This window comes from Pleurodeles waltl, chromosome 12 (genome assembly GCF_031143425.1).
Source record: "Pleurodeles waltl isolate 20211129_DDA chromosome 12, aPleWal1.hap1.20221129, whole genome shotgun sequence".
NCBI lineage: Eukaryota > Metazoa > Chordata > Amphibia > Caudata > Salamandridae > Pleurodeles > Pleurodeles waltl.
In genome coordinates this window covers 652,919,596-653,207,953 of record NC_090451.1, presented here as the reverse complement: position 1 = coordinate 653,207,953, position 288,358 = coordinate 652,919,596, and the positions used below count along the sequence as shown (strand labels likewise).

The 288,358-nt window shown below is 42.6% G+C and overlaps 2 protein-coding genes across 2 annotated transcripts; one reads left to right on the top strand and one right to left on the bottom strand.

Moving 5' to 3' along the window:
- The first annotated feature begins 111,772 nt into the window (after positions 1-111,772).
- Positions 111,773-135,245, top strand: HAPLN2 (hyaluronan and proteoglycan link protein 2). The gene is made up of 5 exons (XM_069216851.1): positions 111,773-111,881; positions 121,580-121,933; positions 127,757-127,873; positions 130,796-130,978; positions 134,239-135,245. Exons 1-5 carry the CDS (start codon positions 111,794-111,796, stop codon positions 134,520-134,522), a joined length of 1,026 nt encoding a protein of 341 aa, XP_069072952.1. The 5' UTR covers positions 111,773-111,793; the 3' UTR covers positions 134,523-135,245.
- Positions 135,246-136,341: 1,096 nt separating this feature from the next.
- Positions 136,342-226,860, bottom strand: BCAN (brevican). The gene is made up of 14 exons (XM_069218298.1): positions 226,363-226,860; positions 196,594-196,703; positions 193,423-193,812; positions 193,130-193,304; positions 190,234-190,361; positions 188,310-188,603; positions 185,263-185,667; positions 173,122-174,702; positions 170,143-170,250; positions 150,165-150,323; positions 148,489-148,571; positions 146,069-146,213; positions 139,868-140,050; positions 136,342-138,956 (listed from the first exon to the last, which is right to left on the bottom strand). The coding sequence occupies exons 1-14, from the start codon at positions 226,632-226,634 to the stop codon at positions 138,934-138,936; spliced, it is 4,056 nt and encodes a 1,351-aa protein (XP_069074399.1). The 5' UTR covers positions 226,635-226,860; the 3' UTR covers positions 136,342-138,933.
- Between the last annotated feature and the right edge of the window lie 61,498 nt (positions 226,861-288,358).

Here is a 288,358-nt window from a genome sequence, read left to right as displayed (position 1 = left end):
TATATTACACATAGAATATTCAGAAGTGTAAGTTACCTCTGTGAATAGCCCTGATAGGCTTTATACTGACTTTTTTTCCCACGAGATAGCCTAACTTGGAATAAACATATTTTCACATTTTACTGAAAGTGCAGATTTTTAAACGTTTTCAAATATGACTACTGAATTACAGTTGAACACATTTCATACCATCACTGACTGGGGACCTCCAGATGTGCCGTAGTCACCCCACAACATTCTCATGTCTCATTCTAGCTGTCTAGAGACAGTTTTAGGTGTATGCCAGCTTCGTCTTTTCCAAAAACAAAAAGAAACAATAAAAAACCTGCCTATACACATTCTTATGCAGGCTTTCAGTCACACGTCTTCACCTGTTGGACTGTTTAAGTGTCATTCACATTATGTGGCCTGACGAGTCACCCCTATACGTTTACATTTTTATATGTTTGACAATTCGTGTGTTTATTGCACATGTCTGCAAAATAAATGAAGAAGGAAACTGCATCCCTGCCAAGGTCAGAAATGTTGCCTTGTCAATGCCTTTTGTACTTCATAGATGGCGGTGCATTTTCATGGACAGTTAGGGGCCTATTCACAAACTGCATTGTTTAGTTCATGAAGTAGTACCACTCATGTACTACAAAACGCTATTTCCTGATCTACATGTGGAGACTCCAGTGCTCGTCATGCCAATCTTTTTGAACCGGGATCTCAGCCAAGTGTGTAGACCTCTCTGCACACATAGGTCTAGGTTTTAGTAGTAAAAGGGTGAGGGAGGGGGGCAGTGACTGAAAAAAGAGGAGTTCTTACACCTACATGGGAAAGATTTAGAAAGGTATAAGGAAGGGTTTAGGAAGGCGCATTCAAACAACTCCAACCCCTCAAAAGTGTAACCCCCTTGCTATGCCCACACTACACGTCCGAAGTTACTATAGCAACAAAGGACCCAAAACAGTAGTAAATGTTCTCCGGCCTTGGAGAAAGTTGAGGACCAAACATTGCGACTCACCCATATATATATATATAAATATATATATATATATAGATATATATATATATATATATAATACACACACATATGTAAATGGCTTGAAAAAAACTATTTTAATATTCAAATTAAACTACACTTAAACAGTTTTACTAAACAATTAAAAACAAATTAAGTGTATATATAACTTTTAATACATTTGAATACCCTTTGAATAAAAGTCTAATTTTTCTTGTAGGTTGGGTAATTGGTTAAGAAACATTATTTAAAAAATAAATAAACACATTTAAATAATTATTACACATTTGAGCTCCTATGCTCCAACACATTTATTTTATTAATTCTATGTTTAAAATATATACAATTATTTTACATCAATATTTTATATTAAAATATATATATATATATTTTTTAAGATAATCAAGCTTGAGTAATAGTGCATTTTTACTTTCCCATAGGGAGATTTCGGCCATGGTGACAAAGGCCTCCACCTACATGTGAAAAGTTATGAGTTAGTAACTTTACACTCAGAAGGGCTCCACCATGAGATGGAGGCTTGTAACTTTGCACTTAGAAGTAACTCTACAATTGGAAATGTTGTAGGGCGCAGACACAAAATGTAGGCCACCAAATTAGCGATTCTCGAACCGTTGCTGGCAACCAGCTTCATACTCGCTCCCTCCAGCCGAAAAAGCAGGCAATTACACTTGTGCCCACTTTGCCACCTACAACCCTTGTGCCACCTGTCATGAAAAGCAGCAATCCCTCCCTGTTGGGGAGCCGATGGGCGGCAATCAAGTTGGTGTGAGTTGTGTGGTGCTGTATTACAGCCGAGAGATGGTGGCAACCACTTGCCACTGATCCGTCTACTGATTTTAGTGGATTCCTGAATCTAGTTGCTGCAGCCTTCTCATTGTCCCCTACAACTTTCCTGGTCTCCTTCTTCCCCATCGCCACCAGGTTGCTTTGGCAGCCCCCCCCCCCCCCCCCCCCCCCCCCCTTGGGACCATGAAGCCTGGCACCTAAACGGTTTCTGTGATCAGCCTTTGACACTCTGCTATTTGAGTTCCGCAATGTTCGGGTCTAGAGGTCTAACGACCCAGCCTCACTTGGCCGCTTGCGATACAGTAGCCCTAGTCATGCACAGCCTCAGGCATGCACAGACTATTCAGTGTGTTCGGTTATCAGCAGATCCAGAGACTTCAGCAGATCTTAGCAGACCCTAATCATTCCAGCAGTTGGGAAGCATGAAAATGTTGACAGGGAAGATCTACATGCAAGTAGATGGTTATACTGACAGAGTTGGTCAAGACCTGCAACATAAAGGGCCTCATTAAGAGTTTGGCGGCCGGTGGCGGTGGCCTGCCAAACTCTTTAGGATGGAAGACCACCAGTCCGGTCTTCTGCCCGCTGGCCCTCTTAAGAGTTTCCCGCTGGCCCAGCGGGAAACTCACCACAACATTGATGCCGGCTCGTAATCGAGCTGGTGGCAATGTTGTGGTGCGTCAGGTGCGACAGCACCAGTCGAGCTTGAAAAGCATGACGGAGCTGTCCTTGAGGGACCCTGCACTGCCCATGTTAAGTGTATGGGCAGTGCAGGGCCCCCCCATGGGGCCCCCAGCGCCCTGTGTCCGTCACCCTTTGCATGGCGGTGAAACCGCTATGCAAAGCCTGGCGGACACGGGGATCGTAACCCACAGGGCAGTGCTGCTTGCAGCGCTGCCCTGGCAGATTAGGACCGCCCGCACCGCCAGACTGTTGACTGGTGGCAACCTGGGCTAAGTAATGCAATCACAGCTCTCTGATGCTGCTCATTTTGGTTGAGCTTCGTAACTGTTGCTTAAGTAGCGTGAGCAGAGCACCGTAGATGGTCAAAGCTAAAGACATAAATTAGAGCCAAGTTGAACATCCCTAACTAAACCTTACGCAAATCTGTCCCCAATCAACTGGCATTAAATAATTCCAAAGAAATATTCAAATCGGCAGTTCGAAGGGAAGTTGCTCTGCATTCTCACTCCATAGGGATCAATCTACTATTGAAACAGACGTGAGAGGAGTTTAGACACTGACCTGAAATCAGACGATGAATGAAGCAATACAAATAAAATACCGTACAAAAACTGTGTACATCCCATATTCAATCTATATAGGTTGTACAGCTTATATAAGTCTATGCCTCCATGCAGTTGAACTACTAAGGGTACTGGAACCTCACATCCAAACACCGGCCAATCAACATGAAGAAAACTGATGCCTCCAAAAAGAAATCAAGTTATAAGAAACAGGCCCATTGTGCTAGTACCTTCACCATATCCCCAAAACACAAAAACTGAACAAATATGTCAAATGTTTACTTCAAACCCTCCAACCAGATCACCAATCTGATATTATGTCAAAAACATGATGAAGGCCTGCTCGAATCTAGAATTCAGGCAATTGGTATTAGATGTCAGTTTCACTAAATGTGATGATATCTGCTCCATCAATACTAACTCATATTTTGGAAAACAATTAAAGTTAATGGTAAAAGCAGAAAGCTTGCTGGCTGCCATAAATGGAAAATACAAAAAACTAAATACAGTAATATATTTTGTGCAAGATCAGGACAAACAGCAAACATTGCACGCACATGCTCTCTGGCACTCAGCAGGCTTGGGAATGTGCTCATTGTTTGCAAACATGGTCGTTGATTTTAAGAATAATTTTAACTCCAGCCAAAGCCTCAACAGTTCTAATGAAAATCAAAAATCTGTTAAAGTTTCTGCATCTACAACAACACAGACAAACGATACTGCAATCACAGCCGAGATCCACCAACAGTCCATACTGGGCTCAGATCCATTGCAAACCACGTGTTGGCAAAAAGTCTCAAGTACACAGATGAGAGACGTGCCTTGGCAGGATCCAATTTCTAGGGAAACTGATTCCTGGAAACAATATCCAAATCCACATACATCAAACCTGTCAAAAGGAGAAACTTTCACACACCCAGCCTAAAAAAAAAAAAAACGACTAGTGAGAACAAGAATCCAGAGGGTAAAGTATTAAAGAGGAAAATTATTTTTTTCCCTTACATTTCATAAAAGAATCAGAAAACTCAATAAGTAGAATAGTCATGCTTCAGAATACGAACCCACGAATTTTCATCTACCCTAACACTCCGACATCACCCAACCAACTAAAACAAGTGCAAATAACACCAGAGATCACAGAAGAAACAAAAAATGCAAACATCCTTCTCCATTGGAAGACATGAGGGAAAATAAAACCTCAATCTAACTATAAAAGGCACATTTCTAAGATACGGTGAAGGACCAAACGAACATCTCAATCTGAAAAAGAGAGATTAATAACTGTATTTAAGCTCTCAAACTAACCCACTCATAAAAAGGGATCACACTGTCCTACCTCAAGCAAGAACTAAAATGGGGGCGGAGGTTTTTGTGAAGTCCACCATCTCTGCAAAACAGTAAACAGATTTAACTCCTGGACAGCCTAAAATCAGCTTCGGTGTTCCCACCAAGAACGACAGTCACCCATCTGTATGCACGGTCAGTGAGGAAAAATATAAAGCTAATGACCCCTCAAGCTACCTGGCCGAAGCCTAAATAACTTGGAGATAATGTTCGAGTTTTTCGTACAAGCTGACAAATGGAGTTGAATAGTTATGTGCATCTGTAGATAGACCTAAACATTGAAGAACCATTCTTCTAACTACAGAACCCTTCGAAGGGCCTTCATGTTTATTTAAACAGGGGAAATATCTTTAAAATAATAGAACCCCCGCGAAACCATCACAGTCTCTGATCAATCGATAATAAACATAGCGTTTCTACCTCTCTCAGCTAGGCGAAACTCAAGAATCTACTAAAATGGCCATAAGATCCAAAACAAGATTTTGACCAAATAAGGTCTCAAAAACAAACCTTTGCCAAGCAAGAGCATCTGGTAGAACTGCAATAGGAATTTGAAATGATGACACTCACACATAAGGGAATGCAGAAATTCAAGAGCCCTCGGAGAACCACATCGGTCCTTATCATTCCAGAATGAAAACAACAACATTTTGGTCAAGATTAATAGTCTGTATAACCAACATTTCATGGAAAAAATGCAAAAATCGCAGACCACTGCCAGAAGTCCTCTAGAAAAAACATCCCATGTCTAATATCGACAGAAGCTCAGCCTATCACTCTTGAAAACATTCTGAAAGAGATTATTAGCCATTTAAGCTCCATAGAATTGACAAAAAGCAACAAACTAGCATTATCTATAACCAGAAGATCAAGGAAACAACTAAAAGAGTGGGACCCCGCACAATGGGTTGGAACAAACACAACGTTTGCTTATGATAATCAATCAAAGCAGGATGGATGCTGCGTCTGGACCAAGTGGGATGTTGGCAGTTGTCCTCAGAACAAATCCAGGGCACTGGTTGGAGACATTGGGAAAGGTCCTGGAGAGTTACCACTTCTCATCCACGATTCCTGCATCCTGGCAAGGAACCTACATGTCCCCAATCTCTGATAAAGGTGATAAACAAGATCCATCAAACTAAAAGTTTGCAGCTCTTTTGAACATGAATGACAAACACTATGCTTCAGTGATCCTTGATGATACCCAACAATTGGCATCCACACTTAACTTGATGTCCGGGTTCTAAACAGTGTTTGGGAAAGAGAGTGGAACCACTGAAAACATTGCAGCACTATCAGTACTCATGAAAAACATAAGCAAGGGCATTTCCCTCTATGGAAGTTTCATTGATTTATAAAATGCCTTCAAATGAAACTACAGAAGATTATTCTGTGCAAAACTGAAAAAGTGTGATGTCCCTGACAAATTCTAAAAGCAATAATCATTGTGTTCCTGGGCCTGGATCCAAGTAACAATGAGGGCTGACAGGACACTGAGTTGTAAAATATTCATAAAAAGAGGACTGGAGTAAAGATGTGTCCTGGTCACAGTTTTGTTTAACTTATCATGGGCAATTTAAAGACGGCTCTAATTAACCCATGGGCATGCCCACTGAAGATATATGGACACTCGCTACTCATAATTCAATTTGCTGATGACACAGTTATTTTAGACTATACCTCTGAAGGCCTCCTGCTCACTGGGCCGCTCTAGCATCAAAGTGTCAACCTTATTAAGATCTACCTCTCTCACTGGAGTTAAAACTTCATTTTTTAGAGTTGTGTTTTGGATTAATTGATGTAGTGGAGCTGTCACAATTTTAGAGATATGAAAGAAAAAACTTTAGCTTGCTGATTTTGTTTTTATGAAAGAGCCCTATGCACGTGCACTTTGCTGTTCTTCGGTCTTACAGGAAAGTGTTTTTAATCCAACGATTTCAGGAAGTGACCCCACGAAGCTGTAATTTAGCAGTTATCATCTATTTTAATGGCACTGAAGGCATTTTGAATGAGTAGATTTGTAAAATGTATCAGTGATATTTTATAACATACAGACAAAATATTTGATCTTGGTTGAACATTATGCAATTATGGAACAGTTTCAATTAACTACCAATAAAATGTTTCAATCACTTGTAAATGGCGGATACAAAAAATGTGTTTATTTACTCGTAGGTACAGTAGTAAATTTACAAGTGAGCAAATTCACACTAATTTAGGCAGGTGCATTTACTTTTATGAATAGGCCTCATTATCTTTGAAAGCAGTAATTTCAAGCAATGCCTCATTCGCATACACGTAGCTTTTTGCCAGTAAATGTATGGCCTAGGATTATGATTATTATGTCTGGTTAAGTATTTGTTCCAGATAACTGAGTAGGAATCCAGAACTCGAAGTCAACTTTCTCCTTTGAAGTTTAAGGCACAACTTTCTGCAGACACTGAGTTATGACTTTAAAAAAAAAAAATGTAGAATTATCTATTGTGGAGAACTCAGCACAGGCAGAAAGGGGCCCTTTGTGCAAAGGCATATCTGTTTTTGTGGGCAGTGAGGAAACATGTGTAGATCAAATATTTCTCTTAACCCCTTATTCATACTTCTTCCTACTCTATAGGAGGAGTTACTCCAGCCCTGTGCTAGAGTATATCCTCAACATTTCCAGGGTGAAAAGAGGATGGAGAAAGTTTGGGAATGTCCATAAACATACGTGTGTAGTCGTTCCAAAACTTTTAAGGCAAACTATGCCTTTAAACGCCTTTTTCCATCCTTTGAGTAGGATTTAAGAGTTCAGAATTCTCTTCATTTATGGCAAAGAAATCAATCCACACCTACAGCACTAGGTATGCCTGTCTGAAACCTGTTTGTGAATTCCTTTTTGATAATAAGCGTTTTAAGATTTCGATAAATATGTGCTTAGATTTTCTTTAACAACCTGCTTGGAAACGCTGTAAGTCACGGTAGTGATACACCCATGAAATGGTTTTGGAACTAATTGGAGACCTGGTAACTATTCATCATGTTTCATGAATAAATTATGGTATCAAAGTGCATTTGTCATTCTGGCGATAAGGATTTTCTTGGTATCTGCCTGGAACTGAATGTAACCTCAGGATGATGAATTATCTGCCAGGAGCTGGTTCTCAGATTCCCACAGTTGCCCATCCATTTAGTACAAGACCAACCCATGCTGACTAAGCATTGCATATATTTGTGATAATCCAGTTGCTCTGCTCCTTCAGGCTAAGCTATTAGCACTTGCCCTGAACTCACCTAAAACAAGAATTGCATGTAAAAATGAGTGTCTTAATATGTGACAAAATCAGTTTTAGAACGAATTAGTCAAATCCCATTTTTTTATACGAGCTCTATCTCAAGTAAGCGCGTTCCAGAGTACAATGTTATGTGCCCTATGCTGAAGGGAAAGTAATCGACTGAAATATCAATGAACCTACCTGGTACTACACCTTAGAAAATTAGGCTGACAAAGCCCATGGGACTGCACAGGGCTGGACTAGCCAATGGGCCACTCTTGCATTTCCTTGGTAGGCTGCAGGACATGGCTTTCAGGGCAAAATGAGGTGCCCTCAACAAGGTCGGATTGGGATCACAATTAGACCTGGGCACTCCCACAAAAGTGGCCCAGATTTCCAGATCGTCCCATGTATTGCCATTTGGTTAGTGTCATTGGAATCATTTTTAGAGAAATGTTTGTTAAATTAAGCATTTTAAAGCATATAGAGACTGTAAAATTGATGAAAACTAGAAGCACTGCAGTTTGGCCAGGCTGGCGAGGTGAAATAAAATGGACTGAGGGCCACAACACCAGATCCAGCTAGGGTTGCCACCTGGGCGTTTTTGCACTAGCTTGGCTGGTATTTTGTTTTCATGGCTTGCACAAAAATGCATTTGAAAGCTACAGTAATGATCCATGACTGATAGTTAAACTAGACAAAGGTAGAAAAGCCATGATGAAAATTAATACGGACACTTTATTATAGAGTCCTCTTTAATTATCATGCTTGGACGTTTTCAGAATCTGGACGGACATTTTGTGTTTGTGTAGTTTTATATAACGTTAACTCAGCCAAAAGGAATTGGACCAATTTACATGTGCACCAGTTACATTACGCAAGATCAAATTAATTTTATTTTAAGGCCTTGGAAGATTAAGTGATTTGCCCAGAATCACAGTATGCTAAACCGATGCTGGGACAGGAATGTAGTTTACATCCTTCCTGTTTTTTCTGTGGAAAAAGTGGTCTCATAGTGAGGTTTATGGAAAGGCACACCCCCGTCCACTAAGGCCTAAAATACATTGGGGCCGAGGTGACAACACCTGGCCCCCAGAGAGGACCCTGCATACTCCCCAGCCCACCATGGCCTGAATGTGGTCGCCTGGTAGGTAGGGGACAGAGGAAGAACACTGGTTCTGGGCTGGGTCGGATACAAAAGGGGTGAGAATGGCCCAAGGGCCAGAGCAACTCCTAACTCCTGGCTCCCAGGCCTGCTTGGGTGGGGGAAGGGTGTGGATGAGGTGAAGACGGCCCCACTGCCACATCACCTGCCCCCCGAGGCTGTTGCACTCTACCATCCCCCGCCTCAGTCTCACAACACGGAAGGGTAGTGGAACACTGCTTTTGGGGGTCTGTTCCGTCCACACTGGACTAATTGGAAGTTTGCCAGGGCCTGAACAATACTTGCCTACCGCCGCTGTAAGCCCCCGCCCTCTGAAAGCCTGCCTGGCCCCACAACTCTGCGACTGGGTACTATAGTTCTGAAGAACAGCCCAAAGTTGAACTTAAGGCTCCGACCAATCGCCCAATGCCCAACTGCCCGCCTTCCCAATCCAACCCTGGCCATGACCCAGCCATCTCCCATCGCCCCATTTCAATCACTGCCTCCTTTAGTGTGGGGTTGCTTTGAACATTTTTCCTAGATCTGATTTTTGATTCCAGTCTTGCCCAATCTTGCATCACCACTCATCACTTCTTAAAGAGAAGTTGTGAACCCTGGTCAGCCCCGTTGCCTGAACTCTGCATCTTCGCACCAGCCTCAACAGAGAGCAAAATCAGGTATTTAACTGTTCCATAAGATCACACTGAGCAAAATCATGTGCTTGCCTAGGAGGTAGTATTAGCCCTTGCTAAACCTAACTCCTGATGATTTTGTGTAAAGCACAAAACAAGCAAGGTTTCTGAGGCACTGTTTCAGAAGATTCGTTTTTGCTTTGGGAACTTCCTAAAGTTATTCAACAAGTTTCCTTAATGGCAAAAGCTTTTTCTAAAACAATAACTGTGGGGGGCCCTTTTCGAAGCAGCTTTGAATTTTAGCACTGTTTTTCTGCAGATGCAAGCCTCATACTGCCAGACAATATTGAACTGCACATTAAAGGTTGAGATAGAGAAATAGACACACTTGTGTGGCAGAGAGAAACTTACCTTTCCCAGGGGCTTCTGGAAAGGTCGGTGCCCTGGGCAACTGCCCACATAGCCCTTGCCTTAAAACATCTCAGGCTGGGTTGGGTTTTCTGGCAGTGAAGAGTTACCAGATAACTCCATTGCAATCTAGGATGCTGATCAAACTGGTTTAATTCATCTGTGTTTACAACTCCCAAAATGCACTGGGTTGTTAAAAGAGGCCTGGGGCTGAGGCCTGGTGTTTATAATTACATGGGGTCTTCTTGTACTGAGCTGAAGAATGACCAAATACTGATTCCTTCACTGAACAATTACAGATTTGGTCCACGTTTGGAGGCGTGAGAGTCCGGCTCCTGCTCTACAGTAACTTTGCAATGCTCCCATCCAATTTAGGAATAACCCTTGATAGCATGCCAATGAAGCTTTCACAAACACTGCTGGAAGCCAATCTTTCACAGGACCTACCCCTCTGATAGGTGTAGAGACCTGCGCTATTTAGGACATGCCTCCTGAAGCAAGCTTTCCCTGCCCAGGGCATAGTGGACTTGGCAGGGAAAACCCTCAATGGCATTGATGTTCATGACCCCCTAGCCTTCAGGGCCACTGTGTTTTGTTTTTCAGAAACAAACCCCTATCTGTCAGCAGAACCACTTTTGTTAGAAATGATCCACCAGTGCAGTTGATAGCGTAAGGTAGGGCGGGAGGTCTACTGAAGTTTGAGCAAAGGAGAGACCTCTGCCACCGACCGGAGTCTGAATGCTCCCTCACTAAATGTTCACTGCAAAGGCCAGGTCATCTAAATCTGTTTCAAAACGGCAAGAGCTTTTTATTCAGTTTTCTTGAAAAGCCTTATGGCCTTCTGTCACATTTTTCTAAGATGCCTGGGATGGGGGAAGTCTATTTACAACTGCAGTATCTCAAGTCTAGTGAGTGACAGGAAAAAGTGACAAACAAAACAGTAATTGGTGATGTTAGAAACTGTCTCTACAGCGGTGAGAGCTGAATGCATACTGACCAGATTACTGACACTGGTCAGAGTTAGAGATAGAAAAGGGAAAGTACCCCAGAAGCACCCATTAGGGGTCATGGCTACCAGTGCTGGGCATGGCACTTAGTTACGCTGGGAGGGTAACAGCGAATTAGGGAGATGTTTTTAAATGAGGGGTTTGGAGTGACATAAAATAAAAAAGAGTGAAGCTCCAGGTGTCTAGGATGTAACTGAGAACCCAGAGGTGAAAAACAATCCCATAATTCACTTTTTGCCTATCTGTAATTTGATGCTATGTATGGCTCCAAAGTCATCTGCCCCTGCTTTCAACTGCTAGCCAGGGGAGTACCGGGGAAGCCCTATATAAAATGATTTCTCTTCCCTATCTCAATGGTAAGAAAACAATTGGTTCACCCCATCCACCCTGTGTGCCTTCACCTCTCCCATACTGATGTACTTACTCTCTGCTCTGCCAGATCTGCACTGCCAGGCTCTCAGATTCTCCTGCCAGATCACCTTGAAAACCATTTATGATGTAGCAACAGTGAGTAACACACTTTGTTACCCACTGTTGCTACATCATGGCAGTGAATTACTGTATTTAGGATCCAGTTATTCACGCGAATGGCTCTGTTTGAGCGCTATGCATAATAAAGTGATAAACGACCTTACAAAAAATGTAGGGCTTGTCGAATAGCTACTCACATTATCAAAACAAGCACTAGTCTTCAAAGGATTCGCACTTTTAAAAGGTAGCGCTTCTGTTCACCGGATTCACACATTTGGATTGGTGGTTCGTCTGAGTGCAAGACGTGAACAATATTGACTTCATCCAACTCATCAATCGGCTTCCACACAAAAGCTCCACCCCCCGGACATGCGGTGCTCCACCATCCGAAATCCCTACACCTGAAGATCCCAATCACACCCTTGGACAAATGGTGTCCTTACACACATTTAAAATAGGAAGTAGGTCTCAAGCTGACAAATACGAGAGTTTGTGTGTGTTTCATCAAAACAATAAGCCCTTTAACTGGTGTTTCTGGGGGAATTCATTTTTTTTAATTATAACACACATTACCCAAATGATTTAAAAACCTGGATTTCACGTTGTAAAGTTTTTTCAGTGAATTATATTTAGTGCTATACTTTGGCTCCTTGGCCAAACTAAGAAATGATGTCACACAACCTCCAACTTGCTGAGCACACCATGCGCTCAGCCCCAATTCACCCCTAGGAGGTTGCATGTGGCCTTCATCCATGCAGACCTTACTCTGTACTTCTGTGTATGTCATGAAAAGGAAAATAATTCACATTCTGCTTTGGGTGGAATAGCTATATTTAGTTGAAAATAAGCAGTAGATTTCCTGTGCGCAGCTTTGGGACAATAATTACTTTGCTTTGCAGTGCCTGTGCATGCTCACGTGTGACAGGACCAACCTGCAAGGTATAAGCGTGTCAAGGACTGGCAATGACTCAAAGGCCCTTGTGGCTAAGATGCCATCACCTGCTCCTCACTCTTGCGAACAAGAATGTAGTGATGATTTAGTGCCTTTAAAATAGGTCAGAACTTGTGCTAGCGTGCTTTAGAACAGCACTAAGAACTGATGTGTAGGTGTAATTAGGCATATTAGTGAAGTGGAGAAAAGAAAAGTAAAATCGACTTTATATTGTTTTCTAACCTGTGCCTTTGGCAAACAAATTATTGAAATTGTATGCATGTGTCCTACGCTGAATGAAAATAAATTTGTGTTTTTTGTGGACTCATGTACTGGCACAATCTAGATCCCCTAGGCACATCTTTCCACAGTTATGTGATAAGTGCCACAGTTTTTAGGTCCGGCCTTGGTTTGTTTAATTGCCATTCACATTTTTTTCTGCCAACCACAGGATATAGCTTCGGTTGGTGGGTCAGCCCACTTTAGTCATTGGCTCCCTTCACTTTGAGTCGCTGCACAAAGTCTGTGTCCATTGTTCACATCCACCTAAAAGTACTTCCTTTGTCTTCCCTGACAAACCTGGCTCAAAGTGTACATTCTATTTTATTTATTTATATCCTAAAAGTTTTAAAACGGGTTACTTATGCTGTCTACACTGCAGGTCCCCAGCTGGATGATGATTTATTTCCATCACTTTTTTTTAAAGTTGGTATTTTAAAGTGAGGTGGTAAAACCTGCGGTTTGAGTGTTTGATTTTTGTTCTCATCATACATAATAATAAAATGCAAGGCGCATCTGAAAGTGATGATATTGAAAAACATTTCCCGTAAAACAGCCATGTCAGTGAATATTTTTTATATTTATTTGTTTACTGCAAGTATATAACAAGGACATATGGGTGGCAGCATATTTCCTTGTTTTCCTTTTTCTTTTTTACCATATTCGTGCTGTAATAAATTAAAATCGTTTTACCATTGGACCATCCTGCCAAGGCTAGACACATTGGCGTTTCCAGTGCTTGTTCTTCATTAGGCATAAATGTTTCTTCCAGTTCTAGGCTTTGTGTTCACTGATGGAATAAGGCTCCGTTTCACGTGCTGTGTAGATGAGGCTAGAGTGTACTTTTAGGACAGGTCCATAAAAGGTGCCTGATGCACAGGGACCCCAGACTATCCCACTAAATGGGTGTTACAGCAACATTGAGTTTTTCCCACACAGACCTTCAGGTCCATCAGCCCCAATGATACCCGTTTCCTGATACCACCCCGGGTTTGACAACAGGGCTTCTTCCATGTAGAACATCCATACACATATCTGTCCCAGACAGGGCCGGTGTGAGGCAACCAAAGTCAAAAGCAAGGTTGTCTGAAGGCTTGGGAATTATGTTGATTTGCTGACCAAATGCACACCTGACAGGAACTGCGTGGCACATTTGCTTATGAAACAAATTAATTCCCTGGCCGGTGTCCTACAAGTGATAGGGTCCTGCAGTAAACTGCTCAGCAAGATCAATCTTCTTGCTTGATTTTGGCCAGCTGCTTGATTTGACGTCTTAGAGCCTTTCCTTGGTCACAGGCGAACCAATGACTGCATGGAAGGAGATTGGTCCAAAGACTGAAAGGTGAAAGGCACGAAAGTTAGCAATGTCGTGTCTAGGAAGTTTGGAAGAAGTCCATTGTCTGTGTTTTGCTACAGGAGCGTCATTAGGAGATATTCTCCTGAGGCCTATAGAGGTTGTTTTGTCCTTTTGTAAACCTTAAGGGTATTAATTTGTTTAATCTGAAATAATTTAAAATGACAAATTTATAAAAATAAATCCTCTGAATGTTCCAGGAGAATTTCTGACCTAGGAACATTCCTATCTCCATAATCCTGCGGGTTGGGGGAAATAGAGGTTGCTGAGGTTTATGGTATTGCTTCTTCGCTTTCAAATGGCTGCCCCTTCCTTTGGGCAAAGATGAGCTGTGAGGGAGTTCAAGAGAATGCTGGTTTGTGTGTTAGGTGTTGACCATCTCAACCTTACCAACTGACTGATCAACGCAAACCTTTTTGCACAGGAATCCTTAGGGTGCCAGTGGTATGCTCAACACAGATGAAGCTGTCGCTGTTGTACTTTCATCATACCCACAGCTCCTCGGGCCTATGTTCCAGACCAGGTCAGACATCGTCTCATTATTTTTGGCCTGGGCAGAGGAGATTATGCAGGTATTGACTGTCCCTTCAACACTGCCACGGTTGTAGCTGCAGATATAGGGATAGCCAGTGATCTTGAGGTGCCTAAAGTTCTATATGAGTAGTTAGGGGGGTAAACATTCACAGTGACTTTTGTTAACTGCCTTTCAGACAGGCCTATGGACAAAGGAAGATCCCTTTCATTCTTGACCAAGCACATCAGAGAGGTAGATGGTGTGTGCGCTCATAGGCTAAGTGGAGTCTTCCTGGCTCCATATTGTGCCAGCAGTCTTGCGGTGTGTTTGGGGAGTTGTTTTAGCAATTTGGGAGTACAATCCTGGATTTATGTTCCCCCCACCGGGAACGTTCACTGGACAGGCTTCCATTAGATGTACCTTAGGGTCAAAGCCCTACCATGTACTTGTTCTCGAGGCCTTAGCTATGTCTCTTATCCATCTCACCCTACTGCTGCTAGTTGACAATAAGAGAGAGAAAGCCTTCATGGTGGCACTAGTAAAGTTCTCAAGGTTGATATCTTGTTTTCCCCAGCTCTGCCGGGTAAATGTGGCTCAGAAGGGTATCCTCCTGTTCACTCTTTCACCTCTGTGCTCACTGTCACTCTGCCTGGAGGTTCTCAGGAGACTTCACCTATTGGTTTGGATGTTGAAAGGATAGGTTCAGTAGGTCTGGAGCTTCCTCTGGGATTAGCCATGAAAAGATGGTTTGTGTCTTGCAAAGATCAGAGTTGTCGACATGAGATTGTGATGGCCATTGGGTGTTGCAGCTCCTTCATGAAAGCTGGAGCCTGGGCTGTACGTCTCCATCTCTTAACATTTAGAACTATCTGCCTTGCCACTCTTTTCTTACTGAACGGAATGAGGAGGAATTTGGAAGCCTTGGCTACTGGGCCTCCATGTATGTTACCTTTTCCAACTAGGTAATATTACATTTAGGTAAACGCTGGTGTCTGAAATGGCTTCTAAGTTCTGTAGTGAAAATGTATATCATTGTTTTTTTTATTTCCTGAACCTTCTTCTCCATGTTTACTGAGTGGCCTTCTGTTATGTGGATCAAAAGAACTATATAGTTAAATCTCTCCCCATTCAGTAGGGTGGCAGGTCATATCAAATCCACTTTAGAGTTTGGCTGGCAAGGTAATCTGCAAGAGATGGTAAAGTACCCTGTCCATCAAACTGTTGGCTGCCTGCCCTACTCTAGTTAGAGCCAGACAGATGGTCTGGGTTACAACAGTGGTGCTCCCACTGGCTTCACCCCCGTAAACCTAGGCGGATGGCCTGACAAAGTAGAGGCTGTCGGTGTAAGACCATCCACAATATTTAAAGTGGCTGGTCTGGTATTCTTCTTTCTGGATGGGACCATCAGCAAAATTGGCCAAACTGTCATCCCAAAAAAGATTTAAAATTACTAATGACCCCCACATCCTAGGAGAAAACGTCCACGGTGTCAGGGTCATTAGTATTTTGGTTTTCAAAAGCAAACTCTCACTTTGAAAAACAAAAATGTTTGGGGAGTGGTAACTTAAAACATGGGAGACACTCACCAACCTTTCAGTGCCTTCACCAGAGGCGCTGTGGAGGTGGCTCTTGCAGAGCCACAGAGATCACCAAAGGCCGTCAGAGTTCTCTAGAGAAGGTGGGTGGTGGTCCATCAGGGTGGCAGATGTATTGTTGTCCACCATCCTGATGGGTGGCCCTCTGAACAATAAATCAGGCCCTAAGTTATTAGTTACAATTCACAATTTTCATGCCGCTTTGGTTAGCAAGGAAAGAGATCCATGCGAGACGCTCTACAGGCAGCATGTCCACTTTCTGTGCAGCGGGCCAGAAAGCTCCCTGGGTAGACACTTGAAGAGTGGCTTCTTGGTCATCTGTTTCCATTTTGTAACCTTTTACAGGCTGAAAGTGGGAGACACCTGGAAGGGTGTGTTTGAACTTTGGGGCTTCACATGCTGTGAAATCTATAAATGGACTGAACCAAATTTAAGTCAACATCCCAGATCCCCCTGTAACCAACTTTCTTTGTGCACCAATTCCTATTTTCTGTTGTCACACTGCAACCCACGTTGTTCAGAGCTCTCCATGTAATAGGCATCTGCATGCCCTAGTGTAAATTCACCAACCAGACTTTTGACTCTAGGATCCTGGAAGTGGGACATAGGTTACATTGTGAATTCACAATGTTGCACCTGGAAGGCTCCTGGTATGAGCTAAAGGCCTGGACCAGAGGAACTCCATGATGTCAGAGGCCAACCAGCGACCTCCACACTCCCCTAGAAACACAACCAGAGCATCCTCCTGTGGACCCTTCCCTTCCCCCACTGTTAGCAGTAGCGTTGTAAGGATGCCACTGCTGTTGTGTTAGTAAACATGACACTGCCTGGGTTGAATGGTCCCCTCAGGGCTCTGGGCCCCGGTGCACTGCTGCTGCTGCACCAATGGCGGCCACGCTGCTGTGCAAGAATCCTCATGCATGTTCAGTGTTCCTCAGCTTTGCAACCATTATGTGTCCTGTTGACGTTGATGCAGTATCTAGTTTTTGTGTTCCCTTGCGTCGGTGCTCTGGTTTGCATGTGTGGTATAAATAAGTCCAGGGATGCATTCTTTCCCATCGCAAGTTGCTGTGAACCTCAAATGTAATGAGAATAATGTTCTTTTAATGACAAGCTTTCATTTGCTCTGCAAAGCATGTTAAAGATAACGGCCTAATTGTCCATACTCATTCAAAGTTACGTTACTTGATTGAGCTGAAGTGGAAAGGAGTATCCTTGAACATGCTCGAGACTTTCTCACGAGTTTCCGTCATTTATATTTAAATAAACTTCTCCAAAGTATCTCAAGCTTGCAAACATCACTCCGTATCCAGGCGTCAGAGGAAAGACTCCTTGTAAGTGATAAACGAGTGTTTTAGCAGTGGGTCTTAACTTTATCAAGTGCAGTGGATCGCATTTTATGCGATTTATGAAGGATGAATGTCTGGGTCATTCCTGTCCAGTTTCAGCCCAGAGTCCTTTAGGAGAAAACAGCTCTTCAGATATATTAACCCTCTCACCTCCACATTCAATGCTATTTTACTGCCTTAGGTCCTCCTTACGAGTAGCCTGATGCATTTTAAAATGTGCTATATATAGCTCCTGTTATCTAACATCAAATTATGAACTTTATGATTAAAACCATGATCCCGGGGTACATATTAGCATGTCAAACCTGTTGATATATTTACTGGGGGAGAGGGAATGACTGGTAAATACCGAGACATGAAGGTTTTGGTGCCATGAGCAGCAAAGTCTGTACGTTATTCCCCATTTTAGGGAAAACTTTTTAATAGGCGAACACGTTGATGTCTGTTTTCATTGGTGTGATAATTAATATGGCAAACGCTCGGCCACTAATAGCGAAAATAGTAGTCCGCAGGAATGTATAGAGCCATACATTTGACCTTGAGTTGTATTTGCTAAGGTGACGCTGCAACATGCAATATTACTATTCACAATTGTACTTGAAAGTTGCAATACACACTTATGTCAGTGCCTGAGAGTCACAGTGTTTAGTGGATGGCGATTAAAGGTTCTCCTTCCTTGCCACGTGCAATGGGGCGCAATAATGCTGTGCCACTGACTCTGTTTGGGTACAAAGCATTGAATGGTTTTTCATTGGTTCTGACTGACCCTACTGATTCATTAAGTAGATACTATTTATTTCGTACAACTTCGAATTTGCGCGCGGCAGTCCCCGGTATCAAGGTGGGGAGGAAAATAATTTGTTCCATGGACCACTGCATGCTCCCCCTGATTTCCCTTTCGCAAAGTGCCTTTTTCTATGGCATTGTCACACCTGTGAATTGTTTAATTTGTTAGAAAATAGGTGTAAGATTTTCATATGAGCCGGCCACCATTAGTTGTGGTAGGCAATATCGAAGCCAAAACATTGACGGGTCACAATATCGTGATATTGAGGATAAAATGGCATAGAGGTGAGTGCACAGAAGGAGGTATAACTATTACATTCTTAAATCCACATCTACATACCTTGAAGATATATCTATATATGTATATACTATGTATGTATCAGTGCTTAATTTGTAAATAAAAACGTGCCAGTGCCCAAAGCTTTCCTGTGAAACACGCGGCTGCTGAAATTGAATATGCACACACAGAACATCATGGCAGCGTAATCATAAAGCCTTCTCAGGCCTCTTTAATCCATTCACAGCCACTCCCTGCCTCTTCTGCTAACTCTTGCAGCCTTCTGCTCTTTCCCTTTGAACACTTTTTCGAATTTTCTCTTCTTCCGCCTTTCCCATATGTGTCTGTTGCTCGCAGTAAATGCCTGATGCAGAAAACTAAGCTCCGGCCCTCAAAAATAACCCGAAACAAGAAGCACAAATTAAGCACTGGTATGTATGTATGTGTGTGTGTGTGTGTGTATACATATATATCTTCAACATATGTAAATGTGGAGTTAAAAAATTATATAGTATATCTATATATCACCAAGGTACATACTTGTGAAATTGGGTATAGAAAATCTATACACACTTACCTACGGATACTCTTCCCCTCGAACTTCTGGTTACAATATTGTAACCAGCATACATTCTGGCTTCGATAATCCCAGCCCACACCACAGCAGTGTTATCGTGTAATGCTTGTCCATGACATTTAAATTGTGGGCTAAGTATTTTTTTACAATGTTGTGTAAGTTGAACATTATCCACACAAATTATTCTAGACCGTTTTGCTGCAATGCTACTGACTGCATACTGAAAGTTTGGATATGGACTGCACAAATTAAAACATATGCATAACTTCACATCTCCAAGGTTGTTAGACTTCTTTTCTATTGGTCCTTCTTACCATCTTATGTCTGAACTACTTTTGATGCCTTTTAGAGATTCCTCTTTTGCCAAGCATTTGCTGAAATTGATATCAGACCAACAATGGGGTACTAGCCACTATTATGTTGCCGCCGGCAACCTTGAGTACCTTGATGGAGCCTTCCGCTTGATAAAGCAAATGGTACAAGGACGTTAAAGTTAGGCTCACATTTTAAACATACAAAACCAATTCTGGCTTAGAAACTGGTGTTCAGACAGACGTATGGAACTGACGGCACGCATAAGGAACCAAACAAGATGGATATAATATTAACTGTAGCACAAGTTTCAAAAGACAAATTGCAATGAGTGAAGTGAAACCGGGTCCGTACATTTGGCCACCATACTTAATATTGGGTTGGCTTAGCATGTAGACATCCGGGGTATTACGTTGAGTGCTTATAGAAACAGGTGCCCATGGAACTCTAAACCAATTCGGACCAGTAGGCTACCGTTACTTCACAACATTTAGGGGGTCATTCCAACTTCGGCGGGCGGCGGAAGTTCCCCCGTCGAAAGACCGCTCCGCGGTCAAAAAACCGCGGGGGTCATTTCGACTTTCCCGCTGGGCCGGTGGGGGACCGCCAAAAGGGCGCCCGCCGGCCCAGCGGGAAAGACCCTGCAACAATGAAGCCGGCTCCGAATGGAGCCGGCGGAGTTGCAGGGGTGCGACGGGTGCAGTAGCACCGTCGCGATTTTCACTGTCTGCAAAGCAGACAGTGAAAATCCTAATGGGGCCCTGTTAGGGGGCCCCAGCACTGCCCATGCCAGTGGCATGGGCAGTGCAGGGGCCCCCAGGGGCCCCACAATACCCGTTCCCGCCATCCTGGTTCTGGCGGTGTAAACTGCCAGAAACAGGCTGGCGGGAAGGGGGTCGGAATCCCCATGGCGGCGCTGCAAGCAGTGCCGCCATGGAGGATTATCTGGGCCAGGGGTAATCTGGCGGGAAACCGCCGGATCCCCTTTTCTGACCGCGGCTTTACCGCCGCGGTCAGAATAGCCCTGGAAGCACCGCCAGCCTGTTGGCGGTGCTTCCGTTGCCCTCCGCCCTGGCGGTCATAGACCGCCAGGGTTGGAATGAGGGCCTTAATGTCTTGTTTGGCAACTTGCTCCCATGTAATCAGTAGAGTGGACTACAGGGGTGGTGATGTTTAGGAAATTAGTACTTCTGGAGCTGTTAGTAAGGCATCCATGTGTTGGATGTAAGTGTTAACTTCTATTCCCTTTTTGCTGGCATGCTAACAAGGGCGGTGGATGAGTACAGAGAGCGGGGAGGAGTGTGGAGGGTGAAACACAGGTATAGCTACCACGTTTCCCAGATCCATGCGTGACTATTTGCTGCTTTGCCTTCAAGGACTTGTAGTTCTGGTTTTGTTATGGGATAACTAAAACTACAAGGGCTCTGAAATATCTACATGTGGGGTTACACAATTAAATAATCATACAGAGGAGGGATAGGAAACTTAGAACAAAGTATCCTGAAGTAAGTCGTACATGGGATTCAACAGCCGCAGGCCTGCTTGGTGTTATTACGACAAGCCCTGGTCCGGGCTACATCAGACTGGTGGAAGCGCAGAGCAGGCAAAACAGGATTAAATGTGCTTCAAAAATATTTTCGTAACAGGTAAACAACTTTGTCAGTGATGCAAAAACACTCTTGGTCTCAGTCAGGCTCGAAATAAGCCAAAGGCAATAACAATAAAAGTGCTAATAATAATGTTTATAATTCTACTTGTAGTAATATCAATGGTGATAGCAGATATTATTAATAAGTGTAATATTAATGATACAAAAATAATTATTTGCTAATAGTTCTTTCCTTTCCGTCTTTAGCCATTTCCTCCTTCTATGTGTAAGCTATGTATACAGGTTACAGTAATTCAAAGCTATTAGTACCTTTCTTTTGCACCTGGTGTTTTGCAATAAAGCTAAAAGGGGGGATTCTAGGTGCTCTAAGTACATCCACCAGCCGGGAAGCACCTGTATTCTTCTATTAAAAATGTATGCAATAATATATTTTTTTAAACATTTGCATTTCAAGCACAGGACTGCTACGTGTCAGTAGTGGCATGTTTTCTTTTCCCTTTTTTCTTTTTCTTTCCTTTAAGTAACATATTCTATATTAAAAAATACTATTTTACTAATTTGCCAATGTCAGGCACACTGGCTTTGCCAATGCTTGTTGTTTTATGAATATCAGAGAATGTGTTTCACATCATGCTGTTCAAGTTAAAAATACATTTCTTTCTCACTTAAGAGCTCTTTATTATTGATTTGCCTTTTATGTTATACGGGTGTAGTCGTTGCCATCCAAGTAGACCAACTATTCTCTGTGGTTCTGTTTCCTTTCTTCAAGTGTTATGATATATTCTCTGTATTTATTTTGTATATTTAAAGTTTTGTTTTGTTAATGTACTCATGCCTTCATAGTTACTCCTATCAAAATTGTTTGTGCTTTTATAAATAATAATGGAAACTCGACTATTGTACTAATATAGTCCATTAGAGTCAAAATTCCACCCGTCTGGAATACAAATGCACTCTTTCCATGAGTAGTGTGAGTATTTCTTGTGCAACTATACTAACAAGACCTATGGTATCGGAAACAAATTAAATCTTCATGCAATCCAAATGGGATGGAGCTCTTCCAACAAAACGCAAAAACATGGTGGGCCCCATACTTCCCATCAGACCGGACACTCTACCAATGCCAAACAGCTAAAACCGAAGAAACACTACCCAGATTACCTTCCACTGACTCTCGTCAAAGTTCATTTTAAAATTCTTAAAGACATTTGTTGTACTTGGATCCATTTTTTCCTAATTCAAGGCGCGTTGCCTGGCTTCCTAAATATTGGTCAAATCACACTCATACTTAAACTCTGTAGACCAGCTGACAAAAGTGTACAATTAAGGATCCACTGTGTCATAATATCTCCCCAACATGAGGCCTCCAAATTCACAGCTACGTCTGCCCAGAGGCAATCTTTCTCTGGTGCTGTTACATCCAGCTGGGATAATTTACCTCGTGACATCAGGAAATAAGGAAACCGCTTATCTTTCTTATCTTTAGAAGGCAACTCCAAACCCACCCATTCCAGCAGTACCCGATGATGAACTTCTCTTTCTGTGTTGTAGTTTTCCACTCAAGTTACAATCTACTATGTTAGTTCAGGATAAGGTGTCCAGCTACGCCCACCTACCCTTTTAATGCCTGCTCTCTATTTTCATAATATGGTTTCTAATTTTTTCGTTGTGTTACTTCTTTTTTTTTGTTTTTATTAGATTTTTTAGAAATAGAACTAACATATTGACACAACACATTTGTAGTGAATTTAACTTAACTATATTTTCCTTATTAGGCAGCATAAGGCGCAGCCTCGAACTAAGTGAAACTGAACACCAACAATATGAATTTGGCTGAGTTACTTGTAAAGTGCCTAAATAACTCACTGTCTGGGTTGCTATACAAAAATGCCAAATAAATGATTCTCCCCTGTTTGCAGTGGTATGGTTCTTTGATCGAGACACATCTTACAAAATACTATAATGAAAAGAAACCACTCTGCAGGTATCAGTGAGGTGCCCCAAACGTTCAAGTCCTTAATTAAATAATTGACTTAAAATTGTATTTCTTTATACTTTTGCACTGGGCACTGTAATGATCATAAATGTGTCTAGGGAAAATTGGGGTCACTGTACAGGTGTTTCAGATCTACCAAATCTGTGAAACCGACTCAGAAATGACACACATCTCAGTCACTTCAGATAGAGATTAACTCTTCACCCAGCCATGTAACCAAACAATACCTCTGGGGTCTAGAGCATACATTTTGCTGCAATGGAAACAATGCAAAACCTCAACCCTTTCATGAATTCTAATAATTCAGTTTTGAGAGACCCATCTGGAAAATACACCAGCCTCCAAGAGACCCTGGGAGCAATGCTAATCTATGGCAGATGAGGTCTAGGAACACAAGGAATCTGGCAATAAACACATCAGATTAGATCCTCCTCTGGGTCCCCTATACTGTACTTGACCCTAGTGTGTGTGGGTGAACTTTGATGATAAAAAACCTCAGCCGCCATTTCTGCAAAAACAAGCTTCAAAGGCCAAGAAAATAAGCAATTTTCATTGGTTGGAGGGGAGCCACCATCTGTCTGCACCACGGCAAGATTAGAAAATGTTTAATGTTGGTGGAAAGAATTCAAAACACAGAATGAAAAAAATAATCGTGTAAGGGCTTGTTTTGCGTCCTTTGAGTGGAGAAGGAAGAAAATGACTCTAGTTTAGAGGACAGGGTGGAGCCGTGTGGTCCGAAATTGTAAATTTGAAACAACCTAGACAAAATTAAAAGAAGTCTACAGTAGAGGTGAAAGTGCGCAGACTGGTGTAATGGGTGGTTCACACCAGAAAAGAAAGAAGAGAGAGGGAGAAAGAGAAGAAGATAGACAGAAAGAGGAAGTGAGTGACAGAGAGAGCGAGAAAGGATGAGAAAGAAAGAGAGGCTGGAGCAAAAGAGACAGAGGAAGGGGTTGAGGGACATTAAAAGTACATTGAGGAGAGAGAAAAAGAGATACATGGGCGAGAAAGAGAGAGCAGAAAAGTGAGATAGCAAGAATGAAATAAAGTGGAAGAGGGACATAGAGTGGGAAGGAGAAAGTAGAAGACAGAGCGAGAGCAAAAGAGATATCACGAGTGACACAGAGTGAGGAAGCAGAGTGAAAGAGACAGAGAGGTAAAGAAATGGGTGTCAGAAAAGAACGAGAGAGACAGGGGAATGAGATCAAGAGACTGAGAAAAATTAGAAGGACAGAACCAGGGTATGGATAAGAAATAAAGAGAGACAGAGTAAGAATGAGAGAGAGGAAGAGTGGGCGAGAAAGTTGAGCGCCAGAGAGAATGAAGAGAGACATATATAGAGAAAAACTAAAGAATGGTGGTGAAAATGTAGTGCTAAAGAGATTGCAGTAGAGGAATGGAGAGAAAAAGAAAGAGAGTGTGTCCCTATTCCCAGTGCTAGATCCACGGCAAGGGAAGATGCCACCAGCAAGAGGTGATAGCTGCCCAATCACAGAACCAAAAGATGCTGAGGCGGGAAGGCAAGGGGATGTCAAAATGTCTGCTTGAAGAGTGCAGCAAATGTCCTTGCAGTGGACCTACCCATATGGCCCTAAGGGATGCCACCTTGGTGCCAATGAAAGACGCCTACCAACTTGGCAAAACTGTGGCTGGCAGCTTATGCCTTGCAGAGAATGGCCTGGCACGAGTCTATCCATTTATGCGCATGAACTAGTGCGCAAGTAGCTTTTATTTATAACAGTAAAATATTAATAGGAGTGTAATAAATATTTTTATGAAACACAGTAACAAAACAGTACCTTTATACTTAAGCTCTCTTTTCAATAGGGCGGGAAATCCAAATTTGTGTACCAACAGGAATTTACGCTACATTTGTAATCCGAAGATGTGCAATAATTATTGCACCCCACATGGTTTCCCCACACGATTTCCAAAAGGTAAAACCTGGCGGAATTCACCCAGGAACAACTGAAACATCTTAAGTTCTTCACCTCGGATTGGTATCAATTATGTGGTATTACATTAGATCGCCTTTCTCAGGTACCCTTCAAGAAAGTCCCAAAATTTACTAGATCCTCCCAAAAAAGAGATTCGCCCAGCACCAGTTGTTTAAGTAATTGACCCTGTGAGTGACAGGTGTTACCATCAGCAAAGGATCAATTTAGTTATCTGTGTAAATACCACTAGAGTGAGATCTTAAATGGAGAATGTATCACAATTTTGAAGGCTCCCTCTTCTAAAACATAGGAGCTAAAGCAAAGCTCCAGAGACTCCTTAACAAAATGTTGAATGGTTAAAAATATTCATAAATACTATTGATGGATCCTTTTTTATTTTTACTTTCAGAAGTTTTGTGAAGCACACTTTGCCTCCAGATTGTTGCTTTACTGCTCACATCACAGTCAGTTATGTTTCATGGCAGTGGTGATGCCGGAGGTCCATGTATGGCCATAAGTGACCTTGATGGTAAGTTGGTGCTTATGGTCCAGTGGTTTGGTTATCCCTGATGGATGGATGGTGAGAGCTGGAGCACAGAGTCCGACAGGGCCTGGTCTTTTAATGGAAGGTGCTGGAGTCCTCGTGATCTGATGTAGGATCCGAAGGATTGACCTCCATGAAGTGTTTTAGTAGGGATGTGTGAAATTATAACCTTGCCCTCAACATTTAAAAAAGTTGACAGACATTCCACTCTGTGAAGACTGAAATGGAGCCACCTTCAGAAAACTTCTTTGTGAGTGAACATTCTCCGAAAAATGTTTTCATGAAAGGCGTTTTCAGCCAAAACTTTTTCCGAATCAGTTCTCTGCTAAAAGCTGGGGTTTTGGGAAATTTGCCCTGTGAAACCTATTTACGTGGCTTTTTGTGGTCTCACTAATATGTCCAGGTAATTCCTCTAGGAACCATCTTTAGGGCCTGATTAACAACCTGATGCTAATTTTATTTCAGTCCATGTGCACATTGCCTACCTCTTGCTATTTTTCTGCAGGTTTTCAGCACAGACGGGTGGGCTTTTGAGGGTGTCATATTGGAATTTGACAAAGGGAAATTTGACAAAGAGATTCTTGGAAGGATTTATCTGCCAGAAATGTGTGTGGAAATAGTGCAGGGCATGCAATTAGCATATGGGCAAATAGCACATGTGTAGCTAGAAATTATGTAAAAAACTGATTTGGCATTTTGTAACTAAGAGGAATCAGTACCAAGGTTATATTCATGGCTTTACTAGAAAATAAGCTTTCGATCAGACATAGTGGCCACTGGAAGCTTACCCACTATGTCTGATCAGACAGAAATAGAATAAAAGGTCTGGTTGAGTCATGATTTTCTTAACTTTTCAGGTAGATTAGCCACTTTCTTCCATATGCTTGTGCGGTAAACGCTGGGACAAGAAATCATTCTTAGCTCCAATGGGACCACTGAAGTGCTCTCAAGGCAGACCTGATGTGTTTATGCTTCTTGGTACTGAGACGTGTTCTCATCACTTGTTTCTGAATAATACCTTGTTTTCTATATTAACGTATTTATAGCGCTTCAATATACATAGTGTACAGTAGTACATTCCCAAGGAGAATGAAAACCTCATGCTGACTAATCTTTGTAAATCGGTATGGGTAGTCTTTTCTTTAGCAAATTCAAGTGATATTTCACACTCTTTACCACAGAACTGACCTTTGTTTAGCAGGTCTACTCCTTACTTAATATTACTGTGTTTTAACCAGGGTAAGTGAGCGTGACAGGTGACCACGATAGTTAAATACTCCAGACGACCAGAAACTCAGAACAAGATAGTTCAAGCTTTTTTAAGTGTTAATCGTTTATGTAAATAGTGCTGTATTTCCATTGAGCTGTACACTCTCATTATATCACCCAGTGTTTCTTATTTTGTTGTACATGGGATTTTAGCCCTAATCAAAGCAAAAATCAGCTTTTCCCTAACTCTTTATGGCTGGAGGTGGTATGTCTCCTGAAAACTGAGGAGAGATTATAGTACTGAATATTGACAACAAATTTGGGTCACACTAATGTCAAAGACAGACTATTGAGGGAGGAAATATCGACAGGTAAGTCCATATAGGGAAGCATAGATTTACTATTCCTAACTCCACACCTGTGTACCTTGAAGATATATGTACCGTGTATGTACATATATGTTGAGTTAGGTATAGAAAATCTAGACTTACTTCCCTATTGATATTTTACTTTCAATTTCTGTCCTCAATATTTTGTCCCATTGATAATGTTGATTCGCTATTCAGGGATCACAACTCGAGGAGGGAATATTGAGGTCACAGAATAAAATAACCAGACTATAGGGGACAAAAACAGCAACAGATATTTATGTATATATTTTCTATACCTGAATCCACATCTGTGTTCCTTGACAACATATATATTGTCAAGGTACATATATGTTAAGTTAAGAATAGTAAATCTGTACCTCCCTCTGTGTACTCACGTTTTTAAATTTTAGTTCTCGAAATTCTGGTCATGATATTGTGTGACCTGGACAGACCCTAGTCCATACTATAAACTACAGTTCTGGAGTTAAGAGGCTCCATTCATGTGCTACTCTATAAATGGTTTGCACTCTTGCTCTGCCAACCTGGCACTTCTCTGTTCCATTTCAAGTGATACAAACAGTGACCACCCTCTGCCAGTTAACCCAGGTATTTAGTCAATGGCAGTGGCCTGTCAGCTAATGAGCCTCGCCTTGCGAAGAACCCTATTTAGGGCGGTCCTCCAGATCCAAGCATGGCGGGCAACGGGCATGAAAAAGAATCAGTAGCCACGAATACGGAGAAAATATGCCCTATGTGTCAAAGCCATTGATTTTATGTTTTTCATACACAATCAACCTCTCTAGGGGGTTGTTTCTGAACAAAATGGTGAGCAGTGTGCAGTGATATGGTGATGAGGTCTCTAGATGCCCTTGGGGGCTAAGGCAAGAACGCTGCTAGCCTTCCTCCGCGGATCAACGAACCCATAGTATAGTTGTGCTCCCCTATGACCTGCTTACTTAAGTAATATGGTAGGCATCCGCAGTGCCAAGAGAATGTCCTCAGTCAGTACAAATCACTTTGCAAATATTCCATTCATTCATTATTTTTTGGTAAGTACATTGGGACTCCAGAGAAATGAGAGAGAGATATTATTTCATGAAAGTATTGTAAATGCATGTGAGTGGCTGTTATGGGAAGATGCAAAGAGAAAGGTAATACAATAGTTGTAAAGGATGCTTAAACAGGAGTAGTAGTGAAAATCAAGAGGAAAGCTGGAGACCAACAAGAGTAAAGCTCTTGGCACGCCACGCTCCGTGCCAAGTCAGGAGCTCTCAAGCGAGGAGCCTGCCACTGGTGCACAGTGCCAGAGGGGGTCCCCTTGAGCTTGCCCCCCACACAACAGGTTGCGGAGGCTATTGTCAGTGGGATAACGAAACTTGAAGGGGACCCCCTGCAAAGTATGTGGAAGGGGCCCAGTCTCCCTCTGGACCAGTCAGGGGCCTGCCACCTATGCACAATGTACTGTGGTAAGAGGGCCCCCTGGAGCTCAGCCCCCCACACTGCGGGGGCTGTGGAAGCCTTTGTTATGCCAGTGGCTATTGTTATGCTACCAGAAGGCAAGCAGTGTAAAGTAGAAAAAGTAAACAGTGCTTCTGGAACCATGTTTATTTTCTGTTCCGACCTCTGCCCTCATATCGTGAGACGAGTGATCCTATAGGAAGGCTAGGGGTATCATTGGCCAAGGCAGAAGGCATCCGTTCTTCTCCTTGGTACCCCTTCTTGACTCCCATAAAACATATACTGCTATATAGGAACCAGTGCTTAATTGGTAGCGGTAGCTGCCTTTAGTAGATATTGGCACTCATTTCTGGGGAGTGGGGCTCATTGTGGATCGTCAGACTGCGATGGAGAGCAACAGAGAGTATAGAGAAGGAAGGAGGAAGACAGCAAAACAGTGACCAAGGGAGATAGTGGGGATGAAAAACAACCTACAAGAGCAAAGTAAAGAGACAGGAAATGTCAGGGGCGAAAGAAAGAGTCATGTGGTGGGATGAAGGCCAGAGGCCTTGGTTTTTGGCAGCGCTGGCTCCTGAGAAGCCTTGTGAGTCCCTGCAATTCTTATTTTCAATAGCAGGCACTAGTTGAGCTGAAACGGGGTCCGAGGGGTGGCAGACACCATCGAGTATATCTGCGTGACCAACACACATACAGAATGTGCAGTAGGTGGAGCCGCCGCCTCGGCCGGAAGGGGCTCGCGCTCACGTGGATGGATGAGGTGCCACGCGGCTTTAACAAGGCGGCTGCTTTCCGGTCTGGCCTTGGGTGCAGACCGTAGAAAATATGTTTTCGATAACCATGAAAGATTTATATTTTGAACTTTCGGACTTAGAGACTGCTCATCGTGTCTGCTTTATAACCGCAACAGGTGTGCCAGTGATAGGAAAGGAATATTTGTAATTTACGCACGTGCAGTAGACGTGCGTATTCTTCGTGGGCCTGGATTCAATCAAAGTTCACCATGCCTCGGAGGAAAGCATGTTTTATATCTGTTTTTTGGTTGCAGGGAGGATTTATGGGGCAATAAACAATTCAGTTGTATTTCCATGATACTCCGTTTAACCTGGCTAATCACTATTTTCAGAGCAACGTCAAGGTCTCCAAGGGGCTGACCCAAACTTCAGAAAAATAAGACGAATCTTATGGATTCGGCTGCCCTGCAGCTTCCATTTTGTGACGCTAGTGAGTCTTAAAAACTGAGTGCATTGTGTGAGTCTTTCAAAATGGAGGAACCCGTGCATAGAACCAAATGAAACATAGAGTGGGTAATAATAAAGGAATATTGTAACACCGTGAGGCCCTCACACAAAATATGTTGGGTGGCCCTGTAATTTATGTTGCCTTGGGATAACGACTCATCAATAACTGTGCCACCCTAACTGAAGACAGAATAGCACTGAGGGACCTCAGTTTTAATTAATAGTTGAGCTCAGAGGGGCTTGGGTTAAACATGGCTGAGAGTAGAGAGGTGTGTAATCTGTGTAATTTCATCCTTTAGCAAAATTGTGGCATGTGTGTAAATTGTTCTGGCACAGCATCTTGCTGGCATGCCAGTATGGCATGCCTCCCATAGAAAAGTTACTCGAGGTAACACACCATACTGGTTTTAGCAGAAAATGTCTTTCAACTCGAACTAGCCCCCAGTGGGCAAAAATCAAGTGAAATTTCACATTATGCAAAATTTCACATATTGTAGCAAGGCAAAATTCAGGAACTATCTAAAATCCAAATGCTATACCGCACCCTGAAATAATCCTTGATTGCCAGCTCTGGCTACCTTTGCCATGGCATGGTTGAAAAGGAAGTGACTTTGTTTTCCAACTGGAGTCCACCTGTTCTTAAGGCCCTTCTCTGCAAGAGGTGAATAGCCTACTTGGTTCAAACGTTTACCCTAATCGTTGGGAATCAGGTCTCTTAGAATCCAAATAAAGTTACATTTTCAATTCAATTAAAAAATAGAACTACATCTAAAATATACAATTACTAAACATTTCAGGCCAAAACTTAGAAAATACTGATGTTTTCATTTTTTTCTTAAGTTCTTTAAGATTGAAAAGAGGCATAACTTTAAATAAAGCACATTCCAAACTTTAAAAGGACAACAACAAAGTTGTAAACTTTTCAAATCTTGAAGTCTCCAAAAGCAAAGTTGTTTCGCTCTGGGAACTCTTACACCCGACAGAGACCTTCATATTTGCGGCCAAGTTACTCGGAGGACCCAATGGGCCTACCTGTATCCAAAGCAGGTGAAAAGAATGATCTTTAGAACACAGGCTGGTGCCAGTCAAGGCTTTGAAATCCACAAAAAGTATTTGTTAATCCATCCTCTTCTAGAACAGGATCCAGGGCAGGACACTTGCTAGAGAATGCACTCTGAATGTAGCATTGCATCGTTGTGATGGTGAACATGCCTAAGTGTGCCACTGAGCATCAGTCAGATCCTAGTTTAAAGGCCCATCTTAGTGAACAGGAAACACAATTTGCGGAGATCCCGATTATAGGCCTATGCGTGATTTGTGGTGTTTTCTGTCCTTTGTGGTGTTTCTGCTTCATATGCTTACCCGGTATCACAGCTTTCCCACACCAGCTAGGTGGCGCTGAGAAATGATGAGGCATTTTCTTATCGAACTCTGAAACTTGATGGAAGTTTTTGACCTTTTTTTCATTGAAGCAACTTAATGGAGTGCAAAATTCCTCATTTTAACTTGAGAGCCACGTTCAATGCACAGCAACAACTAAGGATAGTAACTGGTATTTAAATATGTGAATTTCTAGGGAGAAATACTGTGCAACTTTGCACATCCCAATAAAACAGTTTTATTTTACCCTTGTGTCGATTGGCAATTGCAAATGTTATACACAGGGCCTTCCTACAAATACCCTGTGATTTGGCAGTGTTAATTCTGTACTGTCCGAATTAAGGATATAAGGGTTTCTATTTATGCTGGGATTGTGAAATTAATGAGAATCAAGGGTTGAACCCAGTAAATTCCATGAAGAATTAGAAATTGTCAGAAAAATCAGTAATTCTGGATATTATTCCCCTTAGTTCTTCATTCTCCCTCGCAGTTTCCATCAGAGATTTTGCTTGCTTTCATCAGGTGAAAGCTGTGGTAGAAACATGACTGGTCAGTATTGATGTCATGAGTTCGAATTATCCTCCTCTCATAATGCGGGCACGAATGGATTCAGAGAAAGAGCGGAGATGGTCAGTTTCCAATGCCATTGCACATTATTTAATGGTGACACATAGTGCTCTTGATACAATGTCAAGTATGGCAAATGTCAGCATTATTTCACATCAGGAAGGGCAATTTATTAGATATGTGCTATTTTGAAGTCAGTTTACAAACTAGGAGGACAAAATGTGGATCATAGAGTCTGACATCAAACAGCTAAGTAAAGGGCACGCTACACCTGTAGTAGGCCTGCAGCCCAGAAACCAACGCACAAAAGTACATTTGTACTGCAGCGATCACCCCACACGTATAGCCTGTACCTGTATGTAAAGCTTGGCCTAGGTGTAATTGACAACATCAGGCAAATATTTACAGCTAGTAGTAGACACGTGTCCCCGTCTGCTCACAGCTACAAATATGACCATAAAGGTACTTCTAGTAACTTTACAGGCATACTTTAGATGTAAATTGAGGAATTGTAGATTAATATGGCACAGGCAGAGGTCTCCATCTATGCTATGTCAAACTATGAACTGAAAAGAACAGGTAAATAGGCACCACCTGAGGAAAGTAACACACATTTGATAGTTAACACAAGTGGAAGAACATAAAAACTGTGTGTGTGTGAGAGGCATGCAATGGGTTGAGATGTATCTTCGAATGTTTGTAGCGTAGTATTAGAGGTGAGATCAGTGATGTGTTCATTTATAACTTAATAACAGTCTGTCTTTGTAATTTTCTCAGAATGTGCATTTGTTATGTTTACACTTTTAGAATGTAGTTGGTATGATTTGTACAGGCATCTGCAGTGTTTTAAGTTATCCTACTATTTTTAAAATGTTGTTTCTTTTATTACTTAACTTTCTTTAAATAGTTTTACAGTGTGTAACTCTTTGGGTGTTCACAATGTTTAAAGTTATTTACCATTTTGAAAAAGAATTGTCATCATTTTACAGTGTGCTTGTATTGGTGCCTTGACACTTTTCCTTATATTTCGTTAACATTTTGTTGGTGTAGGTCTTTGTGCTGAAATTTTTATTCCTGATCTCCAAAGGTTTAAATGTGAACCCCCTGCAGTAGCCGTGAGTGCCTCTGTTCGGACCAACACAAAAGCTTCGCTGAAGTAGATTACAACCTGGTTGGGCAGTATTACTACTGAAGTAGATGTAGGCTTAAATTTAGTGCACTGTAAATGGTTTCTGTATTTGCACATTCCATTCAGAGCCCCTCCTGAATTTCCCTTTCCTCTATCCACTTTGAGGTATTTAGTCCTGATTTTCCATCCACTTTCTCTGGCCACTCCCACATTTGTATCTAAAGCATAAATTATGTGTGCACTGGTCAACAGAAAGATCTGCACCTAAGAGATAGTAAAGGCGTAAGCGTAGATCGAGGCCCATACCAATGTGGATGCGGACAGTCTGCAATCATGTTACAGTCTAATGGCTTCTTGGCAAGAGAAGATTAGTGGAAGCCTAGCAGTCATGAACATCAGCAAGGGGTGGCTAGGGGACTCACCCTTTGCTACCTCTGGCACTGTCATCGCTACTTCTAGTCTCTGTAGTTATGAAGAGTGCAACATAAATAGAAAACAACCAGTAAAGAGGGCTCTAAGAATTATATTTACTTCTGTAGTTCCCTCTCCTTTCCTGGGCCTGGGTTGAGATGATGAGGTTCCTCTTCCACTGTCAGTGGGATTATGCTGAATCAACTCCCATGCATTCTGAGTTTTTCACAAACTAGAGGGATGAGTTGAGCTGGGATGAGAGTTGGAAGGGTTGGTCCAGAATTTAGGGGCAGTACTTGGGACACCAAAATAAGCCTTTAGTTGATTTTATTTCACCAAAGATAAAGAATGGAGACTAGCTGAATGTTTCTTGATTCTCTATGAAAGGTGTTTAGTTGTTGCTTGGACACGTACAACTTTCTAGTCATATATCTTTCTAGTCATGTGACTTTCTAGTCATGTATCTTCTTAAGATCTTTCTTAAAACCTTTTGATCATACAAAAACTGTTCACTTATAATATAATGACATATAAGGGATCTCTGCTAGCCCTCTTCATCCATTGGTCTGTTGTTGTGTCATTCACATTTGTTTCCACTCACTACAGCATAAAGCAGGTGGCAGTGGGTCAGCCTACTTCAGAACAAATGCACTCCGGAAATTTAACCAAATTAATTCAAGTATCCAAGTGATGGTGTGCTCCAGGGTAACACCTTCTGATCTTGGTGTAATCACAAATTAAAAAAGTAGCTCTTCCCCATTCTGGGGGTAGCGTCCCCTTAATGCACTACCTCTAAAGCCCCAACCTGGGGTTCTTATGTTAATTGTTGTGGGTCTTCAAATGTTGCTCATCAAGAGTTCATAACACAATGAATTAAATCCCCTTAAGTTTCATCAATCTTATTTTCATGATTTTTATTTTCTGTTTCCAATTATGTAGAAATTCAACATCTCATTGAGTTTCAACACTAGTTTACAACATGATCACTGTTGCAAATATTTGAAGCAAATGTTTTAATCCCTCCCAGTGCATTTTGGGCATAGACCTTCATCAGGGGATATTAATCTAAAATTTTAAAAAATAGGCGAAAATAAGCTATTGTTACAAGCACAGAAACATATACAATAAAGGTGTCACTCTAGAATATACAAAGCAAAAATAGTTGTTCATGATATGTATCCTGCAAGAATATACTCAGCATAATCTTGTGATCACATAAGCAAAATTCAAAGATGCCTGAGCTATTGTGATTAAGAAAAATTCACAGATGCCTAGGATATTGCAGTTATATTCCCCATACCAAAATGAAATGCAAAATGAATGTCTGCAATAGTATGCTGCCAAATATTACTTTAAGAAATACAATACTGTTATCATGTCACCCTAGTACACAAGTAATAAATAACTTGTCTGAAGCTGCGTAAGTGACAAAAATATTAAGCGTCTCGTACTTACATTCAAAATCACGCTAAGGAGTAATGTAAAGACAAAGATCAACTCGGTACTGTCCCCTCCAGCATGATAACGTAAAAAGCGGCATAGATGTCCTTGCTCAAGTATCAATTAATTTCGAGAAAGGAACACAAAACCTGAGTCAAGTACCTAAAAAACCTTTGTCTCAAACACCAATCTGTGAGAAATCTCAAACACACCAAAATGAATCCGCTGTAGTCAACCGCTCATGCGGTAGCCCACTTCAGCCATTGGTTAACTTCACTGTGAGCAACAGCATCCTGTCCTTTCACAGAGTGCACATCCACACACAAAGTAGTTCCTTTCAGTGCCAGGAACTACTATGGCTAAGTTTGATTTTTAAGACCCCAAAATATTTCTCCTTTTTAGACAATTTGTTTTCATTTTGGCAAGAGACTGCCAGTTCCCCTAACTTTCAATTTTTAGAAAAACCATGACAAACCAAAAAAAGCACTGACAAAGCTAAACAACTCTTAATTCTCCATTTGTATAAAATGTGCATTCTAAGTATTTGAAAAAGGAGCTGGAGGGGCAGAAGTAAATGAAGTTTAGGTCACGTTCTCCTGCAACGATTCTCCATGAAAGAACTGGCCCATTCTTCCTCTTTGTGCTTGGAGAGGCAGGATGTATCCACAGCTTACAAGAGAGATTTACCTAAATAAGCACTTTTTCATACAAGGGTTATAACTTCTAGGTAGCAATGAATAAGATGCCTTCAGGCACCAGCTCACCACTAATAGTTCCCGATTAGCAAACAAAGAAAAAATAAACATGGGGAACATTTTCTAAAGGAGATTGGAATATGCATCAAGACAGGCTGCAAAGAAAGCAGATAACTATTTGCTTGTGCAAACAAGGTGTTATTTCTTTAGGGGTTAGTTACATATATATTATATTGTTTATCACTTTTCTATGGGGGGGTTTTCCTTGCTGAAACGTGTGTGTGTGACCTGAAGCACATACTGTCCTATGTCTTTAGTTATAACCTTCCTGTGGAATTCAGGTTAAAGCGTGAGATCTGAGTGAGTCAAGCATTTATGTAGCGCTCAGTGCAAAACAAACTGCCTTCAGGTGTTACTATGCCCAAGGTTGAAGAGCCAGAGTAGAAAACTCAGGCATCTTTGAAAGCAGCTAAGTCTGATGCACAGATGCAATCGAACAAATAGAAGGGAAAAGCATTTAAGGCAAAACATTAAAAGCAGTAGTTTTTTTTTTTTCAGTAGCACAAACTTGGCCCAAGGTTTTAGCACGCTTCACATGAGCACCATATTACATCACGCAATGCCTGATTCTTTCTTTTCCTGGTTTGGTGGGATTGAGTGATTGCCAAGAATCAAAGGTGGTTGCACTGACAGCAGGAATTGAAGCTGGTTCTCACTTTTAAAGTAGGAAGCTCTGGCCTTTAGACAGGGCCACAGGAATTATGCGATTCCGCAGCCGCAGAGGCTTTCACATAATATGGAATTGCCAAATTTGACACACAATCCATCATCTGATGCATAATCTGTATAACAGATTTTCCTTTCTAGATTAAACTGATCAAAAGTTACTAAAAACACAGCAGCATGTATTCCGCTCATTGGAAGAGCGTTTGTGAAGTTTGACTAGTGACGTTTCAGCATGTTGTTGCTGTACTTAATTGTTAAAGTGGTACTAATGAGGAGAAACCGTTCTTAAGGCAGTGTTAACATGGGTTACAAGCATTGGCAAAGTCAATAGGTCCCACATATGCGAAAATTGTTGGCTTTGGCAATGTGTTTTAGCCACTGTGTACACCAGTGTGGCTGCTGTTCAGAATGTCTAAAAGTTAGCAGCGTGGAGTGGGGTGGGTAAATTGGAGTGGGGTAGCTTGGGGTAGAGTGGAACATGGGTAGATTGGGGTACAGTAGAGTGGGGTAGATTGGCATAGAGTGGAGTGGGGGTACAGAGGGTGGAGTGGGGAATTGAATAGGTTAGCATGGTAGATTTCAGTGGGGTAGATGAATTGCGGTAAATTGGGGTGGCGTGGAGTAGATTGGAGTGGAGTAGATTGAGGTAGATTGGAGTGGGGTAGATAGGAGTGGAGTAGATAGGAGTAGATTGGGGTATAGTGGAATGCGATATATTGATGTAGTTTGGAGTCGAGAGGGGTAGATTGGATGGATTATAGTAGGGTAGAATGGAATAGAGTGGGGGTAGATTGAGGTAGTTTGGAGTGGGCTAGATTAGGGTAGAGTGGAGTGGGGTAGATTGTGGGTGGCGTAGACTGGAGTGATGTGCAGTAGATTGGGATGGGGTGAGGTAGAATAGAGGGATGGAGTGGGGTAGGGTGAGGTAGATCAAGGTTGAGGGGTAGATTGGGGTAGTGCATAGTAGAATGGAGGATAATAGGTTGGGGTAGACTGGAGTGGGGAAGATTGAATAGGGCCGATGGGATGAAGGTAAACCAATTGGGGTGGAATGGGATAGATTGGAGTGGAGCGTGGAAGACTGGAGTGGGGTATATTGGAGTGGAGTAAATTGGAGTGGAGTAGATGGGAGTGGGGGTAGTTTGGGGTAGAGTGGAGTGGGATATATTAGGGTAGATTAAAGTGGAATGAGGTAGATTGGGGGAGAGTGGAGTAGGGGAGATGGGAGTGGCGAGGAGTAGATTGGAGTGGAGTGGGGTAGATTAGGGAGGAGTGGTGTAGAGTGGAGTGAGGTAGATTAGGGTAGGATAGATTTGGTGGATTACGGTAGGGTAGATTGGAGTGATAGGGGTAGATTGGAGTTTAGTGTATGGCAGACTGCAGTCAGATAGATAGGAGTGGGATAGATTGGAGTGGGGCATTTGGAGTAGAGTGGGGTAGATTGGAATGGAGTAGACTGCAGCTGGACAGAGTGATGTGGGGTAGATTGGGATGGGGGTCTGGTCTACTTGAGTACGGTAGATTGGAGTGGAATAGATTGGGGTGGGTTAAATGGACTGGGGGGCTGGATGGTGTAGATAAGTGTAGGGTAGTTTAGGGTGGAGTGGGGTAGGGTACATTGGATTGAGATGGACTGGGGTGGATTGGGGTGGAGTGGGCTAGATTGGACTGGAATGGGGTAGATTTGGGTGGCATGTGGTAGACTGGTGTGAAGTGGAGTGGGGTAGATTGAGAAGAGTGGAATGGAGTGTTGTAGATTGGGGTAGAGTGGAGTGGGATAGATTGGGCGGATTGGAGTGAGTGTATTGGAGTGGGGAAGATTGGGGTAGAATAGAGTGGGGGATTAGAGTTTGACAGATTAGAGTGGAGTTGAGATTGGAGTGGAGTGAGATAGATTGAGGATGGGGTAGACTGAAAGGGGATGACTGGAGTGGGGTAGACTGAAGTGAAGTGGGGTAGACTGGAATCAAGTGGGTTGGATTGGAGTGGGATGAGGTAGAATGCAGTGTGGTGGGTGGGTATATTGGAATAGAGTGGGGTGATTGGAGTGGGGTAGATCTGAGTGGGGTAGAGTGGGGTGGGGTAAATTGGGGAAGAGCAGATTAGAGTAGGGTAGATTGTAGTGGGGTGGGGTAGATTGGAATGGAGAGGGTTGGAGTGGAGTGGGTTAGATTGGACTGGAGTGGTGTAGATTTGAGTGGAGTGTGACAGATTAGAGTGTGGTAGATTGGACTAAGTGGACAGGGGTAGATTTGCGTACAGCGAAGTTTGGTAGAGTGGAATGGAGTAGATTAAAGTGGAGTGGGATAGATTGAGTGGATTAGAGTGTGGTAGATTAGAGTGGGTTGTGGTAGATTGGAGTATGGTAGAATGTGGTAGATTGGAGTTGGGTCGATTGTGGTGGAGTGGCGTAGATTGGAGTGGAGTGGGGTAAATTATAGTGGCGAGGAGTTGGATAGATTGCAGTGGAGTTTGGAGTTGGGTAAATTGGAAAGGAGTGGATTGGGTTAGATTGAGTGGAGTGGGGTAGAATGGTGTGGATTGGAGTAGACTGGAGTGGAGTGGGATAGACTTGGGTAGAGTGGAGTGCAGTGCAGTAGATTGGAGTGGGGTAGATTGGATCATATTGGAGTGGATTGGGGTAGATTAGAGTGGAACAGGGCAGATTGGGTTAGAATGGGGTAGATTGAAAAGAGGTATATTGAAGTGGGGCGGGGTAGATTGGGGTAGGGAGAGTGGGGTGGGTAAATTGGGATGAGGTAGATTCAATGGGTAGATTGAAGTGGAATGGGGTAGACTGGAGTGGGGTTCATTGAGTGGAGTGGGGTAGATTGGACTGGAGTACATTGTGGTGGACTGTAGCGAAGTGGAATGGGGTGGGATAGACGGTGGTACATTGGAGCGCAGTGTGATAGATTGGAGTGGGGTAGAGTGGAGTGGAGGGGCATAGATTGGAATGGCATGTTGTGTCATGGAGTGAGTAGCGTGGAGTGGAGTGGCATGCAGTAGAGTGAAGTGTCATAGAATTGATTGGTGTGGCAAAGAATGGAAGAGGATAGAGTGGAGAGGAGTGGTGTAATGTGGAGTATGCATGGTGTTTTAGCACACTGCCATTACAGACAAAACATTTTCAATTGAAATGACCATTGCATTTGCACCTCAATATGGTTTTACTGCACAAAAATGATATTGTGTGCAAATAAATCACCTAGTCTATCGATGGTATTCAAATATTTGTTTCCACCACACTTCAGGATTACAAAAAAGTGTTTCATTTGTACTAATCCTGATATATTCTGAAACATCATCTTAGTTCATTTTTTTGTGTGCTAGAAAAAAAATCCTACACCCTCTCCTCTTCCATGGATACTGAGTGGAATTGTCACATAAATCCTCTCACTTTGCAGTCAGAGAAAGGAAAGTAAACATCAAACGCCCTCGGAGGAGAGAGCTTGACATTTGCCTGTGCCTTTGAATGCACAACAAAAGTGACAAGATAAGGGCAAGATTTAAAGGCCTTTTTACAGAAAGCGAGTTTGTTAAAGAATACAGTAAACAAGGTTTGGTAGTTGAGAGGGACAAACTCAAGCAGGACAGCCTAAAGCAAATAAAGCCAGCAAATATAAAGTCAGAAAATATGAGTTGCAAACTAAAAAGCCAATGGTAAGCAACAGGCGGAATGCATTCCTAGGTCAGCTTTCTGATTGTCCCCAAGATGTGTTTGCAAACAAGACAGCTGCGCTGTAAGATCGGCTTTGATCTAAAAATGACAAAATAATTACGTAATGCTGTAATAAAATGTGGCGCATTGCGACACATATCTTGCCTTCTCTTTCACATAATATAGCCAATGCTGCCACATTATTTGGTCAATTTCTGCCACATAATTCCAGTGGCTCTGCCTTTTGGCCACATCTTCTCACAGGGTGTTTCAGAGATCACAATTAGATACCATAAAGCATTCCCTCGTGTACAGCTCTGTCATCTAAAAATAAGGAAAGAAACAATAGAAGAACTATTTTTGAGTTTCTCTTTTCTTTTGTGCGCTCACCTATGCAATACCCATTGTGAGACCCTCCCCTAGGAACCACCCATGCCATGGGTTTGCCCCAAGAATAGACAGCGACCATTTTTTTGTTTTAAATCGGGGTGTGGCTCCCATTTAATCTATTTACTGGTTTACATGACATTCAGCAATAACATTTAACAGCCGGCATAGAGAAACATAACAATGTACACAGCAGACATTTTCTCATCATCCAAGTGTAATCATTTAAAATGGATATCAATCGGCACTATCCCTGCCAGGGACATGCCAAGGACCGTTTTCAGCCACACACATGAAAATTGCAATAACTTGGGGCATCCCAGGGGTACAGCTTGAGGGCCTGGACCACCAGCAGGTCAGCCCCCCTTCCAACCAGCCCTCCTGCTCCACCTGGACTGAAGGTTCTGGGCCACCAGCAAGTCAGTCCTCCCCATACCCAACATGTTTACTGTGAAACTTGATGCCCCATTGGGCCAGATGGCACGCAGTATGACCTCCAAACAGAAAATGATGGTGCTTGGCACCTTAGAACTCAGTTTGGGCAATGCTACCAATAGGTGGTCCTTAACTTCTCCTCTACCCCAGGGCACCTATTGTTACCTCCACCATTTACTTTGAGGTTACTCTTGAGGGATTGCCCCTGACACCAGCGCTTCTTCAAACACCATAGGGAGGTGTGGAATTTAAGGCTGGATCCCCTAAGCCTCTCTCCCGCTCTGCAAATTACCTGCACCGGCAAATCCTTACTCGCCAATGAAGAGGCACTGCAGCAAAAGGTAAACAACCAATTACACATCTATGAGTGAGAATGGCTCAACCAAACTACTATCGCAGATACTGCATGGTGGGGAGGGGATGTCAGGGATGGGAGGACCACTATGTTATGCTAGGGGTTGCCTAACAAAGCACTAAAAGCAGTAGGGCCTCCATCTGCCCACCGAACCTAATTCTTTGTGGGGTAAAATCCAATGCTGCGGCTGTTGGTGCTGTCCTAATCCTAAATGAATGTGAGATGAAACAAGTGGGAGAAATGCCTAGCCATGGGATGGTGCGGCTGCATACCCAGGTAAACTGGGAGCAAGTCAATGGTGCCCCATCCATATGTATCAACAGGTTAAATTGCCTCCCTTGGGTCCTACGGGCCCAAAACTCCCTGAGCAGTGCTTCCGGCCTTTAGACCACATCTTCTCCTGGGGTGTTTTAGAGATCACCAGCAGATGTCATTAACCAACCCCTTGCGTACAGCTCTGTTACTATTAAAAATAAGCAAAAATACAATAGAAGGACTATTTTTGAATGTCTCTTTTCTAACCCATCTTGTGGTTTAAAGATACCATGCACCAGTGCTTAATTTGAGCTGGTGCTTTCTGGTGCTCGGCACTGGCACTTAATTGTTGATACAAGCAATTATGCCAGCCTGTCACATGGCAGCACTGTTTGTCTAATTTAGAGATGAGCACACTAACAGTTGTTTATTAATTCAACATACATTAAAAATTACCAATACTTGCAGCCCAAGACATTCCTATAGCTCTGGTAGTCTGAACTGTCACACTTGTAGGCAGTGCTTTAAATGGAAAAATAGAAGTGCAGGTACTCTGTACCAGAGTACCTGCTTGTTTCTGAGAAGTGCTGGTACTCTCCAATTAAAAGTATTGCGTTTTTCTTGAGATATGCCGGTACTCTCCCTCTCAAAATAAAAAAGTGCCGGTACTCAGTACTGGAGAGTACCGGCCCATTTAAAGCACTGCTTGTAGGACCGTGATTCGTAGTTGTGTAGGTACTGTCATTGGCAGCGCTGGCAGGGGCAATGGGTGGTGCAAGCTGCAGTGGTCCTGGCACCAGTTGTTTTTACAAATTAAGCCCTGCATTGCACTCGCTGCAGAAACATGCACTTGCATTTACGCGAGGAGCGTCTTCGAGTCAGATTTCAAATGTAGGCGTGTGCTTTGACAAAGCAGCAAATAAATCACACAAAAAGAGAAAAACAGATCACCCTCCCGAATGAAGAAATCTGATCAGTACTAAATCATGGAAGACAGAAGTTGAACTTATCACTTTAAGGAGAAAGTGACCTCAACAGTGGTGTCTGTCTTATGTTTACGGCAGGGGAGGGCAGTGGGTGGGGGGGAATTTCCCAGCATTCCACCTCAAAGATGCTGACAGACTATTATCTACTAATCTGTACTGCACATACTTGGCACCAGCTTTCAGCTGCCCTGTAAGATCAGGGTAAAAGATTAAGAACTGTTACATACAAGCAAAAAATATTAATAATAATAATCTACAATAATGATGATGCTATAGTCTATTTCGTTGTGAAAAAGTATAAGCAGAACTTTCTTTTCACACCTAAAAGAGATTTTAAAGAAGACAAAAAAAACACAAGGTCTTTACATAAGATCCTTCAAGAATTGTTTTGGTTACCAAATGCTTTCTTCCTTTAGAATGCTGTTTGCATGCCAGAGGAACAACGCCTCCCATCATCCCATTCTAACCAGCCAATCAGAGCAGAGCACAGGAGAAGGATGTAACGAAAACAGAAAGTCTTGTTCAGGTGTTTGCCAGTGAGAAATGATAACAACTGTAAGTGAAAAGGTCAAGACGTTTCTACATGCTTTCTAGGAGCTGATGGTAGCCTGGAGGACACCAATCCTCCATCTTGGAGTCAGGCTCCATCTCATTTCTTGGCAGGCAGTCATCTACAATAAGGCGTATGGTGTGTGTATAGTTGAAGGAGTCTGCAATTCAAGTCCTTAATAGACTTTTGCGTGTAGGCATATGTAATTGACATTTCCTGAAACAGTGCTCCAATTTGGAGGCACTGTCAATGTTGGCACAGAAGGGATTAAAAGCTCATGGGGACAAACTAAGTCATTTATTATTTATATTTCAGGTTTTTGTTATGATGAAGACCCAGCTCTAAGAAGACTACTTTACACAGAACATTTTATTGCAGCAGCAGCACCTCGGACATTTTGTGCTGTACATAGAACAGTGAGGTGTGTGGGGTCCAGTTCAAAACTGGATTACAGAAAACAGAATGTGAGTGGAGGGGAAATTGTATTTATTTTTTTATTTTATTTAAAGATTTTTCTAAAGCAAGCATGACCCAAGGTTATCAGAGCTCTGTACAAGGCAAGCAAACAGGTTAAACAAGATTTAAATAGTACAAAATAAGTCAAATACAAGTAGAAAGGTCAACTAGCGAGTACACTGTGCAATCAAATGTGACTTGATATCACAATTTTCGACACGAACGCACGTATATACATTACACATATTTACAGTTCGAGATACAGGGAGATAAAATGATTTACCCAGGAGCACACTATGGGGGTCAGAAGACCACCGCGGTTATTCTGGGTTTCCCGCTGGGCTGGCGGGAAACCGCCAGAAGGCCGCCCGCCAGCCCAGCGGGAAACACCCTTCCATGAGGATGCCGGCTCCGAATGGAGCCGGCGGAGTGGAAGGGGTACGACGGGTGCAGTAGCACCCGTCGCGATTTTCAGTGTCTGCATGGCAGACACTGAAAATCTTTGTGGAGCCCTGTTAGGGGGCCCCTGCAGTGCCCATGCCATTGGCATGGGCACTGCAGGGGCCCCCACGACACCCCATACTGCCATCCTGTTCCTGGCGGCTGAAACCGCCAGGAACAGGATGGCGGTATGGGGGTCGGAATCCCCATGGCGGCGCAGCAAGCTGCGCCGCCATGGAGGATTCCCCAGGGCAGAGGAAAACCGGCGGTACACCGCCGGTTTTCCGTCACTGACCGCGGCTGTACCGCCGCGGTCAGAATGCCCATAGGAGCACCGCCAGCCTGTTGGCGGTGCTCCCGCGGTCCCCAACCCTGGCGGTCTCGGACCGCCAGGGTTGGAATGACCGCCTATGTCCCCAAGCATGGACTTTACGAAATGACTTCACATGGACGTCTTGATGTTATTAGCCCTTTGATGAGGAGTCTGTTGTGTTTTTTCAGAGCTGCACCAAAAATACCTTTGAACACAGACAGCCAAATTTACAAATGTTTCTTGCATGAGTAGTAAGCAATTTACTCAAAGAAATTCAGGAGCACGTCAGAAGTAAGTCGAGAGTAAGCAACAGATCCCCATAGAAAACTCTTCGTGTACAGTCCAGCTGATTGGAAAAGTGACATGCACTTCAAAGTACTGGTCACATTTTTTAAGGAATATCTTTTGACGTATGACCTTAGAAGTCTCAAAAAAGACATGATAGGAAAAAAGTCTGTACAGGTAGGTAGGTGGTAAAAAAGGAGAGAATCTATTTTGTTCCTTTCAAGCGAAGTATGTTATAAAAAAGGAATGGGATGTAGAAAAATGATTGGATGGGTCAGTGAATACCAGTAAAATACCTGGATACCCTATAAATCTCCAGGTAAAGCGGTACAACTATACTCAAGAAGGACTGAGCCGCTGATACCCACAGAAATTTACAGAGTTGCGCACCGGAACTAACATAACATTCACTTGTTTTTTACCATCAGAATGACCATGCCCATAAATGCAATGGAATCAGGCATGGTAGCAGGGAGGGGAGTTTGCGATTCTGTGTCACCCGGTCCCAGACAGGCCTCCCGGTGTAGCGCGGGACGAGAGGAGCATTAGTCTGCTGACTTTTTCCCTCTGATCATTTTTGAAAAAATGTTTTTTGGAAGCTCTTGAAGACTGTATGGCCATGTTTTCTGTACAACGAAGGCCTTATTTTGAGTTTAGCGGACGGGTTACTCCATCACAAATGTGAGAGATATCTTGTCTGCCTCATTATAAGTGCATTATATCCTATAACCTAACTCAACAACAACGTGGCTCACCCATCTCTCTCTCATTCGTGTCAAATCTACCTTAATTCCTCATGCCAAAACAGTTGGTTATATTCTGGACTCGTGTCTTTTCCCTCTGCCCTATAAAGAGAAAAACAGAAGTAGCCCCCTAAACACTGCATTTTCCAGAACAGTTCTTTATTTTAAGTGAGTTTGCTAGTTGTTTGCACTGGTATCAGATACTGTGTGACATAGTGGGGGCCAACATCTCTTTGCTCCGTTTTATTTTATAGGCAATTTCCCTTTAAGCCTAAATACTAAGGGCCATATGCACTAAAGCATTTTCCCATAGACACAGAATGGGTGAAATCCTTTGGTACATCTAAGATCCTTTTGTTTGCCTTTTGTATTTCAAAAGAGTGAACCTTTATATGACACGTTTGTAAGAGCTGATTGAACCAAAATAATCAGCAAACAAAAGCCATTACTCTCTGAAAAACTTGGAATCAGATCCTGTAAACCGTGAGGTATTTGTGTGGGGGAAGTTGTGTGTTGGAGAGAAATTACTGTCCACAGCATGCAGTAGTCTTGTTCCCAGAGTGTCCCCTTCTTGTGTGTTCCATTGTGAGTAAATCCCATCTAATACAGTCCAAATGTGAGGTTTTCAGTGTATTTTGAATGGAAGAACCAAAAGCACATGGCAGGAGTAAAGCAAGGGTTTTTACATTGCTTCGTCATAAATGATGCTGGGACATAAGTTAAATAGCACCGCACAAGGAAGCAGTTCTGTAAAGTCACTGTCTCCTTTATGGATCTTGTTTGTGCTTCTAAAATGCTTTTCAGCTGCAGTTTAAGGCTGTTTCAAGCTCTCTTGCTATCCTCTGTAACTGAGGTTGTGCCTTCACCATAACCACTAAACTCTGAGGGAGAGCCACGCACCGTGTTGTCCTCTACAGGAAGAGAAATAATTTATTGATTTGTCTCCACTTTCTAGACCCGCCATTTCTGTCTTCAGATAAACTTTTTAATGTCTTCACACCTACCTTTGTTTCCTCCCTCTCCCCCACCTGTGTTTCTTTGTTGGCTTTCCCTTTTCTGGGGGTTCTTTGTGGGCTTTTATCAGTTCTTATCAACTGATCTTGAGGGATTGCAAGACATTATTCTCTCCATGGACATCCATCTATCCAGAGGGGCCCCCCGCCCTGGATGTAGTGATTTTCCAGCTGTGCCTGGCCTGCTTCCTGTGTGCTCCATTTTGGGATGCACCTCAGTACCACTGGTAAGAGGTCAGCAGTGAACTCACAAACTTGCATGCCCCCCAAAGGCAGGATCCTCAAGACTGAAAGCACATCTGCCAGGCTCTCTCTGCATCCACTCACTCACTGACCACTGGCCTCAATAGCTTATTTTCTGCCTGATTTTCAAGTTCTGCCAACGCATTTTACACACACAAATCTGTCTAGGTACGTGTATCAGAAGACCGCATAAATGTGTTGCACTTTTACGCAACTCAGCATAATTGCTTGTTGGGTGTCCCACTGAGAAAATAACAAGTTAGGGCCTTATTTAGATTTTGGCTGGCAGAGTGTACTGTCAAAAACAATAGTAGAGTACTCTGTCAGCCCAACCCATCATTCTGCACCCTATTTAGAGCCAGTGGGACCACCAGGATTCTGACAGCAGTTCCTAAGCTGACTCCATTGGTGGAAACACTTCATCGACAGCCCAATGAGCCATAGGCTTCTGTTCAGACTTCCTAAGACTGTTGTGGATGTTGCAATGTAACTTTACCTATCAAGGACCTCCAAAGAAAGCCTCCCTTTCATAAAGAAGAAAACAAAGAAATTAACCCACTCTCCTGGGAGACAACTCCCAGAGTGCCAGGGCTATTTTTTTTATTTTTCAGTTGCAAGCTGCTGCTTTGGAAATTTGTTTTTGAAAAATAAAAATAAAACTTCCCTGTGTGGAAGCACTGAATATGACATCCACACAGCAAAGCTTGTGTGTCTTCAGTGGAAGACGCGCTAGTGCGTGGCCTTTTCTTCCTTTCATATACAATTACGTAAAAAAAGCACAGCGTGATCATGAATAAAATACTAAATGTGTGTATTTTTAGTTGTATTTCACAAAATTGAGACCAGAACTATCACCTAAACAAATACTGACTACCACTATATTGTCAAGTTAATCACATGGGAGGAAGTATAAAGATTGCATTCTAACCGCATATTTACTTACATTGATGTCATGGTAGTTAAAATTGTGGACTTGACATGTTTGCGGGTTGAAATTCCAAACATGTTATTGATTTGTCTACTTACACGGTACTAGGTGTAGTATAACAAAGTTAGCGTGTTACCTTGGCCGTGACAGGTCTTTCAGTGGCTCGGCTCATGCTTTGGGGAGGGCTAAGCAGACCCGTGGCTTGGCGATGGCTCCGCTCTACCTGTCAGTCTGGTGGCTCGCTCACTTCTAAACAACAGTGCCAACACTGAAATAGTAAATTACACAAATAAGCAAGTAGCAACAGCAAAGCATCTGCACAGCAGTTACATCTAAGATCTTGGAATATTACAATAGTCAGTCTTGTTATATTGTGACCAATCACCAACAGGTCCAACTACAAAGTCCTACCTCTGTCATAAACTGGCACTGTCCTCTACAAGTCGGAAGACTGACCTCGCTCGAAGCAAGAAACGACTAAAAAAACTTGAAACTGCACAGGAGAAATCCAACCACTGGTTCCACACTGCTCAAGATCACAATCAAAATACCCAACTTGGCACACTGAGCAATTTCCACCAAGAGGCCCCATTTCTACATAAACCCCAGAGCAGCTACAACAGGCTCCTACGTCAAGCAAGTTAAAAACACATGCATGAGCCAAGAGATCAAAGCAGATGGAAGGAAGAGAGTTATTAGTCAAAATAATGGAAGCACCAGTCACACTTAGCTATGTCATGAGTGGAAGACGACAATCAAAGATTGGTGGCCATTGTCAACTGGTATTGAGGAAGCTAACCCGTACGCTCTATGGCTCCACTGCTTCTGCTGACTCTACTGAAATCTATCATTTACCTGCCAGCAATGCAACAGAATTATCTAACATCAGAGGACAAAATTGTGTGTCAGTGTTGACTAAATTATGTGGCAATGTAATGTCATTCATGCAGCAAGAAGGACCCATTAAGGGGGGAAACGCAAACATTGCATCAAATACTACTGAATTATTATCCAAGCATTTTAACATTTTCAGATATGTTGGGATTCCAACCATATACCAAATAATTAGGTTTCTTAAGAAGAAAAAGAGAAGCTATTCGAAAAAATATTTGGCACCGATACACCATAATACTGTGTTTTCTACCTCACGCTCTAAATTAGTTTATGTAAAACACCATGGCACTCTGGAGACCACGTCGAAAAGAGTTTATTTGTTGTAAAAATCAAGAAAGTAGTGTCTCTTTTATCCCTCACATCCCAGTTATGCTTCAGGGCCAGCAGAAACAGCTCTTACTACTAAGAAACAGCTCTCCTGAACAGTCTTACACATGACATAATGACCATTTATTGTGTTTCACTGTGTGGCAGCATAGGAATTAAGACATCCACACCTCAAAAAAAGATATAAAATGTTGGGGGGGGCGGGCGGTGTCTCTTAACATAGAGTAACATCCAAATAAATTCCACTTTGAGATTAGGTTTTGGGGTGGACTTTTAGTTGCAAGAATGGTAAAACAAAACATGTTCATGACAAAGAAATACGAATCATTATTTATATCCTGTTTGAGTTGCATGCACGTTTATAGGCATGTAGTTTCCTGCTGCTGACGAAACCCACTAACTGGGTTATTAACACCTTCTAGACACAATCTCAACATTTAATTCCTGAATACAGCGACTGACAGCTGAAATGTGACCAGTTAGCTTTTGCAAGTTGGCCCGACTCTGTGTTGCACCCAATGTACACCACCGTTTCTTGTAATTTGAGCTTATATTGCAATACGTATATTTTGGTACACATGGTGTATTATGCGGCAAGTGTGGCAAATCCATATTTATAAGCATAAATGCTCAGCTGTGGAATCACAGAATCCCAATGGCCGAGTCTATAGGATGTGCCATAAGGTAAAGGTTCCTTTAGGAGTTCTACTCATTGTCTGTCAATAGATGTTCCTATCCGCACAACCCGCCCTCACGAGGCAGCCCGTAACCTCTGGTACAGAAAACACCGCGTGACCTCGACAAACTTGAAAGCATCAGGACCTACAGATCATACCCTCATTCGCCTACACAGATAAGATCATGCGGCAGGAACATGGCTCCCGCTGCTGTCCTGTAGCCAAAACAAGAACTCGGTCGTTCCACTGCATTCACGTGCCCTCTAAAAATACCACACGAAACATTAACTTTTATTGATAGTTAACTGGTACCCTTCTCTTGGGCACCTGAAGGTAAGATTGTATCTCGCGTGAGAGTAAATAAGGAAAGACATTCCTATATAAAGTAGATTTTACATAAATAATATTCTAAGGCATATGCAAGATACCTTTAGTTTTTTTCTATCCAAGTTTAGACTTGTAGGTCCTCTTTCCAGCAGTGGTGTAAGGAAACTTGAAGGCCCCCCCTGCAAATTACATGGAGGGCCCCCCCTAGAGCACAGCACCCCAGACCGAGTCAGGAGCTCTCAGTCCAGGAGTCCCCTGGAGCTCGGGACACCACCCGCAACCGCGAGGGCTGCGGGGGCCAGTGTTACGCCACTGCATTCCAAGTGCCTCACAAGTCCCAATTCACCACAAAAGGGAATTTGTGCATGAATTCAGATTGAATTTGCACAAATCACCCACCTTCACAGTTGTCTTCAGTCAGATTTCATCAGCATAAACCTGGCAAAAATTGACGGCGATGAAATGATTGTAAATATCCAAAACATGTGATAATCGTGTACACAAATGCTGATGGATATATTATTTGCTCTTTCGAAGTGCTGTGGTACTACTGTACCAGGTTAATACTGAACCTTGCGGGATCAACAATAGATTCAGTCTTATCATCCAGAATTGTGCAGGACACTTATTGGGTCTTGGTTAGGGTTGGAAATAGATGATCAGACATAAGCGCTGTAGTCATAGCTGTGAATTATTAGCAATAACAGGAAGACCGCTTAACAGTTTCTCATTATAGCTGATAAGACTCGTCATTGGATGAAACTCACTTTTTTGAGGCGTGCATATATCTTGCCACTTCCAGGTTCGAACGCTACCAGGACTGACTTAGCCTTTCATCCTACGTAGGTTGAATGAGCACTATTATTGTGGCTAAGGGCCACGAGTGCTCTTCATGGTCGTTGTTAAGCATTTTGGGGTTAATTTAGTGTTTTTCAGACTGGGTACGCTGTCGTATTTCGGGATGGCTGTACCATTAAGTTCATGTCGGAAGAACCCACGTTGATGCAAACCTACCTCTTATAACAAAATAGAGTAGGGGCAGTTGGAGAAAAGCAATCACTCCACTCAGTTTAATGTGGACAGTCTGACGGTTTATTTTCTGTCCCTCACAAATAGAAAAACAACGAATGACTCCCCCACACCCGCCCTGGAGATTGTTTTTGAATGAAAAACAAAAAAATGTTACAAACGTGGTGGACTGCCATCAAAACCGAGGACGGACATCCGCCAATTTTTTTTTATCTTGATAGGACCCGCCATGACAGTGGTTCCTATCAAGTTACAGAGATCACCACAGGGCAGCGACATGGTCCATCTACCTCAGCCCAGCATGAAGTTAATCCTAGCACTTGGAGGTCTTGCATTGAGGCAGCTGCAGTAATCCAGCCTTGAGTTGGCTCCATCCACAACCACTCAGGTCATATGTGCTGGAGTGTTGCTTTCTGCTTTCTCCAAAGTGGATATAAATGGAGATGGGTTCAGGCTGTAGGCCAAGTATTTGCCTCCTGGAGAGCATTTAAATATTAGAAAAAAGACAAAAGAGGGATACCCGCGTGGTCTCCGCACTACACTTTCTGGGAGGATGGCCCAATGTGCATTTGTAGGCTCCAATTATTGAAAAATGATCAAATCCGGTAAGGGGGCAGCCCTGACAAGTCTGCCAAATCCTTAAGCCTTTTTAATGAAATGTTGTTGCCTATTGTCTCGTAGGGTGCTGGGAGGTCAACAAAGCCAAGGTGAGACTACCAAGTTAAGGAGAGAGGTATACATGAGATCAGCAAAAATAGATGGCAGGTGATGAGAGAAATGCACTGAAGCTGGAAACAATGCTTAATTTGTGCCGGTGTTTGCTGCTGCTCAGCACTAGCACTTATTTCTCAACACCAGTATTTATTTCTGACAGGCCACCACAAGGTTGTGCTGTCTGTGTATTTTTTAGAAAAACTCAACAGAGTGTTTTAAAATTCAATCTAAATTAAAATAACAATACCATGTAAGGGCCATTTTTACAGCTTTGGTGGCATGGAATAATCCAAATTGGCATAGTTGTTGGAGTGCGATGGTTACAAAGCCCGCTTGGCACTGGCACTTGGTAGCGCTGGTAGAGTTTGCAAGCTGCAGTGGTCTTTTGTGAAATACTTTGAGTGCCAGCACTTTTTATTTGTTTGTTACAAATAAAGCACTGGCTGTTAAAACTAAAGAGCTAGGTTAGACTTTTCATGAAGAACCCTTTTACACACCAAATATGTGGTTAGTCTACGGGTTTATTAGGAAGACTTTTCACAAGGAGATACCTACGGCCTTATTCCGAGTTTGGCAGACATGATACTCGTCACAATTAAGGCAGATGTCTCGTCCTATGAATTAAAAGAGCATTATAACCTATAGCACTTGTAAAATGGCATACGGATATTTGTCACATTTTGACCAAGAATCCTATCCACCAAACTCTAAATAAGTTTTATTAGGCAGTGATTTCCAAAGTTTCAGGGTCTGTGACTTCATATGAGGTGACAAATATTTCCATTGATTGATCGCTAACTGTCTTCTTTCTCCCCTCATATGAGTCAATAAAGTCAGCATTAACAGACAGATTTATATATGAAAGCAAAGGGGAAACAAGTTACGACCTCACCTAGAAGCCAACAGAGAAAAAAAAATCACTGTACAAGTAAAATGGATTCCACTTTCTAGCACAGGATGCAGTTGGGAAGCATCTTAACCCTAAACAGACATACGGAGAAACACATTTCAGACATAAAATGGAATGGAAAAGCACACCCATTCCTTACAAATCAACAAAAGTCCAACTTTCTACTGTACTAGTCACTATGTATAAGACAAGCTTGGACAACCGCCCCAGCACTGGAAGGGACTACAAAAGATTTCACTTGGTGAGCTGATAAACTACAGGATGGCACCACACAAGAGGGGGCCACAGTTCTGGAACGTAGTAACAATTAAGTAGACTGCACACCGAACAAGATGGATGACCTCACCTGAAAACTCATGGGACTCTGGGTGGCCATCTTTAATCTGCGTCATCAATCTAGTGGAGTTATTTTAGAAAAGGATAATGAGCTCCTGCCTAGCTGAGCTTGCAACTGAAACCTACTCCTTTGACAAAATATAATACATGAAAAGGAAAATGGTTATGCATTAGAACTGTTCTGTTCTATTGTGAAGCACCCTGCCACATCCTTTGGGTCTTATTTGTGTCACCTATAGCTGCAACTATATGAATAAATGAATGAAAACAGCAATGAAAGAGCGTGTTACAGGAGCACAACTCATTAAACAATTCAGCAGGCCTTTATGAGCCAGTAGTAGTTTTTTTTTTTTACAATAAAAGTCAATGGGGTTTTTTAACATCTCTGTAGAATTCCCACTTTGAGAGCAATTTATATAAATGTTTATCAGGCTCCTGTATTTCACCGGAGTAGGATTTTGGAAGTGGTAAAATAAGTGTAAACCTGTGACATTACAGATCCATAGCCAGCAATCTGAAGTCAGACCTGGACCTGTGAAACTCAACTTTCCACAGGAAACCAAGGGATTTCATTTTTCCAGCCCACCAATGGCTATTTAGTTGACTTTTTTTCTGCGCGTGCGTCACAGACACCCAGAGCTGCAAGGCAATGCACATCCATATTCCGAGACAAACTCACAATTGATCTGTGCCTGCACTCTCTCTGGTTTCCGACACCTATACCTTGCATGCCAACAGACCCGATTCAGACAGGAGAGAGTGCACTGGGTGTTGCTATACTGCCCGAGGCAAGTCCCTTTGTCACCAGTTTCGCGAGTTGTGAAGAGTACACAATGTGAAAGTTAGTGGCACATTTTTAACATTGGTAAACTCCATGTCCTTGGGTCCACGGGTGAGACGTGAGGTTTTCGATCAAAAGGACACATTTCAAGAGAATCGACAATAACATAACATGTGTATTTGTAAAGCGCACGTTCACCCGCAGGCATCTTGGCGCTGAATAACAGATGTTTATTGTTACCCAACTCAATGGTACTCATTTTATCAACCTCAGAATTTTGGATGAAAGGCTGAGTGAACCTGCTGGAATTTGAACCTGTGACCATGAGGTCAAACACAGGCTCTTATAGTGGACGCATTAGTCCACTAAGCCACCAGACCCAACAATACCAGTTTCATTCCATTCTGCCAATGCATGACAGACTCCTGAACATTGAATTATGCATACAGTGCAGCTGAATAGGAGAGTAAAAGCTTGTAATAGTAATACCAAGTTTGAAAACTATTACTTGACATTTAGAAGTTATTAAATATGTGGAGCGATGTGGTGTCACGCCAGAATTGCTGATGTGGAACTGTGACACAACCTTAGAAGCACAGCTCTGGGCCGGATTCACAAAGTTTACCTAAACTTTTGCGTAAGTTTACTATTTTTTGGCAATTCATAATCTTCAAGTTTAAATTTACTCCAGACGTGTAACTTACATGTCTCCACAAAACTGAAGGGCTTGGGAACTATTCACAAACTGCACAGTGTCGTCTGTTATGTAGTCCAACAAACTATACTACAACATGCATAGGAATATTAACAGGTACCATATACTTTTGAGTAATTTATATGTGTAATTAATTTAATCTTACACTTTTGAGTATCTTTACTGCTTTTGGCTGTTAGCAAACTCTGATTGTGAAGTTACTCAAAAGTGTAAATTACCTTTCTGAAAAGTCACAGTTCCTTCAATGTAATGGAGACATGTAAGTTATACTTAAGGAGTACATTTACACCTGGGTTTTGTAAATAATCAAAAAGTAAACTTACTGAAATGTGTAAATTACCCCAAAGTGTAAGCTACATTTGTGAATCAGACCTCCAGTAATTCTAGGCAAATCCACTTAAAATCACCATGCCTAAAACAGTCTTCTGACCCTGTGTAATGTATTCTGATGCTCATATACACCACTTTTATGCTCTCGTGCTATATAAAACTGCAAATAAACTCGTGAGAACTTGGAGCCAGATGTAGCAAAGGGTTTTACCCATTTTGTGTCTATGGGAAAATGTGTTCGTACAAATGGCCCTTGGTTACCACCGGTCATTATTCCATCGTTAAAAGTCAGCTGTTAAACATTCCTTTTAATTACCATCTGCTTTCATGGTAATTGCCACTAATGTGTGCCTTGCAAAGCAGCCAAAATACATTGAAGCTTGAGAATCTTTTCAGTCACTTTCAGGACAATATTGCACTTTGAATTTGGCACTGTTGGTATGTCTGCTGGAACATTTTATAATTAGCACTATTGAGTCTGGGAATGGAGTCTTGCCCAGGTAATGGAAGCAAAGCTTTCCTGAGCAGGAAGTGATAATGCTGTCAGAGAGGTGTCATGCTGATGCAACCTTAAGGTGCTTACACATGAGAGTGTCATCAGTGGAGACATGCCAGGGACGAGTTGCTTTTTTGACACAATATACCCTGTTGGCTTGGACTAGCTTAGAATGTCAAGACATGCCAATGAAGTAGAAGGGCAATATGGCCAAAACATTGTCAAAGAGGGAGCGGATGTTGGCATGGGAAGAGCCCCATCCACCCACCTATGGCTGACACACAAATAACACGTTGAGTGGGTTGGGCTACTTTACCAGTCTCGCCCAATTGAGCTAGCAGCATGTGTTGTGTGTGTCTTGAAGTCATGAAGAGGGCAGCTTGTGTTGTGTCTTTCTTGAAGTCAGAAACAGGGCACCATGAGTCATGGGTTTCTTGTAGTCATGAGGATGGCACCATGAGTCTTGTGTGTCGTAATGTATTGAAGACGGCACCATGAGTCTGGTGTTTCTTGAAATCATAAAGATGGCACCATCTGTCTTGTGTGCATTGATTTCTTGAAGAGGGCAGCATGAGTCCTGTGTGTGTTGAAATCATAAAGATGCCACCATGAGTCTTGTGTGCAATGATGTCTTGAAGATGGAAGCATGAGTTGTGTGTGATGAAATCATAAAGATGGCACCATGAGTCTTGGGTGCACTGATGTCTTGAAGATGGCACCATGAGTCTTGAGGGCCCGGAAGTCATGAAGATAGCTCCACGAGTCCTGTGTACACGGGGGTCATGGGGGGAGTGGCACGTCAGCATCATTACTATGGCAAGAGATACTATCAGCCTCCATGGACTCTACTAGCAGGGTGCTTTCACCACAATGCCAGGGTAGTCAAAGAGATATCAAGCATACTTTGAGCAGTGGTGGGTTGGAGATAGCATTGAGCCTTGCTGTGGTACTCTGCATACTGCAGTGGCATGTTGTTGGAGGTATCTTGGAAGAACGCATATATATAAAATACATAAACATTCAATTGTGACTGGGGTATGTGCATAATTGTACAATTTACTTTCGCACCAGTAGATTACATTTTGTGAAATTTCTGCAAAATTAGGAGTAATTAAGTGGAATGAAAATCAGCCTATATTTCAGCAGGAAAAGCAACCCTGTAATAATTTTGGATGTGAGGACACATTTTGTTCTAAAAATAGCTCAAAACAAAAGTGCTGTGAACAAGTGTCACTCACGTTCTAGTTGTTGGGGTTCCAGCGCAATGATGTGGAGTGATTTTAGAAATTTCACGTTATAGTATAACGCCAAAAAATACCAAAATTGTTCAAATTATGCTGGCATAATTTAAATTTCACCTCTCAAAGTTGTAATCCATGACAAATGTCTCTAAAGAACTATAGAGAGACAATATTTCCCTCGTTTGAATAACTAAAACGTAGAGAAATATAGAGTTGACTTTCTGAGCAAGCACCAACACTATTCAAGACAACATTGACAAATGTGCTGTCAGGAAAAGGACTGCAGGGCCTGAGAGCAAGCAAATATTTTAGTAGCTAAAGATGGCAGCCCAAAAAGACTTCTGATTTATTGTATTTTCATTTTACCACCTTAGCCGCATTCCGTGCTTCTAGATGCAAGGCATGCGTGTTTGTTCTCAGAATCGCAGTCAACCTAAGACCAACAGAAAGACTGGATAAATTATTCTTCAATGAAATAACCAATGAGCTCCATCTAATTTTGAGGTTGCTTCTTTCTAAATAATAAAATTCTAAGTTATTTTTTTTTGTCAAAATCAACATGTAAATGAATGTGCAAAATATATTTACAAAACAGAAAACATTCACAAACATGATCACCAATAATCACATTTCTGAGATAATGGTTTAAATATGATCATCATATTACTTTTGATGTAAAGTTCTTATTGCAAATGTAAAAAAATAACGTGGTTGTATTGGATCTGCAGACGCGCATGCACACGTGGCTCATTGAGACAGGGGAGTATGTGATGCCTGCTGTCATGATATGATTGGATTAAGCTGGGATGGATGGTAATGTGGTCAGTAGAACACTTTCAAACCGTGGACCTGCTGTGTGCACATAGTGTTTAAAGCCGGATGGTGGCTTACCACCAACATGGATGTTCCTGATCCTGCAGCGCAACTGTGATCAGGAGGCCGGCTCCCCTTTTTGGTGGTCCAGAATGATATGCAAGTTGGTGGCAAGCAGACGCTAACGGCCTGCAACAAGTTAAGTTCATCCAATTCTAGTGTTGTGTGCATATCGCATACAGGCCCCAAGTACACACTATGGGTAACTTCCGAATATATAACCTGGTGCAGCAACAATCCCGCACCAATTGAGTTGTCCATCTTCATGGGGCATAGTACTGGGAATGTCGTCTTATGCTCAAAATGCTTTCAGCTGGCATGCATCCACTGTATAAGTTGGCTCTTCAGTATTTCTAATGCATTTAACCTCTTACGTGTTCTTGCATGGATCCCACCCGGTCCTAATACTTTGGGGGTTATTTAATATTTGGTGGGCCGCCTGCAACCACCCCCTCGGGTCCCCCCAGGGATTGACCTCCCACCATGTTTAAGGATGTATGCCTACATGTCCATCGAAGGAGCTGCCACCACAACTCTGATGCCACTATGATTTTGCTGAAGAGCTGCCATGTTCATGTGGCCACTAAGTAAACCTTTTTATTTTTAAAATTACATTTCAAAAGAGGGGGTTTGTTAGTGAAAAAAATCTAAATAATGGCCAGAATGTGTGGGCCATTTATATTTTCCTGTTCGGGACTGCCAGGCCTTTCCACGCGGGCCCCAACAAGTAAAAACAAAAAGTATGTCCGAATGTCTGCCGTAAATGGGTGAGGTGCTTAGAATGACAGCCCGGTATGGATGCGCCATTGGTCCAAGGTTTCCGATGGTGGCACCAGTAAGGACAACATCAGTCGTGCTGTTGGAGGAGTATGTCAGCAGCCAAGATGTAGTAGTCTCTGCATAGGTGTAATCTTATTCAGTTCATTGCTCTAAATTTTCTATCATATGATGAAGTGCATTGCTACAATAAGCCCTTTACATTTTTTACTTTTTCCATGTCTCCACCACTTTAGAAGCGTTTGCATTGCATTGTAAAGATTTCCAGTTGTTTGCATTTGTGTCTTTTTGATATGTATATACCTAAATCGCCTTTCAGGATTCATAAATATTGAGATCTAAGTATCGTTTACAGAAATGTTACTTCATTGGGTGTAGATTTTCTATTATTAACTGTTTCAGGGTGATATTTGTGTAAACGATATTTAGGATACAATATTTTTGTCACACAATATTTAGGCCTTGATATTGTAGCATCTTATCCACAAAGCCACTATGTAATTTGAATAAGGGGAAGTTTTACTTGAGGGGCTGCTAAGAGGCCTCAATTATCCTCTTTAAAGCATTGGTTGGAGGACAACCTTGAGGGTAATTTGAAGAAAATCGAGGTCATGTTCTTTGGCAAGGCTTGTGGAGGGGCACCTGCTTTCTGGGACACTTGAAAACAACTCAAGGTTGAAATGTTCTATTTATATCTTGTGATTAATTGCCTCCAAGCCCTTCTAGGGGTGAAAGGTTTAGAAACAAATACAATCAAGGCTCACAGCTATTCATGGGTTAGAGAGATTACATGCAAGATTTGGTATATTTTCAACTCAGTTTATAGTGAGGTTTATCAGGCTAAGATTATCCATTCATGGGGGGCTGCTGCCTAGTTTCATTCATTGCCTCTTGACTTTGAAAGAAGTGAGGGCACCCTTCGGAGAGATGGATTGATCATTGTTTCATGCTATATGAAGTTGTGGGACTGGATTATAAACATTAAATCAAATAATCTTTGCTTGTGCAGCTGCACTCATACCTGTTTTACTACAAGAGGGAGGCAAGAGCAGAAGCATCTGAGGGCCTAATTCAGATTCCAAAGTGCTGATTTTACTCTGTCAGGGCAACGGAGGAAAATATTCTGTCACTCTGATGGAGCGCCCGCACTCCGAATTCAGAGATGTTCACTGGCCTAGCGAACATCTCTTACATTAGCAGGGACCAACATCACAGCAATGTCTGTCATCCTATTGAAAGTTTGACAGATGGCTTTGTCAGCATTACAGCACCATCCATCAAAGTTTTAACATGGGTTTCTATTTTAAAAAACACAATCCCAATGGCAGTGTTTGAAAATAAAAAAAACTATTTACCCCCTCACCACGGGAGGTTTCTCCTATTGTGTGAGGGTTATTTAAAAATGTTTACTTTCACGTACCATCAGGTTTCAGATGGTGGTATGTGAAAATAAAAACTGGTCCTTTGACCACACAATGTAAATTGAGCGGGCAGTCAAATGGTCAATCATCCCATGGCCCTTAATCTGTCGGGCGTTAGATGAAGTAGTCCCTGTTGTGGAAATTCTGAAGGACGGCCCCACTGTAAATGAGGTGGGCAGACCAGTTTGGAGGAGAGTGTACTCCATCACCGTTGTGACCTAGTACCCTCTCCGCAAACTCTAAATCAGGTTAGTACATCAGAAATCTTCCACAAAAAAAAACACAATCCAAACATGTGGGACTTGCAAGATTCCTAATTCTTTGCTTCTCTTCACTGGAAAAATCAAGAAGGGCTTTCAGAGCTGTAAGGGGCAACCACAATGCTCCTATAATATCATGTGAGTCCTGAAAAGGCTTTTGTTAAGGACTGATGGACACAACACAGACCGGATCTTGGCATCCAACAGGCAGGAATCTTCAGATATGGCAAGTTGGCCTCTACCAGGGGAGTAGTTGACAGGGCCTCTGATGAACTAGCAGGTTGGTGGCGCCCATCAGGGTACAAATGATTCATTTATGCTATTGAATGCATGGCCACTATGTCCTTGTTTACCTAGCCCATGAGTAGGAGTATGTGTAGGTTCGTATTTTTTTTCACTGCATCGCATCTTCACCAAGTTCTCTTGAACAATTTGCAACATCACAAAGTTGAAAAGTTTTATACTTTCCCTGCAAGTGTGCAGTGCTTAATTTGAGCAGGAGGTTTCCGGTGCGGGCACCTGCACTTATTTTCGAGGGCCGGCAATTATTTTTCTGCCTCAAGCTTTTACTGCAAGCGAAAGCCACATATGGGAAAGATGGGGGGAAGAGAAAAACAAAAAAGCGTCACAAAGTGAGAAAGCAGAAAGCTGTAAGAGTAAACTGAAGGGGCAGGGAGTGGCTGTAAATGGATTAAAGAGGCCCGAAATGGCTTCAGGATTAGGCTGCCTCAGTATTTCGCGCTCGCACATTTAATTGCAGCAGCCGCAAATTTCAGAGGAGAGCTTTGGGCACTGGTACATTTTTATTTGGAAATTAACCACTGCATTTGTGTGAATGTTGATCCTTTATTGAAAATGTATGTTTCAAATGGTAGACCAGTAGAGAAAAAAATGTCAAATATTTTCCATTGTGTATAGAAAAACCAACCAAGTTAAACTTACATAGAAAAAGTCTGCAAATATTTTTGACCTTGGCTTGCTTTAATTAACTTGAAAATCACCTTGCTATCCATGGTAACTATCTTGCAATGCACAGAATAACTTTACATGGCAAAAGTGAACTCATACAGGGTAGCTGTGCACAGTTTGCAAATAATGACAATCGAGAATTTCACAACACTTTGACATGGGTGATTTACCAAAATGCCAGGGGTAGCGGAAGTAACAACAAATACTCTTTAACAATAATGACATCACAGGATGTGACATATGACCTCTGACCCAGATATTTTCCAGGAGGGTATGACCTGAACATCAAACTCACTCTCTTACACCCCCTTGCATCCATTTGTGTTCAGTTTCTTTCACTTGCATTCACTCCTTTAATCTCAGTCGTGCTCACTGATACTCAGAGCCAGCGTTACTGACACTTTGCACCATGTTTATATCCCTTTTGTGATGCAACCCGGGTGTAAAGTGTTAAGGTGAGATTTACTGTCCAACCCAAATCCTGATTTGGGTTGGATGCTCTGCTTTGTGTTATTCTGCATCAAGTGAGTGTTCCATGGATGGGGCATAGGAGTTCCCATACAACCACCTACTGCTTTTATTACAAATCCCTATCTACAAATGTTGGTAGAGAGGAATTTGCACCAAAATCTTCTGAGTGCTCGAAGAAGACATAACGTGGAGAAATGTTCTCATTTCTCCACGTTTTTTCCAACTTTGCATGAGTGCTGCATTGTAACGCACACATGCAAAGTGGGAAAAGCCTTAAAGAACAGCTTTTGTGCTGGAATGTGTCCCTTTCAGTACAAAACCTGTGCTTCACAGAACTCACACACCCATACACTATGCAACAAGGGTGTGTGCATTGGCGCGTGTCTGCCAAAAGTGCCCCAGCACCGAGGGAGAGAAATAATGCACCATTTCTTAGTAAATATGGTGCATTTTACCTCTTCCTTTGACGCAAGGCAGTGTAGCATCTTTGGTGCAGTGTTGCCTTGTGTCACAGAATAGTAACTTTGATCCTCAATATCTTACAATCTCACTTACTCCCTGACACTGACAATCACTCACTTTCACTCTCACGCATATGTTTACACATACAGACACATGCACACACATACACATGCTCTTATCTTACATAAACACACTCTCACCAGAAAGCTTGCACCTGCAATCAAAGATTTCTTGCAGCTAAGTGTGCTCCATGTTTTATTACACCAATAGTGAATACTATTCTTTAATTCACTATGAGTATGAAGTAAAACGTGCTGGAAAGATGGAATGTGTTTTTACCACAGATTTTGCCACCTTTGAGGACAGGGGTTGCGAAGCCAGTGACAGAGTCACAAGGGACAAGACAGGGGTCGCAACTGTGACTCATATGACGTATATGTACTCTGTTGGCATAAAAAAAATAATCACAGTACGCTGAAAAGCCTTTATGAATTCATATTTGGCCATTATGTGTAGTTAGATGCTACAGGCTGATGGCATTTTCACCCTGAGTCGCAAGGCTAGTTGGTGGAAACCTTTTCTGGCAAGCAAATTATGATGGCGCTTTATGATGACATAATCCTTAATGAGACATCCCAGGATGGATGATTAGAAAATACCCCTCATCTATTTCTACACACTCTGCACAACCTGATGCATGGCAGTGACTCTCCACGCACAGCGCTTTCATAACTTCGTCAAACTTTGCGCACCTCACCCAACATAACTCGTATCCGCCAGTCTCTAAACAACGCCCTTACACCCAGTAGCACAGCAAGGATGCAATGGGGAATGGCGCAAAACTCGCCCTTTTTTACTGCTGGTGAGTAGTAAAATACAGCATTTTTGAGGGTTTAATGGGTCCCTTAGAATTCTAGGCCCTGGTGCTGCAGCACCTGCTGCACCAATGGTAGCTGCGCCACTGCTTACATTTATGTACTCCCAGGGTGCCCTGAACCCCGATACACTAAGTGGTGCTTCAAAACATCTCCAGAGGCATGAAGAGCTACATACATAATGCAATCAGACCATGCAGATAGCGCATTGGCTTCACACGGGCTAGGCAAGCGCTATATACATACCAATACTATACCAATATACTACCAATACCACCTCTATTTACAAAAATACAACTTGCTACTTCCCATTTCAAATCCATTCCCATCATTATATCCCTGCTCTAAACTCTACTAAACACACAAGAAATCAAGAGCACACACCTAACACAACTAATGCACAAAGGAATGAAAAGAAAAAAATACATATTCCTAATCTACTAACCATTAACCTCTAGCCTTGGGCTCTGCAGTAGCGTGCTGCTCAACACAAAGTGCTTCAATGCCTAGCCAGGGGTAGTATCCGCTATATAATTACAATTTACAATTACAAACCTTTTAAGTTAACAGTGGACTGTGCAAAGCATTTGTCAAGGTAGTCATTTTCGTGTTACAAAGATGGGAGAGATGTTTTTGTGTTGATTCAAAATGGCCATATGGCATTAGCCATTTTGAATCAGACATCTATTGTAGCAAGATGAGGCCTCGGGCTCAGTGTAGGGAACCATCTCACAATGAGGTCATTTCCGCATGATGGTATCTACAAAGCCTTCTATTCACAGGAAACAAGACACAACCCAGGTTCAAGGTGTTCCTGTGATGGTTGACATTCTTACCTGGGTGTTTGCACTTGCTCAGCAGATGCAAGAATGAAAGCATGTTTAAGTATGTAGGAGTGCTGAGGGCATAGGCGGCGCTCAGAAATGGCACCTATTGTGTATGCTAGATTTGCGACCCCTTCTCTTCCCTGATCTTACAGAAAATCGTCAAAAAAATAATGTTAGTTATGCTTTGGAGCAGTGGTTCCCAACCTGTGGTCCAGGGACCCCTGGGGTTCCGCAAAGCCTCCTCAGGGGGTCCAAGACTGCTTAGAAAATTAAATAATATTAACAGATTAGGTCCCCAGCTTTCAGTAGTGACTCAGTGGGAGGGGGGGTCCTGAAGTTTATAATGATTCAGTGGGGGTCCCCAGGTTCCAGTAATGGTTAGGTGGGAGTCCACAGAAGTCAAAAGGCTGGGAACCACTGGTTTAGAGAGTGTTTTGCAGATCAGGAATGTAGCAACGTGGACTTTGCGCAGAGGATTCTGGGATTTCATTGCTATCCAAACACCTGCCACTGTTTGCCTTCGTTTATAGTCACAGACACACTCTTGACAAATAGCCACACTGATGCCTGTCAAAGGGTGGACTTAGTTCAGTGTTCTTAGCGTGACATACCTTCAAGTGCTCATCAGTGAGAAAAGAGGCTCTTTTTTACTTAACGCCCTGACATTAAAAAGATATACTTTTTTTTACTGGTTTTGAATAGCTCTCAGCTGGCTGACAGCCTTTGTAAAATGTCTTCCTGTAAAGAGAAATATCTGGAATACATGCCTCACTGCTGTTGAGGTACAGACATCGAGGGGCAGATTTACTAACATTTTACACCAGGCTGCAGATTTTTTTTAATTTTAAATGTACTTTCCATAACAAACTGGTTTGCAATACTTTATGGCAGATCGGTGTCCCATGGGTGGTATATGGGCATTCCTCTGGAACCACCCACGGGTTTTGAAGCAAAGCCCTATCGAAAAATAGTAGACATGGTTTTGCGCCATAAAACTCCCTGTTTGAAAGTGTTGTTACCTTGAAGAAATGCTTTTATTCATCCAAACTTTTCCGACTTTGCATGTGTGCTGCACAGTACATCACACGCCCAGAGTGGTAAACGTTTTAAAGTTTGTCTAGGCGTATCCTCCCAGTGCAAAACCAATGCAAGGCATCACGCGCACACCCCTTCACTGTGGTGCACGGGGTGTGTCCATGGCCCTAGGCAGTCTAGTTGTGCACAAGCTTTGAGGAGAGAGCAGGACAGTGCCATATTTTAGTAGCAACAGTGCTTTCTTACTCTCGCCCTCTCACGCAGACGAGCACAACAACTTCGGTTGATGCGCCATGGAGCACGCGTTTTTAGTAAGTATACCCCAGAGGGTCCAGAAGCAATAGTTTTGCACTGATAACACCTTATACAACAGCGGCGCTGTTCTAAATGGCATGAGTTTGAGTGGAATGCTATTTGTTCAATTTGGGCACATTTGGTACAAATTGCACCCAGTGCCATGGTTTTTCCACATGCAATTACCTCTAGGTATTACCTAGAGAAAACATATGCTTACAGCTGAAACCAGATTTGGAAATCAGGCTTTGAATGTTGACACAGTCAGTGTTCCTAAACACAACTGGATCTGGAGGTACCAAGCTTTCTCCAACTATCACAGGCACTTGCAGCATTCAGAACACAGGGAGAAGATATCTTTGAGTGTGGCTTCCAAGGCACAGAGTGATCTTGGTCAAATGGGGTGCTGCCCCATCCGTGTGATTTTCTTATTCTTTTTATTGAGGTTTTTAACTCCAAAATAGCGTAAAATAAAATTTTTCAAACATGACAGTAGTACAACAGTCAATAATCTCATGCTACCACAGCATCAAGGAGAGGACATCTCCACATCAACATTACAGATCAACCTTTCAAGTCAGTAAAGCAGCCTTCATAGCAGTCCCAAGCTCCTAAGTTCCCCCTCAAGTTGGTATTTTGTTTGATGGGTTCATAATTCTAGAGAGCATTTCCCCCAAGGTTGCAAGGACTTCCGTATTCTTGTCATCTAGTCGCGTCACTCTCATGTGTTGCTCATCAGCCACTGCCCAGTCTACTAGGTCTTTCTTCCAACTAGCCACTCCCGGTGGCCTGGGAAAGACCCAGTTATAGTAATGCTGTGCCCTGTGAGCACAATCGCCAGAGCCAACATTCGGAGCTTCGCCTTGCCTCCGTATGACTTAACAAGAGAGAACACCTACACATCAGAGTCAAGTGGCCAACAAACATGCCTATATATGAAATCGACCAGTAAGACCTGACACATTCATAAGTCACTGTTTTCTGGACAGCAACTAGTTTGCGACCTGAAAACATTTCTGCAGTGTGACAGATGTTCTAATCCAACGTAGTGCAGAAATGATCAATCTGTAGTGGTCAAAGAATCCATCCCTTGTACCTTAAGTGGACACCGGCCGCAATGAAAAGCTTACATGATGTGAATGGCACTGGGAAGCATGCGGTGGTCCCTCAGTCCGCTGCATGAGCCAACCACTTCCTGTGCCAAAGTTCACCAAGCGGTAGCTGCCCCTTATGACGACTTTTACTTTGGAAAAGCCGTGCCACACTCTTTGAGGATCAGTTTGTAATCAGTGCTTTCCCACTCCAATTGGGGAGACAAACCATTGATATATTTCATTGTGACACCTCTTTTACACACCCCTCCTCCATCTAGATTATAAGGAGTCACAATGGGTACATTGCCACTTGTGACTTCCAATAAACATTTTTAGGTTTTGCTGTTGTAGTTTGTATGTTTCTGTGAATCGCAGTCTTTGCAACCCCAACAAATTTACAACATCAGGCCCTAATTCCTTCTATGTAACTCGGGAGTAGTACTAACATTCCTAGCGAATGACATCAACTTAGGAGGCAGGCATCTAATGAAGCTTGACGATGCCTGCAGCCCATTGCACGGAAATGTTCCACCATCTGCTACAGAGGCATTCATGTGTGTAAGTCTGCATGAGGGTGTAGTGTTCCTAGAACTCAAAATATGATCAGTGCTCAGGTACAAGGTGTTTCTGTGGTGTCTTGGACTCTGGGCTGACTTTCTGCCCTGCATAACAGAACCAGTGATCAGATGGTATCTAGGAAAAATGAACAGGGATGCAGGTGGCCCGGGCGGAAGAGGTCCTGTATCCGACTGGAGCTATCCGTGTGACAGTTCTGTGACCTGTGTGCATTCCTTAGAAGATAACATATCGGAATTTAATGCATTTTGGGCATGCTATCAAGATTGGTTTGCAGGCCAGGTATGTGGCAGGATTGAGCACTGCTGCTTAGAATGTGTGAGGTTTCACTGCTGTTCAAAGACTTCTCTTGAGTTTTTGAACTTTGGCAACAAAGACACAATCATGACAGGCACACCAGTGGACAACACGCCTCTGTGGATGGCTAGGCTGCCGATGTGTGCTTTTAAAGTGGCTTATCTCGAAGGCTCTTATGAACCAAGAAATGGAGCTCTGTTCATGAAGTTGTGCCATCCGCAAACGTGCACCTGTGCATGGTGGAGTCAATGGGAGCTCTGCAGGTGTACAACTGGAAATTACATGTTGCTGTGTTCTTTCCACAGTGGAATTACATGCAGAGTATACAGGGAAAGTAAAAATAGTTGTGCACATGTAAATTTTTTGTAATTTGTTTTTTTTTTCCTGCAAGAGGGAAGAAATTCCCTCGCGAAGAAACTCCTTCCCCTACACCCCCTCTGTTCTTCCCACCTAGGAAGAAGAATTAGCTTGGCCGTTTGCAGAATGAATTTTTGACCATTTCCAGGGTGGGACAGTCAGGAGGTTTTGTATGAGAACAAACTCAGACGTTTGTGGGCGGTCACAAATTTGCAAGGCACGCAACACGCATTCCAGTTTTTGAAGGTGGTGTGCCCTGAAAAGGAGGGTCATGTCTCTCATGGAAAAAAATGAGTTTATAGGTCAGGATTGGTCGAAAGAATACAGTTTCAAACTGGAGTGCTGAGTGCTCACTTTTTTATTCTTTAGTTTTGTGTGACTTCACACACACACACACACACACTCGTTCTCTCTCTCTCATATGGTGTGTGGAAGGGCTAACCTTTCCCAATGTTTTTAAAATAAAAAAGTAAAGGAAAAACATCATCCATGGATGTTAAAAATATTACTTTCCCCACAAAACAGTGTCATAATATATGCGGACACAAAGGCATTTAATCCCAGCAGCTATTCCATTTTTTAAGTGCTCACCAATGGTAGCAGATATGGAGCCTATTCCAGAGGTAGCTGATACCACTGGCCCAGGGTTAGACAATACTTTTCAAATGAGGTTTCATGGCCATCGACCTTTGCTACTATAGCACATCTCCTCGTTAAAAATGGCGTGCGACTGTAATAATTTTAATGTGTACATTACAATGGTGCTTGATAATAATAATGTTATATTCTTTGTGAAGATGGTCTGCAATGATACTGGTGATAAACTCCCTTTCGGAGATAGAATATTATGATACTGCTGTTAGGGCCCCTGCAGAGATAAACTTTAGTGATTCAGGTTTTAAGGACCCCACAGAGATGTAGTATAATGATACTGGTGTTAAGGCCGCTGCGGAGATATAGTATAATGATACTGGTGTTAAGGCCGCTGCGGAGATATAGTATAATGATACTGGTGTTAAGGTCTCTGCGGAGATATAGTATAATGATACTGGTGTTAAGGCCCCACAGAGATAGAGTATTATGATACTGGTGTTAAGGCCCCCACAGAGATGTAGTATAATGATACTGGTGTTAAGGCCGCTGCGGAGATATAGTATAATGATACTGGTGTTAAGGCCGCTGCAGAGATATAGTATAATGATACTGGTGTTAAGGCCTCTGCGGAGATATAGTATAATGATACTGGTGTTAAGGCCTCTGCGGAGATATAGTATAATGATACTGGTGTTAAGGCCCCCACAGAGATATAGTATAATGATACTGGTGTTAAGGCCTCTGCGGAGATATAGTATAATGATACTGGTGTTAAGGCCCCCACAGAGATATAGTATAATGATACTGGTGTTAAGGCCTCTGCGGAGATATAGTATAATGATACTGGTGTTAAGGCCCCCACAGAGATATTATATAATGATACTGGTGTTAAGGTCTCTGGGGAGATATAGTATAATGATACTGGTGTTAAGGCCTCTGCGGAGATATTATATAATGATACTGGTGTTAAGGCTGCTGCGGAGATATAGTATAATGATACTGGTGTTAAGGCCCCCACAGAGATATAGTATAATGATACTGGTGTTAAGGCCTCTGCGGAGATATAGTATAATGATACTGGTGTTAAGGCCGCTGCGGAGATATAGTATAATGATACTGGTGTTAAGGCTGCTGCGGAGATATAGTATAATGATACTGGTGTTAAGGCTGCTGCGGAGATATAGTATAATGATACTGGTGTTAAGGCCTCTGCGGAGATATTATATAATGATACTGGTGTTAAGGCCTCTGCGGAGATATTACATAATGATACTGGTGTTAAGGCCTCTGCGGAGATATAGTATAATGATACTGGTGTTAAGGCTGCTGCGGAGATATAGTATAATGATACTGGTGTTAAGGCCTCTGCGGAGATATTATATAATGATACTGGTGTTAAGGTCTCTGCGGAGATATTATATAATGATACTGGTGTTAAGGCCTCTGTGGAGATATAGTATAATGATATTGGTGTTAAGGCCTCTGTGGAGATGTAGTATAATGATACTGGTGTTAAGGCCTCTGCGGAGATATAGTATAATGATACTGGTGTTAAGGCTGCTGCGGAGATATAGTATAATGATACTGGTGTTAAGGCCTCTGCGGAGATATAGTATAATGATACTGGTGTTAAGGCCCCCACAGAGATATTATATAATGATACTGGTGTTAAGGTCTCTGGGGAGATATAGTATAATGATACTGGTGTTAAGGCCTCTGCGGAGATATTATATAATGATACTGGTGTTAAGGCTGCTGCGGAGATATAGTATAATGATACTGGTGTTAAGGCCCCCACAGAGATATAGTATAATGATACTGGTGTTAAGGCCTCTGCGGAGATATAGTATAATGATACTGGTGTTAAGGCCGCTGCGGAGATATAGTATAATGATACTGGTGTTAAGGCTGCTGCGGAGATATAGTATAATGATACTGGTGTTAAGGTCTCTGGGGAGATATAGTATAATGATACTGGTGTTAAGGCCTCTGCAGAGATATTATATAATGATACTGGTGTTAAGGCTGCTGCGGAGATATAGTATAATGATACTGGTGTTAAGGCTGCTGCGGAGATATAGTATAATGATACTGGTGTTAAGGCCTCTGCTGAGATATTATATAATGATACTGGTGTTAAGGCCTCTGCGGAGATATTATATAATGATACTGGTGTTAAGGCCTCTGCGGAGATATAGTATAATGATACTGGTGTTAAGGCTGCTGCGGAGATATAGTATAATGATACTGGTGTTAAGGCCTCTGCGGAGATATTATATAATGATACTGGTGTTAAGGTCTCTGCGGAGATATTATATAATGATACTGGTGTTAAGGCCTCTGTGGAGATATAGTATAATGATATTGGTGTTAAGGCCTCTGTGGAGATGTAGTATAATGATACTGGTGTTAAGGCCTCTGCGGAGATATAGTATAATGATACTGGTGTTAAGGCTGCTGCGGAGATATAGTATAATGATACTGGTGTTAAGGCCTCTGCGGAGATATAGTATAATGATACTGGTGTTAAGGCCCCCACAGAGATATTATATAATGATACTGGTGTTAAGGTCTCTGGGGAGATATAGTATAATGATACTGGTGTTAAGGCCTCTGCGGAGATATTATATAATGATACTGGTGTTAAGGCTGCTGCGGAGATATAGTATAATGATACTGGTGTTAAGGCCCCCACAGAGATATAGTATAATGATACTGGTGTTAAGGCCTCTGCGGAGATATAGTATAATGATACTGGTGTTAAGGCCGCTGCGGAGATATAGTATAATGATACTGGTGTTAAGGCTGCTGCGGAGATATAGTATAATGATACTGGTGTTAAGGTCTCTGGGGAGATATAGTATAATGATACTGGTGTTAAGGCCTCTGCAGAGATATTATATAATGATACTGGTGTTAAGGCTGCTGCGGAGATATAGTATAATGATACTGGTGTTAAGGCTGCTGCGGAGATATAGTATAATGATACTGGTGTTAAGGCCTCTGCTGAGGTATTATATAATGATACTGGTGTTAAGGCCTCTGCGGAGATATTATATAATGATACTGGTGTTAAGGCCTCTGCGGAGATATAGTATAATGATACTGGTGTTAAGGCTGCTGCGGAGATATAGTATAATGATACTGGTGTTAAGGCCTCTGCGGAGATATTATATAATGATACTGGTGTTAAGGCCTCTGCGGAGATATTATATAATGATACTGGTGTTAAGGCCTCTGTAGAGATATAGTATAATGATATTGGTGTTAAGGCCTCTGTGGAGATGTAGTATAATGATACTGGTGTTAAGGTCTCTGGGGAGATATGGTATAATGATACTGGTGTTAAGGCCCCCACAGAGATAGAATATTATGATACTGCTGTTAGGGCCCCTGCAGAGATAAACGATAGTGATTCAGGTTTTAAGGCCCCCACAGAGATAGAGTATTATGATACTGGTGTTAAGGCCTCCACAGAGATGTAGTATAATGATACTGGTGTTAAGGCCTCTGCGGAGATATAGTATAATGATACTGGTGTTAAGGCCGCTGCGGAGATATAGTATAATGATACTGGTGTTAAGGTCTCTGGGGAGATATAGTATTATGATACTAGTGTTAAGGCCCCCACAGAGATGTAGTATAATGATACTGGTGTTAAGGCCTCTGCGTTGATATAGTATAATGATACTAGTGTTAAGGCCTCTGCGGAGATATTATATAATGATACTGGTGTTAAGGCCTCTGCGGAGATATAGTATAATGATACTGGTGTTAAGGCTGCTGCGGAGATATAGTATAATGATACTGGTGTTAAGGCCCCCACAGAGATATAGTATAATGATACTGGTGTCAAGGCCCCTGCGGAGATATAGTATAATGATACTGGTGTTAAGGCCGCTGCGGAGATATAGTATAATGATACTGGTGTTAAGGTCTCTGGGGAGATATAGTATAATGATACTGGTGTTAAGGTCTCTGTGGAGATATAGTATAATGATACTGGTGTTAAGGCCCCCACAGAGATATAGTATAATGATACTGGTGTTAAGGCCGCTGCGGAGATATAGTATAATGATACTGGTGTTAAGGTCTCTGGGGAGATATAGTATAATGATACTGGTGTTATGGTCTCTGGGGAGATATAGTATAATGATACTGGTGTTAAGGCCTCTGCGGAGATATAGTATAATGATACTGGTGTTAAGGCCTCTTCGGAGATATAGTATAATGATACTGGTGTTAAGGCCGCTGCGGAGATGTAGTATAATGATACTGGTGTTAAGGCCTCTGCGGAGATATAGTATAATGATACTGGTGTTAAGGTCTCTGGGGAGATATAGTATAATGATTCTGGTGTTAAGGTCTCTGGGGAGATATAGGCCCTCATTCTGACCTTGGCGGGCGGCGGAGGCCGCCCGCCAAAGTCCCGCCGTCAGGTTACCGTTCCGCGGTCGAAAGACCCCGCCGGTAATTCTGACATTCCCGCTGGGCTGACGGGGTGCCGCCTTCAGGCCGCCAGCCAGCCCAGCGGGAAAGAGGCTTCCACGATGAAGCCGGCTCGGAATCGAGCCGGCGGAGTGAAAGCTGTGCGACGGGTGCAGTTGCACCCGTCGCGTATTTCACTGTCTGCGCAGCAGACAGTGAAATACATTTAGGGGCCCTCTTACGGGGGCCCCTGCAGTGCCCATGCCAGTGGCATGGGCACTGCAGGGGCCCCCAGGGACCCCGCGACCCCCCCTACCGCCATCCGGTTCCCGGCGGGCGGACCGCCGGGAACTGGATGGCGGTAGGGGGGGTCGGAATCCCCTCGGCGGCGCAGCTAGCTGCGCCGCCTTGGAGGATTCCAATGGGCGGCGGTACACTGGCGGGTGACCGCCAGTGTTGCCGGTCCGACCGCGGCTTTACCGCCGCGGTCGGAATGCCCATTGGAGCACCGCCGGCCTGTCGGCGGTGCTCCCGCGGTCCTCCAACCCGGCGGTCATGGACCGCCAGGGTTGGAATGACCACCATAGTATAATGATACTGGTGTTAAGGTCTCTGGGGAGATATAGTATAATGATACTGGTGGTAAGGCCCCCACAGAGATATAGTATAATGATACTGGTATTAAGGCCCCCACAGAGATGGAGTATAATGATACTGGTGTTAAGGCCTCTGCGGAGATATAGTATAATGATACTGGTGTTAAGGCCGCTGCGGAGATATAGTATAATGATACTGGTGTTAAGGCTGCTGCGGAGATATAGTATAATGATACTGGTGTTAAGGTCTCTGGGGAGATATAGTATAATGATACTGGTGTTAAGGTCTCTGGGGAGATATAGTATAATGATACTGGTGGTAAGGCCCCCACAGAGATATAGTATAATGATACTGGTATTAAGGCCCCCACAGAGATGGAGTATAATGATACTGGTGTTAAGGCCTCTGCGGAGATATAGTATAATGAAACTGGTGTTAAGGCCGCTGCGGAGATATAGTATAATGATACTGGTGTTAAGGCTGCTGCGGAGATATAGTATAATGATACTGGTGTTAAGGTCTCTGGGGAGATATAGTATAATGATACTGGTGTTAAGGTCTCTGGGGAGATATAGTATAATGATACTGGTGGTAAGGCCCCCACAGAGATATAGTATAATGATACTGGTATTAAGGCCCCCACGGAGATGGAGTATAATGATACTGGTGTTAAGGCCTCTGCGGAGATATAGTATAATGAAACTGGTGTTAAGGCCGCTGCGGAGATATAGTATAATGATACTGGTGTTAAGGCTGCTGCGGAGATATAGTATAATGATACTGGTGTTAAGGTCTCTGGGGAGATATAGTATAATGATACTGGTGTTAAGGTCTCTGTGGAGATAGAGTATAATGATACTGGTGTTAAGGCCGCTGCGGAGATATAGTATAATGATAATGGTGTTAAGGTCTCTGCGGAGATATAGTATAATGATACTGGTGTTAAGGCCCCCACAGAGATGGAGTATAATGATACTGGTGTTAAGGCCTCTGCGGAGATATAGTATAATGATACTGGTGTTTAGGCCTCAGCGGAGATATAGTATAATGATACTGGTGTTAAGGCCTCTGCGGAGATGTTATATAATGATACTGGTGCTAAGGCCTCTGCGGAGATATAGTATTATGATACTGGTGTTAAGGCCGCTGCGGAGATATAGTATAATGATACTGATGTTGAGGTCTCTGGGGAGATATAGTATAAGGATACTGGTGTTATGGCCTCTGCGGAGATATAGTATAATGATTCGGGTGTTAAGGCCCCTGCAGAGATAAATTATAGTGATTCAGGTTTTAAGGACCCCACAGAGATGTAGTATAATGATACTGGTGTTAAGGCCTCTGCGAAGATATAGTATAATGATACTGGTGTTAAGGCCTCCACAGAGATATAGTACAATGACACTAGTGTTAAGGCCCCCACAGGGATGGAGTATAATGATTAAGGTGTAGGCTTAACGTAAAAAAACATAACACCTCGTTGATGCAGGCACTAACATACTGTTTTCTCTTCTCCAAACATTCCATACATTTCATGTGTGCTGCACTGTATAGCACACTACAATGTGTGCAATATTTAAAAATTGTGCATAGGCATAAGATTTAATACTGTAAGGGCAGTAATTAATTTGTGGAGAAAAAAAGTGAGTACCAGGGCCCTTCTCAGGAGTCCACTGCAGCTCGCACCACCCATTGCACTGCCAATGGCAGTATCAACACGCGTGATACCCACTGCACCCCTACACATGAGACAATCCAGACTACTGCAGGCTACGCCAAGCTATAATGATGGTGTGACTGGTAGGTATTATTCTTTTTTAATTTGTTGGACTTATTAAACTCTGTTTTAGTTGTCATATTAAATTAGACAGACAGTGCCACCATGTGGTGGACTGCCACTAGAGCGGGTGCTGACAATTAACTGCTGGTGCTGCGCACTGCAAGCCACCGGCTCAAATTGAGCACAGTGTAAGGGTCACTTCCAGTACAAACATTACAATAGACAGCAGGAACGCCCGTCTGCAGCATGGTGTAAAAGTTGTGCATGGTGCAAAGAAGGTTTTTGTGCACCAGCGTATTGTTAAAAAGCAATAACAAAATATTTATTTCATAACTATTACTCCGTCCTCTTTGCGCAGTGCAGCACAGAAAAACCTTATTTTTCTGCATCTTGACGGTGAAAGTGGTTTCATATTTGTTCCCATAAAAAGGACGATGCTTTTTGCTTGGAAAAAAATTAAATAACTATAGAAAAAATCTTGCCCTGGACCGTACGACACCACAAGAAAACAATACAAATTGAGAAATACTTGAAAAAATATATAAATTGTACAGGTAATCACATTTTCGAAGCACACTCTCTCCGAATGTTTTCTGACGTGATATAAAAACAATTGGCAACTTGTTGTGAAACAAGCTGTTTCAAGGCTCTTGAATAAAAATTGCTTCTGTTTTCCACCTAGGCGGTATTCATGTTTGCACCTCTGTAGGGCTGACCCTGACAACGTGTGACAAACGGATTGTTTCGCTGCAGGTGCTCGACCCTCTGACCTCCCCCTACGTGTAATCGTAAAATGCAAAGTCCCGTTTATTCTGCAGGCCTGGTGCTCGCACAGCAGTGATCCGCCGAAGATCACACAAGCCGGTTGAAGGTTATTTCCTCATTAAAAGAAGCCAATGGTAAGCCCAGGGGGCGGCAGGGCAGTGCACAAACACAGCAAGGAGGCAGGGCCTCTAGCACAAGTGAGCTGCTCATGGTGGTCCAACGAGGGGGCCATAGGACAGAAATAATGCGACGTCTCTATGGGGCGTAGCTGGGACTCTGAAAGTTAAGATTTGTTTTTCAGATTCCTCTCACTGGCCCGACATTGCCCAGAACCTTGCTTCGCCTTTGGCGTTAACGAACCTCACACACGATTTAAAAACGTGCGTGTAGGTGTGTTTGGTGGGTGTGACACCCACCTCCATCCGGGGCCTGAGCAGGGAAGCTTCCAGTTTATTATTTTGCTGTTGTTACTGTAATGAATGTCTAGGGGACATTCCAAGCCCAGCTTCGCAGAGGTGGTGTCATGTTGACAAAACAGCCATCAATCACCCCACCAGCACGCACAACAGAGGCGTTTCTGTACATTCGGTGATGGATGGATGGGGGTGGGGGGGGGGGGGGGGTCAGGCGTGCACAAGGCGCGGGCGGAGCTCCCTACTGTACGACTGAACCTCAGGTGACCCCACCGGTGTCCTCTTGTGAAGTGCGCCCGAGGCGCAATCGCAACTCACTTAGCACGAACAGCGCACCACAAAGTCAAGTGCATCACTCAACCACTAAATGGTATTTTGTTTTCGAGAAATAGTTATTACCGGTCGCACGAGAGAGTGAAAGACGGAGACGGGCTTCAAAACTGTTCACACGCTCAATTGATATTTCAACAAAATATTCCCCAGTAATGTTAGGGTTTGGAAAGAAGCTGAATGTTGAGTTCAATTAGTAGCCTTGGGCAGGTTAGCTGGTCCTCAGTGTTATGTTAAGTTATGTTATTAATGTGTTTATAGTGCGCTAATCACCCGTGAGGTTATCCAGGCGCTATGTAGCCAGTGTGTGCGGCCAGCTCTGGAAGGCTTACTCAAAGAGCCAGGACTTCAGCTTCTCCTGAAAGTCAAGCAGGGAGGAGGTGGCTCTGATGTGTCGCTACCAGTAGAGGGTGCTGTCACCCTGCTGGTCTCTCCTATCTGTGCATCACCTTGCTGCCTAGGAAGCAGCTAGACTTGAAGCAAGGGTGGCCAACTTTCTATTATCATTTTGCAGGACACTTTGGGGCTGATTCACAAATGGCCTCTGCACTCATGGCGGAGGCCTTGCAATCGTGGCGGGGGCCCGCAGTCCTTATGGGGGCCCGCACGTGCTGCAGGACCTCTGCAATGGATAACTGCAGTACGGAGGTCCTGCCATGAGTGTGGGCCCCCTATCTGCCACACCTGCAGGGATTCTGCCATGAGTGCAAAGGCCCTTTGTGAATCAGGCCATTTCTGTGCGTAGAGGCCCTATGCACGTGGAAATGGGGAGCGGAGTGACTCAGAGTCACGCAGTACATTTTGGGGTTTTCATTCAGTATCCCTATTCTCAAAGTACATCTGTCATGCAATTTATAACACGGCAAAAGATTACTGAGTGTGATTATTACATCATACTCCATTTGAGTTCCAAACCTTTACCACCTCCTGGAGTAAGCCTTGACTGTCCACTGTTCTACCTGTGAGATACATGTTTACAAAATGAACAACTGTGGCACCCAAACACAATGACATAGTCTAAATCCCTGAAACACCAATGGTAAATATTAGCATTCAGCACAGACCCGGCCCAGTAACCATCGACTGTCACAGGGCGCAATGACAATGAAAACTTATCTCAGTCTGCTCAGTTTTTTCCCATCATATGAAAACATTTTGGGAGCATGGAAACTGGCTCAATACAGATAGTGAGAGCTATAAATAAACCCTGACAGAACCCCTAGCGAGGCGGACAAGGAACTGGAGTTGGCAGACAACAGAACTAGATGTAGTCCAGGGGTAGATGTATTGGTGAAACTAGGATACTTGACATCTGATTTAATCTTTAAAGCTTACAAGTAAATATGCTGGAATTAAATACTGTCAAATAAAGCTGGGCATGGCCTACAACAGAGTGGCATTGCTCTGAGAAGGCAGTCCCCTAACCTTTCAATTAGAATCACTGCTACCCCAGTTGTGGTCTAGTGAGCTAGGTGAAAACTGGGAAACCATAAGGCGCTGTTTTTAATTCCGGCTCCCAGGTTGGATAAATTGTGTACTTTTGCACAAACACTTTTTAACTTGTTCCTCCGCTTCCCTTCAGGGACGATAGGGAGTATTTTGAATCAGTACAAAAGCTGCTAGTAAGCAGGGGATTGAAAAAAAGCTAGATTGCACATTGCCCACTGGGATAGCAGCCGTGCCATGTGTCACACATCTCGCATTAGAATAACGCATTTCCAGTCATTTTCCCACATTACCGCAGTGCCTGAGATTGTCACACAAAAGATTTGTGTCCTGAAGTGCTGTAAGATCTCTTGTTCCAGTTTCTCAAACTCCAAGTAGTGTTTATCAAAGGCCACAAGGTGGCGCTGGTGTACAGTGGGAGGTATAGGATTCTCAATATATTAAGATATTTATATGGTTCCCTCGTCTTCATCGCTTGATTTTGCTTGTGAGAAAGTGTCACTCATAGTCGTTGCAATGTCAATCATAATTACACTGAAATTATGAAAATGTCAAACATAGCAATCTAAAACCTTGGCAGCTATATTGCAATATTGATGTAAATCTACAGCCTTAGCACAGGCGCTGGAAGGAGCAGTGCGGGAGTGCTGCTGCACTCCTAGAAATACCTATCCTGGATGTCAGAAGTTGAATGAGCAATAAAAATGCCTTTATGTTGTTACATTAGCTGAGCTTTCAAAGCCAGAGGTGAAGTGCCAGGCTCTGTCTGATGAAAATTCCGGATTATTTGATTAACATGGAGGCTGGTGTTTCCTTTTCGTTCTCTCACTGCAGAGAGAGAGGATTTTGCAAAGTGAACTCTGTGACAATCTTGCTGGTGTGAAAAGAGAGGCTGTAGAATGTCAATTAAATGCAATCTACAAATATTTCAAAAAATACCAGCAGTTATAAGATCGCAGCGAAGCACTGTTTTTGTAATTCTAAAGTGTGATGGAAGCAAACATTTTATTTAGGAGCAAAACAAATCGATACACTTTACTTGGTGCGCTACATAGTTTTAAGGGTAAAACTGCATATCTCTGAAAATGTAGAGGTCATTTCAATGGAAAATGTTCTGTCCGTAAATGACAGTGAGCTACCACACCGTCCTAGATTAATATATTAATATTTTTGCAACAATGTGCTCCAAAGTGCACCCCCGGCTACATACCACACCCTAGGGCGTGGATCATTTGGTCCACTTGATCTTTGTGTCGCTCGGATTGTTCACAATCCGTATGACTTTGGTGATGTAACGCTGATGGCAGCATCCCCATTCTGAACATTGTTACAGCACCACTGAGCCCTTGGAGCAAGTAGCAGTGTACTGCAGTCTCAGCTCTCCTGCTTTAACTAGCTGTTTGATCTGGGGCAAATCATACTCTCCCTGTGCCTCTGTCCACCAACCTGACAACATGTGAAGAAATAAATACCATAGGTATGTTCTCAGTAAAGGACCCCAGCATGGTATTCATTCACATACTGGGGACTGTTTAACAGCAGATGCCTGCATCCTGAATTTGTATCTCTAGAGCTGACCCCTTCCTGAGGCTGCATTGTGCAGGCCCCATCTGTGCTGCATTTTCTCCCTTCTAAGTTAGTGACAGGCACCTCTTTCACAGATCATAAAGGGCTGAAAGAATGAGTGTTGGACACCCAACCAGGGAGGTCGAGGTGTTCTGCCTGGACGCTTCTAACCTCCTATCTTGCTTACCCTGGGAGGATGCCTGGAGGGGCGGGAACTAAAATGAAGGACCACTGGCCGTTCAGCGGTGACTACCTATGGGCAGCCGGATAGGGGCAACGATTGTTGGATAAACTTAAAAAAACTACAGGATGTTTGTCCAACCTGATGGTGGCTTCGCTTTTTAACAGTGCTGCTGTTGTCGCTAGAATTTCTATGAGGACTGAAGAGGAAACGGGCCCTGCTAGGTAGAATTGTAAGTGGTGGAGACTGCTTGAAACTGACACAAGCAGAATGTCTGGTTATTAATCCTTTGACATTGGCTCTTAAAAACAGAGATAGGCTGACATCCAATACAGTTTTTCCCTGCTAATAAAAGAATAAACTGGTAAGCACAAGGCACGTGTGCACATATGTCAGATCTGAAAGGAGGCTTTTCAGCTTGAACGTTTTTCAGGAGATCAAACACAGATAATTTAAGTGAAAGTTTCAGCAGCAGAGCTTTCCAAATCACCTGTGTCCTGTTGAAGGCCTATAATCCTGTATGTCCTTCAAGACCTTTCAGATTTGTGATGCCTGAAATTGCCATCAGTAGGGTTTTGGGCGTCTCCTGAAATCAATCTCTTTGTTAAATCAGGGGAACAAAGTGGTATGAACAAACAAAGAGTGCCTGCCATACCTTCTTTTAACATTGCACTTTTCTAGAAATACTTAATGTGTCAGCTTGATTTAACATGCTATATGTGTGTTTATTTAACACAGTGTCCTGAGTTCGATCTTCAAATAAACACAAAGCACTGTCCGCTGGGGTTAAAAGGAAAAAAGAGGTATCTATTCAACTGTGAATTACACAATTTCTGATCAGGAATTCCGAGCTCAAAAACCGACTTCCCTGTTTATTCAAACTGTGTGATCCTAGACAACTTACTTCCCTGTGCTTCATTTATCGTGACCATCATGCCTGACAGCACCTTGAAGTAATTCATTTCAGAATGGGGGCTAATCACAAAACTTGCTTATATATGGTTTAATGACCAGTATTGTTGCCCCGTGTAATCAGGGTTGGATTGGGGCCACAATTAGGCACGGGCAGTCAAAAACAAAAAGGGGCCCGCATTCGCAGATCCCAACCTTTCGCAAAACACTGTTTAGTTAGGGACATAGACCTAATGTTCGTAAACATTTGCCTTACTAAAAGTATTTTAAACCTTATAGGGCCTGTAACTTTTGTCAAGACTGGAAACAAAATTATTCCACATTATTCTCTTGGGTGCTCTTGGAATATTTCTCACCCTGAGATTCCCTGAGACTCCTCTTCATCCTTAGGCTTTTTAAACTCACCCCTGGCTTTTTAGATATGCGCAGCACTTTTACACTACTTAAGAGAGGTCCTGTAGTGTAGTGTGCAGAGACTGGCATCGTTACTTTTTTTTACTTGCAGGTAGCATCATGCGTAAGTTCTTACAAATTAAATGATGCTAGTGTGTAAATGCAAAAATAAATATACATAGTGTCACTTTCCTCACAGTTTTATCTAGCATAATCTTGACACAGGAGTGTTGGAGAGCTTTACAAGAGCACCAGATAACAATACAGAAGGTCAGATTAATTCCTTTGGAGGCTCTGGTGAATTATGTGATTTGCGCAGGATCACAGGATGCTGATCGGATGCTGGGACTTAAACATGGTTTCTCAGTTTCAAAGTCCGCTAAGGCCACAACCTCTCCCTGTTGACTGCAGAAATGGATATGGGGCAGGCAAAGGGGAACAGCAGAGAGTAATTTATCCCACCCTGTTTCATGGAGAGGAGGGGACAAAAACCAACTGTAGAGTTCCCTCTCTGCCTCTCACTAACCCCCACTACCAAACTCTCAGGTCCTCTCCCCTGCCCCAGTCCTCTGCAAAGCAAGTGGTAACTGCTTCCTATCAGGAGCTCTGTCACACCTGGAGAGAGTCGGAGGGGGCATGCTGTGACAGCCGGAGCAAGCCATTGTCATTCTGCCTATGACAAGTAGCTGGCTGCCCTGACTACATTTGATGGAGACAGGTTCAGTATTTGTATGTAAAAGCTAGTATAAGAGGCTTTCATGTTGTGCACTTGGTGGCACCTGAGAGGGCCAAAGCAGGTTGCACTGTTTAACAGACCGAAAAACCGGCCCATTAACTGGCCTCAGGCACAGGCCCATCGGCCGATGCCCGATTGCCCACCTTGCCAATCCGAGGCTGCCTGTGTTTAATAATTATAGACGCCATATATAGGAGGCACATGACAACAAACGTGCCTCTTGGTTCATTAATTGCATCATGTCAGGTGGGGGTTCACCAATGTTTCTAAGTTCACGTTTAGAAACCCCTTCCAACAAATGTCACTCCATGCAGTCATATATTACTGTACAAATATGAAACAACTCCCAATATTTAAGAAATCATTTTTTTTAATTCTGAAGAGTTTTTATCATATCTTGATGTGCTTTTATTGTGTGATTTATATGCCAAATATTTGTATAGTTTGGCTTCTTCTTAAGCTCTAAGGGGAAAACCACACCCTTTTCAAGGCTTTGGCTCAGCTCTCCCTGTTAGTTTGCTGGCTGTATCCAATTCCTGGAATGTTTAGGGGTGAGGCTATTGGGGGGCTAAGGTAGCTCTGCAGAGGTTTCCTCAGCCTTGCAGACTGCTGTATTTTTCATATGAATTGTCAGATCTTGCCCAGAGCTTAATGCACTCCCCGGGACACGGTGTGAGACGACAGATAGCGAATGGGTATAGACTAACTTTACTGATCAGATGATTATATGGGAGAATTATCCATCGGCCGTAGGGATACTTCCCTAGCACTGGCAGGGCTTACTCGTCTTCCACTCGTCCTGATGAGGCCTTGAAGAAATATGCCGAAGCGGATCAACACATTTCTTTGAGGAACCATCAAACATGTAAATATGTTGTTGAAAGCAGCAAAAACAGAACAAAGTCTTTAAGGAAAATGGGACACTTTTGACCTCTATACGCTATTGTTCCTATGGACTTCTTACAAGGACTTCATGTAGAAATTGTGTAGGCAGCCTCACAAAATTAACTGGAAGACTAAGGGCCTCATTAGGAGTGTGGTTGTCTGAGGACCGCCACACTCCGGTTGATGGTCAGACCACCACACACCCGATGCACCACCACTCTGAATATTACTGGTAATTGGCTGTAAACAGTGGTGCAAGGCACTATTTAATTCCCGGCTCAGCCGCTTATATCAGCAATAAGGAATCGCATGCCCTCTCTCCTGCACATGTAGCCCCTTGCATAACTTAGCCAGGGGCGGCTCCTCTGTTAGGGCAGAGGAGCGTCACCCCCCACCAGCAGCAGAAGCTGCAAACCTTTCAGAACGAAAAGAAAATAAACAATGTTTATTATCCTTTCGTTATGAAAGGGGCGCAGCCATGGGGGTGACTAGAAGGGAGGGGGAGTGCACAGCACTCCCCCTCACTGCGCCTGTATGTTTGACCGGCCGTCTCAGGCCGGCCAAACACACATGCGCAGTAGGCTCTCTGCAGTCCAGCAATACAGTTGACGGGCTGGAAAGGGCCTGCACAGGCTTCCAGTCTGGCTGGAGCACCCTGAATGGGCTCTCCGAGCCAATCCTGACACTGCTCTGAGCAGCGTCAGGATTGGCCACAGGACAGGCTGGGAGCCTGTGCCTGCAGTGACGATAGAAAGGAAAGCGGTGCTGGTTGGTGGTCCAGGTAATTTTTTATTTTTTTTAAATACAGAAATGTAGCCCCCACCCCCCCTACCCACTTCTACCACTCTCCCCCCCGCGCCGCACCCACCCCGCCCCTTTTTAGCGCTGCGAGCCGCAACTGAGCTTAACGTTTGCCAACACCCTCCAATGTGCTTTTCAGCAGGAGGCCTCCTGCTCCCCATTTTAAATCTAATATTAATTTAGTGTTCTTTTTAAACCAAAGGATGTTACCTTGCGCTCCACACTGGGAAAAACAGGAAAAACTACTGGCAGGTTATAGGTAATTGAAGACCAAGATGACTATTCACAAACTGTATTTTGTAGTACGTTTAGCAGTACCATTAGAGTATTACAGAGTACAGTTAACAAATCATCGAGTATAAATATCCTCCTCCACCTCTCCTGGCTTTTCTACTGGGAGATCCTCACACGTGTAAGTTCATTACTTAGTAGTATGTGTAGGAGGGACCAGGAGGAGTGGCTGGAACACAGGGCATGCTTAGTGCTATATAGGAGGGGCTATATGGAGGAGTAAGGAGGGGCATAGGGAGGGATAGGGAAGGCTTTAGGGTGGACATGCACCCAGCCACAAAAGAATAGGCCCTCTGCTATTCACAAACTGTACTTCTAACTTTACCATAGACAAAAAGGGACCAAAAACAGTAGTAACTCACTTTAGCTCACAGCTGTAGAGCTATTAGTGTTGAAAATTCCTAACTGGACTTTTCTTGCCACATACAGTGAAAATGAAAAGGAAAACAGTTGACATAAGCAAATCAATTCAAAACACCACAGCCATGAGCGCGAAGGAGAGACACAAAAGGAAAAAGAAGTTTGCACGCTGTCAAACGTATTGGCAAACGTGCAATAATCCATGTAACAGGGTCGGTCCCCAAGGTAGTAACAAAACAGTCCCAATCGGGACAAATGTAAAGCATTTACCAATGTCATCAAAGGAGTTTTGAAAGGCAAGGTCACAAACGACTGAAAGTGATGGCGGTGAGGTGGGTGGGGTTAAAAGCCCACATAAATACCAAAACGTCAGAAAAGCAGCGCTTGCGCGCCGCTATGCTCAACCGGAAATTGAAGGAAGGGGAGACTTAAAATAAACCCTTTGAAATAATGTTAAATTAAATCATTTAACACAGTAAAAAATATCAATACATATAATTCAATGTTAAAAACAAATAAAAAATTACTACATGCATTATTAAGTCATACAGTATTTAAACAACCTTTTTTTAATTTATAACTTAATTTTTTTTTTTTTTAAAGATATGTTTCAAAATTAAGTTGACAGTGTTGTCGCAGTTTTTTTGATTTTTTTTTATACATTTAAAATAATTATACAAACATAACTTACATTAATATTTACCATAAACATATTTATTTTTTCCCTGTAGTTTACAGCAATGAAACTCCACAGTTGGTGTGGTGATTTCCCGGTAGAAAAGTACAGTGAAGATTCTTTTTTTTTCCAGTAGACCCTTTACCCCTTCATATTGTAGGTTCTAGCTGTTTGTTCCTCATAATGAGCAACATACTTAAAAATATACAACAAAATAACAAATCGATGTAAAAAAAAGTATAAAGGAATGTTGTTTGGGTACAGGGTGGGGTGTTGTAGTTACTCAGTATTTCACAGACATCCTTTAATTATATGTTTACAGCAACAGTGACAGGATGCTGGCTCTGTGATTGATCCTCGTTTGTTTTTTACTGCACGCTACCCTGGGTGGCCTGATCTAAAGTTTATGTACCTACAAAGACGCTGAATAAGTGTTATAACTGGATTTTAGTGAGTTACGAGTATGTTTCTGTACACAGATGGACACTGCCATCTCGTGGCACCCACGTATATTGCAATTAAATACGTTGACATTTATTTCATAGAAGGTAATAATGATACACATAAAGGTATACTACTATGATAAATAAATACGGCGTCTGTTAGTGACTTATTAAATATGGTTTTACGTAAAGAATAATGTCTTTCAAAATGAAGTCTACCAGGCTATAAGAAATCCCAGAGGAGTGCAGTGCTGCATGAAACCTCATGGGAAGGGTTTTTCTACAGGTACAGAAGGGATTATATATATACAGTTGTGAACAAGACCAAGAGGTCGAAATGTATTGGTGGTGTCTTTGGAATACACTTTTTGGATTATGTAATAAACTCTCTTGGAGTGCAACGAGTCAATTGGTTAGCAATTATTTGTTTTTTGCAGATTGTAGAGAAATGGTCCTTTCCTCATGTGTGCACCGGTGAATTTGCGTGCTACAATGTGGACCATATATATATATATATATATATATATATATATATATATATACATATATCAGAATTTTGTGCGGGCCAGGGTCAAAACACTCAAGCAGGGCCCATCTTTTTCCGACAGCATGAGCGCCTCAGTCAAAATAAAAAAATAAAATAGAACATTTTGATGTAGCTCCAACATATAGTACCACCCACAGACCCACAGACAGCAGCCATTACGTGCCCTCGTCACGAGAACATTAGAGTAGGTGTTTGGGGTGTTAAACCCTCCCCACTAATAAATGTATTTTGTGATAAATAGTTGAGGGCAGGTGCTTTCAGGTCTGTATGAGGTCAGGTCTGTAGGATTTCACCAGGAATTTTTACACACAGGAACAAAAACGCACACATACTCTTTCTGTTTGGAAACACTTGAAACATGGTGGTTATTTTACAAAATAATGTTATTTCTCTCACTTAGTACCCCTAACAGTCCGCATTCCCCCCTCCCTTTCCGCTGCCCTTAAGCCCCTCTCGTGCGCCCTGCTTGTCGTATAATGTATTTTGACATCACGTGCCAGCGTGATTGTGCGGAAATCTGAAGCTCACCGACCCCCCAATCATACTGAGCAAGCCACGCCCCTGTGTATTATATCTGTATCACATAAACAGGAACGGTAAACATAGTTTGCACCAGCAGGGCCCTGAAAGGTGTGAGCCCTGCCGGAACCAAACAGCCCGGCTTTTCTCCCCGCCAACTCCGAGACTGAATAATGTATGGTTTGCGCTTCAATCTATTTTTATAGTGCCTTGTGGAGACAAAGCACCGTTGAGGAGGCTGGAAGGGCGTCGAAGCAACGTGGTGGGGAGTTCAGTGTCCGGCCATGGGCTCTGGCCGGAGGTTACACATCAGAACTGACAGCCACGTGTTTCGCTGATGTCCACAACATATCAGTCCTAGGGTCTGGGCATCAGTTGCCATAAAACAAACCCCGACGACAACACAAGACAAGGTCTGTGTGTTTGCGAACAGCAGCGTTCAGTAGGCCTTTCATCCAGAGTTCCTAAACCTCCCTTCCAGGAGACAGACACAGAACACGCGCATCTTTTCTCAACATAGCACAAGGGGCCTGTTGTCGTCCCTCGGCAGACACAAAGAACCAGCGACCCAACGGACACAGACACTTCCTGTTCAGGAATAATGCCCTCTCCGAGCCAATGCCCATTCAGGGCCTCTCGCTGCCAAGTGGTAACTGCACTGGCACCCTAGAGGCCATGAAAGGGCGAAGACACAAATGCAGATTCGAGGCTTGTAACAGTATACAGGTATATAAATGGATTCCTAAAGCAGGAAAACTGTGCAATTAGGAGCAGATCAAAATGCTGCGACGAGTACAATATGCACTTTTATTGGTCGATTCTGGTTTATATCTTTTAGAAGTGTTCTTGGGAGTCTGCCTTCCCATATCTTGATATTTACCCATGATGCTAGTAGACAACTTTAGTGGTCTGTTCCGACCATGTAGCATTAGAATTTCTGATTCTAACTCTGGGGAAGCAATTCTGTACATGAACAAGCATCTGTAAATTGAATGTTTAGTTTCTTATTGCATAAATCAATGAAAAGTTTTAAAAAAACATAATGTAGAAATGGAGTGTGAACAACGTCAGTCGTAACACCTAATAATTTATATAGCAGTTAATACAAGCGAAATACCTGAAGTGAAATCTATTAGAAAATTAAATGTGTTTTCCAGGATCACACAATCCTGTGGTGTGCAACAGGTGGAAATAGAACCGAGGCCTCCAGGATAACTGTTTGGTAAGCACTGTTTGCTCATCCACTTCTACAAGGCACCTGTTGCATAGAAATATGCTAACTTGCTGGTCTTTTATTTTATGTCGTTTGTTAAGTCCACTTAAACATTTCGATAAATTTGAATACTTTGCAAATATATGAGTCTAAAAAAGATAACAATCCACTTTAGTTTATGGGTAAAAAAAAGTCTGCAGTTTGTATTTTGCAGAATAACTATTGGCTTGCTTTTCCCCCTGCAAGACACTGTTGTGCAAAAAAGGCATGCACAGACGCTTTTGCAAATAATTTGCGACTGGTACTTCGCAGAAGTTTTTTAGACAGTTTTAGACAAGGTTGTGCATGAATAATAACTTTCCAATATATACATCACTAAATAAAACTGGAAACACGTAACACTTTCAAAGGTCCTTAAACTGCGCAATTCCGTTCGCAGGTAAAACAAACATGGAAATGCCCATCGACCAGGAATATGAAAGAAAGTGCCTCATTAGTAACCGGTGAGTTTAGGCGCTCAGTTTGTCATCATAAATACTCTCTGACACTCAGCATTTCACTCATGCATTCACTTTATCTACCACTCACGTATTCTTGCTTTCAACCACTAACTCGTCTACAATAAAACAATAAAAGAAGTTAATCACTCATATGCACTATAAATTAGAAGGATAAATGAAGAAAAAGAAAAAATGGCATTGCCCATAGTATATGCTTGTAATGAAAAATACAAATAAACATTGCAGTGAGTAGCCATCTTGCAACAATATTGTACATACTATATTGTGGTTTTTTTAACTCCCTAAATGGCTGTCATGTTTAGCAACATGCTTTTTTTTGTAATCTGTTTTATTAAATTCAACACATTTTGCCGGCAGCAATTACACTACATTCAGAAACACTGTCCATTGATTCTAGCATTGGGCCTGGCACATGACACCAAGCAATATTTGCATACATCACCTTCATCATTCCTGTTTACTGTAAGACATTTCTAGTGATCATTTTATTGTTTTCCTCAGTGTTCGTCCCTACCAACCAGTCTGATGCTCGGCCAGTCACATGAGTTGTCCTTCTTGCGTTAAGTTTTATCGATCCTGCAGTCCGTTTCAGGTCTACCCAGAGGGATCCGTTACTTATAGATCATTGTCGAGGTTCGCCATGCCTTAGTGCAGATTCACCCTCAGGTCGCTCACGGCCAGCCTATCTTGGGGAGGCATGGGATGCTTAAACACATTTTTTCATTCTGCAGGCCTTTTATTCAATCACAGCAGGCGCTCATCATTTTTAGCTTCCAATTTTGTCACTAATGTTTCCCATGTGTCATAGCCCGTGCGTAACTGAACCCTGTCACGTAGGGATTGAAGTACACATGCTTCCAAGCGTGCCCATTTTAGTGTCATAATACGCCAGTCGGACAACTCTGGTGGTCGAGATGCCTTCCATCTCATAGCAATTAATCGTTTGTACATAACAAATGCTATGTCAGCAAATTTATGAATGTGTATGTGTTGCTTGGACCTAGGGCGTATTCCCAGAACACAGGAGTCTGGGTTAGGGGTAAATATATCGTCTGTTATGTCTGTTATGTCTGCCTCTATGCTTTGCCATACTCTTTGCAGCGGAGTACAATCCCATACCATGTGGTAAAAGCGGGCTGTAGGGAGCCCACAACGAGGACATACCAGGCATGATGCAGGGTGCATGTGTTGAATACAATATGGGGATAGATACGTCTGGTGGACAAAGTTAAATTGTGTGTAGCGAAATCTAGGATTCCGGGACACTTTCTGCACCTGCTGGAGAGCCTCAGCCCACAGTTTGGACGTCAGAGGTTCGGGGAGGTCCGAATTCCATGTGCAGAGTGCTGCTTCATGTTGCGAGTCGTCAGTGCTCGACAATGCTTTATATAATTTAGTGATGACTTTTTTTGAGCCACTGTCTGATAAGAGTACATGTAAAGCGGGAGAATTCCTGGGCTCCTGATCCCCCCGACCCCATGCAGTTTTACTTAGATGACATATAGAGTGATAATTGATAAAATGTCCCGGTCCCAATGAGTTAAGATCCATAATAGCTTCGAATGACATCAAGGTGCCCATCCTCGAAGCAGTCCCCCACTGTCTCCATCCCTGCCTCTACCCAGGGAGTAGTGGAGTGAGATCGGAATAATTGTGTACCTCCCGGTATTTGGCCTATCGGGATGAAGGATTAGATTTCCCGCCCTCTACATATCTTAGCCAGTTAGTGTGTGCTGCTGTCAATAAAAGGTTGTCTCTATGCGTTTTGGTGTATGTTCAGATAACCATGTGCACAAGAGGATGTCTTCCAGGAACGTCTGTACCCATGATGCCTCACGTTTCTCAGGCATCCTTATCCAATATAACAGCCACTGTATTTGTGCTGCAGCATAGCAGAGTTCAAAGTTCGGGGCACCCAAACCCCCCTTCTGTAGTGGGCGTTGCAGGATTGTAAGTGCAACTCGGTGTCTATCTAGTCCCCAGATGAGCCCCATTAGTAAGCTATTGAGGTCATGAAAGAAACTCTTGGGGACAATTATGGGCAATGCTGCGAAGTAGTATAAAAGTCCTGGTAGAATCAGCATATTCGCTATTGCCACCCTGCCCAAGGGAGGGAGAGGCAGTGAACTCCAGAATTGGGGCAATCCTTTCATGGAGTGAAGCATGCGTCCCAGGTTACTGTCTCTCAGATCATCTATGATATATTTGTATACCCAGGTATTTGAAGGTGTCTAAGCACCATTTAATTCGATACGGAGGTAGTGCCTCCCTTGCAGCTGTTGGAAGTTTAACTAGGGGAAATAAACAGGTTTGGACCAGTTAACCCGCAGGCCTGACACTCCTCAATAGGTGTCCGGTAATGCCATCACATCAGGTAGCGTATCTCTCCCTTCTTCTAAGTAAATCAATGCATCATCCGCATAAAACAACACTATGTGATACATCCAGATCCTGCGAATCCCCCACTGTGCGGCTCTCATGCGTAACTGAGCAGCAAGAGATTCCATCGCGATAGGGAACAGTAGGGGTGATAATGGGCAGCCCTGTCTAGTCCCTCCGTCAATTGGAAAGCTCTCAGAGATCAATCCTCCCACTTCACCCTAGCAGTTGGATCAGCGTACAAAGTCTGCACCCATCGCACAAATCCCTGACCAAATCCCATATGCTTCAGTGGGGGAAACAAGAAGTCCCAGCTTAAAGTATCAAATGCCTGCTCTATATCTAGAGACACAGCCACATTGCCATATGTCCCAGATGGGGTGTAACTGACAATACTTAATAATCTTCGTATATTCAGGAACGTATTTCGATTTGGTATAAAACTGTCTGTTTGCCAGCACTTTGCCCAAGTCTTTACAGTCGAGGATGAGGAGGGATAACGGCCTATACGATTTTACGTCCGTGGGTTCATAACCAGGTTTGGGGAGCACCACTATAAGTGCCTCTCTTTTGGATGCCGGAAGCAGCCTTCAAGTCCATGCTTCCTCAAACACAGATAGTAAGGGAGAGATGTGTTGAATAGGTAGCATAATATTCTATTGGTAAACCATCTGTACCAGGCGTTTTATTGCGGGCTATTTGTGCTATGGCTACGTTAATTTCCTCTAGTCTCAAGGGCTCCTCAAGTGCTTATTTATTAAGTGTGGAAAGCTTTGCAAGCGGTGGCTCACGCAGGAATGGCTCCAACCGTTGCATATCGCATGTCAATTGCGTCTGATATAATCCCGTGTAATATTCTTTGAAGGCATCATTGATGGTATTCTGGGAGGAAGCCATTGTCCCATCCGCCAATTGTATGGCCCCTATTGGGGTGTGTTGCCACTCCTCATGAAGTAACCATGCTAGAAGCCAACCAGAGTGGTCACCCTCTGTGTGTATTTGTGTTAGGTGATAATTGTAATCATGTTGACCGAGGTGCTGATCCGCCTCGTCATATAACTTGAGTATATCACAAAGGGACTCAAATGGTGCTTTGTGATGTGCGATTGTTATTTCAAGTGCACACATGTCCTTTTCCAATGTGATAACTTCCTTGTGTAAGGAACGACGCACCTCCCACGAGGCCGCAGACAGTGACCCCTTACCACCACTTTATGAGCGTCCTTCTCCGTGGCCCTCGTTGTGGTAGACCCAGTATTTAGTCTCAAGTATTGTATAATACAATTGGCTATCTCCCCTCTAAATGGGGTGTCCAGCAGTGCCTTACTCTGCAGTCGCCAGGTGGATATAGCGGAGCACAGTCTTCCCCACTGTATAGTTATCAGCAGCGGGAGTGATCAGAGACCGTCCTTGCAGGATAATTTGAATGTACTATTATAGAGCACATAGAGGGGGTTCTCCAGATCAAGTCTATTCTGGTGTGGATATCATTTATCGGGGAATAAAAGGAGTACACCCTATGTGTCGGGTGACCCATGCGCCACATATCATGCAACCCACTATCCTTAGCCCAGGCAGTCAGTAAGTTAGAATTTCCCCTGCTCATTGCTCCCTGTACAGGTGGGGATGAACGGTCCAATAACACATAAGGAACACAATTAAAGTCCCCTTCCCAGATAGTAGGAACCATGGGATCAGTCAGCAGGTCAGGGGTAAGTGTCTTGAAGAATTCCCCCTGTGTACAATTGGGAGCATAAACCCCCACAACAGTTAATGGTTTGCCATCCAATTGTCCTTCCAATGCAACATTCCGCCCCCCTATGTCCTACCTCTATGTGTGCTGCACATAAGGTACCTCAGGTGCTATCCATATTAATACCCCCCTCGCATATGCAGAGGAAGAGGTACTATATATCTGACCCGCCAATGTTTCCTTCCGTAATGTCTGCAAGTCATTGTCTAGCAGGTGTGATTCCTGCAGAATAGCAAAGTGACCCCTATGACTTTTAAGGAAAGTTTAAATGTGCTGTCTCTTAGCACGCATAGCCATCCCCGTATATTCCATGCTAGGATGATATATTCCTGTATAGTATTCGGTTTATGAGTACCCATGGTTTATAAGATGCTTTAGTGATGTATGTCGTGGCATATTCCCACCACTGGTGGGATACGTGTCTGTGATTTTGTATAGCGTTTATGTGTGACCATTGAATTGGAATGTAGTGTGACCCATTGAAATATGCTATATACAACCCCTTTCCCTCCCCCGAGTAACCTTAAACCCCGAAACTGGTGGCACTTGGGCACACCGCTAATCACCCCTAGTAATAACAGAAGAAAAAGCATACACAATTGCATGTAAGGGCTGTCCATGTGGAAAACATCTGGGAGGGCGTGGTAGTTTTCAATTGGAGTCTGCGCCATGGCCCCATGTTAAGGATAGATAGTATCCAAGACAAAGCCATCCACAGCCCTTTCTGAGACATAAAACATATGCCGATTTAGCATGAGTGACACACTGTTAGTGAAGGGACTGAGAGTTTTGTCATCTCTTTAGATCCTAACCCACTGACCCACTGACTCCTATTGTTCCGCATTGACCCACATCCACACAGGCAATAATCCACATCTTGAGTCTGTAAGAACAGTAAGAATACTTTCCCAGATGAGTGTGGGTTTAAGAGATACATGTCTAAATGCTATAGATCATCCGCTGTTTGGGGAGTGACATCTGGCCCCTTGATCACATCCGTGACGTTGATCCAGAGCTTCCAGAGTCTGAGTGTACTTGTGAGCTGTTCTGTAGCGGCGTGAAAGAGTTTTCAGTGTGGATCGTCATGTACCTCAATGCTTTTGCACGTTCAGCGGCTGCTTGCATTTTCGTTGGTTGTGCCTTTCATCTCCTCCGGGGCTGTCGACAGGCAGACGGCATGAGCCATTCCCTGGATTCCTTGCCCTCAGTTGAGGGCTGGGCGATACCTTTAGCATGCATCCATGTCCAGGCATCTGCCGGTGTAGGAAATATGTGAGTACGTTCATCCATAATTACCCGGAGTTTGGCAGGAAGCATCAGGGCATACTTGATGTGTTCTCAGAGACGTTGTTTAATTTTCACATATGAATAGCGTTGGCGTTACACCTCTGCTGTGAAATCTGGATAATCTTTTATGGAGGCCCCCTCTCAGCGTTCCAGACCATTGTTCCGAAAATGTTACAGTGTCATCTCCTGATCTCTATAATTAAGAAAGCGTGCTATAAGGAGTCGGGGAGGCAATCCCGGAGCCGGCAGCCTACCCGGAATCCTGTGTGCCCTTTCTACAGAGAAAAATTTTGGTATTGTCCCTTTCAACACCGTGTTCGTGAGCCACTGTTCCAAAAATAATTCTGTGCTTCACTTTTTCTGGGAATCCTAGGAACCTTACATTGTTGCGGCGTGACCGCCCCTCAGCATCTTCCACTTGATGTTGTAGAGTTTTCATTTCCAAATCTAGCCTCTTCACTTGTTTCTGCAGTTCCAAGACAGTAGGGTCCATGGCTTGTAAGCTGGATTCCGTCACTGCTACCCTCTCCGCCAGGGTACGATGATCAGCTCTGAACAAATTCACAACCTGAGAAATGGTGTCTATTCTGATCTCGAGAGACAGCTATGTGTCCATTATTGTAGGAAAGTACCATCTTGCCTGGCATGTTACCCCCATTTTTCACTGTATATATGTTGTTTTAGTTGTATGTGTCACTGGGACCCTGTTCACCAGGGCCCCAGTGCTCATAAGTGTGCCTGAATGTGTTACTTGTGTAGTGACTAACTGTCTCACTGAGGCTCTGCTAATCAGAACCTCAGTGGTTATGCTCTCTCATTTCTTTCAAATTGTCACTGACAGGCTAGTGACCAATTTTACCAATTTACATTGGCTTACTGGAACACCCTTATAATTCCCTAGTATATGGTACTGAGGTACCCAGGGAATTGGGGTTCCAGGAGATCCCTATGGGCTGCAGCATTTCTTTTGCCACCCATAGGGAGCTCTGACAATTCTTACACAGGCCTGCCACTGCAGCCTGAGTGAAATAACGTCCACGTTATTTCACAGCCATTTTACACTGCACTTAAGTAACTTATAAGTCACCTATATGTCTAACCTTTACCTGGTAAAGGTTAGGTGCAAAGTTACTTAGTGTGAGGGCACCCTGGCACTAGCCAAGGTGCCCCCACATTGTTCAGAGCCAATTCCCTGAACTTTGTGAGTGCGGGGACACCATTACACGCGTGCACTACATATAGGTCACTACCTATATGTAGCTCCACAATGGTAACTTCGAATATGGCCATGTAACATGTCTATGATCATGGAATTGCCCCCTCTATACCATCCTGGCATAGTTGGCACAATCCCATGATCCCAGTGGTCTGTAGCACAGACCCTGGTACTGCCAAACTGCCCTTCCTGGGGTTTCACTGCAGCTGCTGCTGCTGCCAGCCCCTCAGACAGGCAGCTGCCCTCCTGGGGTCCAGCCAGGCCTGGCCCAGGATGGCAGAACAAAGGACTTCCTCTGAGAGAGGGTGTAACACCCTCTCCCTTTGGAAAATGGTGTGAAGGCAGGGGAGGAGTAGCCTCCCCCAGCCTCTGGAAATGCTTTGTTGGGCACAGATGCGCCCAATTCTGCATAAGCCAGTCTACACCGGTTCAGGGACCCCTTAGCCCTGCTCTGGCGCGAAACTGGACAAAGGAAAGGGGAGTGACCAGTGCTCCTCCAGTGTGCTCCAGACCTCTGCCATCTTGGAAACAGAGGTGCTGCTGGCACACTGGACTGCTCTGAGTGGCGAGTGCCACCAGGTGACGTCAGAGACTCCTTGTGATAGGCTCCTTCAGGTGTTGCTAGCCTATCCTCTCTCCTAAGTAGCCAAACCCTCTTTTCTGGCTATTTAGGGTCTCTGTCTCTTGGGATTCCTTAGATAACGAATGCAAGAGCTCATCCGAGTTCCTCTGCATCTCTCTCTTCACCTTCTGCCAAGGAATCGACCGCTGACCGCGCTGGAAGCCTGCAAACCTGCAACATAGTAGCAAAGACGACTACTGCAACTCTGTAACGCTGATCCTGCCGCCTTCTCGACTGTTTTCCTGGTGGTGCATGCTGTGGGGGTAGTCTGCCTCCTCTCTGCACTAGAAGCTCCGAAGAAATCTCCCGTGGGTCGACGGAATCTTCCCCCTGCAACCGCAGGCACCAAAAAGCTGCATTACCGGTCCCTTGGGTCTCCTCTCAGCACGACGAGCGAGGTCCCTCGAATCCATCAACTCTGTCCAAGTGACTCCCACAGTCCAGTGACTCTTCAGTCCAAGTTTGGTGGAGGTAAGTCCTTGCCTCACCTCGCTGGGCTGCATTGCTGGGAACCGCGACTTTTGCAGCTACTCCGGCCCCTGTGCACTTCCGGCGGAAATCCTTTGTGCACAGCCAAGCCTGGGTCCACGGCACTCTAACCTGCATTGCACGACTTTCTAAGTTGGTCTCCGGCGACGTGGGACTCCTTTGTGTAACTTCGGGTGAGCACCGTTTCACGCATCCTCGTAGTGCCTGTTTCTGGCACTTTTCCGGGTGCTACCTGCTGCTGAGAGGGATCCTTGTCTTGCTCGACGTCCCCTCTCTCTCCTGGTCCAATTTGCGACCTCCTGGTCCCTCCTGGGCCACAGCAGCATCCAAAAACGCTAACCGCACAATTTGCAGCTAGCAAGGCTTGTTGGCGTTATTTCGGCGGGAAAACACTTCTGCACGACTCTACAAGGCGAGAGGGATCCATCCTCCAAAGGGGAAGTCTCTAGCCCTTTGCGTTCCTGCAGAAACCGCAGCTTCTTCAGTCCAGTCAAAGCTTCTTTGCACCCGCAGCTGGGCATCTGCCCATCTCCGACTTGCTTGTGACTTTTGGACTTGGTCCCCTTGTTCCACAGGTACCCCAGATTGGAAATCCAGTGTTGTTGCATTGTTGGTTTGTGTCTTTCCTGCATTATTCCTCTAACACGACTTCTTTGTCTTTAGGGGAACTTTAGTGCACTTTGCACTCACTTTTCAGGGTCTTGGGGTGGGCTATTTTCCTAACCCTCACTATTTTCTAATAGTCCCAGCGACCCTCTACAAGGTCACATAGGTTTGGGGTCCATTCGTGGTTCACATTCCACTTTTGGAGTATATGGTTTGTGTTGCCCCTATCCCTATGTGTCCCCATTGCATCCTATTGTAACTATACATTGTTTGCACTGTTTTCTAAGACTATACTGCATATTTCTGGTATTGTGTATATATATCTTGTGTATATTTCCTATCCTCTCACTGAGGGTACACTCTGAGATACTTTGGCATATTGTCATAAAAATAAAGTACCTTTATTTTTAGTATAACTGTGTATTGTGTTTTCTTATGATATTGTGCATATGACACTAAGTGGTACTGTAGTAGCTTCACACGTCTCCTAGTTCAGCCTAAGCTGCTCTGCTAAGCTACCATTATCTATCAGCCTAAGCTGCTAGACACCCTATACACTAATAAGGGATAACTGGGCCTGGTGCAAGGTGCAAGTACCCCTTGGTACTCACTACAAGCCAGTCCAGCCTCCTACAATTATGGCCTGCAATATCCTCTCAACTTGTCCCAAATGTGTTTGCAGGGTGGTCTCCAAAGTTTGCAGGGTTTGAAGGAGCTTCTTGCTCAAACCTCGATAGGGATTTGGTAGTTTTCCCCATCATTCCTTTCTCACAATGCACACTCACGTTTGTGCAGGCGATCTTTACCTGTTGGCCAGCCTCTGCAGCAGCTATGCCGCGGAAATGGCAGTCGCTGTACCTGTGGTAGGTATGATTACAGTTGTTCTCCCTGGTTTTGCAATATTTCTCGTGTTACCCCCGTGCAGTGTTGTGCGAAAGTGAGACTTATGGCCTCGGTAATAGGAAAGGCACCCCCCTGTTCGGCCCAATTTCACTCACCGGCGCGACCGAGAAACCGCCACCTCCCCTCGGCCTAGTTCATCCGTATCAGCCCCCACAGTAGGATTAAGAGTTCTAGTGGGACACGCGCCAAACAGCAGGGCCTTACAGCACATGACTCCAAATAGGATTAGGAATAGTGAAAGGCGTCCTCCAGAGCCCCGGGCGTTCTCCTCCTTCATGCACCCACTCTATTTCCCCGGGACAGCTCCAGTTCACAGCCATCAGTCTCACCGACAAGTTCTACCACCTACGCCAGCCACTGGGACATCAGTGAATGTGATTCCCCGGGGCCGGCGCGCCGGAAGACATCCCACGTTGCCTCCAATCGCCGCCACATGGAGGATAACACCGCAGAGCGAAGAGCAAGTCCAGCAACAATTGGTACCTCTTACATTTAGGTCATGATTCTATGTGGTCCCAGTCGAGAGCTCCCATGCTGCGTGTCTCAGTCTGCTTTTCACCACTCCTACGACGCAGCCACTGGGCGCAAGGCAGACCCCATCTCTCTGGGTGGCCCCCACCAGCTGACAAAGCACTCGGGTATGCGGCTCACGCGGCCCCGCAATATAGTAGCGGAGTCTCGATTTTTGCCGCTGGCCAGCGCCGCATCCTCTCCCCTCCACCAGCGGGGCACCGCTCGATCGCAGGTCTCTGCAGTGCCTCTCTGATCCACCCTCGCGTCCGCCCTCCGCCCAGCCTCGGGTCGTAGGGCTCCTGCCTTCACCTAGGCCGCATACGGCGCCTGCCCAAATCAACAGCCCCGGGGTATGATTTCAGTCCTCGAGTGATCCAAATGATGTCTACTTCGTTTCCGCCACTATTCAATTGTGTGTGGCTGGTGGATTGGAGATATCTGGCAGGATTATTCACAGGCCCGAGGCAGAGCTGGTTTCTAAGCGTCCGTCTCAGCAGCCATCTTGGCCACGCCCCCATTTAGTAACATGCTTTATCGATTTTATAACAGTAAACAGTGGTACACTATGGACAAACCATTTCAAGGCGGCTGCACCGTTTAGAAGCAGTGACTGCACAGGATGCAGAAGGTTTCAAATTAAGAGGCAGATTTACTAAACTTTTGCATCAAGGTTGCATCACTTTTGTGGCACAGCGACGGTACAAAATCAATTTTGGTGTTTACCTGCCATGCAAAGCCACTCTTTGTGGCTTTGTGTGGTTTAGTAAATACACAGTAATGCAAAGCAGGTTGAGTGCTGCCTTGCATAACTTTGAGTCAGGTAGGCGTTACATGGGTGGAGCATGGCCGTTTGAATGCATGCATGCATTCAGTGGTTTGACACAAACCAGATTTACAAAGGCTTGTAAGCCGGGGTTTGCGCCAAAATAGTACCCCCACCAAAAGAGGCGTAATGAGCAGAAATATCTTTATTTTTCTTGTTTCTTTCTCTTTTCACGTGTGCTACATTCTGCAGCACACATAGAAAGAGGAATACGCCTCTAAGGCGTCCCTTCCTGCAAAAAAAATCAATCCTGCCCATAACACAGGCACCCTTGCACCACGGCGCAAGGATGCCTGCATTGGCGCAAGGCAGCCTCGAGTGCACCAGTGCAGGGAGAGAGCTGAAGGGTGGCATATCTTAGTAGATATGATACTTCTCAGCTTTCTCCCAGTCACACCGTGCAGCCACGTGCCTTGCTGCAGTGTGTTGTGCGAATTCTAAGTAAATCTGCCCCTATATGAAGAGCTAGCAAGGGGCCGATAGCACTATTCGGGAAGCTGCAGTTTGCTCTAAAAAAATAAAAATAAGATATGAGAGAGAGACCAAAAAGATAACATGGAAAATTAAAGGACGGGCTGACCAGCTGTGGCACTGAAATGCACTCATTTTCATTTAGAGGTGCACATGTTAACTGGCAAAATGCTGTCACTTATACCCCAAAAGGTAAATTGGTTGACACATTGCCCCATGATGTAGCTGTCATGGATGAGAGCAGATGGGAAATGACACTTGAATACACCAATGGTAGAAGAGGGTGGAGCAAAAGTCCCTCTACCTATGTATGTGTTTACATATGTGTGTGCATGTTTTATTGATTTGTTTTTATTACAGTAGGGAGGCAGCCAACTAAACCTTTTAGGTCCTCCTTAGAGGGTCTATTAAGGATTATCACAGTTCTTCTACACCATGGGTACTCACAAACTTTTTCTCTGGGGCCAAAATTGCAGTATGGTTTGCGGCCGAGGGCCGCACTGAAGTGACAGCGGGGGGCGGGGCTTAGAGGGGGCGGGGCTTTGAGGGGGAACAACCACCCCACCCCCTTTTTCAAAACAATGCCCCTACCCCAGTAACACACACAGCGCGCACACATACAGCGCCATCTGCTCTCACCCCTACCCCAGTAACACACACAGCGCGCACACATACAGCGCCATCTGCTCTCACCCCTACCCCAGTAACACACACAGCGCGCACACACACAGCGCCATCTGCTCTCACCCCTACCCCAGTAACACACACAGCGCCATCTGCTCTCACCCCTACCCCAGTAACACACACTGCGCCATCTGCACACAGCGCCATCTGCTCCCACCCCTACCCCAGTAACACACACAGCGCCATCTGCTCTCACCCCTACCCCAGTAACACACACTGCGCCATCTGCACACAGCGCCATCTGCTCCCACCCCTACCCCAGTAACACACACAGCGCCATCTGCACACAGCGCCATCTGCTCTCACCCCTACCCCAGTAACACACACAGCGCCATCTGCTCTCACCCCTACCCCAGTAACACACACTGCACCATCTGCACACAGCGCCATCTGCTCCCACCCCTACCCCAGTAACACACACAGCGCCATCTGCACACAGCGCCATCTGCTCTCACCCCTACCCCAGTAACACACACAGCGCCATCTGCACACAGCGCCATCTGCTCTCACCCCTACCCCAGTAACACACACAGCGCGCACACACACAGCGCCATCTGCTCTCACCCCTACCCCAGTAACACACACAGCGCCATCTGCACACAGCGCCATCTGCTCTCACCCCTACCCCAGTAACACACACAGCGCGCACACACACAGCGCCATCTGCTCTCACTTCTACCCCAGTAACACACACAGCGCGCACACACACAGCGCCATCTGCTCTCACCCCTACCCCAGTAACACACACAGCGCGCACACATACAGCGCCATCTGCTCTCACCCCTACCCCAGTAACACACACAGCGCGCACACATACAGCACCATCTGCTCTCACCCCTACCCCAGTAACACACACAGTGCGCACACACACAGCGCCATCTGCTCTCACCCCACCCCAGTAACACACACACACAGCGCACACACACAGCGCAATCTGCTCACACGCCTACCCCAGTAACACACACTACATTAAAAACAAATAAATAAATAACCAAAGAGCCTTACCTGACTCAAAGCATTGTAAAGATGCCACAAATCTGGAACAGCAGGCAGGCAGGCGGGCAGCAGACGTGGAGCCGGTGACAGCAAGCAGACGACCAAAGCCCCGTAAAAGTTAGCTGCAAGCGCTGACTTTTATGGGGCTTTGGCTTCCACGATCGTCAGGGCAACGCAATAAACAATGGCCGCCGTATGTAAACATAGAGGAGGGACGCGGGAGCATGCTCCCGCGGCCCTCCTCTATGTTTACATACGGCGGCCATTGTTTATTGCGTTTGGTGTGCGTCTCGCGGGCCGCCAAGTTAGGTCCGTGGGGCCGCTGGCGGCCCGCGGGCCGTACTTTGAGTACCGTTGTTCTACACCTAGGTTCTATCAAAGGAGCAAACATCACCAAAACCCTTTAGTGCTAAGACAATTTCCGTGTTTTGTAAGCATGTCATGCTTACTGGTTTTGTCATTTCCTGACTGGGTGAGGAGGGAGCCGCCTTCATGTACTTTGCAGGCCCCCCCCTAAAGTTTCCTTACGCCCCTGCTTGTGTCTCGGCGCCAATGAGGAATTTGGAGAACGGCAATACGTGGTAACGCTAATTGCACCAATGCCATGACACCAAGCACCACCCGCTAACTCCACACCCTCCGTTTGTTCTGGGCAGAACATGATTGGTCTTCCAAGTTTATGGCATTCGTAAAAAGCAGCCATTGTTTCTGCACAAGTCCCTATCAGAAAATGGCTCTCATGGCTTCAGTCCACAGAGATAGCTTTAGTAAATATATTAGTGAACAATCAACCAGAGCCGACCACATCACACCCACACCTTATGACGCCTCCCACTACTGAGTCAACATTACAGGCAGGAGAGCGAGCAAATTGCAACCAAAAGGAGGCAAACTTTCCTCGTGCTTGCCCTGGGCATGCTCTATGCCTTATGAAGGCAGAAAGATTCTTGGGGCTTTATGGTTGGGCAATAGATCTAATACCTGAACGTAACACCACATCCCATTTGTTTTCCAAAAAAGTATCCATGGTGTATAGTGGACTTTCTGAGAAGATTGTGGGGTCCTTTCAAGGTGGGGTTCAGGCCTGATGTCTACGTGGGCCGCCCCACCACAATTTTTTTTCTCTAAAAAAACAAAAAGACAAATCCCTCGTTTTTAAGGGGTTTTCTGGTCTCCAGGTGGTGATGGATTGGAGGCCTCTACCACAATTTACTCCCGCCCACCCTGTGGTGCAGAAAGGCTGCTGGGGCCACTATAGGGTGGGGCGTGGCTCGAGCCACCCCCACCTCTTCTTTTTTATTTTTTTTTACTATTTTTCCTGATGTCTAGTAGGCTTTCTGCTCCTCTAAGGTGGCAAATTAGGGACAAGACCCACCCAATCTGCTGCCACCCTTGGGCAAGCAGTAAGACTGGCGCAGCAATTATGGGGTGAGTCCTGGCCCACTGCCTGGCTGGGCCACCCTCATTGTTTTTTAAACTATTTTTAACTTGGTGTCTAGTGGGCTTACTGCCTTCCCAGGATGCAAACTGGGTGCAAGCCTACCATCTGCCCCTCAGGTGCAATGCTTTTGTAGGTACTGCCTGCAGACTATTTTCTCTCTCTCCTCTCTATCTCTCCTCCCCTTGTTCTCCTTTCTCTCCACCTTTCCATCCACTCTTGTTCACGTGACACATCACTCTCTCCCAGTACCCGAGTGCCTTCCCAGGGCATCACACATTGCCGGCCGCCAATATGGTGGTGTGGGGGATCATCTTGGATACCATATCAAGATGGCTACCTGTGTGTGAACATACAAGGCTACCGGCTTGAAATGCTTTATGGAAAAACAAATCTAAGATGGCTATGCTCACGAGTGCATGCACCAGCTGCGTCTTACAGTAGTTTATGCCATAACTATTGGCTTATACAATGCTTTTTTGCCAGAATAAAAACAAACAAGTATTGTCAAAGCCAATAGGCCTGCACCTTTGTGTCACATGCAACACCAATTTGGCTTTTTCTCTGCTTGTTTAATTTGTTTTGCACTGTACCAGGGATTTGTGTTATTGCTTTTGTCAATGCTCTTGTGGAAGCATCAAATCTATTTGTTTTTCTAATTCTTGTTTTATTTTCCTGTCTGATACTAGAAAAAAGCCAGCATACACAGTATCAAAAAGCACAGCATCATAGGGCTGGCAGCAGGCCTGGAGACAGCATGTGTGTTACCAGCAGTGAGAATGTTCCTGGCGACAGGGGTGGCTTCAGCTCCTTCTTCATAAGCATTGGCAATCCTGCTCTTAAAAAAGAAGGCGAAGATGTTGGTAGAAGAGCATCTGCCAAAAATTTGGGGATGCTCATTTTTGTCCAATCTCTAATTCCAATTGTCAGACCGATACATACATACATAGATACATAGCTACGATCATACATAGATGGATGCATATAGCTCCTACTTTGGGGGCTGACAGGGGAACAGTCATGTTTATTCTAGAGTGCTTTACGGTCTAAATGGCATATAGTTAATAGTCCTAATCCCATTACTTGGCATTTGAAGCAGACAAAAAGGGCATGGAGTTTATTTAACGGTGATCTTTGGAAAATGCCCTTTCACAGTCAAAATCTTGGACAAAACAGATAGGCTAATATATACAGTAACATATCCCACGCCCACATGTTGACATTTCCCCCGAAATTCTGGGATTCTGCAGATCCAAAGAAAGCCAGGCTTGTTATTGACAAAACTGCTTGCTGACCAGAACAATAAGGAGCAAGGCGAGTGCACAAAGGGAAATTGTACTTCCTGCTCTCTCGTGTGTTCCGGAGGGAGGTGAAGGGCAGACTCACAGTACGATAGCTGACCGCGCAAGAGGGCGGGGGCAAGAGTAAACAGGTGCAGCGCGTAGAGCAAGCAGCGGGTGGACCGCTTCCAAGACAACACAAGAGAAATTTAGCAAAATCAAGAAAGATTCTTTTTTTAAAGAACCTTTGCATTGCAATTTGTTTCCCAAAGAAACACTAAGCACATATACATAGAAGATGATCCATGGACAAGTCTGCCTCTCTTGATTGCGGCGGTCAACAGAAGACGCGAGAACGTTTGTTGGCCAGCGACTCAACACTTAAAGCCTCTGTCAGGTCTGTAGAGCTTTTGCTTTTATATTCAACTTTTGGTGAGTAATTTCATACCATTAGGGATCACTGAGGTATGCAAGTGAGGGCACATTGAGTGTAAATTAGTTAATGTATATCTGTGCAGGCCATGATGATTTAAGATAGTTCATCACATATGCATGTTTTAAGGTTGACTTTAGATAACACATGGATGAACCATGGAAAGGTTATTTCATATCTAGATAGCATGAGTTGACTTTGGATAAGAAATGCTCAAATATAGTAAACTGAATGTTAGCTAAAGGGATTATGTGGACATTTATAGGACAGGCTGGTTAGGTACAGGCTGATACATATGTATATAGAGGTTACTATTTATGGATAAAGTTAAGAAAAAAATATACCCATCATGGTCATGTATACACTCTAAGCACTGTGGACAGGATATTCTGCCAAACTTTAAATAACCCCAGTAGTCCCTATATACTTATGAAAAGGCGGCCATTGCTTGGTTAATGCACATGTGATGTGGTTCATTATAGATGTGAAAATACTTATAGATTTTATTCAAATTTCCCATATTAGGTTTGAAATAGACATACATCGAACAGATTGACTGTCAGTCAGTGTAATCATATGTATAGTGCCCATGGCGCCATATGTGCAGTGTCCACGTTGTCAAGTGACATGTTTAGTACATGTGTGTGCTGCTCAAGTATCAAGGACCAACAAGGGGTTAGCGAATATATAAAGGCAAATGCCTCGTTCTTGTGTAAACAAAATGTTTGGTGCAAATCTATAAAAAACAATATTAAGTTATTCTGAGATCTGCTGACAGAAAGTTCCCCCCAATGCCATATGCGGATTGAAAGTAGAATTCACCGTAGAAAAGCAAGTCACCAATGTGCCAACATGTCAGTTTCTACTGGATAATGACAAGGAGTGTTTTAAAAGTACTTTTCACAAATGAGGTCACTGAAGATGTAAGGGTAACTCAGCAGGACACTCCCTTCGAGTCGACCACAGACACCCCATCACTACATGCATTCCCATCTCATGCTACATGTGTCGCTGGAAATCACACCGCAAGGACATCTATATCATTAACAATCATTTGCTACTCATATTGTGCTTTTGTCCGAAACAATTTACGCAAAGACATTTTTACGCGAAAACATGTTTACGTGTAATTATTATTAGGGGATAAAGTCGTGGATTCCCATGTGGTACAGCGAACCAGAAGTGCTCAAAGCATCTCAGGGGGTTAACACACCTGACGCATTGATCTTCCACAGAACGCATGTCATGAGTTTTGCACCCCAAATTCCACCGCCAAGAAAATGTATAAAATACATTTCGATAATAGCAATATTTACTATAATCAACACTTCAAGTGCTATATAAACATATTTCTTTTGTTGTATTTGGTCGATGTCCCTTTCAGTTAAACACTCATTTCTCTAGCTTATCACTGACCAGGCGCTATCTCCGTGCTTTTGGTGCATCGAAGGGCAGGTCAAGGGTGGTCGGTTCACAAACTACTGGGTCTGGCCTTTTTTCTGTGGATCTGTAATGAAGTTTCACCCCAGCAACCTCTAAAGCACTAATGGAAAATAGATACTGGAGGGCGAGGTAGGAGGGACATCAGCTCGATAATTCAACGAAGCCTCCTTGCTCCATTGCTTTCTGATGTTTTTTTCGATATATATTCTTGCTGTCAGCCTGTATCTAGGAACTCTCAAGTTTGGCACGTGGGGCATGTGGCAAGTTTTTTTTGCCCAGGCTCACAAATGTATGGTGGAGGAGCCGGGATTAGACTTTATGTCACAGTTTCCAAAGTGTTGAATTTACTAGTGCTTAATTTGTGCTGGTGGCTGCCGATGGTGGGAACTGGAGCTCACTTTTTGGGGGATCAGGACTTCTTTTTCATCATCAGACTTTTACTCAGAGAAAGAGGGAAAAAGTACAAACGGGGGACGAAAGGAGGAAGAAAAAGACAGGAAATCAGTGGGGAGAAAAGGAAGCAGGTTTAAACAAGCAGTTGCAATGCAACAGGTCTCGTATTTCTCTGAGTTAGAGCTATTAGCAGTTGTAAACTCCCAACCAGACTTTTCTTGCCTCATTAAATGGAAAAAAAACAAGCGAGATTGTGCTGCGAAAAAAGAGAAAAAGTAGTTCACAAACCGGACGGAAAACAGCGAGCCTCTTATGTTTTCAGTACTTGGACGCTGTGCTTCAGGAGGGCTAACCACCGGAAAAGGCATAACGTATGCGTGCCTTCCACTAATGAAAGCAAGCAGATTTTAAAAGGCAAGCCCACGAACCAATGAAAGACACTGGTGTGACATGGGCGGGGCTCCGAGCCCTTTTCTAATTACTACAGCGTCTCGCAAGCGATACGCAGGCTCAACCCTAAAAAGGACCTCCAGGAGTCAGATAAAGAGATAGGAAGGGCAGAGAGGTGAAAGCCACACGAGATGGAATCAGAATTAGGCCATCTTGGTACTAAGCAGCGCTGATGAAAGGCGCCCAAGAAAAATTGTTGCACCACCTATAACTTTTCTAAAGAAATTAAGCACTGAACTGTAACCCAAGCTCTATCTCCCCATTCTTTAAACTAATAAGCGTAGGGGGGTGGGGGGGGTGGGGGAGGGGGCGGAGAAAGTGACAGCTTAGCTTGGTCCCTATTGGGATTTGTAGTTCAGTATGCCTCCTATTCCATTTTTATATTTGTTGTAATTCTTAGCATCATTTTAAAACAGGGTTTGCGCGAACCAGTCTGGTTGCTGCCCTGTGCAGAGGGAAATGTTTTACATGCAGCGATGAACGTTCTATAGTTGTATACAAACTCTCCTTTTGAGATTGTTGAAAAAAGTGATCTTTAAACTTCATGTTGGAAATTACACTTGATTGGGGTATTTCCTGAGTTTTGTGCCTCATTTTTACAATGAATTCAGGTATTTCAACTTTTTTCTTATTTTGCTCTTGCAGTTGCCATCAACTAACATTTGTTGTGATGATGGTAAATGTGAGGGTCATTTGAACTCATTTCATCGCTGTCATTAGGACTGCATCCCTTAGATACTGAGGCTTTTCAGGTCCACGTTGAACCTTTTGTTTGCTTGGGGCATTCTGTGCTTAAACCCTCATCAACATTTTTCCCATCTAGAAAATTCTGAAAACTGGGCACCCAGGACAGTAGAGGGTGGTGTGGCTTCCATGGATCCGATTACCTTTCTTTACCAAGAATGCCCTGCATACCTCAGACTTTGGCTAAAGTCACACAGTTTCTTCACATTTCTGTGATGGAAAGTTAGGGAATCTGCACCAATCTCTGGAATTTCTACCATTCATCATTCCCAAACTTCTCTCGTTAAAAAAAGGTACCCCACGTGTGCTGGTGAGCCCATCACCATGACGGGATGGATGACTATTGTGACCATTTAAAGTCAACTTGATATTCACATGTTGTCTAGCTTGGTTCATTCCTGTCGCGGGTGGTGCACCCAGCTACACAAAAGTTTTCTGTTTTTATCAGGAGTTTATCATTGTAAAGATCAGATATTCTTCCCTTAGTGACAGCTTTTGATCACAGATTTTCAGTGGGAATTTACAGGGCATATTTGGCATCCCCTGTCTGATTTTACTGATCCAAGGTCACTATCCTATTGATTTGATGTTTTGATATTTAGAGCTTTGCTACTGTTTGTACCAAAGTACAATCTTAAATTCTTGAAATGTTCTAGGCCACAGGGTAGGGGTACCTTAGAATAAAATAATAAGGCAAAATAAATGACTGCCTTTAACACCTGTATTCATGAATCTTGGGGACGAGTACAGTTTATATTTGGTGCAACATATTCTCATTTCTGACTTTTAATAGGTCTGGTGCCATGCTCTCATGTGTATTCTTGTAATTTCAAGTTCTTTAGGTATTCTAACTAATTTCTATAAATGTCGTTGCTTTTTGAGTGTCAAAAAAGTAATTGTTTTTGATTTCCAACTCCAACATAAATCCAGATTTGCTTTAGAAAGTAACCTAGAGTAACACAAAGTAGCAATTTGTGCTACTTTGGATTACTTGGCGTCAAGGTGATATTCCATGGGTGGTGCAGGGCGTTCCCTACAACCACCCATGGATTAAGTTGCAAATTACTGTCTACTAACATTGGTAAACATGTACTTGTGCCTAAAATGTACACCTTCCTGAGGCCGGAGTAAAATTTGAGAAAAGTTTTCTTTTCTCAAACCCTTTCCAACTTTTTATGTGTGCTGCACTACACAGCACACATGAATTTTGGATGGCATGGCATTTTTTAAAACTGTTCTTATTAGCATTTAAACAACAGGCGTACATGAAATGAACAAGGAATCAAGCATTGGCAAGGCCAATAGGTCTCGTCTATGTAAACGCTATTGGTTTTGCCAATGTTTTAGCTATGTTGTACACAAGCATGGCTAAAAGTTACTGGAGTAGAGAAGAGTCACACAGAGTGTCTGAGAGTGAAATGGCGATGAGTGGAGTAGAAGTTGTAAAGTGGAGTGGCAAAAAGTGTCGTGTATTGGAGTGGAGTAGTGTGGAGTCACATACAGTGGCAGAGTGTGCCACTGGAGTAGCATAGAAAAGATTGGACTGATGTAGAGTGCATTGGCATGGAGTGTTGCAGAGTATAGTGTCGTAGACTGCAGTGGCATTGAGTGCAGTGGCATTGAATTCAACAGCCTACAGTGGAGCTTTGTGGAATGCTGTGGCATAAATGGAAAGCAAGAAAATTTGAGTCACAAACCACAAAGCTGATGGCCAGCAAAGGGCAGAATGCAGTCCTAGATCAGCTTTTTGAATGTCCCCCTGATGCATTTAGCAAACCAGACAGCTGGGCTGTCTGGTAGGCAGTGGCCTGAAAAGGGAGGGGGAACCGTGCCTTACAAACATATAAGCTTCACATTACAGCAATAGAGAAAAGGGTTAAAGAGTAGGTGCGAGGAGGTGTAGCATCAGAAACCCCATCCAAGGCATTCAGCATCATATCCAGAGAAACATGCCAGTCCCCCAGAAATGAGCAGTCTCCAAACCTGAGGAAGTCTCAGCAAGCAGTTCTCATGATCGAGAAGTGTTGTCTGGGGTCACCTTGTCACTTATGTGGTCCGGGACCCAATCCACACCCTGCAGTCTCAAATGTGTAGCCAGTAGGCCCCAAACATCCTTAGGGCAAGAGCTAACTGGCATGAGGTTTCAGTAGTTTGCCAGCTGCACTTGACAATAGGCGGCATCCCACAGCCAGTCTACAGTTTTAGGCACAAGTCGCTGCCCCCAATGAATGGCCACCCTCAGTTTGGCCAGAAGGAGCAGCATTTCTGTCAGCCCCTGTGATTCGAGGAGAACGTCCTTCACATATTACAATAACATTGAAGTCTCCCCCCCAGAGAATGGTGCCAGGCCCCATTGTGGTGATTAAATGCCAGACCTCTGCAAAGAATTCCAGGCAAACAATATTTGGACAATAGGCCAAGGCCATGGTCACCAGGCGGGAATGGAGCATGCTCTGTTGAATAACAAACCTGCCATCCTTGTCACAGAGAAACTGGAGTGTGCAGTAGCGTAGCCTCTTGCAGAGGAGGATAGCAGTGCCCCAGTGTAATTAGAGCATAGAGAAGTATGTGTTTCAGTGCTTCACCCCATCTGAAGGTTGGGGTCATTTGCTAGAGTTAAGAGGAGTTCTTAGAGGAAGCAGATATCTATGTGGTGCCTGTTGAGGTAAGTGTGCAGAAGGCATGCCCTGCATCTATCATTAAATCTGCTAATGCTCTAGATGAGGCATTTGATGGACATCATTACCCATCAGTGGAGTGAGCTGTATGAGCGCTGCTGATGCAGAGGTCATTTGGAGTTTGTGCGTGTTTGAAGCGGAATGGGGACTCCAGCGCAGAATGCTCGGCATACAGGCTAGAACAAGATAACTTACCAACAAAGGACCCACCCACTTCAACCATCCCAACTGGTCGAAAGACCCCAACACACTCATCCCAACCCAATAACATTCAAACACCGTGGGAAGCATCCCTCGGGCATCATGTAGCCAGGCAAACTCCCCAGTAATAGGCAGACCAAGTGGCCGAAGAGATGGGAGAAGAACCCCTATTGAGGATGGTGAAGAAGGATAGTCATACATGATGGCGGATATCATCAAAACAGGCCCGGGTCGGGCAACCACATCTAGGAACAGAGAACATAATGCTGCAGAGTTTTTTCCAGGGTAGGGGGCAAGACCCTCCACAGTGAAAGAAATTGAAGGGTCTCAATGTAGCGGAAGGTATATCAGTTAATCATCATCACCAAGGCAGCCGTCTGCAGCAGAGTCGGAATCAAGGGGAGCAGGTGGCCTAGCAAGTAGAATTTCTGGGGGAACTTCATGGCGGCCTTAGGATCTGTAAAATAGTGCTGCTTACTGACTGTGTGAACTTAGTGGGGTAGAGGAGAGAGTAGACTATTCCAGAATTCTCAAGAAGGCATTTTATGGGCAGAAACTCTTGGTGGGGGATCTGCACGCAAGGTTGAAATTGGGGTGAAAGGATATGGTATTACCGTCCTGATGGACAGTTTGATGTACTCTAGTCAGGTGCAAAATGGTGTTCCCTATCCCTATAATTGAGAAATGTGGCCATAATGTGTCTTGCTGGAACACTAAGCAGAGGGCACGGGTCTAATGCTCAGTGGCAACCCTCGACAGTGAAGACTGGTGAGAGTGCATCAACAAACAGGGAGCGGAGCATGTGTTCTATATATGGTTCCAATTTATCAATGTCTGTTGATTCAGGGACTCCTAAGATACGGAAGTTATTGCGTTAAGAGTGTGCTTCGAGGTCCTTGTGTTTGAGTTTGACAGCTTACAACACTTTCTTCATCTGGAGCAGCTGTTCGCTGGTGGTTGCGTGGGGGTCTTCAATGCCAGAGGTGCACTTTTCTAGGTGATCGTCGTGCTTGTTGACCCTCTCTTTGATTCAGTCAATTCTACTAGTAAGCAGGTCGATCTTGGTCTTGATAGTGTGCAAGCTGTTTTTCAGACGAACAAATACCTCTTTATCTCAAGGTCCTGCACACTCTCTCCTGAGGCCAGGGCAGCAGGGGTGCAAGAGCACTGGTCGAGGCCCGCCACTTGCATTTGCCGTTTGCCATAAAAGGCCAGTTTAGATTGTCTGGCATCATATTTGCTGATGTTAGAGGTCACATACCTGCCCACCGAGTCCCCCCGAACTCCACACACCAAGGGGCTGGGGAGCACGAGCAGTCTCTGGTTCAATCAATATCAAAAGGCAGGGGTAGCGGTTAAGATAATATGTGGGGGCCCTCTAGCTCACACGCAAATGACAGGATGAATCCTCTCTGGCACATAGACGGCAGAAATGTGAGGCAGCAAGTGTATTTGCAGCATCTCTCATTGAACCTCTTCACCAGCAACCCCTGAGGTCCTGCCTCACCCCCATCCACCCAGCATGGGGGCGGGGGGACGAGCAGACCCACTTTAAGGAGGGAGAGGAAGGAATCCAGGGACCCCAAATTACTTCAACCTGCACCTCCCAAAGGCAGTCCTTGTGACATAAAGCAGGGGCCAGGCACTCCCTAAAGCTCTCCCGCACCAGGGAGAAGGAAGCCACTTGGACCGTAGTGAGCTCTCTGCAGCCCGGGTCACCAGCACTTCCGAGGGCAGGGTGTTGCAATCAGGTACTCCTGGGCCCACCTGGCTGCATGTTCACTTTTGCCACTGGTGAGCTCCTCACCACAGTGACTGCAGGAGTTTGGCCTAAGATCTGGCAGCAGGCCTAGCCACACAAAGGCCAGGTCCGACAGCCTCCACCGGGGCCACCACTGACCCCAATCACCACACGGGGAGGCTGTTAAGAAATCTAACTCACCAGGGCAGCATCAAGGCCGCCGCAAGGATGTCAGCCCCCACGCCACATCAGTGACATTCCTGCCATTGTCCGCAAGCCAGCTGGTGTCGGATCTCACCACCCGAGCGAGCGAGATAATGGGCTCCACCGTCGCAGAAGTGAAGGCGCTGTAGTTGTATGTATATGTGGTGCTGTGCAGAATCTTACCACTGTGGATGATTGGCTGATTAATGAATCCACTGGCAGGGACTCGCTAGAAGGTGGCCATCTTGCTGCCGGGCTCGCTGGCGCCCCCCTGGCATGGCAAATGTTACTCGTACTTCTCAATTGTTTAGAGTACTTGTATCACTGTTTACTGACCCCAATTATAAAGTTAACCAGGGGTCATCAGCAGTTTGCTAATAGTTTGATAACTGTGCACTCTAATGTTTTAGCAGACTTAATATGAATTGTGCTGTTCAAAGTGGTATTATCACTTTGCAAAATGAATAAGTTTGTACAGCTTGCTCTTGCTATGATACTGTTTTGCCGAATTTCTAATACAGTAATACTACATAATAGCACAGGAAAGTTGTGCTCATTAGCCCAGTACAAAGCTAGTGGTACGTCTGCACCGTTAAATGTAAAAAAAGACACAGAAACACTGTTTATGCTTGTTGTTCCCCAATTTCAGCCAAGGTGATAATATCACTAATACTGGGATTGCTATTACCGATTCATCGTATTACTGTAAATTTCCTAGGTGTCCCTCATTCTACAGGGGGAGGGGGGAGAGGGGGGTTGAGGGCAATCGTAATTCTCACATAAATATGTCTGAATCAGGATTAGAACTTTGTTGTAATACCACTCATTTTCCAAAATCAAATTCTGCAAGCTAGCACCTGACAAATTTTTTGTGGAAAATACCACATGTTATATTTGTTTTATCAAAACAGTGGAAATATTTGTTATTACTGGGTCATTGTTGATTTCAAGGTGTGGAACTCGGAATGGGGAGCTAATAATGCACCGGGTGAATAGACCATCTCATGGCAATTGGTATTTATTGAATGTGGGTACTACCACCCACAATACTGCCACACTCCTAATGAGTTCCTAAGTGAGGGCCATCCGTGTGAGGGTTATGCTGAACACCTTCTCCTTGGTCAACAAATGTTGGTGCCATTCACTATTAAACATACGACAAAAACCTACAGGGCAAAACATTCCTTGTTTCTTTTTCTTTTTCAGGCAAGTTTCTTACCTTTAGGCTTAGGATGAAAAGGCTGGCTCTCCTGCTGTCTCTCTGCCTTTCATTTCCTCCCAGAGATTCCCATATTTACCACTTGGAAAAAAACTATCAAGGTCAGTAACAACTTTAATTTCAACTTTTCAGCTGTGTGTTCTTTATTAGCTCATAGTCAGCATAAAGGCATCTTTTGCCAGGAGTCTTCTGTGCCTATGAAAGTGTTAAAAGCAGTATCCAGCTGGCTCTTTCTTGATTGGTCCCAGGGTTAGTTTGTCAAATTGAGTTAAGTGTTTGTTAGGCATAAGTTAAATATGAACATCTTGTTTTGCAAATATCCATTGAATCTTCCATACAAATAGAAAGAATGGGTTATTTCAAGCTCAATAGTCACATGGATGGACTGGTTGGAGGATAAGCTGTCTTCTGCAAGATATTTCCTATTCAAACCAATCTCCTGCTAAAAAAAAATGGTACAACGTAGTGTGCCAAACAATTTACAGAATTTCAAGTAGCATAAAATTCTTGATTTTTGTGCATGAATAACTAAAATCTTTCACAGGCCAAACTTGGTCCTGTATATCATAAGTCAGTGTATGAAAGATGTTGTATATGGAAAGAGTACTAAAAATGCAAACGCTTTTCAACACCCCAGGGGCTGTACCATGATGGGTTTTCATGGCTAAGTGCACCTCTTCTGTGCTGTGACTGCACGTGTAAAGTGAATTAATTAACTCAAGATTTCTCTGAGTTAGGGCCCGATGTACCAGTGTTAGCTGGCTGGATGCTGCGTCCTTGGCGGTCCGACCGCCAGATTAGGATGTTGGCGGTTGGACCACCACAAGACCGCAGGCACCATCCGCATCAGAGCTGGCATTGCTGCGGCGGTGTTGGCGGAGCTGGCAGTGGCACCCCCCTGCCGTCTGTATATTAACCTGCTTTTCCGACAATCTTTTCATGGCGGGGACACCACTATGAAAAGGTTGGCGGAAAGGCAGGGAAAAGGCAACTAGAGGGGCCCCAGGACCAAAATGCCAATGACCATGGCATTGTTCTGGCCCCCTGCCGGCATTGTCGGTTGGCGCACTGTCTGCCATGCGCAACATGGGTCATGGCAGACAGTGCGCCCAACTTGCTGGCTGAGCAGTCAGTGCGGCCGCCATTTGTGCTGGCACGCTCTGACAGCTGGGACCATTGCTGGCTGCACTGACCGCACCGCCAGCCCCGCAGGGATGTCGTGGTACGGCGGTCAGGAGGCCGCCGGCTTTGCAGCGTTCTCCTGACCTCCCCCACATCAGTCATAATCGGACCCTTAGTATCTTTATTTTCAAACTGTACAGCTCAGTAACAGAAAGAAGCAAATCCTGCTCACTCTCTTTATAAGTTTAGTTTAGTTTAGTTTTATGCATTTCTAGAGCGCGTAGGTACCCTATGGCATCCCAGCGCCGAAGGTACAGGGAAGAGTTTAAGGAAAGCAGGAAAGACAGGTTAGCGACTGAAGAGAATGGTTTTCAACTTCTTCCTAAAAAGAGATTCAGAAGATTCATGACGGAGCTCAGGAGGTAGGGCATTCCAGAGACGGGCAGCCTTAATACTGAAATAGTTTCCTCCCCATGATCTATTGATGCGGGGTATATGAATCTGCCGGGTAGAAGAAGATCTCAAGTGTCGCGGAGGAGCGTAAATGGAAATACATATTCTGAGGAAATATGGACCTGCAAAGAAAATTCCCTACACAATAAAGTTTATGACAGTTAAGTCTTCTGCTGGAAGTACATTTTCACCTTTAAGATCTGCTTCTAGTGTTTTCTCATATATTATTACATTTCACAAACTTTCTACCCTTCATAAAATATGCATAGCTGTAAAAAATAAATTATGAGTTATGTATGGTTAGTGACACACTTCTGAAGGACAGCTAACAACCTTGGCACTGCTTGACTAACCTGAACATCACCCTTAAAAAAACACTACAGATATACACAGTTGTGATCACAGAAAATGTAAAACAAATAATTGATGGAATTATGAAGGGACTCTCCAAGTTTACTTTTCACATGTATACTTCCTTAAGAATTTTTGCTCTTCACTAAGACAATCTTATTGAACAGATTAACTGCAAACCATCGATGATACAGTGTCACTCACTTCACTTTTGGTATTTGTCAGGATTTTTATTATATAATAATATTTTTGATTTACATACGTAATGCACAGTCTGCCATTCTTATGACTTCTCCCCCAATGATTCCATTACAAATGCATGTCTCATATTGTTTCTGAGCTGTAGTTTATAGGTAACAGTATGAGTATAGCTGATATTTATTTTTTAATTTTTCAAACTGAGTGGTTCAGTTTGATCTTCATTTAGATGTTTGCATAAATATATTTTTGTATCATGGTGCAGTAATACGTCCCATCTCTGTTCCACCTTTTTTAAGATAATGAGCCCCTTAACATTTAAAGCAATTGTGGTACAAAAGCACATGTCTCAAGTCCAACAAAAATAATATTCTCAATAGAAAAACAGATTCACTGTGATGGTTCTTTGCTCTCATGTGGTATATTACCATTAGCATCGCATAAAAACAAACATTTAATTCACCACATGTTGTTATCTCCAATCTAGTCAAAAATATGATGTTTCTTTCAAAATACGTCTTGATTCCAATGAGACTTTTTGTAAATGGTAGTCCACATTCTTTGCAAGTGCCTCAAATTTTATTTCAGTCCTGATACTATTGTTTCTAAAAGGAGAGTTTTAGCATCTTTATATAGTGCACATAGAAGCATCAGTATTGGATGTTCCTCTAAACTATTCTCCTGTTAATTCTTTAAACATAAGTTTGTATACAATGGTGAATTATTTCAACAATACACTTCATGATTCAAAAAGTAGGACCATGATCAAATTTTTGTAACCTCCTTCCTGTTTCAAACATCTGTGTTTATGTGATGGAAAGTGATCTTATGCCATATATTTATACACATAAAGTCTCAATTTGCATATGAGTTTCTAGAAAGCATCTTCTAAATTTTAAATCCTGTGAGTACAAGGATCAAATGCATGAACCCATGAGTGATAATATGTACATTCTAATCATTCTATTACCCGTGGGGGACCAAAATGTATCCTATTAATGTGATAAATATATGCTTAAGACCACAATCCAAAACATGATGAAAAGAACAAGCCATGGCAAAATGCCATTCTGTAAGAACTGATCACAAAGACAGTATATGTGGTGGAAAGGGGGGTTGGCTGAAAGCTTGGCCCTAGGCCCTCATTTCAGGAAAATGCACAGAAAACACTGAGTACCAGTGAACAGTCTCACAGAAAACATTCTTAAAGGAACATTCTAAATGGCTTCTCAAATTGCAATCTAACGTATACTATACACAACATAAACAGTCCCTGGACAATATTTGGTTGAAGGGACTGTCCTGTTACCTTTAAAACCACAAAACACCGTAGGCAGCAAAAGTTGCAAAGTTTTTCCTCTGTAAACCAAGCAAACCTTTTTATGCTTTTGCAGGCTTGAGGACAGTTATAAAGTGTACAAGGTATTTTAAAGAATTATGGTGATGAATACTTGCAACCCCCCATTTCTAGAGCAAACATTTTCTTGCAAAATTGTTTGGGCAGGAAAATTCCCAAGCAATTGAATTTAATTAACACATGCTAACTAAATTGACAATTTTCTTACAAATATCACAAATGTTACTGATGAGATCACTGATAACATCATCTATGATATCAGCAATGTCACAAATGACTTCAATAAAATATGATATAATTTCTCTCTTACATAAAGTGGCACACATAGTTCCTTAATTATCACCTCACCTGCATCCTTATTAACTATGTAAACAACAAAACATGTTGTTTTAAAAGTTGGCTCATGATCCAGTTTTGTGTAACCTCCTTCTAGTATTGCCTTCTGTGTTTGTCCGATGGGAAGACATTTTGTGACATTATTTGCTAACATTTACACACTGAAATTTCCTCTTTGGGTGCAAGTTTCTAAGAAGCACTATAACAACTTTAAAAGATCTATTAAAATACCCAGATTGTGATGATGAGATAACTTTAATGAGATGTTAAATTAGGCCATGTTTTTTAAAGTTAAAAAACAGAGTTTATTAGTTTATAGCTGAATATTTAGAGACTCATTTTTACTTGGGTGAAAAATCTGAGCTCCAGTATCAGTACTTTTAAAAGTAGAATTTCTCTGCAATAAGTTTTTGGCAGTAACAGCCACAAGCAGTACAATGAAGTGAGTGAACTGCAGCATTTCTTCTCCACCCATTTCAAAATATGAGGCTATATATGTGACATAATTGATGTAGACCTTGATGATTCGATATATGATTTTACCTGTAGTTTTATCTATGATAGCATTTTTGATTCCATCTATGAAATTATCTGGGAAGTCATGAGCAGTGCATTCTGGAGTATGTGGTATGGTTGCTAGGCTAACCATAATTTGGAAATTCTTGTTTTCTAGGTTATGAATTTTAATCATTTCCCACCAACTGATGTTTTTATGTGAATTTTCATGTTTACTATATAGTACACATTAGAAATAATATGTCCATAGATTGTCCCAGGGGTGAAAGGATGGTCATTTAGTCATGCCCTTATGCCATGTAAATCCAGTTCACCCAATTTAAAGAACAGGCCTGCTGCCTTACTGAGAATTCAAAGGCCCTTGCCCTGTGCACTATACCTATAAAGCAGGGCTTGTATTTTGCAATAAGAACCAGTTTGCATCAGTAAGAATCATAAGATTTTGATCAACCTAGTTAGAAAATGTTGAAACCAGAAATAATCAGTTTAAATAACACCCACTACAGACCTCTGCATTTTTAGGTACATTTGTTAAGTTCAAAATGGTGCACAATAATGTCAAAAACTGGTTTGCAGATGGTGAACAGGTACACAGAATAAACTAATTCATTGGTGGCAGGGACGTGGCTAACCCCATGGTCACTGGTTTGAACCCTTCAGTAGAAATCCACTCATCTTTATTTCATTCCAGGGTCAACATAATTCATATCACTGAGTTGGATAGTAATAAACATCTGGTATATATCTTTCTTATGTAAATGTGAGCGTTACAAGTAAACATATTAGCTTTACAATTGTACACACTACGCTACATCATAGATTTAGCACATTTTTCTGCTACAGGAATATTTTCCACTACTTCTCGCCACCTACCTCTAGTTAGTTGGGTGTCTTCCTGCTGCTGCCACAAAACCACAGAAAGCATTTTGCATGTCAGGGTTTGAAAACAGATCCACAAAGAACATAAACTACTGGAGTAAAATAATTCCTAGCTGTACTTAGCCATTGATGTCCAAACTAAGATGAAAATGTTATTTTACAAATGGGTTCTAACACTGAACTGATAAGACATCTATAAAGGTTTGGAAGCTATTGTTGTTTTAAAAAAACATGTAGACACATGAGAAATCACAAAGGTGCACAGCAGACAGTGGGATGGGTTACTGGTATTGATCCACAAACTATTTTGGGGCTTTGACTTGGTAAATCAGGTCAATGGCAATATGAATAAAGCACCTAATTGTATGACATAATGGACTGCCCACATCCGGCTCTAAAGAATGAAGACACAGCCAAAACAGATGTAACACATTTTATTCAATAAATAATGATCTGTAGACAAAAACGTTAAAATCAGGCAAATATTATTTAAGAAAAGAGCGTCAATTAATGATTTCAACCTCTTTTGATATTCTATTATTCAAAATTATCAATGTCTACAAATGTAGTAATAAATACGTTTATTGGGACTATAGTGCATTAAACTATTTCATAAATAAACCATAAGCAAGAACCTATATCACAACATTAAAAGTACAAAATACTTGAATTTATAAACTTATGGTAAGATAAATCATTAAGATCATAAAATATATTAGTCCCCCATTTCCCTTTCCAATTGCTTGTAAAAATTTCTCAGCTGCAATTATTACATCAAGTAAATGCATAACACAGAAAAACCTTAAGGCTACATAACATGTGTAAATATCATATTTGATCAAAACAGGCTTTAAAAATGTATGTCTTTCTCCAATATAAAACCAACAATCCAATAAAACATGCACGCTAGTCCATTTTATATTTATGTCACATTTGCACTATCCACCAAATCTAAGAGTCATATTGGGTAATTTTATGTCATACTATACGCATTCATGCCCCATCTATATTTCAATATATTGTTTTGCAAGACTGGACCAGGTAAATCTGTAATATATGAATATACATTCTCACTACTCAATAATTCCAATTAATGGGTAACTGATGTATTTGTACCCAAATACCTATAATTATCATCTTTAGATAAAAATTAAACGTTCATATTTAAATCCATCTGTGACATTTTTAAAGGCAATCCTACTGTGGGAGAGTGTAGAGAAAGCAAGATACATAATTTCTTCAAAAGCTTTCTAACACTCACAGCCCACAAGATAGCACTATTTAAGAGCTAATTTTTACAGAAATGAGAAAATGTAACCTCACCACCCATCAGTAGCCTATTCCAAAATCTTAGGCAGAGTTTTATAGAATCATGATACCAAGACACAAGTTTGAGTTCTAACCTTATTGCTAGAACCATGGATGATTGAGGAAGGCCTAGCAATCTTTTAAAGCATTTACCTTTCAACTTGTTCCAATCATAATATCCACTTAAGCAAAAGATCTCCGTGCCATAAAGAACTTTTGTTTGCAATACCTCCTTAAAAAGTTTTTAAACTGGGTCATATCACAGCCTCCATAAGCTTGCTTAAACTTGCGTAACCCCAAAACACAGGGAAGTGTGCATGCTTTAATAGTGTTCAGATGGGATTTCCAATCAAGATTTGACTCAAAAAGGAGGCTGAGACATCTGTACAAGGTAACTTCCTCAACCTTTGCTTCATTAATGACCCAATGATGTTACAAATGGATCTCTTCCTATCTGCCACATTTTTAAAGGGGTTATTCTAACATTAGTTTGAATCAACAATTAAATGAAAGACTTTCCAAAAGAAATTGAACAATGAGGAGGAAGTGAGTCTTAACATAATCTCTAAATACTACAGCAAAAAACTTTGAACATATTATACAGAATCAAATATGCATGGCACAGTAATTTGGAAAAGTTAAAAGGTGGAAGATTAAGCCTACTCATAGAGGAATGTCCACGGCAGTAAAAGTGGTTCAGCACTACATTACAACCCCCTGCATCCCCAATTGTAACCCAATAAAATATCAATAAAACAACACATTTAATCATTTTACCACATAGGGCACCTTCACTGAAAGATTTAGCCATGAATTCTGTGTAATTATGCTACAGTGCATAATTGCATACATTTTCGGAACTGTACGTCCAGTACAGCAACATTCTCAACATTATGCGAATTACACCCTTGTAATTCTTTTCACCTAGGCCTATCAATATAGTAGAATACCCAAAATAACTAAAACACAAAATGAAACAAGTGTGCTTCACACTTGCAAAAAATGAAAAAGGAGACTAGTCAATTTTGTAAGTATCTGGCCACTGCTGATCCCATGGCCTAAATAACCAAAGCTTGAACTCTTCCAAGGGATAAGTGAATTCTGGATAAGCGGTTTAGCATATACAGGGCAGTATCTAAAACATGCAAGGAGAAGGACAGGACTAAACCTGAAGACTGAAGCAGGATATAGAAAATCAGGCCCTGAATTCTAGACAGGTACTCGGTAATGCATGTAGAACACTAAATTAAGCAGACAACACATATACAATACAATAAATAATGGGAGGGGAATTGGAAAGAACAAAGCAAAGAACAACAGACTACTACTACAATAAATGGTAGTTTGTGTACCCCATGGCAAATGATATGTCTGTAACTGGAAAGAGATCAAAATAAGGCAATGAGCAGATATTCTTACATAGTTGTGGTAGATGCTCAGCAGCACTTAAGGGAGAAGATCTTTTAGTGATTCTCAATGCACGAGGCACAAAGCCTCAGAACATACTGGCATTCTTTGGTAAAATAATAACTATGGGTCTGTTTTAGCCATGGGCTGGCTGAGAAAGACAAGGTGGTTGACTATCCTGCTTTTACAGCATCTGGAAAATGGAGCACAACTTTGACATTAGCAGGCACAGCTGTCATGGAAGCTCCTGTCAATGTTGGAAAGGTTTGATGGATGGCTTCATTAAACATAAGGGCAGGACATCCAACATCTCCAAAGTTTTTTTTTTCAAAAAACAAATCCCCTATGTAACAGTTTGATTTGGAAAAATAAAGAAAATAAAAGACTAATGACCCCACATCATCGTAGTTTTCTCTGCTGGCCGTAAAGTACAGGACAAAGAAAATTAAATGCTGTCTACCCTAAAAAGGATGGCCTGTCTTAAGTGCTTCCTCTGAATGTCCCTAATCCTGCAGGCTGTTGGTGAAGGTTTACACTGAAATTGAAATTTTCCTCAGTGTGTGTACATCTAGCTGTCCACCAGACTCACAATTTGTCATGTGGACTTAGAGTTTGGCGGAGCGGGTTTTCCGTTGGCATTGCACCAGAATGCTTCCTCCACCACACTCTAAACTGGCCCGTAAGAGTGGAACACAACCCCATGAGTGGGCACACCCAGATACTCCCTCTCTATTGCTCTCTTTTTCTCCCTCTCACTGTCTCTTTCTCTCTCTCTCTGGAAGAAAACAAAATCATATTTTTACAACTGTGAAACACAAAGTACATTCTTTAGAACTGAACCATATTGTTTCTGTTTCACCTAGTACAATTGATTAGTGAACCTGGTAATAATAAATAAGACTTTGTTCAGCATTAACCAAGGTCATATCAGGGTGCAAGTTAGCTATAGCAATAAACATTAATGTGCTGTGTGAAAGCAGCTCTTACCTCCTCAATCACGGCTGGAATAATGAAGTTCGATAGCTAAGAAATCAGAGACAAATTCACAGGTGAAAACATCATTGATACTTTTCTGTATGTGAGTGTTCCTACTGTACACTCCAAACCATAATAGATACCCTGTGTCAGCGCCAAAGAGTACTGCAACATGACACTATCTACCTGAACACATTGTTCTTCAGACTCAAAAATCTTCCCCCTAACAAACGCCTACAGGCCTGTGCCCTTTCTTCAGTCTGTAGACCTAATTCAATGTTGAGATGTATCAGGGAAACTGGTAGAATTCAAAATCTGCTTCCATATTCTATGTTGATGTGACTTAGATTCTTCTATTTCCTGCCAAGACTGTAAGTAATAACCCCCTTTTTTCAGGGTATGTCCCTTGTATATAGATGTGGGCCGCTTCTCAAAGGATTTTCTGGCAACAGTGTGCCTTATGTGTGACTTAGATGTGACCTAATATGAAATATTCTGGAATAAGACACATTTATTCACAATTAATATTTGGTGATACAAGCAGTTCTTCAGCTCCCATTCTCTTCGTACCACTCTTTGACATCCGCCTCCTTCACCTCTTCTTTCAGAACAATACATCTTCCTCAGGACCTGCATTTAAATTAGAATGGACCAGGCTTGGTACCATGTTGATGTGGTTGGATTCCTATATCACGTTTAGGTTCAGTTCCATTAAGCTGCGGTTGGGGATCGAAATCCTTGCCTTTCATTTACATGAGAACTATAGACATGACTGAAAGTTTGCCCTGACAATACTAGCTGGAATTTACCTTTACCGCAACTTTGCATTTTCCAGCTTTTGCAACACTGTTGCAGACCCTAAACCTAAATGCATCTTTTTTTTATTTCCCTGGCCAGCTGATATACCCGGATTTCGATATTTACTTGACCCTATTCATGAAGTGATCCACACCAAGCGAGGAGACAATGTTACTCTTCCCTGCGTGCTTCGAACGCGTCCCAAGAGCTACAGGGTGAAGTGGACCAAGATCAACCATGCAGATCCACTAGAGGACATCATCCTCATAACCAATGGCCACCACCATAGAAACTACAACCAGATATCGAAGCGGTCATACCTCCGCCGTGGCCACAGGCATGATGCTTCCATGGTCATAACTAATGTGACCCTAGAAGACGAGGGAAGATATCGGTGTCAACTGGTAAATGGACTGGATGATGAGAGCTTAACCTTAACACTACGCTTAGAGGGTAAAGCCAGATGTTCTTAATGCTTATTGTGTAGAAAAATCATTGCTCTTTATTGTACAGTAGGTGTAGGATACAAGAAGTTTCAGGCAATACTGTTTATTTTCACACCCTCTCGTTACTACATACATTACATTCTTCAATACAGATGATCTCTCTTTTCTCCCACTTCTTTGTGAACTATGGTACCAAAGCTCTTGCCACTAAAATATATAGATATCAACCAACTTAAGTACTCAATGTACTTCTATTAATCTTAGACAACCATCTTATGCAGGGATCTTAAGCAGTATTGTAGGCAGGCAGCACTACCTTATTGTCAGGGTCCATGATGGCTCCCTCAATGGCCTCTCGAGGGCCGAAAATAGTCAAGTCATATTCTGTCATTAATGTACTGATAAGAGTGGTGTCCTCCAGGGCATAATCTCAAAGAGATGATTAATAATAGTCACAAAATTCACTCTTGGCCTACTCTGTGTTAGTCACCACCTTCCCATTCACACAGTCAATTTCTAAATGTATTTCTGGCCCCTCCTTGTTTGGAGCTAGGCCAAATTCCTCCCAGACTTGCAAAACTCTGTCTTCAGTTTATACTTACAATTATCATATGTTTGTTTAGGAGACCGATCAGTAGTAATTGTTTATTATAACCTATAGCTCTGCACTTTCAGAACTTGTAACTTGGGTCCGCCTATGATGCTGGTGAGGAATTTAAAAAGTCAGGATGATCATGGTTCAGACCATTGATATTCGAAATATGTACTATCCTACTGGATAGCTGTCCTGTAGGAAAGAACTCCCTGCCATCAATTGACTTTTCAGGACAAAACATTAAAGGTGGTTCGTCTGTCCAATAGTAAACTACTGCAACTAAGGCAAGTAAACCTAGCAAAACCCTGAATCGTAGAACATACCCAGACACGATCAGGAAAATAATTACTGTGCATAATTTAGCAGTGAATTTACCACTGGTGCACTCACTCTATTGATATCACCAGAGATCCACACTATGTGAAGAGGGAACCTGCACTACAGTGGAAATTGATAATAGCAAACAAAATAATGCATGTGGTCACGAAAAACCAGGTGGCCAAGGCACCCTCCACCAGTCAATATCAATCATGAAAGTGGGGGCAGTATTACACATGGTGTCCCATTTGAATCAAGAACTACTGAAAGGGCTCTGTGTATTTAACCACGCCAACCATCAGCTTTGGAGTATAAAAATGTCTTTGTTTGAGATTGTTTGAAACTAGGTGAGTGGTGTGTAATCACCATCACCAAGTGTCCCCCCTCCATCCCTTCGAGAATAAACAGTGATTTGAAGTCCAGTGATAAATGGTTCCATCTGACAACTTTCTCTCCACTCTGAAAGACCCAGTAACCAAACATTACTTCTTCATTTTAAGGCTTCCATATCCCTCAACGTATTCTGATGGTGAACAACCATGACAACAGTCTCACTTAGGGCTTTGCTTCTCCAGTTACATATTCTTCCTATCAATACACCGTCCACTACAATTCTAAGGTTCTGTCCCCATCGTAGACAGGAAAATAATAAGACTGTTCCTGAGTGCATCCATCTTATCATTAAGAGATTTGTTACCTTTGACTGTAAGATGTTTCATGTAAGCAAGTGTGTCCCTAGCTGCACATACATCTCTGGAGAAGTCATTGTCAATCTTGTCCCTCAATCCAAAACCATGCCCAAACAATTGGGACACCAAGAACACCAGCAACACTACTCCAATAATCTATTCCACAAAATGTGTAAATTACTCCTAAGCATCACAATAGGATTCAAGTTGGTCCTGAACACTGTTAAGGTAGCAGAAGAATAAATAGCCAGGTAGGGTGATGTATCAGCTTTCAGAGCATTGACAAAGCGGGGCAGGTCTCCATCCCAAGTGTAATTTTTTTATAAGAACACCACGTACACAAAGTGTGGAAGAAAATACACAAGGTGCAAGTTGAAGTTTGGATGACAATTAATTACATAGTTCAAGAAAAGATAAACATAGTCTATGGGCTGTATGTACACCCACAGGAGTGGTGTGTCTTGATCACACTAAGGAGTGGTGACTTGATAAAGGAACATGATGAGAGAAATTCCACTTCCAGCAGCTGCAAGTAACAGTATTTAGCACCATCAGCATCCCCACTCCTTCATGCCCAAGAGGAGGGAGGTGAACTTTGACACCATCATCATGTGTTACTCAGTACCACACTTTTCACATCCATGCAGAAAATGTTGTTTTGGGAGGCACCACAATTTAGGCATAAGATTGGGTATCCTTGCCAATTGTAACTAACCAGTTTCAGCCATTAAGTGACAAATGAGCTGTAAAGAGACAGTTGTTGGAGAAAAGGACTCATTACATTTAGCATAAGGTAACCTTACAATTGTGGTCATTCCTCCATAGTGGGAGTTGATTCAGATACTCTTTATATCTGTGGCTCAGCAGATGATGGGAATGGGGATGCCCACAAAACACCACTTGATGTCAGTACAAGGGATGTGGGGGACCTTGGTCACAGTGGCTTCGTGGGCAGCCACACCTCCTACACCTCCCACTCACCTCCCACTATAACCCCCATCAGGCAAATAGATGAGCACTGCTCCCACACTGATATTCCAGTGAGGTCTGGCCAGGAGAGGCAACCTCTGCCACTCTAGCTCCTGCTGCTCATGGTACCCTGCGCTTTCCTGTCCAAATAGTTTCTACTGGGACATGTAATACTTAGGGCCAGATGTAGCAAAGGGTTTTACCCATTCTGTGTCTATGGGAAAATGTGTTTGTACATATGGCCCTTAATTCTTCTTCTGTCTTTGCTCCCTTTAGAATGACTACCTAAGTACCAATACAATGCAAGATACATGCCCACTCTATCCCTGATCTCGCTCGTATAATCAAATGCAAGAGCACTGAAGTGAATTTCACTAGCAAGTCACTAGTAATAAAAAATGTTAGGTTTGTCAGAACACAGTGTACACTGAATAACCTACACCCAGCACTGGGCTTCTCCTGAAAAACAATTGTTTCCAAGTGTGTTAATCGAATTAATTTAACTGCAGCAATCTCAGAATGAAGTGATTTGTTAAATGAAGGTAGGGAACTAGAACTTGATTTTTTTTACCGCACATGGAGGGATACGTTGAAACTAGTTATACTGCAGTCTGTATTAGTTAATACGTGCCAAATCACTCACCTTACCAGTTTTGATTTTCTGCAAAAACAAACATTTGTGCTTTAGATATTTATAATTTAACTTGTTTTCATTTGCTTTTCGTGTATTTTAATTGTCTTTCCTATGTTTACATTTTGTACCAGAGTGAATAAAACAAATCAAACTTGCTGCTATTGCCCTAAATTAAAGGTGCAAAGGGTGGTATACTGGTGACCATCATCCATCTATATAGCCAAGACAGATAGTTGTGAAGCTATGAATAGTACATTTATCCTTCATTTTAAGTACTTTAATTATATAGTGGTAGTCATTATTCCAAATGCCATATTTTTTAATGCTGATATTTTGATCACAAAACAATGACATACAATGGGAAATTATATTTTTCTACATTTAAATTGAATTTACCAGATAGGGATAACCTATATTTTGGGCATTAGGTTACCTTCAAATTAATCAGAAGCTGTTGAAGTCAATATTTCTCCTTTTCTAAGCTTAAAGTCTTAATACAATGCCCTCATCATTTCTCTGAGACAAATACAATAATAAATTAATGACAGAAGGCAAATCAAACTCATAGAAAGGTGGGTCATTAATGTCATGCAGACAAATCTATTCATTCCATTAAATCTCCAAGTAGAGCATCTGAGGCTTGGCCCAGATTTGGATTCAGTATTGTTGTATTGAATACATATTTAATATATTTGGATACGGTATCGCTATAATGAATATATATTGAATACATTTGGACCCGGTATCGCTATATTGAGTACATATTGAATACATTTGGATATAGTATTGTTGTATTGAATACATATGTAATACATTTGGATACAGCATTGCCATATTGAATCCATTTGGATGCAGTATCGCTGTACTGAATATGTATTGAATACATTTGGATACAGTATCGCTGTATTGAATACATCTGGATACAGTATCTCTGTATTGAATACATATTGAATACATTTGGATACAGTATCGCTATTTTGAATAATTACTGAATGCATTTCAATACAGTATTGTTGTATTGAATCCATATTTAATACATTTGGCTGCAGAAGCGCTATATTGAATACATATTGAATACATTTGGATACAAGATCACTATATTGAATACATACTGAATACATTTGAATACAGTATCTCTGTATTGAATACATATTGAATTCATCTAGATACAGTATGATTGTATTGAATACATTTGGATACAGCATTGTTTTATTGTCAATCTAAACGTTGTTGGTCTGTTCGTGGAAAAGTAGAGCTATGGGGCCCTATAGACTAAATTTGTTTATGGACTCAAATGGTCGGAATTTTTATTTGTGACTACAGAACCGTTACTTCCTGTGTACTTAACCCATATTAAGCACTGGTAAAATTTAACAACTCCTAAAATAGTCTTGTGACTCGATACCGATTCCGTATTTAGATGGGGTGTGTTGTAGACATACTCTCCAAATGTCGAATCAGTATATCATGTATCAAAGCTTGAGACCGAAATCTCTGGACTCGTGTTGGGGTGGCAAGCCATTAGAACATTACAAACTGGTCTATTGGCACATTGGTTGGTTAGTATAATTCTGTACAAATAGGTCAGCTTTTTCATACATTCATACATTCGGTTATCCATCAATTCATTGGTCCATGCCTGGAACTTCCCTTCTGCAAAATTGAGTAAATTGTAATACCTTCATTTTGATCACTACAATGTTCGTCTGAAGGTGTTTTCTGGAGTGTAGCATCTGCTAATAATCACAAAAAATAATCTGTTTTTATTTCATTAATCCCCCTCCTTTGGTTGGTTGATTGTTTTTGTGCAGCTCAGTCTACAAGCACACCTAGCGCCAACCTCTCAAATTAAGTTTGACTGTGCATTATTCTATACATAGCTGTATCAATTCTGGATAATCATTCCATAGGGAATTGCTTTCTACATCTCAAGCAGTTGGCATTTATGGCAACATGTACAACTTTCAATTGGTCTGGTCAAGTTCACTCAATCACAAATTCACTTACTCATGCACTTACTTTCTAACTAAGTCACTCACTTACCCGTTCACTCATTCACACATTCACTTACTCAGACACTCATCTGCTCACTTACTCACTCACTTGCTTACTCAATCACACATTCCCTCACATTTATCTGTTCACTTGCACATTCAATCACAGACACACTCACTCACTCACACATGAATCACTCCCCCACTCACTCATATTTTCACACATTCACTCACTCGCCCAAACACTTCACTCACTCGCCCAAACACTCACTCTTTTACTCACAGTTCACAAGGATAGACATAATTGAAGGATCTAATCTCATGTCAGAGGACAAACGACCTACTGAGACCTAACAGTACTTAACTCACATCTTAAAAAATAACTCTCCCAGCGATACTAGGAAAGTTAGTCCACTGTGTGGAAATAATGGCTTCTCCCTTCACTGATCATCAAACAAACATGGAAGCAGTAGGAACAAACAAAAACAAGAAGACATTGCCACATCTTTAAGAATGTATTAAAATGTTTGCCTAACGTTTGAGAAGTGGTCTCCAGTGAATTCTAGGATGCAACGTTATGCAGACCCTGCATCTAACATGTTTCTATTTGTTTTATTACCTATAAAACAAGGTGTTGTGTTCCCATATCAGCCAAGCCAGGGTCGCTATCAACTCAACTATTATGAGGCCCGTTTGGCCTGCCAGGAACAGGATGCCAGGCTGGCAACGTACTCACAACTTTACAAAGGTAAACTTACAATACATATTCAGAGACTGAGTCTATTTTATTGCTTTCTGCCAATTACCTTTTCACAGACAGACTATTTTTTGCAACCAAAATGCAGGGAGAGCTTATTACAGATGAGATGCAAAAAACGCAAAGTTAAAAGGATAGTGGACATGCAGCAAAGAAAAAAAGCACCAAAAAACATTTCACATTTTTTTGGCCATCACTTTTTGGTTTTAAAGTTTCGGAATTGTATGCCGACCTCCACAAAATTAACTCCTTTAGAGATGGAAGGGCTTTTGGGAGCTGAAAGTTTCTTTGCCAATTTAGCAAATTGCTGTTCATGTAGCCTAGCAGAGATATTTAGCCTACGCAATACCAACTATTCTCTTAGAACTCATGGCCTATTGTCTTAACTGGATGTAAAATGGTTTTGAAGGTATACTGTGATATGCAATGGTCTGACTTTACATAGAACCCTAAATCCCTTACATTACTGGTCGAAGGTAGAGAGAGGAATCCATTGATCTGTACTATATATTTCTTAGGTGTAAAACAAAAACATCCCAATTACAGATGTGGCTTTACGCAAGGAAATGGCTGTCTGGAACATGTGGAAAAGACCATAGGAAAGGTTGAGGCCCTTAAAATAGTTTTAGACAAAAAGGCCTGAAAGTACTGGGTTATACCATGGAGTATTCAACTCTTTGTAGCTTCTGTTCCATATAGTTTCATCCTATCAATGCCCAGAAGGAGCCACCTACGGATTTAAAGGTTTGCACCAGATGAAATAAAGGACTTTTGCTTTTCATTTTTCCCCATGTATCTTCTACAACTTTTTATTACTTAAAAGCCCTCAGTCGCCTTGCTGTCATGGCAGTCCTCTCCAGGGATGACTTACCGAAGCCAGCTGCCCTTGAGACCAAGGGCGTAATCTATATATTGGTGGAGAGGGAAATCTATTGCAACAGCAACAGTGTTCCCTCCCCTCCAAAATAGTGGTCTGGCCACCCAATTTAAATGAGGCCAGACCATAGTTTGGCCAGGGCATTAACTACTCTGTTGTTCCGATGGAGAATTGGTCATATGTCCAATCGCTCATCCTCAGGATGGGTGAACATTTAGACATTTTTTAATGTGTCACCCATTAAGAGACAGCAAAAAAATAAAACGCTCCCCCCTCGCCAAGGAAGATGACTCCTGCGGTGAAGGGGGCATTATCTTCTTGGTTTCCCAAAAGAAAACCTAGCTTCGGGATGGACATGTTGACGAAGCCTTGCACCAAATTGTAAAAGGCATTGACAGCAACAGCCATGATGGCGGATCCTGGCTATGTTTTAAGGAATGACTGGCTACTTGATGGTCATCAATAAATATGGTGGATGGTACCTCCATCATGGCAAAGTAGTAATTTACTTCCTTGGCCTGACGGTCCATCAGGATCTAAATTAGACTCCCAAGTTCTTATTCCAGGTTGCTCATTACTGTTAATTACATTTTCTGTCTGATTTAAACTCTGTAGAGACAATGGGCCTCATTAGGATTTCGACGGACGGTTTTCACTGTCTGTCAGACCTCTGACGGGGAGGTTGCCGCTTCACTGGGTACCTCCCCGCCGGACCCATTAAGAGTTTCCCACTAGGCTGTCGGGCGGAAACCTAGGTTTCCGCCTGCCAGCCTAGCGGAAAACAGGCTACAGCACTGGCTCTGGCTCGTAATCGAGCCGGCGGAAGTGTAAAGCCAGCAGGATGCACCAGCACCATCGCAATGTTCACTGTGAACATTGCGATGGTGCTGGGCAGCGGGCCCCCTGCACCTGTTCTCAGCCAGCATTTTTATGGCGGTGCCACCAACAGGAAAAGGCTGATGGAAAATGAGTTTGTAATCCACAGCGCTGCCAGCGCTGCCCTGGTGGATTAAGATCTCTGCCACCTCCGGGATCCAAAATCCTGGCAGTTCCCTGACAGTCGGGCCGCCAGGGTTGTTATGTGGCGGTTGGACCGCCGCATAGACGGTGGTCCAGACCACTACTGCGAGTGTGGAGTCGTAAGACTGCCATACTCGTAATGAGGCCCAATATGTCTGAGACTCAAACTACAGGGAGTCTTTAAAATCTTAATGAATACCACAGTCTAACTAGCCTCTATGAGAAACTGCTGCATTCATGTCTATTTAAATCAACTGACTTACCAAAGATGCAGAGCTCCCAAGTCCTGGACCAAAAAGAATATCTAGAGATAATTTTGCAATGTACAAGTCTTACTGAGTGAAAGGCTTTGCCAGTTTCACACTCCATCTTGGTGGTTGTCTCAAGGTGCCTCATCTTTTGTATTATCCAGAAGGGCATGATTTAGGAACACCATCATGAATCACTTTCCAAAAAGGTACAACAGCAAAATATACTCATCAGCCTTTGACCTATGATGTATTGTGTTCATACTTGCACCTGGTACATGGTGGTATTCATCACAGTTCTTCCTGTGAAAGCTCAAAGAAAAAGTTAAGGTGTCTTTTTCGCGATGGGCACGGCTTTTTGGATCCAGATGTGTCACAAAGGCACAGTGGCCACATGTGGCTGCCATTGATATTCTTGCAGTCCTGTCGTAGAGAATGTGAACTGTATTGCTAGATGGTAAATTGAGTATGTGTTATGTCTGAAGAGTTAACTAGATCCTTGTATGGCCTTGGACACCGATTCGCTACACTGATTTCTTGGTTTATTTTTCTTCTGGGTTGGAAACAATCAGAGACCATGGGGGATGGCAGTAACCAAGATATCCTCCTGATCATATGTAGTGTTTCCTAAACTGTCCAAAATACCATTCAGTACCCTTCATTAATTTCGTGTTGAATCTGATTTCAGAATTGTCTTTAAATGGTGGTGATCACTGTACCTCAGGGACCTAAAAAATGTCTCTTTGCTGTGCTACTTTGTTCTTTCAGCTTGGACAGAAGGACTGGAGTGGTGCAATGCTGGCTGGCTCCTGGATGGGACAGTTCATTACCCCATAATCGTTCCCCGAGAGCCCTGTGGCGGAAACATTCTACCTGGAATTCGTACCTACGGCACAAAAGACAAGCTGAGGGACAAATTTGACGCATTTTGCTTCACCTCTGCACTGAAAGGCATGTTGACAAAAAATATCAGCAATTGCAAAAAAACAATTATATGCAAATGAGAGTATTATGAATTACGTGGAGTGTTGCAATATATCACAAAACATACACACAATAATGTTACATTTAGCATGGGTATGTTTTTAATGTGATCTCCAGATTGTCAGAACCCCTGGAATTATGTGGCAGTGCATAACCAAATTGCTTGGGTGTTTTAGCTAAATTATGCTGAAAGGAAAAATAGATTATATAAAATGACATAAAATGTAAATGTAAAAACAACAGATGATGGACAGAATGCAGAACAAATCAAACATTCACCCCCAGTCACAGATCTGGGTTTAATCCATCAGTTTTTTTGCTTGCCATGTCATTCCAGTTTGGACCCAGCCATATGCAAATCAGTCTTGACCCTGTTCCCCATGGGAACAGTCCAGCCTGAACTGACAGGCCAGGTCCTCCCTGCACCAGAAACAAGCATCCTGGGACTGGTTTCAGGGTGCCACCCTTAACCAGCCAGACTAGCTTGAATCTGGTGACGTAGCAAGAATTAAGAGAATGTAAGCAGGCTTGTAGGAAAAAGGAACGGAAATGCAGGCGTAATAATGATAGCAGGGGAAAAGAACACAACATACTGAAAATTGGTGAATATAAAGCCTTAATTTATGGAGAACAATCAGCATATTTTACACTTAAAAAAAATGGTGAAAAATTCAACTAAGGAGTTGTTTCTCCTGTAAACAATGATCTAATATTGAAGTATCCAAAAAGGACCAATAGTAGACAATCTCTGTGTGATTTTTTGTGACTAAGGTGGAAGACATCTATAATGCCTTCACTACAAAAAGAACGCCGGCCCCTTCATTGTCTGGATCATATAATCCGGAGTGAAAACAAGAAGACCCCTCTGACTCTCAACACATGAGGGGTAATATCAGTTCAGATTAAGTAATTTTGTCTTCTTTTTCAATCCTGTCAGCTGATTATGTCCTTGAACTTTTACTGTCAATAAAAATCAGGCTCTCTGTTGTACCCCTGCCCTTCCAAGATTGTGCAGTTGGCATCCAATGTTTTAGCCAACCAACTGACGATTATCTACAACGAGATGAAGCTACTTTCCGAAGGAATGGAAAGTAGCATCTATTCTTCCTTTACAAGAAAAAAATTGCCCCCGTTAGACACTAATAATTATTGGCCAATATCCACCCTTTGCTTTCCTGCCAAGATCATCGAGAAGACACTTAATAAGGAACTGGTAAAAGCTCTTGAATCTAATCACTTGTTGGACCATTCACAATTTGAATTTGGCTTCAGGGCCAAGCATAGCACAGAGTCAGCTCTGATAGTGGCTTCAGAAGATCTGCAGACTACTTTGGAATCAGGATCAACGGCAGCCTTGATCCTGCTGGATCTCTCGGCTGCTTTTGATACGGTCAATTATGCCAAATTGATTGGCTGGCTCTATTCCTTAGGCATCAGGATTTCTGCTTTGGCTATTTTAAAATCCTTTCTCTCAGCTAGACAGCAATTTGTGGCTCTGGACGATTTCTCTTCCTCTACTTTTTCACTTTCATGTGGGGTCCCTCAGGGCTCTTCACTGAGCCCTACGCTTTTTAATCTTTATGTTACCCCCATGGCCACGCTCATTAAAAAGCTTGGATTCTCAGTGGTCAGTTATGCAGATGACACCTAGATAACAGTTTCTGTAGCTGGTAATCCAGAAGATACAGCAAGCAGATTTTATAGCTGCATGCAGGAAATTAGCAACTGGATGTCCAACAACTGCTTAAAATTATATTCCAGCAAAACTGAAGTTCTTTTGTTAGGCAACAATCCTCCCTTTTGGTTCCCTTCCTGGTGGCCTCAGGAACTTGGTGCTCTGTCTTTGCCATTTTCCTCAGTTAAAAATCTGGGCATCTTCTTTGAAGACAAATGATCCTTTAACAAAAATATCAACAAAGTAACTTCCTCAGCTTTTTTGTGCTAAAAATCCTGAGGAAGATTTGTCCATTCATCCCACAAGATATGCAGAAACTGGTGGTTACCACCTTAGTGCTTTCAAAACTTGACTATTATAATGCACTATATGTTAATTTACAACAAGGATGTATCAACAAACTACAAGCCTTGCAGAATTCTTCAGCATGCTTGCTACTTAAGATTCCAAAGTTACACTTGGGCTCTCAAGCCCTGGCTCTGCTTCATTGGTTACCTATTCGTAAGCGCGTTGAATTCAAGGAATTTAGCATTGCAATTTAAGGTGTTGTTCGGCCACGGCCCAAAATATCTGAAAGAGAAATGTATTTGCTACCGGCCTTCCAGAACTTTGCGGTCCTGCTTAGCATTAAATGTAATTGTTCCCAAGATCGAAAGAGCTCATTGGGGAGGTAGAAGCTTCATTTACTGCCAGGAAATGGAACTCCCTCCCTTTTTATTTAAAAAACCATGCAGATCTTAGGGTTTTTAGGAAAGCCCTGAAAACGTGGCTTTTTAATTAATAGCTCTTACCTTTTTCCCTTATTAGGACTTCTGTCATTATATCACACTATCTCCATTGCCTGACCTCTGTCGGGGTAAGGGCCTTTACACAATAGTTGCGCTATAAAAAAATATTTTAATTTAATTTCAGCATTAACTTGTGACCATTGTGAGCAGATGTCCACAAGTGGCGCTTTGTACTTTTAGGTGCAATTTTAAAATTACATTCTCAGGTTCTACGGATTGGAATTTTGTTGATATGGTAGGATTTGATTTATTAACATTTACTCTCTTTTTTTTAAATTGTTTTGGGAGTTTTTTGTGTTGTAATTCCACTTTATTACTGTTTGTGTGCTGCATCAATACTTTACTCATTGTCTCTAAGTTAAGCCTGACTGCTTTTGTATCAAACCACAAGACGGTTAAGCACAGGTTAGTTCAGTGATTTTTTTCGGTTCACCCTAACAAGGCTTGTGGCTACACCAGAGTGGAGCTTCCACCTTCATCAGCTAACAAACCAATTTCTTACAATCTTACAGTCATGTGCTGTCTCCTGATACTTGAATACCTTCTTATTTTTCTTTTTTTAACAAAAGCCCAAAATTATTCCTTGTTTCTGACATGTATGATATTGCTGATTAAATCCGAAATTCTTCCAGAGCAATAGGAAACATTGCATGCAGCTAGTAATGCACAATACCACTATATTGAACCTCAGACACAAACAAAGGTAGAGAGAGTATTGTTCAATCACAAATTAATATTATCTGCCTTTGTCTCATTTTTTACAGGATATGTTTACTTTGTCATGGGGCCAATGAGCTTTAAAGAAGCTGTGCATCGTTGCAGCGCTCAAGGGGCGGAGATTGCCAGGGTTGGACAGTTGTATGCTGCCTGGATGTTTGCGCGACTGGATCGCTGTGATGGGGGTTGGTTGGCTGATGGAAGCGTTCAATTGCCCATCATAATCCCAAGGCATCGGTGCGGTGGCTACCCTGACCCAGGAGTGAGGAGTCTTGGATTTCCAAACAAAGAGCATAGGAAATATGGTGTCTACTGCTATTCTCTAAAATAGGGCCTTTAATATTTCACAAAAGACGTAGTGTGAAGTATGACCTACTGTAAAGAAAACAAGGTGTTTATCCCATAATTGAAAAGCATGGCACATTTATCATCTGGGCTTAATCTGAATAAGTATTTATTGACATGTTTAATAATACTTAGGATGTGATGACCAAGTCAGAATATGGTATTGGCAAAATACTGCTGGTTCCGTAAGACCACCAATATCATATTTTGGTTCATTGTTTCCATCATCTAATAATATTTATTTCCTATTGATTCTTCTACATAAGGGAAGCCATACATAAAGGACCCAAATATGAAGACAATGTGGGTTGGCACGAACATCAACCTGAGGTCAGGGGATTGTGCCCTTAGGTAAGGGCCACATGAGACAGCACACGCAAAAGAGCCTTAGAAGCACAACTTCAGAAAAATCTAACTAGCATTGGAGTTGGGGCTGCCTACTAACAACAGTTAAATCCGTGGTAAATGATGTATAAATCCTATTGCTTCATCATGACCTTACTGTGTGATGCGCTTATGAGCCAGCTCTGATAGTGCCAGGAACCGTGTTGTCAACTTTGACCGATGGATCGTTAGCTTGCTTGAGTGGGCACCATCGAAACCTCTACATATGAACTTCATATTTGTGTAATATTATGTTCTGTTACATTGCTTTGTTTATCGGGGTAGCCCTTTTGTGAGGGTCTGGGAAGGCCATCAATTGAAACTGAAAAAATATTTCCTGATTGTGTGTGTTTATTTCGTTGGTGTTTGGTTTTGTGTGATTAGTACTGTCAAGTTTGGTGTGAGCTATTATATATGCAAGAAATGTATGTCAATGTGTGCATATGTTAAGAGAGAGCTCAGATGAACCTTCAACTTTTGCCAATTCACGACTCATAAAAGAAATCTACAATCCCTCCATTAATTTCCAACTTTCTTTAACAACCCAGTGGCAGAGATCTCTGTGCATGAAGGTATAGAATATTGTAGGAAATGTAGGAAAGACAATGAGGCGTGGTGAGAAAATGGAAAATAATTACTAGATAATGGATAGTATAAAGGGAAATTTAAGGAAGGGTTTATGGTTGGACATGCTAATACAAACACACTCCCACATAAGAGTAGGACAATTGCTATTCATAAAATAAAGTCTATTTCTACCATAGCTGTAATGCTGATAAAACAGGCTTAAATCTTCTTCAGCACAGCTTTTGAGTACGTCAAACACCACACCTAGCCAACCACTGGTACTGTAACACACTCACAAAGAACATAATAGAGGCAAGCGCTAACAACAAATTTGTGCATATTGTTGGAAGAACAGTACTTTTCTATGTTAGTTTATTTTTCCTTTTCCAGTGTAATCAAACTCCATACATGTCGGTCCGTCTATCTATCTATCTATCTATCTATCTATCTATCTATCTATCTATCTATCTATCTATCTATCTTCTCTCCAGGCTGCTGGTGCGCTTCCAAATTGCTGGAGGTGCCGTTGAGTGGCGTTTCTGCTCCAGCGATGAACAATTTACAACAATTTACAACAGCTCCCCAGTGTATAAGGAGGGCGGCACTTGAGAACTGTGTCAAGTGTTTTATTATTCAGAATGCAGCAGTGACGAGTTTTGGCTGGAAACCAGGCATCCTTGTACAATAAATATAAGAGTGGTTTATAAATGTCACATCAGCCCTGAGAGGGCTATATATGACCATATCACACATGTTAATTGTTATACATTTTTTTTTATATTACATTATTTATGAACAGTTTTAGTACTGTTTAGTCTGTGGTGCTTCAGAACAGAAGGACATAGCAAACATTATTTTAATGTACAATTTTATTAAATTTCCCATGAAGCACTTGAGGATTTAGGAACCCTCTTCCATTTGATCATTGACATACCTCTCTGGCAAGCAAATAAGAGCAAATTAGAGGGTTATCAGGACCCTCTGGGGTACAAATACTAAAGTTAAGAAGTCACTGTAAATGAGTTGGCCTTTCATATATACAAAGAAAAAACAATGGTTTGGACATTGGAAAATGTGCAAAATTTGTATTCATCAAACTGGAAAACTGAATTCAGATAAAGACCAAAAAAGGACAGGCATGTGCTTGTAGGGATCCTCAGCCATCATTTTCACTTGCACCAAGCTGGAGGTATGTCGTGTTTTTTTCCTTGTCCCTCTTTCTTTACTTTAAGTTCCCTGAAGGCCCATTTGGTGATATTAGCACTTTGCAACTCCTAAAATTAATCAAAGAGCATGTTTTGTAAGATGCTACAACAGCTATCCCAGGCTTATAGATAGGCAGTTAAGATTCATAGTGTGGGTTCTATCACCCCTACAAATGTTTAATCTGTTTTGGCTGCAGTATTTCCACTGTCTGGCTTCTGCCTGGGCTCATCACTACACTGGCTGAGTCTAACCTAGGTTTGTGGGATATAAGGGATGCAATTAACCATATATGAATTTTACAGTATATGGTGATATTGAGTAGACTGAACTGCCTGCCAATATCCATGACTTTATATGGTTAATCTAAGCCAACTCTTCTTATCTTTGCTGAAATGCCACATCAAGACCTGTTGTCAGCAGAGTGGTGAATAGAGGCCATAGCAAGCTGTCACTAGGCAAAGTTGTGGGGTGGGAAAAAAACTAAGCGAAGTTCCTGAAGAAATACTTCACAACACACATTATGGAGTGGTCTTTATGTTGGTGCTTGTTTTAGTAATTTGTGTACCTGTTGTGCTCACATATGGTATTGGCTTGTTAGAACTTGAAAATGACTATCTCACCCAGGGTTCACAATCCTCCACAGCACTACGGGTTTCTTTACAACTCAACAGCAGTGAGCCTTAACTATGTGAGTGTAATGGATTGTAAGCACACAATGGTCATTCAATACTTGCGCTCTTTTTGTGTGAACACCTACACAGTATGACCTGCACTGATTTGGGCCCTCAACTTTTTGTACATAAGGCACAACTATGATGCACAAGGTCCAAGCCTCCCTTGCAGACAGAACATTGCTGTGTTGACCTGTATCAATGAATGGCATAAGTAATGCATCATTATTAGTGAATATGTTTTTAAAAATCCTGATAAAGAAATGTGGCTTCAAGAGTAATTGAGCTTCTTAGGGCAGGGCCCCTCCTTGCTTTCTGCTCTTCTTAAACACCACTGAATGTGCAGATTCAATGTTTTTTGTCCTAGGAGCTCTGTTAGACATAAACACTAAAGTAATCTTTCTATGGCAAGATTCCTGCACTTGTGAACTAGATAAGGCACAACAGGCTGCATGCCATGTAGCAGGTGGATAATAGATTCCTCGATGGCACTGAAGTGATCACACAGCGCCTTGCACCAAAGAAACTGGTCAGTAGATTAATCAGTGGGGTGGGAGGGGATCAGAATGTCTGACACTATGGAAAGCAGACAGTAGAGTCATTGATGGAGTTTGAGGGGATCAGAGTGTGTAACATTATGGAAAGGGGCAATAGGTTAGTCAGTGGACTGGAAAGAATGTAAGTGTCTGACACTATGGAAAATGAATAATAGAGTCATCTATGGGGTGGGAGGAGATGAGAGTGTCAGGCACTATGGAAAGCGTATATTTGATGCTTACGTGGGGTAGGAGGTGATCCAAGTGTCTGACACCATGAAAAATCAATAATCGATTAATTGAAGATATGGTAGGGGATCAGAGTTTCTGACACCACAGAAAATGAATAGTAGATTCATCTCTCGGGTGGGAAAGAATCAGAGTGTCTGACACTAATGAATACAGGTGTTAGATTCATTGATGGGTGAGAGGGTATCAGAGTGTCTGACACTATGTTAAGTGTATAGTAAGGTTACTGATAATGTGGAAGGGGGTCAGGGTGGCTGATTCTGTGGAAAGTGGATAATAGATGTATCCATAAGGTGGGAGGGGACCAGAGTGTCGGACACTGTGGATAATAGATAGTGGATTAATTTGTGGCGTGGGAGGGTATCGGAGTGTTGGACGCTGATTGCAAAAGGACCACCCTGATCATATTTGGAATCAGGATCTCTGAGGGCTGTTCCTTGCTTTTCCATATCCTAATAATTCCTGCATCTTCAAGCATGGAGCTTGCATCTAACCTTGGTCATCAGAGCTTAATGGAAGCCACTGATGTGTTCCCTTATCATGTACTCCATTCCATTGTGAGGGTTCTGTAACTAGGGCCTGCTTTCATACTATAATTTGAGACAATCATCTTGGTGTATAACTCCTCCTGTTGGCACCCTAACACTTTTGTGGAGATTAGCACTTTCAGTTGAATTGAGAAAACAGGGTGGGGAAGATGCTCCCTTGAGGCAGAGCCCATGGCTGGCTCTCTCAGTGCTGGTGGAAGAGGGCACCGCCTGGAGAATATCCTGGGTGTGGGACTTCAGTGTTGGGTTCTGTGTCGTCCTGCAGTGAGAAATAGGAAAACAGATTATACTTTAAATACGATTTAGGGCCTCAGAGCAAAGCAATTATAGAAATGCACAATCAACCAGTCTGAAATGGTCTGTTGCCTAAGCCACTAGCTGGAGTAAAGTGTATTTTCGATGGTGCTTCAAGAATTTTTGGAGGGGCAAGGGAAAAAGGTTCAGAGGCCCCTATTCAGAGCAAAGTTTTCATTTTATTTCCCATTGTCTACCTATTCAAGACCCAAAATGCCAAATAATTTTGAATGTGTTAAAGGCTAGGATGGAGAAATAGATGTGAGCTAGAGAGAAAGTTCAGCTTCCCAGGGACCCTTTGCCAGGTGGGGACCCTGGGCACTTGCCCACACCTCAAAACATCTCTACCACACACTCCTCCACCCAGAGGAGTCACCAGTCAGGTGACTCTGCTAATAAAAAGCTGCTGGGTGCATCTGCTGCAGCGAGGTTGAGGGCGGCTGGTGGGAGACTGACCACGCACATGGGCTGGCATTCGGACTGGCCAAGGATGGGAAGGAGTTACTATACAGTGAAGATTCAGGAGGAGTGCGGATCCTGCGGCTCCTCTTCATGGCTGGTGCCCATTCTGAGGCATTAATTTGCCCAAGGTCACAAATCATATAAGTGAGGCAGGCAAGCCACCAACAAATTGCTCCTAAATGCAAATATAAGTAAGGGTACCAACGGAATTTTTAATTGACAGAAATTTAGTTGATATTAACGATGGGGCTGTTGAATGTAGACTGCATTATACTGCCTCCCAACATTAAAGCACAAGGTGCTTGTTTATAGACCTTTGTAGGGTGAAAGGCAAATATCCCGACTTAAATCCTACACCTGCCAGAGTTAACGGGCCGTTAACAAAACCCAACGAGGCACATCAAATAAACTCACGTGTAACGCAGGTGAGTTTGGGCTTCTCCCATTGGCCATCAGCCTGGCACCTGATGATAGCCGACTTGCGCTTGAAGGGGCCATCGTTGCATCGGTGTCGCACAATGGAGCCGATCTCGTATCGCTTTTTCAACTTGCCAAAGCGAAGGGCGTTAACTACTTCCGGTGGCGGACCACAAGACACTAAAATGACAGAAAAGGCAGATGTGTGTTAGTTACATCCTGTGTGATTATTATTATTATTATCATTATTATTAAACTGTACCATAACCTCCTCGAAAATAGACATGGAATTATAGGTGTCTGTTGGAAAGTGAATTCATCAACAAAGTACAGTTCTCAATTATGGCCACTAGAGGCCAGTGCAATACAAGTGTGCATTCCCTGAACCCTTTGTGCAACCAAAGTTGCTATGATGTATTGCATCAAAGGGAGTGAGAAAAACTGCACCGACTCTACAAACACCTACTACTATTTCTCTGTCCTCTGCCAGGGGACCCTAGGCTGTCATGCGTTAACGCACACAGCCTTGAATTATAGTGCAAAGGTGTGTGCGTCCTGTGAAACACAGGTTTTGTGTTCAAAGGGTACCCTTTCAATTAAGAAATATATGCTCTGACAAAGTTTTAACACTTTTCCACTTTATGTGTGTGCTGTACCATGCAACACACCTGTAAAGATAGAGAAGTTTGGAGACTTATTGAACTTACTCCACTATAAATCCTGCCTTGAGAAGACATGTTTTTTGGCACAAATACCTGTCTACAAATGTTAGCAGACAGGGATTTACATCAAATCCCAAGGGTGGTTGCATCAGAATACTCATGACACATCTATGACGCACCGTAAGGCACAGTAGGACATCTCACATCTTTCTAACAAAAATCATGATTTGAGCTGGGAAGTAAATCCCACCTTAACACTTTACACCAGGTTAATGACGGAAACCCGGAGCAAAACATTGAGATTGTACCAAGAACGGTGTAAGCTAAAACGTACATAGCGAACCCCCTGGCTTGACACCCTGGAAGTTGTGATGTGATGAGAAAAAACAATATGCAGAAATTTAGGAAACATCTACTAACTTTTCACACAACGTAGTCCATCACCCAATGTTGCTACACTGCATAGATTGAAAGTTAAAGAACAAAACAGCAACATATCTACTGAGATGAGACAATTTTCCCCACTCCTGCGATGGTGCACTTTAGGCTGCAGGGTGCTAATGCACATGCCCTTGCACTATAATGCAAGGGTGGTCTTCGAGGTGGCTGAGATGGGGTAGGTTGCGAAATATAGTGCGTGCTACCAAACCCTATGACCCGCAAACTTAGCACAGTCTCTACTTTCACTCGAGGGGGTTAGACTGTTGACCCAAATAGGGTTGGTTTTTACTCTAACAATAGGAGGTATACTATTTATGTATACCACCTGTGATTGGGCACTAACCACCAACATTTCACATCTTCCCCAACCACTGTTTAGGTTAGGTCTCTTGGTCCTGATGAATTGCCACTGATCGACAGTGACTACACACGGCAAGGAACATGTTGACCCATTTATATTCCACATTTTGAGCTGGAACAGACCATTATTTCTGTTCCTGGCCCATCATTATTATAGTTTTTAATCTAGACAAGAGGACCCACATAATAAAATAGCTAGTATTTCACTTAGTCTATTTTAACCCACTTATATCCATATCAGTCTACACCTAGAGCAGTTACACTTCACACATGCAAAAAACAAAAGAGCCCCCCGCGGGACCCGTTGGGCAGTGCAGCGCCAACCCAACGTGTAGCAGGACCAGTGATGAAGGATGACACCCATCTGGGTGTGTGAGGACTTTTGCTCCTAAGCAGTCAGATACCCCCACCTAATCCCCCAGTTCATTACAGACCTGTTCATACTGACAGTCTCTTTCACATGGGACCTGCATACACCTTTTTTTTAAACAGATTATTTGGGAGTACGTATGCTGGAACTTCATGCACTCTCAGTCTCTCCTCTTGGATAGTGGTTTTTGTGTGATATCAAGCATTGGTTTTGTACTTGAGGAGTCCCATTCCAGCAAACACTTTGCAAAAGCATAGTTGTATACTTTTTTATCCTACTTTGCATGTGTGCTCTACAGTGTACCACACTAGCAAATTCTGAAAAGCATTGAGAAATAAAAACATTTTCCCGAGTTAATGCCGAGCTCAAAGAGGTGTTGTCCAAAAGCCTGTTTACAGATGTTAGTAGATAGGGCTTTGCATCAAAAACCATGGGTGGTTGCATAAGAACACTCGTGTATCACCCATGATACACCCCGTTGTTGCAAAGTAACACAAAGTAGCATGGAGGCTACTTTGTGTCACTTTAAGGCTACTTTCCAGTGCAAAACTTGCACAAGTGATGCAAACCCGGCAGTAAGGGTTAGTAAATATGTCCTTTAGAGTTGCAGAAACACTGCCCCAAAGGTACTTAGGCAGGCAAGAGGTGCTCCATTGTGGATAAGCTGTATACTCTATCTCCAGCATTACAATGACACAAGTACTAAACTCTTTCATGGAGTAGGGCCTCCACTCCCTTTAATGGGCACACCTGCCATCTCACTGGGACCTGGCACCTCTGAAAATGAATCTGTGGTGGGCAAGGACAGCTGTAAAGAACAAGGAGGAAGGCTTGGCAGAACCCAAATAAAAACAGAACAGAAGTGAAGCAGAAGGCCAAGATCCCAGGGGCTGGACTTCTCCTACAGCCTGTTAAAGAAGTGGTCTTCTGCAGTTAAGAGCACAAAGGTACTTTATTGGTAACACAACCACTGACACCCAGATATGTCAACAGTTTTGCAGCATTAGCCATTATCAGAATGGTTGAGTTTAAATACTCGACACACAGCCATTCTCACAGTGTGTACAAAATATGACATGACAACTTTTTGGGGGTAAACAATTTCCTCCCCATGTTTCTTTCTGATGAGGTAAATCCTGGTTTGGGTGTTTTTAATTATTCACAAAAATGCTCTATAGGGGCTGTGGAAGGATATTTATGACACAGTATTTCTATCAGACGATAATATGGTTATGATATTCCAATACCCTACCTTCTGCATGGGGTATTTAATCGTTGTCACACATCCCTAGTTCATTTTCAGCAAGTTAAATCTGCAAAAACCCATTGGGGGAAAAATGACTGGTAATTAAAATACATGTGGAATTTGGTGCAGAACAAAGCAAATTCCGACCACGATTTGTGTCAGTGTTTTCAATGAAAATTGAAAAATCTAAATACTTCACAGGATATGGTAACTTACTTGAAAAGGGGAACTGGTTCACCTTTGGTAATTATGTTGGGCAGCCTCGTAGGGGGTTGCCTGGGGACCACTTCATGCCCCTCACCCCGATATGTCCCTAAAAGGGGAATATGTGTTTTTTGATGCAGCACCCATCCCCTTCTGGTCACAGACTGAAAACAAATTCAAGGTCAAACATCTTCTGTGATTTGCAGATTGCCATCCCTGCATTCACACTCATTCAAAGCAATTCATTCATTGTAGCTTACCTAATTAATATAGAATAGAAAAAAGTGCACATATGCATTTGTATACACATCTGAAAACAAGTCAGTGTGAAAATTGTGCACCCTGGTTTGCAAAAGGATATATGTACATCTGGCACCTAGTCTATTGTACATATTTAGGCTTCACTAAGGATCAGGCCTTGATGTCCTTGTGGTCCTATTGGTTGTCTTGAAAGTTGTTGTTTATTTATATGACGTTATTGTCACATTGTCACCATACTGTTTAAAAGGATAGTTATTGGTATTTAATTTGCTAATGGGACGGAGTATTTAATTTGCTAATGGGGCCACGAGTAAGGCAAAATATTGTATCAAAATATATTGTAGGAAACACAAAAAAAAACTAATAGGAAATCTACGATATATATGTATGCTTACATCCACTGGGACACCTGTTCTAAGTAACAGATGGCTGATAAAATCATTGTTATAGCAGGGGCTGTCATATTACTGTCCTAGAATGTCATACTCATTTTCTTCTGGAACTCTTAGAAGACTCATATAAATTGTTGCTTATGAATCCTAACCTAGACCGTCTCATTCAAAAGTTATATCAGTCTTTCTAAAAGAAATCCATAGGATTACATCAGGAAACATATAAAAATCTAGAAAAACCCACACTGTGAGTCTCACTGACTTAGGTGGAGGGACACCTGGGGTGGGGGTGTGAATCTATGATTTTAACTAGTATTATTGCGCCTAAACCTGGAAATACTAGTTATTTCCCCTTGAATGCAGATTAACAGACAGGCCTATCAAATGTTGTCCATCAGCCACCATAGCATGCATAGCGAGCAAGCCTGGCCACTCCAATGGGGTTTAAGGGGTTCTCCTCCCAAAAAATTGGGAATACATGGCAAAAACAATGCATTCTACCTGATATTTTCAGTACATATTCATTTATATTAGTTTTAAAGCATACTAAACAATGACCTTACAGTGCACCACGATGCAGCAATCTTTATTGGGGCTCTTCAATTATTCCTTCACATCACCTAACAGTATCTCTCATCTCTTCATAGCCCCTCTCTCACATTTATTTATTTTGTTTTATAGCGCCTCTCTTACCAGCATATGGTGTTGGAGTACTTTACATCACACACTCATACAGAGACCACGACTCACACATGAATAAATCAGTGTATAGAAAATGTTACATAAGACAGAGGGGACTACAAGGTGTAGGATTCACATGTCATCCACACTGGTAGGCATTTCTAAGAGTGCTTGGTCTGGGAAGCATAAACCCAGGATTCAAAACGTAACACAGTGCTTAGGGTTGATTTTACTAATAATTTATTTTTACTCAAAAACCCCTTTTAGAAAAACTAGGACAATCAAAGACTGGGTAAAATATAACGTTCTAACCTGTACCATGCATGTTTGGATACAGCTCTTTGATGACATTGTGTAGCTCCCCAGTCCCATGCAGGCAATATTGTCTTGTGTTTCAAAGTTTTCCTTGCAAAACATACAATACATGCAAGCCAGACCTGACCATAGAACATGCATGTGCATGGGACTGGCTTAGGGCCTGGAAAACTAACTAACTGTTTGTTTGGATAGTAATTCTAACAAATGTGTGCTTGATATCAATATTTCATTTAGAACATCTTTTGACAGTAGTCATGTTAACAAACATAAAAACTGAGAACTTTCTGTTTTCTGAAAGCTGTGTAACTATGTTTACTCATTAAAGCTGTGAGGCCACCTGGCCTGGCATGGATCTGACTTGGAAAGAAGTGAAAAGTGTTACCTTTGTTTGCTGTTCATTCACTCTTCCAAAATGAGCATTGTCAGTGTTTCTAAGTAGCAACATATCAGCTACGCAGAAGTGTCCAACCACTTCACTGCAAATCATTGGAGACAAAGGTATAAAAAGAGGCGGAATTATGGAGAGAGTACAAATGATGGTTGTTGACTGGTAAGCTCAAAGGCAAGAGTCCTACTACAGACCCAACAGCTCTGTAAGGTATGCAGGGAACTTGCATGGTTTGGCATGAAAGAATGTAGGCTAAAGTAGTAACCAAACCCAACTGAAACAGTAAAGCTGGGAGCATTTATACACATTTGGTCCAGTAGACTAACAGAGTATGCAATATATTGGGAGCATTCTGATGCACATGGTTTCTTTACATATAATATATATTAAATTACCATATATGTAAAATACCCGCTATTATATGTGTCTGCTTTTTTCAGGGGGCAGAGCTCTGTTTTTATACAATGTCTAGTAGATGAGATTTCCTGGATTGTCTCTCTCCTAACTCTCCAAGCACCCAGACTAAAATCTCATAACTTGCGGAAAGGAGTCAGGGGAACCTGCCAATTTTCCTTCTCTTCAAAGGGGCTAAGATAGGTACATTTCCTTGTATAGCACAGGTGATTTATTAAAGAAGTGTAGATCATGACAATACCACGGGTCTGGCGTGATGGTTCACAATGAGCATGAAGCAGAGGATTTTCTCATTTGAGAGTCTGACGTAATGTGAGTATTACAGCATTGGACTACATTTTAATAAACAATGTGTGGAGTGGAGTGTGTGTTCCAGGAGTAGGTGGTGCCTAAATGTATTTATTACAGCAAGCACACCCAATGAGATAATACTGGCAAACTCTAATGAGCCCCGTACTTACCAAGGCCCATCTTGCAGGTGTATGACAAGTGGTAGTTGCAAGGCACATCACTCCATTGGCCGCCATCATGCCATACAATCACTGCACAGTCTTCTCCGGAAAGGAAGTAGCTGTCTGGTTGCCCATGGTGCCAGTTCTCATAAAGCTACCAAAGGCAGGGAGAAGTCATAATAATTGAAAGATTGTAAAAAAAAACAACAAGAACCACACTTTCTCATGTATTTATTAATCAAGAGTAAGTTACGTTTTGTTGAGCATTGACCAACCCATTTTAGGCTTTGGGAAGCTCGATGATAAACCAATTGCCCAATCACTATAAATATAAACTTGTGCATGCCCACTTTGGAAAGTAGTCTAAAGATGTGAACATCAAAAGATAATTTAATTGAACACCACAATAAAATACATTCAATGTAATCGTGAAGTTTGTCATTATTCAATTTATAAAATTACAAAACATGTACATGTTAAAAAATTACATAAACATATTGATTAATGAACAAATATAATACATGTTCAAATCAAATCATTAAAAAAAATATATAGTGCATCAATATATGGAGCATGCATGGTCTTGTAATATGCGACCTAGATTTTACTTTATCTAAAAGAATCTGGTGCTCTGTGTCAGTTAATTAACTAATTTCATTAAAACACTGGTCATAGATTCTGTGTAAACATGGGGTTCGAAGGATAAATTCCTAGTGTTGCTGGCTCGATTAATCATTGTTCTATGGTTAAATTAAACAGCACTTTTTAGGTAAAAGGCATTCAATGAATGTGACAGAGCGGTATTAAAATGTTAGTATTGTATTTTTTTTAAGTGCATTTAAAGTCGTTTTAAAAGCAACGTTAGGCTAAATGCATATTTAATTTATCTAAGCTTTTGTTTTTGGATATGCTTTCTGAACCGTGGCATGACAGATTTCCATATGATTGTCCCTTTGGTAATCACATACAAGCTAAAAAAAAGCAAAATGCTGCTCTGAGGCCCTATAGAATTAGCAACAGGTGATAAGAACTGATGAGTCAGCCATCACATTTATTAATCGTTAGCAATGTGCTGCCATCTTCTTGCAGTTTTGCACACGCTAAAATAAATGCAAGCATGAAATTAAGAACATTTGCACAAAAATTATTATATGCCATATGGCTTGCCATTCTACCACATACCGATTGGGTTCTCATTTCATTGTTTTAAAAGACAGGGCAATGAAAAGTTTGGATATCCTTCAGTACTCATTCTATGGAAACCTGTTTTCAATATGCAAACCATAATGATGCTACAGGCTCTGGCACCTTTGACCCCTAATAAATATCTTTGCTGCTGTGTTTTCTTTTTCCGTAAACACAATTCTGAAATTGATGCTGCTCAAAGAAAAGCTGATTAACAAAATGTAAATCTTTTAAATCTGGTATCATCAGTTTAAACAGATGTATATTGAAAGATTGCTTTAATTTTTTATATTTATTTTGCAAAACAAATCTAATAAATAACTACTCATACATATCTATGTTCCTGTACATTACAAAAATTAATTTGTTGCATTTGTTTCGACCCATGAAAAACATGTAAATCCTCCGTTGCTCAGTAAAATAAGGATGTTTTACTTCCCAAAAGATGTTTGACGAGAACTATAATGAAGACATTTGTGACAATTTTGGAAATGCCATAATATGACATTAGAAGAAAAAGAAGATGTGAAATCCTCAAGATTTTTGTATCAAATTATGATTTCAAATTAAGTGTTTTGTGGCATCCTAATAGGATGAGTTTCGGAACTGTGCTTATATCTCTAATTCAGTTCCGATGATGATATTAATTATATAACAGTGGAGTGTGGAAGGGGGGCTTATGTAAAGGGCAAGTGTTAAGAAACCTATACAATGTTAAAAAGCGTAAGTAGGATTATAGTCTCAAATAAATTCTGTCACAAAGTTAGAGCTCTACTTAGATCAAAGAGTTTTCCAATACCATCCTTGGCTTGTTGCTACTCTGAGTTTTTGACCACACCAAATACTACCTTTTGCAGGGTAAGCAGTTATAAAATACTGCGCTAACGTCCTTATTGAAAAGCACAACTCATAGCGCCTTATCTTCCTGTTCAGCACTGGTTCCCCAACATAGTCCTGATGCCTGCAATGTTTCAATATATTATTTACATCTAAGCAAAAGATGTCCTATCAAGGTATTATCATCATATTGAAGGTGATGTTCTACTGTTTTACCTTGTATTGTAAATTACCAAATATGTCTTTAAATGGTCTCTGAGATGATTCTTGCAAACACTGAACTACTATTAATGAGATATAATTATTTTTCATAATGCATGTTGCAAGAAGTTGCCCCAGACTCAACAAGTTATAAATAAGCATTATAACACTGCATTCAAGAAAATAAATTCATAGGTAACAGTTACCAAGGGGTTTCCATCCGACCACTGAAAATCTCCTTCTATCGTCCTGTCATTCAAACCAATCCACTGATATTCCTTGTATTTGTCTATGGATAAAAAGCTTGAAATTAGTGCCCACAGTTTGTAGAAACAGTCTTGTAAACAGTGAAGTGTTAAGTATATCTAAAAGGATTTTAGAGCTTCAGCCCTCTTAATTCTGTGCAAACACTACATACGACAAATGGACCCAAGAGTAATTTTGATTATGCAGGCATAATTTCTTGTTATTCTTGTTATTTGGAACTCCACAAATTACACTATTATGCCAAGTCACCTAATAACATTTATGTCAAATATTGAGCACAAGTGCACGTATCAGTGCACACAACCAGAATGCGTGTGACTGCTGTTTGCTGTGCTCTGGTTTTTTTGCACTATTCTTTTGCGCATAATGGGACCACTAGTCCAAAATGGACGCGAGAATGGAATCAATGTGCCAAATGTTGGTTTTTTAATTCATGTAATTACACAATATTTTGAGTAGCTACGCAAAAGCTCATTGCAAACTGTATTTCAGCTACATAGGTTTTTTTTGTCAGTAAGGCTAAGGTACATGCCACCTGGATTCATTTTGAAGATTAATGTTTGATCTAATTATTTAGAAATGGTATTGGAATTTTGTGTTGTTGTCTGTTTTATGCCCGTATGTGAGAAGTGTTTTTATTAATTCACTTAAAATGAAGAAGTGTATTACTCACAAAGTTTCACTATATGGTGGAGGAATCTTGCAGATGAAAGACGTTGGGAATTCCATCTTGGCACACATGAGCCACAGGCTTTTGCCCTTTCTATACCCTATTTGTAGGCTTCACTTTAACAACACCAGCCACTCCTCCATGGGTTCCCAGTGGCATCCCTTCGGCAATGGAGTTGGTTACAGGTGCACAATGTACTCCCAAGCAAAGCGTATCTTTGAGCAAAGTTTTTTCATAACTCTCACTATTTTGCCAGGTGTGCAAACTGGGCTTGATCCCAAGTTTGACACTTGGGAATGGGGAATAACATCCCAACAGTACACAGTTTTCTTCTTTCCAAAGTGTATAAACTGTGCATGTGATTATTTCTGTCATTGAATAATCTTGCCCATAAAATTACCTGAATTCATTTCACTGGCCCAACCGCATCAAAGGTAAGGATCAAAACAAAGGGGAGTGCAGAGGTAATGCAAGATTAAGTAAACTCTGCTAATAAGCCAAAGTTCAGGTGCGCACAATTACTCTAATCCATTATCATCCATAACTAGTCAATCTATACCTTCTATACATACAATTACACAGATGGAGCCTTTAATTTATGAGTGTTGATACGAGGCCTGAAAAAAGATAAAATGAACTAGACTTGCTTCTGACCCATCTGATGGACCACCTTGACAGATAAATGCAGATTATGGTATTTGTTTAGTTGGGAGGTCACTGTTCCTTCTGGTGCACCCTCAGACTGAAATGCAAACTCTGTGCTACTGATGGGCAGCCTGAGACTGGTGGATGTCTTACCCTGCCCTGCAGCAGCCTGCTCAGAAGCATGCTTCTCCATTCACTTCACAACAAAAGGATGTTCTGAATCAGTGCCTTCCCCTGATGAGACGCACGTAAGCATACATTCCAGCGCTGGGCCTGGTGCCCATCAAGCCTCTTACTTACTGTTGATGAAGTTCTGTTCCTCTGGTGTGTTGATGCTGGCCAGGTGACCTCCAGCATCCCTGCAGTTAGTCTCAGCATCCTCCCAGCTTCTTCGAGTCAAGAAGTGCCTGTAGCAGTAGCCGTGGAATTTATCCCAGCCCTGGCCGCACTCTCCCCTACCTTCTCAATGGGTGTAATCAGCACAAAGGAAAACATTTTGAAAGAAAAGTGATTAAGGCCCATCAAGGAACAAATGAGAGTTAAAAAGTATGCATTTGTATATTAAGAGATTAGTGGCAACCGTATGAGCCAATTAAAGGGCGATCCGGTAAATGTTGTCATACTATGCGTCAAAATACAAGTAGAGACTATCAAACAAAGGAACATTGTAGATTAGGTGTTGTTGGTGGTTGGTGGAGATGCAGGACTAACACAAGAGGATTTTAATTTTCTTCACAGGGTGGCTTCTTTAAAAATTACAATGTAACTCACAGTGAGATCCTTAGTGGGTAATTCGGTGCTATGTGGTTGAGGCAATGAACAATAAAGAAATACGATTTAATACCATATTTGTACACTGGAAATCTACTCATGGAAGGGGTTGGTACTTTGTAATGGAATAAATCAATGCAGGCAATTCACATATGTCACATATAGATATATTAGCTTTCAAGTCCAACAAGGGCCATATAGGAACTGGTGCCACCAATACATATCTATGATAAATCTAACCATATCAATGTATATCATCCTTTCCTACGCTTTATATAACAATTGATTCATGAAATAGGTCTTTAGCAATGCAAATATTGTTACGTCAATTTACATAGCAACTGCAATTTTAGTGCTCATTAGTGCTTAGAGCAACTCATCCAATTAAATATAATTTGGCAGGCACATTTACCACTTTAATTCGCTTTGTTTCAAGTTTTATCTAGATTTCTCAAGTATGAGTAATTTGAGTGACCCATTTAAAACTCCGTAGAAGATGAAGAATTGCCAAAGGATTGTTTGCTATCTGCTGCAGCAAAAACTGCTGGGAGGACTTACACCACGCATGCAATGAAAACAGTAGTTTAACTAGAGTAGGCTCACGTTTTGGTTTATTATAAATATGTCCAATAATTTATCTAGATTTTTATGTGTTTCAAAGATGTAGCAGAGAGATACAAAGGTTTAGTTTTACCTACAGCCCGAAAATTGGCATCCCCCAGTTGCCCAAAGGTTTAAAATGGAAACGAAAATTAAAACGTGGTTAGCTGGGTGGGTGTTATCTCCCATCAGACGCGGCAGATAAGTGGACTTCCTAAGGGCCTGGAAGTGTCAGCACTCTGATTCACCCAGAGCAACTAGAACATGTGCTGTGGCTGCCATTAATAGAGGAAAAGGAGAGAGAGAGAACGGTGTATTCTGCAGACCAAGAAAGTTGGGATTGGAAAGGGAACCAGTGGAGCAGATCTCAACTCCAGTGAAGAGTTTGGGGGGGGGGGGGGGGGGGGGGGGGGGGCAAAATGGCAATTTCTGCTTCTAAACACAATTAACATATCTTAAATCGTGTTTGGTGGTACTTAGAGAAGGCGGATGTTAATATGAAGTTAGGAAGGCATATTGAAATGACAATCGCCCATTCCTGCTAATACAATAATTGAAAATTCTTGTGAACCATGAGCAAAGAGATGGGAAATATTTATGGAAACTATTTATGGGAATGGCCCAATTCTTGTAAGAACTTCTGGAGCACCTGGTCTGAGAAATAGAAAATAGAGTAAATTTAATTTGTGAACCTTATTTTGAGGCCTACGAATTAATGAATCAGAATGCCTCAGTGCCAAAATCTTACAGGAGTAATTTGGCTCAGGAAGTGACTCAAGGTAAAGTCTTGCACCCATAGAATGCTGTGCAAAGCTAACTGTTCTGCACAGTGGCAGTGAGGCTTCAATCATGTCCCACACCCAGAGTTTAGAACACATGTCTTGGGCTAAAGTCAAGGCCGAAGGCCAAAGCCTATGCCCAGGAACCAAAATGCATGGGTGAAGGTTGAGTACAGAAGGGTTAGGAACAGGGAACGCTGAAGGCCAGGCCCTGCACCCAGAGCCTTATGTACATGTTTGAAAGTTGAACTTAATAGTTTTGGGATAATAAGGCATGTTTGCTGAGTGCAGAACATCATTGAAGGTCATTCCTAAATTCCAGTTTCAACAACTTACAAACAAATGTCATGCGCAGGGCTTCCAAGACAAGAATGTGGTGTATAGGAATTTTGAACACGTCCATGTCTTATGCCCATAATCAATTGTGCACATGATACGGGGACTGGTTAGGCATGTGCAAAATTTTATCACAGATGTTCAAAGTTCTTTATTTATTTGCTCGATTCTTTAAAATCATTGCAAATCATCACAGGGAAATCAATACGCATACCAAACATGGGATATAAAAACAGAGCATACCATAAAGACCATGTCATAAATATCAAAATTTAAGAGCATGGCCGCTTTAATCAAATAAATATATAAATAGCAGGTAAAACAGGCAATATTAATTGATCCTCCAGGTACTATTTTGAAAATTAGATACAATGAATAATGAGCGGAGTCTCACATGGTAGATTGCGGACCCAACATGAATTCTCATCATTGGATTTAATATGTAAAAATCATCCGAACACGCTAAGCATGCAATCCTAGACCATATATATATCTGAACAAGCTAAGTAGGTGGATTGATATCCAGTCTCACTGACTCACAAGGGATGTCTTCCATTTAAAGTACATGTTCTACCAAACCTCCAAGAACATAGAGACTTTACTGTAAAAATACCATGAGTGGCTGTCATCTGAAGAAAGTGTGCAACCCTACTGGGCAAAAGCAGATGCCTTAAAAAAATAAAAAGAACTAGTGCTATTTAGCCACTGCAATCAGCCTGGAGACTACACCCTTCATGTATTTTATGAATCTTCCGACCAATTGGCCATAATCCTCTTTTAAGCACTCCTCCACCGCCTCTCTGCAGGTTATAATCCTTGGTTGTCTAAAAACTGGAACCAGCCAATAGTGTCTTGGAACATTAAATGCAGTGCATATACAAATAATGTGCCTGAGAGTTTCCAGTTCTGCTCCACAACCCCTGCATAGAGTTTCTTGAGTGCCTGTCAGCTGACCATATTTGTACGCTTTAAGTGGAATCAGCCCCAAATGATAACAAAGGAGCTGGATTTTTATAGTTTGATGAAATGAACAAGAAAAATAATGTGGCAACGGTAGGAGCTGATATAAGTTGGCCGATGGTACGACATTGGCTCTTGTGCGGATTTCCTCTAGGTCATCATGGGCAGGTAGCAGCCTTGCCTGCTTCAGCAAAATTCTAGCTATATGTTTTGGTGGAACAGGCAGCTACTTGCAATCCTTGGCTTGCAGAGCTTTGATTGGATCCAAGTAAAATTTATCTGAATCCAATTCTTTGTTCTGAATATTATTCCATAAGAGCAGTTTAAGTGAGCCATTTTCTGCAGTTCTCATTTTCATACAAAGAGAAAGGAATCGCAGCCATGTCAATTTGAACGCTAGACGAATATGGGCCTGCACGATGCAATTCGGAAGATGAAAACCCATCTGTAGTAGTCTAGCCAGGGAAATAATCGGTCCTTACATACAAATAATCCATACATCAAAGTAGGCATTATTTTACTTTCAATGGCTTTGCAGATCACCAACAGATCTGGATCTGAGAGGCAGTAATAGAGGCGCTGGAAAGCAAAAGTGAGAGAATTCTCAACTAAGGTCAGTGCTTCCATTTGTGAGGCTGGCTTGCCATGACTGTTCAGCCAAACCTCAAGTATTTTATTGATATTCCTCTTTTGATTTTTCGATTGTTTAAATACCAGCCCCAAAACTTGATTTTTCGGTTACGAAAGACCAGAATCTTGGATTTGGACATGTTACTGCACAGGTTATTGGCTCTGCAACAGACTGCTAACACATGCAAGGAGCATTGTATTCCTGCTGTGGTTCGATACACAAGGATGATGGCGTCTGCATATTGCAAAAGATTTAAGCCGTTGCCTTCAATTTAAGGTAGAAATCCCTTGGCTAGTCCTAACTGGTCACTCAAATCAGATAAATGTAGATTGAAAACTAAGGGTGCCAGAAATTTGCAAATTTCTCAATATTGCAAGGATTTTTACTGACACAAAATTTGACATAATTTTTATCTGTGGAAGACTGGTTCGAACAGAAAATGCGTTGTGGGACATATTTCACTCTCAAACCATTCTTCTAACTTTTCAACTGAAGGTATAGCCTCATATTCAATTTTCACATGAATTTTAATTATTTTTCATATCATTCCACGCAATTTACGCAATTCAATGATATCTGGGTGCAGGCCATTGCCAAATGCCATGCCCTGCATACAAAATCCCTTCTACATGACCTAAGACTATATATGTGGCCTTCTGGGGACCGAGGAATGGCTGCATACAGAACTAAAGGCATTTTCTACATCTGCTGCATGTTGCAAAGGCCAAAGATTATTGGCAATTGTTTTTGTGGGTACAATACCTGCGTGAAGAGTGTGCGCACTGCCATGCCTTTCACCCAGAACCAGATGCAAACAGCTGGAGGACATGCAGAGTGGGTTTCAAGGCACGTGCACTGGGTGCAGAGCATGCTAGGAGACAATTATTTTTCCCATTGTCACTGACCATGGCCAAACATCTTAATCAAGGGGTTCTTGAAGACAGTGCATGGGCACCAATAGTTGTTGAAGCCCATGTCATGCACCTAGATTCTGCTGCTCAAGTCTGAAGGCACTGCAAAGTGGGTGCCATGGACATTTTGGTTGGATGCAGAGCCTTATTTAGGGCCATGCCATGCACCCAAGGGATGCTGGACAATGCTGAAGGGATGCAATATGGGTTCTGGGTCAGCATGGTAGGGATCAAGGCATCAAATATGACCTGCTCTCAGAGTGGATTGCTAATGGCACACAGGTGGATTCAATGGAAATAGAAGCTGGGCATGGAGCCATTCAATTAAATTATATAACTAAAACATTTTAAATTTAGAAAAACATAGAACATTTACATAGAAGAAAGTGGAGAAAGAAATAGTGCTACTTTATACTTTGCAATCTGCTCTGAATAGAGCTGTGGATTAGCTGTTCTTACATGTCATATAGTAGTAAGTGATAGACTGGTGCCAGATATTTTTATTTCTCTTTTTCTAAGACATCTTCAGGAGGAACCTGATCCTTTTGTGAATTGCAGAAAGCAGCAACAGATGTTGGTGTCTCTCGATTTTGCAGTTTGTATTGTCCCTTCATAGATCCATGTTTAGCATTCAAATGCCTTGACATGCAGTTTAAGATGTTATATTACCATTTCCTTACATAGGGCTCAATTACGAGTGACCCACTAATAAAGCGTGGTAATATCAAGCACAGTATTCAATACTAATGTAGTTTCTGTGTCTTTATCAGGCCTTGCAATTTCAAATGAGGAAAGGGGAGTAACACACCAAAATTCGTATTACCCCAATTGTTTCCGCATGCTTTCCCCGGATCTGCAGAAAATGGGAATATTGGCCCATGTGCAATCAGACCCCGAGACTGTACTTTATGTTCAGTGGCTCTATGTTTCCCTCCATACACTGAATATTAAAAGAAATTACACAGTATGTGCTTTGGGGATTTTGATGTTTTATCACCTGCTAACATCTCATGTTTGTCGATCATCTCCATAATTTCCCTAATGTGTTGCGTCTTAATGCAACCTCCTCAGTGGATGAAGAACAACTTGTTGAGGCAACCTCAAGATCCTAAAAACCCAAATATATCCGCTTTTGGTATACTCTGAACATAAAACCTCTGCTCAGCAGTAGTACCAGAAGACCTGCACCAGATAATGAGCACCACTTTTTTAGAATTGTATTACAACTTTATAACAAAATGAAATCAGCTTATTTTGCGTGTTATGGTACCTTCAAATACTAACCAGAAACTCAAGAAGCATGCATGCCACCATCGCAGGTGGGCCTTCAGCTTCTATACAAGCAGGTTTGTGGCTTGCAGTCAGAGATAACCATAGGACAATGAATCATTATGGATTTGGGCAATTAAGGAACTGGTGTTTTCATAGGACATCAAATAAGAGACATTCAGAGGCATAAAACACAACTTTGATTTCACACAGTCTGCTGCTCAAACAAGGAAGTCTGTGATACAAAAGAAATAGAAGTCCCACCCCCATTCTGCATAGCTACATTGACATCTGAGAATGATTTTTGGCAAAATGAACTGGCCTTAAGTCTTCAGTTCCCGCAAAAAGAATATTTTTCCTAACAATTGCAATGATTATTTGGATATCCACAAATAAGTCAGAAAAGTCCATGGTTGACCAATAGGAAATTTCTCCCCTGACGCTAAGCAAGTTCTATGTGTTCTGGTTAGTATCAATGCACACTGTAACAGGCAAAACTGGGATTTTTTCTATAGTGAACTAGACAGTTGTAACCTATTTCCAAACATATTCTGCACAGTTTTAACTGGCTTAATGCTTGAATCATGTTTTTATCTTTAAATCTTCAGCTGGTGAAAGTGTTTCCTTTGGCCCCTAAGAAGACACTGTACTCTTTAAACTAAAATAATCGACTTATTAGAAAAGCCTCAGCTTCCCCCACAAGAAAATAATTATTTAGATCCATAGGGACTCTATCCTAGCATGTGGCCACACCTTTGCTGAACAAACCCACTTCCCCAACTGAGGTAACAGATACTGGTTTTAATTAATGACAATCTGCAGCAACTGAAAAATGTTTTCAGGTTATGATGGATTGCACAATGTGCCCTCTGGCAGATCTGACTACAGAAATCAATGCTTCTCTTTACCAGAATTTCTTGGAACATCATCAGCTAAAAGCGATATTGACTAGAGAGTGGCAGGTGGTGACTGTGCCCGTCTAAGATTTGTTGGACACTTTGCACCAAATCATTTAGGGCCTGACTTTAAATTTGACAGACAGTACTCTGTCCATCAACGTGGTGGAGGCCATTACCTCCGCCATCCTAATGGACTATCATCCATTGAATTTAGAGACGACTGTTGGCCCAGCAGACATCTCTATACTTTGAAAGGAACTGCTGTCACTGTGGTTCCTATCTAGTAACAAAACATTTAGTGAACAGGACAGCTGCTGTCAGTTTTGATGGTTGTTCACTGAAGTTTAGACTTTTTTGGTCTTTCAAATGCAAACTCCTAATGTGGTAGTTTGTTTTTGAAAAACAAAAAAATATAGACTCTTCACTCGAAGGGTGTGAAGTCACTATTGTTTTTTTTCTGTCCTCTACTGCCAGGTTTTTCCTGGTGATCATTGACCAATAAAGGACAATAAACTGTGCACCCCTAAATGGGGCAGGCAGTATAATACCTTACTGTGATGGCCCCTACCCTGTTGATCTATTGGAGGAAGTTTTCCGTTGACCGAGCCAACGGGGGCTCTGATGACAGAAATGTTATCATCATCCCATCTCTAAATACAGCAGATGGGCTGAGAGTTTGGCAGACAGGGTTCTCCGTCACATTTTCAAAGAAGTAATGTCTGCCAAAATCTAAATAAGGCCCTTAGCCTCCCATCCACCTTAATATAAGTGCATCAATGTTTCAAAACACATTGAGTTCACACATGTACAAAACGTCTTATGGGATGTTTAGGCTACATCACATCTGGATGGATCCATAGAATCTCACAAGCAATTTTAGGCTCCTGCCGTAGGTGCAGAGGTCGGGCCATAGGAAGTGGGAAAATCATTTTTTTGTTGATTCACAATTTTCTTAATGCTGGCATAGAATATTTGAATTCAATAATAATTAATAGTGCCTTGGGGTATATGTAAATTAAGTCAAGATTCCAAAGCTAGTTTTAACTTAACTTTTGTTGGAATATCAGTCTTGCTTTCCCTTACAACAACATCTTTATTAGAGACATTCTACGATCGGTAGATCAGTCAATTCAGAGAATTGGAAATAGAAAGTCACACCCACTTTCACTGAGCGTCTATGGGAAATATCTAAGAGTATAGTTTATGAAGAATTATTCTATGCCTGGAGGGGTCTGGAGATAAACTTTGAAAGGACGAAGGGTGAGGTTTGCCGTGCTAGTGGTATTAGTTATTATTGGATTGATGATATCTAAGGTAAATTTGTGTTTTCTTTTTTTTATACTTTACATTTGAAATTGTAATTTCAACATTTACACTGGTAGTTTTCCTTCAGAGATTCATGGTTTGCACTTGTTAAGTTACAGTGAACAGTTACAAGAGTTGATGAACTTGAAACTTAAAAAAAATGGTAATCTACCATTTTAGATAGTAAACAGAATTACCGGCTCGCTTAGTATCAATTTACATCTGCAGAATTTACGAGTGAAAGAGGCACACCCAATGCAGTGTGACCCCGAACCAAATCTTAGGCTCCATGCTTAGTCCAAATTCAAATGATTACAGAAGTCCGGGCTTGCCCTGGATTTTGTTTTGCCTTAGTCGATAATGCCCAAAGACTCTCTCACATTCTCCCCCTTCCTGGCAGGCAAGGCGGCAAAGTTATTTTTTAATATAAATATGGCACCCTTAACTAAGACCACTAGTGAGGTTACACTTAGCAATGTGCATGCTCACTTCATAGAGCTCTCAATAAACTTGTTTTTGCACTCACCACTATCCCTGAAGCTATACCTGTCAGGCAACAATGAAATACAGACACATTTTATAAATTTAAAGCTATTGTTAAAAAGCTTAGCTCTAATGAGCAATGGAATAAGCGGAAGGAATAAATAAGGGAAGAAGAGAACGAAAGAAAGAGAAAAAAAGAAAGAAAGGAAGAAACAAATAAACAAACAAAGAGAAAGAAAGAACGATAAAAAGAAAGAAACAAAGAAAGGGAAAGATTGCCCTTATGAGGGCAGATGAAAGAGTTTTGCCACTCATATTTCCTGCCACTCCAGGCACATTCACAGTTCCAACCTAACAGGCTTAAGGTAAGGACTCTGTCACCTGGATGGAGGAGTATGGTTATAATGCTTTAGCCCTAGATGTAACCAACATAAGGTGACTTTTACTGTCATCCGACAAGGAGAGCTTAGGTAAATGAAAACAGAACTGCAGTCCATAATGGCAAAAGACCATGATTGTAACCTTTGCATAGTTACCCACATATATATGAGACGATTCAGCTTAGACAAGCTACCTTGAAAAAAGTACCTTATCCTAAGAGTTTTTTACATGACTTTTTTTTATTTTGTGTAGTCCAGGGTTCTGCAAAGTCGGTCCTGGAGAGCTGGGTCCATGCCAGATTTTTAGCATATCCACATTTAGAAACATGTAGATTTCTGAAACATCTTCTTTCTAAATATGGATTTGCTAAAAATCTGGCATGGACCCGGCTCTCCAGGACCGACTTTGCAAAGCCCAGGTGGGGTCAAACAACATCTAAACATTGGCAGATAACCTGTGTCCTAAGAGTTTTTAGCATGGGTACAATATGTCACAGGACTCAAGATGATGCGTGGATCTTATTTCCATTGGTTTTAATACACAGCACCCGCTGATGGATATATATCATATGATTCACAACTGAGTATTCCTCAGGATTTCCCAGTTGCAATAGCTTTGCTACTTAGCACTTAAAGAATGATCTTAGAGATGTGTAGTATATGATTATTGAGTGGCTCTACCCACCCTAGCAAGCCAAAGTTACTGCAGATTTTTCATAATAGTTGACAACTCATTAGCCTGTCAATATGTGACTGAATTAGTAAAAATCAGCCCACCGTAAACTGGCTTTCTGAGAACTCAGTCTGGTTTACCTGTGTTATGAGGCTAGCTGAAAGTATGTAGATTTTTCCACATGGTGTCCTGCGCCTACTGAATCTACAGACCCATACATAACCCGCAAAGAAACACTTGGGTCTAAAATAGTCCAGGCGTGCACTGTTATATAAACCTAACTGTAAGATTATTTTTTTTAGGACAAATTCCCTCACCCACCGCAAAGTGTCATGCTACATCATAGGAAACCTCCTCGCACCGTGGCAGGTGAACTCAGTGTGGCTACATCTCCTCAACTAACAAGGAGGAGCTCTGCAGGTGTTTTCAGAGATGGCGATGGGAAGCAATGATGAGCTAACATATGGGGAGGTGAGCGGTGTGTCAATAGTGCAAAAAGAATGTGAAAGATTAAACTGGCTCCAAGGTGCGCATACCTTTATTCACGCGCCCCTGGTGAGGATTAAAACCAACTTAAAATGGGTTTATGTTGTTGAAGTGCGTAATTAACACTTGCTGGTCTTTAAATCTTCCTAGGCCCTCCTTGTATTTTTTTCCGTAGCCCATAACCATGTTTCTCCTAAAGTAATTTTCACATTATCATATATATTTCAGAAGGTGGTAGCTAAATAACTAGGAGCTCATTCAGAGCTTGGAGGATGATCTGACTGCCCACCAAGGCCTTGTTACACACATGGTGCATTATCCTTGTTTGCCTGTGCAAACAAGGAGAATGTGACCTGTTAGCATTAATACACTGCCCTCAGGGCAGCGGCCAGCTCGCGCTGCCCTGCGAGCAACGCAGTCAAGCAAAATACGAAGCGGCTTTGAAGGAAGCACTCCGCGTTTCACAGTGCAGGTGGCAACCCGCCAGCACTTTATAGAGTGGAGGACGATCCCCTTGCAAGCGGGTGCAGTGAGTGACTGCACCTGCCTGCAACGGGATGTTTGGGGATCCAGGTGACCCCCTTTCTTCCTTACAGAGGCTGCTATCAGAGGGCGCACTGACAGTTCACCACCTTTTTGAAGGCAACTTTATCTTTTCCTGGCAACTTTACCTTTGCGCCTGCATCCATAATGTGGTGCAGGGGCAGAGGTAAAGAGATGCTCTCATGTGGGAACTCTCTCTTAAGATAGCAGTGGTGCAACATGCGTGCCAGCGCTATCTGTATCACAGAAGAGTCTGCACAAGCATCAGCGTCCCCTTCTGTAATACCAAGGTGCCCCTAAAGCATGCATAGTGGCAGCAAATGGCCACTGTGCCCCCGGGGCACTTTGTATAATATGACTTCAGGTTGAGTAGAGGCCTGGACTTGGCTCTTCCACCCCGAAGGACTACCTGACACTATTAGAGATCCGACTCAGCCTTCACTTTCATCACATTTGAATGTCGAGTGGACCACTATGTTTTCTAAGCTCACTCATTATTCTCTTTTGCTTTTCATGGACAACCCCTCAAAGTGAAGATTATCACTGATATGCAAAAGACCCACATCTATAACATATCTGGAGATTCCACCTGTGTTTGAAGGACAATTACACACTTTGCCAAGATTTCCAAGCTCTCAGTGCCTCGCACCTCAATCCTAGAAAGGAAAAATCACTGATGGTACCCGCTATAAACAGAGCAGGCGGACCCCACTGTGACCTGACTGCCATCTGCGGGATAGGATACTGAGTCGGTGCTCCACAGCAGAAACCTCTAAATGGTGTGTGGGATTTGGAAGTTCGACTGGGCAGCTGCACCACTAATTTATGGTGTGGCTTCCACTCTAATAAACATGAAATGAACAAGCATGATGGATTGTGGGATTGTGGAATAATATTCCCAAATGTGAACACAGAATTTGAATATCTTAATTGTAAATGCACAGTTATATGTCACATATATCTACCTTTTTTCCTGCTACGTCTTTGATATATACATCACCAAGATAGTGTACTAAAGTGTTGTGGCTTATCTGGCTTTGTATCTACAGATCTGTTTACAAAAGCTATAATTACAGAAAGAATGATTTTATTGTGGAGAGGGCTCAGCCAAGACTTTAAACATATGTATGGCCAAGTTAAGAATATATGAGGTCTTTTGACAACACCTTTCTTGCATTTTTTAGAACATGCATCACTGACTGCCTTACAAGTGCCGGGGTGGGAGAAGAGGAGGAGGAGGGGGAAGTGAAGGCGGTTGCTTCAGGGGGTAGAGATGTTATCTTCCTATTCCTAGGTAAGTCCTGGGTCTCCTATAGTGTTGCACCATACTGTTTGGACCTTGAGTACCTGCAGCTTGGATCTGCCAGCCTGGTAGCTAAGGTGTTTTATACAGATGATTCACAGACCCACAAGAGAGAGTACCTGTCGTTATCATTTTATCTGGGTATGGAACCACTTTGGACTTGCTGTACAGTTTGTACTGACAGCTGAAAGGTTGTGTCCAAGTTCAACATGCTTATTAGTCCCAGCCCAGAAGTAATACAGAAATCATCCAATGATGTCTTCCGAAATTAGAGGCGGAATTTTTCAGCATGAAGAAATGTTGTTCTAATTTGTGAAAGTAATATCAGATGACTGGGTCGGACATTTCATGGAATCCTGGGAAGAAGCCACCATCTTATATCAATGTGACATCCTGAGGTGGACATTAAAATACCTCTCTTCTCAACTGGTGGTTTTACTGTCAGTATTCCTCTCTTCCTTGAGGACTTCTGTTAGCTTATCAGTCTGGCTGATTTTTGCTCCATGTCAAAGAATAAGGTCCTAAGCCTAAAGAAAATTGGTAATTTTACTTCAATAAAAATACAAGTATGTTTCTAGTACACTTCTGACTTGTTAGAATTCACAAAGGGTCACAGGTACACTTCGGGGTAATGTCATAATCACAGTTTTCCGGTAGGCGTCTTGGAAATTATAAGTGAATTGAAGTTTCTCCCACTCAAACACATTTTTGCACATGTGAGCTGAGCAAACTACCATTTGCTCTGTTTACACCCCTTGATTAATTTTGTTCACGGAGTTATTTGTAATTATGGCCATTGTCCTTTTCATGTTTTATTTGCCAATTCTGAGTTTGAGAATAGGTTTGCAATTTCACTAGCAGGTGTGACATCCTCTGATTGGTTTGGCTGCATTCGAACATGGTTACCCACATGAGCACAAGTCAATGAAAGAGGTATGAGACACCTGACAATGTTTTCTTCCTCCAAAAAGGTACCAGGCGCCTTTTGGGGCTCAGGAAATCTATAGGGTGTGCCCTTAATGATTTTGGAGACCCAGGCAGTTCCTTGGATAATGTTGTAAATTATAATAAATATAAATATAATAATATTGTAAATTAGACCCGTGTGGTACATTGAAAAAATTGAATAGGGATATTTGCAGTTTACTTTAAGAGATCAGCTAGGGATTCAAAGAATCACCCGTATTCATAACTTGGCATTCCCTCTGGTCATCCCATTTGTATAGCTGGCTGTTGTGCGAAAATCAAATTTATTAGCGTATTACAGTAACGTGAGTAGGGGGTTCTCTTTAAACTTATGACCACATCGAGCACTGCCTGTGCTTTACATCAGCTTTAATAACAACATCAGTTGTGTGACTCAGAACAAAAAGTTCACTAAGCAGTTTGAAGCATAGCCTTCAAGGTAATGAGAAATGAAGTTAGGTCAACTTTTTACATTCACTGCCACTATGTGCTTATCTTCTTCCATGAAGCTCAACTCTACTTGCATTTTGTATCAGCACTAAACAATGCTGTCCGTCCCATCATTAATGTTATCTCATGTTTTTTTCCGAGCATCATTCAAATACCCCATTTCTGATCTTGGCGTCCATCATCATGTAGACCTCTTGTGCTATCCCAAATCATGAGATACATGCATAGAGCCATAGACAGTCAATTCTCCCTAAGACCATTTATGTCACATCTGCAGTTGACTTGAGGCAAAAATAGGATCATTAGTGGCAATTCAATTCTGCAGACACCAAGGCGTGCAACAAGGGCGGGCAGATCGATGACTGCAAGCAGCAACATCTTTGCTGAACCAGCAAATGAAGGATCATTGATAGTGAATTAATTTAAATTTAAGTCCAGTACAGTGGGCAATATTTAATGCGAATAATGCATATCAACATTAGATGTTTTCTTTAAAGTACCATGATGTAAGATCAACTGTACCTACTCTCTAAATTGCACTGCTGTCCTGTTGAAATGAAAAAAAGATTTCAACACACAGGTAAGTAAAGCATCCAAGGATATTTCTCAGCTCTTGCATCATTTTCATACCGACGACTCACCTTTCGAACAACCTACTGGGGAATTTATCCATTGACACTCAATCACCTCTTCCTCCGTATTTCCTCCAGGATGCCATATGATTAAATACTTCTTGCCCCCACAGTATGAAAGTAAAAGGAAAGGAGGGATTTCTTTGTCCCAGCAGGAAAGCCTAACCCATGTCTGTCCACCATGAATTTTTGAAATTGCGTAATCATCTTTTTCACCGCACTATCAATTCACCAGGCCCTACTAAACACAGTGAGTGGGGTAACACTATGTATGATGACCTTGTGACCTTATGTGACACCTCACAATCCCTGTTCACGATGGATTAAGTCCAATCAGATTGTTATCATTGGTAATGTAGGGTTTAGCAGATCCATTCACATGGTGTGGTCATCAGACAATAAGATGACCACACCATGTGAATGGACACAGCACCACCAACGAAAAGTCCAGTGTGGAACCAGGCTGGTAAACAAAGCTGGATGTAGAGATTATGTACCACCAAGATGACTGACCCTGTCATTGGGAGTACATACTCAGAACTACACATATTTATAAACATAATGTCCTGTTGCTTTGAAGAAAGGTATGTCAACCGCACAAGGAATTATTCAAGGTCCAGACAACAGCCTCATTTCATTCTCACTCCAACTGCTTCAGCTGCCAGCTTTGAAATGCTTCCTCAGCAAGGGTAATCTCTCACACTTACACACACACACATACACCCACACCCACACACAAACACACATACACAATAACTCATATACATATAGGGATGGCACAACTACTTGAGTGGGGAGAGCTAGACTCCAGTTTAAAGTCGGCATAGTTGCTAACAAACCCCTGAACAGGGTGTGCATATTAAAACATCTTCAAGGGAACACTTCAGCCAGGACGATTTGCTGAATCTTTGAGAAGGCAGTAGCTCTTTCTCTTTTTGCGTTAAAGCAATTAGAAGAAATCCAGTCCGTGATTAATCGGGATCCCTGTTTGGATCCATGCTCGTTAGCTTTGATTCAATATGTCTTTTCCATTGTAGGTCCAAGATTTAAGAAAATTGATCAGTATCTCCTTAGAATATGGTGTGATTTTCTGGAACATAAAGCAGTAGGTCGGTACAACATGCTACAAAACACACAAAGCCAACATTGACCACTGGAACACTAAGGCTTCCTATATATTGAAAGGGATTTTTGCAAGCTTTAATAATTCATTGAATAATGTCTGAATTCTCTGCAGATCTCTGAACCTCTCTTTCAGGGTAGGATCAGGATGAATGAAGTACTTTTACTACTTATTTAGTATAATAACTGCATAGAAAACAATTGTTTATATGCATAAATGGGGGATCAAGGGTAGGTTATAGATTGACAGGGTTTTAAATTACTCATACCTTTTCCATTCCACGATTTGCTTTCTTACATACAGTAGAAAGCCATAGTTCTTTAGACTTACGCTCTCATTTTGATCGCTCAAAGTCTCTTTTGGACTATGGCCCCACTGGTACAGATTGTGCCAGGTATCCTACTTTATCAAACGTGTCTTTAACCAATTTTTATTCTGCAAGTTGTCTCGGTTCAGTTTTTACCTTTAACACTTTTACTCACTGTTGGGTCACAGAAGCAGGCACTGGCAAGTGTTTTGAGTTTAAACATTATGTACTACAATTAGGGCAGAGTAAAAAGTTGTGAAATCTAAAAAAGAAATTGAAATTTTCATGAGATTTCCGTGTTGCAAAATTTTGTGACCTTGACATTTTCTCTTCATACTAGTCTCTTTGCAGTATCCGGCAGGACTACTGACTGGCACTCGAATTTTTCTCAATTTTTAGGAATTTGATTGAATTCTGCAAAATGTTGCGAAAATGCCCAATTTGCACACCCCTAACAAGAAACCTTGGCAATGAAACAAAAAAACTAAAGCAAATAGGTCCTTAACTGACCCATATTTCAAGCCACCACACTCGCTCACATTCACATTCTTATTCCACTCTTGCTGAAGACCATGCACCACAGACACCAACATTCCACTTCACATACATATCTGCACACACCTAATAACAACATGCCACACTCAGCTTCACATTGGCCTTTAGGGACCTCAACACATTGATTTTCTGATACTCTGAAGTTCTTCAGAGAGTGAGTGCTGGTGAACTGTTGCTTGAACCTTTTCTTGCTCACGTGGGAAACACCTCAGGGAATGGGGTGGAAAATCAGTCATAATGGAGCCACAGTTCCCATGCACAGGGCTTTCGGGCATGAAAAGATTTGCAATAGCAAGCAAGGCAACCACAACAGTCAATGCAAGTGCACTGCCTTCTTACTTGAACCAGGCTTGCACAGTACTCTGGGTAAGGAAGATGCTGGGGTGAAAGTCCTTGAAGGCAAGGAGTCATGCGCCATCCTGACACTGCTTGGCTTTTCATCGCCTGTTCTGTGCTTCTCTCATAGCATACTAGACATATATGTCTGTGTTACTGTGATGTTCCACTAGGAGACCAGAAGACTTTCCAGGCCTGGCCTAGGGGCACACCACATGTGTAACCCTACCCTGTTTCCTCAAACTATTCTAAGGTGAGATTGTTTGTTGATGGTAGTTGAATCTACAATTAATGTGCAAGCATCTTATTACCTGTACCCCAGATGGTGAGAAGACCCACCAGGCGCCCTTTATAAAATCTGTTCCCTTACAATGGCTGGGCCCTTCACTCACACCTTCATGTGTGGTATATGAGTTGGTATGTTAGCAATGTACACATCTGCAGTGCTTTTGGGAGTCATATGTATTGTAAATGGTGGCATACAAGATCACAGCCAATTATACATAAAATTGAGGTAGCCTTCAGGTTGTCTTTCGACTTTGCCACATGACATACTGCGCTCTCTGATCAATGGTGGCTGCGTTTCTGATGGGTTGGGAACGCAATCTCCACTTGCTTCATATGCAGGGTATTTTCAAAGCAGTGCAACCTGATCTCCTTTTCCCTCCTGGCTTGTGTTGAAAATTGACCAGCAACAGCAAGAGCCTGTCTGATTGTGCTAGGTCAGTGTCTTTGGACTCCACATCCCCTCTCAAGTAGGTACCCAGCCCATCTCTGCATTAGGTGATTCTGGGGAAAAATTGTGAAGATATTCTCTGCATTAGTTGGATACGTGTAAGAAGTTAAAGGAACCAGACTTCGTTCTAGACATGCATTTCTACATGCAATAAAAGCTTTGTCAATAAAGGTATAGATCAGAACTTGAAATAATGATTGCATTGTGGAGTACCTTTTACTTTAATCAACCCAGACAAGATGGAAAATGTAGCTTTTGTGACATAGGTTGTCTGAAAACGAACGCCTTTTGTGGACTTTTGGGTAAAGCTTAAACTTTATAACTTGGTGAAGCTGCAAAATCTCCATAGGTTGTGAAAAAAACTTACCAATGTCACAAGAACGCAGAAACCTTACAAACAACACATTTACGCCATATTGTGAAATGCTGAAACTCATAGTAATTCTTTAATTTGGGATCTGCTGCCATCCAGAACACTGAACTAACTAACCATTCACATAGCTCGGTTAGATATGAGAGCATGCATTGAATGCCCACAGAAATTTAGTAATGCGGTCCACCATACCGTGAATATGGCTGGTGGAATATCTGTGTTATTGTTTATGTCTGGCCTTTGAGACAGCTTTAGATGTGTGGTCAGACTATGTTTTCCTACAACTTCATACACATTATACACACACAGAGGGGCCTTTTGTCAGTAGGCTTCACCCATTAGTCTTCGACATTTTACTTCCGCCCACTTACAGCCTCCTGCAGAGAGCAGTGGGTCAGATCATTTTACCCATTTTCTCCCTTCACTTTGGGTGAGTCTACAAAGCCTGTGCACATTGTTTACATGCACCTAAAATACTGTAAGGGGCGTCCCCTTCGCTATGGCGAAGGAGTGTCACCCCACTGGCTGTAAAATAATAGTTTACTATTGTTTTATTTTTTGCTTCTGGCACAGCCAGCAGTGCAGGGGTGGGCGTGGCTGGGCCACAGGAAGTGGGGAGGGGAAGAGGGGAGTGTGCACCCATGTGTGTTTGGCCGTCCCTCTGAGGCCCGCCAAACACACATGCGCACTTAGGTTTCTCCACCCCTGCTGTGTTAACAGCCGGACTGGAGAAACTGCACAGTCCCCAGGGCTGTGACTGAGCAGCAGTGTTGTTCAGACCAATCCTGGCACTGCTTTCATGGAAGGTTTTGCTTGAAAGCAGCACCAGGATTGCTGGGGAGCCTGTGCTCATCTCCCAGCAGCGAATGCTGGGACACCACAAGAAGAGGAGCGCGAGGTGGCAGGGACGGAGGTAAGGTAAGTGATTTTTTATTTTCTATTTTTACCTTGTCTCCGTCCCAACACCCCGACCCCTTCGCTTAAGTTTTGCGGCAGCTGCCATTAAATACTGTATTTCTCTTCAATGACAAACCTTGTCTAAAGTGTTCGGTATTTGATCTCTGTTTTAGAATTACATTAAAGACATCCTATTTATTTTGCCTGTACTTTCAGTGCCCAGTTAGATAGTGACTTATTTTGTGTCTTCTGTTTAGGTCTCCCTTACAGCGCTTCTAGCTGTCTGTTTTACGAAAGACCCCTTCCCTTGTGAACCATCCCAAAAATTAGAGCCCTCCCTTAGTTTACAACAGATTGACTTTCTTGTTACTTTCATTTGTTTGCTCCTTTTTCCAGGGCCTGCTTTCTTCTTCTTGTGCTTTTGTTCTGCCTCTGGAGCATAGCTTGTTTACCAACCTTCTGATTTACTAACCTGTACCATTCCAAAGCTCACATTTAGGAAACTAGGTTTTTCTTTTTCTTTAGGCACTCCATGAGAGTGCATGTATTATTTTACATTTTTAAAAATGTATTTCCCTGCCAAAACCTCATACAGTTACCTACCCCCCCCCCTTCGTCATTCCTACCCCTCGAGCTCCTTTACATTAAAGATTTATATTTTCATTTTCATGTTTTGTGGTAAAGGAAGCAACAATTCGCTGACAGGCCGTTTCACATTCCAATCAGCACTTAAGTGCAAGTTGCATTTCAATTTTTTAATTTGCTGCTCCAAGTAGCATCTGCCACTTTGTATTGTGAAGGCACCCGCATACATGGTGATGCATTCATGCCCCTGTGGAATGATGAAATGGCTAGCAACAGCCACATCTGTCTGACAAATTTAATGTATGTTCATCAAAGATGCCAAAGATACAAGCAAACCAGCGAATGGCTCTTCAGTGGACGAGATATAAAAAAGTGTTAACCCTTTCAAAACCACTTGTGACTTTTCTCAAACACTAAAATCTCAGAAAATACTAAATGGATTTGCACTAAATCAAATAAAGTATGTTTCTGAGTAAAAGTTTACATTCAGGAATGGGGGTGTTTGGTGTGCGCAAAATGTCCTATGGAATCTAAAACGTGATGAGACATATAATAGGCTCTCGTGTTCCCAAATTTCTTTCTGAAATAAACATTAACTGGCTTCCTGATAAAACCTTTTCAGCCAGATATTAGGGCCAAAATGTGTTACATCCAAAGAGATATCCCTCCTTGCAGTCCCCCTCACTATAGGGGTGCAGTTTCTGTAAAAGAAAATGTCTTTTACTGTCAACATAAAAATCATGGAAATTGTTTGACTATCAAAAACTGGCATGCTTTACACTTTTTAAGTTAGGGAATTTTAGATCTTATTTTTTATAAAATAAACCAAAGTCTGGCAAGTCTTCCTTGGGAATCTTGACAATTTGTCTCATTTGAATTATTTATCTTGAAAGGAACCTAACCATACCCTCCCAGTCTCTTTGATGTGGCTCAACAAAGAAAAAAAACACAGTTAAGAACAACAGTGAAACCCATACCCCCATACTCACTTGCTTCACAGAATGTCCCTTCATGGCCAGGAAGACAGTGGCAAGTGATGCGCTCTCCCTCCTCGGTGCAGGTCCCTCCATTTTGGCATGGATTGGGTATGCAGTCATCTGAAACATCGGGTAAAGAAGGCTTCAAGTTTGCTCCTGGATTCAGGGTCAAAGGATGCGTGGTAAACCACGAGTCGGTTTAAAAGCCAATGGCGTGGAATTATTGAAAACCAGAAGCAGGGCAGAGAAAATTACCACCACCTTTTACCATTCCCAAATTAAGCTAGGATGTTAAATTAGTGTGGTATAATCTAGAATGCCTTGCATTGTTCTAGAGATATAGTATGTCACAAGCACTTCCCTGGCGTCTTCCTCATTGTCAAGGCAGGTTCATCATGGTATGCCCAAAAACCTCAGAAATGTAGAAATATCATAGATTTGTGCTATGTGTTCAATTCTATCTATTTTCTGCATGAGAACGTTACTTTTAATGGTTTATCTGTAAGTTTAAGCAGGAGGTGCGACTGCTCCTATGCCTGCAGCCAATCAGACCCCTTGAATCCCTAGAGATGCTCTCATCCGCTCAGTAATTCAAATGCCTAATGCAACAGAATAATAACTTGAAATGTTTGACAAGGGCAGCCCTTTCCTGACCACTTGTAGGACACTTCTAGTCACAAATTATATGAAGCAGTTGTCTTGAATGCCTGTTTTCTGTGTCTGGAAGTGTAGCACAGGGGCAGCAGTTTGGTACTCAGTGGATGAATGTATAGACAGAGTGGTCTGCGGCACTGTGACGAGCACACCTTTAATGGCCCTGCTGGACTATGTAAAAGATATCCCAGCTGGCACTCGCACGTTTACACCTATGAGGTTAATCCCGACTAAGAGATGAGTAGCAAAGCCTTGGGGATAGAGTCATCCCTCATATGAACTGTTGGTTGAAAGATGTGCCTTATTGTCAGAAACTGCTGGAAGAATATGGGCCAGTGATGCCCAGTTGATCCCTTACAAGATATATTTGTGGTCTGTATGGCACATACTTGGATCTGTGAGCTGAGGGAGATGTGTGAGAGGGATGCTTAACTACAAATAGATGAGGATGCTGGGTGAGCTGCTATTGGTGACACGCGTAACTGACCGGTCCTATGAAACTGTCTTTGCTAGATTTTTTCTGCTTATGGTAAGATGCAAAAATCCTGCAAAATAATGTTAATGCTGCTATGAGAATCTCTTCTCTCTTCTCCAGGCTAAGTGGATGGACTATACCCAAATATAATATGAATTTAATGTAAAGCTATCACTGCATGTGCATAAGGGCAGTAATGTTTGTCTTGTTTGTTGCTCTAAAAATTCCAATAAATACATCTAAAAAAAAAGATGCAGTTGAAGAGCTCTTAGGGGATAGTACCCTAAACAGGCTGTAGGTAAATAACTGGTTGTCAGAAAAGCCAATATTTTTGAAGAAGGGAGAGTAATTTTCACCTCTTTCACAAACCCAAAGCTCTGATTTCTGGGGTTTCAGAATGTTTGATTTCTTCACAAGGAATTTTCCTAACGTTAGTGTCAGTAATTCCTACTGGATTAAATGGGAGGTTTTTCAATCTGTTTCTAATTGAAGGAAACGTTATTACACTTTCGGTTGGCCCTAAATAAACTCAAGGACCTTTTCAAAAGTTTGTGGCATTTAAATGATTCATTAGTACTTATTTAATCTCAAATGGTGTGCCTCAAATTTGATTTAATAAAATATGCAGCTGATTCTGTTCATTATCTCACATAACTATTAATGTCTATTTCTGTGTGATGGAACTCATTGTCAACATCTTAATCATGGATGGTTTTAGACTTTAGAAAATGTCATGGCTTACACATAGCTGTATTCACAACATCTGTCTGTCAATATCTTGAAAACAAAGAAGTAATGACCCTATTGCAGTGGGCATTTTCTCTCTGAAAATGGGGGTATTGTTGCTTTTGTCCACCACTGGGCAGCTATTCAATGCACAGGGCTCCTGGGCATGAAAACACATACCACCAGAAGAGATGTTCTTAATAGGATGGGCCTTCCAACATTATCAGGTGGTTTTGGGGTTGTCTGCTGCAAAAGGGGTTCTGACTGCAGAACCGGCTCATGCTTCGCCGAGAGAAAAACAGTATTTTCCTCACCTCTAAATAATGCAGGGAGACTCAGAGGTGAACGGAGGTAGAACTTGCCGATGACAATTTTTTGACGGTGTTCCATTATTAGCTACATTTAGATGAGCCCATTACTCCCTCTACTGAAGACCAAACCAATAAACCTTCTTGTATGTGCTAAAGCTGTAGTTTTATGAGAGAGATTTAATAAAGTGCCTAAAGGCATAGCTAACCCATGACGACCCAGCTTGAGAACACAAGAACATTTTGCATAGAATGCAGAACAATCAAAAAACAAGGCGTGGGTTTAAATCTCTGTAGCAAGAGGTGAAATTTGTATAAAAACACCAATCCATATCAAACAATCACAGCTTCTGCAGTTGTTAGAGAAATAGTGGATTCCACATTTTGAAATGGCAGTGAGACAAGATCATTGGGTTAGATGATGCTGTTAGAAATGGTGATAGAATCGTAGGACCCACTGAGTGGGATCTGGGGTAAGTAGAAAGTACGACAAATGAGACAGACTCAAAAAGACACACAGAAGAGGAAAATAATGCAGGTATTAAAAAGACAGCTTCATTCAAAAAAGCACTTTAATTGTTTTATTTTTTCATGGAAACAATCATAAAATACTTCATAGAAGTAGAAGAATGTTAATGCATGCATAATAGGGCTGATTTGTTTGACAAACATGTGTTGCTCGTATTCTAATTTGACCCTGATTCTAATGAGGAGGAAGAGCGTGGGTGAGAGAGGCAAGAAATGCATAGCAGTATAGGTATCCTCAGGTCAAGAAGATCATTTGTATGATGGTGACGAGGGCCACAGCTTTACGGATGCATGAGTTACCTGAAATGGTGGCTGCTGCTCCTAGACTTGCCCTTTCTGTTGGCAATAGGGGCAGAGGACGAGCCGTGGACAAAGGGTCATCCGTTAGTGGGGTCCCCTTCAAGTATGGACTTGTTGATTCCATTGAATGTTCAAAGGAGTGCGTTGTTGACTCGTGGGATGGTGATACTGTGTGGATGGCAGGGGCAGCAGATCTAGGTACAGAAAAACCTGGCTCTTGGTAGTTTTTTGTGATAAAAGTTTCCTCAAATTGTACATTTGCATCAAAAGGCTGGTTTCCAGAGCCAGCTCTTTGCTTGTCTCTGATGTCTGTTTCAACAAATGCACTATTAGCTACCACATCTTCTATTCGTATGGCAGATGGCTGTCCACTTCTTGAAGGCTCATGTGAGTCTGCATTCCCAGGTGGTTCAGCTATGGGATGCATTGTAGTTACTTCCTGGGGTTCCCTGCCGGGTCGGTGAATTGACTGGGCCAAATGCTCTGAATCATGCCCCAGGTGATCTTCATGATTAGTAATTGTTTGTTCATGAATAACAAAAGGGGCCCTAGTGGTCCCAGATTGTAGAACAGCAGCATCCTCACTCTCTTCTTTGGGTGAGGATGCAGAATTACTATGAGATCCAGAATCAGCCTTGTGAGGGCTACCAGCTGTAGTTGCATCAACACCAGCACTAAAAAGTTTGATGATCCCCTGAGTTGAAGATTCTCCTGAAATTTCTGAATCATTGGGGGAACCCAGTGAATTTTCATGTTCTACAGAATGTTCATTAGGTAACCCAGAAGCCTTTCCGGAATTTAGTTGATCAAACAGTTCTGTGTTGTTTTGAGTATTGTCTGTTGCAGATTCCCCTGAGAATTCACCATCTTTCACTTCACCTAACGTTTCAAAGTGGGTTTCTTTCAATATAGATTTCGGCGTGGCAACAGTGTTACTGTTAAGGATTGCAGGAGCTTCATGTGTCTCTTTATTATTTTTAGGATAGTTTTCAATTTTCTTTGATGGATATTTATTTTCAAAGTTTTCTGAAGCCCTGTATGAAGCACTCGTTACCAGAGATAATTTTGAATACTTTTCAACAGGTTGATTGGTTGGAAAACCAGGTTCTTTGAGAGTTTCCTCAGAAGTTTCAGAAACCCTGTGTCTTGATTGCAAAGACTTATCTGATTCCTCTTTAGCTTCAGTGGAGTGTGCATTTAAAACAACAAATGAAACAAAGTTTGTTGTTGTTTCGCCTCCGAGGTCGATATCACTAACGTGGGGTACTATAGAAGGGGCCATCCTTCGGTTGTGGTTTTCATTAATGTGGCTCTCTTCTTCAATGTAACCAGATCCAATTGATTCTGAAGCCTCAGTAGGACTGTTGGAGTTATAGCTTCCTGTTGAAGGAACATCCACATGAGGCAGGAGTGACTTAGATAATTCTGGAATTTCTGTCACATAAAATTCATGTTGCATCTGTTCATTTTCATCCTCACTTTCATTCGTATAATTTCCTGAACCCCCACTTTCTACATGGACCTTCTCTTTCTCCTCATCAGACGTAGTTGTGTGGTCCGGAGCTGAATCAAAAGCATTTACTGCAAAATATATGATAATAATTAGAAACTAAGCTAAACATGTCTAAAACTGAGTTTACAGAAAGAGAAAGCATAGCTAGGAACCACATTTGCCGATGGTTGAATTCTAACCCTTAACAGCTGATATTTCTTTATTGCTTTTTGCAAATCACTGTTATGTGCTCGCTCATCATTAACTTCGTACCCACTCTCTGTAAGCTTAAAGCGGTAACTTCAAAGTAGACTATGCAGGACCAAATCTAGAATAATTCAATGAAAATCTACCTCTTCAAGGGACCAATCAATGTATTAGTTTGATAAACCAGAAATGGAAATACGTTAAATATAAATGGAAAGTTCTTAGCATTGTTGAGAAAGAAAAATACCTTCATATGAGTTGCTCTACAATACCAAAAGATCAATCATTTTGTAAAACACAAATCTTTAGCTTGAAATTAACTTTGCCAACATTTAATTGAGAGAACATCAGTTGGGCACTGATGACAAAAACAAAAACATGATTATCTACTACTGTACTGTTTCTAGAGTTCTTATCCTTTTCTTATCCTATGCAAAACCTCAGCTATTTTCTTTCATGTGAAAATGTCTCAATGTTAGTAGACTTATTGTTTTGGTTACCAAGCTGCATTACACTTAAATTACCATAAATCAGATACACTTGGATTCTTATAAGGAAGTTGGCTAAAGGATTGACTAGGCAGAAAATGAATAGATTTAATGGATAGTTAGCCATGCTGGATTTGCCATTATTCCTTCTACTGAAATCCATTTTTTATTCTGGAGAACAATATCTGTGATTCTTTCAGTTAGGCAACAGCACTGATTCTACTACAAAAACCTCTCTAGGTACTTAAGGAGATTTGAGGTGTTAATCATGTAACCAACAGGCCCCTACTGCTTAAAGACACAAGAAGATGATGTAGCAACACATCTTTGGCTACGAAATGGGAGCTGTAAGTCAGAATATCGAAGTCACAAATATCAACCTCAAACAATATCGCCAACTATATCATCAAAGTGACCATCAAAGTAAGTGTATATTGGTACATATGCATTTATTTTTTCTAATTCCAGATCCACATATTTTGAAAATCTAGGTTGATGTGAAAAGGTATGTTTTGGTATTGCACAAAAATATGCCAGTTTGATGAAAATGAGATTAGTGATAAGCTATGACGGTATTAGTAACTGCACGTATTGCTTGTCTATTGATTTGCAAACAAAAAATCAATAAGACTTTTAAGAAAAATAGTAAATGTTCAGGAATGTGTATGTACGGTATGTATAGGTATGACCATAATAAGTAAGCTAGTATCATGTTTCTTTGACCCCCATCTTTGGAATATGAGGAAGTGTTCCAATCTTTTAAATACCTTCAGTCTGGACATTTCTGTCACCAAAAACCATCCCTAGCAAAATGGTATCCTATAATACATGGGATCATAACATCCATTGCACACCTTCTAAGCATACGTATAACAATTGGTGGAATCTTCAAAGCAGTTTTACATTTCACACCAAAAAATAAAATCACTTCTAGGTTACCCCCGTGACATACCTTTTTCACCATTGAGTGGGTTTTGAATTATATGGGTGAGATTTTTTGTGTATTCCCAAATTGTTGCAGGAAGCACATTTGAACTACAACTAAGCATCTATACACCTTGACCCAAGACCCTTAGCTCAAGAACCATTAGCAGAAGTTGGTGTGATGACTTAAACATACATATGATTAAGCTGGGGGAATCAAATCTATGAGGAAACATTTTGCCATGAAATAGATGGGGAATTACAGAAGAAAAGCCCGTCCCTTAAGTAGATTTGGAAACATTTATGCACTATTGTTTCCTTCCCTGGTGGCGAGAGCAACTATATCATTAAGGCAGGGTTCAGTCTTCAATTACAGATGGTCTTTTGGTGTGCCGATAACTCTAGTGCTGTTCGAAGAATGAGTACAAAAGGTTGCATCTGTTTTGTTTACCTGGCTAACTTTTGCCATATAAAATTTTGTGTACATTCATATGGGATGGAAAGTTATGGCACATGGGAGTTACGTTCAACCTCCAATAGGAATTTTTATCAATTGAAACCAACCAAACAGAAATACACGAAATGTAGCATGAAACTTGAATTTTAGTCAAAAGGGCCTTTGTTGTAGTTTGCTGTAAATCAATTCAGTTATTTTTTTAGCTATTTGCTGCTTTACAAAAAGTTGTTTGACAGGCATTAATGTTTTAGTCAATTGTATATCTCTGTTGTTAATTTGTGGACAGGTGAGCACTAAGGCTGACTGAGGATCCATTCATCTAAATTCTGAATAAATAAACAAATTAGATTGGATAAGGCAGCATTTCCTTCCATCTTCCAATAGGGGTCCACGACCTCAACTATGACCATCAGATGTGCACAGTCTTATTGGCTGACTGCAACTGGAGCATTTATTTGGGCCGTCATTATGCAACAAACGACTCAGTCCCATGACGGGAAAACAACTGGAAAATGATGTGGTTGCGCAAAAGAGCATCCCCTGACCCTCACAGTAGTCAGGTGCAGGCAAAAGGATCAACAAAACTCCACAAAATGACACGTATACGCAGATTTTTTGTGGAGTCAGCAGACTGAGCCACGGGCTGCAGACTCACTGGCAGATCCTGAGTTCATTGATCCCTCCCCAAAAAAGAACATAATAGGACAGGCCAGGTTGCACAGCCTCACAGGAGGCTAGGTGTAGGGCTTGGCTAAGTAATCTGTGGTGGGTCCTGGTGACCTAATGTACCACAAAGTCAAAGGCTGAGCTGTTTGTAAATGTAGCCAGAACCCACATATGGAAAGAAAGGAGAATTCCAACATGAAATTTATACCAGTAATATATTTTTAACATTGCATGTTTATTTTGGGGAAATTAGCTTTAAACGGGTGTATTTTTAAGGAAATATTGATAAAAATGACTTCATTAAGAAGTTAAGAATGTAACATTTTAGAAAACACTTTTGCTTTGTTTAAAACATATTTTGTCTGTAGAATGGTGTATTTTATACGTTGTTTTCTGCAGGGTATAGCTGAAAATAGGCACAGTTTGGAATTAAAATGTTCAGGTTTTCAACAGTAGATGCTGTTTAAAGAATGAACAATTGTAAAGCTCTGCAGAGAGGCCTCATGCTGTTGTTAGGGTAATACCTCTCATATACCACAGAATCTGTGATGAATTTTAATTATTCACACAGATTCACATTTTACAGTTCTCTGTGAAATACAAATTTTTGTCTAAATATTATTGATATATTATCAAGTCTGGGCCTCGTCAGGACAATCAAGGGACAACTTTAATAATTCCTTAAGTACTTTGTTGCAGAAACGGGAGAGGCAGTCTCATACCCACAACACGCGATTCTCAGAACAGGGCATGATCTCCGTTGCGGAGATAAATTACCACGGACTTCTGCCACTCCCGTTTCTGCAACAAAGTACTTAAGGAATCACGCCGTCATTTCTAGACACGCTTCCCCACCAGCCGACGCCTCACTCCGGCATTTAACTCTCTACGAAGATAAAGCAAAGATCTTCACTGATGCCATCCTCCTCTAATACTAAATGGGCTCGGCTCACTTAAATTATTAAAGTTGTCACTTGATTGTCCTGATGAGGCCCAGACTTGAAGGCCGAAACGCGTCAACACACTTTCTGGCTAGATAGAGGTCTTGAGCTGTATTCAATCCTTAAAACAAATATGCTTCATATTGCTAGATACCTTTTAAAAAATACACAGGTATTCTAGAGAGGCTCTTACACGGACCCCCTACCATCGCATCCTAGTGGATTACAACCACAAAGAATATATGTAACCACTACCGTCTTCTAAAAACTTTACATTAGGGGACAACCCCCTAGTGACAGTCTGCTTGTCTCTGAGGTTGCAACATATATAGTTGCCCTCAAAATAGACTATACCATGTGTAGTTTACTTTGTATATATATGTAATATATGTTATGTGTTTAAATACCGAATGCCATGCAACAGAAGCTTTTTGAGCCATTCTCTGCCTTGTAAAAATACTTCTTGAAATAAAATTGGGAAAGGAATTAAACCACCAAGAAAGAATTAATCACGTTTCTTTTTTATTGTATAAATAATTGATCCCGTCTTACTGACCACAGCTCTTTGTGTTTATGTTACTGGACTCAGGTCAAGTCCGGGTTATTGGGTTTCCCTCTTTTGTATACAATACTCCCCTAATAAAGCACAGTTAAAGTGTTAAATTGATGTTATGAAGATCTAACTAAACATTTTGACATTTGTCAGTTATAATTATTTTTTCAAATCATAACTCACCACCCACAAATACACTGCTCATGGCCTCACACGTTTTATACCAATAAATACCAAACCTTAGAAACACATAATTAACTAACTATGCATATGCAAACAAAGAAATTAAACTGTATACATAGCCATGACATGTATAATGTCAATGGTAGGGTGATATGGAATGTCACCAGTCATGTCATTAAAGTCAAAGTCAAATGTCGGCAACCTACCAAGCTTCCAACCTCCTGCATTTCATACTTGCCATATAGTGTGCAACACTCCCTGGATGCAGGACGCGGGCCAGCAGCCAGGCCACCCATCACCCTCTGTGCAACTGAGCAATTTTTGCCTGTCCACTGAACATGCTCACCAGCCACTGGGCACTGTGAGCAAGCCTATGGGTCCACAGTGCCCACTGCACATGGCCTTTGCCAATGCATAGTTGCATTGCATTGGTTTTGTTTTAATGTTTTTTCCCTGATTTTTAAATATATATATTACATTTTTCAAAAACATTTGAAGAGCACTTGTTAACTTTGGGATAACTAAATTGTTTTTTTCTTATTTATGGCAGTACATTTTTTCCTCTTCTGTAGGCACAGGGGACTCACACTCAACTCCCATAAATCCCTCATCTCTTTTCTTTCACACTGCAATCTTCTTGCCTGACATCCTGCAACAGCAGCTGCACCAAAGATTTTCAGCTGCTGCCAACCTCTTAGATTGTTTGGGTTCACAAATTCTCTGAGGCTCCATGCAAACCACACTGGATGAACGAAAAAAATACTCATTCTTCTAATGGGATTAGATCTTTGTTTTCAAATGTGTATTCTCAGAGGATTTGAGGATACAGATCTGAAAATTATGCTCAAATTACCGGGCAACATTACCATGAGCCCCTGGCAGGTTAACCCTTCAAATGCCACCAACACCAATTTTAAAATGCAAATATCTCAAGAATTAATTACTGGAATTACACCAACCCACTCAAAGTTATTTTTCTGAGCTGTTTTATGCCAAGGTGGGGTGGGGCAGCTTTTACTCTCAGTGTGAGTAAACTTTATTTTGGGAGTTAAAAATTAAAGTTTAACTTTTGTTCCTCTCCCTCATACCTTCCCCTAAAACTGAATCTGAAACTTCAAATGCTGAAACTGAGCTGCACAGAAGATGTAAGTGTCATATTTCATGCAGTTTCTTCAAACTGCACTATAATTTAAGTATAAAAGTGAGCAGATTTCACAGAAAACAAAAATTTAGGGCCTCATTACGAGTTTGTCGGTCTTGCGACTGCCAAACTTGCAGTTTCGGTCGGACCGCCACACTCCTGGTGGTCTGACTGCTAGATTACGACCCTTGCGGTCAGACCACTGCCAAGATCAAGGATCCCGACAGGTTGGCAGCAGTCAAAGATGTGGTCAGCCACGGCAGTGCTAAGTTCAGCACCGCCATGCTAATCATGACTTCCCTTTCCGCCAGCCTTTTCATGGCGGGTTCCCCGCCATACAAAGGCTGGTGGAAAGGCAGTGCTGGGGGCCAAAGGGGGCCACCGCACTGCCATGACCATGTAATGGGCAGTGCAGGGCCCCCCTGCCCAGGACCCTCCGAACGTGCAGTCTGCTATGCATTCCGATGGTGCTGTGGGCACCCTCCGTGTGATGGCATTGACCTCTGCTCCCTGAAGGGCCGAGGCCAATGCCGCTAATACGGAGGCTTCCGCTGGTCAGCCCAGTGGAAACTTCATAATTGGGCTGGGGGGGTGGTGGCCTCTGGCTCCACTGTGGTCTCCTCCCTACGGGTCTGGTGGGCCGACAGTTGGCCAGACAAACTCATAATGAGGCCCTTAATCATAAACACACAGGCCCTAATTACGACCCTGGTGGTCTTGACCCCGCCGGGGTTGCGGTGACGGTCCGGCGTCCACATTACGCCACGGTCAGACCGCCGGCACCACCACAGTTCCGCCAGCCGACAGCCTGGCAGTGCCGGTGGTCTTGACCCCGCCAGGGTTGCGGTGGCGGTCCGGCATCCACATTACACCACGGTCAGACCGTCAGCACCACCACAGTTCTGCCAGCCGACAGCCTGACAGTGCCGGTGGTCTCAATCTTCCAAGGTAGCGCCGCCCTGGGGATTACGACCCCTCTCTTTGCTGGTGTTTACATGCCAGTTACATGGTGGAGACAGGGGTGCAAGGGGCTCCTTGGGGGCCCCTGCACTGCCCATGCACTAGCATGGGCAGTGCAGGGCCCCCATGGCCAGCCCTATCTCACCTTTCACTGTCTGCTTTGCACTGTCGCGCTTTTTACTGTCTGCACGTGAAGGGTGCTGGTACACCCTACGCACCGCAACATTGCCGCCAGCTCAATTAAGAGCCGGCGTCAATGTTGAGGGAATGTTTCCTGCTGGGCCAGCGGAAAACTCTTAATGCAGGCAGCGGGAAGGAGATTCCACTGGCAGTAACCTGACCGCAGGAGTTTGGCGGGCGGCCTTTTCCACCCGCCAAACTCATAATTAGGACCACAGTCAATATTGGCTCCTGCATATTGAAAATATATAGATATGTAGCTTCACATTTAAAGTATATATTTTTTACAGTGTCAGCAATGGTGTCTATAAAGGTATGGTTGAAATGGTTAGTCAATAAGAAATACTAGAATGCTAAATGACTAATAATGTTGCTTCTGTTTGAGGAATGCTTGACCAATGCTTGGTTTGCCCAAGTAAATTTATTTATTTCAAATATTGAATGGATTAGTTAAGTGAGGACTAGGATACCTAAGGTGATATTAAAATACCATTTTAAGCAGCATCAAAGATGTTATACTCTGCAGCAGCAACAAAAAAACGTTGTGAGAAACTGCACCAAACAAGATATGAACTAAACACAGAATAGGCCTTTTTTGATTCACTGTTAATCACCTTCTGTGCATGAACACCTATTTTTGAAAGTTTGTGCTGTCTCATCAAGTAGGCCAGTGTTATTAGGGATCCGAAAGCGCACGTCCAATACGGAGAGTAACATTTGGAGTTGCAGTTGCTGGCTGACATGTAATATGTATTTAATTTCATCTCAACTTTGTTTCTATTCCTTCTCTTTCTGATGCACAATCAAGTCTTAGATCAAATGTCTGATTGCAAACATCATCATGGACCAGTACTAATAGGAATGACTATGGGTGGTGACTTGCAAACTACAGCACTACTGAATTGCCTATAGCTGCTTCCAGTCTAATCCTAATAATCTGCTCCAGTTGCTTTTTTGAAAAAGGATTAACATTAACAATCAACCTGCTTCTAAGCACTCACAAATTTGGCAGATATGAAATGTTGAAAATGTTCACATCCATGTTGTCATGAAGGGATGAACGGGATTAGAACCCAGGTCATCTGTCTCAAAAATTAATAATTTAGTCACTCTGACAGACAAGTTTAATATTATGATGGCTGAAACAAGGAAGAATTACGGCATCCACTGTAGTGTGGAACAGAAGGAGAACAACATCAATTTGTTTTTTTAAACTGTACACTAAATTGTTAGCCAATCCAGTCAGAAGGGGCAATGGAAGAGCTATGGCCATTGTACATCAGGTTTCTAGAGGGGCTTATGAGTTAATATCTTGCCACTGGAATTCTCTTTTATAAACATGACGACTGAGGGCAATGAATTAACATTTTCAGGTAATACTGGGTAAAGTCTTATCTGTCAAAATAAACTTTGTGAATTGACAATAACAATTAGGTTTGTCAAATTATAATTAATTACAGAACTTTATAAATCCTGTCTGTGAGTATTTTATTAAAACCAGTCAGAGAATATCCTTAACATAGTTATGAAATCAACTTATAATATGTCCTCCGACCAGTACAACACATTCAGTACTGTATTTAAAATAATCTTGAAATTGAACAAATACAATTATTATCTCCAATTTATTTGAAATGTGACTAGTTTGAAAAAGAAATTATGAAAATGATAAACATAGTGATGGCTATTTTATGGTTTAAAGACAGTTACGTTTGCTAAATATTTTTGCTAATTTAATTTGATTAAACTATGTCTTTAATATTAAAAAAATAGGTAGACATTTCAATATTTTTTGTGAAAGTGCCTCATTAAATGCTGGTACTAGGCTCAAGACTATTTTTTTCAAAATATACTCAAAACAATTAAAATTCTTTAGAATTATATCGGAATAAAACAGTGTGTTTATCTTTTTAAATGTTGCTGAAGTGCAGTTTTAGAATTGTTTTAACAGTATTTGTTTGGATGTTTACTAGACACTCACGTTGAGATGAAGTAATTAGTGTAGTCTTCATTCAATTTAAACTAAGCCATTGTTTTTTTTTCTGGAAGCAGTGTTCATGTGTATTTACAATGTCTCACAGTGTTATCATGTATCTTTTTAGTTTATTTAACACTATGATGTTTTTTCTGTTGCTGTTTGCTTGATCATTTTTTGTATTTTTGTCATGTTTATCCAGTGGGGTACTGATAATGTTTTTCACTTGTGATGCCATGCCATTTTGGATGCAGTTTGAAATTTGTGGATTTCTCTTGATTTTTTTGTCTCCTTTTTAAAGTTCAATTTTGTTTTTAGTGCTATTTAACATAAAGGAAATAGAAATGTGCATATGGATCCAATAAATTAAAGAAAAAAAAAACAGATGGAAAAAAGCTTAGTCTACTAAGCTAACATTAATGTTGTGTTAAATTGTCGCAGTTAATTCAAACGTTTTTAAAAAGTGATTGTTTTCTTTGGTATTTGATAATTAAACTTCCAAATGTAGACAATAAGACAATAATTTAAGGTAATCTAAAAGGTAAATGTTGTTTAGTGCTTACATTATTTACTTTATATTATTTGTGTAAGGCCTTATATTTTTTTATCTAGATGTCCTGGTGTCCTGACGATATTTAAGTGCAGCAAAAAAAATCCATAATGTCTTTTTTAGCGTACAATTATTTGTTCTGTTCAGTTTTAGGTGGTCTTTATGAATTATGCTGAAACAGTTCCAGATTTAAATGCGGAATTGAGGCTATCTATAACCAAATCAGCTTTCCTCATAGTACAGAAAACCAAGAGACAAAATGTTTTTATTGTGTGTTTTCATTTATATATTGTAGCACAATAAGTTGTTCAGGCACCTATAGCAGTGGTCATATTTGCTCAATAAAAATTGCACTTGGGCAGTTTTTTTTTTTTAGATTTCACCAGAGTGCATGGACTTGAAGTAGTAATTTTAAATGTAAAAGAATGTACAATGTACATATTTATGTGCACATATTACAGTACGTAAAGTAGAAGTTACGTAAGTATTCTTGTTCAACTGAATCGTTTCTTTGTTCAAACAATTCCATGTACATTTTTTTATTTTTTAGCAACAATGGAAAAAATTGGAGCATGTGTTTTAAAAGTAATGCTGTGATAATGTAGTTGGTGAAAAACCTAAAATTCAATCTGTTATCAATGTGTGATTACAAAGAAAGTATTTAAAATGTTCCTCTCTAGGGTTACTTGGGGTAGTCATATCACATTATTTAGCATGATCAAATGCATATTTCTCACCTGAGAGGTTTATCCAATGTTACCAGACTATATTGTTCTGGCAAAAATAGGCAAATTTATAGATGTTAAATTTTTATTCCTTTAATTCTTAATGGTCCACTTTTAAGTACTAATTTACTTTGACAGTCTACATTGTTCTGTTAAATTACACATTTTCATTTCTCATTTCCTGTCCAGGTTCGCCCGCTAGTCCTTTTATGTGATGTTCAGCACATTTCCAAAATATTCTCCTGCCATATACCAGGAGTATATTGATGATAAGTTGTTACAGCCAGAACATGTTTCTTAAATGTATGTAGGAACACCTGACTACTTTGGTCTGTTTAGGTCTAGTTGTGTTTTTAGAGCAAAATATGATAGCCCTCTTCATTTCAATCTATTCTAAGGACCTTTCTTTGTGGCTCAAAGCAACTGCCTTATAGAATGTGCTCTCTTCGATACTCTGCAGGCTCCTGACACAAAGAGTCAATGAACAATCAGAATGAGACTTTACTGTCGTTTTGAAAGTTGTACATGCAATGTGGCAGACACTGATAATAATACTCTAACGCATAAATATTTAAAACAAATAATACATAGAAAATCAATGTTAATAAATTAAAGATATTTGCAAAACATTTATAGCATTTACTAAAATAAAATGTAGTCAGGTGACTTTTCTGTTAGAATCAGAAGTTCTTAACCTACCATCCTCTGGCTTTTCTCGACCCAGCTCTAGAGTACTTTCTGACTTTAATTCCTCCTCTTCATGAAAAAAAGTATCTTGATCATTTTTATCGGGGCGCAAACCAGAATCACGTGAGCGTGCAGGGCCAGGAATTGTTTCTGTGTCTGATGTTTCATTGTGGAACTCATGGTTGGAGTTGTCAGTGCTTACTTCTATTGCAGGATGAGGGTCCTCCAGCTCCGTGCCATTGACATCCTTGTGAATTGGCACAGAGTCCACTGAACCTCTTGCCTCATTCTCGGATTCAACATCAGGCAGCCTCAGCTCTTGCAGTTTTTCTGTCACTGTGATAACGTCCTTGATAACCAATTCAGATTGTGTTACTAGGTAATCTTCAGGAGACTCGGTGTATGAGTTGAAAGGTCCTGAAAACGAAGCACCATGTTAAATATACAGCTACCCTAAAAACATTTAACAATCCACTGACAACTTCCATACCTCATAAGATATAAATTTGGAATCTAAAGCATTTGAAGCAGTCGACTCCAAGTCAAACACCAAACATCACATGTAATATGCAGACATCCTTTCTTCTGCTTTTTGTAGTGTTCCTCTTTTTATTCATGTTTAACAAAGAAGACCCTATGAAATCCTATGAGAAAACAATACATAATAAACTAATGAATGACATCTGGAAAGTGCGAATGAACATGCTACAGTAAATTCACATCCACCCCATAGTAATGGAGTCATCAACTTACAGGCCTTCTTACACTATGACATATTTAGGGAAGACGAAACCGTTTAATCAACCCATACTCAGTAAAGCTGGCACATTGTTTATTTTAGGTGTTATAGTCCTGCCATATGAGACAACAGAAGATAAACACATGCTTCGACCTTTTTGTACGTGATGCTCTTGCTTCTGTCCCTGGTAACGTCACATGTTTGAAAATATGCATCTAAAGAGTGGTGTTCTGGTGACCTCATCGTTACAGGGTTGCTTTGCAGTACCTAATCCAAACTCCCACCAAAACCATGGCAAAACTTGGGCACCTAATATAAAGTTTGGTGGACAGCCCTCCAGGTTGGTGAAGACTCTGGCCTCTGTCCCCTCAGTGCAGGACCACCCATCGTAACTGGAGACCTCCACCTTCCTGGCGGGATCTCAATAATGAAAGTGCATCCATGGGCGGGGCATATGCAGCTTCACTACTGTTGAATGTTGAGCCAGTCACAATGCTGAACTGGCCAGCTCATCATTTTCTCTTTCTTTGTGGTAACAAAATCCCAAAACAGAGGATACAGCTACAAAGCAAAAGACAAATGATTGTGCATCAGGGACATTTGAACATTTCCTTTCAGGTTTACCATGGCGTGCAAGACTGTCCCAGGTGGTAAAGGCAATAGAGTTACTCCATAGTGGTGGACAAGCCACCGGATCAAGAGTTTTGGCTGGCAGAGCTGGCAAACGCTGTCAACAGAAACCCATTGATTCTCACACTTAAAAATGGGGTGGTGAATGGCGATTTGGGTGAGGCAAGAGCACCATTGATTTATGGTGTTGCTCCCTCACCAGTATCCTATAAATGGTACCACTTTATGTATATTAAGGATAGATGGTCAGAAGCATTTCTAAACTAAACTTGTGAGAAGGGAGGAACAAGTTCTTGTTGTGCATTAACAGCGACAAAATATACTGATATTTTACATGAGAATATCCTTGCAAAGCAGCTTCCGCTACATTTTTTTATATAGTTCTTTTTTTTCTTTGTCCAGATTTTTAAATATCTGTAAACAATGTCTCACAGCTGGTTGCCACCTCAGAGTGCATTACGTGGGAAGACATGAAGATTATAATCACAATAATAAGTCTTGAAGATGAGAGCGGGAAGCGCCCTACAAGACTCTGTATGTCATCCTCCAAACCCCCAGGCTATGTTATGGTAAAAGCCCTCTGAGTAAGCATGGGCCAGATGTATCAAAGGGTTTTACCCATTCTGTGTCTATGGGAAAATGTGTTCGTACATATGGCCCCATGTGTTTCCCTTGCACTGAATGCGCAGTGAGTCTGGTCTTAGCCACCTTACATGTAACAAAGGGCCTGATTTAGAGTTTGACGGGTGGGTTACTCCTTAACAAATGTGACGAATATCCCGTAGGCCGTATTACAAGTGCCTTTGGATATAATGCAGTTGTAATATGCCGAACAGGATATCCATCACCTTTGGATATCCTGTCGGCTATATTACAAGTGCGATTGGATATAATGCACTTGCAATACGACAAACAGGATATCCATCACCTTTGGATATCCTGTTGGCTATATTACAAGTGTGATTGGATATAATGCACTTGCAATACGACAAACAGGATATCCATCACCTTTGGATATCCTGTCGGCTATATTACAAGTGCGATTGGATATAATGCACTTGCAATAAGACAAACAGGATATCCATCACATTTGTGACAAAGTAGTCCTTCCACCGAACTCTAAATCAGGCCCATAGTTGACCTGACTCATGAAAAAAGTAAAAGTACAGCCTGAAAGCACGTTTACATTTTTTGGCAGACGAGTCTGGCGGGACAAAGTCCTGATGACTGCCAAACTTTAACTGTATTCAGTTATGTATTCTGAAACGTAGCAGAATGCTTGCTAAATCCGATAATTTTGGACTCTGAGCAATTCTGACAGTCTCTATTTACCGATTTCAGTAAAGGGCTTTGTATCAAGAATGGCTGTAGCATGCTGGATGCACCCAGAGGCAGGACTCAAAAGCAAAGAAACAGAAAAAAATATCTTAGATATTAATTATGAAACATTGTGAGAGATAAAAAATAACACAGAGTTGAATGCTACCCATTTAACTTTTTGCAAAATGTAAGAACGTATAAGCTCTTAGTATATTTCATTTTTTTTAAAACATATTAGATACTAATATCTATCTAATGTAATATTTAAAAAAAAAAAAATCTGCTACTTCTTCATCAGTTGTATTTTTGTTTCATAAAACAAAAAGAGCAGGATACCATCAAACTACTGTTTTAGGTTTGAGGTACATACCTCGGTAACAATACACATCGTATGTTGCACTGGAATCAGGGAACCCTGTCTGGTTCCGGAACAGAAAGATGGTTTTGACTCCCGGCAAACTTCCGCCGCATCGCTCCCGTGGTGTGATGATGGGATACCGCACACTGCCATCGGCCAACCAGCCAGGGTTGCATTGGTCAAGCCCGTCATTCCAGGCTGCATAGAGCTGGCCGGTGGTCGCTATTACAGCTCCAAGCTCTCTACAGTGGTTCTCGGCCTGCTCCAGGGTGAATTTGTTTGGGGTAGATTCCAAAAACACTTCTCCTACAACACAAGAGCAAGGTTCATTGAATAGGAACAACAGTTAGACATCCATAAAATACAGCAGGATTATTCTTGACAGTGCAGGAATTGTGGTGCCTTTGGATGATGGTACTTCATGAATTGTAAGGTAGTAGACTTGTGTCACTGATTTAATATTCATCAGTGTATTGAGTCATATGGTTGGACGACCAAGGGCTTTCGCACAGGAATAGGTCCAGGTCAGTATGGATTCTGGACTCACAATTGCCTGCATGCAATTTACAAGGCCCATGCTGGAAAACGTACAGGAAGAAATGCATTCACAACACAAAAGTTCATGCCTTGATATTCTAGCTCCTGCCATGAGGTGTGTAGCTGTCAATAATGCAGCAGATGCAAAAGATCTATGTGCATCACTTTGCCAGTGAAGGGTACATACAGATCTTACACTCTCACATCTCTGACCCAACTCCCATGGAACTATTGTGCAGCTCAAGCTGTGCACAAATATTACAATATTTGCATGCTCAAACTCCCATTCTGAATTTGCACAGGCACATATTTTGTTTCTCATTAAAGCGAATAAATACATGCCCTCCAGTTATTTCCCATTGACACCTGTGCATGTCATACAAGAGCATTACAACAATGGAACCCAAGTACTGGAGCATCTAAGCCAAAGATATGATTCTGGACTATGTTTGTAGGTAGCCCCTGCTTTTTTTTGGTAGCTAATTGGGTCAAGCGCTACAGATGTTTCCAAGTGGACACCAGTTTGTATAACATTTGACTAACAAAAATATGTGTGCCTAAAGAGGCCAGACCTTGATCAGATTTGGGACCTGGCACACCATATCACCGATTTGAGCATGTTCTGTGCATGCCGGTGTCGGGAAGATTTTAATCAGGGGAGTCTGTCGGTTTCTAATGGTCTCCACACAGAAGTTTAGTAACTTCCAAATTCAAAGCAGACATTCACAGAGCCTGGAGGAAATAGAGAATAACTCTATGCGTACGCCTCGAAAAAACAACTAACTCTCTCCTATTTGAAGTATGAATTCCTGGATTCATGGGGAAATTTACTAACATTTTGCAGTGGGCTTGTGTTTCATAAGTGCTTGCTTAAAAGTTGCCTGAACATAATGCAAAGTAGCACATTCATTGGCATTCTCAATCAACCACCCATAGTTTGTTGTGCCAAGCCCTATCAACTTACACTGGTAGAGAAGGCTTTTTGCCAAAATATTATGACTCTTTCGGGCAGGTGTTAGAAAGGAGAAATATTTTTATTTCGCATCACTTTTCTGACTTTGCATTTGTACTGCACTGTACAGCACGTACCAAAAGTATGAAACGTTTTAACGTTTATCTTAGAATGGTGTGTTGTACTAGATGTACAAAACCTATGCTAGACATCACACACACCTTTGCACTATGATGCAAAGGTTTATGCGTGGTGCCAGGTAGCCTGACTGTGTGCCAGCACCAGGGAAGAGAGTGGCAGTGCCATGTATTGGTCGATAAGGGACTCCCCTGCTCTCTTCTTTCAAGCAATGCCGAGCTGCCCACATGTGTGTTTTGCAAGGAAACACTCCATAGATTATGTTATAAGTGAATACTTTAGAATGTAATAATAAGGGAGATGGATTACCATGTAGCTCCTCAACATAGCAGTATACATCGTACATGTCTTCGGGATCCACCACTCCATAATTACGAACCCCGGGGTGTCCGTCCATGTCCCCATAGCAGCCCTCCCGGGGGACCTGGATTGGATATCTGGCATGGTATTCAAGAGAAAGTGTATATCATTACTGCAGATGTAGGGATAAAAAAACACAAGTACAGTAGGTAGTAATGAGTTACCATTCCTGGCATACAACTGTGAGAAAATAAATTGAAAATACCTATTACTTATTAGGGGTATATGAATCCTGTCATATTTGACACCATACAATGTACACCACTAATTAGAACTAGGGGTGTACAAAAGTTACATTTAGTTGTACGTAACTAAGTGACATTTCAGAAAAATGGTGTGAAATTATGGATACATATGTAAAATACAAAACCAGCATTTGGCAGTATATTTTAGCATGAAATACATTATTGCTTCCATTTTGGACATAAAAACACTTTTTGCCTTAAACATGTAGCGTAAGAAAACACAAACAGCAGCCACTTGCTTTCTGGTCACTCATGTTGTTCTTGTGCGTTTGTGCTGGATTTTTTGCAATGAACGTCCTGCAATTGCTCAACGTGGCGCAATAGGGTCATTTTAGAAATTTCATGTAACAAGCGTAATGTAAAATTACCAAATTTAACAGAGATTATGCCAGCAAAATGGAAGTTTCACCAGGGCCCAATTGGAAGATTATTACCACAGGAAATAAAGTACCTTTACCTCCTTTTTTCCACATTTCAATCATTTAATTTCCTTCTCCATCTACTGTATGATCCATCCTTCCTATATATGTTTACATTGTGTTTTTTAGAGAACTAAGCAGGTTGGAAGAGGCAGGCAACGCTCTGATGGGAAGACAGGCTTTTGGAACGTAATGCACATAGTTGTGTTATGATGTAAACATGGGGGTGCATAAAGATGCAAAGTTTATTGCCTTGGGATGAGGTTTTTCTGAGAGCACCAAAACAACATGAGTGTCAGTGGTCATGATAGCGGCGTCTGCTTTGGTGGCTGAATCCACCAATGCGGGTAGTCGCAGATGACACACCTGGTGAAAGTGTTGGAAGACCTACATTATGCTTACAGATCTATGGAGAAAACCTTGGGCACGGTGGGGGGACTTAAATGTAGGAGAGATGATGACAAAGTTACAGAAAGTTGTCTTTGAAAGAGTTGTATTTCCAGTTTATTTATAAAAGTGGGAGGGGATTAAGCCTCATGTACTGACATGGAGCCAGGGTTCCCTATTGTTGGTGTACAGCTGCTGAAGGATTGAGATGAAGGGCCTTATCTATAGTTTGGTAGGTGTGGGACATACACTAAAAGAGGCCAGATGTCCTGTCCACTCTATTCAGAGTGCATACACATCCATGCACTTTAAATAGGGCGGACGGGTCATTTTTGGCAGATATCCTGTATCCACCGAACTCTAAATCAGGGCTGAAGTCCTCTCCTCAGAGTATGGTATTAAAATATCATTGTCAGAATACCATTTGATATATTGTGTCCTAAATATTGTTTACAAAGCTATTGCCCCACTGGAATTAATAATAAAAAAGGACAGTGGCAATGGGACATATGTGCACTGTGGGACTGTCATTGTGACTGGACAGTGCCCTATTTTAAGATGTTGGCTTTCAAAGGATAAGGATAGAGCACCAATGTCAGATGACAGGCTTTAATAGGGAGAAGGATAAGGGCACCATTTGTGATACCTCATTGAAATTGGAAAGTGCTCTATTTACTGAATGGTGCGCTTTATTAGGAAAACGGTTACAGATTTGTGATCTTATTGTGCTTGGAGAGTGCAACATTTAACAAGGTATAGCAGAAGTTTAGGCGCCACATGTGACATTCATAGCACCTGGGAGAGTGTCCATTTTTAAGACGGTCATCTTTAATATAGGTATTATGAGTGGCCAGTAATGGACATGGAGAACGCTCAAGCTTACGATAATTGGTTTCCATACAAAAGGTATGTAGCCATGTTTTCTGCCCCTGTTTTTTGTTTTTGCTGAGAAAAACTCCCAAAGAGGAAGTTTCCATGAAAAAAAAAACTCAATGGTCCTGAAATGCTGGAAATGTTCTCCTTGTGAGCTGTGCCGTTGTTTATTTTCTCTGTCCGGACCACCATGCCTTGCAAGGCAGTCCCTGGCAGGAAAAATCCTTTATGGTCACCCTGCCATAATTAGTGTAGGGCCACACTTCACAGGGATCTGGCAGCACAGGCGTGCATGGGCTGCAAAGTCAATGGTTTCCATTGACAGAGCCAGCTGAGTTTCTGTTGGCAGAATCTCTTCTCTCTCCCCACCGCCAATTTGGATGGCTGAACTACTTGTTGTAAGACATGGTATGTGCCATATTTTGGCATATGTCCTACACGAAATGATTGCCTTAAATAAATTAGCTCCTTTATGACATTTTCACCGACTGTTGGTGGGTTGCAAAATATGTATTTTTTAACTGTTTATTCATAGTAAATGTTGCTTTTATACTCATCATGATCACGAATTTGCACATTCTGGTGCAAAATTGCCCCAAATAAGTCAAAATTGCTATGCACATTTCCAATTTAAGTAGGGACATGTTTCCATTTCTTAACTTTTCAAGGGTCATGGCGTTAACGTGGGTGCACTGGGTATTCAGCATAGGGCCAGTGTCTCTACTCTGCTTTTGAGCCTGTAATTCCAGATGAGGCTCATAGTAGACAAAAACCCTGAAATATATAAATGCATCATGTGCTAGTTGTTCAATATAATGAATATGGTATAAAAAGTTTTTAAAAAACAAAGCAAATTTTCAAAGTAAACTTTTTTGCTCTAACTTTCAATTTTAAATGAATTCTTTTAAACCTGCTGCCCACCTCACAGTTTGATCTGCAATCCAGCCGGCATCGCACTGCTCATATCCACTTTGGTAGGCGGCAAACAGTTGCTCTGCTGTGGCTATGTGGGCACTGATCCTGGAGCAGGCCTCCTGCGCTTTGGCAAAGGTGAAGGCGTAGCGTGTGAAGCCCTCCCGATAGAGGAAGACAACTCCTATGGCAGAGAGAAGAAGCTGTAAGACCATCATGGCAACTGCTAGCATGGCACAGCACTGGGCGAAACGTTGTAGCCCGGAATAAAGCCTTCATCAGGGCAGGGAAGTGTTTATTACCTTTAACTTTCACTTCCACCAGGTCGTGGTCATCCTCGATTCCATGCTGAACATCACACCTATATATCCCGGAGTCATTTGATCCGAGTTCAGACAGGACTAAAGTGACATCTGACGTAGACGCTGCATAAAAGGGCAAGGTGACTCGGAAGCGGTAAGCTTCACTGATTTTGACTTTTCTTCCCCGAGCCACTAGGATTTCCACCTCCTTTTCATCTGTGATGAAGGTCCATTTCACCCGGGGTGTAATCAGTGCAACTCTGCGGCTTACAGTTGAGGTTTCCACTGGGGCCAGGTAGGTGATATGGCAAGGTATGGTGAGGGTACCAGAGAGGACGGCTTTTATTGGTTGATGTTGGGGGATAGACACTCGCAGCGCTTTCCCGTCATCTGTATGGGGAGAGAAAAGGCCTTAAGAGACAGACCTGCAACCAAAAGCACATAAATCAGAGCAAAAAATGGATGCTAAAATAACAAAGATTTGGTAAATTTTTTAATAGTATTTGGGGGAAAACATACATTGTCTAAATTATGGTGCACTACAGATGTTGTCATGTATGTCTCTGTCAAACTCAGAATAAGACGTGAAGTCTGAGGATGCAGGAGACGTGTCAAAGAGCTTATATTATCTTTCTGAGCTCAACCACAACTTCTGTTAGATCACCTAATGAAACTTCTGCAGTTCTGAGGAAGCAGGTTTATTATTGTTTTTAAATAGATATTTCTTAGCAAGTTTTGTTACTGTGCCCAATACCAAAGACCCAAACCAGCACACTAAAATCACAAAATAAATTATCTGAATATGCTAAACATGACATACTTGATACCCTCCCCTCAAGAGGTAAGGAGGCACACTATTTTGGCCTTTTATTCACATTGGCTACTCTTTTCCTCCCTTGGTACCAGATGTTTGATGTGCTGGCTACTCTAATCTCAGTTATAGGATGAGCAACATTATGTAGCAGAAATACTGATTCAGCTATGTTACAGATATCTACCATGAAACTATGGGGTTTAACAGAGATTGGACCCCAACTTTCCCATGAGTCCAATAATTGTTTAAGTAGGTTTGGCACAATTTGTGTTGGTTTATTATGCAGGTAAATACCACTAGACTACTCTGTGGTAGCAAAATATTGAGACCCATATTTATGAAGGCTTTACGTTGTCCTTGCATCATGCAAGGTGACACAAGGACAACGAAAAAGGCTTCAGTAATATTTACAAAGCCACACAAGGCTCGATTTGCGTGGCCTTACATGGCTTTGTAAAGAAATGTAATCCAAGACTGCTGTTTGCGCTGCGTTACCTTACATTTTAAGTTGGTAGGTGTTCTCTGGGTAGAGCAAGGCCTTCCCATGCATCCACCCATAGTTCTTGGTGAATTGCCAGATTTACAAAGACTTGTAACGCTGGGAATGCGTCAAAATTCTATACCTTTATTCTATACCTTTCCAAGTGAGGCGTAAGAAGGAGGAATATCTTAGTTTCTCATTGTTATTTCTTCTTTTCACATGTGCTACATTCTGCAGTACACGTAGAAAAAGAAAGGTGCCTCAAAGGTTGTTTTTGTGTAGCAAGGTGTCCCTTCCTGCCCCAAAGCAATCCTGCCTGTAATGCAGGCATGGTTGCACTATGGCGCAAAGGTACCTGTGTTGGCCCTAGGCTGCACACAGTGCACAAGCGCAAGGAGAGCAGAAATGCTACATATGTTTGTAAATATGGAGCATTTCTGCTCTCTGCCTTACATGAAACATAGCCCAGCAACTTTGCTTGCTGCCCTGCGCTGCATGAAAGGAAGGATTCCGAGCGCATCAGGCGAGAGTGCAGGAGCCCCACTGTCAGGGAAAAACTTCAGACTCAAAAATACTGGTCCCTGTGATTATACGAGTCCTCCAGGAGTATTTTCAAGGAATATCGGCTAAGCAAAAAGCAAGTTGCTGTGATCCAAAATGCGATTCAGTCCCCATGCAGTGCTGACAAAGTCTGCCTCAACTTCTGACATAATTGAAATTACTGGGTCATCCTGACAGTGAACTCTCTTTTCCTTTCGTATCTTGACTATACGAATTGGGAAAAATTGACTCACCTTTCATTATAGCCTTAAAAAAGCCCCAGGCGTGCGTGCCATGCAAGGGGAGAAACACATGTTGACTGGAAGAATCATTTCTTATCCCAGAATTGGAATAAAGGACTTTAATTGTGATACAATACTTAAATGTCTTGAATTCTAGATCGATTCCATTTTGGAACAAACAACATGCTATATTGTTATCAGTCTACCTTAGCCACCAGAAAGTGTTGTAAAAACTCTAGCTGCCTCTCAGAGCCAGAAACAGATTCAAGGGTGTTTTAGTGTATAGAAGACCTTCCTCTTGCCAGATTGATCTGCAAAACCTAAGCTCACTGTAGCAGCTTTAAGTCCATGGAGCCTCACTATGGGATGGGAAATACTATTAAAAACCCTGTCTGTGCACATTCCTCGTGCAAAGTAGAAGTATGTGTGAGAGCTGTTATATCCAGCTCTGTACAGCCTCATCACTGCCACTATTTGGAAAGAGACTAAGGGGCAGAATTACTACTTTAATAACGCAATGTTGCCGCCATGTGTGAAAGGGGAGTGTGGGAGAGTGCATATTTACTCAGACTTACTTTAAAATTGTTCCTGCTTTGTATGTGTGATGTTCTTTGCAACGCACAAAGTTTGAAAAGTGTGGTGAAAAAACATTGTTTCTCCTACTTTACGCCTGCTTCAAAGAGCAGTAAATTGTTTTGCACACATTCCTGTTTACCGCTGTTAGTAGATATGGCTTTGCATCAAATCCCATGGGTGACACCAAGCGACCACCTTATGACCACTGTGAGTGGTCGCACCCTTTGATGCAAAGAAACACAAAGTATCGCGACTGCTAGTTGCTGTGTTTTTACACAAATATCCAGTGCAAAAGCATGTTCTGATGGAAAGTAAATAGTCTATCAACACTGTGCTGATTTGCATGACTTCTTTAGATTTACCTTACATTGCGCCTCAGTTTTTCTGACGCTGTAACTAGAAGGATTTTTTTTACTAATTGTTGCTATATGTATACTGTCATATGTAGTACAGTTACCTTTTAGGCTTAGTTCTTGGCATGCTAAATAAAACAAAATAAATCATTGAGAGCAGAGGACCTGAATGTTCCCCGGTCGGTGAGCTGGATACCAGCATGGCCTGGATGAGCACAAACACCAGCAAAATGGTCCCCATCGCCCCTCTTTGGGCAAAATGCCAGATCCAGTTCCTAAAAGTAGACAAAGGGAATATGTGAGAGAAATGGTGACACGTTCTCCACAGGAGGCTGTACATACAAGATGGCCGACACATGTGCAACGTACATGCAAGTGAAGGATTTAAAAACATGCTTTGTTTATCTCCAGCAAGGTGTACTCAAGCTCTTTGGTGCAAACTTTGTGGACATTCCTGCTTTTTTCCCTGATGTTTACATGTGCAGTTATGATATTGAAGTTCTACAGAGATCCTCTGCCATATATACTGTTTGTCTTCCTTTACATTGATGAGTATTGGTTATTCCAGGACAGTCCCAGTTTTTCACCATCTGTCCCAACAAATTCCAGTAAATTTGGATTGTTCCTTAGTTTTCAGAGAGGGTCTGCTGACCACAGAAGAAGGAAGTTTTCATATATTCTAGTAAAGAATTTGCATCCCTTAACAGAAAGAAAATGAATCAACACAGATGATAATGTGTGAAAATATTTGCATTTGATTCCCCCTAATGCCTTGTTGTCTGTTATCTCTGTTAGTAAGAGCTATCAATTAGCCCATTCATTTTTCCTCAGTCAGTATAACATTGAAGTCCTACTTCTTGGTTTCTGGAATGCCCCTGTTTACGTTTTTAACATGTTTTCATTGTTTAAACTTTAAATTGTTGGTTTTGTTTATTTGCTTCTTAGGAGTTATGTATTTTCAGGGGAGGACTGGCACATGAATTAATAGATTGATTCAAAATTCATGAAAATTGTACCTCTTCCACGTGGACACTGTTACTTGTGCATCATTTGTATCTGCATAGGGAGGATAAAGAATCTCTCAACAGCTCATTATAGAGATAAACGCAAGTCACCCTAGGACTTCTGTGCCCATGCAGAGACATAAGGCCCTGACAGAAGGGGTTTATACCGTGATGCATGTCCAAGTTGACTTGCAATAGCCTTTTCTGTGCTATTGAAGGTATTTTTTGCTAGATGTATATATACTGTTAAACTCCCTCCTTTTCTAAAAATGCATTATTTCTGAATCTTCGTTCTTTTCATTCCTATTTCTGCTCTTACCTGCAATATCGCCCTCCACTGGGGCAGTGGTATTTTACTAACACAGGGGTGAAATGCGCTGTTACATTTTGCCCTAACCTAAAAAGAGTGCATTGTGATGAATTACCAGGTTTTGATTGCAGAGTGAAGTTGCCTCCCTGGTATTGACTTTACATTTCTGATATAAATCCTTTTTTAAATTGTATTTTATTCCATTTTGTGATTATGCAGATAAAACCATACTTTGCAAACATGCAGCAGTGCAAGCTTCTGAGTACAATGCAAAGGAAGGAACATGGGGCCATATGTACGAACACATTTTCCCATAGACACAGAATGGGCAAAACTGCTTGCTACATCTGGCCCATGATCGCAAAATGTGGCATTATTGACAGTAAAGCTAGGGGGGACGATAATACTCCAAGCCCCCTGGCTACAGTGCAGCGTAGATTTGAGTGCAGGGGAGAATGGACGTCCTATAAAGAAGGCATTCTTGGGGTAATTAAACATCAGAATAATCGCATAAGTGAGACAAATTCCAACCCACTGTACCTCATCACTGGAGTCTCCCTCAGAGCCAGGTGAGTGCTCATCATCGAATTTGTCAAAAGGGAGCCCCCACGTAGCAATTGCATCCATAGCAAGTTCATCTGAGCGGGTAAGTTGCATGTGTGCCTCCTCAGCTAGTCCCCATTCAAGGAGATCCCGCACCCACGCTGACAGTCTTGCACTCATCCAACCGATGGCCGCCCTCCCCTTGGCCAGTAAGAGGACAAGTTGAGCAAATCTATAAGGGAGTTTCCGCCCTTTAGGTTGTTTAATCGCTCCCAATAAACAAGCCAGCGGGGTCCGTGGTATCATTATACTAGTGGCTCGTGTTATCTTGGGAGTCATGTCTTTCCAGAAGGCCTGAATCCCAGAACCATCCCAGGTTAAATGCAAGAAGGTAACCACCAACTCCTCACATCAGGTACATCTAGATTCCCTGGAAGGGTCGATCCTGCTCAAGTGGCTGGCGGTTCCGTAAGTACGATGCAGAAAATTAAATTGTAGCAGTTTAAAGTGCTGATTACAGCACACAGTCTGTACCAGCTCACAGGTCCGTGCCCAAACTGTGTCCGTGATGGGTACTGCCAACTCTCTTTCCCAAGCCCTACGTGCCACATATGGAGAATTTACCCTTTCCTCACGTAGCGCCCTGTAGAATAGGGTGATTAAGTGCCTCCCCACTCCCCACTGAATCAGTCCCCCCAGAACCTTCGGGGACTGTGGTCCTGCAGAGAATCCAACATATAACTCTCTGGCAACTCACTCCTGAGGAACTGACCTGGACCCACCCGAAGGTTTCCTGTGCCTCCTCAAAGGTGATAAAGGTTTCTCTGGGGCATAAATCGCCTGCCACCTGACATCCCCATACCCTCCATCGATCCACAGACATACTGTCATCCAGCGATTTGAACATAGGCAAGTCCCAGAGCTTAAGCTCTCAGTCAAAGTGGGCTCTGCGAACTGCCCTGCCCACCACTTCCTCCCAAAGTGCTGCCATTTTCCAGACCAGGTAGGGAATGGGGGATTCCAAGCCGCATCAGCAATCATGTCAGAGTGTTATCGCCTAGCATGTCTATGTATAACCGCTTCTCCTAATTATCATGATCAGTTAACCAGCATGCAGCATGCTGTAAATTGGCTGCAGAACAATAGAGGTGAACATCTGGGATAGCCAGGCCCAAAGCTCCATATCCAATTTAAGTGTTGTAAACGCTACCCTGCTGCGTTTCCCCGCCCATATTAGTGAAATCAGTAAGCTGTTGGGTTTCCAGAAGAACAGGGGACCCAATGGGAACATCGTATTTTGAAGGAGATAAAGGCAGCAGAGACGTAAATTCCATTTTGGCCACCGCAGCCCGACCTATGACAGAAAGAAGGAGTGTGTACCAAAAGCGGACTGAGCCCTCCAAACCCTCCACCATCTTGTCCATATTGAGCCATTTGTGAAATGATTCCATGTGTGTGATCTGCATGCCCAAGTATCTAAAGCCCTCTGTCTCCCACTGTAGGCCCAGTATAGGCAGTTGGTCTAGAGGCCTCCCAACCGAGCACCTAAGGGGAAACAGAAGTGTCTTCCAGAGACTGACTTTAAGCCCGGAGACCTTGCCGAAGTCATGGAGTAAACCCAACAACATTGTCACTGATCTGCTGGGTGAATGTACATATACCAGGGCGTTTGCCACGTGTAAAGAAATGATATGGTTGCGACCTCCCACCCACATTCCCCAAGGCTCTAGGGCGAAGAGGAGTGGAGAGAGGGGGCACCCCTGTCTCGTCATTTTTCCCACCAGCCACACCTCCTACAAGTTGTGTCCCACTTTTAAGCGGACCGTAGAATTGGTGAAAAACAGGCGCACCCAGCTGCGAAAGTTGGGTACGAATCCCATCCCTTCTAATACCGCTATCAGGTAGTCCCACTCCACCGTATCAAAAGCTTTCTCTAGATCAAAAGAGACCAAGGCCAATTCGTGTTCGCCCCCCCCCAGTCTCGTGCATCACAAGTGAGAAGTTGTAGGTTAAGCGTTGTACTTCTGGCCAGCCTGAAGCCGCATTAGTCTTCATGGACCAATTCCTGAATGCCCCCCCTCCCAAGTCTAGAGGCTAAAAGCTAAGATAGTAATTTCACATCTGAATTTACCATTGTGAGGGGTCGGATGCATCACCCCTGGATTTTAACATAAGACATATGATTCCTTCCTTCATGGTGGGCGAACGTACACCGCATGCCTGGGTCTCATGAAAGAATTCCAGTCATTTTTCTCTCAGGGCAGCTGAATATGTTTGAAGAAACTCCACTGGAAACACATCCCTCCCTCCCCCAGGAGCCTTGGATTTATTGAGGGCCTGCAGGACTTTGCCGAGCTCCTCACTGGTAATTTCACCCTCTAGATAACGCGCTGTATTAGACGGCAGAGCAGGTAACCGGACCTCCTTCAAAAATTCCTCCCGGGTGCCTGATGAACTCTCCTCCCCATCCTTCTATACCCTGCAAAAGTATTCTAGAAGGCCCTCATAATTTCCTGTTGATTATTTACCAGTGCTCCCATCGATGTACAAATGTGTAGTATAGGGGGAAATTCCTGCTTCCGTTGTAGAATCCATGCAAGGAGCCTGCCGGCCTTATCTCTCTTCCTGTGAAGAAGTTGTCTAAATATTTGCAGGGTGCATTTGTCTAACGAGTTCCAAATCCTGTTTATTTCCTGATGAGCCGGAGGGCCCCCGCACGGGCCTCTGCCACAGAGGCCTCTGAGCCCTGCAGGGATGCCAGCCGGCACTCTTGCTCCAGTTGTTTCGCCTCCAATTGGTGGCGGACCCCGCAAGTGGTTCTTATGATTGACCCCCCTCAATACTGCCTTAAGGGCATCCCACTCTGTGGCCCTGGAGGGTGTAGTCAGTGAGGGACATTGCCCAGGAATCCCGGCACATTGTGTCTGACAGAAGGTCAGTTGGCATTCGTTAAGTGTGCTCTCTGCTTCTAACAGTCCATCTCATTCGCAACAGGACTGGCGCATGGTCAGATAGGAACCGCCCCAGATGGACTACCCCCACAAAACAAGAAAGCTTGCTCAGACCATTTGGTCATCAGAAGTTTGCAGTTGGAATCCTGGCCCCCATTAAATTTTAAATGCATCAAACACTGCCTTTAATTCTGAGGGTGACCAAGTACTATGTGCTGCCCAAATGTGCTGAGTGAAGAACTAGGTGCTGGGAATCAACGTGATTTGCTCATAGGTGCAGAAAGCTGTCAAGTGTGTTCCTGTGGTTTCAAATGGAGGTCTTCTTGGTTCAAAGCTGAAACAGATATCAAGACGAGCACATCTTGGCTCTCAGGACAATATTCATGCCTTGATAAGAAGAGGGATGCAGACATCACTAGTGCAGCCGGTGCAATGGCTCACGGGCCCAAAAGTGTCAGGGCCCTCTGGACCCCACGTACTGCTGTCTTTTCAGGAAATATGGGTGGTGCACATTTTGCTTGTTTGCATTAGGATCCTGGGCATCCTTCGTATCTTACTGGTTAAGATATGTTTTTCCCAATTCCGAACTTCAGTCGGGTTGGACTGGGAACCATAAGTAGTCCTGGCCAAACCGCCCCTGATCCCTTCCGTCTCACTTTCTCATCTCTCTCCTTTCCCCGCTTTCCTCTCTCTCCGGAAGCTTTTAATTACCCAGGAAAGCTGGATAAAGAGACAGACGCTCCAGCAGTGTCATCTCCCCTAAACACCAGCCTTCAAAAGCTCCAGCCCACAGGGGAAATGCCCGGTGATAAAAAGAGCCCTGCATGACTTCAGTAGTAGACTTGACACTTTTCCCAGAATAAAATGCTGGCCATCTGTTCATCTTCTGTGTTCATTTTGAAATTGGTCTTTTTATCTTTGTTTACTTTTATCAGTGCTTAATTTGAGCCGGTGGTTTCTGGTGCGGGGCACCAGCACTTTTTTTTTAGGGCCGGCACTTATTTTTCTGCCTCAAGCATTTACTATGAGCAAAAGACACACATGGGAAAGATGGAGGAAGAGAAAAACGAATAAGCGCCACAAAGGGAGAAAGCAGAAAGCTGCAAAAGTCAGTTGAAGGGGCATGGAGCGGCTGTAAATGGATTGAAGAGGCCGAAATGGCTTTAGGATTACGCTGCCTCAGTATTCTGTGCTGGCATATTTATTTGCTGAAGCTGCGCCTTTCAGAGGAGAAGTTTGGGCACTGGAACATTTTTATTTACAAATTAAGCACTGACTTTAATTATCAGACAAGGGTCATAAGGACAGCTGTAGAACAAATTTTTAAAAAAAATTTTATGGCGGGTTTAATAATCAAGAGGTTGACCAATGGGCAAAAAGTAGCTGAAAAGAGACAGAGGAATATAGAAAAGCTGTAATAAAGGGAGGAAGCTGGGATAAAAAACATACAAAATAGAGAAAAAGTTATAGGAAGTATAGGGTGGTGGGAGAAAGTGGCATGAAAATGAGGTAGCCTTTGTTTTACAGTTTTATATAGCGCGAACTCAAAGGGACGGTATGTATTAGAGCACTTTACACCTGCACCAGTTACATTACACAAGCACATTCATTTTTGTGTTTTAGGCACGGGGAGGTTAAGTGATTTTCCCACAAAAAGAGGATGCTAAGACTCGAACCTTGTTCTCCAGGTCCAAAGAGGCAGCTCTGGCCCATATGCCATATCTTCTACCATCCTTGAGGTACGCCATTGATGTTTGGCAAACCTGGCATTTCTCAGCGCGAGAGACGGTCTCATAGAAAAACACTGTGCTCCTGCACCGATTTTCATAGCCGTGGGCCCTGGTGCCAGAACACCTGCTGCACTAACGATAGCCACGCCCCTACCCAGATCCATAATAGAGGCGGGCGTTTGATGCTGAGCCGGTATTGATTAAGCATGTTCATTTTGAGGCCAATCCCACGGGACGCCATGGAAACCGCCGATTCTCCAACATTTGTAACTCTCTTGTCCGCTGGTCTGCAAATGGCTGCATTGAAATGAATGGAATTGGGGGTGAAGGGGCACTGAGTTGCTCCCGATTGCTCGAGCTAAGGAGGGGCTCACAATGGGGCACTGATGTTCAACGGGGAGCCAAAGGAGGGGCTGCGGCCTTGAGATTCAGCTCACGCCGGACCCTTGCAAGTCTATTATTTATCCGCTCGACTCTCAATGCCGGAGGAAACAAAGGGGGTATTCTTCCGCAAGCAAGTTCTTGAAAGAGGTTCGGGGCTGAAAATGATTGGCTGCAGTTTACCCCTCTCCCTCCTCCCCATGTCGCAGGGCGATCTGCCTTCTCCATGTCATCTCCCTTCCGAGACCCCTGGTAACAGCAAAGAACCAGGCCCCTGTGAATGGGGTGGGTGTTCCCAGACCCAAGTTTAGTAACACCTCTCTCCTGAACTGACTTATAAAGGCACACTGGTGGGCGTAAAGTAGTACTCCTGTATGACTCTTTTACATATTCTTACATCCCTTTATGAATTGGTCCAAAACATCCGACATGGGAGTAAAATTCAAATATTCAGGGAATTTTCATAAACAAGAAGTACAAATTGAAAGGACTGAGCCTGCTTTTGGCTTTTACTAATATGGAATCAGATATTTCCACTGGATTCACAAAGGTTTGTAAGACTACGCAAAACTAATACTCCTGTAGTACTATTTCCCTGCCTATAAATGTTTTTGTGAGTCGGACCCCACGTGCTCCCAGGAATCGTGAATTCCCTCCATTATCCCTCCCAGAATGTGGCCTGTCAACGATGTTGCTGTCAATCAGTTTGAAAATATGTTCCACCTGAATGCATGTACTGTGATATATTGCAGCGCCCAGGAGAGTGCTTGAAATGGCTGTGCAGAGTTGTAGGTACTCACTGTCCCAGGGTGCCTGCTTCCTGAGCACTAACGCTACTCTCCCAGAAAAAGGAACTCTATCGACAAATTAAGTAAGTGCAGGTACTCAGTATCTGATAGTGTCTGTCTATTTGAAGCACTACTGAAGATGATTTAAATACTGTTACCAAGCCAAGGCCTTGTATTGAGAGGGTCTACCAAAGGCAGCACAGGTTATGTGACCTGGACAGTCTTCACTGGAGATGGAAGTTCATTCAAACATGATCAGGTGAACGATGCATTGAAGGAAGCTTTTCTCGCATGTCACCAGCGGAGCTGAGTCAACATACTGGACTAGAACTGGACAAGGACTTCAAGAGATACAGTTGCTTAACAAAACACAAAGGTATGTGCAGCAAGTTACAACATCACATTTTATTTTTCAGTTTACTTTAGAAATAAACTTCTTATTGCATCTCTTTCAACCATCAACACCACCTCTAAACCCACCTTGTCAATTTGCAGAGGTCCCATAAAAACTGATAAACAATTTGCAGCTCTTCAGAAATGCTTCCTCCTGACAATGTTGACTTCATGATACCAATCTCTCTTACTCCCTTGCTACTATTTAAGTAGTTAGACATCTACCATTGTTTATCAAGAACTTTCTCCCACACAGACTTACTAAGCTTTCTCACCCAGGTTTCAAACCAGGCACTAACTCAAATGGACGTTCCCCGAAGGCAACAGGGGAAGTGACATGAGACGAACACTCAATGGCCTCTAGAGGAGCCTTAACCTTAGAATCTACTAACACCAATATTAAGTTTACACAAATTTCACTGAACTGTGGGCGAAACTGGCCAATATGAATTTGATAAATGGAATAGGGTTTTAAAGTTTGCACCATTCTACGAGAACATGGCTGCCCCCGTCTTCAGTCACTACCAGCCTATGCATGCCTTTTTCCCACTTCGGTGGTCACATTGCTTAAACATCTGTATTTACACCACTACAAATTATCTACTACCACAATCACAGACCAATCAAATCCGGTGCCACCTTGTGCCACCCCTTACAAGGTACTTAGTTGGCACTTTTGTCTTTTCATATTTTTCACTATTCGCAAATGCCACACAATGCTTCGCAAATAATTCTATTTCACCATCCATCTCTCCCTGCACCCATGCTTACTGTCCCAGAGAGACAAAAACTTTAGTTTGAGGTGACACAGTTCTTCCTCAGTGACTTGCTGTCACCTCTCTGCAGCCCCATTCACTAATAGCCATCATTCCAATACACAACAAACCCATTTTAACACTCTCTGGACAGAGGACACCATTCTCTGATGCCAGTTCTAAGGCTTTATCTCATCCTTCTTACAACATTCACCTTTGACCTTACAGCAGTTTCACCACAATCATAGATTAAGGACATCCACTCCCCCTACCAAGAGTATGCTCACTTTCATGATCGAGCTCCACAGTGGGTTTCCACCATGGACATCATTTAGGGGGTCGCTAGTGGCAGCTGAGACCCCTGACTTGCCCCTTGCGACCCCTGGCACTGCCTTTGCGACCCCCGACCTAAGAGGTGGCAAAATGTGTGCTAGGAACAAAATGGAAGTTTGGTCAGTGGGCCCCCACTTTCTTTGTTTTCTCTAATTGTTTTATTGCACTAATAGTGACTAATCCCTCATCATTTACTATTAGTGCAATACAAAATGGACTACAATTAGGTTGAATATTACCTTCTATGGCAGCTAAGCTAAGCAAAAAATGATTTTAAATGTATGTCATATGTGTGCTGGTGGGTGAGTGTGTGTTTTACATGAGAGAGAGAGTGTGTGTAAGTGTGAATTTATGTGTATGTGTAAGCATGCACATGAGTGAAACTGAAGGTCAAAGAGTGTGCGATACCATCATTTCCGATACCCCTGGCATTTTGGTGAATTGACGTTCATGGTGTCCACAAGAAATCTGCAACTCCACCTTTCCTCCCTGGAATATACACAAAGGTGAAAAAAATCCATATTGTCGGCAAGCCAACACATTAGGAAGACTTGTGATCAGACTTGATCTCATATAGGACTCCCTGCATAAACCTTCACACCTCCTGGAATTCCACCAGCAAACCACGGTCTCCCGCTCAATCACTAAATATGTGTTCTCTGCATTTCTTGATACTGCATGGAAAAACCTATGACCACAATTTGTTTACCTTGCTTCTGCTTCAACAAAGCTCTCAAACCTTTTAGCTTTCATTTGCCACCAAAACCCGTCAGCACCAGTCACCGTAATATCAAACGTAAGTTTATCAAAATCCCTCTGGTGCTTATCTGATCATTCAGAAATTGTGCTATTTTTTACTGGTGACCTCAGAGCCTCTATCTTGTCAGACAACATAGGAATACATAACAAAAAGTGCATACTTTTTTAGCAAAGCCAAGGAATTATCATAGATCCTCTTTGCTATCCAGTGCTGTTGGCCTGCGCCTCTGCTTTCATTAAACTCTTCTTTGCCAATATGATAAGATCCAAAAAGTGGCACTTGGCACCTTGATCTGGCACTTACCCACTTCTCACCGGCACTTCATCAACTCTCTCAACCTACTGTTGTAGTCTTGTTTGTCACCTCAACAAATCAGAATGTCACTCTACATCAGTCTTGTCAAGTTTCCCAGGTCCATGTGTGATGTGCTGCCCCAGTCCAGGATTTCTCATTGAATTCTGGGTCTTGTAGTCTTGCTTATTCTATTGTAATACAAGGCTATAGGTCCCAGAATAAAAAAAAAAATCCTAGCCTGGACCAGCACATTACATATGGACCTAGAAAACATGGGAGCTATGCTTAACAAATGTTTCCCACAGACACCAGCCAAGTAGTTCCTGCACTTCCCTTTAGACATCGCCAATACCAACGTTAGGTCGAAATCGACATGGTCCAAAAGGCATGACACATACACCTGTCTGGAGAAATACAATAGATAAGTCAATGGTCAAAGACCACTCTTTGCTTTTCATCAAACTCAGCACCTCCCTGACATTCAGTAGTGGATGTCGGTCCATGAGGTTAGCTCTCTTTGTCACGTAAATCCACACAGATAAAGCCGTACATGCCACCGCCATAGGTGCCAACCATTCCAATGCATAAACCTCCCTCAGTTACTCAGAACCTCAAAACAGCTTCAAGTCCTCGCTTAATTTCTCTTGCACAGTTATTGGCACATTCTGCACCTTATGAACACCATGCACTAACAATTCTTTCAACATTGTTATAAGGCAAAATCCCATCAGCATTCCACGTTTCTTACCAAATGCCTCCAGTTAATTCTTAGCTACACTGCCTGTAGCCACAGAGCAACCAACATTCACATCCCGAATGCTGCAAACCAATCTAGCACTTGCAAGCCTTTAAACCACTCACATGGTATCCTGGTGCATCCATCATCACAAATCTCTCCATTCTGGTTGACATATACCTTATCCTCTGTTAAACACCAATTGAAAGTCAATACTTCTTCAGAATACTCAACAAAATCTAGAAGCTCACAACAATCGCCAGAATGAACATCAACTTATTTCAACTGTTCCTAACGACTGATATTCTGGTCAAGAAATGCCTTTTGCAACAACAACATATGCATTGAAAAAGCAAATGGTGTAACATTTATCACTTATCCATTTATTTCCACATCATTTCTTTTATATCTTCAACTTCCACTTCGTATCTATACACTACCTGCAACAGAACATCATTGACCTCTCTTTGACCACTACTGCAGTGTACTTCGGTAACAAAGGCACTCTTAATTCTAGTGAACCTTGGGAATATCCGTGCATAATTCCAATCAATGAGCCTATCTGCACGTTCTTCAGCTCTCTTACGGATGCCAGTTGACCCATAAATTCACAACTGAAACCACTTACCAGCAGATTTGCTACCATTTATACCATGTTTTGCATTCTTCTTGCACCAACTCTTCTCAAAAGCTCCCCTTTTCATACTTTCCATTCCTTCTTCTCCATGCTGATCCACTGTGCATACTGTTGCCACTCTTGCTTTCAGTCTTCTCACAATTAGTTTTGCAAAACTTCTTCTTGAGCAATAAATTGGGTTGTTAGTGGAGGGGGGTTAACTACCCACCACACGTAAAATCACAATCCTTGCTTGAGTAAACCATTAAAGTCATTAAATAAACCTGAGCTCAATCCCCCGGTAACTATGGCACAGAGCAGGCGGCTTAACTTAGAGGCAAAATGTAAAGTATTTATGGGGTACCAAACCAGTAATAAAGTCAAAACGCAACAGAAGAAAAATCCCAAACCAATTTAGAAAAAATAGAGTATATATATATATATATATATATATATATATTTTTTTTTTTTTAATGACACAAGAACAACAAACATCCAATTAGGGAAATGGGAGATAATAAATAAAATAAAATAAAAATAAAAAATAATGCTAAAAAACGTTAAGCACCACCCACAATCAACTGGCCACATTAGACTGGGACTAAGGTGCGATTTGAAGCCGACCCTGATGGAACACAGGTCAGACACAGTAACCGGGTTCGACCTGGTCAGGGAATTACCTTTGGACTTATTCTCTAAAATGGAAGACAAAATCTTCGACGTGACAAGGCAGAGAAGGGCTCCATGAGGTTGGATAGCCATCCGAGGAGGTCCCGGTGAAGCTCTTGAGTTTTGGCGGGAGAGCTCAGAGCAGGAGAATTTTTAATTTCACACCTACAGAAGGCACTTTACCAGCCAGATATTTAAAAAAAAGCTTTTTATTGGAGTTTAATAGTTGAACACTTACAAGTAGATCAACTTGACACTTACAAGACATTTTGGTACTTCTTCCACAGATCATAATAAGCAATTGTGTGCAGACATAGCAACAAACCTCCATTAGTCCACTTCTATGTATTCCTGCCATTGGCACCCAACCTTTTTGAATTTCATGGGGCATCCTCTAGCCTTATAGACTGTACGTTCTGCATGCATCCACCAATCTAGCACATTTTCCATTGTGTCCTCAATGGTCTCTCCCTTCTACCCCACATTCTTACAATTTCCCACCTTGCCACCGCCAGTGCCACATTGCAAACAGAACAGTGTATATGAGTAAAGTCTGGTCACCCCACTGGCCAGATACTTTTGGCATGCGCTCCTAGTAAAGATTTATTTATTAGAGCTTAGTCACTTTTTTGGAGCTGCGATTCTTTCAGTAGGGCAAGGCGGCAGACTGCAGGCTGTAGAGGAAGAGGGCACCACAGGCTGGATACCTTCTCTGCAAGGTCCTGGTAAATCGGAATTGCTGTTGCAAAAAAAACTCAGAGCTCGGGAAACCTGATTCTGTTGGATCGGCTTGGCAGGTTTGCCCCGGTCCTCTAGCAGTCTTTGGAGCCAAAAGGTTTCTAAGTCCCAGGTTTCTGAGGGTGTTAAAAGGAGCACACTTTGACAAAGTCCAGGGTTCCATTACCTGAGAACAGGCTGGGAGGGGGGAGAGGGGAACAACTCTTACTCCAGCAGAAGCCACCAGCAGGGTTCCGAGCAGGTCCAGTTGGATCTAGTCATCTGGGCAGTTGCAGGAACAGCCTCTTGTAGCTGTTGTGTCCCTGTAGATTGCACAAGAGGTCAGCTTTATTACCCTTGGAGCCCACTTCTGTGTCCTGGGTACAAAATGGCAGAGCCAGCTTTAGCATTGGTGGTGCCCGGTGTGACAATCTTTGTTTTACAGATCCTGGTGACATCTTTCTTCACATATTTCCTCACTGTCACCCTCCAATGGTACCCCTCATCTCTCCTTAGCCCCTCTTTCACATGTATTAGCACTCCTAATACCTATGTAGAGCATCAGTGTGCTTTGCATCGCACACAAATATTATATAGAGGCAATGAATGACTATGCAAATCAATGTAAAGGAAATGTTACATAAGACATTGAAGGCCACAAGGTCTAGAAGTCAAACGTCATTGATATGGGTAGGCATTACGCATTAAGATTGTTTCATCTGGAGAAATGAAAGGGCCGATGTTCTAAGTTTTCACACAACCCAGCAAAGTTGCTGCGCTATGTTGTGTGAAAGGGAGAGCGCACAACAGTGCCATCTCTATTAAGATATGGTGCTACTGCTCTTAGCACTGGCTTACCATAGGCTGCCTTGAGCTAAGGCACGCACAGTTTTGCACCATAGTACAAGGGTGTCCACGTGATGTCAAAGATAGTATTTGTACTGAAAGGGTACCTTCAGTTTTGTACAGGAAGGAACCCCTTGTAGTACAAAATTCTAAGCTTTCACAAGGTTCAACCACTTAATGCTTTATGTGCTGAACAGTTTGCCTGCTTTGAGTAGGTGTAATTTTAAGTGAAACCCCTTTCAAAGACTGAAATTAGATAGGGATTAACATCAAAACCAATGAGTGGTAGAGTGGGAACCTTAACCCAATATACTACTGAAGCAGGAGTCTAAACTATCACTGGACAACTCACAGATCCTGCATAAAGTGCATTACTCACCACAGTTAGCATGCTGTTCTTATTATCCCCTGAAAAATTCAGTGCACACAAACATCTCTGCAGGCTCCTCTTACGTTTACTCAGCCTGTGATTTAAGTGTCACCCTATGCAGTGGCACTGGTAGTATCGCCCTAAAGCTGGCACAGCAAGAGGGAAAGCAGGTCCCACCCTCCAGGGCTCTTATCATGTCTCAGAAGCAGAATCAACCATCTTCTGATCTTCCACAGATTAAGGAGTGTTCAGAAGAGGGTACTCGGGATGCCACATTTATGCCTGGCACTAGCATGTGCATGGGGATGAATTCTGCCCCCCAACCAATATGGTAAAAGTTCCCAGGGGTCACCTTACATGTTTGTGCAGCATTTCCTGTGTGCTCTACAGCAAACAATCCCATAGTACCCTTCTTTGCCTAAATCCAAGATGGTGGAACCCTTCTCCCCATGTGCAGATCCAGAGTGCCCACCCCAGAGAGGTGGCCACGGGAATGAGCAGCCTCTCCTCCTTTGTGGTCACTCTAAACTAGCTCCCCTTTCACTGTGATTTCAGCCAGCCCTGTCTGTGACATGGTAGCCCTTCTTTGAAGTTAATCTGATTCCTGGATCCAGCCCACTGGTCATCCTGTTAAGGGAATAACAACACATCCCCACACACCCACTGCCCTAGTCTCTGCTGTGGGAGCAGTTTTCACGCCTCACTCAGGGTTAAGCACTGAGAGGCTGCAGCTAATTTCTAATGCAAATTTAGTATGTTTTGTCCTGATGTCACCTTGTTGAATTCTACGTGTTTCTAGTGCCTACTGTTACAAGAAATGTAGCCAGGAGTTTTCATACTAGCACGTCAACTCCAAAGCCCCAGTGTTGTACTTAAGTAATGAGAATTTCAAGGTGCTGAATTAAAAAGAACCTTAAAGGTTACACAAAAAGATCACCAACCAATTGTGAGACAACTTGAAAGCATATATTTTAAAGCAGACTTGGGGAGAGGTAACGGGACATAAAAATGTAGTGGAACTGTAATCCTGAAAACAATGGGGACAGAGTCAGCAAGTTTGGGGGCAGGGGCAGAGACGTAGCTAAAAACAAAAAAATACTCTGCAATACTTTTGTTGGACTTTCATCGACTGGTAACTTCATATAAAACATAACACACACCTTGACTGAAAAATAAATGCAAGTTAAACTAATCTGTGGGAAATGCAATAAACTAGTAGGAAAGCTCAGTTGGTTAACACAATCACTTCTGATGTCAGTGTGTGTGTAATTGTGGCAGTGGTTTGAATCCTGGTAGGTGCACTGAGTTGTTGTGACATGTCTATTTACAGTGCTGTGAGGTCAAAGACTGTGACAGAAAGTATTGTGAACGTGTAATTCATTCAAATAAAAACTGTATTACACACAGTAAAAATAGACTGCACATAGTATAACAAATAGGCTGCTGCAAAATGTGATTGTATAAATGCTTATAGTGTTGGCTCTTCTGGATGAAACCATTGATCGATGGCCTATCTGCTGCAGGCCATTGGCCAATCTCTACCATAATGTCCACTCTATTTAAATGTACCTACTTAAAACAAAATTGGAGCAGGGATCCAAAGTTTTTCTTGGAAGCCTGTGGAGGGCACTGCGAATGCCTAGGTTGGGGAATACCAAGGCTGCCCAGCTTTGATACCACCTCGTGCCTCTTTCTTCCACCACCTTCCACTTCCTGTCTTTTTATCACTTGAAGTTTCAAAATGTACTGGAGGAATACCACACTTACTGCTTGCAAAGTGTAAAACCAAGACATATACTACGTACGCACATCATCAGAAGGGAAAGGGACTTTTTCTCATACAAAGAATAATTCCTGAGTATTTCAAATTTGTTTGACCAACCTCCTTTGTGTTAGCCGCTATCCCTTTTAAGGATATCTCAGATCTCAGTACTGTTTAGCAAATTTATCAGAGGTATAATCTTTTCTCCAAAAGGATCAGTAATTTCTATTCAATGGCACAGGACACTGACATAACCTCTATCTTTCACTTCTATCCTCTGTGCTCAAAACACATTGAACCCATATATATATACCTTTGAGTATGAATCCGGAGTTTTGTGCCATTAGCATAGCAAGAGCTTGTGTACTGTGCTACAAAAATAATTTCACACATTGAACTCTGATCAAACCATCCTTTAATCAAATCACTAATCCATTAAATGAAAAAAGCTCCTTTTGTCCTGCTCCTCGGTACACAAAGCCTATAGCCCATGACGGTTGTAGGCGTCTGGTTCAAGTTTGACCTATTAATAATCTCCAAATAATTGCAGAGATATCTGAACCTGATGCAGTCAGCCAGGCACAACTGCACTTGGATAAATTGAATTTCCTTATCCCCAGTTGTGTTTTGAGCCAGGGCACTGGGTCTGCTTTAGAGTTTGGTGGAAGAGCTTCTCTAACACAAATGTGATGGAAATCCCGTCCACCATAATAGGAGTACCATTGGATATGATGCACTTGTAATAAGGCAGGTGGGATATCCGTCATGTTTGTGATGGTGTAAACCCTCCCGAAACTCCAAATCAGTCCGTAATGTCTGTGATGACATCTCTCCTTTATAGGTGAGGCATCTATGTTCAACATCTATTCCACGACTTTTCAGCAGATCTGATGTCATGAATCGCCCCATTCTACTGGGCAATTATATTTTAAACAATTTAATTAAGACAACTATGAAAAGAAAATCTAACCATCCCTATGATATAAGTGAATGTTTTCGAAAAGGAAAGTGATACAAAATATAGAGCCTTCCCGGTGGGTGCTAAATCTGTCCAGAATTCGCTGGGTGGGAAAATTATTCATGATTTGCCATTGAAAGGCCTGACATTAAATATTTTATTAAGGTTTCAGGATTAAGATGGAGCGAATTGCAGAAATTGAAATAACTACTTAACTGAACATATGTCATAATTAGCATTTCTTTACATTGTTTTATTGAACACTTAAAAGGTTCGAAAGTTTTGAAAATGTCTGTTCTCGTTGTTGATGACAGTGTCACCCCACACAGTTGTCGAAGCTGACCATTTCGAGAGGGCAGTAAGACTTTAGTGGAACCCTGAAAATATTAGAAATGTTTTAAAGTCTGAAAACCTTAAAGTTCCTGGGAAATGAGATACTCATATAAAACCACATTAAATGTCGTCCATTCTGCGGGAGGGTTTTTGTAGGAAAAATAGTCTTCAAAAGTCCAAAAAATCTTACTCCCAGTTCTACCAGGAAATAGAAAAAGAAGCTTTCTTGAGGAGGACAGAGGTGTGATGCTCATTTGATGTACTGATAGGTTTATGTTCTGCTGAGTTCAACATTCTATTTGTCTAGTTTCCTCTGAGAGGCGCAGCGGACTCGCCAAGGACACTATTAAAAGGGCGGCGTGCCGTGTTTCCAAGCGAGACCAAACCATTAATCGGAAATGAGTAACATTTGGTACAATGTCTGCTGACTGTGTATAACTGTCTTTCTAAAAAAATCTGCTTTCTACATAATTTGGGAACCCTTATATTATCTGAAAAATACTGCCACAGAATGTGCCTAATAATTTGACTACAACCGCAAAATGTTCCACATAATTTAAGTCTTACGTGCAGCCTAATTCTGCAAACTTCCTACATAATTTACCCATTTATTGCCACCATACACTGCATCATGCTTGGTAGTGGGCCTCAGTTCTGGAAACATAAGCTATGATTGCAGGTCACTCCCTGCCAGCAGAGATCCAGAGGCCGCTTTATGTTGTCTTTGGCCAAGATATTCAAACCGGCAGTAGGGGGCAGGGCCTTCTCTGATGCAGTTACCAAGCTGTGGAATGCCTTCCCACAGTCTCTGAGATCCACCTTTCTGTAGGAAGTTAAAAACTGCAATTTTTCCATCTAAATGGCACCTTTCTCTTGGCCTTTCCTTGATCTTGTGTGTTTTTGATGCTTTTTGACATAACTTTTCTTAGTGTCACTATACTATGGCGTGCAACTGCTCTAGAAATAAATGATGCATACATACACTTATATATACATACATTTATACATGCATACATGCAGCGGCCTTGATTACAACAAACAGAGAAACTGAGCACATAGCTGTTTGACAGTAACTGATGTTGGTGGAAATGTAACATTTATGCTCAAACTGAATAGTCTTGGAACACCCAGGTGTAATCTTCAGGAGTCAGAACAATAGTTCTACTTTGACTTTCCGGTACATCTACCAGCATCCTCTAATGAGCTGCGAAATACAGGCCACCTTAAACTTGGCCTATTATGGAAGGGCCACTTCAATTACCCTCAAACTGGAGTCACACTTCCGGCTGCCGTTCACACTGAGAGTCACATTTAAAACTCCCGGGTTTGGTCATAAAGCTTCACATTGATTTGTTTCAGACTAGCTAGCAAAACATTCGTGGATGTCAAAAAAAATTTGCTAATTTGGCTACTGAAATACAAATGAGTTTAGGGGTCTTAAATGTTATTGGCTTTTCCTTACTCCTCCTTATGGAAAGACTTCCTGTTGACCCTGTGCCACACAAATGAAGATCAATTGCAAAACTAGTTGTAAGAAACTGGACTTTGAGGTTGCTTGGGCAACAACTTAGCAACTAAATCACTGCTGTTCTCTTTAGTATGAGTGATTGACAAATTGTATATTACTTTTGCAATATCATTATTTTGAGTTTTATTTTCCAATTTTATGTCGGCTGGTCTGAGAAAACTTGTTGAAAGGCAAGTTCTCATCCAGGTGGGACAAAGTATTTTCTGTTTGGTCTCGCTACTTAAGAAAATTTGCACTAGGGTAGCCTAAGGGCTAAAAGCAGCTGGACATTGGCCATCAGGCTGAGATGAATTTACTTATGAGAGTACACATTTAATTAGTGCTCCATTCCAAAAGCTCTTGGTGGTGGAGAACATGTTGGGCAAAGTGAGAGTCTTGGGGGGGTGAATGGCAGGCGACCCTTGTTTTTCAGATACTCAAACACTGAGTGCACCCAAAGATTGTTTATATCCATGCCATGATGCATATGACAATATGACATTTGACAAATGTAAGGAGATGCCTCTTTTTGAATGATGACAACCAAGTTTGTGGACTGATGCTGCTGGGTTTTTGACTCTGAATGTGCACTGAGCCCTACCAAATAGGCCTCTGTGCCATTGCTCTGACCCTTATGTCTGATTTGCTCACCCACAATTGGCATAAGTTAAATTACCTATAAGCCCCCAGGATATGATAATGGGGTACCCAGGCTCTGTATGTTAAAGTGTCTAACGGACTGCAGCACTTTTTCGAGCCACCACAAGTGTGACAAGGCAAAAGCATGTCTCCCTGCCTGCCACTGAAGACTTACAGCGCAGTTTTTACACTGTTAACTCGACTTTCCCATTTAAAGTAATAGCAAAGCCCAACCCTTTCTTTTTAATAAGTATACCCTTAAAGAAAGCTTAACAAGCTCTAAGGCAAGGTGCTGTACATTAAAATGTAGGATATGTGTTTTTACATGTTCTAAACCAAAAAAAAAACACATCATCGTTTTTATTATAGAAAGGCTAGTAGCCCCTTTGGCGAGTCAGGGTTACACGCTGACAAACCAGTAATGCATCTTCTGAATGGGACTAATAAATATGAAGGTTCAAGGTATCAAAAGAATAGTTGCCTTAAACCTGACTTGATGCTCCTGTCTAATTTTATGTAACATTTGCGCAAATGGCAAGTTTAGAAAATTGCTACTTTGTTGCCCAAAGTTTTCCAATAACAGTTTATGGTTGTTAGCCACAAGACAGTCTTCTGCCCTTCTGGGGGGAGGTGTGAACGACTCTCAGGAAGGAACACAAAGGACCTCCATTTAGAAGAAGTGTGATCTCTTCCTCGCAGGGAGACAAAACAGGGTGTGAGCCCAAAAGTCAGGCTTCAAAGGGGAGCTAAATTTGATGGGCAAATGTTCGACACACACAAGAGGGGCTGCTGCTTTTTTATTTTTGCAGACAACTAGCACCGGGGACAGAAAGGGGGAAGCAGCTGGTAAACGTTTCCGTGGGCATGTAACCCTCAGGTAGGCACACCTTTGGGATAGCCTAGGGACCTCCATAAACCGAAAAAAGGGTTTTGCCATGTTGGGGGTGCCCAAAATCGTGCATTTTGGGCTAGCTAGATGCCACACTTTAATGGAAAGTCATCACTAGGCAGGAGAGGACCTGGTAACCTACTGGCTAGGAGTCCCTGCATCCTCCAAGGGCACGACTTGAGCATAAAAGTGGCACTCCTGGCACCCAGACTTCAGATCACCTCTGTGCTGGAGAGAGGACCGAAGAAGGACTGCCCTGCTGTTCCCAGTACCCAGCAAAAAGATGCTACACCGTAGACTGGACTGACCCTGCTGCTTCTTGGGTTATCAAAGAGAGGACTGTGTCTGTGGGGCCCTGCTTGAAGAAGAGTCATCCCTGAGCCCCAAACAGAAGTGACTCCCACAATCAGTTTCCTGACTTCCTGATACAGCTACAGGGCCTCAAAAGATGAAGAGGCATGCCTTGGTGAGTAGGTAGCCAAGACCGCCGGTTCGCCGCTCAAGTGCAGCCTGGGAGAGTAAACCCTGACTCTCCAAATTTGCACCTGAGTCTGCCAGACCTGGGAGAGTTGTTGCAATGTAGTTTGGTCATCCAGCACAGACATTACCAACAGTTAAAGGGAGCCACTGGTTTCACTGTAACCTGAGTCCAGTAGACCATTGGCAACTGTTTGGCAGAACTTCACCTGGACTTTAAGGGACATCGACCCCAGTGGCCAAAGTCACTCCACAGTGTTAGTAGACCAAGGTGTGGCAACAGGAAGATCCCCGTCAACAGCTCAGCATCCTTGGCCATCTTCATCATTCTGTACTGCTTTCATCAGGACCACTTCGTTAAAGTCTATGGCGATTCACTCTCAGAGCATGGAACTGGACTGGAGACTGCTTTGACTGAGAGCTAGCTGTTCAACCGGACCTTGTTAGTGGCTGTGAGTAGCTCCCTGACAGAGCTGGTCGTCTCATGAGCGCTGAAATAGTTATTTACAAATTTATAAATGTTTAATTGTTTACCGCCATTGCGGTCTATTAGAATCATTTATTGCGCTAAGTGAAAAGCTCTGACTTACAGTTCCTTTAAAAATTCATATCTCCAGAACCCTCCAGTGGATGTTTGTCATTGAGGTGTCTATTTAAAGACAAAAATGCAAGCTATTTTTATAAATTGGTAGCGAATTTTTATTTTGTTGGGTTTTCTTCTTATTCAACTGTTTTGGTACTTGTTAATGCTTTACACTTGTACTTGTATTAAGGCCTGACTGCTCAGAGCCACTGCTGCCAAGAGCTAAGGGTTTTCAAAAGAATCTGACCAGATCCAGTTGGGGTCTGTGAGTTTACTACATGGTGAGGTCCAACAACCACATCATATAATAAACTGATTTCCGCTCAGCAAACATACATTTTAGACTCCTCAGAACCACCTTGAATCTCTTTTTGCAAAGACACTACTTAACAACTTGCCTGGACAGGAAGGGGAGGGCTGGTGTATGTTTTGGTATGATTTACAGATAAGTCATTCAATGCAAACCCCTAAAAACAATCAGTTTTGCACCTTTTAATGCTTAACTATGGAAGTAGATACCCCAGAAAAGATACCCACTTTATTCCACCATGTCTATCACTCCAGGTAAAAATGCACTTTCTGCACCAATCCTGCTGCAAACAAAACCTTCTCATGCGATTGCAATCTTCACTGGGAGCTCAGAATGATGTAGAAGCTCCTCTTTAAGCCAAATTACCAGAAACAAGGATCTTAAACAAGTTTCTCATCATCTATATGTGTAAAAGGTTGAACTCTCAACCTCAAACGATCATTGTCAAGATTGAAAATCCAATTCCACTGGACTGGTCAGATCATTTCACTGTCTGGTGTGGCATAGTTGGCAAACAATAGTGGACAGGAATGTGTCCTTGAGTTATCACTAGTATCCAAAAACAGAACTCTACATGGAGGCACTAATTAAAGTCATATGTTTAAAGTAAGTTCATTTACAGTCCTGCCTATAGTGATTGAAAGATGCTTCATCCAAAAGTCGGTTAGGGCAATGAAATCTTTATTTAATCATTCAATGGCAATTCATTGATGAACATTCAATCTCGCTGTGGAGTTATGTTCTGAATTAAATAGCTGTGGGTAACCGAATTTTGGAGGTGGGCACAACCATGAGTGAGAATGGAACGTTTGGATTGTGCAGTGTACTAGGCTGAGGGTTGTCCGAATATACTTTTAGCTTTTATTGGTATCTGAGAATAAAACAGGCATTAAATATTACTTTTTCGGTTTTTCTAAGTGTGACAGATTTACTAAAGCATGGGTCATATGCTCACTGTGCCATAAAACTCAAACTGCACTTCTTGAAGGTCTGAAGGCGGAAAACACCCAAAAACATGAATGGGTTGCTTGTGTTCCAGTTTAGATGGAGCTAGTACCTTTGAGCCAGGCTGCTCCCATTGGCGGAGGACTAAGTCTGCTTTGCATATCACTTGTCTATCTGAGCAAGCACAGTGTGCAAAAAACAGTGGCCTATAAACTAGCCTGAGTAATTACCAGTATATCAGATTAATTCAAACACTTGACCCATCACTTTTGTGAGAAGTCCTGTTTTTGGACACCACATCCATGCCTCCCTCGCCTCCTTTGAATGCCAATTCTCAGGGATCTCCTCCATCTGACTGAAAAAAATGTGCAACTTGAGAGTCGCTGTAGACTCTGAAATGTCCTTGCTCACTGAGGTGAACAGCATTTCTAAACTGCCATTCAGATGTTCTCAGATGCACTGCCCACAAGGCTTTCCATGGATGTACACCTTTCTATATCTCCCACATGATCCCACCTGCCAACTACGTGCCTACAGTCATACAAGCTCTCCTTTCACCCAGCAAAATATATATATCTTGGAGGTTGGAAGCTCTGTGGAAGGCTCTATCTTCTGGAACTTTCTCCCAGTACCCTTCACAATTAAGCAAAGTTTTTGAGATTTATGAAAGCCATGAAAATGCCTCAGTTCAGACAGCCTTTTGAGTTGTATCCAGTTGACGTGGGTAGTTGAAGTAATACGCTGCAGTACATGGCCCGGGAGCTAACCACTTCTGGCAGACAGTGCCACGCCAGATGCCAGGGCATGGCGAGACAGACCCAAAAAACACAAAAGGAAAATAAAACAGAGTGCAGCCCTTTATAATCTGTGTACTCAGAATCTGGAACAGCACCCATTGATTGCATAACTGCCATGACCTACCTGCAATTCAGGAAGAAACTGAACACAACTCCCTAAGGCACACTACACCAACAACTCACTAATAATTCATAGGTGGTCAACCATTTGTACCTTTGTATTCCTACTTGTATCCTCACCCAAGCCAAAGCTCTGTAGCTTACCAGCTGTGTTGGCTCTAAACAAATAGCCGTACATATATACATACATTGTACAGACCCTTAAGCTATGGTCTACCGTTAATATTTATGTTATAACTCCAACTGTCTTTCTATAGCCCTGTGCCACAGCCTGGAAAGTGTTTAGGAACACCCTGACACCAGCACAACTGTGATGCAAAAACAATGAATAGCAGACAATAAAAACATATGATGTATGTTATATTATGTAGATTTGTAGAGCACACTATTAGCCAAGAGGGTACCTTAGCGCCGAGGAGGTGTAACTCTGAGCAAACCTAGGGCCTAGGAACAACTCAAAAAGACAATCTTCAGCTCTTGTGGAATTCAAGAAGTAAGGAGGAGACTCGTGTGTAGGGGCAGGTCGTTCCAGTACAGAATCTGTAGCTGTTTATGCCAGGGCAGTGAAAATATATGTTGCACAGTATACATGTTATCTAGAGCAACTGTACTAATAAACACACATTCTCACATTTACAGTGCAAAGGTCAATCAATCAATACAAAACTTTATTGGATTAAAATATAATAACCAAAAAGGACAACATTTTAAAACATTCCTCACAACAGCAGCAAAAATGCTTTTAACAATTGTCAAATAAACTTAAGCAGTGATTTAGTAATGAGTTGAAGAGCGAGGAGATACCAAACCATGCAGCAGAATAGAAAGAGATATCATGCTAGATATTTTTACATCCCATTATGAATTGCTGTTTTGGAGTGACGCCTTAAACACACTCCATTGAAATAGTGATTCTGTACCTACTCGCAAACTTCAATTGTGATTCAGTAAAATGTTACCAAATTTCAAATTTGCATTTTGTACATACAAAAGGTTGATTTAGCAAATCAAAGCCTTTGCAACTGCAATATCCTTTTACACATCTGGGCCTAAATATAGCATTTGCAGCAAACATTTGTGACATTTTGTTTAGAACTTCGCACTTTATAAGGCATCTATGGATCTTTATTACAGAACTAATCAGTAGCGTAGCCAGTGTGTAATGGACTCAATGCAAGGATGGAAATTGGTCCCTGGTTGCTGTTTGAATAATAAAATATAGCAATGGCCAAGGTTTAGTGGGCCCCTAATGCCTCTGGGAACTGGTGCCACTGTACCTGCTGCACCAAAGGAAGGTACACCCCTGGAACTAATGTAACATTGATCCACCATGCAGTGGCCGCCTATGTGTGGCCTCCATGGCTAATCACGTGGCAGCTGCCACTGCAATGAGAGCAGTTGTAATGCAACATTTTTAATTTACTCCTGGCAAGATTTTGAGCCAGATGTATTAAAGGATTTTACCCATTCTGTGTCTATGGGAAAAAGCTTTCGTACATATGGCCCTTTATTTTTTTAGATTTTAATATTATTGATTTAAATTAGTTGCTAACATGGCTGCTGCCGAGACCATAAACAATGTTTAGATTTCTGAAATACTAGAAAATTTTATTTTTAAACCTCGTAATTGCTGCAATTTACAAGTAGTTCACCTAAAAAGTGTGCATAGTTTCCTGCAGCTTTCAAACACCGTTAACTACCAGTTAAAAAAGGTTTGTTTATTAATATTATTAATTGCCTCTTAGCGCGTGCGTAATAGCTGTTTTAATTATCCAAGGGATGACGCTCCTGTTATTTCTCTTGGAAAGATGAAAGGCTGAGTCAGCGGAGAGTCGGAGACGGATGTGCAGAGAGTACAACCCACTGAGCTACCATCGTATGGATCGATGAGTAGCGATGACTGTTATATCCTGCTCCGAGTACACGCACCTCTTTCGCTACAAAACTGGAGGGGACACCAGGCACCCCTGCGCGGTCGTGGACAGTGAATCGATTGTAACCCGGCCGGATATCGATCGGAAGGAACAGCTGAAGCCGCGACTGCAGAGCTGCCCTGCGCGGGATCCTGCTAGCAGGGGAATAGCTTCCGTCGATGCAGCGTGTGCAGTGAAACCGGCTCCAAGAGGACTGAGGGGCCCACCGAACCCTGATTACTGCAGCTTTTTTATTGAAGCAGCAGTAAGGGCCATCCTCCTTCATTGCACCAGGGCCCATGGCACACCGGTTCCTTCCTTGCACTAAGGCCCATGGCACACCCGTTCCTTCCTTGCGCAGGGACCCATGGCACACCGGTTCCTTCCTTGTGCAGGGACCCATGGCACACCGGTTCCTTCCTTGTGCAGGGACCCATGGCACACCGGTTCCTTCCTTGCGCTAGGACCCATGGCACACCGGTTCCTTCCTTGTGCAGGGACCCATGGCACACCAGTTCTATCCTTGCACTAGGACCCATGGCACACAAGTTCTATCCTTGCACTAGGACCCATGGCACACCAGTTCTATCCTTGCACTAGGACCCATGGCACACCCGTTCCTTCCTTGTGCAGGGACCCATGGCACACCGGTTCCTTCCTTGTGCAGGGACCCATGGCACACAGGTTCTATCCTTGCACTAGGACCCATGGCACACCAGTTCTATCCTTGCACTAGGACCCATGGCACACCAGTTCTATCCTTGCGCAGGGACCCATGGCACACTGGTTCCTTCTAGGGCCCATGGCACACCGGTTCCTTCCTTGCGCTAGGACCCATGGCACACTGGTTCTAACCTTGCGCAGGGACCCATGGCACACTGGTTCCTTCTAGGGCCCATGGCACACCGGTTCCTTCCTTGCACTAGGACCCATGGCACACCGGTTCCTTCCTTGCACTAGGACCCATGGCACACCGGTTCCTTCCTTGCGCAGGGACCCATGGCACACCGGTTCCTTCCTTGCACTAGGACCCATGGCACACCGGTTGCTTCCTTGTGCAGGGACCCATGGCACACAGGTTCCTTCCTTGCGCAGGGACCCATGGCACACCGGTTCCTTCCTTGCGCAGGGACCCATGGCACACCGGTTCCTTCCTTGCGCAGGGACCCATGGCACACCAGAACCTGCCTTGCACTAGGGCCCATGGCACACAAGTTCCTTTCTTGCGCTAGGGCCCATGGCACACCGGTTCCTTCATTGCGCAGGTAACCATTGCACACCAGTTCCTTCCTTGCGTTATGACCCATTGCACACCGGTTCTATCCTTGCGCTATGACCCATGGCACACTGGTTCCTTCTAGGGCTCATGGCACACGGGTTCCTTACTTGCGCTAGGGCCCATGGCACACAGGTTCCTTCCTTGCACTAGGACCCATGGCACACCGGTTCTATCCTTGTGCAGGGACCCATGGCACACTGGTTCCTTCTAGGGCCCATGGCACACCAGTTCCTTCCTTGCACTAGGACCCATGGCACACCGGTTCCTTCCTTGCACTAGGACCCATGGCATACCGTTCCTTCCTTGTGCAGGGACCCATGGCACACAGGTTCCTTCCTTGCGCAGGGACCCATGGCACACCGGTTCCTTCCTTGCGCAGGGACCCATGGCATACCGGTTCCTTCCTTGCGCAGGGACCCATGGCACACCAGAACCTGCCTTGCACTAGGGCCCATGGCACACAAGTTCCTTTCTTGCGCTAGGGCCCATGGCACACCGGTTCCTTCATTGCGCAGGGAACCATTGCACACCAGTTCCTTCCTTGCGCTATGACCCATTGCACACCGGTTCTATCCTTGCGCTATGACCCATGGCACCCTGGTTCCTTCTAGGGCTCATGGCACACGGGTTCCTTCCTTGCATTAGGGCCCAAGCACACGAGTTCCTTCCTTGCGCTAGGGCCCATGACACGTTCCTTCCTTGCGCTAGGGCCCATGCACACCGGTTCCTCCATGGCACACCGGTTCCTTCCTTGCATTAGGGCCCATGGCACACCAGAACCTGCCTTGCACTAGGGCCCATGGCACACCAGTTCCTTTCTTGCGCGAGGGCCCATGGCACACCGGTTCCTTCCTTGCATTAGAGCCCATGGCACACCGGTTCCTTCCTTGCGCTAGGGCCCATGGCACACCGGTTCCTTCCTTGCATTAGGGCCCATGGCACACGAGTTCCTTCCTTGCACTAGGGCCCATGGCACACCTGTTCCTTCCTTGCACTAGGGCCTATGACACGTTCCTTCCTTGCGCTAGGGCCCATGACACACCGGTTCCTCCATGGCACACCGGTTCCTTACTTGCGCAGGGACCCATGGCACACCGGTTCCTTCCTTGCATTAGGGCCCGTGGCACACCAGTTCCTTCCTTGCGCTACGGCCCACGGCACACCGGTTCCTTCCTTGCACTAGGACCCATGGCACACCGGTTCCTTCCTTGTGCAGGGACCCATGGCACACAGGTTCTATCCTTGCACTAGGACCCATGGCACACCAGTTCTATCCTTGCACTAGGACCCATGGCACACCAGTTCTATCCTTGCACTAGGACCCATGGCACACCGGTTCCTTCCTTGTGCAGGGACCCATGGCAAACAGGTTCCTTCCTTGCACTAGGACCCATGGCACACTGGTTCCTTCTAGGGCCCATAGCACACCAGTTACTTACTTGCGCTAGGGCCCATGGCACAGCTGTTCCTTCCTTGCACTAAGGCCCATGGCACACCGGTTCCTTCTTTGCACTAGGACCCATGGCACACGAGTTCCTTCCTTGCGCAGGGACCCATGGCACACTGGTTCCTTCCTTGCGCAGGGACCCATGGCACACCAGAACCTGCCTTGCACTAGGGCCCATGGCATACCGTTCCTTCCTTGCGCCTGGATCCATGGCACACCGGTTCCTTCCTTGCATTAGGATAGGGTCCATGATACACTAATTACATTACAGTCCGGGAGCCCTGAGTCCGGCTGTAGCCGAACACGGTCAGCTCCGAACCCAAGCCGGACCCGTAGTTGCAAAACTACCAGAGAGGTCTCCGCAGCCACTACGGTTTGTTGGGTAGCTCAGTGGGTTAAAGCGCATAGACGCAACCTAAATAAAAGCCATGGTGCCGCGCATTTGTCGGCTTGTTTTTTTTTAAATCAATAACCCGAGCAGCATTCCCTTTTTAAATAGTTTATATTTTAAAAACCGATCGTAGATCTGAACAGAGCACGGACGTCTGCAGAGATTGCGCGTTAGTGAAAAGCAATACTGGGACGCTCGTTTTTTAGGCAAAATTTAACAGTGGACGTTTTGCACCAACTCCAGAACTCCAGCACCTCCTAAGCACTGAAAGTGACCTCTTGAATACTGATAATTCCCACTTATATTTTAAATATGTGTTTCACTCATATAACGCATTACGGTAGAGGTTAATCAATCATATGCAGTCCGTATTTTTAGATGAGAGACAGGGGTAGTTTGCCGATTTGCCCAGGATCACTCAATTTGCTCTATTTTTCAAATTAAGACGCTGGGTGCCACCGACAAGAACTTACCCCAGGACCCGGTGTGCTCGTCCTCTGCAGTGTTCTGCGGGTTACTTTCCGTTCGTCGTATGTGCACCGTCAGCGTCCTTTCGGGTGGAGTGTAACAGCATGCTTGAGAATGCTTCACGGTGCAGTGCGAAAATGTCTTCCTTGATACAATGCTACCCTATTGTGCTACGTCATTTCCATTTTATGTTGCACTGTTTTGTGTTATGCTGCGTTGAGCTGTGTTACAGTATATGTGATGCCGTCCTATGTGTTAGCCATCCCATTGGTATATTCTGCTGAATGGCATTGTACGAAGCCATGCTATGCTATAGAATGGAACGTCGTGTTAATTTGCGATGTATAACATCTGAAACTCAGTTTACTGAATCCTTGTTATGCTATGCTACGTTATGCAAAGTTGTTATGTTACGTTATGTGGTGTTATGCTACGTTATTCTACGTCATTCAGTGTTACATACTGAGTTTTTGCTATGAGGTGTTATAACATTCTGGTTTTGCCGTGCTACGTCATTACATTACATCATGTTATTATATAATGCTGCGTTAGGGTATTCTAAGTTATCTTATGGTTTCTTGTATCATTTTATTTTACGTCATGCTATACCAGCTCATGGTAAATTCTTCTATGTGCATGCACTTGGCCAATAATAAAACACGGGTAAGGGGAAGGACTTAGTAAATTGAGTTTCTGACTTTATTGCGGGGCACAACTTCCAGAACTACTTCGCTCTCTAGTTTCTTGCTCTAGAGGTGCACTAGGGGTTTTGGCTTAAATAGTTACTCCTATGGCAGGGAAATGTTGAATTCACATAGCGCCTATCGCACCCTGTCACGCTGGTGGAAAGGGGCGTAAAGTGCGTGCATAGGGGTCTGGCGCCTTCCCTGGGGGCTCGCGGCGCGTCAGGGCTCACCCACCTGTCTCCTCGGGGGCTCCGGGCGGCTCGTGACGGGACGCTGCAGATCCCGGCGCGCGCTCCCCGCTCCCTCCGCTCTGCTGCTCCCGGCTGCTTGCAGTGGGGCAATGCAGGGGTGCACTGCAGCTTTTTAAGAGAGCAGCGCGCAGGCGGTGATCCGTCCCACAGGCAAAGGCTACGACACAAGCGCACGGCTCGGGCCCCCCGCACACAGAGGACGTTGTTTGGGGGGCTTTGTGCACCTCTGCTTTTAGGCCTGTGAGAAAAGGGCATATATATGTCTGAGAAGTGGCTGGTAGGGTTTGACGAATGCGTTTAAAATTCGTCTCCATGCCGGCAGTGCGGAAGCACACCCCCTCCGCCGCCCACTATCCCATTGCGGTTGACAAGGCGGACGTATATCACACGGGCTGAGGGGAGGGGGGCAGGGGTGAGTGAATAAGGTAGGGACGAGATGGGCTATCCGGAGGAGACAAGCAGTAAACCGAGAAATAAGAGTGGGAGAATGTGAGTGGAGCACAGTTATGAATGGGGAGGGAGGGGGTGAGGGTTGGGGTGTGAAGCCTGGAGAGAGGGCTTTCTGAGGAGCTGAAATAGGAGAGAGAAATACCTGTACGTGGGGCAACGGCGAAGGAGGGGTGTGAGGTAGATATTGGGGAGAATAAAAGTTTGGAGAAGAATGGAAGAAGTGGAGAAAAATCTCCAAGGGACCATGTATTCAGAGGATAAAAGCTTTAAGGTCGAATGGATGGACTTGAGAACATGTCTACAGGAGGATTGGCGAGCAGGAGGGACTTTAAAGAGCTAGGAGGAGAAAATCTGCCATAAAGAAGGGAAGGGGTTGAAAAATTGTCTGATAAACAATGGCAGATAGGGAAGGAACTTAAACAGAGTGGGGAGGGTCAGGAAATGTCTAATGGAGGATGACAGGGAAGAGACAGCATTCAAAGAATGGTGGTGTGGTGAGGGGACTGTCTAATTGAGGATTGGAGACAGATTAATAGCATAAGAATGGATAGGACAGGGGTCTCCAACCTTTTCTACAATAAGAGCAATTTATGCTCAATGGAAATCATCCAGAGCTACCATTATTAGCACTGTAATAATGATTGCATCAGTCAAGATTGAATTAGTGGCCACCCCATGCAAGATTAGCAGCAGTAATCTCCTCAGTGCGCCAGGGAGGGTTACCAGTTCTAATGTCAAAAATACTTTATCAGTTTGAAATTCCTCTATATGGGTAATGCTAAACAACCACATCTGAAGTGTCCTAGGGACCAAGGTAGTATTATGAGCAAAAAGCCTCCCACTGCCTCAAAATCCATAACTCAAAGATCAACTTTCAATATATTTTGAAAATTAATTCATTTTTATTTTTTTTCAAACATCAGCATATGAGTTCTGTAACTGCACACATTTTCATGTTGTATACATACTTTTGAATGTTGCTATGCTTATATTATTTCAACCAAAGGCTTCTTATTTCATAAGCTGGTGCACACAGAGAGCTACTTACAGGTATATGGAGAGCTACCAGTAGCTCAAGAGCTACTCATTGGAGAATACTGGAATAGGACACAGGTTAGAATGAGAATGGCAGAGGAAAAAGGTGGAAGACTGGAAGAAGATGAGGTGGGTATACCTAAAAGAGAAGGAACGGAGTGCAGAACACTTCCATAGGAGGTTGGCCAGAGTGAAAAAAAGGTTTAATGGAGAATGGAAGAAAAGGGGGAGAAAATATCGAAGGGTAACAGTAGGAGTTAAGAACAGGTCCAAGGGAGAAAGGATGAAAAGCGAAAAAGATCTAAGAAACAATAGAAGGGTGCTCTCCCCAGAGCCGATCCATTCTGAATGGTTGATGGAAATGTACAAAAGTACGACTTACGAACAACTTATCTGTAGGATCCGGGATAAAACAGAGATGTTTACCCAGGTATGGGCCTTATTCCTGGACGCACCTGAGACAGACATTCACTGAGAGGGCGATAAGGATTTACCCTGAGTTGGGTCCTTAGGCAGATGTACAAGGTTCGGAAGAGCCCTTCCTGATCCAAGCGCCCCATGTTTAGACTTCTCTCCCCTCTCCGTAATCCCCTATGACTCCTGCACCCCGATGGATGAATATATCCATCTCCCAAGGTGACTAACCTCAGAGGACTGCCATGCCTCTTTCATATCACATATTATGTCATACACATACTCTTATTCTCCGCGTATTTGCCCCCCTCACCCTTAGCCCCCCTGCAGTTTCTGCATCTGTGGATTTGGTGCATAGGTTGTCTCTTTATACGCACCAGTTCCACTTTCCCAGAATTTCATCCTGTCATGCTATAGCGTTTTGTATTCAGGGCATGCTGTACTGAGGTACTGCTCTGCACGTCTGTGTAATGAGCTACAATTCCGCCACCGGCTGCTTATTGGCCAATGCATCCTTTAACTGCATTATACTTTCTTTTGGGTCTGGGATCTGAGGATTCTGGTAGTTCGAGCCCTGTGGTCGTGGACCACTATTCTTTGGACTGCTGATGTTTTTTCGACCTCATTTGTTCAATGTTCCCGTCTGGAGCTCACTGCAACAAGCAACAATGGAGGGAGTGGAGAATAGGTTTAATAGAGGTTGACAAGAGGAAAACAGGTATTTTATCGTACGATCTCTAAGTCCGAGCTCAAAATCAGTGACAAAGTTAGAAAAATGTTCAACAAAACATTCATGGGCCTATTCACAATTGCATCTTGTAGTACTTTAGTATTACTACAATAGTACTACTCACTTACTACAAAACGCTGTAAACATACCGACATGCTGAAGTCAATGCTTCGTCCCCTCCTATGTCTTAGGTGTAAGATCACCTCCTGGACTGCGGAGATCTCCGCACAGGTATATGTACATGGTTTAATAGTATATATGGGAAGGTACAGGGAGGAGTGGCAGGAAAATGGGGAATACTTACAACAAAAGATGAAAGGTTTTGGGAAGGCTAAAAAGGGGAATATAGCAGGTTAGGGAGGGGCTTCCGGAGGGAAATGCACCGACCCACAATAGGGTAAGGCCTTTGCTATTCACAAACAGCATTTCTAAAATTACTATTCCCAAAAAGGATCCAAAACAGCAGTGAATGTTCTCAAACTCACTCAGACACAAAGTACGCCTAGCACCACACATGGCCAACCACTGGTACTGAAAGACCCTCCCATTGAAATTAATAGGGGTACTGACTTAAAATAGATCTCCACGAAGATTAATGTACAAAAAAAAGATTGTTTTTACCTTTTTGAAAATGTATATATATTTAGTTTTATGTTATAGAATTAAATATACACTTAAATAAATATTTTATTTTTAAAGTGTTTTAATTTCCTTTTAAATTTAAAAATAAATTAAAAGTTATTTAAAATATTTTAAATTAATTCAAATTAATTCTACACATAACTTTTAGTAATCTTTAATACATAAATAAATACAAAAAAAACTTTAGATGGACTTTAAATACATCTTTAAAAGTAATTTCAAATTAAATTTAAACTTCTTACATTAAATAAAGATTAGTTCAAAATTAAGCTAATAGGGCTATAGCATTTTATAAATGTTGTCCTGTTTTGAAAATGAATATATATAATTAATTGAAATTAACATTCAACATACAAGAATAAACTATTTTTTTAATGTTAGTAATCTTTTTTTTATTTTTCTAGACTTTACCATATGGAGGTCTCCACCAAGCATGCAGAACATCAAATATAGTTGTAATTTCACCTCTGCCAGTAACTTTACAATTGCAAATTACTGTGTTACTAACTCAACCCCCTGCTTCTGGGAGTGGGGACATGTAAGGCTACTCTTTTGAGTAACTCTATACTCATAAATTGTGAACATTTAAACATAGTAAAGTTACTCAGAAGGGTAAAGGTACATTTATACATTTAGACTTACTCACATGTAAGTTTACATTTGTGTACAGCCCCTCAGACTTTACTGAACCTAGGATCTTCCATTCCTTACTGCCATTTATGAGTTGAATTCAGTCGACCTCCATTCAATCTTACTGACAATATACATTTTATTCATTATGTTTGTGTCTGCTTGATCTCTGACAAGACCCATTAAAAAGCCTACTTTGAAACACTGTCATGGACTCCTGTACAGCCCCATCAACTTTATGTAGTCGTCGCCTCACCTTGCTTAACAACGATTACCAGTTACCTTCTATAGACAAACTTCCAGTTATGGAGAATGTTTAGTGTAAATAACCAATTATGAGAACATCTGAAATGTTCCATTATGTAAAAGATACTATTTGATCTCAAATGTACAAAAAAAACAATGCATGCACAACTCACATTTATGATGATAAGACTAACTTACTTGGGTTCTCAAACAGAGGCAAAGACAAAAAAAGTATTTTTAAGGATTCAGCTCTTTTACATTCCAGTCCTACAACTTGAAGGGTCATGGAATTTTATGACACTAAACATAAACTCTATCAACTTTGTTAGGAAAATATTGAAACCATTGAACTCTAAGGCCCATATTTACCAACATTTTGTGCTATGGTTGTACCACAACGCAAAATGCTAGACAATATTTACAAAGCCACGCAAGTGCCAATTTACATTGCCTTGCGTGGCATTGTAAAAAACAAAAAAAAAAACACAGCACAGCGCCTTACGCTGTGTTGCTTTACACTGCATCGGGTAGGCTTTACATGAGTAGAGCATGGTCGTCTCCATGCACCCACCCATGTATTTTTATGCAAAGCCATATTTACTAAAGGCAGTAAATTGGGAGTTGCTCCAAAATAGTGCACCTACCAGAGAGAGGCCTAACAATGAGAAATATCTTAATTTCTCCTCATTACTTCCTATTTGTTTATTCGCTGAATTCTACAGCAGGCATAGAAAGTGGAATATGCGTTTGAGGATTGTTTTTGTGCAGGAAGGTATCACAATCCTGCCCACAATGCAGGTACCCTTGCACATGCCACAAAGGTACTTGCGTTGGAGATAGGCAGCCGCAAGTGTGTCAGTGAAATGCCAAATCCTTGTAAATGTGGTGCTGTTCAGCTCCGTAACGTTCACGTAATGTAGAGCTGCAACTTGCCTTGCTGCACTGCATTGAATGAACATTTAGTAAATCTGCCCCCTAATCTGTTTCAGTCTCTTGGTGTTAGAACACTTGAGAGAGAGGATAAAATACTTAAGAATGGAGGTGTGAGGACTGGCCTGAGGGGCACAAGGACATCCAAGTATTGTGTCAATTGAGGTAATTTAACATTGGTGCCCAGGGTCCCAGTACAATTGTCACATAAACTGAAAATCAAGAACACCATTTTTGTGCTTCACTTTCAATACATCAGTGGAAAAGCAGTTCAAGGCACCCTCAAGAACTCAGTAAGCACATAATAAAACTCTGTGATTCATTATCCACTCAGTGTTTTTACTTTTAAAAGTATTGTAATGCATGCACACACACACATCTAAATATGTAAAATTACAATTTACAAAGAGTATACAATTGTGAACATAGTGAATATATTCTTGGTGGTAATAGCAGTTTAAAATCCCCTTATATAGGGGGACTTACAGATAAGCAGGGTGCAGATCACCTGCCCTAAGAACCCCTCACAGAGTGCACTAAAGCCATAACATCAGACTGGTTCAGTCATCTGCTAGGCATCCAATAGCAAATTGCATGTCTGCCAGCATAACCAGCAGTGACACCCAAATAAGTCAACTGTATCCGGTGTTTCAGACATGAGTTAGGCCTGCAGACTTTGTTGGTAGATTAATTCAAGAGGAAAGCCTACAGCCTTTCACAAACTCTTTGACAATGAATAGGATGAGGCCTACTTATTTTTGGCATAATATAATTTATCATTAGGTCTCAGACCCATTATTCCATAATATATTAACATATCGTCCTCTTGAAGTGGCTTAATGGTGTTCTTGGTGCATTACAAACAGTTTTCATTCTTAGAACCAGATTCTTTTGCTAAATCGACAGTGAGCTTTTGATCTTTTGCAACTCCAGCTTTGATTATTGGATACCCAGCAGTCTTGCGTCCTACCCACTCACAGGAGATCGGAAATTAATTCCAGACCCATAAAGTAAAGCTCAAAGAAACACTCCACGTTCAGTCAAAATCACACATGGAATATGGATAACACAAAAGCACTCTCTTTAAATGCCCCTTGCAACCTGTCAAGAGCCACTTACCTGAGCTGGCCATGGGCCACTGGTCTTTTTTTATTTTAAACGTGGTCACTATAAGCTGCACAATATAAACCAATTTTAAGCAAGCTTATAGTGAGGCAGAATCCATTTGGGGGTCTCAAATTCAGTTTAATTTACAACACAATCAAACGTATACTATTATCAGGTCATAGTCACCGAATGCCACCGAATACCTGTTTCTCCAGCAACAGACAGGTGTTGTAATGCATTTACATTATGGTGCTCCAAATTTGGTTAGACCTAGCTATATTAGTTAGTATGTTCTCATAAATTCATGTCTTTCAACAAATGTATCTCAAAATACTTGAATTTCAGATTTTGGGCAATAGTAATATCTGGATCACAGGATGACATGGTGATCAAATTGAAGAGGACTATGTATGTTTGCTTCTCATAATGAACACCCAATGGTAGATTACATTTCTGTCTGTGGCGATGTTTTAGTATTGTGTGAGCACAAGCAAGTACAAACACTTTTTGAATGACTCAACTTCTGAGTTGAGTCATTAAAGTCACCCTGGATTGTGTTACCTTTAAATTTCATACTCATTTAGATAGTCAGCAAAACGTGAAATTGCAGACTGAACTGGATGTAGGCTGACAGATAAACACAGGTATTAAATTACTCAGGTTTATTTGTAGGGCGAGCAAGAGTTGTTCAAGCGTGTGATCATGAGTGGAGTTAATCTTGGTGATTTTCTGGAGGTTTTAAAGCTTGACACTAGTCCTCTTCCAGTCACTCTATTAAATGTTGGTTGATCAACTACTTCTCAGGAACCAAAGTATCCAAGAAAGAAGAGTGATGACCCGAGGAACAGCATTCCACAATACGCAGAATATTTGTCTTGTCTTTGTGGATACTGATCAATGTTCAATAGAGGATGAATAAGAATGGCTATGGAGGGAGGCTTGAAAGACAGATTCCAATGATATTGAAGAGATTTACAGTGTGAAGAGTACATTCTTCTGTGCCAAGGAGATTTGTGGATGTAGGAAGCAGATGAATTTTCAGACTGTCATATAGGGTTGGAGGTTAGGTGAGGGAAGTAGGAATGATGACTTAATAGTGAATTGCTTAAAAGTGCTTTTGAGTTTTTACCAGGTTTACAATCACAGGTAGAGCCAATCGAGCCAGAAGCATGTAGATCAAACTAAGGCTCTGATTATGAGTATTTGGGTGCATTTGTACCCCTAATCCGTCAGTACCTCAATATAAAAAGCCATCAATTCTGACTTTTAGCACTGGAATATGGAAAAATGCTACAACCCAATGATAGAAATGGGGTTCCTGGTTAGCTAGAGTAGACACCTAAGCCAGGCAGTAACCATCACTTTAGTCAGGATAAGGGAGATACACCCCTAAGATAACCCTTGCTCACCCCCTTGGTTGCTTGGCCAGAACAGTCAAGCTTATCCCAGAGGCAAAGTGTAAAGCGTTTGCACTACACACCCAACCCAGTGACACAATAAAAACACCACAAAAGAGACTTCACAAGAAGTTATATCAAAATGAACTGTATTGCATAAAATCATTATAAACCAAACACAAAATGAATCAGTAATATTGTGCCAACCAAGCACTTGTCAAGCCATCCTAGTGCAAGTGAATCGAAACATTCACAATTTGCACCTGTTATGTAAACACCATAGAAGAATCATTACTGCACATATCACATGGTCTCCTGAAACTGTATTGGTACATACATCGATCTCACAGCACCCAAAAAAATGCAGCTTATGAATCACCAGTCATCAGTAATTATCTGTGGTATCTTTCACCATCACAGCCTCATAGACTCAGTGTGTTCGCATCTCTATTATTCGAGAGGCGGTAACTAGAATGCCCCCATTCACACAGGAGCTTTACATGAAATGAGATAAATGATCCTCAGTAGGATGGGGCCTCCCTTGAGGTTTCTATCCTGTCCTGTGAGCGAGACATATAAGAAAAACAAGGTCCACAAAGTTATGGGCCAGGAGGTTTTGGGGGCACACAAAGACCTCCAACTTTGGCGGGGAAGCCTCAATAGGATCCCTGCTTGCAGAGTGACCCAAGGCTGCTGCCTGCATCTGTGCAGTGCAGCTGCTGGCACTCTGCCCAGATGGGCAAGGAATACAGCACAACACTAAAGCCTGGGTTGTGGCGATGACTGCACCAAAATAGGTGCCTGCTTGTGCCCCGGGGGAATTACTTGTTGCATGCCTCATCCGCACGCATCGGATTATTCTGGGGGATACCGCAGGATTCTTCTCGCTCCTCAGTGGCGGGGAGCACAGGGTCACTGTGCCCAACCTGCACGGGGATAGTCAATGCATGCTCCCCTAAATCAAGGCACTTTCCAACCACCAGTCCTGAGTGACTGCCCTTTACAGGTGAGCGCTCACCCGATGATACTCCGAGTTCAGTCCAGCGCTCACCACGCACTGCTTGGCCATGAACCCATAAGGACAGTGCTTCCCAGGCACAAAAATCTTCTTACATGGCCATTGTTAACAAATACATCTCAGTACCTCATGCAGGCACCTGGGAGATCTCTGAGGGCACACCGGAGCAAGGAAACAGAAGTAGACCAGCACATTAGGGTCTTGGCAAACAACAGTGGCAGTCCTTCTTTTGCCCTAGCAGGCCACAGGTCAGCACATCAGCAAGGCAGTCCTAATCCTCATGTCAGTTCCTTTCAGCATTATCTAGGTGCAAGTCCACGCAATGTCTAAAAACATGGGGAACAACCCCTGTACTTATAATCATTTCCTCTTTGACCTCAGGGGCACTTCAAAGAAACTTTTGAAGTGCACAACACCCCTCTTCAACCCTAGCCCTGGCTCCAGAAATCAGTAGGAGGTGAACAAGCCCTTTGTGTGAGGGCGGGACACAGGCTATATAAGGTGTGCCCCGCCTCTCCCTCTCCCAGCCCAGGAAGACCATTCAGTCTGCATTGTGTATTCCGGTTACACCTCCACCCTCCCTGTGTAATGGCTGTCTGGAAAGTATGCACAAATCCCAGCTGTCACTCTACCCCAGACATGGATTGGAGTCAGGCTGCAAAGCACAAGAGCCATAATCACAGAGAAATGCCCACTTTCTAAAAGTGGCATTTCTACAATGCCAGTAAAAAAAAACACCTACACCAATAAGCAGGATGTCCCACTACCCTTCCAAACATACCAAAGGTGGCCACGCTGTTCATCATAGATCAGAAGATACCACTTAGACATATGCAAGGCCATTTCCAATGCAAACTATGAGAGAGGCAGCACTTATAGCAGTGAGTAACCGAATAGGCTATTTGTCACTACCAGGACATGCCAAACAATGAAGGCACACATGCTTCATCTTACCTACACAGCACCCTGCCCAAAGGGCTACCTGGGGCCTACCTTAGAGGTGACCTGTATGTAGTAAAAGGGGAGTTCTAGGCCTGGCAAGTAAATTTAGATGCCAAGCCACTGTGGCAGTAAACTCTGCATGCAGGCCATGCGGTGGCAGGCCTAAGATAGGTTTGAAAGGCTGCTTCTGTGGGTGGCACGAACTGCACTGCAGGCCCACTAATAGCATTTAATTTACAGGCCCTGGGTATAAGGGCTACCACAATACAAGGGACTTAATGGTAAATTAAATGTGCCAATCTGGTGTACGCCAATCATACTAAGCTTAGAAAGGAGACAACATGCACTTTAGCACTGCTCAACAGTGATAAAGTACACAGATTCCTAGAGCCGACAAAAAGAGGGTAAGAAAAAAAGGAGGAGGAAGGTAAAAAGTTTGCGGAGGACCCTGCAAGAAAGCGTCAGGTCCAACGCCCAGAAATACTGGTTCCTTTTCCTTGTGGTTTTCCCAGTTCTGGGGACAAAACCACGGACATTTTCCCAAGGCTCAAAGTAGGCAGAAAGTGTCCATGGGAGGGCAATGGGGTTTAAGAAAGGCGTCAGGGTGGACTTCAGCCTGTTCAGGGGTGGGGAGTACTGTCTGCTCCTCATGTGCTAGTAGAAGGGAAGTATAGGGGAAGGGCTAAGCTGCCACCCAACATCCCCTGTTCCACCTACATTTGAAACGGCTTGTTGTCTCTGGCCTGGAATTATTGGGGCTAGAGTTTGCCGATAATTTCCATTTCTGGAGATGCTAGGAATTACAGCTTGTGGAATTCCACCTGATTTATCATTCTTGGTGAAATTCTACCACTTGTAATCAGGGCCTAAGTGGTATAAGAAGATTTAAGAAACCTATGAGGAATAAGTATCCACTCACTAATAACTAGGATGTGCGCCATACAAAGCAATAATAACGTGATTTACAGGTATGTGGAAGAAAGTAACCATAATATCAGAAGGAGAAAAAGCAATATGCAACATTAAACAATACAAAATCAGCTGTATACAGTTCAGTGAACACTGCAGTTACTTTGAGCTTTGTACAGACACCAATCTGAGGATATTATATATTAAAAGATTGGAACTTTTAGAGATCCATTGAAGGCAATAGAGCAGCAGCAGTTTATAAGCATTGGCATAGGCCATCTGCTGTTAACCTGTCTGCATCCTCTGACTCTCTTGTCCCATTGTTCTTTCCAAAAAACATGGGTTGCAGAGGATAGAGAGTAGCCAAAGCGGTGGCAGAGAGCACACAGCAAGGCTTTCTCACCTACCTCCTGCCATAGTCAACAATGTCACTGGAGCTGCAGAAGGAGGGATCGGGAATTCTCCTTAGCTCTACTTTCTCCCTCACCTCTGCCAAGTAAGGGGAAACACTTTGTCAGACCCAGGAGAGACAGGGACTGACTGCTGCCCACTTTCAAAGCTTCTGCTTTCTAAGTTTCACAGCTGACTATAGTGGCCATATCCCCAACAGTCTACTCTCGGACCGTCACAGCAGGACCGCAGGGTTTTTAAACCTCTGTGTCTCCAGGAGGCGATTTTTAAAATTAGGACATTGCCACACAATAATGGTGTAGGTGGGTGGTTTGCAGAGTGTGGGTTTCCTCACAGAGGTGTACTGAATGTGGATGGGTCTGGAGACCTTCCAACCTGGCGCATATGCATGGTGGTCCACAGTGGCGAAAGGGTTCTTGATTCCACACACCAAATCTTTGTCAACATAACTATTGTTGTCATGAAGGGCAATGGATCTTGTGCCCTTCCAAATGACATGCAGGCCTCCTGTCAGAGTCTTTCTAACACAGTGTTTGCACGTCTTCTGGTTCCCATCAAGGGGTTATAAGTCCCGATCATGTTTGTGATGAAAATATCCCACAATGAGTTCTTTTCCCTGTTTTGTGTAGTTGGGACACAGTTGGCACCACTCCAGTCATTCCTGGAAGCATCATTTTTTTATTGTTGCATCTGATGTTTCCCAGCCAAGTTTCTCTCAATTGTGATAGTACTTCTGTCCCCCTTTTCCTCATGCAAGACATGTCTGACACAATCCCTATTATAAAAAGGTTATTGCATAATAACAAATAATATAAATGAAGTGGATTGTGAAACCATAATTAAATCCAGAAAAAAATATTATAATTAATTTAATATTTAATAGAGGGGTCCTAGCTGGTCATTCGGCCTCCATGCCCAGTGCTAAAGAATGCCCTGGGGTATCTCTAAGTCTATCCCTTGATGGTACATATTTATCAAATGCCTCCCAGGCTATTGTGCCCATACGCATACATCTGCAGCGTAATGCAAGAGCTTGAGCATTCATTGAATTGCCTCTGGACTCTTTCCGTGCAAATGAGAAAACACTCTGCATTGGGTCGCTGCTGACCTGTCTCTGGAGCAATGATTAGTTCAGAAGGAGCCGCAAAAATGTTTGTGGTTCCTTTTTGTGGTCCTACGTTGCTGTAAAACTGAAACTGCCCACTGTGCTACCAGAGCAACCTTTTCTAAACCCGTCAAAGTCACAGTATTTCAAGAGCGATGCATTATTGCAAATATACCTAGATCCAAGTTAGGAAACCAAACTGCTCCCAGCTTTGCTGTGATTGGGGCTCTAAGGTTCTTCTGCCATTCCTAGTTTCTGGCTTACATCATCCTCCATGCCCAAAATCTATTTTTTCCATGAATTATGGGAACTTGGTCTAACAAATTTGAGGATCTGATCTCAAACAGGTCTGTATCAGGATGAACCTGTCTCTCATGAGCAGCAACTTCAGAGTGTGCATCTGATCCAGCCTACAGGGTTTGCCCATGCACATGGGCCCAGATCTACGAAAGCTTTGTGCCGGCGCAAGAAGAGGCACATCAACCCACGAGAGCATTTACTATTGCATTGTTTTGCATCAAAGTGGTGTTTCTAGGGCGCTATGGGGACTGATCAGTGCAAATGTCCATAGACTTTGACACAAAACACAATCTACTAAACTAGATGGACTGGGCTTTGTGTCAAAAAATGAACACCTCCTTGATGCAGGTGCTAATAAGCAGAAATGTGCTTATTTCTCAAAAAACCCACATGTTGCGTGCTTGTTGTAGTGCACCGAGCACATCCAGTCTTGAAATCCATGTGAGTTTGTCTAGTCTTAAGACTTTTTATTACAAGATAGGATTCCAGTACAAATCCCATGCTACACAGTGCACTCTCGCCTCTGCACCATGGTGCACGGCTGTACGGCGCACGAGGCAGGGTGTTTGTGCACCAGCACAGGGGATGACAGGGGCTGCAGGGCTATCTTAGTGGATCTGGCTCTGCACTGTGTTTTCACCCTTACACAATGTAATGCTGTGGAGGGCATTTGGTTGCTGTGCTGCGTTGCGTGTTAGGAAACCTTGCCCAAGATGTTGTATAGCTGCTGCCTTAGTAAAGACCTAGTGGTAGAGCCAAGTTACATTTATATATGTGTTGGCGGTGCCAGGAGGGATGATGATGAAAGGTTTCGTAAAGCATGCCAATACTTTAAGGGGGGCCTTGTGCTAAACGTGGATCAACAGAAAGGCATTAGGAGCATATTAACAGCTGAAAAGCTAGGCCTTAAAGGCTTTAAAAAGGTCAGTGTGATCACTAAGAAATTCTACATTGAAAGGCAGAGAGGTTCAGTATTTGGTATCGAGATGAGAGATGCATTTCTCCTTATCAATTTAATTCCACATATTTAAATGTTTAGTATCACGGAAACTGAGGCATCGATTTACTAAGGTTTCACAGGTGCTTGAACATCCAATTTTCCACTGTGCATGTGGGATTTTAAAAGTGGTTAGCAAATCAACATAATTCTTTACATTACATTGTGCTATGCGAGCACCTGTGCAGACCCTTAGGAAATAACCCTACAGATAATTTTACCAGAATCACAGAATATTTGGTCAAGTGCCTAGGCTGAGATTTAAATCCAGGTCCTGGGAGTCCAAAGCTAGCTGCAACCAGCTGGAAAAAGGCCACTGCAAGGCGCAGACGTTTGTTTTGCATGCTTAGTAATTGTTAAAAGTTGTAGTGCACTAGACGATTAGTAGAGGTTGAGCAGTTAGACCATGTGCCCAATTCATACAACTGTTTGTGCGCCTTAGATCAACCTAGTGTTGGGATATGCTTTGGAATGTGTACCAAGGGATCTTAACTGGGATGGTACTCTTTTTGTCATGGTTACAGGGTTGTTAGTTGCTGCCAGGCTAGTACAGTGGTAGGGCGTCAACGATCGTTAATACTAAAAATGTGTTATTTTCTTAATCTGTGAAAGCCATTTCATTTCACTAGATGTCCCAAAAATCCATTAATGAATGAAAAATCTCAACCTGGATTCAAAAAATCTGGAGAGATGTAGTTTTACCTACAAAGCTGGATATGAGAACGCAGAGGTGTCTTCAGTATGTTGGAATTTCTGTGTTTACAAATGTAGGGTGAAGGATAGGTTTGTGGACATACCAAGGTGGCGTGTTCTGCAAAGGTTAGTGAGCACCCACAAACTTGTTGGTATTGACATACTCATAAAGGCTGTTTCTAACCAGAAAACGCTCTTAAATTTACACCTGTTGAGGACATGTTCAGGTGTGTTTTTAGAGTGGGAATTGGAAGTAAACAATCCCAAATTAAAAGGGTGCGGAGGAAAGATTTTTTGCCCCTGGCAAATAATTTCACTACATGGAAAATGCCCATCGTTACATTTTGTGCAAATAAGTAGTACAGGAGGAACTTGAGTGTCATAGTTTTCCGCGAGTACCGCTGGGAGCCTTTCTATACCCTCTAAAAATCAAAAAGTTGCTGCAAAAGTATGAGTAGTTCCATGGAATCAAATTCCAACTTTTTTCATAACTTTACAGAATTGGACCATTACTTCTTCTCTATGGTCCCCTAAGGCATTCTGACTTATTTGAATAATCGGTTTATTCGAAGATGTAGCCGCAGGTGATAATCCTAACTCCTACGTGGCCAAGAGTTCCTTTCAATAACCACAGAGCTCGCTATGTGTGAGTTGCATGCCTTTCATGGTGCAGTGTCAGCGTGGGATGGACAGTAGCAGACCTGGAAGGAACAGAATGGTAAATAAACAAGGGCACACATCTATTTCTGGACTCTTCATTAACAGCACTAATAACCAAATTACTAACCAAATCGATTGTAAAATTTGGTTAGCCATCATATGACTCAAACTTGTCTTACACACAGGCGCACGCAAACACAGAACTTTATTTACACAGGTGGTGGCGGGTGGTGGGCACCAGCACTCACTTCTTTGCGACCAGAGCTTATTTTCACCATCAAGCTTCGCCCTAAGGAAAGAAGGAGGAAAGGAGGAACTGGAGAAAGATAGAAAAACAGTGACAAAGGTGGGGCAGGAGACACACAGACACACACACCCACACTCTGATCTCTCGGCTGGCCTCAGCTCTTTTCGTTTTTGATGACACTGCAGTTTGGCTCTTTGAATATCCCTCTTTCGTACAAGAGATTCCTCTCCAATGTAATACCTCTCCAAGCCTGCCAGGGTAAAACCACAGAGCTCTTCACACAAAAACCCCTGGATCCTTTTCCAGAAGCAGACGGCGGAGCTAAAATATTCCAGCCAGTTTCTAAGCAATTTTCTCAGACGGTTCAGGAAACCTGGCAACAGCAGGATTCAAGCTTTCCACAGACACCAGCACATTTGCCTTAGGAGGTCTTGACATTCAGCTTGAAAAATGAGAGAGTAGCTGGGAAACACTTGTTTTTACCAGCCTCATCCGATTCCCCATTAATGTATAATTAGGCTATTGAGTAGGCTACTGCGTTACAGAAACTTCGCACTGTCCATCAATAAAACAGGGTAAATGTGCACCATTTCGCTACTTGTATACTAAGAAATGGAGCAAACTGTGGTCCTGATGTTGAATTTGGCTGTGGAAGGTAAGTATTCTGCTATGAACGAGGACTTTATCCCGCCTTACTGAAGGTCCTGCGTCCGCCAAATTTAGATTTGTCCACCAACCCTAAGGGGAACTCTCAACATTGACAGTAACCGCCATCACAGCTATTCCTATCAATGTTATAAAATGTTGTTGGACACCTCCATCAAACATGATAGCCACCTGTCAAACCTTTACAACGTTTTACATTTTACAAAGCAAACTCCCAAAGTTAAGTTTGTTACTGAAAAATGTAAGACTAATGCCCTGCACACAATGGTTGTTTTTTCCCATGGTGTGCCGTTGTTTTTTTTTTTTTTTAACTGTCCTGCACCCCCAGGTTTTACATACAACACATATCACCGTCCTCTTTAAATACGGCAGATGGTGTAATGTGTACATCTCTGATGGCCGTATTCCATCAGGGCTTCGGAGGAGTATGTCAGCGACAGAGCCAAAGTAGGTTCCCTCATTGTTGGGCCTGGCCCTTTTTGCAGGCTTATCCCCATACTTTTTGCATTCTTCCTCCTATTTTTTCTGACCTGTTTTTGATGGCTTTAGGGCTGTGGGCACTTTACCACTGCTAACCAGTGCTAAAGTGCATATGCTGTCTGTGTAAAATGTATTGGTGATTGGTTTATCCATGATTAGCATATTTGATTTGCTAGTAAGTCCCTAGGATAGTGCACCAGGTGTGCCCAGGGCCCGTAAATCAAATGCTACTAGTGGGCCTGCAGCATTTATTGTGCCACCCACATGTGTAGCCCTGCAAACATGTCTCAAGCCTGCCATTGCAGTGTCGGTGTGTGCAGGTGTAAACTGCTAAGTCGACTTGGCAAGTACACCCACATGCCAGGCCCAAACCTTCCCTTCTATTACCTGTAGCTCACCCCTAAGGTAGGCCTAAGGCAGCCCCATGGGAAGGTTGTAATGTATTTAAAAGGTAGGACATGTACTGTTGTGTTTTGCATGTTCTGATAGTGAAATACTGCTAATTTCATGTTTCACTGTTGCAAGACCTATCACTCCCATAGGGTAACATGGGGATTGCCTTGAAATATCTTTTAAGTGTAATGTCCCATTGGGAGCAGAGAGAGATATGGAGTTGGGGTCTCTGAACTCACAATTTAAAAATACATTGTTTGGTGAAGTTTGTTTTTGAATTGTAAGTTTGAAAATGCTCCTTTTAGAAAGTGGGCATTTTCACGCTTAACCATTCTGTGCCTCTTCCTGTCTGCTGAATACACGTCGGTTTCAGGATGACAGCTGGGGTGTTTGTGTATTCACTCTAGACAGTCACACAAAGGGAACTGAGCTATGCCCTGCATATCCTGATGGCCCATCACCAGGCTGATGGGTGACACTGAGCTAGTGTAGTGGGAGGAGCTACACTTGCCCTCGAACAGGGCCCTGCCTATTCTCATACAAAGCAGCCTTCAACCCCCTGGAGTGTATCTGGGGCCAGGGCAGGGAAAGGCAGGGGCTTGTGCACTAAAAAGACTTCTCTTTGAAGTTTGCCTACTTCAAAGACAGACATGGGTATAAGTACTGTACCTTTGACACCACATAGTTAGAACACTTCTGGACTGAGGACATTCTGCCAGGAAGAGGAGCTGGATGCTGTAGGGGGGACTGCCACTCTGGCTGTTGCTTTGTTGTGCGGGCCTGCTGCTTGTTGCTTTTGTCCTGGGAGTGAAAGAACTGGTCTTTGTTTTCTACATCCTGCTTTCCAAGGTTCTCCAGCGGCTTGAATTGAGCCTGCATCCTGTAAAAAGTCTCAGGGCCATCAAATACTTCATCTACCAGCACCTGGGCTCTCTTGCTGAGAGTCCTGACTTGCCACGTTGTGCCAAATACAGTCCCTGGGCCCTTAGAAGTGAGTTCTGGTGATTTTAATTAGAAAATCCATGCATTGCCTTAAATTGACATATCACTGGAGGGATCCGATGCAGCACCTGCACCGCCAACAAAGAATTTACGCCGTTCCTGCTTCACCTCTGTAAACTAACACAGTGCGTCTGGGTTTTCAACACATCCTCCCTGGGTGCCAATTTCTTCATCAATGCCGCACCGCAGTAAAGAACCAAGGCTGCATGTCTGGAAACTGACGTATCACCTCCCCTGACAGTTAGGAACTGACGCATCAACGCCTGGCAGCAGTAACAAACTGATGCTTCACCTCCCCTGGCAATAAGGAACTGACGCATTGCTTGCTTTCCCGGTGCCTCCCCTCCCCTCTGCCTTTTCTCGTCTTTAATTTTTGACGCATGTAAGGTACTTTGCCCTAAAACAAATCTATCCATTGATTTCTGTGGACTAAACTTGCTTAAACTTTTAAAAGTGATATCTTGACTTGTGTATGTTGGATTTTTGTTGTTTTGGTCTTGTTTTGTTCAGATAAATATTGGCTGTTGTGGACTCCTTTTGTAGTGTTACTGTGTACAAATACTTTACACATTGCCTCTGAGATAAGCATGACTGTTAGTGCCAAACTACCAAGGGGGTGATCAGGGGTTATATTAGCAGTTTGACTCCCTTATCCTGACTAGAGTGAAGGTCCCTACTTGGACAGGGTGCAAACCACTGCCAACCAGAGACACCATTTCTATTATTTATCAAAATACTTAAGGTCTGCCAGACAGTAAATCAGATGTGGGAGCTTCAGTTTGGAGGAGAGGGTACACCAGCGTCATTGTGATGGAGTACCCTCTCTGCCAAAATACAAACGAGGCCCTGTATCTGTTCTAATTGAGGAAACTGATTTCAAGCTATTTTTGTTTTACTTAACAAAAAATGGGAAACATTATTTTTTTTCAATGTTTCAAATGTGAGAAATTGGATAAAGTTGAAATAAAATTGGTTTGTTTTTGTCACATAAGTAGAAAAATAGTACACATCGTTTTGGCAAATTACTCATGATCTATGATGCATTTGTTAAAATGTCTGTTACGTTTGTACAATAACTGAGATGCAATCAATGGGTTGTGCAATGTTTGCAAAATTCATGTCTTCAGTTTTTGATGTGCTGCTGCACTCTTTCTGTATTGGAAATTAGAGCTCATTTTTGCTCCACTTCACAAAGCAGTGATTAATGCAAAATTGATGTTCCCTATTTTTTTTTACCAATGAAAGATGTCTGTAATGAGGAAATGTTCTTTAAAAAACTGTCTAATTAATTCTTATTTTTGTGGATCCCGCCCCATCACAATTAAAACAGTACTTAGGCCCAAAGAAGTTTGTCAGACTGATCACTAAGTAGTAGTAAGAGATGAAGTACATGTAAAAGCGTTAATTTGCCCAGAGTCACAAGATTTGCACACTTGATGATATCTAGACTAAAATTAAATCATCGTCCTTCTCAGCCAGTAATACTGGACCATATCTTATATTGATAGATTCTGGCAATTTAGTAGCACATGTAATTCCTTCACACTTTTAAAGCTCTTGTTGAGTCCCACGTACCACAGTAGTCTCTAGAGTGTGGAAGCGCTTAATAAATTCTCTTTAGGTAACAAAAGAAAGCTCAGACATAGGAACCTTGCATCAATTTCCATCACTTTTGTGATGCAAACACAGCACACAATCTTAGGAAACATAAACCATGGTTTATTAACAGCAACTTCATAATTGGTAAAACCACATTTTAGGAAATTCTCCTTCTTCAAGGCCCTGGTTTCCATGGAGAGCCACCCTGTATTTTCAAAACTGTATTATGATGTCAACACGCCACTCGAAGACATTAGCACTCCACCTCGTACATTAGTTCAATTCTAAAGGCGTACTTACTATCCCACCCTTCTCTTGTTTATGATGATGACTGTGGCATTTATATTTAATTTGTACCATTTCAAGCCATCAGTTCAGCTCTTTTGAAAAATTACTCTATGTACACAATAGCGTGAAATGATACTGTGGCTATATGTAAACCTCTTTAGGCGCACCCGAGAAGCAGTTGTTTACATTTTTCTTTTAGGTAGGCAGGGGGGTGTTTGTCTCCAGATTGTGGACCTCAGGACTTAAGAATAAGAATTGGGATGGGAGAAGTGATTAAGAGGTAATTGGATTTTCGCAAATACACGAAAGATGTGGTTCTTAACCTTTTGACTTCTGTGGAACCCTCGCTTAATCATCACTGAAATTTGGGACCACCAATGAATCATTATTTGAATCCGGGGAGCCCCACTGAGTCATTACTGGTGGTAGAGGACCCCTGCCTGAGCACTTTCAATGATCTGAACAGCGAAACAATACAAAAGAATACTAAAACAAACATTTATCAAACAAATACATAAATGATCAAATATTTTATATAATTTGCAAACAAACCTAAAACAAATTAAAGCTTTAATTTTAATAGGAAGGTTTGAGCTTTTCTATATTTATTTGATGCCACCCATCATCCATACTGTATTTGATATAGTTTGATGCACTTCCACTGCTCAGACAAATCAATTTGAGGGTACCACTTAAATTCTAATTTCACACTTACTGAATGTTTTAAAATTAAAATTTTACATTTTGCTTGTTTAGTTATATACACTTTATTATTCTTTCATTATTAGTTAGTTTTCTAAGCTGCTGCGGACCCTCTGCATAGGCATTGTGGAACTCCAGGGAACTCCGTAGCGCAGGTTAAGAACCACTGCCCTAAAGGCCTGCAGGTTGCCCTGAAGCTCACTGGGATTAGAAATCAATATTAAAGCATACTCTTCCTTTCCAGGGCACCCTAAAACATGCTTCTGGCTAACAGGGTTCCAGCTTTGACTGGATAAAGCTATCCATCACACACTGGCAGGGCCAAGAGAATTGAAGAGGAGACAGGACTCAATGTCCCAGGCCTTATACTTATTGAAAGCCCTGTTGAAAAGTGCCCCCAAGGAGGGATACATTGCTAGTGCCCAAATAAACATTATATTCCATTGATTGCAGACTTGAGAAAATGTAGCTGCCTCAAGAGCAAAACAGCGACTTAAGATCCCGCAGTTCACATTCCAACACCATTCACAACTGGTGCGACCGCTGTGCTGTATAGATCCAGGAGATTATTTTTAACAAAAGTGATATCTCACGCAATTCCTAACTGTCGGTAGTTATATATTTCACATAATTTTTGTCCTTTATGATTTTTTGCATTGCGTGAGGAAAAAAATCGTCACCCCTTTATACCACTGAGAAATAGTGGGCAATGAGGTTGGTCTTGGGTAAGACTGGCCTACAGGGTGCGGTGAGGGCCCTCACCCGTCCCGCCAATAATGTATACCACACACTTGGCTGGCTGCTCACAGGACTGCCGGGTCAACAGCCCTACCTTTATTTATTAACTCAGGCTCACACCTGCCCTCTTGCCCTCAGAGGGCAACAAAGTATGGGAGAGCCTGGATGGCTCTCTAAATCCCTCCAAGGGTTTAATAAAGAACAGAAAAAAATAAATGAAACAAGAAAATAGGAGGCAACAGAAAATATAACACTAAAGCAGGTGCAAATACAGGTGCCTCCGTTGAAGCAACTGCTTCACCCACAGTTTGTCTCACCAACGTGTCCTTAAGGTTGGGTGTCCCCACCCACTTTTAGGCAGCAGAGTTCGCTCAACTTAAAACAGTTATTCAGCAAAGAAAGTCTTTCAGTCTCTGGCTGGGTGCAGGATTGGGTCGAAGATGATACCTTTCACTCCGACCAACCTGCACTTCCTCCTCACCTTCACCAGATCGATCCACCCCTACCGGTGGCGAAACCTCTTGAGTGTTCGTCCTTCCTTACGCTCCATATTCACTTTCTACGACAGCACCTCGGTCATCCTTGACTCACTGGCCCGCTTGTAGTGTGACACATTTCTTGTTACTTGTCTCTCTCCTCGACAGGCTGTCACCATGGTTCTGTGTACCTTTACTACCTTCCACACCTCCGGCTCAAATGGTGTCTGAAACTTTCCTCCAGGGTGCCTGCTTTTCACAACCACACGGTTGACATGGAAGTCACAGGGATGTGTTCTCCTGCTCTCATTCGCCTTCTGGTTGGCCCGCATCCGGCGTTGTTGGGTGGCTTCCACATCTAACTCCGGAGACTCCCACTGAAAGTCAGCTGGGATGCAATCCTGCGGAGCTACCTTGAACATCAAAGCAGCCGGATCACAGCAAGTGGTACTGTGGGGTGTTTGTGTGGAGGCTCGCTGAAATTGGTGCAAACAGTGTTCTGCATCTTTGCTCCTTTCTACCCCAAGCCTCAATGCGCAGTTTAGGGTCCTCATGAATCTTTCCACATTCCCGTTGGCCTGTGGCCAGTAGGGCATGATCTTGCGGTGATGTACTGCAAACCTTTCCAGATGGTTCTTAAAGTCGTGACCCTGAAAGGGCGGACCATTGTCTGTTCGGATTTCATCTGGGAGCCCAAAGACTGCAAAAGTTTTGTCTAACACTGGGCTCAGGTTTTCAAAAGAAGTGGAGGCTACCACCTCCACCACCGGAAACTTAGTGTATAAGTCGATCATAAGTCCATGCTTAGTTTGGACCATGGCTTCTGACTGGGAGGTTCGGTGACTATTGGGCAAACAGGCTGTTCAATGGAGGTAATGATACATGAGTGACAGCTTCCGACTAGGGAGTCCACCTTTGCGTCCACCACTTGGTTTCCGTAGGCAGTGCGGCAGGACTATCCTCTGTCCTCACAGGACAAGACCATCACCCCCCACACACAATTTATCCTTTACCTTCCACATCCCTTGCATGGTGGCTCTTTCTTCGGGGTCATATGTTCTCACCCCTCCAAGGAAGTGATTCCATTGTCTTCTGCTGAGCGCTTCTCTGACGCGGGTAAGCACTGGGTCCACTTCCACGGCTTCTGCGATGTCCGTAACTGATAGGGCCACAGGGCAAGCCGACTGGATGATCATGCTCACAAATTTCTCGGTGTACTCTTCATCCCCCTCCTGGGAAGCGTCAAGTGTATCCATTGAGGGGTGCCTGGACAGGTAGTCCGCCGGGTTGTTTGCACCCAGCCTGTAAGTGACTGTAAACTGGTAGGATTGGAGCAAGACAGCCCAGCGCTCAATCCGTGGGGGAGCCAGGTGCATGGTCCCTGCAAACAATGAGACCAAAGGCTTATGGTCCGTCACCACTTGGAACTGATGCCCATAGAGGTACAGATGGAAGTGCTTACACGCCCAGCGAATCGCTAGTGCCTCCCTCTCTACCTGAGGGTACCGGGTCTCCACGCCAGACAATGCCCTGCTGGCACACGCCACTGGGGCCCACTCCTGGTGACGCTGTTCTTGCAGTAGGACGGCTCCCAGTCCTACGGGGCTGGCATCCACCACTACCTCAGGCCGCTTTTTTGGATGAAAATAGGCCATGGTCACTTTGTCAGGTAGAGCCTTCTTCACGTTGTGGAACACTTTGTGGGCTTCGGGGCTCCATTCCTACTGGTGACTTGCCTTTGTGAGCTTGCGAAGTAGTTCCGCCAGCTGGGGAATGAACCGGCCGCAGTACGTCACCATCCCCAGGAAACTCCTGACTTCTGTCGCATTCCACGGAATCGGAGCTTGGCGAGTGGCGTCAGCTGTCCGCAGGTCTACCTGAAGTCCATCCCTGGAGAATATGTACTAAAAGAAGTCAACCGACGTCTGGTAAAACGCACATTTTCTCTTGTGGAGGGTGAGACCCGCGTCGGCGAGTCTCTGCAGGGTGGCTCTCACGCGGTGGTGATGCTCCTCATGCGTCTCAGAAAAGATCAGGATGTCGTCGCTCAAGTTGATTACTCCTGCCAACCCTGAGTGTCTCCCTGATGGCGTTTTGAAACACTCCCGCGGCCGACGACACCCCAAAGCTCAACCTCTTGTACTGTCTTAGCCCCACATGGGTCGATAACATGGTGATGTTTCTACTGTCTGGGTCTAGCTCTAGCTGGTGATAGCTAGAGTTCAGGTCTAGTTTCGAGAACCACTGAGCTGCGTTCAAGTCCTCAATAATGTCATCCATTGTGGGTGTTATGTGACGCTCTCTCCTGATGGCACAGTTGGGTAGACGCACGTCTACGCAGAGGCAAATGGATCCTGGCTGTTTGGGCTTGGGAGCAATCACTAACAGTGAAACCCAGGGGGTGGGCCCGTCAACCTTTTCGATCACCCCTTGGTCTTCCAACAGCTGTAGTTCTCTCTCCGCTGACGGTCTGAGATGAAAGGGCACTCTTCGGTGTTTCAGAGCCACTGGTGTCACATCCGAGTCGACATGCAGTTTAACGCGATTGCCCTTGAGCTTCCCTAGCCCTGTGATTAGCTGCGGGAACTCAGTGACAAGAGATTCGGTGTGTGATTCATACACTTGGTGCACAAAAAATACCAGTTCCAGGTCTTCCGCAGTATGGCACCCCAGCAGAGTCCCTCGGTCTCTATTGACTACATAAAACTTTGCATTGGTGGGGCGTTGTCCGTTAGCTATAGACACCTCTATGGTGCCTTGCAGGGGAAGAGGGTCACATCCTCCATACGTGTAGATCTTTGTTTTGCTGGGGGTCAGGCTCGGTTTGGGTAAGAGCTGTTGGTACATGGAATTGTCCATGACATTAATAGAGGCCCCTGTGTCGATGAACACCGTTACCGGAGTATTAGTTATTGTCACCGTGCTCATGGGAGGTGATCGCCTCTTGTGCTGCCTCCATCCTGTAAACGAGATGACAAAGATGTCTTCTTCGTCGTCATCCTCATACGTCTGCACAATTGTGTCCACGTGTCCACGAGGTGCGTTACCTCCCGAGCTTATGTTCCTGACCGTGGCCACTTTCGCTTTGGGCTCCCACTGTCTTCCTTATCCGGCATATCTTAGCAAAATGGTTACTCTTGCCGCACTTGTTGCATGATTTTCCTCTTGCTGGGCAACTCCCCTGCATCTTGTGCTCATATCCGCAGCTGCCACACGTACCCTCACCCTGTCTCTGGTTGCTCTGACAACATGCAGGAGTCTGGCAGGTCTGGATGGTGTCGACCTGCTCCTCCTTCACAGGCGAAGGGCGAGGCGCGGTGGTAGCCACTATGCATTGACCTCTCACGGCGGCCATGGAGTCCTCTCGGACGGGAGAGAGTTTGTGGAAGCGTGCCAGGATCGAGATCTCATCAAGGAAGATGCCGGACTGTTGCATGATTAGTTTCCGCAGCATTTTGGACCGGGACCCCTGGATGAATTGCGCTCGAATTTCTTCGTGTTGGTTTAGGCCCACACATGTGATGACGAGCTTTCGGAGCCTGGCGTAGAACACATCTACTGATTTGCCATCTGTCTGCTGGGCCTGGCGCAGTTTGAAACGGTCATAGTCAGGGTTTAGTTGGGGGTCGAATTGCCGGTTTAGAACCGCTACCGCAGTGTCGTAGTCCGCCGCATCTCCTGTATTGGGGAGCGTGTCGAAGAGTTTGTGAAGTTCATCACCTCCCATGTGTAGCATCAACGATCTACGCACCGCCCCGTCTGTTTCCCTCATGGCACAGAAGTAGTTGTCTAGATGGCTGAGCCAGAGACGCCAGCGCGCTGCAGCTGTGGCGGGGTCAATGAGCTGACTGAGTGGGGGCAGTGCCGCCACAGATGAGTGAATGTTTGGGGGAGCAGGTGCAGGCTGCTGCTCCCGGCTCTGCCGTGGCGTACTCATTCTTCCGAGTGGATTCTATATATACAGTTTGTATGTATGCGTACTGGGTTGACTGCCCAGGCTCAGTCACTGCTGTCTGTGCCCTTGACCGTCCCTGCTACTGGGGCGTTGAAGCTGTGATTAAAAATGGTATGCAGGTAAGCTTTCACTGGGAGTGGTGACCGTGCACGTACCTCCTAGTGTTAAACCTTGTCCATATGCACTCAGTCCTTCGTGGATTGCTGCGTGCCGCTTGTGGATTCATGGTTTTTTTTCCTTTTGTTTTTCATTTGCTGTGTGTTGTCCTTTATTCCTTATTTTTCATGTATATATATATATATATTTTTTTAACTCAGGTGTCCTGTGTGCTTCGGTGAGCAGGCCGAGCCTGCCTCGCTTCCGATCGCTGTGTCGGCAGGCACTGTAGTGGACGCCTTCCTGGGTCCTTCCACCAGCCTGCATCCGGACAGAGTTGCTGCACGGGGCTCCTCGCTTCCTGGCCTCCTCAGGAACCACGCCTGCACCGCAGTGTCTCTGCATCTAGCTTGGTCCAGCGAGCGCACACACCCCTCTGTCCAAAGTTTCGGAGGTTGAGCGGTTCACCAAAGGTAAGCCGCTTGTCCTTTCGGGACGTCATTGCGCGGGGATCGCGACGTGCATGCGATCCTGTATTGGGGGGCAGGTCCACCATCAGACTCGTGAGTGTGGAGGAGCGAGTCTCCGGTTCGTTTGTGCACGCTGGATATATATTTTTTCTCTCTTCTTTCCGTGCCTTCACGGATCCCGGACTTGTCGCCAGTGTGGTGAGGACCCTCACCCGCCCTGCCAATAACGTATACCACACACTTGGCTGGCTGCTTACAGGACTGCCAGGTCAGCAGTCCTACCTTTATTTAGTAACTAGGGCTCACGCCCGCCCTTTTGCCCTCAGAGGGCAACAAAGTATGGGAGAGTAAAGGTGGCTCTCTACACAGGACAATGAGGCAATGTCCAATAGGCTGGTCTGATAGATCAGTGTGTGGGCCTTTTTTAAGCAGTTTGTTAGCTCGTTTTATTGCTAGGTGGACAGTTTTTACGGCTGCTTTCCCTGATATTACCTCAAGCATTGCCAGCAGCAATCCGATACAGGGTGTCTTTAAAAGTTTAAAATTGGCCTGATTTACAAATGTGGGCCAATTTTTAGGACTCACTTAGCTCATGTGCTGTCTCTTCAAGACATATTGTTAACTTACTATGGGCTTAGAGGCTGCCCATTACTTACCATTAGTTGGCTTCATTGTCACATTGTGAATTGCTTGTTTGCTATTGGTCAGCCACCATAGAATTCCCTCCTCTTCTTGTGTTTGTCCCAACCCTGGAGCAAGGATGCATTTCGTGTGTCCTTCCACTGCTACATTTTCCTGCGTGCTTTTCTCCCCCATTCTGTGGTTTTGTGTTGCTCTTTCTTTCCCTTTGTCTCCTTTCCGTGTTATGCTCGCCCTCTTGTGCCCCACCCCACCTTTTATTTCTCACCTGGGCCTGTGACTCCCTTTCTTCCCAATCGCTCTTCGTGCCTGTTCGCTTACTGCTAAAAACTGCTCTCTCCCTGCCCAGCCCTCTTTCCCTGCATCGTGCCTCTGTGTGACTTGCTGCTTTGCCTCTGCTCACTTCTCTTTCCCCGGTCATCTTATTACCCTCTCGGCTTCTCTTTCTGCCCCTCCTGTGTCCATTCTCCTGAACATCGCTCTCTCCCAGCCACCCCTCTTTTCCATCCTCATCTCTCTGTTTCTTGCTGCCTGCCCTAGACGTCCTTTTCCCTGCACTTATGTGTTCTGCATCCCTCTCTTATTCACTTTAAAGTTAATGTTTACTTCACGCACCCAAACGCGTGTGCTTTCACCCCGCTACTGCTGATGCAAGCTTCTCATTTTGCAAGTGCTTTGATTTGGTGCATTGTTTGTATGAATTGTGAAAAGCTTACAGGTCACTTTCCAATGTTTCCATCAGCAGTGTGTACAATATTAGGAAAAACTGAGTCCAGTAAAATCCGAAATAAATGTTACTAGGAGGGCGCTCTCGAAAATACCGATTCCAATAGACCTTTAATGTTCTTTTGGTACTCGCAGCGCCTTTTGTATTTCACAGACATCACTGCGCAATTGCTATGCAGAGAACAGTCAGGTAAGAACATGAACAAGTGTTTTACTGTTATTTGGCAGCTAGCTACATTAATAAACTGGAGCGCAGCATGTATATTTAACAGACTGCATCCCCAATGTATACAGGGATTGAGAGCTGATAGTATCATGTAATGTAACACAAAGTGACAGTCACGCAGCGCCTCGAGCACCCACTGGGCGTGTGCCTGCGATGCAGGAGTTGAAGGTACCCTACCCCTTCCCCCACCCTAGTCATTTTCAGTCATCCCCTGTCCTTCCGCCGTTCTTCTTCTAAGCGCCTGTCGCTGTCCTGCCTTCCTCCACTCGTCACCTTCCTAATGGACTCTGCCTACCAAGTCTGGAGGGCACTTCCAGGTGGAGAAATGTCACTCTGTCAAGCTCATCAACACACAGTCTGTCCGTGGAGCTCCTCGTTTATTTGTTGCGCTTCCACGCGTGGCAGCCACGCCACCTTCAGCGAACCTGGCCATTCCGCAAGCTGACTTTAAAAATGCTTCGTGCAAAAGAGTGGATTACAAGCCCGTGGCTGCTGTGGCTACCGTATTGAATAGAACATTACCAGCTTACGGCTGCTTTTTCTAGATGCTGATTACTAAATGGAATAGTGTCTTACAATCTATGGTTCATGTAGTCTTTGTGCCAACCTTGGGAACATTGTCCTAGCAGCTTTCTTCACTGTCAATCACCATGTCTCTCCCCTCCCTTCCTCCTGCTGATCCTCCATAGTACGCTAGTGATGTTTAAGATGCTGCCCTCCTGCACCTTCCTGTGCCTTCCCTCATTTTATGTGTCTCTTAGTAGACAGCACGTGAACTGTCTGTTGTGAGACGTATTGTCAGCTTACAGTGGGCTTAGAGTCTCCCCATTGCTTACCATTGGTTGGCTTCATAATCACTTTCATTTGCTTTTGACTTATTTGTTAGCTTTCTCTTCTTGTGTTGCCCTACCCCTGGAGCATGGATGCACTTACGTGTCCTTCCACTGCTACCTTTTCAGGTGCTACTTTTTTCATTTTGTTTAAGCCTTCCATGAGTGCATGTGTTTTCCAGTTGTCTTCTTAGTGTGCTTCTCTTCCACTCTCCACACTGCTCTCTCTAACCAGTGCGCTTCTCCCCGCCCCCCGTGTTGACTTTCAATGCGCCCTCGCCTGCGTTGCTTTTTCAGCTATGTGCTTCTACTCACTCCCAGCTCGATGTTGCTCGCAACTCTCGCCTGTTGGCTCTCCCATGTCTTCCATATTGCTTTAACACACTGTCCATGATGCTTCTGAACCTTTTTTCTATTCAATTTGCCAATTGAAGTTGGATCAGCAAATAAAAAACAAAATGTCTGTGCCATTATATAGGCACACTCATATATGATGCCTACAAAATGACACAATAGCCTTTTTTCTTATTTACCCATGCTGCACAGTATTAGGAATGCTGTACAGCACAGCCAAAAAACATTGGCAAAGCAAATAGGTCCCAAAAGCGAGACTATTGGGTTTGTCAATGCTTATTTACCTATCAGGCCTATTTTTTTTTGTCACGGTCCGACACTGTAATGGCCTATTCTTGTCTTTTCACCTTGAAAATATAGTTTGACATTGGTTATGTGCTTTAGTACATACTAAACTAATATGAACCACTCTATAAAAGCAACTCTCCTAACATTTACGGCTTTAGGGATTTTCTTTGTAATAGAGTCCTGCTCTGTTCCGCTCCTTGCCTGCAGAGGTCATCCTTGTAGCACAAAGAGGACACATCCCCCGGCGACTAAATGAAACTCATTCTCAATTTTGTGCCATGGTAAAATGAATCACGCTTTTCTTAAACGTTGTCTAACCAAATGTTCCACTATTAAGGCAGATTGATTGTTTTTGAAACCATAAGAGTTTTACTGCACAGAAAATCGTGTTTTGTATCAGTGTCCGAAAAGATTAATTAAGCTGGACAGCTTGACTCCAATTACACCTTTATGGAGTCTAGTCAAACTGAACTGTACTTCATCTGCTAAAAAAAAATCTATCTATCTATCTATCTATCTATCTATCTATCTATCTATCTATCTATCTATCTATCTATCCTGTACTTCATTTGTAATGTGGGAGGGAGAGAGAGAGAGAGATTGTGTGTGCATGGATGTGTGCAGGCGAGTGCGCAGGAGCCCAGCGTTTTTTAGGTCGAGGGCGCAAGCACTTTGACCTATTGTAAGTATTGTGGACGTTTAACCATGCCCACCGCAGGCCCATCATTTTCACTCGTTTGTGGGCTTGCCTTTCAATAATCCTTTTTGTCATTGGTAAATGCTTTACGTTTGACCCTCCTTGGGGTGGTTTTGTTACCGCCTTGCAGGCTGCACAGGTTAAATGGATAATTCACGATTGCCGATACGTTTGACAGCGAGCAAACTTCTTTTTCCTTTTGTGTCTCTCCTTTGCGCTTATTCTCATGCCGCCCGTAGCGCTTTGAATTGGCTTGCGTATGTCAACTGTTTTACTTTTCATTTTCAATTTATGTGGCAATAAAAGTCCAGTGAGAAAATTACAATGCTAATAGCTCTAACTTGAGCAAACGTGAGACCCATTGCATTGCAAATGCTTGTTCTTAAGAGATCGTCGCCTGGGCTGCCAATATTAGGGTTGCTTTGTCTTGTTTCCACCTCCTACCTCTTTGTTCACTTCCCTATCCCTTTATCTCAATTTTGCTGGTCATTTTTCGCCCCCCCCTCTCCATTTTGTTCCTGATCTCTTCTTCTGTCTCTCTTTTCCTATCAATATCTTAATTTTTCTTTCTCCCTTTTCCAGCTTTCTCTTCCTTGGTTTGAGTCAAAATGTGATGATGAAAAATAAGTTCAGGCTCACAGCTTGAGTGCTGGTGCTCAAAACCTGCAACAGCCGGCACAAACTAAGCACTGAGTTTAATAATTACTTGAGTACATAGATGAATTGAAGATCTCTACAAAAAAATAAACAAAAACGAAATTACCCTTAGGCACTTCGTCACTGAGGATCTAGAGAGATAATTTGTTGGTCACACCAATAAAGGAGAAACAGTGGGTGCGAGGCAACCCGTGTCATGTGTCAAGGGTTCAACATGTTTTGGCTTTTAGTAAACAGCACTTTGAATTCTGGGACTAGTAGTAACTTCACATTGTAAGGTTGGGCTCTAAAACCTCACCATGGAAAATGATGGTGGCTCATAAGAACGTGTTGGCTGAAAGCATGACCTAAACAAGGCAACTAGAACAATTTTCATTTTAGGCAGAGAGCATTCCAATTAAAACACATCGATCGATCCAGGATGCCCAATTTTATTCAAATATCAGTACTCCTGAAAGGTTAAAAAAAAGTGACTGTCACTTACGTTGCACATTAAACATTTCAACTATTGAAGGAGCATAATGCCATCTAAATCCACCTAGAATAATGGAAATTTACTTCTGACACGTGTGTCACTCTCATTGGGGCTTATCAAGGAACTACGAGTGGAATTCCATTATGCCAATTCTACAATCAAGGGGCTGTTTCAAATTGTGCTATATTTAATATATATCATTGATCTAAGATTCTTATCAGAACTAGAGAATTGTAAGATACTTGGAGGTATGTGACATGAACTTTAATAACACGTTCAGAATACATAAGAGTGATAGCACCTTATTTGCACCTTGAAATAGTGAGATGGTATTCATGTGATGCATCACATAACCTATTTTAACTGTGGCAATAACTTTTATTGGTTACATTGGAAGCCAGCAACAGATTGCATACATTGAAATGCATTATAGCAGCAAAAAAAGTTTGTCCTTGTCAGAAGGCACTTGAAATTCTGGGTTCTCGTTGAGTTTTTGAGACATAACAACTAAATGTGTCCCTTTAAGTAGAATTAATGTCGTGAGGACACACAAAACAGAAAAATCATTGATAACTTCCAATTACAGACAACATTGCCGGTTCACACAATTCTCAGATACAAATCATTACATTTAAAATATTAAATTACTCTTCATAACATCCCAAAAATACTATCAGGCATCACAGTGTGGGTGGCAACATTTGAGTAGAGAGAGCGTGCCCAGACCCGTGCTACAGGTTGTAGCAGTGTCATAATTGTCCTATAATTGTCGTCAGGCATGACAAAAACTTTTACGCAGCCAAGGACCCTTAGCCATATTTTGCCAAGAAAGGCTTTAACCACAGTGCTTTAATTTGAAATATAAAAGTGTAGGTATTCAGTATCCCAGAGTACCTATTTGCTACTGAGAAGTACATGTACACACCTATTAAAAGTATTGCACCCCTGCTAAGAAGTGCAGGTACTCTCCCTTTCAATTTAAAAAAAGTGCAGCTGCTGAGTACCTATAAGTACCTGCCCGTTTAAAGCACTGGCTTAAACCATGCTTTCTTTATCCAACTAAGACACTGGACACTAAATCAGAAACTGACTGACATCCTCTCTGGTATGTCTATCATAGCTGGAGGGAATGTCTTGTTAAGGGTGGGCCAGAAGCCATTCATGCAGAGGGTAGTCTGCTCTTTAGTTTTTATATTATGCCCTAACCTGCAGCCATAGATCTGGTCAAGCCTTGAACCACTCTTTGATTGATAGAATTGGACTAGGACAGAAAATAGGCCCCAGCAACAAAACAAAAGTGGCCCTCATTAACGAATCAGATAGCTCAGGAAGTGGCCCACATTTGACAATCAGAAAAGTTTTGATCTTGTGAAGACACGCTATGTAGCTGTTATGCATGGTGTGGCGGACTGCATGGATTTAAGCTAGCTGCAGGCAACATTTGTTTTTAATATCAGAGAAATCAACAGTAAAAACCAACCCAGCTGATCATAAAACAGGACTACTAACTGTCAAAAAAGCAGCCCGCACACTGACTTTTCAGTGTGGCCCCGGGGGCACTGCCTGATTATCCTGTAGCCAGTCTGACCCTGTTGATAGACACCGTCATGCTGACCCCAGATCATACACCCTAATAACGCATGCATCATTACATTCTTTCAGCTTCATTCAGAATTCTACAGCATCCTAGACACAGTACAAGCAAAGAATTCAGAATCAAGACACTATACCTTGCACCACATTGCACCAAATTTAGATGTTAGCTGGTGCCTAAGGGGCACTTCCCGGTATCCGGGGATATTAGCTGTTGGTTCAGTTGTCTTCGAGAAAGACTACATTTTACATAATATCCTTCCATAAGGAAAGAATATGAGGTCCAGATATGGCTTGTGCCCTCCAGCTAACTTAAGCGATGGGTACCTGTACACCTTAACATGGTTGCATGATACAGTTTTCACCTGTGTGCTTCTTCAAATTTGTTCTTTATCACAGTACTATCATGTCAAGCAAGGGACATTAAGAAGGTTATTTAAGTTCCCTTTTTGATTGCTCGAGGAAAAGCCAACTTCTTCTAATAGCCACAGTGCTACCTGCAGAGAACAGTAAATGTGAAAGCAGTCAAGAGGATAATAGAGGATAAGAGGAGTCCTAAGGGTCTCATATAGGAGGAAAACCCCTCTAAGTGGAAGACACTTCCTTAGCAATCTTGTAGCTCTTGATTAAAGATGGAGACTAACAAAGAAGACAGTGAAAGGAATTGTTCCGGTCTTGGCTTGATTGTTCCTTTTAGAGCAGGACCAGGGCTGATTTATAAATGGCAGTGCCTCATGGCTGGGATTTCTTCAAGCATTTCATCCTTCACTTTTTTTTTTATTAATGTTAATAGCATTTGTATTGCAAATGGCTCTCCCCTATGGGCTTTCCAGCTTGTGTATTCTTCGCTGTGATGCCCTGTGTGCGATGAGCATGCCCAGCGATGGATCCAAACAATCACTGTGCTACAGGAACCAAACTGCACCTGAGTGAAGAACCCAAATAGGGTAAAACCATACCTGGGTTGCCTGTTTTCTGGTTCAGGGAGGACCTGGCTCAATGGATTGGCACGCTTCATGAGTAATGGGCCAGACACCAAACTCCCCCTGACATCAAGAGGAGAAAAGAGCCCAGCAAGAATACAAGTGTAGAAATCTTGAAGAAGATCTAACTGTGTGACTTTCTGGAAAAGGGGTGTGGGCAAGCCCTAAAACCAACTCTTTCAATTGGATGTTACTCGAGGTTCCAATATACAAGCACAAGGAGAAATAGAGGGGAATTCACAGTACTTCCTCCAATACAAACTCAGTATTACAAAGTAATTTGAACAGTAGTATATGATGGGTTATACTTCCCTATCCTATTCCAAATACCTAATGGCAGATGAGACAAAAAGTCATAATAGATTTGGATGAGGAGGCCTTACCAGTGTGATAAGACAGAGATCCAGCTAGGTTTAAAAATACCTTAAGGTATACTACAATGGCCCTGACATAATTTCTTTGTGCAGTTAAAGGATATTAGGGTAATTGTACCCCTAAGCATCCACATATAGTTAATTTTATTATTTTAACCATACCTAAGGTACCACTTAATACAGGGCACTCCTGCAGTATACCTTAAAGTATTCTTAAACCTATCTGCATCCCTATCTTATCCAGACATTAAAATATATCTTAAGTATTCCCTCATATCAGAGGTTGGATCCGTCTGGAAGTACTATCTTAGCAGCGTGTGATGAGGTAGCCAATGATGAAGCATGGCACATTACGTGGGTGAGGCCTCCTCATCCAAATCTATAATTATTTTTTGTCTTGTCCGCTTCTAGGTATTTGGGTTAGGAATCGAGGTTGATCAGTACTCATGAACTTAAGTGGTCAGTACTCCAATGTTTGTAATTAAAGTCCAACAGTTTTCTTTAATTTCTTGTAACTTGAGTTCAATTTCTAACATGTCACGGTATTTAGGATATCCTCTTGGCCCCAATGCATTTGAGGGGTAACCTTCCTCAGGGGCCCATAAATACCCACTTGTATACAAACATTTCTGAAATCAAAGCATAAAATAAAAAAAGATCCTGAATACATTGTGCATTAGTCTGCCTAACAAATATACACAATACTGTTTTAATCATGTGGTGATAAAAATATAATGGACTTTCTTATCAGTGTAGACACAGTCATGTGTCCCATATGAACAAAAAACATATTTTCTCTTTTCTGGTCACTAATCAATAGATGACATCTTTGAGTAGGAGACACTACTAGTTTAGCATTAGAAAAAATATTCAAATTGCCAGCGGGGAACAACTTCCTTATGTGGTCAACTGTAGTAAACAGAGAGTTTACCTTGGAATAAGTTTATCACAAGTTATTTAAACACTTATGAAAGCATTATAGTGCCGGAATGTATTTATAGGAAGTTTCATATTTACTTTACTTGGACATGGTGTTTTTCTTTTGTACAGTGTATATGATTTCATCTTAGCATGATTGATGCTTAATATCTTTATCAGCTCTAGACGTATGCCAAATGCTACACCACCACAAAGCCAAGCCAGTGTATGAGTCTGCTGTGGCTTTTGGTATAGGTTTACTTCACGAAATAAACACCAGCATGTGAACATAATGACTTAATAATAAAGAGTGTTTTAGGGTGTTTCAATAAGAGATTTGACATGCCTTTCTTAGAAAAGTAAATAAGTGGACATGCCATTTCTCAGATGAATGTTAATCAAGTTATCAACGTCTTGAAGATAAAGGTTGAGTCTAATCTGCTAGAGGTTAAACCTACAATCTTAAATTCAAGCATACTTTTTTGCACAAGGTTCTAATATAAATGAGAGCACATCTCTTCTACTTTACACCAGGCAAGGCAGGCTAAACGATGATAATATAGCAAGGGCAACAATAGAAGATGGGTCAAACCAATTTCCTGGTGAAGAGTCTAGACTAAGGGCCTTATTTGGAGTTTGGCAGAAGGGATACTCCATCACAAATGTGGCAATGTCCCGTCTGCCATATTACAAGTGCTTTATAGCCTACGGCACGTGCAATATAGTGGACAGGATATCTGTCACATTTGTAGCTGATTCGTCAAACTCTAAATAAGGACCTCAGAACTTTTCTTTAAAAAGCTCACACTCAGAACATGACTTTTCAGGAATGGTGTCATCATGTACAGCACGAGATGATGTCATTCTTAATCCAGCAACCACACACATCATCCCGCCTCCTCATCACATTCCACAATCTTTGAGCACATTTCCACCCTTGAGCCAGGTAGACTTCTCTGTTAACTTAAAAATACACACTTTTAATGTCTCACCCAGAAACACCTTGTATTCTGCCTGTTTTGTCATGTCTTATGCAGGCTTTCCTCATATTATTTGTGGTGCATGGGCTTTCTTGGTTTGGGCAGAATTTAGTTTTGCGCCTGGTCTACCAAAACAAATTTATAAGGTTCACACTTGCTCTGTAGAGCTTCTGGTACATGGGAGGTAGGAAGGAAGAAGAGGGCATATGGAAAGGTAAAAGATTTGTCTGGGTGATGAGGTTAACATAGGTTCTAAATAAAGTCTTGACTAAATATCTTCTCAAGGTCTGGAAGTTGCAAAATGCTGGTTGGTCGTGCTGTCTCTGTGGCTGCAGCGACAAAGGGCAATCCTTTATCTTTTCATCTCAGGCTGGAGTCCAATCTCCATATTTTTAGCAATACCTGGAAGAGATGGCTTTTCCCATCATTTGGGAATCACTAGTTTGTTCCTGACCTGCAGTTCTTTTCCTCCTGCTTAGGTCCTAAATACTTGGATTTGTTTTAGATAGTGACAAGATTCCACTTTTCAGGGGAATCTTTCTGCTTAATAAATGCCAAACATAAACCTAACATGTAAACCTCATAATGGCCTGCAAGCCCAAGTTTTGTACTTCTAGTTTGTCCACCACATTTGCATGGCAGGAACTTTGGGCCAGATGTAGCAAGCAGTTTTGCCCATTCTGTGTCTAAGGGAAAATGTGTTCGTACATATGGCCCTTTGTCTCCTGAATACCTCAGGGTGGTTCGAGAGAAATCGGTGGGCCCAGGCAGCGTGCAATACATTTTTATATATATAGTTGTGTGTAAGGTGCTGGAGTGGGACGGAAGGCCACTTCAGAAGGCAGATGACTGTGCAGTGGCAGTGTGTACCGTCACACACCATTCCCCATGTAGCTGAACATTCTAATACGGAAGCAGAGGGCCCTGCCTCTCATCGTAATTCCAACCTTTGGCATCCCTAAGGTATGTAAAGCCTGCAATACAGGTGTAACCACGCATAACCAGTGCTTTAAATGGCCGGTACTCTCCGGTACTGAGTACCAGCGCTTTTTTATTTTGAGAAGAAGAGTACCGGCACATCTGAAGAAAAACATAATACTTTCAATTGGAGAGTACCAGCACTTCTCAGAAACAAGCAGGTACTCTGGCACAGAGTACCTGCACTTTCATTTTTCCATTTCAAGCACTGCGCATAACCTTTACAACGCGGCCATTACCACACAGGGAAGAACACATGATATTTTCTAGCATTTTCCAATGCAAGGCTTACCACGCGGTATTTAAAAAAAAAAAAAATAATTACATGGAAGTATGCAGGTTACAGGGTTTTAAGGGTTCAAGAATGGGTTAGGACATGGGGTAGGAAGACATTTTTAGAGTTCAGTGATGGGTAAGGGTGTAGGTAGTGCAGGGTAGTAAGGATTTTTTAGCATTCGGCGATGGGTTACTCGCCGGGTAATATGGCTTTAAGGCTCAAGGATGCGAAGGGTACTAGGGCTTTTTAGGATTGAGGGATGGGGAAGGGTTTGGGGCTGTAAGGGTTCCTGGGGTTCACAGATGGGTAAGAGTACGAGTGGTAAAGGATTGTTTGGGTTCAGGGAAATATACTTCTGCCTCACTTTTACTTTTCTCGAGAAGTTTGGTAGATATTAAAGACTGTGACCTCTAGTTACACACATGTACCAACAGTGAACACACTCTCCACTGTGCAGTCCTACCAGGTAATTATTAAAAATTGAAACAGGGAAGAAATTATTCATATGAAGATGGACATGGAAGAAATTCATTATATGAAGATTACCTGTATGTAAAACACTCAGTCCAGCAGTCAGTACGCGCAGTTGGTTGTATGCCTTATATAATGATACCCTTACACCTCAGAGATGCTTGCAAAGGTTATTCTACATTTAAGCAAGAAGAGAGACAGTCACTCCCTGACATCAGATCTGGAGCTTTACTGAAATGCTGGACCTAAGCCGTCCCTTAACTTGTGTCTGCTTGAGTCTGAGTCAACCATGATTGCTAAACTCCTTTCACTATACATTAATCTGTTTACTAATCGTAATTAAGGCTCACGGTTTTCTGCTTTTGCTTATTTTTCCAGGTGCATACAACAGAAAGCCATCTATTTTATTGTCTGTATTTATTTTTAAATATGCATAAAAACTGAAATTGGGTTGCTTTGAGGAGATTCTAAATGCTGGCAGTGTCTAATCATTATCTGTGCAGAATACCATGTAAGGGAGTTAAAAAGAGAGAACGTTTCCTAATGAGTCTTAAACAGCTGTAGATTTGCACAGCGTTGTTACTACAATATGGATGGTTTTATATGAATGTATTGATTTATCATTTATGAGTATTCAGACTATTGAAACCCGTCAAGCATTCACTTTTAAGTGTATATTTATAAGTTAAATAATTGTGAACATACTAGTTTCAGTTTAACTTTTTTCACAGCACACAAAATAAATATGGATAAACAAAAATAAATTACCCCCCAAACATATGAATAGATACAGATTGAAAAGTAAAAACATACCATAATACCAGGAGCCCTAATCATAAAAACACTTCCAGTTGGCGTAGATATGACAGTTGTTTGAGATTTATACTATACATTGTAATGTATTGCATTGTCGCTTTTCAATGGCACTTTCCTGTCTCTTATCAAAAACATCAAAGTGCTCTCCAGCTGGTCGAGTTTGTGGTTACTCAACTTTAAATGCATGAATGAGGACAAGGTGTTAGTTGACGTCATCTGTTATTGTTGAGTTTTGGGGTCACGGTTGAGGTGCATATAATTTAAATAAATACACAAACTTTTAACTTTTACGTCCATCGCTGGAGCTTCCTTCGTGTACGGGGGGTTTCATAAGGCACACATTTGGTTATGACTCCAAAGCAGTGAACACTATTGAGTGGAGTGGCAAACCATTTAATACACATACATAAGTATAGAGCATACCCCAAACTTTGATGATTTCCAAAGGCATTATATAGCCTGCATTAGCACATCTATAAGTGGGCGATAACAGAATTGAACCAATCCACAAATGTGTTAGCACTCTTACAAAGTGCAGAGAGGGCAAAATCCCTTCTATTTTCCTAACTGTCCATGACTATAACCCGAATATTCCCATTTTATTCTCATTTTAGGTGTTTTAGGGCTGATTTACAAAGGCATATACCTTAATTCAGTGGTTCCCAACCTGTAGTCGGGGGACCCCCTGGGGGTCAGTGAAGCCTCCTCAGGGGGTCTGCTACTGCTTAGAAAATTAAATAATATTAACAGATTAGGTCCCCAGTTTTCAGTTATAACTCAGTGGGGGGTCCCCAGATTCCAATAATTATTGAGTGGGGGTCTCTGGGTTCCAGTAATGATAAACTGGGGGTCCACAGAAGTCCAAAGGTTGGGAACCACTGCCTTAATTAAAAGAGTACTAAAGAAATACTCCTTTATATACTGTTAAATGTGTTTGTTAATAGGCCCCGGTGGGTTTCATTTGAACCAGTGCGCTTGGTTTAATTTTGAAGTGGGCAATACAACAAAATAACATGTTTGAGATACTACATACTGTCCGGATATATAGAATAATTCATTTTAAATGCCAGTGGCACGCAAGTTAATTCCCTCAATATATGTCACTCAGAGAACAACAGCTTTCATATACAGGGAGTGCAGAATTATTAGGCAAATGAGTATTTTGACCACATCATCCTCTTTATGCATGTTGTCTTACTCCAAGCTGTATAGGCTCGAAAGCCTACTACCAATTAAGCATATTAGGTGATGTGCATCTCTGTAATGAGAAGGGGTGTGGTCTAATGACATCAACACCCTATATCAGGTGTGCATAATTATTAGGCAACTTCCTTTCCTTTGGCAAAATGGGTCAAAAGAAGGACTTGACAGGCTCAGAAAAGTCAAAAATAGTGAGATATCTTGCAGAGGGATGCAGCACTCTTAAAATTGCAAAGCTTCTGAAGCGTGATCATCGAACAATCAAGCGTTTCATTCAAAATAGTCAACAGGGTCGCAAGAAGCGTGTGGAAAAACCAAGGCGCAAAATAACTGCCCATGAACTGAGAAAAGTCAAGCGTGCAGCTGCCACGATGCCACTTGCCACCAGTTTGGCCATATTTCAGAGCTGCAACATCACTGGAGTGCCCAAAAGCACAAGGTGTGCAATACTCAGAGACATGGCCAAGGTAAGAAAGGCTGAAAGACGACCACCACTGAACAAGACACACAAGCTGAAACGTCAAGACTGGGCCAAGAAATATCTCAAGACTGATTTTTCTAAGGTTTTATGGACTGATGAAATGAGAGTGAGTCTTGATGGGCCAGATGGATGGGCCCGTGGCTGGATTGGTAAAGGGCAGAGAGCTCCAGTCCGACTCAGACGCCAGCAAGGTGGAGGTGGAGTACTGGTTTGGGCTGGCATCATCAAAGATGAGCTTGTGGGGCCTTTTCGGGTTGAGGATGGAGTCAAGCTCAACTCCCAGTCCTACTGCCAGTTCCTGGAAGACACCTTCTTCAAGCAGTGGTACAGGAAGAAGTCTGCATCCTTCAAGAAAAACATGATTTTCATGCAGGACAATGCTCCATCACACGCGTCCAAGTACTCCACAGCGTGGCTGGCAAGAAAGGGTATAAAAGAAGGAAATCTAATGACATGGCCTCCTTGTTCACCTGATCTGAACCCCATTGAGAACCTGTGGTCCATCATCAAATGTGAGATTTACAAGGAGGGAAAACAGTACACCTCTCTGAACAGTGTCTGGGAGGCTGTGGTTGCTGCTGCACGCAATGTTGATGGTGAACAGATCAAAACACTGACAGAATCCATGGATGTCAGGCTTTTGAGTGTCCTTGCAAAGAAAGGTGGCTATATTGGTCACTGATTTGTTTTTGTTTTGTTTCTGAATGTCAGAAATGTATATTTGTGAATGTTGAGATGTTATATTGGTTTCACGGGTAATAATAAATAATTGAAATGGGTATATATTTGTTTTTGGTTAAGTTGCCTAATAATTATGCACAGTAATAGTCACCTGCACACACAGATATCCCCCTAACATAGCTAAAACTAAAAACAAACTAAAAACTACTTCCAAAAATATTCAGCTTTGATATTAATGAGTTTTTTGGGTTCATTGAGAACATGGTTGTTGTTCAATAATAAAATTAATCCTCAAAAATACAACTTGCCTAATAATTCTGCACTCCCTGTATACTTCTTCAGTCAATGTATATTACACACTGATAACAGGTCTATCTTACCAGTGTGTAGTATGCATTGACTGATGGGACTTTGAACCTTCCAGATCTGCTGATTCTTGCACCTCACCTTCTAAAAGTATCGTATTCTCTTAGTATAACTATGTAAAAATTAGCATGCTGAAATTCCTTGCCTTTCTATAATTCAAGGTTTGATGCCTTTCTCTGAATTGTTGTCACTTTTACACCATTTGTGTTAGTTTTCGACTAGGACTATTTCTGCTGCAGTAAATATTTGGCCCGTTTTCCTACTAATCCACAGGGTGGCGCTGTTTCTTAAGCCAGGCAGAGGGTCGTGACGCGTGAATATATCCTGGAAAGGGGGGGGGGGGGGGGGGCACGAGGATGTCCTTTGTGTGGTGTTTGCAATGGTTAGAACAGCCTCGAAGCTACAGATGAGTGATGCTCGCAAGTCTTCTGTAATCATATGCAATCAGTCAGTCATGAGCCCCTAATAATTCATTAAACTCAATAAGACATACTAATTCACATTAGCTAGTCACAAAAAAACATGAAGCATTTGTATTGATTTATTAGAAAAATCTATGGAAACTAACGTATTGTGCAGCTATGTTTATAATAATAACTACAGTTTATTCGGTAAACATAATTAATTTTACCAAAGGAAAATTTAATAAAAGGTTATCGCTAGTTACCTATACGTTTTCAGTTTCCGGTGGTCCTCCCGGATGAATTTAGATACTTTGCAACCTTAAGTGGTACAATATTTGGGCACTAAGTATTCGTCCTATTTTTAAACAGTTCAAACAAAGGGAATAGCCGCCTTTCCCGAGCGATTTGTAGAACGGACAGAAAATAGAAATGAACAGTTGTTCCTAAGAAATTGCCATTCCATGAGCAGGCTTCTGAATCAGTAATGACCCCCTTCCAAATCTTATATATCATGGTACAAAATATCGAAGGCCAAAATATCAAAAGATAAGTGCATACAGAGGAAGTACTGATGTATTATTCCCAGCTCCACATCTAGGCAACTTGCTGTTATGTTTATCGTTGAGGTACATATATATGGAGTTAGGCATATAAAATCTATGCTTACTTTTGATATTTCAGATCCGATATTTTGTCCACGGTGTTCCTATACCTGGATGTTCCATACCACACAGCCCTTGTTCTTAAATCTCCTCTATCAGGGATCGTCCAAAGGCGAATGTGGTATTGTATGTGTCATCTTAATTCGATGAATGCCACAGTGTCTCCATGAAACAGTAAAGTATGGATTGCCTGGGACAAATGCATTAGTAATTTTAATAATCCACCTTCCACTGTAGTCAACAAATATAAATGAAAACGGATGCCAGGTTCAGCTGCATGAAGTACATTGTCAGAGTTGTTGAAACAGCGCTGTGGTACTGTATTCTACTGAAAATCTTCAGGCCCTGTTGGAAGGCACTCAAGGTGTTGCTTTATTTATTTAATTGTTTAGCCCATAAACCAGATGCTGCACACTGGTGTGGTGCCAGAATATTATATTCAGAATATTGTCTGACATAAATATTGTATCCTAAATATAGTTTACAGAACAGAAGCAGCACATTTATTGTTAATTGAGACTAATTTCAACTGCTTGCAAGCCTGTTATCACTAATAAAAAGGATGATCAGATCGTTGGTTTGGTGATAAATGGACTGCACAGTACCCTACATGTGCCCAGTGTCCTCCCCTGCCTTAGGCAGTATAAAACTTGGTCAGCTTCTGAAAAGTAGTTTGAGCAACCCTTTTAGAGATGTCTAAGTTAGGAGGAGCCAAAGGATGAATTTCGGCACCAGAAGAATACAGAACTTGTAAATTGGTCATTCCGGGTTTCCCTGCTATATGTGCATTCTTATAATGCACTACTGGCCTGTTTCCTCAAGTCACCGGCGTACAGAACCCCACTATGGCCTTTCTTATGATCTTTTTGGGATTAATTTAGTACAACATAGCTTCAACTCATTCACAACAAGCTGGTAGTTCACAAGAAGCATGAAAAATCTGCACCATGGGACTCACGGGGATTACAAATAGAAGATGGGTGATGTGGAGACCGCCTTACTCCGTGTCATTACAGACACTGTCTCCCAGTCTGAACTTTTCACCTACACATCATTGATTTCACATGGGCTTGTCTTATAAGTTAAATGAAGAAAAACAAAACTATGACACCCAGAATGCATTAGGCTGTCACCCAAAAGTCCAGGACTGGAAGTAGTGTCGGCAATGACCTAGGAGGAGATGGTCACCAGATTTGGGGGTGGGGGTGGCAAGATCTAAAACGGTCCATCTGTGTCTGCTATAATTGATTCTACCCATTAGTTCATACTCTGACCGGTTAGTGAATGTGCAAACATATCTGGCATCTCTAGTAGCAGTCATATGCATTCCTCATAGTCAAGGTCAATGATAAGGAACTCTGAGCAGTAGAAAGTAAGTCAATGATCCATTCGTACTTTTTGGGGTGACTCTTGCAGATATTAAATGGACCCATTTAGATACAGCTAAACCAAAACAAATGCCAAACTTCAGTCGTACAATGTGGAAAAGGCATGGATCCACTTTCTATTCTCAGAGAAATCATTATCATTAGGTCACCTAGAGGAAGACCCCGAATACTCTTGTAAGTAGGTAGGAAATACTGTCTGTAAATTTCTATAACAAGGTGGTTAGTGACAATTTGTCTTGTAGAAATATCACATTAAACTAATTTACATTTTCCCGCAAACCTGTATTCCTCAACTTAGATTCAAGGCTTTACTACATCCTAGTTCAAAACGTCTTTCAAAAAGAAATCAAAAAGCAATGAATTGAGTGTCTGTTACAAAAAAAAATTAATGCCCCAGACACACTGAATGGTTTCTCACATCGCATCTAATATTTTTATTATTTTTATTCCTGAGACAACTATTACTTGCTAGGCGAACCCAGGCAGGAAATATCAGCATTGGAAAGTTCACCCTAGGTAGCGTAGACATATCAACGCAGCACAGCGAGCGGCACAGGGCAGATGAGCAGCTGGCAATTTTTGACACCAAAGCTGAATTAGGCTTCATCCTGGGATACTCAGCAGTCTCCCAACCTCTACATAACACTGCAGAGCCAAAATTTGGCTGAATTGGATATCTGCTGATTTATGGTGAATGTCCAGTTCCACAAATTGCTAAATGAGCAAAATAATATATAAAGTCTAACAGAGGATGAAAGTACCCTATTTTTGCCACCTCACTATAGATTGCCTCAGCTTTCTGTCAGGAGATAGCATTGTATACAATACTCCACAGAGCCAATCCTTGTTCGAGATTGGCAGGCTTTTATGTAAATTTAAGTTTCCCTGCTTCTTTTTTGTTGCTTTCTTCCCTTTTTGTTTTTGAGCCATCCCACCTGCACCCCCTCTGGGCTCTTTGGTTTCGCCATCGGTAGATTTGCCATTCATCCTGCTCTGAATGCAGCACTGCAAGCAGAGCCATATTTGTATACCTCAGTTTGCTGCCTTTCATTGACACCAAATGGTCGCTGGAAAATCCGCAGTAGAAATGTGGAAGAATGTACCTTGACAGACATTGAAGCCTACTCTAAAAAGCACTGGCAATGCCAGTGAATATCACTTGTATGTAAGCAGGTACCCAGGTTTAACCATTCTGAAGCAACCTATTTATTCAGAGAGAAGCTCTGTTTAAACTACACTGCCAATAGTACTGCGTCTTCTGCATGTTATAATGGCCTAGTGCTCGTTGGATCCACAAACCATGAGATATCAAATGATGTTTACAACAAATAGTAGCATGGAGAACTCTCTACCTAAATATATTTGTGACGAAGCAAGAGTGGTGTCGGCTATAATGAAGGCAAAATGGATAGGAAGATGTAGGCTTAATTGGTAGTCTGCTGAATTGTGTTTCTCTGAATTATTATCTCAACCATTTTTTATCATTTTTATTCGTTACATTGGCACTTTAGAATGTGTATATTCTAAATGTGTAGTTTTTATAAACACATTTTTGAAGCAAATGTTATACAGAACTATTTTACAACTAATATTGATGAAATCACCTACTAGGAATGCTTGATTTGTACAATAATTACCTTTGTGAATAGCAAACAATCGTAAACATACACAAAAGTGCAAGGTTACCTTCGTAAATCAGGCACTTTGTTGAGATGTGTATTGTGTACGCTCTAGTACCATCTTGTCTCTCACATTGACTTTTACCATTGCCCTGCTTTGGAAGTAGGGCATGCCAGACTTTGGGGGTTCATTGCATGCTGGTACACTATTCCTCCTGTTACACCTGGACGTGCAGATGCTAGGGTCAAATGTACAGACATTCCCCAGTAGGTTCTGGAATGTGGTCATTTGATGCTTTGCAGAATGTGTTGGACTCATCTAGGGGAATATGAGATTTTCCCAGGAAAGGGGGAGCATGCCACCCCCACATCCTACGACAGAGACAGAAAGTGGCATTAAACATTAAAAAAAGAAGCATGCACTTTATGTATAAGGTTAAATTCTGAGATGTTAGCATGATCCATCCAGACGTTTACAATTGTGGAACCTGATAAAGTGGGTGATGCTCTGGTATGCTCAGGATCCCACAATTTAACCAAGTGGTGTAGCTATGGCTGGGACATGATTCTGACAGTTCCATCATTGACATCACTCACCCTATAGACTATTCTCTGGCCCCTGTCCTCGCACAAGAGATAGTCACAAATTGTAACTTCTAATTTAGGACCCCAGCACGAGTCCACAAACAGGTCAAGATCACTAGACCACAGAAGTGAATCTGAGTATTTAAACCAAAATCCTGGATGAACGATTTTTTAATGTCAATAGGACCACTGAGAATGCCCAAACAATGTGTGTCGCTGCCAAAGAGCAAAGCTACGCTTCAAAGTTTGGGACTCACATGAAATAAGTGCAAAAGTGCATAGAAGTAGGGGACTCACACCTACGGAGGGAAGCCGAGGTAAGCGACTTACAGCCAGTCAGTGAAAGCATGTTCCAAAAAAACTAAAACTCACGGTCCCAGCGTGACATTGTCTCCCATTAAGTGAAATTCACTCCAGACGCGTGAGCTTTCTCTGTGACATAAATGCATACTCAATGACAGAGGCTGTGCACAAGTATGGAAGTCTCACACAATGTGCGAGGCTGCACTCCACGGTTTGATCTCACATCTAATATGTGAGACTGTGCACCAAAGTGTGAGACGTGCATTAAACGAGTGAAGCTGTGCTGTACAATTAGTGAGAATGCATTTCAGTAAGTGAGACTTACAGTGACTGGGAAGTAAAGCTCACACTCACTGAGACTGTATTCCAACATGTGAAGCTCGCATACAGTGTGACAGAGAATACTGTACGGCAGAGGTCTTCAAACTGGGGGGCAGACCCCCCTAGGGGGGCCCCAAGTGATCCTAGGGGGGTGCCAGACTCTGGCCAAAAGAAGCATTATATAGATAACAGGCCTTTGTTTTAAGCAGAAGCATGTTATTGCACTTAAAAAAAGGTAACAGTACTTAACTGCAATGTTTAAATAGGCTTAGACATATTTAAACATTGCCATCCTTATAAAATAATTGTGAAAAATTCTGAGGGGGCCCCAAGGATTTTTATTTTCCAACTGGGGGGGGGGGGGTGGAGGGCGGCATTAAAAAGCTTGGAGACCACTGCTGTACAGTACGATAGTTGCACTTAATGAAAATGTGCTCCGCGGTGTGAGATTTTAAGGAAAACTGAGGATCAACCTATGGAACTTACTCAAAATAACGTGACATAGCTCCTAGGGCTTAGATTTACAAACCTTAGCTCTCTCTTGGCGATCAGTGTTGTATTCACACAGTGCGTCTACAGAAAGCAGTACTTTTCAGTACCAAACCGCTTGTTTGTTACACAGATCTTTAGCATTCATATCAGGCTTAAGCCTTTGAAAACAATTCCAAGGTAAAATCACCAGTGAAATAACACAGTGTAAAGACAGTGAATTGGCCTCTCCATGTTCACAGTATTCTTAAACCTGGAGTTGTGTTTCTTGCTGAACAAATAAGGCAAACAGACTTCATCTGATTCAGTGGAGTCCATTAGACCAGGCCCCCTGGGTGACAGCGTGAAGTAAATTAAACCAAGTACCAAATTATCGGAACCCAGAGAGACGCTAGATATATTACAAAAAAAATGGGGTAAACACAATATCACAGAAATACAGGCAAGCAACAGGTTACAAGTGTAGGCGCTACACATAATGCAGATAAGAGAGCTGTAAACAGGGTACCACAATATTCTATGATAGGCAGGTCAGTTTATAATCATGAGGAAATGTGTAAACCTTGTATGCAGCGGCACAGTTTCAATGCTCGAATGGCTTGACCCTGAAACGGGTTTCCTCGAGGTGAGAAGTGGAGTATCCTGTTTGTGATATCAAGTTCCAGGCCCTGGGGGCACTTCAGGAAAAGGACTGTTGTGGGTTCTTTGTGAATTAAGGGAATTCAGGAAGATGGAAGTCCACACTCCAGATTTGGCACTGACCTCTGGAAATGGCCTATTTTGCAGCACAATTTTTTGGGGTCCAGAGTAGAGTACCTTAGTGGTATATGGGCTAGCTTAGAGATATTTCTTGCCTCGTTTGGGGGACCAGTTTAGTGGGATTTGGAGCAATATGACCACATTTCATGCGTCAGTGGATAGCCTAGCTTCTCGGAATAAAAAAGGTATGAAATCTTAGGAACAGAGATATTGCCTTGTCCAAACTTGAAAGCATAGCTGATTAAAATGACTTTTGTTAAATCATCATCTGGGATGGTACATTATTGCCTCTCAGGATCATGAGCTGATGCTGTGCCCCTGTAGCCCATGAGCTGATGTGAGCTTGTAGTTCCTGTTCCTGTTCAAGAGGGAGCTTTAGAATTTGGCACATTACACAGTATTTAGGTGATATTGCAGCACAGACCTTGTTTAAAGCCAGATAGTGATAGAAGTGGGCTGTTTCTAAAAGCAGATCTGAGAGATCCGGAATTCAAAGGGGTATCTGGGTCCTGCAGAACAAAACAAGACATGTTAGAACTGAGAATTGTTTGAGGATATTAACATCTTCTGGACACAAGCTTGTCATCTTTCACACCAGATCACTGAAACCCAAATGGGAAATGTAACTAGTTAACTGTTTCAGAGGTGTGGTGTGTTTGACATAACATGTCCTAAGTGATCTGTTATGGCCAGATACAGTTTTTATGTGACATCAGTATTTAGCCTCAGTTGGCTGATTATGTGGCATACGGGGTAGCTTTCAATTATGTAGAAATAACTACGGCAATTTATTAGCATAATTTCAAGGGTAGTTCCAATTATGGCCAACTCTAAAAAAGAGTTGTAGACCGACTGAGTTAAAAATTTGCTAGAAGATATGTCCCTATTGTGAAATTGGTTTTAAACAGTTTTCAGTCCAAAGGGTTCTCATTGTGAATGTGAAGTTCAAATATGCATTGGACGGGGTCTTCGTCAAACTTGTAAATTCAGGGCAGAATAAGTCTCCAAGAGCACTGAGATTTTTATGTGCCCACATTAGTCTGTTCGACACCCTTTGGATGCAGGAGAGCAGTCTGTAAGACCAGACTGATATAGGAAATTTGTGTACGCAATTAAAAGTCCTGGACAGTGGAAGAAACTCAGAATGTGGAAGAATGACACAGACAAATCTCACCTCAGGTAGGTGGGTCAACTTTAGTTAGCAGTGGTAAAAAAATTGCGGTTTAGATGAACCAGATGCTGGAATGTGGGCCAAAGTAATTACTAACTGAGAGAATAATTCATGTATTCCACCCACCACTTGTTTTGAAAACAAAATGGACTGGAATGAGGCCCAAAACAAATACCAGTGCCTGAATTTAATGATTCCTTCAATCATTTAAATTAATTTAAGTATTCAATTGATAACATTTTTCTTAAACAAAAAGCAGAGCCTGAAGTTCATTTAAGCATTCCACCAATCACTTCTTTTTCTTCCCCATTATGTGTGTGCTAAACATCCTTGTCCTCCACCCTGAGCCTGATCTCTAAAACAATCTAAATTTAACACTAAAAGTAGATTGAAGATGAATCATTTGCAGGCTTGACCTACCCCCTGAGTCCTTCTTCAGCCTGATATGGGAGATTATCAGAGCAAGTGGCTGGGAAAACAGGTGCTCGGTTTGTGAATGCGCATGCAACTTCTGTGTCCAGGGCTCTCGGTCCTAGGGCAGTCAGTGTTACTGAGCAGTATACGAGAGTTAGGTTGCACAAGACTTTCCATGTTGTGCCATCAAGTTTTGCTCCAGGAGGAGGTAATATTTTGGGGACTCAGATACAGGATGACACAATAATTGCCCACAACAAACTTTCGCATTTTGTATGATCTATTAGGTTTTTTTCGAGAGTAAAGTTGTATTTACACATATAAATATAAAGGGTAGTTACAAAAAAGAGAAAAACAAACCACTTTCTGATTTTTGGGAAATAGAACACAAATTGTTGCTACCATACAGAGGCAAAGTCCTATGTCTTATCTGCCTCTGTTTGTGTACATAGGAAAGACCATGCATTTTAGAGAAAGTTTCATGGTCCATCTTTTTCCTGCCTGAGTCCACAAAGCCAGACTTGACCAACCCCTCAGAAATATGAACAATATCCCTGAGGAGCAGAGGGAAGGCTTCTTCCACTTCAGGACAATAGTTATGCTTTTTAAAATAAAGCCCCCAGTATTGCAGATTTTTTTCTGAAAATCAAAAAAACTTACTGAGCAGTCATACATGACACTGTGGTCCACTCTACATGCATCCCAGGTCAGCGGGAGCCTTAGTATGAAAATGACACCGCGATGTAACGAAAAACTCTAGATACAACTTGAGAGTTGCCACAGTGTGACTGGAAACACCTGCACAAATTAATGCTTCTGATTTTAAAGTAACCTGATTGTCTCAAATACAAGGACCATTAGGCTGTTCTGCTGAAGTGGAGGTTACTTTAACCTCAACGGGAACCAGGATCCCTAGAGGTGTGATCTGACACCTTGGTCCATATAACGAGATGGACATCTGGGTGAATTGGCACCTTTATGCAGGCGAGTGAGTTCTAAGGTATGCATGGCAGAATGACACTGTCTCTATTGGGAAGTGACCAAACAATTGCCCAGACATCTTTTCTGAAGTCCTCATTCGAAGTTTTGGGTTTTGCATCTTTCAAGTGGCTGCCGCTTTGGATTGCCACCCTCAAAGAAACACAGGAAAGTTTCAGGTGAAACTATGGTAAGAGATTCCAGGAAGGATATATTCTTTGACATGTAAGATAATTATATTTATTGTTAACATTGATGACAAAATGTGATAGATGCGTTCTATTTTAGGAAGAAAGACATCACCCGTTTTACTAGTGAGTCCAGGCGCCATTCCATTATCCTGATGTCGGACAGTTCAGTGACTGCTGGGTCAATCTGAGAGCACAAGGAATAATACATGTAAAGAGGGAGGGGGGGTGCATGAGCAATTGTTCAATAAAATTATATATGGAATAGCAATAAAATATAACGCTTTGTCACAAAGTGGAAAGTATGTGATTTTTAGGTCTGGATGAAAGTGCAGATGTTTTCAAGACTTATTGTTACCAAGTCTTTAAAAAATACACAGAGTGGGCATTGGCTCCATCCAGAGTATTGCTCTGCCACCCAGTGGCGTAGCGTGGGGGGTGCAGGGGGGGCCGGCCGCACCGGGCGCAACATCTGGGGGGGGACTCGAGTGCTAAAATCCACGGGTTAGGGGGCGCAAATTACTTGCCTTGCCCCAGGTGCTGACAACCCACGCTACGCCACTGCTGCCCCCTCCTGCTATCTCTAGTTTTGCATATACTTACACGTTCCAAGAACTGCTTTCAAAGGAATGCGGGGGAGACTATTTTACATCTTAAAATACAATGTCAAATTCAATTCTTTATCACTTATATGCATTCTGTACAGAAAGCAATCATTTTTAGCTTATTTTCCCAGCACTGGCAAAGTCAACAGGCTGGCTTTAAAGTTATGAACAGCGCTTGTGCATGCAACCTATGTACGCAGTATATGTGAATGCCTCTGTTTATAGATGTTGTAACATTAACTAAAGACCTATTGCTTTGTTAGTCATGCATATGCTCAGGGACAAAAACAACACAAAAGAAGATTATAATGCAGGTCCTGATGCATGGTATCTACACTTTGAGATCGACCATACAAAGGAAACACTCTTCCATCACTGGGACTCCCACGAAGTAATGCACCACCCATTCACAAATCAGTTCAGTGCCTCGTCTGGGATAAGAAGCACTACATAAATGCAACTACAGTACGGGTGGGGCTGCTGGATTACAAGGGCGATCCTTCGACTCTCTGTACCAAAGGCGACAAGATTCCAGAGTTAAACTTAGACCCCAATCACAGCTGACGGGTGAAGTGCGGAGGCGGAATGCTATCCGCATTCCTTGGTAAAGGCTTCTTCTAATCCACTGGTACAATACACAGAGTGACTTCTTATCTCCTCAGAGCCTGGAACTAATCCCAGCCTCATTCCCCATCGCTATCCCCAGAATGAGATCCCCATGCCTGCCCAGCCCTCCAGTTAACACTTCATTCAAGTCCCACAACTAGAAGGACAAATGAATGCAAAAGGTCAAAGTATTTCTGACGTTACCTCCACTTCTTTTAGAATGGCGGCCCTCCAGGCAGGGCCGTAGCTTGGTCAGTAAGATTTGGCGGGTGTAAGCTTCAGATTTTTCAACAATCACTCTGGCATATAATGTTAAAATACATTATGAGGAGAAAGGCTTAAGGGGTAAGTGGAAAGAGAGAGGAGTGTGGATTGGTAGAGGTACTTAAAACCCAACATTCAAACTCAACAACATTTTTCAAACTCAACAACATTTTTTAGGGATATCAAAACATAGATGAGAGAGAGTGTTTGTGTGTTTTTGTCAATGTGGGCAAGTAAAAATCCCAGGTGAAATGTGATGGACCACATTACCCCAGTGAAAGCAATTCTACCCAACTATTTACTACAGAATACATATTTAATGGGGTGTAACACCTCAAACAACCCCCTATAACTGAGCCCCTGATGAGAGTGGCTAAAGGGGCAGTGGAAAGGGAGACAAATGTTGGTTAGTAGGGGTAATAAGTGAGAGAAAGCACAATTTTGTTTTAAAGAACCAACATTTTTGAAGACTTTTAAGCAGAGAGGTGGAGAGCATGTGTGTGTTTTTATTTAAAAATTCCTTGTGAAATCCGAGAGACACCTCACTTTCCCGACTGAAGGCACCTGTACACAACTATTTACCAGGAAATGTATTTACATCACAAAAACACACACCCTCCCTGAAGGTACCCCTTTGTATCCAGGAGGTCCATCCAGTGTTCATTTTATGCCTCACTTGTCTTAAACATTTACGCCATGAAAATTACAGCAGAAAAGCCGTTTCTGAAGGAATTGCAAAAAAGTATTTTCAATGTGTTTGCATTTCTGCAGTGAATTAATTCACAGTTTCAGAGTACTTAATTTGCATAAATAAATAACTAAACAAGTTCAGAGGCCCAAGGTTTTACTTGGAAGCCTGGAGCTGGCTCAACACCAAAGGTTGCTCGGTTCCACTTCCTGTCTCTTCCTCACTCTCTTCCTGGGTCTATTTAGGGGCGAGCGCAAAGCGCTCCATTCCCTGTTGTAATCTCTCTTTGGGCTTCTAACCACGCTCATGTCACACCAGTCACTTTCATTGGTTTGTGTGCTTGCCTTTTAAAATCCGCTTGCTTTTATTGGTGGATGGCATGCATCCGTCATGCCTTTTTCGGTGTTTATCCCTCCTCAAGCGCACCAACCAACTACTGAAAACATACAATGCTCGATGTTTTCCGTCTGGTTTCTGGACTACTTTTTGGCTTTATTTTGCAGCGCGATCTCGCTGGGCAGTGGTCAAGCGATTTGCATGGCAGCGATCCTGTTGCATAGGTTTTTGCACTTTTGCCAGTTAAATAGATAATTGCACTTTTGCCGGTTACATGGATAGTTGCACTTTTGCCAATAGGTTTCACTGCAAGCGAACCTTTATTTCCCTTTGCGTGCCTGCTTTGAGCTGATGGCGGCCATCAGCTCGCTTATGTGAAACTTTTACTTTTCAGTTTATCGGCAAGAAAAGTCTGGTTAGTTATGTGAAACTGTTTTACTTTAAATTTTCAACTTATGTGGCAAAAAACGCAAGACCCATTGAATTGCAAATGCTTGTTTAATCCTTGCTTTCCCGATTTGCCCCTGTTTCTTTATCTTTCTCTTCCGTCATCTTTCTCCTCTCTGAAAAAGTCTGATGATGAAAAATGAAGTCCCTGCCCCCAGCTGCCACCACCAACCGGTATTGTCTGCTATTACAGAAAATACTCCACAACAAAAAGATATAAATTACCAAATTGGGTCATTCTGTGTGAAGACTGGAATTTCCTGGCTGCTTAGGACCACTCTGCAATGCTTTGTCATAAGATTGTTTGTAGCTCTGGGAAGACAGGGAATAATCTTCCAGGCTCTAAAAACAAACAGGGTGAGAAATGGCCGCTGCTGTCATCCTCCCACGCGCTGCCACAGGGTCAGAGGGGCTCATTTACTTCTCCAGACTACTTATTAGATTTTAGCCACAGAAGCGGCAGCGACAGTGGTTTCTCTCCGTAGTTAAATGCGAAAAATAAGTCTCCAGGCTGGACGTTGTTTTCATGCTTAAGACTTCCAGCCCACTTGTTCCACAGGAAGGGAAAACCTAAATTGCAAAAACAGTACAGTGTCAGCCGCCAGTTACTGAAGGGTTTAAGGTCCAAAACCCAAAAGCAGGAAACATTGCATTGTTACAGAGAAAAGGCTGGAGTGCTGATGTCGAAAATGTTCACTGTGGAGGCCGGCCAGACTTACAATCAGGGCTATGGGATTAATGTGATTGTGTGGCTGTGCAGTTTCCTGCATAGTTATGAATCTAACACACTTGCCACATAATCTACAATCTGGTGCTTAATTTGCAGATCTCAACCAAAAAATAGTTTCGAAGTGATCAAAAGTTACAGAAAAAGGCTGCACACATGGTGCTGGACAGTGGGTGACTATTTGCAAAGGGTAACTGGTTTTGGTCTGCCTCCCATAAGATGCATTCTCACCTTGACTACTTCCTAATACCCACAGACTCTTTACCACTCGTCCAACATACCCACATCCTTCTCCGGGGACTGTCCGACCATGCCCCAGTCGGGATGCAGCTGGGGACAAGGCACACAGGGGCAAGGGGAGTTTGGAGACTGAACACCTGATGGTTTAGGGAAGACTCCATAGTAGGCCTCCTGAAAGTTGCCATTACTGAATATTTTTACCTAAATCAACAAACAGTGGCCTCCTATGTGTGCCTGTGGGAAGCATTAAATGCAGTGATTTGAGGTAGCGCACTGACTGCTGTTGATGACTTCAAACAGGTTAGGGAATGGGACATTACACTGCTAGAGTCCCATATCCTTGCACTTGAACAATCTGGTGGGGCAACACCATGGGTGACTCACGTGCAACAATAGATGACTTCCATTTCCACTGAGGGGCAGACTCCTGAATTTGGCCCGCACAGCCGCCTCCCTATCACAGTACCGGCTTTATGATAAGTAAGGCTGGCAAATTTCTCTATAGGTTATCACAGAAACGAGAGGAATTTCCTGACTATACTATTCACTTTTCCATAATGCTCCAGACGCTCTCCTAAAACTCTAGGAAAATTGGACATCTGATTTGCGAAAACTGGATGATGAGGACTAGCGGGACATGAAGATGGCACTGCGTAATCTAGCCATACCCTCTAATCTCCAGCTCATTCGATTTTTCAGATTTCACCATTTATACTATAGTCCGGATAGGTTCTGGAGGATGGGGTATGAGAGCTCACCAAGCTGTACACAATGTGGCGACTCCATGGGATTCTTCTATCATGTTATTTATCCCTGCCCGGCTATAAAAGCTACTGGGCCTCAATCCACACACAGATTATACGCACACTGCAGGTGGTGGCGGAGTTGGACCCTAAAGTGGCACTTCTTGGGATAATGGATGGTTGGTTAGATACAGCACACCACAGGCTGTCTGCGGGCATTGGACATCTGGTAGCTAAGCAATACATTACTCAGCACTGGAGGTCACTAAATCTGTCCCCATTGGCTACGTGGAGGAAAGGTATAAACTTCTGCTGGAATGTCAAAAAGGAGATATATAAGTGGAGAGACTGTGCGAAGAAGAATACAAACGTTTGGGGTGCATGGTCCTCATAGAGTGAACACACTGTTTTCTTTTCAATATATTTCTTTTCATTGGGATTATGGAGCCAACATTTACTGAGTGCGTGAGTAAAGAGGGATTTATGTCTCAAAATTGCTACATTGTCCGTATCTGCCCCCTTCAAGCTTATATCCTTGTGCTGTTAGTGTATAACTATGTTTTAAAATCAATAAAAAGAAGTATAAAAAAATCCCAACAGAGATCCTCAAATAAAGCAACTTTCTAGAATACTTATTGTTGGTGATTGTTAGAGATGCAGTACTGGGAAACGAGCCATTAAAAAATGAAAAGCATGTGCCCTGTCACAACATGTGATGTCATTTTACACTACTTCTCATGACCCTGCGCCCAAGCCAATATTCCCTATCAGCCCCCAAATTTTGGGTTTCCTTAGTAAATGTTCCTATTTTCGCAGTGTGAGGTAGCTAATACCTGAAGGGCTTCCACATTTGCTGCCACATTTGCACCTTCGTACCTACGTCCTCTGCTTGCTAGTCACTGGTAAACAATGTGTGCCCCTTAGCAATTATACTACAACAAGCAACAAGGTGATGGAAGAAATATGTGAACAAATCTTAGCCACTGATGGTCACTCACGCCATATTGTAGAAAATCTTTTTCACAAATAACGCCACTAGACAGAGACCAGTCTTATAAAAATTAGTCCTAGCCCAGTCCAATAGGAACAGTGCAGCCTGAACCGCCGGGCCAGGTCCCCTTCAGTTTGAACACACGCAACCACTCTTAACTGAGCATGGAACCATGTTTTGGCACACTTGGTGCACTTAGGATGTCTGTTGCAAAAAAAAAACCAAAAAAACAAAGTTTGGATGGAAGGCTTGAATTAATCTCAGCCACTAGCAGTCACTCGTCGGACAACAGTCCAGTCCATCATTTTCCACCATTTTTACTCCATGCCAAAAGCTCTAAACACAAGGGGATCATGTTATAAGTCCAACGGACTGTGTTTTTACACCAAATTCCACACAGATTTCTTCATTCTTGGCCAGTTTCTCACCCAACATTTCACCTGGAATTCTCTGATAATGTTCTGCAATGGTCTTGCAGAACTCAGTGATTGACAGTGGGGCAGTAACCAGCCTCATCAGGAATTGTCGCTCACTTGGAATGAAACCGGTCACTTCTTAGGGTAATTTTTTCTGCTACTGGCGTTGTTGAGATGCTCATAAATGCTTTCTAAAAGGCTGCCGGTCTTTTTTACTATGCTTTTGAGCATAGACATTGAAGCTGAAGGACCGTTCTCCACTTCTGGCTCTCTGAATGAAGGGACCAAAGCCCTATAATCATTGGAGAATAAAAGGACCCAGTGCTTAATTTGTGCTTATTGTTCCCAGTGCGGAGCACCAGCACTCATTTTTGAGGGCCGGTGCTTATTCTTCTGCCTTGAGCATTTGCTGAGAGCAAAAGACACTTTGGGGAAAGACGGAGGAAGCGAAAAACTAAAAAGTGTCACAAAGGGAGAAAGCAGAAAACTGCAAAAGTGAGCTGAAGGGGCAGGGAGTGGCTTTAAAGGGATTGAAGAGGCCAGAGATGGCTTCAGGATTACGCTGCCTCATTATTCCGTGTTTGCACATTTAAATGCAGCAGCCGCGTGTTTAAGAGGATGTCTTTGGGCACGGCACGTTTTTGTTTACAAATTAAGCACTGAAAGAACCCTCTTCGGGGTGTGTGGGTCCATGGGCTGAGAGAAGATGGGCGGTCCCACCCCTCAGAGCACTCTGTGAGTAATGCACAAAACCTTTAATTTTAATCTCTGGGCCACTGGTAGCCACTGAAGGTCTATCAGACCTCTCCTAACTGAGGTGTGTCTAGGTATCTGTGGCAAGGTATGTGCAGCTGCATTCTGCACGACTTGTAATTTTCTAATGACTGTTTTGGGTACTCCCAAGTAAAGAGAGTTGTGGTAGTCCAGGTGAGAGAGGATCAATGCCTGGACTACTAGTCTCCTCGATGTTGAGGGGAGCAGGTAGAGGAGTTTTCGTAACGTTTAAAGAAATCCAAAACAGCAGGCCGAGAGTTTGGTGGCCTGGGTTTCCATTGTTAAAGTTTTGTTCAACCAAACTCCCAAACTTTTATAGCTGTTTTGGGGGCAGGCCTAGACATTCCGGCCAGCCCCGGGACCATTGGGGGTGAGGATTGTTCCCCAAGATCATTCATTCTGTTTTATTCCCCTTTCAAATTGAGGCACAATTTGTCCATTCAACTGGCTACCATCTCCATACAAGGTCCGGTGGTGGAAGAAGAGGGATCCTGGTCTGGGGTGAGTAAAAATACCAGTTTGGTGTCATCCGCATATGAAACTATGGAGATCCTGGCGGTGTGAATATGTCCGCGAGAGAATGCATATATACATTTAAAAGTGTTGGTCTCACGGAAGATCCCTGTGGGACTTCACAGTTGAGAGGCAATGTATAGGATGAGAAGAACTTATCAAATTCCTAGAAGGATCCAGCCTTCAGGAATGACCTCAGCCAATCCAGGGCAGTCCCTGAATCTCCGACCCTGGGAATCCTTATGAGGAGGATATCAGGAGTCACGGTGTTGAAGACGGCACTTAAATCAAAGTGTATAATAGCTACAGTGCCACCTTGGTCGAGCCTCCTTTTGGTATTGGTCACTAGAAGAGCAGTTTCTGTACTGTGTTTGGGCTGAAAACCAGTTTGAGTAAGGTAAAGGGTATTGTTGAATACGATAAATTCAGAAAGATACTTATTAACGTCTTTTTCCAACATTTTACTTATTCCTGGAAGAAGTGATATTGGTCGAAAATTTGTCATGCAAGCAGGATCTAGGTTGTTTTTTTTTTCAACTGGCTTTGACCAAGGTGTGTTTCCAAGCCAGGGGAACCACTCCATTCTCTAGGGACAACTTAACCAATGCAAGCAGGATGGGGAAACTGTGTTCGGCACCTAAGGAAAGGATCCTTGGGTCGGGGTCACGGGGGAGCCCAATTTGGCTTGGTTGAAAAGAGTAGAGAAGTTTTCACCGAATGGGTGGGTATTCTCAGAGAACATTGAATCTGCCTTCCTTGAACCTGTTGTGGACAATAGGGTTCGAGGCTCCCTCAGTGTCTTGGAAGGAGAGGTAAATGTCAGTTATTTTATTTTGCAAGAAGGTGTCCAGGTCATTACACTTGGCATTTGAACGTTCAATGTCAGGGCCATTAGATATGGATTCTAGCAGGGCTTTCGTGATTTTGAACATCTCTCTGAGGGAATTTGCCACCCCATTGATTCTGGTTACATAATAGGTGGCCTGCACATGTTTAATAGCTGCATGGTAAGTCCTAACCATTTTATGATATTTGGCTTTATTAAGTTCTCCATAGTCCTTCCACCAAGTCCTTTCTGCAATTTTACATTTTTGAACGGCTTGTAGGTGAGGGGTGTACAAAGGGCAGACTTGCATTTATTTTGTGAGGCTTGAATTTTCATGGGAATGGCTTAGTTTAGGGAATCTTTCAACCATTCTGGAATCATGCCGTAAGCAACATGTGGGTCGGGGCCCAGAGGAGGTAAGGTCTCACTAAGTACACGCTTCCAGTCGTCAAGGTTATGCTCGGACCAACTACGGTCTATATGGCAGATGGTTATTGAGGTACAGATAGGCCAGGAGTGTCAAGGTACATGAAGATGAGGAAATAGACCAAATAATAGGTAGAGGATCTAAAACCTGCAAATAATGGTAGTTCGAGAAAATGGGATCAAGCAAATGCCCCTTTGCATGAGTGGGGCCTTGTACTCTTTGGGTGTGTTGGGCAGCTCCTATGTCTAGCAGGAATTTAGTTACTTGTGTGTCAGTGGGCACATCCAAGTGTAAATTAAAATCTCTCAGAACCATCAGGTGGGGTTTCATGGCAGCTAAATTAGTGAGGGCCTCTAGGAGGCTCTGGGAATATTGACCAGCATGACCCATGGGGCAGTAAATAAGCACTCCTGAGAGCGTTAATGTGGGGGGAAATGTAGGGCAAATGGCAAACTTTCACAGTTGGGGATTGGTAGAGGTTCAGTCAGACAAGAAAAATCTGTCTTTAATATAATTGCCAATCCTCTGCCCTTCCTATCATCTCTACAATGTAGTAATCGGGGGAAGAGCCAGTGTTGTGTCTGATCCTGACTGCTCGTGGAGCCGGGTTTCAGTTAGAAAAATTATAAAGATGTGCAATGTCATGCTAGTGCCCACGTAAACCTTAGTAAAGCCACCAGGCCTATAACTTTGGTCGTGTCAAAGGAAAGCAGATTTCTGAGTTTCTAGCATATGCCCTTGTTTAACATACCTGCCACCAACATGGACTTGTCTACTCCGCTGCAAACATGCTTGGGCAGGTCATTCTATTCACTGCGTTTAATACAGTGAGTCAGTAGCTGGCAATTGTAGCGGAAAGGCTTTATTGGGGCGAATAGACACGCTCAGTGCCAAAAGAAAGTGCCCCTTGGTCCACACATACAAGTGAGGCCCAGGAAGCGAGAGAGGGGGTTGATGTTTGCAAGCTAAAATGAAAATGACGCACTGTGGGCAAGTGTATAGAATCAGCAAGCAGTCCAGCATAGGAAAGGATGCAAAGACAAAAGCGAGAGGGAGAGAGGAGGGTGGAGGCGAGTGAGGAGGCGCAGGAAAGCCACGGCCCGTCTCGCGGCGAACAAGATGAGGTCATCTCCGCCGAAGAAAGCGCGGGACAGGCAGGCCCGTGGCCTCGAGACACAGTGTGCCGCGTCCTCGCCCTTCATTACCAGCTCGTTGAGAGCTTCGGTGCCAAACAAAGGGGCGGCGGCGATGATGCCAGCCTGGCTCTCCACGGCCGACCGCGCGAACTGAAGTCTTCAGCCTTCAGCCGGGCGGTCGCCATGGAGCGGGCATTGTGTGCTGGGATTAGGTAATCTCGCTTTGTTCCCGAGAGCACAAGCATGTGAGATCATGGCTTGGAAGATGTAGAGATCGGCCAAATAAAACATGATGCCACACAGGGAGGGTGAGGCCTCCAAAGGCAGAAAGAGTGCTGAAGACAAGTTCCAGGTTTGACCGAAATCGTGTGATCCTGTGCAAATCACAGCTGTTCCCTATGGCTCGGAGTCCTGTGGTACCAAGTGGCTAGTTCGAATTATTTGGCTCGAGCTTGAGGAAGTGTGTGGGAAGTTACAGGGAAGAGAGTTGGGTGTTAAAAGTGATGCACGGAGGACAAACCTTTGTTACCCTAGAAATGGAGAAAGTATATATAGGAAGGAGAGAAGTAGCCAAAAAGTTAGAGGAAAAAAGAAGGGGCTTGAATGGGAAGAAATAAATATGAATCGATTTCCTTGGCTACCAAAATTGGGAGGCATTATAAACTGAGCAAAGGACAAGAGTTATGCTTTTATGCCCTGCCTGGAAACAGATAGCGAGTGATACATCTTAAGTGGATGCTGCTGAGATATAAATAATTTTATTACTCCTAGTTATAAAATACTATACAGGTCATCCATGTGAGTGGTAGAAATAAGACGAGTGTGGAATTTTAAGTAATGTCATGAAATAACACAAATTTGCATAATTTTGGTCAGTGAGAGAATGGTTCATGCCTGACCAGTATCCTGCCGGTCTCTTTTTTGGCTTTTTAAAGATAGATGCGCATGAAAGGTAAATTAAATTCATGACATTATTTCTAATCTTTCCCCGTGGTAGAATCGTTTATGCAGACATTGCCTCGTCCGATTACATTATCTGGATTTACCCATATCATGCCAGTATCATGTAACACTTTTGTAAGCCAGGTCTCGCTTACATAAAAAAAATCATAAAAATACTGGCAAAGAAAAAATACGCAATTTTCAATACCCCTTAGGAAATTACAGTCAACTGGAGGCTTAAAGGTGAACTGTGTGACAAGGGTGTTGGTTCCAGTATACTTGGAATTTAGCATGGGTCTTCAGCCCCAAAGTCACAATTAAAGCTGCTAATCTGGTTGCGGTAGAAATCTGTGTGTAATGTGCATAATATCTGTTTGATTACCCACGGTGCATCCACCAAATGTTATGAGTTTTCTACAGAACTGGCCAATTCAAACTAATTACAAATCATTGTCACCCTGTCTTCAGTCTCAGGCGAGAGGCCCAGGAATTAGTAGCTTCATTTTGACCTGCACCATTTTTCAGTGTCCCAGTCAAAATATAATTTTGCCGTTGGAGCACTCCCTGTCTCCTGATACAAGGGCAACTATTGGTCTTTTCATGCAATTTAGAGCTAGATAATGGTGGAACAGAAAGTTCCCCTTCCACCCTGTCTAGCCTTATACAAGCCGCAGTGCTACAGCCTCTCCTACCAACCACATGGTGTTTCTTCATCCTAGCATAGAGTAAAGCAAATTCAAGCACCTTCTAGACTAAACTTTCGTCTCATTGCTCTGTAAAAAGAATTTTCCATCATGACCTATCAGTTCATCCAAAAACGCTACCATTAACAGCCCAGGCCTACTTCAGCAAGCAAAGAAGTGCTTAATTTGAGCCAGTGGTTTCCGGTGCTCGGCACCAGAACTTAATTGTCAGCACCGACACTTATTACAGTCTGTTCATCTAATCTAGAGATTAGCACAATAACAGTATTTTATTAAGTCAATGTGCATTGAACATGACTGATGCCTGCCACCAAAGCCATTTGTGTTGTTTTGAGGGCCTGCAATAGTCTAAATTGTCACACCTGTAGGAGTGTTATGGCGAGAAGTTGTGCTGGTAGTGTCACTGGGAACACTGGCAGGGGCAATGGGTGGTTCAAGCTGCGGTGGCCTCCTGACGAGGGCCCTGGCACCTACATTTTTACAGATTAAGCACTGTAGCAAAGTGCATAGTACTCCTATTCAGTAAGCCATTTACACAGAGTTAAAGCCAGTTTCACATAGTTTAAAACAGAGAC

Coding starts and splice junctions, on each gene's coding strand:
- BCAN (XM_069218298.1), bottom strand. CDS start 226,634: ATGCCCTTTTCTCACAGGCCTAAAAGCAGAGGTGCACAAAGCCCCCCA. Junction 170,251..173,121: donor AGCAGCAGCCACCATTTCAG/GTAACTCATGCA, acceptor CCGATGTTTCAG/ATGACTGCATACCCAATCCA. Junction 146,214..148,488: donor GGTCGGATGGAAACCCCTTG/GTAACTGTTACC, acceptor TGCCTTTGGTAG/CTTTATGAGAACTGGCACCA.
- HAPLN2 (XM_069216851.1), top strand. CDS start 111,794: ATGAAAAGGCTGGCTCTCCTGCTGTCTCTCTGCCTTTCATTTCCTCCC. Junction 127,874..130,795: donor GTACTCACAACTTTACAAAG/GTAAACTTACAA, acceptor TTGTTCTTTCAG/CTTGGACAGAAGGACTGGAG. Junction 130,979..134,238: donor CTTCACCTCTGCACTGAAAG/GCATGTTGACAA, acceptor CATTTTTTACAG/GATATGTTTACTTTGTCATG.